Source organism: Pseudophryne corroboree, chromosome 2 (assembly GCF_028390025.1).
Source record: "Pseudophryne corroboree isolate aPseCor3 chromosome 2, aPseCor3.hap2, whole genome shotgun sequence".
Taxonomy (NCBI): Eukaryota; Metazoa; Chordata; class Amphibia; order Anura; family Myobatrachidae; genus Pseudophryne; species Pseudophryne corroboree.
Genome location: NC_086445.1, coordinates 637,080,014 through 637,368,371, shown reverse-complemented (window position 1 = coordinate 637,368,371; position 288,358 = coordinate 637,080,014). Strand labels below are relative to the sequence as shown.

Here is a 288,358-nt window from a genome sequence, read left to right as displayed (position 1 = left end):
TTCTAGGACAGCGACATGTTGAAAGTCAATGAGCTCTTCAATACAACCCATTTTGACTGTAGATTGTTTGGATGAATGCTTGATTGCATGCACATATTAGCAATAACACTATTTAGAGTGAATTATACACTTACCAGATACAGAGGTGTCCCAATACATCTTGCCTCAATACACCATGCAGCAGTAAATGCCTGGTGTGAGTGAGCTGATAGGTCCCGTACAACTCAGTTAGCATCGGGCGTCTTTTTTTTTTTAACCGAAAATGTGTCTTATTCGCATTGCTATGCGAATAGGACGCACAAGCAGCGTATGCTGATTAAAATGATATGCGGCATGCCAGCATCCAGAGCGGCATGATGCCAGCTGCATCCTCTGGATAGCACAAGTCAAGTTCAGAAACCCTCCCCCAACAGATCTCACAAGATGTCTGCAAGGACACAGATTCCTGCCCATGCCCGAGGAAGAAGGTCCCAAACTGGTCTCTGTTCCCCCATTGGAGGAAAATGGACTCAAACTGCCCCAATGCAACATTCCTGTCCACTCTCCCTGCTGAATTGATCTACTGGTGCTAGAAGGTAGTAAAAAATTGTAAATATCACTGCTGCACTGCAGTGTACTGGGGCACATCATTGTGGCTTCAGACAGGGACGTAGCCAGAACTTTGTGGGCCACATAGCAAATATTTTAAGGGGCCTCTGTCCCAATGCTTCTAGAGAGACCCCTCTACGCAGTAGTTAATTTTATGCCCCATAATAGTGTCCTAGTTTATTTTCTGAACCACAGTAGTGCCCTAGTTCATGTTATGTTACAATGTAGGGCTGCCAGTACACATTATGCAACACAGTATCCCAATTCCCATTATTACATACAGTGCTCCCTAGTTCATATTATGCCACACTATAGTGCCTCCACTTCATATGGTGCCACAGAACAGTTTCTAAGTCAGTGATCTCTAACCCGTAGCTCGCAAGCTACCAGTAGCTCGCCATAGTATTTTCTCTTACGTCCTAGAGGATGCTGGGGACTCCGTAAGGACCATGGGGATAGACGGGCTCCACAGGAGACATGGGCACTTTAAGAAAGACTTTAGGATTTGGGTGTGCACTGGCTCCTCCCTCTATGCCCCTCCTCCAGACCTCAGTTGATTACTGTGCCCAGAGGAGACTGGGTGCTTTTCAGAGGCTCTCCTGAGTTTCTGACAGATATTTTGTTAAGTTTTTTATTTTCAAGGAGCCTGCTGGCAACAGACTCCCTGCATCGTGGGACTGAGGGGAGAGAAGCAGACCTACTTCTGTGAGTTGAAAGGCTCTGCTTCTTAGGCTACTGGACACCATTAGCTCCAGAGGGATCGGTACGCAGGTCTCATCCTCGCCATCCGTCCCGGAGCCGTGCCGCCGTCCTCCTCACAGAGCCTGAAGGTAGAAGCCACGTGAGTATGAGAAGTTAGAAGACATCAGAGGCGGCAGAAGACTTCACTGAGGTAACGCACAGCACTGCAGCTGTGCGCCATTGCTCCCATTCACCTCACATACTGTGTCACTGTAAGGGTGCAGGGCGCAAATAAACCTCTCCTGGCAAAAGATGGGTATATAGAGCCGGCCAATGTATATACCTACGAGCCCCCGCCAAAGTTTTGTATTTTAGAGCAGGACAGAAGCCCGAGCACTAATGAGAGGAAACTCCCCGGACTCTCCCCTGCTTAGATCACGGTGACAAGAGGGTTTTAAAGTAGAGGGGGGGCACATAATTGGCGAATTGAGTATAAAAGCGCTATCTGGGTAAACATAAATATTGTGTTTTTGTCCTGGGTTATTATAGCGCTGGGTGTGTGCTGGCATACTCTCTCTCTGTCTCTCATAAGGGCCTTGTGGGGGAACTGTCCTCAGATAAGAGGGTTCCCTGAGTGTGTGGTGTGTCGGTACGTGTGTGTCGACATGTCTGAGGTAGAAGGCTTTTCGAGGGAGGAGGAGGAGGAGGAGCAAATGAATGTGGTGTCGCCATTGACGGCGCCGACACCTGACTGGATGGATATGTGGAATGTTTTAAGTGCCAATGTAAATTTATTGCACAAAAGATTGGATAAAGCTGAAGCTAGGGAACAGTCAGGGAGTCAACCCATGCCTGTACCTATGTCGCAGGGACCTTCGGGGTCCCAAAAGCGCCCACTATCCCAAATAGTTGACACGGATACCGACACGGATTCTGACTCCAGTGTCGAATATGATGATGCAAAATTACAGCAAAAGGTGGCTAAATGTATTCGATATATGATTATTGCAATCAAAGATGTTTTGCATATCACAGAGGAACCCCCTGTCCCTGACACGTGGGTACACATGTATAAGGGAAAGAAAACTGAGATACATTTTCCCCCCTCATATGAGCTGAACGAGTTATGTGAAAAAGCTTGGGAATCTCCAGACAAGAAACTGCAGATTCCCAAAAGGATTCTTATGGCGTATCCTTTCCCACCAACGGACAGGATACAGTGGGAATCATCCCCTAGGGTGGACAAAGCTTTGACACGCTTATCCAAAAAGGTAGTGCTGCCTTCCCAATATACAGCTACCCTCAGGGATCCTGCTGATCGCAAGCAGGAGGTTACCCTGAAGTCCATTTATACACATTCAGGTACCTTACTCAGACCGGCTATTGCGTCGGCATGGGTGTGTAGTGCTGTAGCAGCATGGACAGATACCTTATCAGCGGAAATTGATACCCTGGATAAGGATCCCATCCTATTGACCCTAGGACATATAAAAGATGCTGTCTTATATATGAGAGATGCACAAAGAGACATTGGTCTATTGGGTTCGAGAATCAACGCTATGTCGATCTCGGCTAGAAGAGTCCTTTGGACCCGACAATGGACAGGTGATGCCGACTCAAAAAGGCATATGGAGGTTTTACCTTACAAGGGTGAGGAATTGTTTGGGGAAGGTCTCTCGGACCTGGTCTCCACTGCTACGGCAGGCAAATCTAATTTTTTACCTTATATTCCCTCACAACCTAAAAATGCACTGCATTATCAAATGCAGTCCTTTCGATCAAATAGAAACAAGAAAGGCCGTGGATCGTCCTTTCTTGCCAGAGGTAAGGGCAGAGGGAAAAAGCTGCACAACACAGCTAGTTCCCAGGAACAGAAGTCCTCCCCGGCCTCTGCAAAATCCACCGCATGACGCTGGGGCTCCACTAAGGGAGTCCACCCCAGTGGGGGCACATCTTCGAATTTTCAGCCACATATGGGCCCACTCACAGGTGGATACCTGGGCAATAGAAATTGTTTCCCTAGGTTACAAACTGGAATTTGAAGAGGTGCCTCCTCGCCGGTTTTTCAAATCTGCTCTGCCAACGTCTCATCAAGAACGGGAGATAGTGTTAAATGCAATCGACAAATTGTATCTTCAACAGGTGGTGGTCAAGGTTCCCCCGCTTCAACAGGGCAGGGGATATTACTCAACCCTGTTTGTGGTCCCGAAACCGGACGGTTCGGTCAGACCCATTTTAAATTTAATATCCCTGAACCTATACTTGAAAAGGTTTAAATTCAAGATGGAATCGCTCAGGGCAGTCATCGCCAGCCTGGAAGGGGGAGATTTTATGGTATCTCTGGACATAAAGGATGCATACCTTCATGTTCCCATATATCCACCTCATCAGGCGTACCTGAGATTTGCGGTACAGGATTGTCATTACCAATTTCAGACGTTGCCGTTTGGGCTTTCCACGGCCCCGAGAATTTTCACCAAGGTGATGGCGGAAATGATGGTGCTCCTGCGCAAGCAAGGTGTCACAATTATCCCGTACTTGGACGATCTCCTCATAAAAGCGAGATCAAGAGAATAATTACTGAACAGCGTGTCACTTTCACTGAAGGTGTTACAGCAACACGTCTGGATTCTCAATATCCCGAAGTCGCAGCTGGTTCCTACGACTCGTCTACCCTTCTTGGGCATGATTCTGGATACGGACCAGAAAAGGGTGTATCTGCCGATAGAAAAGGCTCAAGAACCTATTGAAACCAAAACAGGTGTCAGTGCATCACTGCACGCGAGTCCTGCGAAAGATGGTGGCATCTTACGAGGCCATTCCATTCGGCAGGTTCCATGCACGGACCTTCCAATGGGACCTACTATACAAATGGTCCGGGTCGCATCTACAAATGCATCAGTTGATCATCTCTCCTGTGGTGGCTGCAGAGTGCTCACCTTCAAGAAGGCTGCAGATTCGGCATTCAGGATTGGGTCCTGGTGACCACGGACGCGAGCCTCCGAGGTTGAGGTGCAGTCACACAAGGAAGGAACTTCCAGGGTCTTTGGTCAAGTCAGGAGACTTGTCTTCACATCAACGTCCTGGAGCTAAGAGCCATATTCAACGCCCTTCGTCAAGCGGAGACTTTGCTTCGCGACTTACCAGTTCTGATCCAGTCAGACAACATCACCGCAGTAGCTCATGTAAACCGCCAGGGCGGCACAAAGAGCAGAGTGGCAATGGCGGAAGCCACAAAGATTCTACGCTGGGCGGAAAACCATGTAAGCGCCCTATCAGCAGTGTTCATTCCGGGAGTGGACAACTGGGAAGCAGACTTCCTCAGCAGGCACAACCTGCATCCGGGAGAGTGGGGACTTCATCAGGAAGTCTTCACACAGATTGCAAGCCAGTGGGGCTTGCCCCAGATAGACATGATGGCATCCCGCCTAAACAAAAAACTGCAAAGGTATTGCGCCAGGTCAAGAGACCCTCAGGCGGTAGCGGTGGACGCACTAGTGACACCGTGGGTGTTCCACTCAGTACATGTTTTTCCTCCTCTTCCTCTCATCCCAAAGGTGTTGAGAAGAAAAGGAGGAGTTCGGACAATTCTCATTGTTCCAGATTGGCTACGAAGGGCCTGGTACCCGGAATTGCAGGAGATGCTCACAGAAGATCCGTGGCCTTTTCCTCTAAGACAGGACCTGTTGCAACAGGGGCCCTGTCTGTTCCAAGACTTACCGCGGCTGCGTTTGATGGCATGGCGGTTAAACGCCGGATCCTAGCGGAAAAGGGCATTCCGGATGAGGTCATTCCTACTCTGATAAAGGCTAGGAAGGATGTGACAGCTAAACATTATCACTGTATATGGCGTAAATATGTTGCTTGGTGTGAGGCCAGGAATGCTCCTACGGAAGAATTCTATCTGGGCCGTTTCCTTCACTTTCTACAAACTGGAGTGAATTTGGGCCTAAAATTAGGCTCCATTAAGGTTCAGATTTCGGCATTATCCATTTTCTTTCAAAAAGAATTGGCTTCACTTCCAGAAATACAAACTTTTGTAAAGGGAGTGCTTCATATTCTGCCTCCTTTTGTACCTCCGGTGGCGCCTTGGGACCTTAACGTGGTTTTGAGTTTCCTTAAGTCGCACTGTTTTGAACCACTTCAGACAGTAGAGTTAAAATATCTCACTTGGAAGGTGGTCATGTTGTTGGCCTTAGCTTCGGCTAGGCGAGTGTCAGAATTGGCGGCTTTGTCTCACAAAAGCCCCTATCTATTTTTCCGTATGGATAGGGCGGAATTTTGGACCCGTCCTCAATTCTTGCCTAAGGTGGTGTCATCCTTTCATATGAACCAACCTATTGTGGTGCCGGTGGCTACACGAGACTTGGAGGATTCCGAGTATCTGGATGTAGTCAGGGCTTTGAAAATTTACATGGCCAGGACGGCCAAAGTCAGAAAAACTGAAGCGCTGTTTATCCTGTATGCAGCCAACAAGGTTGGCGCTCCTGCTTCAAAGCAGACTATTGCTCGCTGGATCTGTACCACGATTCAGCAGGCGCATATGACGGCTAGATTGCCGTTACCTAAATCAGTCAAGGCCCATTCCACTAGGAAAGTGGGCTCTTCTTGGACGGCTGCCCGAGGGGTCTCGGCACTACAGCTACTTGGTCAGGGGCAAACACGTTTGCGAAATTCTACAAATTTGATACCCTGGCTGAGGAGGACCTCCTGTTTGCTCAATCGGTGCTGCAAAGTCATCCGCACTCTCCCGCCCGTTTGGGAGCTTTGGTATAATCACCATGGTCCTTACGGAGTCCCCAGCATCCTCTAGTACGTAAGAGAAAATAAGATTTTAAACCTACCGGTAAATCTTTTTCTTGTAGTCCGTAAAGGATGCTGGGCGCTCGTCCCAAGTGCGGACTACTTCTGCAAGACTTGTATATAGTTTTGCTTACATAAGGGTTATGTTATGGTTGCTTTCAGTTTCCGACTGAAGCTATGTTGAATTTCATACTGTTAACTGGTTAGTTTATCACAAGTTATACGGTGTGATTGGTGTGGGCTGGTATGAATCTTGCCCTTGGTTTAACAAAAATCCTTTCCTTGTACTGTCCGTCTCCTCTGGGCACAGTTTCTCTGAGGTCTGGAGGAGGGGCATAGAGGGAGGAGCCAGTGCACACCCAAATCCTAAAGTCTTTCTTAAAGTGCCCATGTCTCCTGCGGAGCCCGTCTATCCCCATGGTCCTTACGGAGTCCCCAGCATCCTCTACGGACTACGAGAAAAAGATTTACCAGTAGGTTTAAAAATAAGATTTTACTTACCGGTAAATCTATTTCTCGTAGTCCGTAGTGGATGCTGGGGACTCCGCAAGGACCATGGGGAATAGACGGGCTCTGCAGGAGACAGGGCACTCTAAGAAAGAATTTGGATACTGGTGTGCTCTGGCTCCTCCCTCTATGTCCCTCCTCCAGACCTCAGTTAGAGAAACTGTGCCCGGAAGAGCTGACAGTACAAGGAAAGGATTTTGGAATCCAGGGCAAGACTCATACCAGTCACACCAATCACACCGTATAACTTGTGATAAACTTACCCAGTTAACAGTATGAACAACAACGGAGCATCAGATCAACCCTGATGCAACCATAACATAACCCTTATTTTAAGCAATAACTATATACAAGTATTGCAGAAGAAGTCCGCACTTGGGACGGGCGCCCAGCATCCACTACGGACTACGAGAAATAGATTTACCGGTAAGTAAAATCTTATTTTCTCTAACGTCCTAGTGGAATGCTGGGGACTCCGCAAGGACCATGGGGATTATACCAAAGCTCCCAAACGGACGGGAGAGTGCGGATGACTCTGCAGCACCGAATGAGCAAACGCAAGGTCCTCCTCAGCCAGGGTATCAAACTTGTAAAACTTTGCAAAAGTGTTTGAACCTGACCAAGTAGCTGCTCGGCAAAGCTGTAATGCCGAGACCCCTCGGGCAGCCGCCCAAGAAGAACCCACCTTCCTTGTGGAGTGGGCTTTTGCTGATTTTGGCAGCGGCAAACCAGCCGCAGAATGAGCCTGCTGAATCATGTTACAGATCCAGCGAGCAATAGTTTGCTTTGAAGCAGGAGCACCCAGCTTGTTGGATGCATACAGGATAAACAGCGACTCAGTTTTCCTGACCCTAGCCGTTCTGGCTACATAAACCTTCAAAGCCCTGACCACATCTAGTCACTCGGAATCCTCCAAGTCACGAGTAGCCACAGGCACCACAATAGGTTGGTTCATATGAGAAGATGACACCACCTTTGGCAGAAATTGTGGACGGGTCCGCAATTCCGCCCTGTCCATATGGAAAACCAGATAGGGGCTTTTATGTGACAAAGCCGCCAATTCTGACACATGCCTAGCTGAAGCCAAGGCTAATAGCATGACCACCTTCCACGTGAGAAATTTTAACTCCACGGTTTTGAGTGGCTCAAACCAGTGTGACTTCAGGAAACTCAACACCACGTTAAGATCCCAAGGTGCCACTGGAGGCACAAAAGGGGGCTGAATGTGCAGCACTCCCTTTACAAACGTCTGAACTTCAGGAAGAGAAGCCAGTTCCTTTTGAAAGAAAATGGATAGGGACGAAATCTGGACCTTAATGGAACCCAATTTCAGACCCAAAGTCACTCCCGACTGTAGGAAGTGAAGGAAACGGCCCAGCTGGAATTCCTCCGTAGGGGCATTCCTGGCCTCACACCAAGCAACATATTTTCGCCATATACGGTGATAATGTTTAGCCGTCACGTCCTTCCTAGCCTTTATCAGCGTAGAAATAACCTCATCCGGAATGCCTTTTTCTGCTAGGATCCGGCGTTCAACCGCCATGCCGTCAAACGCAGCCACGGTAAGTCTTGGAACAGACAGGGCCCCTGCTGCAACAGGTCCTGTCTTAGAGGCAGAGGCCATGGGTCCTCTGTGAGCATTTCTTGCAGATCTGGATACCAAGTCCTTCTTGGCCAATCCGGAACAATGAGTATTGTTCTCACTCCTCTTTTTCTTATGATTCTCAGCACCTTTGGTATGAGAGGAAGAGGAGGAAATACATAAACCGACTGGAACACCCACGGTGTCACTAGTGCGTCTACAGCTATCGCCTGAGGGTCTCTTGACCTAGCACAATACCTCTGTAGCTTTTTGTTGAGGCGGGATGCCATCATGTACACCTGTGGCAGTTCCCACTGCCTTGCAATCTGCGTGAAGACTTCTTGATGAAGTCCCCACTCTCCCGAGTGGAGGTCGTGCCTGCTGAGGAAGTCTGCTTCCCAGTTGTCCACTCACGGAATGAACACTGCTGACAGTGCTCTTACGTGATTCTCCGCCCAGCGAAGAATTCTGGTGGCTTCCTCCATCGCCACCCTGCTCCTTGTGCCGCCTTGGCGGTTTACATGAGCCACTGCGGTGATGTTGTCTGACTGAATCAGCACCGATTGGTCGCGAAGCAGGTTCTCCTACAGTTGGATACCAAACACTACCTTATAACCTAATGCTGTCCCCTCATATCCTGTAAAGGTGAATCCCTTTGTTGTTGTACCTTTTAAACAAGTATAACTTGCTGGTGTGGTGCGTGTGGGCTATGTGTACATTGTGCACTATGTGGATTAAATATGAGATATGTCTTTGTGGCTTTTCCATGCGAGTACCAATGCTACCGTAATCACTCATACCACGCGCTAATACGCAGGACCGCGTGAGCGGTCATATGCAACTTGCGAATAGCCTAGTGGGATAGTAAAAGCATGTATGTATGAATCAATGTCTGAGGGGCGTGTATCATCGTCCTGTATATGTTCTAAGTAAGCTTCAAGGTATTGCGAAGTATACATTAAATCCTACTCATCCCGTATTAAGGGTCTGTAAATGGGCAAACAAACACTACCGAGCTCTTTTCGGCTTCTTGTTCCAACAAATGGGGAGCACATTTAGTTGATGATACATGGAGGGGGCACATATGTGAATGCTACTATATGTGTATAACACCTGTCGACTATGTGTGCCATTAACTGAGGGTTGCAGAGATGAAGATAAGACACATATATATATATATAAAAATAAATTTACATAAACATTGGGTAGGGTTGACGTCTTTTCCGTTTGGATGTTTTCTGGGTAAAGGGGGAGACAGAGAAAAATGGTGAAAGAAACAGGCCATGAAATTAATTTGCAATCCTTATCATAACACTGTTTCTATCGATGCGTCATAAACCAAATCTGCTGCTGTGACAACACCCTCGCTCCTTAGACTCATCAAATTTGTGCCGTGCTTGCGCCACGTTAGAATTCGAACACACCTGAATATCAGACCAATAATTATGATGACTCCCAGGATACAAAGGAGAAACTTCCCCACACTCATAATAACATTCTGTTCCCACTCTCCTAACCCTGAGAACCATTTGCGTGGATTCAACCATGAGACCCAGCCAGTCAGTTTATTACCCACAGCCGTCAAGGTAAGATTGTGCTTCCTCCTGAACTCCCACTTCAACTGTAAGATCTCATCCATCTTTTGATCGATGATCTCCGTGGGGTTCTCAGTGCTATTCGTGATATACGTACAATACTTCACGCCATATTGAGTTGCCAGGGTAACACAGTACCCACCCGTCACAGCTGTAACGTAATTAAGGACCATTCTGTGCTGGATCAGCTCTTTCTTGTGAGCTTGTAACTCCCTTCCTGTATACCTGAAGGTGTCATCATACATCTCAGTGATATTATCTATCAAGTTCGCTAGCGCATGGATGTACCTATAATTTATAGTTCCTCTGGCACTACGGGTGATATCTAATGCGAGAAGGAACTGAATCCCGGTGGATTCATGGATCAAGTCAGAGGCTTCGTGCTCTGCCCTATCTATGAGGTGTCTCTTGATGATGTGTTCATAGTGGGTATGAGTATAAGGAGTCTGAGCGCTGCGGTGAACGTCTTTCATTTTATCATGGGTTATGGCCATGACCTCTGGTAGTACTTTCCCAATATAACACAATCCCTCAGAGCTCGGAGTAAGCCACTTGTACGCTTTCCTCCCACATATGAAATAGGCATCATCTGGGAGAACATAGGGGACAAAATGTAACATCACCATATTGCAAATCTTCCAGGTAAAGAAACCAATCCCTAGTTCTCTCATTTGCTCAGTACAAGTATCGGGCTGGATGATATGGGCACAATACCCCTGCGATACCTTTCCAACCCACATGGTTTTGCTTCCATGTGTATACCGGTACCGAAAATACTTCTCACTGTTGGTTATCTTGCGTACAAGTTCAGAGTCGATAGGAATCCTATCAGCTCTGTGTGAAAAGGTCATTGGTTATTCCAAGTCACTTCCCAATTTCATGGTTTTCGGAAATTGGAAATATTAAAACACAACAGGGACCTATCTATGTTGTACTGGTGGAGATTCAAGCTAGGGAGCCTAGATATATTGAATTTCTTGTCCACCGGTCTCCCACCCCATAATTCGAGTACCTCATCTATTGCTAAAGGGTACGGCACTAATCCTGACTTACTCTGTCCTTGAGGTACTTGTGAGCACACCCAACATTCTGTCTGGTTTAAGACATTACCCACTGAGTGGTAATCACTCAACGGATGTCGGTCTATGTCGATATTAATGTTGGAATGACATCTCTGGATGCACCCATCTTCGACTATGTTCTCACAATTCCTACAAATACAGTATTCATCGGACAATAACCCCTCACATTGCCTCCGAGCTCCATGACTACCAGGGCGCTTACTGATACCAGCCTTTACTCGAGTGATGTGCTGCTCCTGAGATCCTCCACATCCGTACTTGCCATCAGATCCTTGCTCGACTTCTCTGGGATCCTCACCAAAACAAATTGTCCTGAGCAAAAACAAAATTACTAGCAGAACCCGAAATGCAGTCTCTTGGAGTAGATCCATTTCGTTAAGGGAAGAAGGGAGATAAGAAGGGGGAGAAAGAGAAAAAGGGCAGTGGGAGGTGAAAAAAAAAGAAACTGGTATGACAACCGCCTTTGATCTTGTTGCTCTCCATGCTCAGGTGCCATTTCAACAGTCCTGCCTCTCAGCTTTCCCGGAACAAACACTCTAGTGATACAAGGTTCTCTTCGTCTTGCTCTTTGTCACGAGTTTTCTCCGGGTCAGCGACCTTCTTGCAGTGGGACGAGTGGACCCAAGTCTCTCTTTCGACGACTTTTAGTGCTGTTGTGCTGGTTAACAAGACTTGGTACGGTCCTTCCCACCTGTCAATGAGGCAGCCTGAGCGTAGAAAATTTTGTATCATCACATAATCCCCAGGCTCAATGTCATGACAATTACTGTTCGGTAGGTCAGGAATCACCAGCTTTAGATTTCTTTGTTGATTTCTCAGCTGCTGGCTCATCATAACCAAATATTTCACAGATATTTCGTTATTGCATTTCAAATCATCCTGGGGATCTATCATTACATAAGGTTGTCGACCAAAAAGAATTTCAAAGGGTGATAAGTTAAGCGGTGACCTGGGAGTGGTTCTGATGCTGTACAACACTAGTGGCAAAGCTTCTGGCCACAACAATCCAGGTTCAGCCATCACTTTGCTCAGCTTATTCTTAATAGTGCTGTTCATTCTCTCCACCTTCGCACTCGCCTGTGGTCGGTATGGAGTGTGCAGCTTGCTATTAATTCCCATCAGTTTGCACATGACCTGAAAGACTTCACCTGTAAAGTGGGTACCCCTATCACTTTCAATCATTCTAGGGATACCATATCTGCACACAAATTCCTGCACGATTTTCTTTGCAGTGAACACAGCAGTATTTGTGGCAGTGGGGAATGCTTCTACCCAGTTGGAAAACACATCAGTACATACTAACACATATTTCAAATTCCTACAGGGTGGTAACTGTATGAAGTCGATTTGTATTACATGAAAATGTCCGTCTGTAGGAGGGATATGGGATGGCTCTGTTCGTATTGCCTTACCAATATTCTTCCTCAAGCAAGTAAGACATGTCATTGCTTTCTTACCTGCATGAGAAGAGAATCCTGATGCACTCCAGTAGGTTCTTACCAGCTTGCACATACCCTCCTTGCCCAGATGAATCAGACCATGTGCAGCCTCAGCTAGACTTGGGAGATATGTTCTGGGGGCCACTGGCTTACCGTGTCCATCTGTCCAAAGTCCTGAGGACTCCTTACCATATCCCTTTGCCTTCCAGACTGCCTTTTCATGTAGGGAACACAAATTTTGCATTTCAATTAACTGTTGCATGTTAACTGTTTCAAATGTCATTAGTGATGTGATGTTCGTTTGTATGGTTGTGCTTGCTGCTGATTTAGCAGCTTCATCTGCCCTGCTGTTACCAAGTGAGACTGGGTCTTGGTTGTAAGTGTGTGCTTTACACTTGATAACAGCCACTCTATCTGGTTCCTGTATTGCTGTCAGGAGCCTTTTGATGTGAGATGCATGTGCTACAGGTGTGCCAGCTGCCGTCATGAAATTTCTGAGGCACCACAGGGCCCAAAATCATGCACCACTCCAAAGGCGTACCTAGAGTCCGTGTATATATTAGCTGACTTACCTTTGGCCAACTCGCATGCTCTGGTCAGAGCGACCAGCTCAGCAACTTGTGCTGAGTGTGGTGGGCCAAGGGGTTCAGTTTCTATGAAATCTTCGTCATCTACAACTGCATATCCGGTGCACAAGTCTCCCGATTCCGTCTGTCTGTGGCAACTACCGTCAGTGTAGAAGGTAAAGTCTACTCCTTCCAGTGGGTTGTCACTGATATCAGGTCTCACTGTAAAAGTTTGGTTCAGGTATTCCATACAATCATGCATATCAGTATCTGCACTAAATCCTCCTTCACCATCATTCTCATCCTCCATCCTTTGTGCCTGTCCAGGCACACTTGGCAAGTAAGTTGCAGGATTTAGTGCGCTGCATCTCCTAATGTTGATGTTTAAAGGGGCCATCAGTGATAATTTCCACTTTGTAAACCGAGCAGATGAGACATGTCTGGTTTGGGCGGAGTTCAGCAAGGCTGACACTGCATGAGGTGTATGGATGGTCAAGTCGTGTCCTAACACTATGTCCTCACTTTTACTTACCAGCAAAGCTATCGCTGCAACACTTCACAAGCAAGTGGGGAGAGACCGCGCTACAGTGTCCAACTGTGCACTGTAGTAAGCTACTGGTCTGCTGGCTTCACCATGTCTCTGTGTTAAGACTCCTGCCGCGCACCCAGCACTTTCAATACCGTACAATTCAAAGGGCTTTTCATAATCTGGCATACCCAATGCAGGTGCTTGTGATAAACACTGTTTTAGTCTCTCAAACGCCAGTTCGGACTCATCTGTGTGTGAGACCTGTTCTGGTTTGTTCGAAGAGACCATCTCCTGTAAGAGTAGTGCTAGTATGGAAAACCCTGGAATCCAGTTCCGACAGTACCCACACATTCCGAAGAGAGCGCAAACCTGTTGCTGAGTTTGCGGCAAGGTCATGTCGCGAATCGCCTGTATCCTATCAGCGGTCAGGTGCCTAAGTCCTTGTGTCAAGCAGTGTCCCAAGTATTTGACCCTGGTCTGACACACTGCAACTTATCCTTTGAAACCTTGTGTCCTGTCTTGGAAAGATGAAACAGAAGCTGTTTAGTATCTTTCAAGGACGACTCGAGTGAGTCAGAACACAACAACAAGCCATCAACATACTGTATTAGCACTGATCCACTCTCAGGTTGAAAGGATTGTAAACAGTCATGCAAGGCCTGGGAGAAAATACTCGGGCTGTCAATGAAACCTTGGGGAATACAAGTCCAGGTGTACTGTACTCCCCTGTACGTAAAGGCAAAGAGGAATTGGCTGTCAGAGTGAAGAGGGTCAGAAAAGAAAGCAGAACAGAGGTCAATGACAGTGAAGAATTTTGCGGTAGAGGGAATCTGCATGAGGATGACAGCTGGATTGGGCACTACGGGGAATTGGCTCTCAACAATTTTGTTTATCCTGCATTAGCCTGTAACCCCTCCCCCCACTCTTTTTCACAGGGAAGATGGGACTATTGGCTGTGCTGGATGTCCTGACTAGGATGCCCTGCTGTAGCAGCCGCTCTATGACAGGGTACACTCCTAACTCTACCTCTGGCTTCAGAGGATATTGAGGGATTTTTGGAGCTATCCTGCCATCTTTTACTTGTACTGTTACTGGAGCTACAATCGCCATCAATCCAGTGTCCTGTCCATCTTTGGTCCAAAGGGAACCAGGTATTTGCGAGATAATTTCCTCTACCTTTGATGGACACGTGTCTATAACAGTAGATTGCGACATGAGGGGTGTCTAGTATATCTTGCACTTCTTGTGCGTGGTTCTCAGGTATAGCCAAGAAAACACCCTCAGGAGTACAATATATGACACACCTCATTTTACACAATAAATCTCTGCTGAGTAGATTAGTCGGAGCCGATGCAGCCAGCAGGAAGGAATGTTTTGTTTGCAAGGGCCCTATCGTAATCTCTGCAGGTCTACTCAAAGGGTATTGTTGCACCATTCCTATTACTCCCATTGCCAAAATCGTTTTACCCGTGGTTTTTACACCTGATGTGTAATTCAACACTGACCTGGCCGCCCCTGTATCTACAAGAAAAGGTAATGGTACACCAGCTACATCAACCATGACCTCAGGTTTACTACCAATGCTAGCATTCAACTTCACTGGCTGCAGACTACAGGTGTGGCCCAACCCCTATTGTGCAGTGGGACCCTCCTGCATCGCGTTGGCAGCTACAATATGTGAGGGGGTTAGCCATGAGTTTTCAGAGGCCTGCCAGTCTCTCCTGGGTGGGTACCTCCTTGTTTCCCCTCTATGTGGCTCGTAATCCCTTCTATATGGTCCCTGATCCCAATTATGTGAATTGTAGTGTGGTTCATATTCAGGTCTAGGGGGTCGTATACGTTGTGTGTCCCTTTACTCCTACAATCCCTTGCAAAATGTCCTTCCTTCTTACAATTGAAACATACTATTGACCGTGACTTACCATCAGGGGTCTGGGGTCTTAGCTGATGTGGTTTTGCTGTAAGAGCCTGTATACTTACCGTCATCAGCCTATCCCCTTGCGACTCCCTGTGTTTACTGATGTTCCGATCGTGCTCGATAGCGGACTCTCTCAATGCAGCCACCGAGATACCTCTCCAGTTAGGTAGAGAGGTTTGCACCCTTGTCCTAAGTGATTCCTTTAAAACGTCCATCAACACAGAAACAGCTACCTCCCTGTGGTGTGCATTATCCTTAATATCCTCGATCCCAGTGTATCTAGCTATTTCCTGCAGTGCTCGATGGAAATATTCAGATGCCATTTCACCTTCCTTTTGTCTTATGGAGAAGATTTTATTCCATTTAACAACAGTAGGAAAATATACTCCTAATTGCAGATTGATTTGCTTTACGTTCTCCTGATTGTACTCATCAGTGAGAGGTACCTCTGCATCTAACTTACAATCCGTTATGAATTTCGTGATGTCAAAATTTGAGGGTAAACACACCCGTAGCACTGTTCGCCAATCTTTATTTGTGGGTTCATGGGCGTTACCTAACTCTTTAATGAATTTCTAGCATCTGACTAGATTTTTTCTGGGATCGGGGAATTCTGACATAATTGACCTTAACTCTGCTCGGGACCAAGGACAATGCATGGCAATGTTCCTGATGGGAGTTAGTCCCTGACTATCAGTTCTCCCATTGGGAACTGCAATCACTCTGACAGGATTTAGTTCAACTATATCATATTTGTTTGATTCTATAATGCGGGGAGCTATCGTCTCTGCATAGTGTATAGTACCGTACTTACTAGTGGACACAACCTCACTCACCCCTCCCCTGGGGGGTATCGCTACTACTCTTGGTGGTTGGGCCGTGCCCACCTGGGTGTCGCTTATGGTGGCTGCTAGAGAGAGTGCAGATATCGTGCTGGGCTCATCTTCTTGTTCACAATCCTGGGGAAAATTTAAGATGGGATACAACTGGCATGGGTTAGGGTTAACACATTGATCAATCACTTTCCTATCCTTTGTAAAGAAAAAAATTACCAAGTTAATAGGCCCGGCGCTGTTTCCTATCCTTTACCAATGTACCATTGCTTGTAGCCAATTTCTCCCCATCAACATATGGTGGTGGTGGTGCACTCGCAATCGCTTTCCCGCTAGGTTTGGAACCTGCTGTGCGAGCTAGTTCTTTCTGCACCTCCCGCTCTTGCTGCCATAGGTTTAAACAATCGGTATGTCTGACCCTTTATTTTCTAGATTTAATCAGACATATTTTAATCCTTATGTTCTGCAGTACCTCTGATTCAAAGCTACCCACCCAGGGAATGATGCCCTATCTTTAGCAGTCATACGTACCCATTCATTGCAAAAAGCCTCCGTGTGTGAACCATATTTCTCACACATAATAAACCTTGCTGACCCCCTGGAACGCAATTCTCCAGCCTGAACCCTAGCTACCAAACGTCCACTGCTTGTGCAATTGGATCCCATCGCAGACTTTTTGCCTGTAAACGCAATCCCCAAATGCACAACACAATAGACGGTGAAAGACACCTAACGCTTTCACTCGCTTCTTCTCCGCTAATGTACCACAACTCACTCCAATAGTGACCACCGCGTACCCAGTGAGGCCCTAACTGGCTTCTATTCACTGGAAGTTTTAGGAGTAACTTACCTTTTCCAGTGAATATCTACCATTGAAGATTTTCCTGAGAGAGACCAGCGAAAACTTCCCTTTTGACGTACACAAATCACGCTTGCGTGTGCTCTACACAGCGCTAATGATACCGTGATTTTATGCAAAGCTCGTAAAGGGGTATCAAGTTGCGCTACGTATCGCACCCACAAACATGCGGTCCAATCACACAGCGTATATGTACTTGTTACCTATCCGCCCTACGATCACTGGAGTCGAATATACAAGCTGCGCTCCTCAGCCGGAGCGTAATACAAAACCTTTAAACTTCAATTCACAATTTCTAAACTTCACAATGCACAATTCTATATCACGCTCCTCTGCAAATCTCCTCACGATTTGCGTATTATCTCTATCTGTATTAACGTAAGTCAGCCGCCTCACGCCACCAAGCCTCCTTATTTGGTGTACCACGGGACCCGAATTTCCGGGGATCAACTCCACTCACTCCGCTTTCACTTACTCAAATACACCTTGTTTTTCTTTTCTGTACAGAAAATTTCCACTCCCTTAGGTTGGTTACTTTACCCCAGAGGCACTTACAGTTTTAAACTAATTTTTTTTAAGATAAACTGTTTTTGAAATCGGATAGTTATGTGCTATTGTATTAAATGTATACTATCCCGCCTTTTAATTGAACAAACTATCGTGTGATTTGTACTTAGCGTCCGTACTCCTACGCAACCTTGCGTACACACGCTACCGTGAGTGCCTTTTATGCCGCGTGTGCGACCCTGTACTTTGTCCGGACCACGTATACAAACGTACATCCGCAATAAAACAAACCACACAATCTCTATAAATGTGAGCAATACAAACTATAATCGCTCACAAACACAACCCACACTTTGTCACGATCCGGGTATCTGGACGCCATTTCTTACCCATCAGATGCCTCCTAAGGCTGGCTCAGCGCTCCAGGACCGGATCCCATCTGTTATCCTGATGTTTACATTCCTGTATCCTCTCCTGTCACTCTGAGACGCTGTCACAGTAAACGCCATATTACACCTGGCATGGCGTCTCCCGCGGCCTCCGCCGCCGTCCCTGAGCTTCTGCATGCAGAGTGTCTGAGTGGCGATTACGTCAGCCGCGGCCTCCGCTGTGTCCGCGTGGTTGGATGTGCACCTGTCAGCTTGGCGCCTCCTGTCTCCGGTGGCCGGCGCCGCCATTACTGTTTTCATTACCACATGGATTACAAACCAAACTTCCCTCCAAGTGTCTGCATGGGCGCAGCCATCTTGGATTCTGTCAGCTGATCATTTCCACCAATCTGTTCTCAGTATTGATAATCTGCATAATTGCCTAGCCAATCCCTTCCTTGCTGCAGGTATAAATACACTGTGCCTGAGCAAGGAAGGCGTCAGTGCTTTGGTTGTCAAACCTAGTTCCTGTTTGTCTCTCTCCTGTGATTGTCTTCCAGGTTCCAGCTCCTGTCTCAAGACTTCCACCATAGAGACCCGCACCAGCATTCCACCTGCGGTGTAGCCTGACTCTCCGATCCATTGTGGATTCATCTGTTTCCAGCTACAACATTACCTGCTTCCAGCCCAGCTTCCAGCAGAGTACAGCTTCTCTTAAAGGGCCGGTGTCCTTTCTACAGTTTACCACTCTCCACCGGTATTATTATTTCTCCGCTCTCAAACTCTACATTTCATTCATATTGCATCGCTCTCAAGCTTCATTTATTATTTAACTGGTTCCAGCCAGTATCCACTCCGTGCCAACATCTGTCTGGTTCCAACCAGAACCCACAGCAGCTATTTTATTTACAGCAGTCCAGCTTTCCCTGGAACACCAGCTGGTACGATCCTGGGCTTTCTTCATTGCTACAGTCAGGCCTGGTAAGGACTTTCCAACTCGCAGATAATAAGAACTGTCTCATACTACCAGAGCTCTGTGGCCCCTGCCACCCTGTAGTACCCAGGAACTGTATTATTTCTCTGCTGATTTTATGTTTCTTTTACTGCTACTGTGATGCATGGAGTTTGTCATAAATAAACATCATTGACTTTTATTCAAGTTGTCGTGGTCACGCCTTCGGGCGGTTCTTCTTCATGTTACTTACATGTCCAGGGGTCTGATACAACCTCCCAGGTTCCAGTACATCTCAGCCCCTACAACTGAGGCTGCCTCCCGTCAGCTCAGGCCCTCAGTTGTGACACACTTGTTCTGTGTAAACCTATACAACCAGGCCAGAACTGCGTTTTGTGTCTTTATAATTACTCCCTTAATACACTTATTTCAAATTTATCTATATAGCAAACAAATGTATCCGATTTCACACAGGTCTAAAATGACTAATAACCTATTGCAACACTATGTTGGAGAGTATGCAAAATATCGGTACGCTTTGTATATGCTTTTGGTGCCAACAAAAAAATTACAGATTTTTAAATAGCTTTTTTCCTGGTTACCTCCAGGTTCTATAAGCACCTCTGCAGACCAGACAGAGCAGATGCAATCTAACAGCACAAAATAGAGTTTTAAAACATCCAAGCAACCAGAAAAAGGTTTAACTTAAAGATGTATTTCCACCCTTTGCTGATAGATTAAAGTCTGCTATGAACTACTAGCCTTTGAGCGTGTGAAAAACCGGATCAAGCCCCCAGTTGTAAATGCTGATTTACTTACAGGACTAAAAGCAATACTTTAATACACTCAATACACTTTAAAATCGAGCCGCTGCGGCCGCTGTATTCAATCCTTACCCTATATACTTTTTACTCAGTTAGCGTACAAAGCCCCGTACCGTGTACGCACTTTGCGTACACACGCCGCGACGGACGTACAAAGTACACGAGGTGCATACACACACACCGACACACCGTGAGCACTATGCAGCTACACGTGTGCCTGAAATACACTTATATCTTTAGCAGGGAAAGAGACACGACACCAATTGTATTTAAGCTATTGGGATCCGTCCCGCCAACATATAATTGATAAAAGGGGGTTACAACAAATATACAATTACAATAATAGAAAAGAGGCTACAATACAATGGTACATACGTTTGGTTTCGCCAGCGCCACACGGTCCGGTGCTCAGATCAATCAGGCAAGATGACCTTCAGAGAGAGAGAGTGACCGGCTAGGCAGCTTTGGCTTTTATACAGTAGGTAAAAACACAATACAATGGAAACTGTAACCTCTTCATCCATAGGTCAAAGGGCTTGTCATTTGCAGTAAAGGAGAGGTCATAGGTTGGTTTGAATAGGTGGGCGATGTCTGTTCCAGGTGTGCTTGCAGTTGGTCTCCACTGGGTTCCCGCCGAATATCAGAGTACAGTAAACACAGTATAATATTAATATCCTTTTCCTATGTATAACTATGCGCTGGAGCGTACTATCTTCTGCAAACTGCTACCGGAATGTTGCTCTTAAAATACCCTACAGTTGGATACCAAACACCACCTTATAACCTAATGCTGTCCCCTCATATCCTGTAAAGGTGAATCCCTTTGTTGTTGTACCTTTTAAACAAGTATAACTTGCTGGTGTGGTGCGTGTGAGCTATGTGTACATTGTGCACTGTGTGGATTAAATATGAGATATGTCTTTGTGGCTTTTCCATGCGAGTACCAATGCTACCGTAATTACTCATACCACGCGCTAATATGCAGGACTTGCGAATATGCGCACGCACAGCAGAACAAGTACGCGCACGGAGGCAATCTGTGTGGAGTTTGTCCGTGATGTGTGTACTGTAATATTTACCGACTTCGACAAGTTAGATTCAGGGAGTGCACACAGCGAGAAGGAACCAGAAGATACTTCAAAACACTAACTTTTACACAACTGGCAGGAGAACTTTCTCTTAAGCATTTCTCTCAGTTAATCACAGCTAGATCCCTTGTTACATGTTGCTTAAAGCAACAGTAACCATTATTCGTTATATCACTTAAGATCGTTTCCAGCTATTTTGTTACCTACTGCAGATATTTGTAACAGTATTGCTAATATAGCTCAAAACTGCTAGCAGACACAGAAAGACTGATCTGTATCATTCTGGCCTCAAGGGTGTCAGTAATATAAACTATATGTCCCGAGTAGCAGCTGTCACAATCAAGGGGAACAGAGAAAATATCAGGTAGCTAGATTAGACATAAAGGTACTAGTAATAATAAAGAGTAAAATGATGGAGACAGAAAAAATAGCAGAACGAACAGAGGAATTTGTCAATGACTACCAAATCGTGTATTGATAATTCTGCAGTACAGTGATAGGAATTTTCTTCATATTTTTCTCTCTACCCCTATATTCTCATATAGGAGTACTAGAAGCAGGGGGAGAGTAACTGTCCAATTATTTAACCCTACCACGCTTATCTCTGTCTGATGAATGGGGTGATCTCATATGTTTCATTTAACCACTTAGGAATCAGAGTGTCTAGAGACAGGATCCGGAAAGTTTCTCGTCTTAGCAATTGTTCCTCCCTGTTTCCTCCGTCCTTATTTTGAGCAACATGTTCAATCCCCATAAACTTCAATGAACTAGGGTCAGCATTGTGGCATTCTGTAAAGTGTCGGGGGACACTATGATTTAGAACCCTGTTTTTTATGTTCCGGGTATGCTCTAAAATTCTAATCTTCAAAACTGTTTTGGTTTTTCCCACGTATCTTAGTCCACATGGGCAACTCAATACATATATGCAAAAAGGTGTATTGCAGTTAATAAAAGACCTGACGTTATTGGGAGAACTCTGCTTATTATTTCCAGAAAACGTCTTTTTTCCATTTTCTGCATAATAACATACCTTACATTTCCCACAACTAAAGAAGCCTTTTGGACCATCCAGGAATTTTTTTTCCGTATTTCCATGAGCCTTTTTAAGTTTGCTCTTAGATATCATGGATTTGATGGTTTTAGCCTTTTTTGTAAATGATCTCTGGTTTACTGGTAAGTTCAGGTCCCAGGACTGGGTCTAGCTGGAGGATATGCCAATTTTTTGGGACTATCTTTTCCAGCTCTCGAATCCTGCACTGAATTGTGTGACTAGGGGGCAAAATAATTTCTTTTGATTCTCCCTTTTCTTATACTGAAGTAGGCCAGTTCTTTCTTTTAGCCTAGCTTTTTCTCTAGCTGTTGACACAAGTTTTTCTGGGTAGCCCCTTTCAGTAAATCTATCAGTATACACCTGAGCTTGTTCTTCAAACTTTGATACATGGGTGCAGTTCCTACGATGTCTAGTGTATTAGGACAGGGGAATGTTTTCCTTCCATTGCGGAAGGTGACAGCTAGTGTATTCTAAGTAGCTGTTACTGTCTACCTCTTTGAAATGTGTGGAGGTTTCAATAACCCCAGAGCTTTGAAAATTTTCTGTTGATAATACCAGGTCAAGGAACTGAAGACGATTTCTACTAACAGTACCTGTCAATTTTAAAATTTATGAATTAATATTAATCTCTTTTAGAAAATCATTCCACTCTGGCTCAGTACCCTTCCAGACTATTAGTACATCATCTATGTACCTTTTGTACATGATGATATTTTCCTTAAGCCTCCCCTGGATTATTTCCTGTTCCCATTCAGCCATAAATAATTTGGCTAGGCTTGGAGCACAAATACTGCCCATTGCTGAGCCACAGACTTGTTTATACCAGTCATCTTGAAATGTAAAGTAATTATATCCAAGTACAAAATATAAACATTTAGAAATAAATTCAAGCTTCACATCATTGATTTCAGGTTCTTGCCTAAGTTTGTTCTCAACTGCATGTACACCTTTGTCGTGAGGAATAGAGGTGTACAGGGACTGCACATCCACAGAACACCATTTATATGTATCTTGCCACTTAAGATCGCTTATCAGTTGTAGCACATATGTGGAGTCTTGAATATATGACTCAAGAAGGGGAACAGACTTCTTTATATAGCTATCAACATATTCAGATATACTCGGTCAGGGAACCAATTCCACTAATAATTAGTGATGAGCGGGTTCGGTTCCTCAGAAACCGAACCCCCCCGAACTTCACCCATTTTACACGGGTCCGAGGCATACTTGGATTCTCCCGTATGGCTCGGTTAACCCGAGCGCGCCTGAACGTCATCATCCCGCTGTCGGATTCTCACGAGATTCGGATTCTATATAAGCAGCCGCGCGTCGCCGCCATTTTCACTTGTGCATTGGAAATGTTAGGGAGAGGACGTGGCTGGTGTCCTCTCCGTTTATTGTTGATTGTGCTTATTGTTTTGTGGGGACTGGGGAGCTGCTGTATAATATAGGAGGAGTACAGTGCAGAGTTTTGCTGATCAGTGACCACCAGTTTTATCCGTTCTCTGCCTGAAAAACGCTCCTTATCTGTGCTCAGTGTGCTGCATATATCTGTGCTCACACTGCTTAATTGTGGGGACTGGGGAGCAGCTGTATTATACAGGAGGAGTACAGTGCAGAGTTTTGCTGACAGTGACCACCAGTATACGTTGTCTGCCTGAAAAACACTCCATATCTGTGCTCAGTGTGCTGCATATATCTGTGCTCACACTGCTTTATTGTGGGGACTGGGGACCACCAGTATATTATATAGGAGGAGTACAGTGCAGAGTTTTGCTGACCAGTGACCACCAGTATACGTTGTCTGCCTGAAAAACACTCCATATCTGTGCTGCATTATAGTATATAGTAGGAGTACAGTGCATAATTTTGCTGACTACCAGTATATAATATATAGCATTACGGTACAGTAGGCCACTGCTGTACCTACCTCTGTGTCGTCATGTATACTATCCATCCATACCTGTGGTGCATTTCAGTTTTGCACAGTTTGCTGACCACCAGTATATAATATATAGTATTACGGTACAGTAGGCCACTGCTGTACCTACCTCTGTGTCGTCAAGTATACTATCCATCCATACCTGTGGTGCATTTCAGTTTTGCACAGTTTGCTGACCACCAGTATATAATATATAGCATTACGGTACAGTAGGCCACTGCTGTACCTACCTCTGTGTCGTCAAGTATACTATCCATCCATACCTGTGGTGCATTTCAGTTTTGCACAGTTTGCTGACCACCAGTATATAATATATAGCATTACGGTACAGTAGGCCACTGCTGTACCTACCTCTGTGTCGTCAAGTATACTATCCATCCATACCTGTGGTGCATTTCAGTTTTGCACAGTTTGCTGACCACCAGTATATAATATATAGCATTACGGTACAGTAGGCCACTGCTGTACCTACCTCTGTGTCATCAAGTATACTATCCATCCATACCTGTGGTGCATTTCAGTTTTGCACAGTTTGCTGACCACCAGTATATAATATATAGCAGTACGGTACAGTATGCCACTGCTCTACCTACCTCTGTGTCGTCAAGTATACTATCCATCCATACCTGTGGTGCATTTCAGTTGTGCGCAGTATATATAGTAGTAGGCCATTGCTATTGATATATTACTGGCATATAATTCCACACATTAAAAAATGGAGAACAAAAATGTGGAGGGTAAAATAGGGAAAGATCAAGATCCACTTCCACCTCGTGCTGAAGCTGCCAAGGCCGATGCCCAATGTCATAGTAGAGAGCATGTAAAATCCCAAAAAATAAAGCTCAGTAAAATGACCCAAAAATCTACATCAAAATCGTCTGAGGAGAAGCGTAAACTTGCCAATGTGCCATTTACGACACGGAGTGGCAAGGAACGGCTGAGGCCCTGGCCTATGTTCAAGGCTAGTGATTCAGCTTCACCTGAGGATGGAAGCACTCATCCTCCTGCTAGAAAACTTAAAAGAGTTAAGATGCCAAAAGCACAACAAAGAACTGTGCCACTCCTAGATGGGCCAGGTGTTTGTGTCGGCCACTTGTGTCGCTTAGCTTAGTCACACAGCGACCTTGGTGCGCCTCTTTTTTTCTTTGCATCATGTGCTGTTTGGGGACAATTTTTTTAAGTGTCATCCTAGCTGACACTGCAGTGCCACTCCTAGATGGGCCAGGTGTTTGTGTCGGCCACTTGTTTCGCTTAGCTTAGTCACACAGCGACCTTGGTGCGCCTCTTTTTTTCTTTGCATCATGTACTGTTTGGGGACAATTTTTTTAATCTGCCATCCTGTCTGACACTGCAGTGCCACTCCTAGATGGGCCAGGTGTTTGTGTCGGCTACTTGTGTCGCTTAGCTTAGTCACACAGCGACCTTGGTGCGCCTCTTTATTTCTTTGCATCATGTGCTGTTTGGGGACAATTTTTTTAATCTGCCATCCTGTCTGACACTGCAGTGCCACTCCTAGATGGGCCCGGTGTTTGTGTCGGCCACTTGGGTCGCTTAGCTTAGTCACACAGCTACCTCATTGCGCCTCTTTTTTTCTTTGCATCATGTGCTGTTTGGGGACATTTTTTTTAATCTGCCATCCTGTCTGACACTGCAGTGCCACTCCTAGATGGGCCAGGTGTTTGTGTCGGCCACTTGTGTCGCTTAGCTTAGTCACACAGCGACCTTGGTGCGCCTCTTTTTTTCTTTGCATCATGTGCTGTTTGGGGACAATTTTTTTGAAGTGCCATCCTGCCTGACACTGCACTGCCACTCCTAGATGGGCCAGGTGTTTGTGTCGGCCACTTGTGTCGCTTAGCTTAGCTATCCGGCGACCTCGGTGCAAATTTTAGGACTAAAAATAATATTGTGAGGTGTGAGGTGTTCAGAATAGACTGGAAATGAGTGGAAATTATGGTTATTGAGGTTAATAATACTATGGGATCAAAATGACCCCCAAATTCTATGATTTAAGCTGTTTTTTAGGGTTTTTTGAAAAAAACACCCGAATCCAAAACACACCCGAATCCGACAAAAAAATTTCGGTGAGGTTTTGCCAAAACGCGTCCGAATCCAAAACACGGCCGCGGAACCGAATCCAAAACCAAAACCCGAAAAATTTCCGGTGCACATCACTACTAATAATGGGTCTTCCAGGGGGGTGAGACAGACTCTTATGGATTTTTGGGATATGATAAAATGTAGCAATTCGAGGATGCCTATTGAGGAGATAGTTCTCATTTAGTGAAATAGATTTAGAAGAAAGACCATCTTTTAGGATGATCTCTAGATCTTGCAAGAAATTCTTGGTGGGATCTTCTTTTAATTTTACATATGAATTCGTGTCCCCCAATAATCTATATGCCTCCTCCACATAATATTCCCTATCCATAAGAACTATCCCAGCCCCCTTGTCAGCATTCTTAATCACAACTTCAGAATTTTCAGATAATTTTTTCAGTGCCTCTCGTTCTGCTCTTGTTAGATTGCCCCACTTGTGGTTATTCTTCACTGATACATCAAGTTTCTCAATATCGTTTTTCATCATTTGACTAAACATCTGAATGTATGAGCCTTTTGATTCTAGAGGGTAGAAAGTTGATTTTAATTTTAGACCTGTTTTCTCACTATTGGAATCCCAGTTCCTTATTGGGGCATCACTTTTTCTGAGAAAATGCCTTTTTAATGTTAAGTTCCTTACATAGAGATTGAGGTCAATATAGGTGTTTACTTTATTTAAAGCACACGTGGGAGCATAAGACATCCCCTTTTTCAATACTTTTTCCTCAATGGGGCTAAGTTGTATCTTGGATATATTAAAAATACCCCTATCAGAATCCTTCAATCTAGGTTCCTCAGCTTTGCTTCCCTTCTTGGAAGCTCGCTTGCCTCTTTTTCCCCTAGTCTTCTTTTGGTACCTGACGGGGTTACTTGTGGATCGGGTCTCTGTCTCGGGGTCTCGATCTGCCAGGTTGCGTCGCCACCTGGGCTCTAAAAAATGGTGGTCTCTTTCATGAGTGTACCTTAAACTTTCATATTTGTTCGGTTGTGCAAATCTTTTATAATCCCCTGTGTTAGAGGACTGTTTTCTGAATCTTGCAGTCCGCTTGGGGGTCACCCAGTTGGAGTGCTGTGTACTCGGCCTAGTCACTGGAGATCGTCTCTCCTGGAACTGTTCTTTTATGGGCCTATTCTGTGTGTAGTGGTTTCTTCTAACTGGCGTGTATATATTCCTTTCTTTTCTATTGGTGGACCTTTCCACATTCCAAGTTCGTACCTGATTATTTAGATAGTCATTTCTATCTCTTCGATATTTCTTAGATTTAGTGTCCTTCACTTTCTGTTCTAGAGTGGATACTTTGATTTGATGGAATTTATCACTGTCCTTTATGGACTCAAATTCCTTATTCAAAACCTATAATTCACTTTCCACCTCTTTTAAACACTTTTTCTTTTCCTCTACCAGTAGTCTCATTAGTGCCAGGGAAAACTCATCCTGGATTCTGAACCATTCTTTCAAGAATTCTTCATTATCTGCATTTATGATGGAATGTTTATTGAATCTTAGGCCCCTAGGGACCCGTCCACATTTTATATAGTTCTCTAGGCTCATAATGTCCCACCATGTCTTTGTTTACTTGATGTGTCTGCTAGCAGTTTTGAGCAATATTAGCAATACTGTTACAAATATGTGCAGTAGGTAACAAAATAGCTTGAAACGATCTTAAGTGATATAACTAATAATGGTTACTGTTGCTTTAACCACTTAACTGACGATTTATTCAGCAAAAAACGCTCCGAAATTGTCGGGTTTTTTTTTATGAGTGAATTAGGTGAAGAACATGAATTTAACCCTATCCCAAATGATTTTAGTAAAAAAAAAAAAGGAAAAAAGAAAAATGTAAAAAATATTTTCCCCAAACATCGAAACATCGATCGGGAACATAACGACCATCGGAACATCGGGAACATCGCGACCATCACGGCTTTCATTTTGAAAGCCGAGACAGCCTTGAGGTATGCAGGGGGGGCTGGGGGCAGCTAGGGAGGGTTTATTTACACTCCCCAGCGGCTGCCATTGTCTGCAGCCGCTGGAGGGGACAGATCCTGCCGTGCTGACTGATCAGCAGTGATCGGCAGCACGGCAGACACGGGGAGAGTGCAGGGAGGCAGAGGGACCTTCCGGTCCCTCTGACAGCAGCAGCGGAGGGAAGTTTCTCTTCCCTGCCGCTGCTAACACTATCTGACTGGTCGCATCCCGTGCGACCAGGTCAGATAGAGCACTTGCAGGCATGGTGGCATCTGATGTTAAGGTTAAGCAACATGTAACAAGGGATCTAGCTGTGATTAACTGAGAGAAATGCTTAAGAGAAAGTTCTCCTGCCAGTTGTGTAGAAGTTAGTGTTTTGAAGTATCTTCTGGTTCCTTCTCGCTGTGTGCACTCCCTGAATCTAACTACTGTGATCTCACTCCTATAAGTAAAGAGTTTTTAATAGATATACTTTATATTGCATTATATGTATGTGTTTTGTGTACATGTCATGAAATGGTAATTAGTATTTGCTATTCATTGCTTGTGATCTATGTATGGTCTTTTAAGCTAAAAGTTGCTGCTATTAGGCTAAAAAGTGGTAAAAATGTTCTATTGTTATGTTTTTAGAAAAAAAGTGCTTTACTGGCATGTCTTAAACACTTTTACCTGAAGCCATAATAGTGCTCAGCTGTGCTTGCCACTAATTGAGCAGTGTGGGCTGATGCGCACACACAGCCCAGGGACATAAAACATGAGCTCAGCGTCAGACAGGCCAGCCTCCTGACGAAGTGTGGTACGAAATGCGTTGGGTCATGGCCTGTCTGACACGCTGTGTCCACCTGTGCAGCTGCTCCCACTGTCTGATCCAGAGAGGTTTCCTGACGAGTCAAGGCTATATCATAGCCGGCGGCGCGGTGTGTGGTCCCAGGCGGCGGCCACCGGGTATACAGTTTGTGCCAGTGGATTTTTTTTGAACCGTGTGGCAACCAGCCCACAGCGTGTGCTATATGATACGAGTCCAATACAATTTGTCCGTGGACCTGTTACTGATTTTAAATTTAATAAACAGTCTGCACTATGAGCGCCTTTTCCATTATGTTTTATTCTCTCTCTCTCTCTCTCTCTCTCTCTCTCTCTATATATATATATATATATAACAGTACTGTAGTCCCCTGGGTGCAGCTATACAAACTCCTCCACCCTCCAGGGACCAGGCGGCACTCCACGGATTTTTTGAGCAAAGCAGCTTTTATAAAGATTTAAAAGTTCAATACATAGGCGTTGAAACGTCGGTTTGTTTTTGCACTAACAGGCGTTTTTATCAAGGTGCACAGTGCTGAAAAAATAAAGTAACACAAAACAAAGAACAGAAACCACAAGTCTACTTACCTAAATAGACACCTCGTGTAAGGTCTCACCTCCTCCCGCTTCCGGACGCCAGTGGCGAGCCGCATGCGCGCTCCGGGGCTGTGTCAGCGGCGCCCACTAGTGACGTCATACCGTTTCCAAGCAACCAGACGCGGTGTACACTCTAGCCGTGGCTCCAGGAAGCTAAACGGAGAAGAGGGACAATTAAATGTACAGTATATAGAAAGTGCATAAGTGCTTCAGAGAGGTGTAGAATACCAAAGATTAAAAACAAGAGACACAGGAGAACGTGTCAATAAAAAAATGCAGCAATAGGACAGACATCAAGTAAGTAATCAAATGAATGCAGTGAACGTCCATAAAGAGATTAGTTATCCTCATCACCACTATAAATATTAATAAAGAAGAAGGAACGGTCACTATCACCCCTGTACATAGGCACAAGCAACAGAGATAGAATATTCACAATGCATAGTAAAAATTTAAAGTCACACCAAAAATTAAATATGGCTAAGTACAAGACTACTGGACAAGATATAAACATAATTGGGATTTATAGAAAAACATTCCAGGGCATCTGTTCATTCAAGCCATTTGGAGTAAGTGAATTCAAAGTAAAGATCCATCTGGCTTCCTTTTGTGCCAGCGCTTTTGCTCTATCACCCCCTCGTGTAAATACCGGTACATGGTCCAGAATTTCATATTTCAAATCAGATAACTTATGATTCGCCATTTTAAAATGGCGAGCGACAGGTTGGTCACTTTTCTTTCCATCAATGGCCCCCCTGATCACGGAGCGATCTAGTGCCATACGTTCCCTAAATGTCCTTATAGTCTGGCCTACATAGACAAGTCTACAAGGACAGAAGATGGCGTAAATTACAAACTGGGTCGTGCATGTCACATAATGTTGGATCCGATGAGATCTCCGGGTGATTGGATGTATAAATGTGGGCCCCGTTTCCATATAGCAGCATGTCTCACAAGATAGACACTTAAAGCATCCTTTGGTATTGATGATCATTCGTTTAGGGGTCACGTCAGTTTTTACCAATAAATCACAAAGATTTTTTCCCCTTTTATAACTTGGCATGATGGTCTTATGCTTAAAGCAAGGTAAGTCCCTGTCAGAGGTGACAATGAGCCATAGGGCCTTAGTTGCCCTGGGGAGGACCCCGCTCGCGGTAGAATACTCAGTGACAAATGGATGCTTGTTGGTCATTTGTTTTGTACATGGTTTCAAAAGTTGATCCCTGGGGATTCCCATCACCTCATGTTTGAGCCTTATAAGGTTCTTTCTGTCATACCCTCGTGCCAGGAATCTCTGCACCACCTCATCCAAGGCCGATTCCAATTTAGATCTGTCATTAGTAATACGTGCCGCCCTTATCAGCTGTGATTTTGGAAGGCCTCTTTTTAAAGAGGGTGGGTGGAAACTATTGTGTATTAACAGAGTATTTCGATCTGTTGGTTTATAGAACACTCCCGTAGTGATGCCATTATGTTCAATACCAATCACCACGTCCAAATAGTTAATACTACTGGAGCTGAAACAGACCGTTAATTTGGCCGTTAAAATTGTGGACCATGGCCCTCATTCCGAGTTGTTCGCTCGGTATTTTTCATCGCATCGCAATGAAAATCCGCTTAGTACGCATGCGCAATGTTCGCACTGCGACTGCGCCAAGTAACTTTGCTATGTAGAAAGTAATTTTACTCACGGCTTTTTCATCGCTCCGGCGATCGTAATGTGATTGACAGGAAATGGGTGTTACTGGGCGGAAACACGGCGTTTCAGGGGCGTGTGGCTGAAAACGCTACCGTTTCCGGAAAAAACGCAGGAGTGGCCGGAGAAACGGTGGGAGTGCCTGGGCGAACGCTGGGTGTGTTTGTGACGTCAACCAGGAACGACAAGCACTGAACTGATCGCACAGGCAGAGTAAGTCTGAAGCTACTCCAAAACTGCTACGAGGTTTGTGATCGCAATATTGCGATTACTTCGGTCGCACTTTTAAGAAGCTAAGATACACTCCCAGTAGGCGGCGGCTTAGCGTGTGTAACTCTGCTACATTCGCATTGCGACCGATCAACTCGGAATGAGGGCCCATGTACCGGTATTTACACGAGGGGGTGATAGAGCAAAAGCGCTGGCACAGAAGGAAGCCAGATGGATCTTTACTTTGAATTCACTTACTCCAAATGGCTTGAATGAACAGATGCCCTGGAATGTTTTTCTATAAATCCCAATTATGTTTATATCTTGTCCAGTAGTCTTGTACTTAGCCATATTTAATTTTTGGTGTGACTTTAAATTTTTACTATGCATTGTGAATATTCTATCTCTGTTGCTTGTGCCTATGTACAGGGGTGATAGTGACCGTTCCTTCTTCTTTATTAATATTTATAGTGGTGATGAGGATAACTAATCTCTTTATGGACGTTCACTGCATTCATTTGATTACTTACTTGATGTCTGTCCTATTGCTGCATTTTTTTTATTGATACGTTCTCCCGTGTCTCTTGTTTTTAATCTTTGGTATTCTACACCTCTCTGAAGCACTTATGCACTTTCTATATACTGTAAATTTAATTGTCCCTCTTCTCCGTTTAGCTTCCTGGAGCCGCGGCTAGAGTCTACACTGTGTCTGGTTGCTTGGCAGTGGTATGACGTCACTAGCGGGTGCCGCTGACACAGCCCCGGAGCGCGCGTGCGGCTCGCCACTGGCGTCCGGAAGCGGGAGGAGGTGAGACCTTACACGAGGTGTCTATTTAGGTAAGTAGACTTGTGGTTTCTGTTCTTTGTTTTGTGTTACTTTATTTTTTCAGCACTGTGCACCTTGATAAAAACGCCTGTTAGGCGTTGAAACGTCGGTTTGTTTTTGCACATGTATTGAACTTTTAAATCTTTATAAAAGCTGCTTTGCTCAAAAAATCCGTGGAGTGCCGCCTGGTCCCTGGAGGGTGGAGGAGTTTGTATAGCTGCACCCAGGGGACTACAGTACTGTTATTCCTTGATAGGAAGGCACCCCGGTGGCTGATTATACTGCGAGTGCCTGCTACCTTGCTTCTTGTTATGTATCGGACTTTTATGCATTGGAGTCCATAGAAGTGTGGCACCTTATTCATTGATTGACTGTTTTGATTATTCAGTATCTACTTCAGCATTTACAAAACAAATATTTAACCACGTGGAGAATGTCGACCACCAATTCTGGGGCGATTCCCAAATACGCTATGACTTTGGCAGTGCCAGATTAAGGTCTACATTGGCCTGGAGCTGAAATTTATGAAGGGCCTGTTGTTGACATGCAGTGGTTGTGATTACCGCCACAGAGAATTGTTCCCTGTGTGGGCAGGAGGTGTTGTGGCATACATCACTGAACTTCCTCACCTACACTACATCACTACTACACTACGGAGGTCATTCCGAGTTATTCGCTAGCTGCATTCGTTCGCTGTGCAGCGATTAGGGGAAAAAATGGCACTTCTGCGCATGCGGCGCAATGCACGCGCGCAACATACTATTACAACGGCCGATGTGGTTTCACACAGGGTCTAGCGAAGCTTTTCAGTCGCACTGCTGGCCGCAGGGTGATTGACATGAAGTGGGCATTTCTGGGTGTCAACTGATCGTTTTCAGGGAGTGTTCGGAAAAACGCAGGCGTGGCAGAAAAAATGCAGGCGTGGCTGGGCGAACGCAGGGCGTGTTTGTGACATCAAAACAGGAACTGAACAGTCTGAAGTGATCGCAAGTGCTGAGTAGGTTTTGAGCTACTCAGAAACTGCACAAAAAAACTTTGTAGCCGCTCTGCGATCCTTTCGTTCGCACTTCTGCTAAGCTAAAATACACTCCCAGTGGGAGGCGGCATAGCGTTTGCACGTCTGCTAAAAACTGCTAGTGAGCGAACAACTCGGAATGACCACCTACATCTCCACACTATGGGGCATATTTATCACAATCTGCATCCAAGGATGTATCAATTATTACATACAGAGACAGCTTCCGAGAAATCTCTGTCCCTGCAAATCCAAATTTTACAAAAAATTTTTGTGAAAAATACCCTGAGATTGTACAGTGCATGCACTGCCACCGACAATAAAGACTCTATGTGGACAAAACACGTGTCAGTATAAATGTGAATGAAAAATGTATAAATATGAATATTACAGTATTTATTAAACAAAGCTAGAGCGCATGCCTCTCAGCAAACACAGCCAGCTGCAAAAGTGCAGGAACACAGATACATGCTCATATCTCCTTCAGGTACAAGTGAGACCACACGCCGCTTCCAGTATAGTGTCCACTTTCCCTACCTCTCCGTGCTGACAATTCTGCACAGTCACTCCAGTAGCATAATACAGTGGGAATACTTCCTTCACTGAAGCCGGAGATCTCCTTAAGCTGATAATTGATGCTCCATATAGCACTGCGTCACTCGGTATTGGTGGATGGTTGTGCAGCTTTTCTGCTGACACAGCTGCACACTCCCTCCTGCATCTTGAGATGGGAGCACTTCTTTCATTTTAGCCGGCAATCTCCTTCAGCCGCTACTTCATTTTCTGGATGCTCCGTATAGCGCTGTCAGTCTTTGTGGGTGGGCAGGTATGCCTCATGTGCCTAGTGGGAAATCCGCCACTGGGTGGGCAGAGACACAGGTGGAAAGGCTGGCAGAATCACACATGGTGAAGGGGGCAGAGCTACAGGTGGGGAGGGGGCAGAGCTACAGGTAGGGAGGGGGCAGATACACAGATAGGAGGGGGCATAGATACAGCTGGAAAGGCTGGCAGAAACACACATGGTGAAGGGGATAGAGATACAGGTGGGGAGGGGGCAGAGATACAGGTGGGGAGGGAGCATAGATACAGGTGGGAAGGGTGCAGAGAGACAAGTGGACAGGGGGCAGAGATACAGGTGGAAAGGCTGGCAGTAGCCAACGTGGTGAAGGGGGCAGAGCTACAAGTGGGGAGGGGGCAGAGACACAGGTGAGGACGGTGCAGAGACATGGGTGAGGAGGGGGCAGAGATACAGATGGGAGGGGGCAGAGATACACGTGGAAAGGCTGGCAGTAACCAAAGTGGTGAAGGGGGCAGAGATACAGGTGGGGAGGGGGCAGAGAAACAGGTGAGGAGGGTGCAGAGACACGGGTGAGTAGGGTGCAGAGATACCAGTGAGGAGGGGGCACAGATATGGGTGGGAAGGGGGCAGAGATAAAGGTGGGGAGGGGGCTCAGATACGGATGGGGCAGATATATGGCTGGGGAGGGCAGAGATACGGGTGGGGAGGGGGCAGAGACATGGGTGGGGAGGGGGAACAGATACAGGTGGGGAGGGGCACAGATACGGAGGGGGCAGAGATATGGGTGGGGAGGGGGCAGAGATACAGGTGGGGAGGGGGCACAGACACGGGTGGGGAGGGGGCAGAGGCACAAGTGAGGAGGGAGGTGGAGGCACCAATGGTAAAAGAAGCAGTGGCACAGGTGTGAAGGGGCAGAAACACAGGTTGGGTGGGGTGAAAGACACAGGTAATAAAAAGGTAGCAGTGGGACAGATTCTAAGGAGCAGTAGCATGAATGATGCAGTCTGACAGAGGCAGCTGCAGCCATATCTAATGTCCCTGGCCATTTAGGGGAATTGGGGAACCTTAACTTGATACTACATAATCCTCACCACCTGGTCCAGTCACAGTGCTTCTGTGATTGGCACCGAGGTAGGGAGCATCGGGCAGGAAGAAGAGCAGCAGAGGATAAGGGAGGACCATAAATGGGGACAGGTGGTGCACGGCTAAAGCCCCCCCACGGCGTCCACACTGGTTACCAGATCTTAAGCCCCTGCTGCCGATTCAGCTGCTAAGAGAGAAGAAGCAGTGAATGCACTGCAAAAGTACTAGCAGCATGTGGGCTGGGCTTCGGTTGGGAGGCGGGGCTTCAGACAGGTCTCGGAGGCGGAGATGCTGATGGGTCCGGGAGCCGGAGCTTCAGTCGGGAGGCGGTGCTTCGGACAAGTTAGCGATCAGGAGATTTGGACGGGTCCTGAAGGCGGAGCTTCTGACATCACGGGGATGGAGCATCTGACAGGTCAGGACAAGGGATCGTGCTTCTGGCATAGGAGGGGCTTCTGTGGTCCGGCTGGGTTCAATGGTGACGTTTTTCAGGTGGTCGAGAGGTGAGTGAGCTGCGCTGGTGGTGACAGGAATTTTCTTTTCCTGCCAACACTGGCTGCATTGCAGGAGAGCCTGTGGGCCTATTTTCAATGGGGGGCCTGGAGCTGCAGCTCCATCCGCCCCATTGTTAATCCGGCCCTGGACTTTGGATGTAACAGCAGCATTGGAGGACACTTTTTGTTATACAGAGGCACAAGCAGCAGAGATTTTATTCAATGAGGATCTACTTAGTGGACAGGCTAGTGCTACTACGGATGAAATATACCATAATTTGTTAAGATTAAAGAAGAAAGAAATTGATTACTTGTTATTACATGGAACATCGTTATCAGACTACTATAGAGCGAAAAAGATACCGAGGGGGTTCCGGATCAGGAATACCCCGACCATCGGATGGAATAATCCGGAATTTTGCTACCGATGGATCTCTATTTTAAACAAATGTAGTATGGACTTGATCTTACTCGTTACTGAAGAAGCTGGAAAAGAGTTAAAGAAATTTTGCACGAAAATTGCGTCCTTTACTTTGGAACATAAAGAGATGTTGGATGACTCCAAATTTTTGCCAACCTGGGAGAAACTGGAAGCTCAAGTAAACAAATACAAACAGGAACTCATTAACTTTAAGAAGGCCAAACTCCATACAGTTAATATGGACTATGAAGACCATAGAGTCTACCGGTGGCTCCAAGGTATGGAAGCGGACCCCTCACGCTATATGAGGAAACGACCATCCTGGAGGGACAGACAGGGTAGATTTCAAAAAAATCCTAATTCTTCCAATAGTGACAGTGATTTCTGTGTGAATGACTCTGATGAGCCTGAACCCCTGGTTCAGCCCCTTTAGGGGTTACGACACGGGCCCGTTTGGACAACCCAGGATCTAACAAACAAGACGCAGGGGGCAAAACCAAAGGCTCTGTTAGGCCTCCAACAAATCAAAAGGAAAAGAAAAAGAACTAATCTTTAATCTGTCTGATCGGATATTGTCTGAGACTGAGATACAAGTTTTAAATAAGGGTCTTTCTTTTATCCCCACCAATAAACATGACCAGTTCAAGTGGAAGGTGGAGGAATATCGATTTGCCAGGAATCTTCGATTAAAATAATTTTTTTTAACATAAACCTGATATACCTATAACTGGACCAGGCCCAGTCAAGAAAAAATCTAAATTTGATCCCGTCTCCACTAATCCGGCATTAAAAACCTTTTAAAGACTACTTGACGAGTCTGTGACGAAATGTTCTGCAGCACAACCAAAAATCTTCAAAAATATTACTGAGCAGGAAATTCAAGCCATTAAAGATCTACAATCCTATTCCGATATTATCATCCGCCCGGCGGTCAAGGGCGGGCAAATTGTGGTCCAGAACAAGGCTGAGTATATTGATGAAATTGATAAACAACTATCAGATGTGGCGACATATAAAAAGTTACATAACAACCCCACGGACCTAAACAACTGGATACCATCTTGGAGACAGCGGAAAGGAATGGTCTTATTGACAAACATTTGAGAACATCATTGACACAGGTGATGCCGGTCACCCGTTTTATATATGTTGCCGAAAGTGCACAAAGATCCTATATCTCCCCCAGGTAGACCGATCATATCGGCCAGAGGATCATTGACGCAACCAGTCTCACAAAATCTTGATAGGTTACTACAACCTTTAGTTATGTCACAGGGTACTTTTTTGAAGGACACCACACATTTACTTAATTTGTTGGATGAGATAACATACTGTACTTACCGCCAGACACTATTATGTGCACTATGGACGTAAAAAGTCTATACACTATTATCCCACACGAAGCAGTTGAGGAATTCCTTTACACGAATCACTTTGAACAAATGGATATCCCCTTGTTTATACAACTTTTGGAATTTATTTTGACTCCCAATTATTTTATTCATAACGGTGATTATTATTTACAGCTCAATGGGTGTGCTATGGGGTCACCGGTAGCCCCCATGTATGCCAATGTTTATATGTTTTCACGAGAACAAGCTTTCTTTTTTTCATCTCCTGTGATAACGTCTAAGATCATTTTGTATCGACGCTACATCGATGATTTTATTCTATTTTGGGGGGGAACACAGGTTGCATTAGAGACTTTAATTGAATCAATTAACAACAGTGATACACCTGTCAAATTAACGGTCTGTTTCAGCTCCAGTAGTATTAACTATTTGGACGTGGTGATTGGTATTGAACATAATGGCATCACTACGGGAGTGTTCTATAAACCAACAGATAGAAATACTCTGTTAATACACAATAGTTTCCACCCACCCTCTTTAAAAAGAGGCCTTTCAAAATCACAGCTGATAAGGGCGGCACGTATTACTAATGACAGATCTAAATTGGAATCGGCCTTGGATGAGGTGGTGCAGAGATTCCTGGCACGAGGGTATGACAGAAAGAACCTTGGCCCTCATTCCGAGTTGATCGGTCGCAAGGCGAATTTAGCAGAGTTACACACGCTAAGCCGCCGCCTACTGGGAGTGAATCTTAGCTTCTTAAAATTGCGACCGATGTATTCGCAATATTGCGATTACTAACTACTTAGCAGTTTCAGAGTAGCTCCAGACTTACTCTGCCTGTGCGATCAGTTCAGTGCTTGTCGTTCCTGGTTGACGTCACAAACACACCCAGCGTTCGCCCAGGCACTCCCACCGTTTCTCCGGCCACTCCTGCGTTTTTTCCGGAAACGGTAGCGTTTTCAGCCACACGCCCCTGAAACGCCGTGTTTCCGCCCAGTAACACCCATTTCCTGTCAATCACATTACGATCGCCGGAGCGATGAAAAAGCCGTGAGTAAAATTACTTTCTACATAGCAAAGTTACTTGGCGCAGTCGCAGTGCGAACATTGCGCATGCGTACTAAGCGGATTTTCATTGCGATGCGATGAAAAATACCGAGCGAACAACTCGGAATGAGGGCCCTTGTAAGGCTCAAACATGAGGTGATGGGAATCCCCAGGGATCAACTTTTGAAACCATGTACGAAACAAATGACCAACAAGCATCCATTTGTCACTGAGTATTCTACCGCGAGCGGGGTCCTCCCCAGGGCAACTAAGGCCCTATGGCTCATTGTCACCTCTGACAGGGACTTACCTTGCTTTAAGCATAAGACCATCATGCCAAGTTATAAAAGGGAAAAAATCTTCGTGATTTATTGGTAAAAACTGACGTGACCCCTAAACGAATAATCATCAATACCAAAGGATGCTTTAAGTGTCTATCTTGTGAGACATGCTGCTATATGGAAACGGGGCCCACATTTATACATCCAATCACCCGGAGATCTCATTGGATCCAACATTATGTGACATGCACGACCCAGTTTGTAATTTACGCCATCTTCTGTCCTTGTGGACTTGTCTATGTAGGCCAGACTATAAGGACATTTAGGGAACGTATGGCACTACATCGCTCCGCGATCAGGGGGGCCATTGATGGAAAAAAAAGTGACCAACCTGTATGTACAGGGGTGATAGTGACCATTCCTTCTCCTTTATTAATATTTAAAGTGGTGATGAGGATAACTAATCACTTTATGGACGTTCACTGCATTCATTTGATTACTTACTTGATGTCTGTCCTATTGCTGCATTTTTTTATTGATACGTTCTCCTGTGTCTCTTGTTTTTAATCTTTGGTATTCTACACCTCTCTGAAGCACTTATGCACTTTCTATATACTGTAAATTTAATTGTCCCTCTTCTCCGTTTAGCTTCCTGGAGCAGCGGCTAGAGTGTACACTGCGTCTGGTTGCTTGGCAACGGTATAACGTCACTAGCGGGCGCCGCTGACACAGCCCCAGAGTGCGAGTGCGGCTCGCCACTGGCGTCCGGAAGCGGGAGGAGGTGAGACCTTACACAAGGTGTCTATTTAGGTAAGTAAACTTGTGGTTTCTGTTCTTTGTTTTGTGTTACTTTATTTTTTCAGCACTGTGCACCTTGATAAAAATGCCTGTTAGGCGTTGAAACGTCGGTTTGTTTTTGCACATGTATTGAACTTTTAAATCTTTATAAAAGCTGCTTTGCTCAAAAATCCGTGGAGTGCCGCCTGGTCCTTGGAGGGTGGAGGAGTTTGTATAGCTGCACCCAGGGGACTACAGTACTGTTATTCCTTGATAGGAAGGCACCCCGGTGGCTGATTATACTTGCTTCTTGTTTATATATATATATATATATATATATGCACATCAAAATGACGGCCCCCAGGGCCAGATTATAGGGGGGAAGGTCGCTACTCAGACAGAAGCTGCCAGGTTTCTGGAAGGCCTGCTGCTGTCATGCTCTTTGATGCTGAGGGTATAGCGTCAGCCTTTTATAAATATAGATGCTGTATATCTTTAATGGGCAGGCTGTAATGATGTTGCACTGTATACACCAGTACTGGCACGTGTAAGCTCACCAGTCCCCGCACAGCTCTTACCCAGTCTGGGGGGGAGAGGACACAAGTAGCCACCAGCAGCTGGCCGGAGGGATCTGGGCATGGGCTGTGCAGGGTGTGAGAGGGGCAAGCACAGGACTCCGCCTCTGTGCAGTATATATAAGGCAGTTGAGCCGATTATCTACTTCCTCACCCGCATCATCTGCAGCCCCAGCACTGACCCCTCCTCTGGTCACCACACTGCTCACCCCAGAGGGTCTCACCTCTTCCTGGCTGACCGATACACCTTCTCCCCTGCCGGTAAGTGGCCACACAAGTTCCCGATGCCTTCACTCTGAGTGTTGCGGAACACATCCATTTCCTGGTTACTGCTACTTGTTGCCGAGTCCAGGGATGGCAAGTAACCTGGGGTTGCAGCATAGTATATGGAGGAGGGGGTGCAGAGTATGCGGTATATGGCAGGAGCAGTATATGGAGGAGGGAGGCACCCTGTACCTCCCAACATGACCCTCTCCAGGAGGGACAGAATGCTCTGCTCCTGGTCTTCCCTCTTAATTTATGATTGCCATCACCTGTGGTGAATCACCTCTTTCTCCATTAACCTGTTCAAAACAAGTGTTCAAAACAAGTGCTGGCAATCATAAATTAAGAGGAAAGTCCAGGAGCACATTCTATCCCTCCTGGAGAGGGTCATGTTGGGAGGTATGATATAGGGGCACTACATGGAGGGGTATGAAAGTGCAGAGAATATATAGGGGCAGTATATGGTGGTGGGTGCAGGGTACATAGGGTGTGTGTCCTTGCCCCCCAGTGGCTGCCAGCGTCACCACAGAGGTGAGGAGCAGCGTTAGATTAATGTAACCATAAGTGGAAATCAAACAAAAGGATAGAAATTCCAGCCAACTTTGAATATGAAAGGTTGTTATGAATGGCAACTGCCACACCAAAAACTACCCCTACCCCCACTCTCTCCCCACCCCCAGCACCCTCTCTCCATTTTCAGCAAATGTGAAACAGATCAGTGTTTTTACGTAATTATCAGCAGGCGGTAATATCTCCCTGCATGATCACTTTCATTTTCATTTGGTCTGTGTGGCAGGCCTCTAGTGGCTACTGGCGTGTCACAACTGAGGAGGCCTCGGTTGTAGGGGCTAAGGTGTACTTGAACCTGGGAGGCCGTATAGGATTCTTGGACATGCAGGGAACCTTTAGCACTGATGCCCGAAGGTGTGACCAAGACAACTATGTAAAAAGTTAAGTTGTTTATTAAACACAGTTCAACTTATACATCGACAGTTCAGGAGAATCAGTAGTACTCAGCAATATGAAATTGTAGCATAGAAGTAGTAACACAGTTCCTTAGACACAGCAGTAGTTAGGATGCTGTTGGGAGTGGTGTAAACACAATACAGTCTTGGAAGAACCGGAGGTGGTAACACCTGAGAGCTAACAGCTATCCGCTGTATCGATGGTGTGAGTAGGAACTGGCCAGCAGATGACACACTGGGAGCAGGAGATGCTGGTACAATGCTGAATAGGGTGAGCACTCGTGAACTTCCGGGGATGCCGGGTGGAACCGGCCCAGGTGGTGAGGGTGCTGCTGAACTCACTGATGAGAGTTCGCTGGAAGGAGCACCAATGGAGAACTGTGGAATGATGTTTAAAACGCCAGTGTAACAGGAGATCAAATGAAGAAACACTAGTGAAGCTGGGGATCGATGAAGGAACACCGATGGTGATTGGAGATCGATGATGGAACACCGATGGTGACTGGAGATCGATGATGGAACACCGATGGTGACTGGAGATCGATTATGGAACACCGATGATGACTGGAGATCGATGATGGAACACCGATGATGACTGGATATCGATGATGGAACACCAATGATGACTGGCAGGGCTGAGCACCGCTGGAAGCTGGAAGCCGATATTGAACCACTGGCAATTGCAGAATGCAATGCTGGAACACCGCAGAGTCAGGCTGCACCGCCAGATGGTAGGTGGTGCAGGTCTCTAGTGGAGCTGGACACAGGAGCTGGAATACCTGGAACAATAGCAGAATAACCACAGGCAGGAGAGACTTGTATCACTGGGTTTGACAACCAAAGCACTGACATCTTTCCAGCCCAGGAACAGGATATTTATACCTGCTGGGAAGCAGGCATTGGCTGGTTGATTAAGCAGAGTCCAGAGTGCAGCGGATAGGTTGAAACAATGACGTGACTGGAAAAACATGGCTGCGCCCATGTTAGCATTTGGAGGGAAAGTCTGTAATTCCATGTGGGAAACAGCAGCAATGGCGGCGGAGGCTGCGGAGGACAGGAGACGCCAGTCTTGAATATTTCATATTGGAAACAGTAGTAATGGCGGCGGAGGCCGCGGAGGGCAGGAGACGCCATTCTTGGAACTAATAAACTAAACTTGTGAGGCTGCCGTGACAGCGCTGCGGGATCACAGGGAGGAGATGTGAAATGAAGACATCAGCGTACTACATGCTGACAACGCAGATGGGATCCCGCCCTGGAACGCTGGGCCAGTCTCAGGAGACACTTGAAAGGTAAATAATGATGTCCAGTTACCCGGATCGTGACAGCACCCCCCCCCCCTTCCTTTAGGAGTGGCCCCAGGACACTTCTTAGGCTTAAGAGGAAATCTGGTGTGGAAATCCCGGACCAATTTAGGAGCATGGACATCCAGTGCATTAGTCTAGGAGCATTCCTCAGGGTCATAGCCCTTCCAATCAATCAGGTACTGGAGATGACCGTACCGGAGGCGTGAATCCAGAATCTTGGCGACCTCATACTCAACACCATGTTGAGTCTGAACTTTAGGTGCGGTGGGGAGCGCAGAATGAAAACGATTCAGGATAACTGGCTTAAGGAGAAAAATATGAAATGTCCTGGGAATCTTCAGGAATGGAGGTAACTTGAGCTTATAAGCAATTGGATTGACGACTTGCTCAATCTGGGAAGGACCGATATAGCGTGGAGCAAACTTCATACTTGGGACTTTCAGTCTTAGATTTCTGGTGGACAGCCAGACATGATCACCAGGCTTAAGAGCAGAAATTGCCCTATGCTTTTTATCCGCAAACTTCTTGTACCTTGAGGATGCTTTTAGGAGAGCTGCCCGAACATTCTTCCAGTTTTTGGAAAACTGATGAAGGGTGATATCAGCTGCAGGCACAGATGTTGCAGAAAGCGGTTGAAATTCTGGAACCTTTGGATGGAACCCGAAGTTGGTGAAGAATGGCGTAGAAGAAGATGAAGAATGGTACTGATTGTTGTGACAAAATTCGGCCCATGGAAGAAGATGAACCCAGTCGTCTTGAGAAGAGGATACATAAATCCGGAGGAAGGCCTCCGTCCTGATTCACCCTCTTGGTTTGCCCATTGGTTTGGGGGTAATAAGCAGTAGAGAATTTTAACTTGACTTGGAGTGCCAAACATAGACTTCGCCAGAATTTGGCTATAAATTGGACACCTCGGTCGGAAATTATCTCTTCAGGGAGACCATGTAGTCTGAAGATCTCCTGGATGAAGACTTGAGCCAACTTGGAAGCTGATGGAAGACCGGTGAGAGTAATAAAGTGAGCCATCTTGGTTAACCGGTCAACTACCACCCAGATGGTATTCTACTTGTTACATTCAGGAAGATCTGTAATAAAGTCCATTGATAAATGGGTCCAAGGATGGTGAGGGACAGACAGAGGAACCAGTTGCCCAGCGGGCGACTGGCGAGGTACCTTGTGCTGGGCACACTTAGGGCAGGATGCAATAAATTCTGTAATGTCCTTTTTTAGGGTCGGCCACCAGTATGATCTAGAAATGAATTCTAAGGTCTTCTGAATACTCTCATGTCCAGCAAAGCGAGAGGAATGTGCCCATTGCAAGAGCTTCCTTCTGAGAGCCAGTTTTACGAGGCTTTTTCCTGGCGGGGGCATAGAGTCCATCACTGTGAAGAATGCCACTGGGTCAATAATGAGATGCTTGTCAGTAGATTCAGACTCATTTTCTTGCTCCCAGGAGCGGGAAAGAGCATCAGCCTTATGATTCTGTGACCCTGGACAAAACTGAAGTTTAAAGTCAAACCTGGAAAAGAAGAGTGTCCACCTGGCTTGACGAGGATTGAGGCATTGGGCGCCTTTCAAATACAGGAGGTTCTTGTGATCCGTCAGAATAGTGATAGTATGAGAAGCTCCTTCCAGCAAATATCTCCACTCTTCTAGAGCGGGTTTGATAGCCAAAAGTTCTTGATCGCCAATGGCGTAATTGCGCTCAGCAGGAGAGAACTTTCGTGAGAAGAAGCTCCAAGGATGTAAGTGGCCATCATTGGCTCTTTGAGACAGGACTGCGCCCACTCCAACGAAGAGGCATCCACCTCCAGGGTGAAGGTCGAGCTGGTATCTGGCTGTTTCAGAACTGGAGCAGAGACAAACTTATGTTTCAGTAGATAGAAAGCTTGAGTAGCTTCTTCCAACCACTTGGAAGGATTGGCACCCTTTTTGGTAAGGGCAGTGACAGATGCCACAATAGTAGAAAAGTCCCGAATAAATTTCCTGTAGTAATTGGCGAACCCTAGGAATCTCTGAACACCCTTGAGTGTTGTGGGTATTAGCCAATCACGGATAGCTTGGAGTTTCTCAGGATCCATCTCTAGTCCGATACCGGGCCCAATGTAACCTAGAACCGGAATGAATTTGACCTCAAAGACACATTTCTCCAACTTACAATAAAGATGGTTGGCACGGAGACAAGACAGGACTTCCTTGACCCAGAAGCGATGTTCCTCTAGATCATTAGCGAAGATGAGAATATCATCGAGGTAGACCACAACATGTCGGTAGAGGATATCTCGGAAGATCTCATTCACGAAGTGTTAAAATACAGCTGGAGCATTACTGAGTCCGAAAGGCATGACGAGGTACTCGTAATGTCCGTCACGGGTGTTAAATGCGGTCTTCCACTCGTCACCCTTCCGGATCCAGATGAGGTTGTATGCACCCCTCAGATCTAGCTTAGAAAACATAGTGGCTCCACTGACACGGTCAAACAACTCGGTGATAAGAGGCAGAGGGTACCGGTTTTTCACAGTGATGACGTTCAACCCACGTTAGTCAATACAGGGTCGCAGGCCACCATATTTCTTCTTTACGAAGAAGAAGCCTGCGCCAGCTGGAGAGGAGGAAGGCCGGATAAACCCTTTAGCAAGATTCTCTTTGATGTATTCCTCCATTGAGTGGGTTTCAGGTAGAGACAACGGATACATGCGTCCCCGAGGTGGTGTCTTCCCTGGAATGAGATCAATAGGACAATCCCACTCCCTATGAAGGGGAAGAATATCTGCGGACGACTTACTAAAAACGTCTGTGAAATCTCGGTATGGAGGAGGCGGAACATCAGAGGACTTAGAAGAAGATGTACACACTGGAAGTACTTTTTGAAGACAAATCTCGGAGCAGGAAGGACTCCATGCCAGGATATGCGTAGTTCTCCAATCAATTTGAGGATTATGGAGATGAAGCCATGGAAGGCCTAGAACCACAGGATGTGTGGCTTTTGGAATCACCAGGAAAGAAATCAGTTCGGAGAGAAGAGCTCCTACCTCCAGACGGATAGGCAGGGTCTTGGAGACAATGACTGCATCGGAAATCCTGCTGCCATCCACGGCAGTCAAGGATATGGAAGATGAAAGTCTCTTGGTGGGTAGGGACCACCGCTTAACGTATTCCTTAGTCATGAAGTTCCCAGCTGCTCCAGAGTCTAACAGAGCAATGAGATTCCTGAAGCGCTGAGCAACTTGAAGCGAAACTAGAAGATTACAATCATATGAAGATCGAGAGGAGTTCATTACTCCTAGCCGGCCCTTTCCTTGACGGGCTAGGACTTAGAGTTTCCCGGACGCTTTGGGCAAGCGTTGATGACATGAGAAGGAGCAGCACAGTACAGACATAAATGTTCTGATAGACGTCTTCTACACTCTGCAAGCGACAGACGAGCGTGATTAACCTGCATGGGCTCATCTTTAGGTGGAGATGACTGACGAGGAGGAGGAGCAGTAGAATTCTAAGGAAATGAGGACCTTCCTCACTCAATTGCCCTTTCACAGAACCGAAGATCAACTTTGGTGCAGAGAGATATGAGCTCGTTTAATTTTGGAGGTAAGTCTCTAGTAGTGAGCTCATCCTTGATTCGTTCGGATAACCCATGCCAGAAGGCTGCATAAAGAGCGTCATCATTCCAGGAAAGTTCAGACGCTAGGATATGGAACTGTACCAGATACTGACCGGCTGTTCGTGTCCCCTGACGTAGGCGGAGGATAACAGAAGAGGCTGATGTCACACGTCCTGGTTCGTCAAAGATGCGCCTAAAGGTTGCCACGAAATCCGCATATGAAGAGAGCAGGGCATCAGACTTCTCCCATAGAGGTGATGCCCAATCTAGGGTGGAGCCACTGAGGAGGGAGATGATGTAGGCAACCTTGGTGCGGTCAGTTGGGAAATTGCCAGGCTGTAACTCGAAATGTATCTCACACTGATTTAGGAAACCCCGACAGGCTTTTGGGGAACCATCGGCATTGGCAGGTGTCGGCAAATGGAGACGAGGAGCAGAAATGGGAATGGTGGATGGGGTTACCACTAAAGGTACTGCAGTCGGCACACTGGACGCCCCTGAACCACGAAGGGTTGTTTGTATCCCATCCAGTCGAGAGGAGAGGTCCTCGAGACAGCGAATCACATGGCCCTGTGCAGCCTCCTGATGTTCAAGGCGGGCTGCAAGTTCTTTCATCGGCCTGGTCGCTTGGACCTGATCTCCAGCTGGATCCATTAAGTCAGTGCTTACTGTCACAACTGAGGGCTGGTGCTGACCGGAGGAGGCCTCCGTTTTGGGGCTAAGGTGTACTTGAACCTGGGAGGCCGTATAGGATTCTTGGACATGCAGGGAACCTTAGCACTGATGCCCGAAGGCGTGACCAAGACAACTATGTAAAAAGTCAAGTTGTTTATTAAACACAGTTCAACTTATACATCGACAGTTCAGGAGAATCAGTAGTACGCAGCAATATGAAATTGTAGCATAGAAGTAGTAATACAGTTCCTTAGACACAGCAGTAGTTAGGATGCTGTTGGGAGTAGTGTAAACACAATACAGTCTTGGAAGACTCGGAGATGGTAACTCCTGAGAGCTAACAGCTATCTGCTGTATTGATGGTGTGAGTAGGAACTGGCCAGCAGATGGCACACTGGGAGCAGGAGATGCTGGTGCAATGCTGAATAGGGTGAGCACTCGTGAACCTCTCGGGATGCCAGGTGGAACCGGCCCAGGTGGTGAGGGTGCTGCTGAACTCACTGATGAGAGTTTGCTGGAAGGAGCACCAATGGAGAACTAAGGAATGATGTTTAAAACGCCAGTGTAACAGGAGATCACATGAAGAAACACTGGTGAAGCTGGGGATCGATGAAGGAACACCGATGGTGATTGGAGATCGATGATGGAACACCGATGGTGACTGGAGATCGATGATGGAACACCGATGATGACTGGAGATCGATAACAGACCCTCCAACATGACCCGCCCCACTAGGTACAAAATGCTCTGTTTCTGGACTTCCCTCTTAATTTATGATTTCCATCACCTGTGTTGAACTAGTTAAATGGTAAGAAAGCTGTTTCTTCACAGGTGATGGCAATCATAAATCAAGAGGGAAGTCCAGAAACAGAGCATTTTGTACCTAGTGGGGCGGGTCATGTTGGAGGGTATGCGATGATGGAACACCGATGATGACTGGAGATCGATGATGGAACACCGATGATGACTGGCAGGGCTGAGCACCGCTGGAAGCCGATATTGAACCACTGGCAATTGCAGAATGCAATGCTGGAACACCGCAGAGTCAGGGTGCACCGCCAAATGGTAGCTGGTGCGGGTCTCTAGTGGAGCTGGACACAGGAGCTGGAATAGCTGGAACAATAGCAGAATAACCACAGACAGGAGAGACTTGTATCACTGGGTTTGACAACCAAAGCACTGACATCTTTCCAGCCCAGGAACAGGATATTTATACCTGCTGGGAAGCAGGCATTGGCTGGCTGATTAAGCAGAGTCCAGAGTGCAGGGGATAAGTTGAAGCAATGACATGTGACTGGAAAAACATGGCTGCGCCCATGTTAGCATTTGGAGGGAAAGTCTGTTTGTTATTCTATGTGGGAAACAGCAGCAATGGTGGCAGAGGCCGCGGAGGGCAGGAGACGCCAGTCTTGAATATTTCACATAGGAAACAGCAGTAATGACGGCGGAGGCCGTGGATGTTATGATTCCAGCACTCTGGTCTGAGGAGATCTTTTTGCGAGGACCGGAGCACTGGAACGAAATGCTGGGGAAGGGAGCGGGAATGGAAAATAGCCCCTGGCACCCTAACTCCGTTGTCTCACCCGTGCTGTCGGAAATTCCCTGCGAGACTATGGTTGCTTGAGCCCATGGCAGCCGCGTTTGAAGGGCGGATTATGTCTGCCCAACTCCGATGCCCCCCCAGGTCTTAATGAGAGACAAAGGGAAATCCGAGACAGGGTGATAACAAGGGGCCCTCTGACTAAACAACCAGACCAGGGGCTACAAGCTAACTTAAAACTAGAATATGTGCGGAAACACCGCCAGGGAAAAGGACAACCAAAATATCCACTTGTCCACTTCTCCTACTCTGCACCGCCGAGTTCCAGAGAGGACTTGTGGGAGCGGAACCCTCCGCAAATGCTCCAAAAACAGAATATATAAAGATAAAGCGGCTGAGCCGCAACACACGGCAGAGCCGCAACTAGTAGAAGTAGTGCCTATATTCAAAAAGGGAAGTAAAGCTGAACCAGGTAATTATAGACCAGTTAGTCTTACATTTATAGTGGGGAAAGTATTGGAAGGTATTCTAAGAGATAGTATTCAGAAGTTCCTTGAAACCAATAAGGTCATTAAAAGGAATCAACATGGGTTTATGAAGGACAGATCCTGTCAAACCAACTTACTTGGCTTTTATGAAACAGTAAGCGCAAACCTAGATCAGGGTAAAGACGTGGATGTAATCTTTTTAGACTTTGCCAAAGCGTTCGATACTGTACCACACATGAGACTTATATACAAGCTACAAGAATCAGGGCTAGGAAGCACAATATGCACTTGGGTCAAAAACTGGTTAGATAATAGGAAGCAGCGCGTTGTGGTTAATGGATCTTTTTCAACTTGGACTGAAGTGCTAAGTGGTGTGCCGCAAGGCTCAGTATTAGGACCGCTATTGTTCAATATTTTCATTAACGACCTAACAGAAGGTCTAGAGAGCATGGTGTCAATTTTTGCAGATGATACCAAATTGTGTAAGGCTATAAATACAGAGGAGGATGCTGAGTCTCTTCAGAACGACTTAGTTAAATTAGAAGCATGGGCAGCCAAATGGAGAATGCGCTTCAACACAGACAAGTGTAAGGTAATGCACTGTGGTAACAAGAACAAAAATTACACCTACCTACTAAATGGGGTAAAATTAGGGGATTCTGTACTGGAAAAGGACTTAGGTGTCCTCATAGATAGCAAGCTAAGAAGTAGTATCCAAAGTAGGACTGCAGCAAAGAAGGCTAATAAGATATTAGCATGCATAAAACGGGGTATTGATGCTAGGGACGAGAGTATTATACTCCCGTTATATAAATCACTAGTGAGGCCACACCTTGAATACTGTGTACAGTTCTGGGCACCGTACTACAAAAAAGATATCCTGGAGCTTGAAAAGGTACAGAGGAGGGCGACCAAACTAATTAAGGGCATGGAGACGATGGAATACAAGGAAAGGCTTGAAAGACTAGGCATGTTTACATTGGAAAAGCGGAGACTAAGAGGGGATATGATCAACATCTACAAATATATAAGGGGACAATACACAGAGCTTGCGCGAGACCTGTTTTTGGTTAGATCAACACAGAGGACTCGTGGACACTCGCTCAGGTTAGAGGAGAGGAGATTCCGCACAATACGGCGTAAAGGCTTTTTCACGGTAAGGACAATACGCGTTTGGAATTCCCTGCCCGAGGGAGTTGTAATGGCGGAATCTGTCAACACCTTTAAGAATGGGTTAGATAAATTCCTATTGGAAAAGGATATCCAGGGGTATGGTGCATAGTCATGCATTATAGTTACTATAAATAGGGATTAAATGCAATGGCTGACAGCAGCATCAGTCAGAAATTTTAGTCAAGTCATCATGCATAGGACACCACAAATAGGTTGAACTCGATGGACAATTGTCTTTTTTCAACCTCAGATACTATGTTACTATGTTACTATGTAACTCATGGAACACCACTCGATATACAAAGGTGATCAGTCAGGACAACTGGGGACCAAACGACTTCCTGGGATGAGATGACAACTCCCGAATACAGGACTTCTGAGGACAGGAATGACCGGATACAGCAGGACTGGAACAGACTCTCAGCAAACCAAGGCAGCATGCAGGAAGCTATTACCGGCGTCTGTGAGAAGTACTGGGAAGGTATTTAACAGGGAGTCCTCCAATCAGCTGCTTAGAGCCTGATTGGGAATAAATGCCGTGCAGCTGCCTTGCTGCACGGCCAGAGAACAAGTGTGTGTTTGTTAATTAGGCCCTGCAACGGGGAACGCGGTCCGCCCGTGGCGTCCCCGTTGCTAGGGTCCGTGCGGCTCAGCGCGCCCGGCGTCTAGCGTTGCTAGGGAGCCGGTGGCTGAACGCGCACGGCGTCCCTAGTTGCTAGGCGCCGGGCCGCGCGGACATGCACCTAACAGTACCCCCCCCCCTTGAGGAGGGGTCAAGGAACCCCTAAAGCCAGGCTTCTGAGGAAATTCCCGAAAAAATGCCCTCTTGAGCCTAGGGGCATGAAGATCCTTATCTAGGACCCAAGACCTTTCCTCCGGACCATAGCCTTTCCAGTGAACTAAAAAATAAAGCCGACCCCGGGACAATTTGGAATCAAGAACTTTCTCTACCAAGAACTCCTGTTGTCCCTGTACATCCACTGGAGATCTACCCTGAGAGATCCTCCGAGGAAATCTACTGGAAGAAACGTATTGTTTCAACAGGGAACAATGAAACGTATTTCCAATCTTGAGAGATCTTGGTAAACGTAGCCGAAAGGCAACTGGGTTGACTCTTTTAATAATAAGAAATGGTCCAATAAATTTGGGTCCCAGTCTAGCCGAGGATTGTCGAAGCCTGATGTTGCGAGTTGACAACCACACCTTGTCTCCCACCTTAAAAGTGCAAGGACATCAGAAAATTTATTTTCTCGAAAGGCCGCTTTTCTGAGAGCAAGGTGCACTTTTTTCCAAATTGCTCTGAGATGGGAGGTCAATGCCAGCGAGGAGACTGGAGAATGATAAAAAAAAAGAATTAGCTCTGGGGTGAAAACCAAAAACTGAAAAGAATGGAGACTCTTTAGTGGAGGAATGACAGGAATTATTGTAAGCAAATTCAGCCAAAGGAAGAAACTCGGACCAATCATTCTGGAGTTTGGCTGAATACAAGCGCAGATATTGTTTTAATGACTGGTTAACTCGTTCGGTTTGCCCGTTGGATTGTGGATGATAACCGGATGTTAATGACAGTTTCATTTTTAATGAAGCACAAAAACATCTCCAGAATTGTGCGATGAATTGTGGACCCCGATCAGAAACAATATCAGTGGGTAACCCATGAAGCCTAAACACATGGCGGAGGAACAAAACTGCCAACCCTTGAGCAGAAGGCAATTGGGGAAGAGCAATAAAATGAGCCATTTTACTAAAACGGTCCACTACCACCCATATGACTCGGAATCCGGCTGAAAGGGGAAGGTCAACCACAAAATCCATGGAAATATGAGACCATGGCCTGAGAGGGACACTTAAGGGCATAAGTTGCCCGATAGGCAAGGAACGGGGAACCTTATGCTGTGCACAAACCTGACATGAAAAAACAAATTCCCTAATGTCTTTAGACATACTAGGCCACCATACTGAGCGATAGACTAACTCCAATGTCTTAGTGATTCCCGGATGCCCTGAAACCTTGTTGTCATGGAATTCAGTTAAAACAGTAGCTCTCAAAAATTCAGGAACGTAAAGACGACCAGCAGGAGTAAATCTAGGAGCTTGGTGTTGAAGCTGGTTTAACTGGGTAAATAAATCCTGTGTGAGGCCTGCCCGGATGACCGAAGATGGAAGTATTGGGGTAACAACAGGATTGTTATTGTGAACCGGAAGAAAACTACGTGACAGGGCATCAGCTTTAGTATTCTTGGAACCAGGCCTGAAAGTGATTATGAATTTGAAACGAGTAAAAAATAATGCCCAACGTGCCTGCCGGGCATTAAGCCGTTTAGCTGATTCAATGTATTGCAGGTTCTTATGGTCAGTCAATATCGAAATAGTATGCTTTGCTCCTTCCAGCCAATGCCTCCACTCCTCAAAAGCCCACTTTACCGCCAGTAACTCCCGATTACCAACGTCATAATTGGATTCAGCGGAGGAGAACTTCCTGGACATAAAGGCACAAGGATGTAAGTCCAAAGACACTGGATCCTTTTGAGAAAGGACAGCCCCCACTCCAACCTCCGAGGCATCAACCTCCACAACAAAGGACAATTCCGGATTAGGATATCTGAGGACTGGAGCTGAGACAAAGGCTTGTTTCAGGGCCCGGAAGGACAACTCAGCTTCATGCGACCAGTTGGTAGGATCCGCTCCTTTCTTTGTCAGAGCCACAATGGGAGCAACCAGGTCAGAAAAAGAATGAATGAACCTCCTATAATAATTCGCAAACCCTAAAAAGCGCTGAATTGCTTTTAAATTGGTGGGTTGCGCCCAATTAAGGATGGCCTGAAGCTTCTTAGGTTCCATGGAAAATCCCTGAGGGGAAATTATGTACCCTAAAAAAGATACTTTCGTGACGTGAAATTCACACTTCTCCAGTTTGGCATATAAATGATTCTCACGTAACTTTTGAAGAACCAGACGCACCTGGGTGATATGTTGCTCCATCGATTCAGAAAAAATCAAGATGTCGTCTAAATAAACGACCACGAATTTCCCTAGGAAGTCACGGAGCACATCGTTAATGAGGTCTTGAAAAACTGCTGGAGCATTAGACAGGCCGAATGGCATCACCAGGTATTCGTAGTGACCCGACTGAGTACTGAAAGCCATCTTCCACTCATCTCCAGATTTAATTCGGATGAGGTTGTAAACTCCTCTCAGGTCAATTTTAGAAAAAATCACAGCAGAACGTAACTGATCAAAGAGTACAGAAATCAACGGCAAAGGATAGGTGTTTTTGACTGAGATTTTATTCAAGGCTCTAAAATCTATGCATGGTCTAAGCGAGCCATCCTTTTTCTCCACAAAGAAAAAACCAGCACTTAAAGGGGATTTTGATGGTCTAATAAAACCTTTCTGTAAGCTCTCCTGAACATAGTCATTCATAGCCGAAGTTTCTAGCCCGGACAATGCATATAATCTCCCCTTTGGCAATGCGGCACCAGGGATTAGCTCAATAGCACAATCATTAGGCCGATGGGGAGGCAGAATGTCCGCATTGCCTTTGTGTCACGATCCGGGTATCTGGACGCCATTTCTTACCCATCAGATGCCTCCTAAGGCTGGCTCAGCGCTCCAGGACCGGATCCCATCTGTTATCCTAATGTTCACATTCCTGCATCCTCTCCTGTCTCTCTGAGACGCTGTCACAGTAACGCCTTAATACATCTGGCATGGCGTCTCCCGCGGCCTCCGCCGCCGTCCCTGAGCTTCTGCATGCAGAGTGTCAGAGTGGCGATTACGTCAGCCGTGGCCTCCGCTGTGTTCGCGTGGTTGGATGTGCAGTTGTCAGCCTGGCGTCTCCTGTCTCCAGTGGCCGGCGCCGCCATTACTGTTTTCATTACCACATGGATTACAAACCAAACTTCCCTCCAAGTGTCTGCATGGGCGCAGCCATCTTGGATTCTGTCAGCTGATCATTTCCTCCAATCTGTTGTCAGTATTGTTAATCTGCATAATTGCCTAGCCAATCCCTTCCTTGCTGCAGGTATAAATACACTGTGCCTGAGCAAGGAAGGCGTCAGTGCTTTGGTTGTCAAACCTAGTTCCTGTTTGTCTCTCTCCTGTGATTGTCTTCCAGGTTCCAGCTCCTGTCTCAAGACTTCCACCATAGAGACCCGCACCAGCATTCCACCTGCGGTGTAGCCTGACTCTCCAATCCATTGTGGATTCATCTGTTTCCAGCTACAACATTACCTGCTTCCAGCTCAGCTTCCAGCAGAGTACAGCTTCCCTTAAAGGGCCGGTGTCCTTTCTACACTTTACCACTCTCCACCGGTATTATTATTTCTCCGCTCTCAAGTTCTACATTTCAGTTCATATTTCATCGCTCCCAAGTTCATTTATTATTTAACTGGTTCCAGCCAGTATCCACTCCGTGCTAACAACAGTCTGGTTCCAGCCAGTATCCACAGCAGCTGTTTTATCTTCAGCAACCCAGCTTTTCCTGGAACACCAGCTGGCACAATCCTGGGTTATCTCCATTGCTACAGTCGGGCCTGGTAAGGACTTTCCATCTAGAAGATCATAAGAACTATCTCACACTACCAGTGCCCTGTGGCTCCTGCCATCCTGTAGTACCCAGGAACTGTATTTATTCTTTGCTGACTTTTACGTTTTCTTTTACTGCTGCTGTGTTGCGGAGTTGTCATAATAAACATCATTGACTTTTATCCAAGTTGTCGTGGTCACGCCTTCGGGCAGTTATTATTCATGTTACTTACATGTCCAGGGGTCTGATACAACCTCCCAGGTTCCGGTACATCTCAGCCCCTACAACTGAGGCTGCCTCCCGTCAGCTCAGGCCCTCAGTTGTGACACTTTGGAGAATACATCGGCAAACTCCTGGTATTCCACAGGAATGAGTTCTGGAATGATAGCTGCCACTCTAGCTGGAAACGAAATACATTCCTTAGCACAAAAAGTACCCCATTGTGAAATCTCCCCGGACCGCCAATCAATGGTGGGATTATGAAAGGCCAGCCAAGGGTGACCCAGAACAACTGGAACTGCTGGGCAATGTGTTAGATAGAACTCGATCTTTTCGGAATGTAAAGCTCCTACTGTAAGTACTACGGGAGGTGTACGGTGAGTAATAACCCCGTTGGAAAGCGGACTCCCATCTAAGCCATGCATGGTGACACACCTACCCAATGGTAACTGAGGAATGCCTAAGGCCTTAGCCCAAGTTAAATCCATAAAGTTTCCTGCAGCTCCACTGTCAACAAAAGCCGACACCAAAGAACTGAGGCTGCCAAAGGAAACCTTAACTGGGACTAAAAGAGAGTTATTCGAGGAGATAAGCTGCAGACCTAGGTGAACCCCCTCACAATTCACCTGGTCAAAGCGTTTCCCGACTTGTTCGGACAGTTACGAGCAAAATGTCCCTTACCACCACAGTACAAACAAAGACCGGAATTTTGCCTTCTGGCCCTTTCCTCAGGAGACAGCCGGGAGAGACCCATCTGCATGGGCTCCTCTACGTCTTCTTGAATGGAATAAACACAAGGACTTGACCTTACAGGTGTTCCTCTTTCAGCCCTCCGCTCTCTGAGACGACGATCAATCTTAATAGAAAGCTCCATGAGTTTATCGAGAGTCTCAGGAGCGGGGTACTGGAGGAGACTGTCTTTAATAGACTCTGATAAGCCGAGGCGAAACTGACTGCGCAGGGCTGGGTCATTCCAGCCACAGTCGTTCGACCAACGGCGAAACTCAGTACAATAAACCTCTGCAGGATTTCTTCCTTGTTTGAGAGCGCGCAGCTGGCTTTCAGCGGACGCCTCTCTATCTGGGTCATCATACAAAAGCCCTAAAGACTTAAAGAAAGCGTCTACTGACAACAACGCAGGATCCTCTGCCCTTAAACCGAACGCCCAGGTCTGAGGATCCCCCTGGAGTAAAGAAATAATAATCCCAACCCGCTGAGATTCAGAACCAGAGGAAGTAGGTCTTAAACGGAAATAAAGTTTACAGGATTCTTTAAAACTAAAAAAATATTTTCTATCGCCAGAAAAACGGTCAGGCAAATGCATCTTTGGTTCAGGGACTACCTTTGGGGAGGCTCGCAAAAGATCTTCCTGCGACCTCACCCGAAGGGAAAGATCCTGAACCATCTGAGTAAGTTCTTGAATCTGATTGACTAAGAGCTGGCCAGGGTTTGGCCCTAAACCTGTCGGATTCATGAGGCCAAAAATTTTTAACAAAAACTGAATGAGAGGAAAAAATTAAAGCCCTGTTTAATTTTAATTTTTTGGTATGGCCGGTAATAATGTTATGATTCCAGCACTCTGGTCTGAGGAGATCTTTTTGCGAGGACCGGAGCACTGGAACGAAATGCTGGGGAAGGGAGCGAGAATGGAAAATAGCCCCTGGCACCCTAACTCCGTTGTCTCACCCGTGCTGTCGGAAATCCCCTGCGAGACTATGGTTGCTTGAGCCCATGGCAGCCGCGTTTGAAGGGCGGATTATGTCTGCCCAACTCCGATGCCCCCCCAGGTCTTAATGAGAGACAAAGGGAAATCCGAGACAGGGTGATAACAAGGGGCCCTCTGACTAAACAACCAGGCCAGGGGCTACAAGCTTAAAACTAGAATATGTGCGGAAACACCGCCAGGGAAAAGGACAACCAAAATATCCACTTGTCCACTTCTCCTACCCGGCACCGCCGAGTTCCAGAGAGGACTTGTGGGAGCGGAACCCTCCGCAAATGCTCCAAAAACAGAATATATAAAGATAAAGCGGCTGAGCCACAACACACGGCAGAGCCGCAACTCACGGAACACCACTCGATATACAAAGGTGATCAGTCAGGACAACTGGGGACCAAACGACTTCCTGGGATGAGATGACAACTCCCGAATACAGGACTTCTGAGGACAGGAATGACCGGATACAGCAGGACTGGAACAGACTCTCAGCTAACCAAGGCAGCATGCAGGAAGCTATTACCGGCGTCTGTGAGAAGTACTGGGAAGGTATTTAACAGGGAGTCCTCCAATCAGCTGCTTAGAGCCTGATTGGGAATAAATGCCGTGCAGCTGCCTTACTGCACGGCCAGAGAACAAGTGTGTGTGTTTGTTAATTAGGCCCTGCAACGGGGAACGCGGTCCGCCCGTGGCGTCCCCATTGCTAGGGTCCGTGCGGCTCAGCGCGCCCGGCGTCTAGCGTTGCTAGGGAGCCGGCGGCTGAACGCGCACGGCATCCCTAGTTGCTAGGCGCCGGGCCGCGCGGACATGCGGACCCCGGCGCCTAACAGCGGAGGGCAGTAGACGCCATTCTTGGAACTAATAAACTAAACTTGTGACTGTGAGGCTGCTGTGACAGTGCTGCGGGATCACAGGGAGGAGATGTAAAATGAAGACATCAGCGTACTACATGCTGACAACGCAGATGGGATACTATCCTGGAATGCTGGGCCAGTCTCAGGAGTCACTTGAAAGGTAAATAATGATGTCCAGTTACCCGGATCGTGACATGGCGCACATAACAGAAGGTGAGGAGCAGTTAGCCATTTATTATATAAGATATATGTCCCAAAGGGTGGCACTCCAAATAAAGAAGACAATGGAGACAAGAAATCCTGCAATGTTGACTTGTATTCGTTTTCTTTTTATTTGGAGTGCCGCCTTTGGGACATGGGGCCTAATTCAGACCTGATCGTAGATGTGCTAAATTTAGCACATCCACGATCAGCTTCCCTGACATGCGAGAGGACGCTCAGCACAGGGCAAGTCCGCCCCGCATGTCAGGCCCTACTCCGCCACACAATTACAAAAGCATTGCATGGCGGCAATGCTTTTGTAGTTGAAGAGTAGCTCCCAGCCAGCGCAGCTCCTGCACGCTGGCAGGGAGCTACTCATCGCTGTGAGGGTCGCAGCGGATGCGTGTGATGTTACACAGCCACCGCGGCCTGCACCCCATGCCCCTAAAACGGCGACCAAATGCCGCCAGCCCGCCCCCTCCCGCCCAGCGGCGTCAATCAGGCAGAGGCGATCGCAGGGCTGAGACGGTCGTCGGCTGTCTGGCATGCGCCGGCGCACTGCGGTGCCAGCGCATGCGCAGTTCCGACCTGATTAGCTGCTGTGCGAAAACGCACAGCAGCGATCAGTTCTGAATTAGGCCCATAATGCTAAGGCACTCTGGAAAAACACAACATAAAACAAGCCTGGTAGTGTCACCAACGTTTCAATGCCAGAATAATTTTCGTCAGGTCAGTAACGATGTGTCCACTTACTGTACAGCTTTGCTATTTTGCTCAATTTGGCACAACATGCAAAACACGGCTAAGCTGTTTTTCACGAGTAGCGAGTGGATGGATTTTAATTTTTTTGTTTGCAATAATAGAATATGTATAAAGTAACATATTAAAGAAGCAAATTAAAAAAAAATCATAAGGCATGGCTAAATCTCTGAGTACGTCATGCAAAATCGTGCCATACATGGCGGGATATAGCAATGATGTATTTGGACACATCTGTATATATAAAATATATTGTATGTGAAATAAGGTGGTGTACTCACCAGGAACTTCTCATCTTCAAGTGCAAAGCAATGTTTATTACTCACAAGTCACCACATAGACGTTTCAGTCATCAAACGTGACCTTCTTCAAGACATATCCACAAACAGAAACAGACATGTTTATTTCTTCATGATAACAGGGTATTGACCTTGAAACGTTAAAGGAATAAATTACTTTTATTGCAATGCAGTGCCATGCTGTTTGAGGCTGCATCCACATGGCTCATACCCCGCATGTACAGTATACTTAATATAGCAAGTGTACGCTGCCAGCTGTTCACCTACAGGGAGTATACTGTATATAAATGAGAACATCTTGTTGTCTGATTGCGATAAACTCCGAAACCACTTAACCAATTGCATTTTTCAACATTGTGTAGCTAGTTTTAGGCTAAGTATTATCGTGATTGTCAGTGGGCTGTAGGCAGTGCTCCGCGTAGAGGAACAGAGCTGGCCCTAACCAATATAATACCCTAGGCAAAATTTGGGCTTGTGCCCCCTAGCACCGCCGGTAGTTCTGCCTCTGACCCTGCACCCCTTTCCCTGCACCATCACCCCTTAGCCATTGCAGTCCACATTCGGCGCACAGACCAAAAAGAGGCATGTTCTTGCTGGGAAGGGGCATTGCCACACAATAGTACCCCCAATTCAAATTACGCCACATAGTTGTGCAACTTTATTCACATTTTATCATACGATAGTGTCCCTAATTCATGTTACATCACACAGTAGTACCACTTTACCATATATATTTTACTCCTCATAGTAGTGCCCTTATTCACATTACAGCACACTGAATTGCTCCTTTTTCACATTACACCACACCATAGTTCTCTTTATTCACATCAGACCACACAGTAGTGCCCTTTCTTTACATTATGCCACACAGAAGAGCACCTTATACACATAATGCCACACATTAGTAATGCATTTATATACATAATACCACACAGTAATGCCCCTTAAACATTTGACACACATTATAAATGTCCTTATAAACATAATGTACCTTACACATTATGCTAAACTTTATTAATGCACTTATACACATAATGCCCCTTACATATATGCCACACATTATTAATACCCTTATACACATAATGACACACATAATGTCTTACACAAACGCTTCACATTATTAATGCCATTATACACATAATGTCCCTTACACATATGCCTCACCTTATCAATGCATTTATACACATGACAAACATAATGCCCCTTACACATATGCCGAACACTATTGCACAGCCAACCCACCTGTACACAGCACTCACACAGCTGCTAACACCGTGACCTCTGCCTCTGCTTGGATACAGATGTGTCCTCATACATCTTGCCTCAATACGCCGTGCAGCAGGAGATGCCTGGCATGAGTCAGCTGGCAGCTCTGCTAACGTTGTGCACCTTTTTTTTTTTTTTACAGAAAATGCATCTTATTTGCATTGCTACAGTATGTGACTAGGATACACAAGCAGCTTCTGATGATTAAAATGATGTGCAATGCCTATGTTCTGTGTGCGACTGTGGCTGTATCTGCATACGAAATGCTTTGTTACAGTGATTTCTAGGAATACACTCTAACTTAGCATTTCATATACAGATACAGCCACAGTCACACACATAATATAGGCATGCCGCATATCATTTTAATCAGCAGAAGCTGCTTGTGCTCCATGGCATTACAAATAGTAGTTTGCCTATACCTAGGGCCGGCTCTGGAGAGGAGTCCCCTGCACTGTTCTCGGCAAGTTGATAACCACCGATCAGAACATTGCGGCACATATGTAGGGCTGGATTGTAGACGGGATGGTGGCCCAAGGACCCCTACATATTGGGGCCCCCACACTGCAGTAAACATTGCCCCGGCCCACTGTGCCCCTACTTGGCCGGCTCCCAACAGCAGTGCAGTGCCATGACTTGTGGGTGTATGGGGAAGAGGGTAGGGTCTAACGTCATAAAGTGCCTGCCCCATCAGATACCTGGGCTGTAGCCTTTGACAGGTAGTGTTTTCCGCTCACTCTCCCTCTCTCCCTTTCTCTCCCTGACAGGCAATCTCCCTTTCTCTTTTGCTCAACCCTTTCTCTTCCTCCCTGACACCATCTCTACTGCTTGCTCCACATCCCTCTCTATCCTTTCTTGCCCTGACACCCTCCATCTTGCTTCTCCCTGACACCCTTTCTCTTGCTCCCTTCTCGCTCTCTCTCCTTCCATCCCTGACACCCTCTCTCTTTCCGCTGACTCGCCCTCCCTCTCTCTCTTGCTCCCCCTCTTTCCTTTATACCCTCTTTCTCTCCCTTTTGCTCCCCTACCTTCTCCCTGACATCCTGTCTCTCTTGCCTCTTGCTCCCCTCTTTCTGTCTTGCTCAATGTCCTCGACACCCTCTCTTGCTCTCTCCCTGGCACCCTATCTCTCTCCACTCTCATCCCTCTGTCTTTCTGCCTGACACACTCTCTTTCTTGCTCCTCTCTCTACCTCTCCCTGACAATACATTTTTATTTAACTGGTTCATTTACATCCTAGGTAGATGACTATAGTTATCACCCATCTCCACTCGAGATACATATATATATATATATATATATATACAAACACAAACTGGACCCCGGCACTCCGGGCTAACGTGGTTACTGCTCAGGTGCCTTCCCTTCAGGGTTTACCACCACTGCTAGCATACACTTCCTTGGAGAGGGCGGCACTCAGAGACTTGGCAAACGCTTGTAAGTAAGCAAACCCCGCAGGGCAACCTTTTATTGTGACGTTTCGGGGATTCTCCCCTTCCTCAGACAACTCGTGCTAACAAACAACAGTGCTTAAATAGACCACATAATAAGACATCTTACCCTCCTCTCCAGTGTGTTCCCAGGCGTGCACGGCCGCGGTCCCGCAGCGGCACTTCCGGCCACGGAGCTCCCGTCGCGCCGGAAGTGACATCACCCGTCCGGCCCGGTCGCCATAGAAACACACTGAAAAGTAAACAGAGCAACATGAACAGTGTGCACACTTTCAAAACATCATAAACCTGTGTCAGACCTGTAACATTTCATAACAGTGCAATATGCAAATACAATACAATCAATAGTGCATAAAATTATTCTTTACTAAAAAGTGCTACCTTCATGTGCCTTGTACAATTGTGCCTAGCTCTCCATTGACCCTTTTAAATACGTCTCCTCATTATAGGGACTACGGTGTAAAGTGCATGTGCTAACATCCTTTTTTAGCATATAAAACTCATTTGTCTTAATTTAATTTGATTTCACTGCGCAGGTAAGTGGACAATCTCCTAGCTACTGTTGCCCCCTTGTGGTGAAAAATGAAAATTACACCAAGGAATGCTCAAAATATGCCTTTTGCATAAACGTAAGGAGACAATGGTTACAACCAATTTACAGGAAATGTGAAAGGCCCAAAGTTTCATTGAGCCCTTTTGGAGATAAACAATCCAGTCTGAAGATCCAGCGGGATTCCAGTTGTCGGAGTTTTCTCCCTCGATCCCCCCCACAACGTGATGGGGGTATGTGGTCGACAGCTTTGTACCTCAGACTTGCCAAATTGTGTTTAGACTGGGCAAAATGTCGGGCTACCGGTTGTTCGCTTGACCCCGACATTAATGCATTTCTAATGGCCGACCGGTGCTGGGTCAGCCTCACTTTTAACTGACACTCAGTCTTCCCCACATAGTAAAGGCCGCATGGGCACACTAGCACATAGATCACAAATCGACTGGTGCACGTTAGTGGCCAATTAATTTTAAATCGCTTCCCTGTATGGGGATGGGGTATGGTATCACCTGTGAGTAGAAAAGAGCATGTAGTACACCCCAGACATTTATAACAGCCGTTTTTGCGGCTAAGAAAGTTTTGGGGTGTAGGGGATGTTAAGAAACCAGTCACATCGGTTTTGAAGGTACAGGCTGATTATGCACAGCATCGAGTGTATAATTGGCTACACCAGACTCCTAATATCTTCCGGGGACGCCAGCATCCTCGGTGAGTGAATCCGAAGAGGTTAATCCAAGCTCCGCCGCAACCAATGCCAGCATGACCCCTTTAGGGGTGCGCACCCGGGCGGACGCGGGCGCCCGGGGAAGAAGCCAATGAGGCGGGGGGGACAGTCGCAAAGACAAACAAAAGGGAAGACAACGCAAGCACAAGTAGAGACTATTTTCAATTTGTCCAACCACGTGCTCACGGAATCTGAGAAAAGTCTCCTGAATAAAGGGTTAACCTTTATTCCAACAAACAGAGTGGACAAGTTTAGATGGAAACTGGAAGCCTTTAAATTTAAAAGGATTTTGAAACTGAAGGAGTACTACACTAAACAGCCAGTCAAGAACAGTTCTGTTGCTTTACCGGCGCGTATACGGAGATTGGGTCCACGCTCACATTTTGACCCACAATCTTCAAATCCAACTCTGAAAACCTTTCATCGGCTCTTGGAGGAGAGCTTGGAGACACCAGAAAGCCCAATCAGACACAATTTATCCCGGGATGAGAGGAAAGCACTAAAAGGTCTATAAATACGGACGGACATCATAATACGGGCAGCTGACAAGGGGGGCTCCATTGTCGTCCAAGAGACAGCAGCTTACATACAGGAGTGTGAACGTTTACTAAGTGATACCTCGACTTACACAAAATTGGATCACGACCCCACCATGTAGTTCAAGCGAGAACTGGACGTTATTTTGAAACAGGCGATGGAACAGGGACTGTTATCTCAGGTAATGGTGGATAAATTGTCCAGTCCGTTTCCTGTTACACCTATATTTTACACATTGCCAAAGATCCACAAGGACGCACAGAGGCCACCGGGCAGACCCATCATCTCAGCCCGTGGCTCTCTGTGCGAACCAGTGGCAATCTTTTTAGACTCGTACCTACAACCCTGTATTCAAAATACCTTTACACACCTGAAAGACTCCAGCACTTTATGAAAAATTTTTGCACAGATACAGGTGGTTCCCGAAGAGGATATGCTGGTGACACTTGATGTCACCAGCTTATATACCTGCATCCCGCACAGAGTAGGAGTGGAGGCTGTTCGTAAGATTATTTATGGTAACACATTGTATAATGTTCCCGATGTTGACTTGTTTTTAACACTATTGCTTTTTACCCTAGAACACAACTAATTAATTTTTAATGGGGAGTTTTATAAACAGGTCACGGGCTGTGCAATGGGGTCCTCGGTGGCTCCGTCCTTTGCAAATTGTTTTATGTGGGAGACGGAAAAAGGTATCTTTTTTGAAAATCAAGGTATTGCTGATGCACTTTTTATGTACCATCGCTATATAGATGGTTTATTGATTTTTTGGCAGGCTGACCTTTCAATTTTAACCTCCATCATAGAGAAACAGAATGCATCCAGTAGTCCAATTAAGTTTACTATGACGAGCAATGCCAGTACAATCTGTTTTTTGGACATATGTATACAGATTAGGGACCAACAAATCCATACCTCGCTATATGCAAAGCCCACTGACCGCAATACCATTCAACACGCTGACAGTTTCCACCCCAAACCCACAATCCGAGGGCTCCCATACTCGCAATTTCTGCGCATATGCAGAACCAACAGCGATCGGAATCAGGCCACGAGCCAACTGGACGCTATGGTAAAAAAATTCAGCGATAGGGGATATTGTGTCAAGGAATTGCGAAAAGCTAGAGATAGGGCCATCCAGGTGTCACAACAACCATCAAAAAAAAACCTGGAAAGTAGAATCAATAATAAGAAAAAACTGGAGGTGGTAAATGAATTCAACACGCAAAGCCCAAGAACCACACAACAGGCTAAGAAATTATGGCAAATGGTCAGCACAGACCCAGATCTCAAGTGCTTCCAGAAAACCAGGTTAAGACCCAGCTACTCACGGGGCAGGAACCTGAAAGATTTGTTAGTCAAAACCGATGTGACTGGTTTCTTAACATCCCCTACACCCCAAAACTTTCTTAGCCGCAAAAACGGCTGTTATAAATGTCTGGGGTGTACTACATGCTCTTTTCTACTCACAGGTGATACCATACCCCATCCCCATACAGGGAAGCGATTTAAAATTAATTGGCCACTAACGTGCACCAGTCGATTTGTGATCTATGTGCTAGTGTGCCCATGCGGCCTTTACTATGTGGGGAAGACTGAGTGTCAGTTAAAAGCAGGGACGTGCAGTCAGGGGAGGCAGTGCCTCCCCTGTCATAATCATTAAAATAATATAAAAGAAATACTTATGACACAGATTCTGTGTCATAAGTATATGCATTAGGCTTTATATTATTTTAATGATCTTGGGGTCTACATATTCTTTATAAATGAGTTTAGGAGGCACCGCTGTCGGTGCCTCCCGCTGTCAGTGTAAAGGGAAGGAAGCGGAGAGGCGGGACCAAGAATTGGGCAGTAAAAGCCCATTAGAAAATGCAGCTGAAGCGGCACTTAGTGGAAGTGCCGCTTCGACAGGGGAGTGACAGGGGCGTGCTTTCAACCCATAGCACGCCCCTGTAAGAGTGACCAGCAGCGGCAGCGGTGGAGCAAGAAGCTGCTGGCTGCCCGTCAGCCCGGAATCAGCAGAGCGGGAGGGGAGCTGTCCCGGAGCGCAAGTCTCTGTCCTGGCACTGCAAGGGGTGTGAGCGAGGCGCGCCTTCTCCTTGTCCCGCCGCCGCCGTCCCTTCTCAGCCCCAGAGAGCAGCTTCCTGCTGCCGCCGGCTATCTTCTGCTCTAAGGGGCTCCGAAGCGTCGCCGCAGCTGTCCTGTGGATGGTGGTCCCCCCCAAGGTGAGTAACACACTCTCACTCTCACTCACTCACTCACTCTCACACACTCACTCTCTCACTGTATTGTGTAGGAAAAATAAAAAAAGGGGACTTCTGCCGTAATGTGTAAAAAACAGGGACACTGTCTGCCGTAATGTGTAAAAAACGGGGACGCTGTCTGCCGTAATGTGTAAAAAACAAGGCTGCTGTCTGCCGTAATGTGCAAAAAATGGGGACACTGGGGTATATTTACTAAGGTCCCGATTTTGACCGAGATGACGTTTTTTCATCAAAGTGTCATCTCGGTAATTTACTAAACTCAAATCACGGCAGTGATGAGGGCATTTGTATTTTTTGGGTAGTCCATGTAAATAATTACGAATGAATACACCATCGGTCAAAACGCGGCTGTTTAAGTATGAATCTCGGTCATTTACTAAGAAGTGCAAAGCAAAGAAAAATAAAACACTGCCGTGAAAAATTACAACTCGTAAAAAAGTGCTAAAAAAAACCAGACCTGCTTTTTTAATCCGTGATTGTATAGGCATGCAGGGATCCATGAGATCCGTGCATGTATATCAGTGGGAAGGTGTGGGAAAGTGTTTTTTTTCTTTAAAAAAATTGCGTGGGGTCCCCCCTCCTAAGCATAACCAGCCTCGGGCTCTTTGAGTCGATCCTGGTTGCAGAAATATGGGGAAAAAATTGACAGGGGTTCCCCCATATTTAAGCAACCAGCATCGGGCTCTGCGCCTGGTCCTGGTTCCAAAAATACGGGGGACAAAAAGAGTAGGGGTCCCCCGTATTTTTAAAACCAGCACCGGGCTCCACTAGCTGGACAGATAATGCCACAGCCGGGGGTCACTTTTATATAGTGCCCTGCGGCCGTGGCATCAAATATCCAACTAGTCACCCCTGGCCGGGGTACCCTGGGGGAGTGGGGACCCCTTCAATCAAGGGGTCCCCCCATCCCAGCCACCCAAGGGCCAGGGGTGAAGCCCGAGGCTGTCCCCCCCATCCAATTGGCTGCGGATGGGGGGCTGATAGCCTTTTGTGAAAATGAAAAGATATTGTTTTTAGTAGCAGTACTACAAGGCCCAGCAAGCCTCCCCTGCATGCTGGTACTTGGAGAACCACAAGTACCAGCATGCGGCGGAAAAACGGGCCCGCTGGTACCTGTAGTACTACTACTAAAAAAATACCCAAAAAAAGACAAGACACACACACCTTGAAAGTAAAGATTTATTACATACATCCACACAAACATATACACATACTTACCTTATGTTCACACACGCAGGTCGATCCTCTTGTCCAGTAGAATCCATGGGGTACCTGTTGAAAAAAATTATACTCACAAAATCCAGTGTAGATCGGTCCTCTTCAAATCCATTTGTAATCCACGTACTTGAGAAAATAACAAAACGGAGTCCCGACCACGAACTGAAAGGGGCCCCATGTTTTCACATGGGACCCCTTTCCCCGAATGCCAGAAACCCACTCTGACTTCTGTCTAAGTGGGTTTCTTCAGCCAATCAGGGAGCGCCACGTTGTAGCACCCTCCTGATCGGCTGTGTGCTCCTGTACTGACTGACAGGCGGCACACGGCAGTGTTACAATGTAGCGCCTATGCGCTCCATTGTAACCAATGGTGGGAACTTTCTGCTCAGCGGTGAGGTCACTTTCGGTCAACCGCAGGTACCCCATGGATTCTACTGGACAAGAGGACCGACCTGCGTGTGAACATAAGGTAAGTATGTGCAGTGGCGTAACTAGAAATTTTTCTCCCCCAAGCCAAAAAATTCTTCGGCGCCCCCCCCCCCCCCCCCTTCATGCTCCATAATTGGGAGCAAGAAAGGGATAAATGTGCGCGCGCCAAAAGCGCGCGCGCCAAAAAAGGGGCGTGGTTTTGTTGGAGTGGGCGTGGTTTCGCATAAAGGGGCGTGGCATTGCAGGAAAAGACTACCTTATACCCCAGTTTCGCAACCTGCACGCCCAGACGTTAGCCACCACTGGAAATAAAAATAATCCTGATTCATGCCCCTTACATTATTTGTCATTTTTCCTCCTTATAGTAATGCCCAGTATACATTATGCCACATACTGCAATGGCCCTTAGACATTATGCTGCACACAATAATGCACGACACAATATGCACACACTGTAATGCCCCCGACACATTATGCCACACACCGTAATGTCTGTGACACATTATGCCACACACCGTAATGCCTGTGACACATTATGACAGGAATCGCAATGCCCGTTATACATTATGCTACACACTGCAATGCCCCTGATACATTATAGCACATACAATGTCTGTGACACATTATGACACACACCGCAATGTCCGTGATACATTATGCCACACACTGCAATGCCCGATACATTATAGCACATACAATGCCTGTGACACATTATGCCACACACTGCAATGACCTTGAGACATTATACCACAATGCCCGTGATATAGTATACCATACACCGTAATGCCTGTGACACATACCGCAATGCCCTGCCCGTTATACCCTATGCCACACATCGCAATGCCCGTTATGTATTATGCCACACTGCAATGACCCTGAGACATTATACCACATACCACAATGCCCGTGATATAGTATACCACACACCGTAATGCCTGACACATTATGACACACACCGCAATGTCCGTGATACATTATGCCACACACTGCAATGACCCTGAGACATTATACCACATATCACAATGCCCGCGATATAGTATACCATACACCGTAATGCCTGTGACACATTATGACACACACCGCAATGTCCGTGATACATTATGCCACACACCGTAATGCCCATTACACATTAAGTCCTACAGTAAGGCTTCTAATTACTTTTCAATTACCTGCTCGTTGTCAGGGGTTTCATGCACTGGGTGTCATGCTCGTTGCCAGGGGTTTCATGCTCTTGGTTCCATGCACGGTGCCAGGGGTTTTCATGCTCAGGGTGTCATGCTCGTTGCCAGGGGTTTCATGCACTGGGTGTCATGCTCGTTGCCAGGTGTTTCATGCACTGGGTGTCATGCTCGTTGCCAGGTGTTTCATGCACTGGGTGTCATGCTCGTTGCTAGGAGGTAGTCCTTGTTGCTAGGGCTGTGCTCCCAGTGCCACATATGTCCCCAGTGCCAGATATTCCCCCACGGTGCCAGGTACTTACATGCCCCAGTGCCAAATATAGTCGTCCCCCCCCATGTGCCAGGTACACATATACCCCCCCAGTGCCACATATGCCCCCAGTGCCACATATGCCCCCAGTGCCAGATATGCCCCCAGTGCCATATATTCCCCCCCAGTGCCAAATATGCCCCCAGTGCCAGATATTCCCCCCCAGTGCCAGATATTCCCCCGTGCCATATATGCCCCCAGTGCCAGATATTCCCCCCCAGTGCCAGATATTCCCCCCGTGCCATATATGCCCCCAGTGCCAGATATTCCCCCCCCAGTGCCATATATGCCCCCAGTGCCAGATATTCCCCCCCAGTGCCATATATGCCCCAATGCCAGATATCCCCCCCCCCAGTGCCAGATATTCCCCCCCAGTGCCATATATGCCCCCAGTGCCAGATATTCCCCCCCAGTGCCATATATGCCCCAGTGCCAGATATTCCCCCCAGTGCCAGATATTCCCCCCAGTGCCATATATGCCCCAGTGCCAGATATCCCCCCCCAGTGCCAGATATTCCCCCCAGTGCCATATATGCCCCAGTGCCAGATATCCCCCCCCAGTGCCATATATGCCCCCAGTGCCAGATATCCCCCCCCCAGTGCCATATATGCCCCCAGTGCCAGATATTCCCCCCAGTGCCATATATGCCCCCCGTGCCATATATGCCCCCCGTGCCATATATCCCCCCCCCAGTGCCATATATGCCCCCAGTGCCAGATATTACCCCCCAGTGCCATATATGCCCCAGTGCCAGATATCCCCCCCCCAGTGCAAGATATGCCCCCAGTGCCAGATATTCCCCCCAGTGCCAGAAATGCCCCAGTGCCAGATATTCCTCCCTCCCCCCCCGTGCCATATATGCCCCCCAGTGCCAGATATTTACCCCCCCCCCTCCCCCCCGCCGTCGCTTTTTGGAGGGACACGGAGGGCACAGCTCGTCTCTCCTGTGTCCCTCCTGCTGCATCATCTCCGGCGGCCGCGGGTCTAATAGGGGGAAGTGCCGGTTCGCGAGCCAATTAGAGCTCACGGACGGCACTTCCCCCTATTAGACCCGCGGCCGCCGGAGATGATGCAGCAGGAGGGACACAGGGAGGCGCGCTGTGTGCCCTCCGTGTCCCTCCAAAAAGCGGCGGAGGGAAGGAGACTGCAGACTGACATGCGGACGCTCGTCCGCATGTCAGTCTGCTGTAAATCAGTGGCGCCCCCGCAGCCCCTCGCCCCCAAGCCACCGCGAGGACTGCGGGGGCAGTAGTTACGCCACTGAGTATGTGTATATGTTTGTGTGGATGTATGTAATAAATCTTTACTTTCAAGGTGTGTGTGTCTTGTCTTTTTTTGGGTATTTTTTTAGTAGTAGTACTACTACAGGTACCAGCGGGCCCGTTTTTCCGCCGCATGCTGGTACTTGTGGTTCTCCAAGTACCAGCATGCGGGGGAGGCTTGCTGGGCCTTGTAGTACTGCTACTAAAAACAATATCTTTTCATTTTCACAAAAGGCTATCAGCCCCCCATCCGCAGCCAATTGGATGGGGGGGACAGCCTCGGGCTTCACCCCTGGCCCTTGGGTGGCTGGGGGGATGGGACCCCTTGATTGAAGGGGTCCCCACTCCCCCAGGGTACCCCGGCCAGGGGTGACTAGTTGGATATTTGATGCCACGGCCGCAGGGCACTATATAAAAGTGACCCCCGGCTGTGGCATTATCTGTCCAGCTAGTGGAGCCCGGTGCTGGTTTTAAAAATACGGGGGACCCCTACTCTTTTTGTCCCCCGTATTTTTGGAACCAGGACCAGGCGCAGAGCCCGATGCTGGTTGCTTAAATATGGGGGAACCCCTGTCAATTTTTTCCCCATATTTCTGCAACCAGGATCGGCTCAAAGAGCCCGAGGCTGGTTATGCTTAGGAGGGGGGACCCCACGCAATTTTTTTTAAAGTTTTACAGTGTTTATTTAAAAAAAAAAAAAAAAAATGAACCCCAGCACGGATCACACAGATCCGGCCGAGATTCATTTTGAAAAAGTCGGCAGTGTTTTGCTAATCACTGCCGTAAAAAACAGAAAAAAAAAACGAATGACATCGACATCGGAAAACCCGAAAAGGCAAAATACGGCAGCTTAGTAAATTAGTCGTAATAAATTCAAAAAGTTGCAATTTTACACTGTCGATGTCATACGTGATTGAACTTTGACCTTTTTCCGAAAATTACGAATGTTAGTAAATATACCCCACTGTCTGCCGTAATGTGTAAAAAACGGGGACGCTGTCGGCCGTAATGTGTAAAAAACGGGGACGCTGTCTGCCGTAATGTGTAAAAACTAGAGATGAGCGCCTGAAATTTTTCGGGTTTTGTGTTTTGGTTTTGGGTTCGGTTCCGCGGCCGTGTTTTGGGTTCGACCGCGTTTTGGCAAAACCTCACCGAATTTTTTTTGTCGGATTCGGGTGTGTTTTGGATTCGGGTGTTTTTTTCAAAAAACCCTAAAAAACAGCTTAAATCATAGAATTTGGGGGTCATTGTGATCCCATATTATTATTAACCTCAAAAACCATAATTTCCACTCATTTTCAGTCTATTCTGAATACCTCACACCTCACAATATTATTTTTAGTCCTAAAATTTGCACCGAGGTCGCTGGATGACTAAGCTAAGCGACCCTAGTGGCCGACACAAACACCTGGCCCATCTAGGAGTGGCACTGCAGTGTCACGCAGGATGTCCCTTCCAAAAAACCCTCCCCAAACAGCACATGACGCAAAGAAAAAAAGAGGCGCAATGAGGTAGCTGACTGTGTGAGTAAGATAAGCGACCCTAGTGGCCGACACAAACACCGGGCCCATCTAGGAGTGGCACTGCAGTGTCACGCAGGATGTCCCTTCCAAAAAACCCTCCCCAAACAGCACATGACGCAAAGAAAATAAGAGGCGCAATGAGGTAGCTGTGTGAGTAAGATTAGCGACCCTAGTGGCCGACACAAACACCGGGCCCATCTAGGAGTGGCACTGCAGTGTCACGCAGGATGTCCCTTCCAAAAAACCCTCCCCAAACAGCACATGACGCAAAGAAAAAAAGAGGCGCAATGAGGTAGCTGTGTGAGTAAGATTAGCGACCCTAGTGGCCGACACAAACACCGGGCCCATTTAGGAGTGTCACTGCAGTGTCACGCAGGATGTCCCTTCCAAAAAACCCTCCCCAAACAGCACATGACGCAAAGAAAATAAGAGGCGCAATGAGGTAGCTGTGTGAGTAAGATTAGCGACCCTAGTGGCCAACACAAACACCGGGCCCATCTAGGAGTGGCACTGCAGTGTCACGCAGGATGGCCCTTCCAAAAAACACTCCCCAAACAGCACATGACGCAAAGAAAAAAAGAGGCGCAATGAGGTAGCTGTGTGAGTAAGATTAGCGACCCTAGTGGCCGACACAAACACCGGGCCCATCTAGGAGTGGCACTGCAGTGTCACGCAGGATGGCCCTTCCAAAAAACACTCCCCAAACAGCACATGACGCAAAGAAAAAAAGAGGCGCAATGAGGTAGCTGACTGTGTGAGTAAGATAAGCGACCCTAGTGGCCGACACAAACACCGGGCCCATCTAGGAGTGGCACTGCAGTGTCACGCAGGATGGCCCTTCCAAAAAACACTCCCCAAACAGCACATGACGCAAAGAAAAAAAGAGGCGCAATGAGGTAGCTGACTGTGTGAGTAAGATAAGCGACCCTAGTGGCCGACACAAACACCGGGCCCATCTAGGAGTGGCACTGCAGTGTCACGCAGGATGGCCCTTCCAAAAAACCCTCCCCAAACAGCACATGACGCAAAGAAAAATAAAAGAAAAAAGAGGTGCAAGATGGAATTGTCCTTGGGCCCTCCCACCCACCCTTATGTTGTATAAACAAAACAGGACATGCACACTTTAACCAACCCATCATTTCAGTGACAGGGTCTGCCACACGACTGTGACTGATATGACGGGTTGGTTTGGACCCCCCCCAAAAAATAAGCAATTAATCTCTCCTTGCACAAACTGGCTCTACAGAGGCAAGATGTCCACCTCATCATCATCCTCCGATATATCACCGTGTACATCCCCCTCCTCACAGATTATCAATTCGTCCCCACTGGAATCCACCATCTCAGCTCCCTGTGTACTTTGTGGAGGCAATTGCTGCTGGTCAATGTCTCCGCGGAGGAATTGATTATAATTCATTTTAATGAACATCATCTTCTCCACATTTTCTGGATGTAACCTCGTACGCCGATTGCTGACAAGGTGAGCGGCGGCACTAAACACTCTTTCGGAGTACACACTTGTGGGAGGGCAACTTAGGTAGAATAAAGCCAGTTTGTGCAATGGCCTCCAAATTGCCTCTTTTTCCTGCCAGTATAAGTATGGACTGTGTGACGTGCCTACTTGGATGCGGTCACTCATATAATCCTCCACCATTCTTTCAATGGTGAGAGAATCATATGCAGTGACAGTAGACGACATGTCCGTAATCGTTGTCAGGTCCTTCAGTCCGGACCAGATGTCAGCATCAGCAGTCGCTCCAGACTGCCCTGCATCACCGCCAGCGGGTGGGCTCGGAATTCTGAGCCTTTTCCTCGCACCCCCAGTTGCGGGAGAATGTGAAGGAGGAGATGTTGACAGGTCGCGTTCCGCTTGACTTGACAATTTTCTCACCAGCAGGTCTTTCAACCCCAGCAGACTTGTGTCTGCCGGAAAGAGAGATCCAAGGTAGGCTTTAAATCTAGGATCGAGCACGGTGGCCAAAATGTAGTGCTCTGATTTCAACAGATTGACCACCCGTGAATCCTTGTTAAGCGAATTAAGGGCTCCATCCACAAGTCCCACATGCCTAGCGGAATCGCTCTGTGTTAGCTCCTCCTTCAATGTCTCCAGCTTCTTCTGCAAAAGCCTGATGAGGGGAATGACCTGACTCAGGCTGGCAGTGTCTGAACTGACTTCACGTGTGGCAAGTTCAAAGGGCAGCAGAACCTTGCACAACGTTGAAATCATTCTCCACTGCGCTTGAGACAGGTGCATTCCACCTCCTATATCGTGCTCAATTGTATAGGCTTGAATGGCCTTTTGCTGCTCCTCCAACCTCTGAAGCATATAGAGGGTTGAATTCCACCTCGTTACCACTTCTTGCTTCAGATGATGGCAGGGCAGGTTCAGTAGTTTTTGGTGGTGCTCCAGTCTTCTGTACGTGGTGCCTGTACGCCGAAAGTGTCCCGCAATTCTTCTGGCCACCGACAGCATCTCTTGCACGCCCCTGTCGTTTTTTAAATAATTCTGCACCACCAAATTCAAGGTATGTGCAAAACATGGGACGTGCTGGAATTTGCCCATATTTAATGCACACACAATATTGCTGGCGTTGTCCGATGCCACAAATCCACAGGAGAGTCCAATTGGGGTAAGCCATTCCGCGATTATCTTCCTCAGTTGCCGTAAGAGGTTTTCAGCTGTGTGCGTATTCTGGAAACCGGTGATACAAAGCGTAGCCTGCCTAGGAAAGAGTTGGCGTTTGCGAGATGCTGCTACTGGTGCCGCCGCTGCTGTTCTTGCGGCGGGAGTCCATACATCTACCCAGTGGGCTGTCACAGTCATATAGTCCTGACCCTGCCCTGCTCCACTTGTCCACATGTCCGTGGTTAAGTGGACATTGGGTACAGCTGCATTTTTTAGGACACTGGTGACTCTTTTTCTGAGGTCTGTGTAAATTTTCGGTATCGCCTGCCTAGAGAAATGGAACCTAGATGGTATTTGGTACCGGGGACACAGTACCTCCAACAAGTCTCTAGTTGGCTCTGCAGTAATGATGGATACCGGAACCACGGTTCTCACTACCCAGGATGCCAAGGCCTCAGTTATCCGCTTTGCAGTAGGATGACTGCTGTGATATTTCATCTTCCTCGCAAAGGACTGTTGGACAGTCAATTGCTTGGTGGAAGTAGTAAAAGTGGTCTTACGACTTCCCCTCTGGGATGACCATCGACTCCCAGCAGCAACAACAGCAGCGCCAGCAGCAGTAGGCGTTACACGCAAGGATGCATCGGAGGAATCCCAGGCAGGAGAGGAATCGTCAGAATTGCCAGTGACATGGCCTGCAGGACTATTGGCATTCCTGGGGAAGGAGGAAATTGACACTGAGGGAGTTGGTGGGGTGGTTTGCGTGAGCTTGGTTACAAGAGGAAGGGATTTACTGGTCAGTGGACTGCTTCCGCTGTCACCCAAAGTTTTTGAACTTGTCACTGACTTATTATGAATGCGCTGCAGGTGACGTATAAGGGAGGATGTTCCGAGGTGGTTAACGTCCTTACCCCTACTTATTACAGCTTGACAATGGGAACACACGGCTTGACACCTGTTGTCCGCATTTCTGTTGAAATACCTCCACACCGAAGAGCTGATTTTTTTGGTATTTTCACCAGGCATGTCAACGGCCATATTCCTCCCACGGACAACAGGTGTCTCCCCGGGTGCCCGACTTAAACAAACCACCTCACCATCAGAATCCTCCTGGTCAATTTCCTCCCCAGCACCAGCAACACCCATATCCTCCTCATCCTGGTGTACTTCAACACTGACATCTTCAATCTGACTATCAGGAACTGGACTGCGGGTGCTCCTTCCAGCACTTGCAGGGGGCGTGCAAATGGTGGAAGGCGCATGCTCTTCACGTCCAGTGTTGGGAAGGTCAGGCATCGCAACCGACACAATTGGACTCTCCTTGTGGATTTGGGATTTCGAAGAACGCACAGTTCTTTGCGGTGCTACTGCTTTTGCCAGCTTGAGTCTTTTCATTTTTCTAGCGAGAGGCTGAGTGCCTCCATCCTCATGTGAAGCTGAACCACCAGCCATGAACATAGGCCAGGGCCTCAGCCGTTCCTTGCCACTCCGTGTGGTAAATGGCATATTGGCAAGTTTACGCTTCTCCACCGACAATTTTATTTTAGGTTTTGGAGTCCTTTTTTTACTGATATTTGGTGTTTTGGATTTGACATGCTCTGTACTATGACATTGGGCATCGGCCTTGGCAGACGACGTTGCTGGCATTTCATCGTCTCGGCCATGACTAGTGGCAGCAGCTTCAGCACGAGGTGGAAGTGGATCTTGATCTTTCCCTAATTTTGGAACCTCAACATTTTTGTTCTCCATATTTTAATAGGCACAACTAAAAGGCACCTCACGTAAACAATGGAGATGGATGGATACTAGTATACAATTATGGACGGACTGCCGAGTGCCGACACAGAGGTAGCTACAGCCGTGAACTACCGTACTGTACTGTGTCTGCTGCTAATATAGACTGGTTGATAAAGAGATGTAGTAGTATGTATGTATAAAGAAGAAAGAAAAAAAAACCACGGGTAGGTGGTATACAATTATGGACGGACTGCCGAGTGCCGACACAGAGGTAGCTACAGCCGTGAACTACCGTACTGTACTGTGTCTGCTGCTAATATAGACTGGTTGATAAAGAGATGTAGTAGTATGTATGTATAAAGAAGAAAGAAAAAAAAACCACGGGTAGGTGGTATACAATTATGGACGGACTGCCGAGTGCCGACACAGAGGTAGCTACAGCCGTGAACTACCGTACTGTGTCTGCTGCTAATATAGACTGGTTGATAAAGAGATGTAGTAGTATGTATGTATAAAGAAGAAAGAAAAAAAAAACCACGGGTAGGTGGTATACAATTATGGACGGACTGCCGAGTGCCGACACAGAGGTAGCTACAGCCGTGAACTACCGTACTGTACTGTGTCTGCTGCTAATATAGACTGGTTGATAAAGAGATGTAGTAGTATGTATGTATAAAGAAGAAAGAAAAAAAAACCACGGGTAGGTGGTATACAATTATGGACGGACTGCCGAGTGCCGACACAGAGGTAGCTACAGCCATGAACTACCGTACTGTACTGTGTCTGCTGCTAATATAGACTGGTTGATAAAGAGATGTAGTAGTATGTATGTATAAAGAAGAAAGAAAAAAAAACCACGGGTAGGTGGTATACAATTATGGACGGACTGCCGAGTGCCGACTCAGAGGTAGCTACAGCCGTGAACTACCGTACTGTGTCTGCTGCTAATATAGACTGGTTGATAAAGAGATGTAGTAGTATGTATGTATAAAGAAGAAAGAAAAAAAAACCACGGGTAGGTGGTATACAATTATGGACGGACTGCCGAGTGCCGACACAGAGGTAGCTACAGCCGTGAACTACCGTACTGTACTGTGTCTGCTGCTAATATAGACTGGTTGATAAAGAGATGTAGTAGTATGTATGTATAAAGAAGAAAGAAAAAAAAACCACGGGTAGGTGGTATACAATTATGGACGGACTGCCGAGTGCCGACACAGAGGTAGCTACAGCCGTGAACTACCGTACTGTGTCTGCTGCTAATATAGACTGGTTGATAAAGAGATGTAGTAGTATGTATGTATAAAGAAGAAAGAAAAAAAAACCTCGGGTAGGTGGTATACAATTATGGACGGACTGCCGAGTGCCGACACAGAGGTAGCTACAGCCGTGAACTACCGTACTGTGTCTGCTGCGACTGGATGATAAATAATGATATAAAAAATATATATATATCACTACTGCAGCCGGACAGGTATATATTATATAATGACGGACCTGCTGGACACTGTCTGTCAGCAGAATGAGTTTTTTATAGAATAAAAAAAAAAACACCACACAAGTGAAGTCACACGACGAGTGTTTAACTTTTTCAGGCAATCACACAATATAGTATACTACTAACTATACTGGTGGTCAGTGTGGTCAGGTCACTGGTCAGTCACACTGGCAGTGGCACTCCTGCAGCAAAAGTGTGCACTGTTTAATTTTAATATAATATGTACTCCTGGCTCCTGCTATAACCTATAACTATTAACTGGCACTGCAGTGCTCCCCAGTCTCCCCCACAATTATAAGCTGTGTGAGCTGAGCACAGTCAGATATATATACATAGATGATGCAGCACACTGGGCTGAGCAGTGCACACAGATATGGTATGTGACTGAGTCACTGTGTGTATCGTTTTTTTCAGGCAGAGAACGGATATATTAAATAAAACTGCACTGTCTGGTGGTCACTGTGGTCAGTCACTAGTAAACTCTGCACTCTCTACACTTCTACAGTACTCCTAAGCTCCAGTAAATCAGGTCAATCACTCTCTCTCTCTCTCTCTCTTCTAATCTAAATGGAGAGGACGCCAGCCACGTCCTCTCCCTATCAATCTCAATGCACGTGTGAAAATGGCGGCGACGCGCGGCTCCTTATATAGAATCCGAGTCTCGCGAGAATCCGACAGCGTCATGATGACGTTCGGGCGCGCTCGGGTTAACCGAGCAAGGCGGGAAGATCCGAGTCGCTCGGACCCGTGAAAAAAAACATGAAGTTCGTGCGGGTTCGGATTCAGAGAAACCGAACCCGCTCATCTCTAGTAAAAACGGGACGTTGTCTGCCGTAATGTGTAAAAACGGGACGATGTCTGCCGTAATGTGTAAAAACGGGACGATGTCTGCCGTAATGTGTAAAAACGGGACTTTGTCTGCCGTAATGTGTAAAAAAACGGGGACGCTGTCTGCCGTAATGTGTAAAAAACGGGGACGCTGTCTGCCGTAATGTGTAAAAAACGGGGACGCTGTCTGCCGTAATGTGTAAAAACGGGACGTTGTCTGCCGTAATGTGTAAAAACGGAACGTTGTCTGCCGTAATGTGTAAAAAATGGGGACACTGTCTGCCGTAATGTGTAAAAAACGGGGACGCTGTCTGCCGTAAGGTGTAAAAATGGGACGTTGTCTGCCGTAATGTGTAAAAAAAGGGGACGTTGTCTGCCGTAATGTGTAAAAAGGGGACGTTGTCTGCCGTAATGTGTAAAAAGGGGACGCTGTCTGCCGTAATGTGTAAAAAAGGGGGACTGTCTCCTGTAATGTGTAAAAACGGGACGTTGTCTGCCGTAATGTGTAAAAACGGGACGTTGTCTGCCGTAATGTGTAAAAAACGGGGACACTGTCTGCCGTAATGTGTAAAAAACGGGGACGCTGTCTACCGTAAGGTGTAAAAACGGGACGTTGTCTGCCGTAATGTGTAAAAAACGGTGACGCTGTCTGCCGTAAGGTGTAAAAACGGGACGTGTAAATTGGGGTACTGTCTCCTGTAAGGTATAAAAAGAGGTACCTAACTCTGATCCCAAATCTTCCAACTATTTCAACTCAAGGGCTACCTAAAACACATATTTGTAAAAAATAAATATATGTTTAAATAAAAAAATAGAAGTAGGCAGGCACTGTCAGCCTACTTCCATGACATCACAAGTGGCGGTAAGGTTCATCGCCGGACTTTGCGGATCATTATGGCTGCAGTGCCTCACCAGCCAATGACCTCACCGCACGCCACTGGTTAAAAGTGAGGCTGACCCAGCACCGGTCGGCCATTAGAAATGCATTAATGTCGGGGTCAAGCGAACAACTGGTAGCCCGACATTTTGCCCAGTCTAAACACAATTTGGCAAGTCTGAGGTACAAAGCTGTCGACCACATACCCCCATCACGTCGTGGGGGGGATCGAGGGAGAAAACTCCGACTACTGGAATCCCGCTGGATCTTCAGACTGGATTGTTTATCTCCAAAAAGGCTCAATGAAACTTTGGGCCTTTCACATTTCCTGTAAATTGGTTGTAACCATTGTCTCCTTACATTTATGCAAAAGGCATATTTTGAGCATTCCTTGGTGTAATTTTAATTTTTCACCACAAGGGGGCAACAGTAGCTAGGAGATTGTCCACTTACCTGCGCAGTGAAGTCAAATTAAATTAAGACAAATGAGTTTTATATGCTAAAAAAGGATGTTAGCACATGCACTTTACACCGTAGTCCCTATAATGAGGAGACGTATTTAAAAGGGTCAATGGAGAGCTAGGCACAATTGTACAAGGCACATGAAGGTAGCACTTTTTAGTAAAGAATAATTTTATGCACTATTGATTGTATTGTATTTGCATATTGCACTGTTATGAAATGTTACAGGTCTGACACAGGTTTATGATGTTTTGAAAGTGTGCACACTGTTCATGTTGCTCTGTTTACTTTTCAGTGTGTTTCTATGGCGACCGGGCCGGACGGGTGATGTCACTTCCGGCGCGACGGGAGCTCCGTGGCCGGAAGTGCCGCTGCGGGACCGGGGCCGTGCACGCCTGGGAACACACTGGAGAGGAGGGTAAGATGTCTTATTATGTGGTCTATTTAAGCACTGTTGTTTGTTAGCACGAGTTGTCTGAGGAAGGGGAGATTCCCCGAAACGTCACAATAAAAGGTTGCCCTGCGGGGTTTGCTTACTTACAAGCGTTTGCCAAGTCTCTGAGTGCCGCCCTCTCCAAGGAAGTATATATATATATATATATATATATATATGTGTGTAGATATATACACACAGTGATCAAAGTGGGATTTAAACAAGAAAACAAAATAAATAGAATAAGTCAAAATGTAGGAATAGTGACAATTGCAAAAACAGAAGTTATAGGTTGCGGGGCTGTGGTCCAGGAGACAGCAGAGAGACATGCAAAATTATTCCACAAAACAGTTGCATAAGAAAAAATGAAGAAGGAGGAGGAAGGGGAAGGAATAAGTAAAGAGAAAGGATAGGTGTGTGGTGAGGATAACAGACAATTACATAGAGAGTGCAGGGGGAAGTAAACAGAACTTCGCAAGGGAGACCATATTTTTTCAAATTTAGAACTGGCATTAGTGCGCACATATACATAGCATTCTTTAGAAACAGTATCATTGCCTAGAGCTGTGAAGGATGAGAATGTAGGACTGTTACGATCCATTCACAGTCTAGCAATACATACTTTGACCACAGCACAAATATTATGGACTTATAGCTTCTCCTATCTGGATAGAGAGTCATTACCCTCCATTCCTAAAGCACATAACCGTGGTGAGAGCACACCCGGAGGGGAGGCATTTGATATGCCAGCTCTCAGGGTCCCGGCGCTCACCATACCAACACTGGAATCCCCACAGCCAGCATACCAACAACTATTCTCCCTCTTATGGTGTCCACGACACCCCTAGAGGGAGAATAAATAGTGTGGTGCGCATAGCGCGCCACCGTGCCCGCAGCGTGGCGAGCATAGCAAGCCCGCAAGCAGAGCCGGCCATAGGCAAACTAGGCAATTGCCTAGGGCATTTGATATGCCTAGGGGCATCAGCAGCTTCTGCTGATTAAAATGATATGCGGCATGCCTATATTCTGTGTGTAGCATTTCATATGCAGATACAGCCACAGTCTCACATAGTATATAGGCATGCCGCATATCATTTTAATCAGCAGAAGCTGCTTGTGCATCCTAGCCACATAGCAATGCAAATAATTTTCATTAAAAAAAAGGTGTGCCCGACGTTAGCATTGAGGCAAGATTTATGAGGACACATCTGTATCCAAGCAGAGGCAGAGGTCAGTGTTAGCGGCAGTGTGAGTGCTGTGTGCATGTGAGTGGGTTGGTTGTGCAGTAGTGTTCGGCATATGTGTAAGGGGCATTATGTGTGTCATGTAAAAATGCATTAATAATGTGCAACATATGTGTAAGTGGCACTATGTGTGTCATTATGTGTATAAGGGCACCAATAATGTGCGGCATATGTGTAACAGGGTACTACTGTATGTGTGTCATTATGTGTATAGGGGCACTAATAATGTGCAGCAAATGTGTAGGGGGCACTGTGTGTGTCATTATGTGTATAAGAGCATTAATAATGTGCGGCATATGTGTAAGGGACATTATGTGCAAAAGGGCATTAATAAAGGTTGTCATAATGTGTAAGGCGCATTATATTTATAAGGACATTAATAAGGTGTCTCATATGTGTAAGGAGCATTACTGTGTGGAATGTGTATAAATGCATTACTAATGTGTGGCATTATGTGTATAAGGTGCTCTACTATGTGGCGTTGCGTATAGAAAGGGCACTACTGTGTCATCTAATGTGAATAAAGAGCAATAGGGTGTGGTGTAATGTGAATAAAGAGCAATTCAGTGTGATGTAATGTGAATAAGGGGCTCTACTGTGAGGAGTAACATTTATAAGGTAAAGTGATACTACTGTGGGATGTAATATGAATTATGGACACTATCACATGATCAAATGTGAATAAAGTTGCAGTACTGTGTGGCATAATTGGAATTGGGGTTACTATTGTGTGGCCATGCCCATTGCCAGCAAAAACACAGCCATTTTTGGGCTGTGCGCCAAATGTGAGAGATGTTCCTAATTAAAATATAGGGGGCGCAAACACCAAAATAAGGACTACTACCGGTGAGGGGTGATAGTGCTGGGAAAGAGTTGCAAGGTCAGAGGCGGAACCAGCGGTGGTGCTAGGGGGCACCAGCCAAAATCTTGCCTAGGGCATCATATTGGTTAGGGCCGGCTCTGCCCGCAAGGGTCTCTTTTGCGCTCACCCCGCTGCCTGCATGCCGTCGATCGGGATCCCAAGTGCCGGCATAACATTCTACACCCCATCCAGAGGTATCCCTATGTTTTCCAGAATCGACCTGACCCAGGACCAAAAGCTTGTACGCTGGGACACTCACATAAAAGATGCCAGAAAGTGCCTTGGGCAATGGTACATTTAGGGCAGGCATCAGAGTGCCAGCTCCAAAACTTTACCAGCCTGGCCGGAGTCATATAGGCCCTGTGAAAAATAATGTAAAAATAAGGAATATTACTGCGCTGTTAATGAATTATCAAATAGCAGCTCCTATTTAGTAGATGATATGAATAAATAAATATTTGTAGCGAGCGCTTAAATAACTAAATGAGATGTACTAAGTGTAATATTTATAATAATATGTTTACTATGCAATACCTGTAAAGGTAAAAAGGTTAATTTAACTTTTAAATGTTTAAGCTCCATTTGGAGTGCTTTGTGATAGATAGCAGTCCATGCGGGTGAGACAGCGGCGGGTCCCGTTAATTGCCGGCGGCTGGAGCTGCAAAGGTAATTACTTTGAACAGCGTTCTCTATCTGTTCCTAGCTAACCGACCTTTGGCAGATGGTCTTCTCCTTGCTGGCCGGCTGGTTCCCTTGATGGTTATCCTCGGGCAGTGCTTCACCGCTCGCTCCTTCAGAGCTGCGGAGCTGGTCTTTGAAGTCACTTCCCTCTCTGTCTCCACAACGGATACAGCTTTCTGAGTGAAAAATAAAAAACTGAATCTGCTGATATTTAATGGATTTAGTGACAGTGCATGGATATTCTATAACAAGTTCCCATTCCTCCTCATCAATTGGGCCCAAGTCGTTCTCCCACTTTTCATGAAGACAAGAAAGTGGGTCGTTGTGAAATATAGAAAGAAGATATAAGTAGGCAAGGGAGATTGTCTTATCGCGACCTAAATTATTAATAAAAGTCTTAATAGAGAATGGAAGGAAGACAGGCGGTGACTCCCTAAACTGTGCCTGCAGTGCATGTCTGAGGGGCCCTATACACTAGCCGATCCGCCGCCGAGCTGCCCGACGGCGGATACGGCCGACGAGCGACCCGGCGGCAGGGGGGCAGTGACGGGGGGAGTGAAGTATTCTTCACTCCCCCCGTCACGCGGCTGCATTGAAGTGCAGGCAAATATGGACGAGATCGTCCATATTGGCCTGCATGCACAGCCGACGGGAGACCAGCGATGAACGAGCGCGGGGCCGCGCATCGTTCATCGCTGGAGTCTCCACACTGAAAGATATGAACGAGTTCTCATTCATTTATGAACGAGATCGTTCATATCTTTCAGAAAATCGGCCAGTGTGTAGGGCCTATAAGTTGGAGAAAACGATAAAAGTATGAGTTAGGCAGATTGAACTTATCTTTCAATTGCTGGAAAGATTTCAATGTACCACCACAGTATAAGTGGGACAGAGACACAACAGACCTGGGAGTCCACACTTCACGTCCAGCAAGAGACCTCAGTTCAGGAAGCAAACAAGAGTACCAGAGGGGAGTGTCCGGGTCCAGACCATCAAATTTCGTCAAAACCCATAGTGCTTGCCAGATTTAACAGCTTGAAAAATAATGGGGGAGAAAACCTTGAGCTGTTGCTACTTAGAAAAACCTGCAGAGGCGTAAAGCCAGGGAAATAACATCTAAAAAATACATGTCATAGAGACCCTTCATCAGTATTCTGGAGCCATGTCCTGATGTGCGTCATTTGAGCAGCGTAATAGTACAGTTGGAAATTAGGGAGCACCAGTCCACCATTAGTTCTTAGGGAGTCATTCCGAGTTGTTCGCTCGCTAGCTGCTTTTAGCAGCATTGCACACGCTAGGCCGCCGCCCTCTGGGAGTGTATCTTAGCTTAGCAGAATTGTGAACGAAAGAGTAGCAGAATTGCTACTAAATATTTTCTTGCAGTTTCTGAGTTGCTCCAGACCTACTCCTAGATTGCGATCAGCTCAGTCCGTTTAGTTCCTGGTTTGACGTCACAAACACGCCCTGCGTTCGGTCAGCCACTCCCCCGTTTCTCCAGACATTCCTGCGTTTTTCCCTGACACGCCTGCATTTTTTAGCACACTCCCAGAAAATGCTCAGTTACCACCCAGAAACGCCCCTTTCCTGACAATCCTTCACCGATCAGCAGTGCGACTGAAAAGCGTCGCTCGAACAGCAGCAAATCTACTAAGTTTTGTGTTAAATAACTTAGCGCATGCGCTCTGCGTACCATGCGCATGCGCAGTTAGCAATAAATCGCAGCATAGCGAAAATCGGCAACGAGCGAACAACTCGGAATGACCCCCTTAGTCTGGTAAGAATATTTAACTGAAGCCTAGGACGCCCAGCAGCCCAGATTAAAGAGGATAAAATACTATTTAACTTCCTGAAGAATGAGGGAAATATATAAACTGGAGACTGAAAAAGGATATATAAAATTTTAGGCAATAATAGCATTTTAATAAGATTGACCCTGCCAGACACCGTCAGTGGAAGTTTACACCATGATTTAGATTTACGTATAATATGTTGCATCAATGGTTCCATATATAAGGGAATAAAATCTGATGGATCATTTGTAATTTGAACCCCTAAGTACTTAAATTGGTTGGTCCAGCACAAAGGCAGGGAAATTTTAAGGGTAGTAGGAGGAGGGCTGATCACTGGCATTATAAAGGACTTGGTCCAATTTATGCGAAGGCCAAATAATCTGCCAAACTCATCAATCACTTGTAAAAGCAAAGGCATAGACATAGACATAACATAGTCTGGTAAAAACAATAATAAATGATCCGCATAAAGAGCAACCTTATCAGACCTAGAGCCTTTGCCTATACCAATTATGCCTCGGTGCGACCTAATAATGCATGCCAGAGGCTCAATGGCAATAGCAAATAGTGTATGGGAGAGAGGGCACACCTGCCTGGTACCACGGGATAAAGAAAAGTAAGAGGAAATGTACCCATTTACTGAGATCCTGGCACTTGGTTGTTGATAAAGCAGTTTGGTCCACTGTATATAATTAGGACCAAAGCCCATAAGGGTCATAACCTCCCAAAGGTAAAGCCATTCCACACTATCAAAAGCTTTGGCTGTGTCTAAAGAGACTACGACCGAGTCGGACAGGAATTCACGCGGGGCTTGAAGGAGAATACAGTCAACGTTAGTTAATGGAGGTGGACATGCCAGGCTGGAGGTGGACTGGTCCGAGTGAATTATAGTTGTAATAACAGTATTGAGCCTCATGGCCAATATTTTTGCCAGGATCTTGGCATCAGTGGGAATGAGAGATATTGGCCTATATGAATCTGGAAACCTGGGGTCCTTACTAGGTTTCGGTAGCACGATAATAATGGCCTCGGACATAGAGGGGGGAAGTTTATTCGCTGCAAATATATCTAAATATAAGGTATGCAACATGGGAGCAAAAGTGTTAATATGCTGTTTATAGAGTTCAATAGGGAGCCCATCACTTCCAGGGTCTTTTCCACCCGGAAAGGAGCCGATTGCTGCGGTTACCTCATCTACAGTCAGGGGCTCCTCCAAAAAAGTACAGGACTCAGAGGAAAGTTAAGGAAGATCAATAAGTGATAAATATTGGCATATGTCCTCACCCGAGCAGGTTAAGTGGGATGTATAGAGTTCACTATAAAATTACAGGAATGTCTGCGCAATTTCTAGTGTTGTATTAACGGTAGAACCAGCAAAGTCAATCATTTGCGTGACAGCTGTCCCAGGGTGATCATATTGTACAAAATGGGCTAAAAGACTACCAGGTCTATCTGATTGCACATAGATATTATTATCCTGAAACATAAGAGATGGGAAGTTTTTATCCGATAAGTGAGCTAACCAGGCCAACGGGCTTTAGTAGTGAGTAGTGGACACACCATCTCTTAAATATTCAGATTCCAGTGCACTCTCATTCGTATCCGTTTAATAAGCGTGCCGTGCATATAGGGCTTAAATAATTCCTACTCTACAGTAACATGTGTAGACCCAGTGTTAATGTCAAAGTATCCATCCCATTGTTTTTCCAAATCAGGGCCAGCATCTAGTTGGGTCAACCAGGACGGGTGTAATTTCCAGTAGGACTGTCCCCTCTGACACTCCACAGTAAGCGACAACATCAGGGGTGAATGATCGGAAATCCTTCTTGACTCATAATGGACATCTGTTAATTTAGATAGGAGAGAAGGGGAAACTAAGGCCAAGTCGATTCTGGAAAAGGAACCATATGTAGTAGAGAAACATGAAAACTGTTGCAATATAGGGTGACTGTGTCTCCAAGCATCCACCCACCCCAAATTACCAATAAAATCAGAAAATTTCGAAGGACCATCGCTAGTCATGGGAGTGGAGGGCACTCTCCATTTGTCCAGGGAAGAGTCCAAAAGATTATTAAAGTCCCCTAAGCAAATGACAGGGGTATGGGGAGAGGAGACTATAAAGGTAGCAGCTTTTTGTAAGACGTCATAGGAAAAAGGAAGGGGAATGTAGACTACTAATATGAAAAAGGGCTGAGAACACAATTTACAGTTAATAAAAACAAAACGGCCATGTGGGTCAGTGTTAACTGAGAGTAATTCAAATTGTTCAGTCTTTTTTATCAGGACCGATACCCCTCTAGAGAAAGAGAAGTGAGAGGAATGATAAGCCCACCCAATCCATAGTCTACAGAGCAGGGACGTGCGGTGAGCTAAATGGCTCAGGAGGCACTGGCTAACCCCAGAGCCAGATTTACATGCAATATATGAGCCAAAGGGTACATCTGGGCATTATACACAGGTGCAGCAGTATAAACTCCTGGAAATCTGGTGAGTTTTGATTAGAGATGTGTGGAAAGGATACACAGGTGAGGCACTGCCTCACCTGCCATAGACTTTTTACTTCAGAGTTAGGGCTATAAAAATTAGAATAATGTAAAGGAGATATTTCAAACAAATTACCAGTATTTTTCATATATTTTATTCAGTCAAAACTCTGGTTTCAATGTAAGTATGACAGGAAAGGCTCTGCCTCACCTGCCTCACCCCACCGCACGTCACTGCTACAGAGTGACAATAACCTATTACCCTCCAAATGGGTCTCACTGAGACAAACAATGTGTGGTCCATGTTTCTGAATCATTTTTATTTTGTCGTTAAGGCCACGGGCATTCCAGGCCAAAAGTTTTGAATCAGGCATAGGCCGTGCAGATCAATATAAGGCCGGATAATAATAACAATACAGTTCCCCCTGAAAAAATTATTGGCTGCAGTCACCATATAATCATAAAAAGAGTAGGAAAGAAGAATACGAGCAACTATACTATTCAACATGGTACCCCAACATAGCAGTGTAGACAGGTAGGGTGGCAAGGGGCGTTGTGCAATATCACTAACAATATAAACCCTCCCCTTCACAGATTCCAAAAATACAATAAAACAAACTATGAATAGCATAAAACACAGTAAGCAATACATCAGGTAGTATTAGGGAGCAGCGAGCAGCAGCCCCACCAAAACAGTTACAACAGTGCCAACCTTCTCCATGTACCATCTGCGCAAAACATATACCACAATATGCAATCAATGTACAAGTAGCATCACATAAATATAAAAAACAAAAAATTAAAAAGGAAGGAAAACAGGAACAAGAAAATTCCCAACTTCCCCCCGCCCAGTATACCTCCCCACCCCTAACTAAACCCTACAATAGAGTAAACCTAACTGATATCTACGGGTGAGGCGATAAGTCTAAACCAGAACCACCAGAACATGGTGGCTCCCAGCAGTGGCGGAACTAGCGAGCGGTGGGCCCAGGTGCGACAAAATGCTTTGCCCCCCCCCCCCCCCCCCCATCCCATCCAAGTCCTCTCCCTCACCCCTGGAGAGGATCTGGTGAGGGGGACCTGCTCAGGGCCAGAGAAATGGATACCTAGCAACAGTGCTGTAACTAGACATTTTAGCACTGTGTGCAAGAAACGGCATCGGAGCCCCACCCCTGCATGCAATACAGGGGCAGTACGCGTCGTAGGCGCGCGCAAAAATACATAGGGGCGTGGCTTCGTGGGGAAGGGGTGTGGCCACAAAATAATACCAATTCATAAAACGGTGCACAGTAGTCTCCATTATTCAAATTACGCCGCACAGTAGCACCACTACACCAGGTAGAGACCCTTTTACACCTTACGGCGGACAGATTCCCCTTTTTACACATTACGGCAGACAGCGTGCCCTTTTTACACATTACGGCAGACAGCGTCCCCCTTTTTACACATTACGCCAGGCAGATTCCCCCTTTTTATACATTGCGGCAGACAGCGTCCCCTTTTACACATCACGGCAGGCAGATTCCCCCCTTTTACACATTACGGCAGACAGTCCCCCTTTTTGCACATGAAGAAAGAAAGAAAGAGAAAGAAAGAAAGAATTATACTTACCCTCTCCGCTGGCTCAGGCTCCTTGGTGCAGCTTCTGGCAGAGATCCTGGGCAGGAGAAAAGGAGGAGGAGGGAGGTGGAGGAGTGAGCCGAAGCAGCGCTGTTTCATTGGCTGAGGCGCTGCTGCTGCTGTCCCTCTGCTTCACTATAGGCTGTTCTCCGCTGCTGTGAATGCTGGGATGCGCTTCACAGCAGCGGAAGACAGCCTATAGTGAAGCAGAGGGACAGCAGCAGCAGCGCCTCAACCAATGAAACAGCGCTGCTGCGGCTCCCTCCTCCTCCTTCCCCCTGTACCGCTGCGCTCCTCTCCTCTCTCTCCGGGCGGCTGTGTGCTACGGGCAGCGGTTGCCCGCAGCACACAGCGGCATGTAATGAGTCAGTTTGACTTATTACATGCTTTGGGCCCCTGGACAGAGGCGGGCCCCAGTGCAACGCACTGGTTGCACCGACAGTAGTTCCGCCTCTGGCTCCCAGGGAAAATGCTTGCATGTCCAGGACACAGTAAAAAGGAGATAATAATGCAGGTTGTTAATCCGAGGCCAGCTGTCGGTCACCCGGTGTATAGTGGTCCAACCAGGCAGCTGCCTCACGAGGTGAGCCAAAAAACTTACATTCCCCCCTCCACCACGCGGAGTTTAGAAGGGAACATCATGGAATAGGAGAGGTTGAGATATCGGAGGCGACGTTTGATGGCCATAAATTGAGCTCCATATTTCTGAGCGTCCGCGGCAAAATCTGGGAATGCAGAAACTCTTACTCCATTTCTGGTGAGAGGGCCCTTAGTGCGCTCCAAATGAAGGACAGAGTCATGATCCTTGTAGTGAAGGAACTTAGCGATAAATGTGCGTGGAGGGGCACCAGGAAACAGAGGCCTGGAGGGTATCCTATGGGCACTCTCCACCGCAAAGTGAGGGGTAAAGGAGGCAGCACCAAATAACTCTTTGGGGTAAATTTACTAAGATTCGTATTTTCCCGTTTCAGGTCAAAGTTCAATCACGAATGACATCGAAAGTGTAAAACTGCAACTTTTTGAATTTATTACGACTAATTTGCTAAGCTGTCGTATTCGGATTTTTCTTTTGTTCCGATGTCGATGTCATTCGTGTTTTATTTTTTATTTTTACGGCAGTGATTAGCAAAACACTGCCGACTTTTTAAAAATGAATCTCGGCCGGATCTGTGTGATCCGTGCTCGGGTTCATTTTTTATTTTTTATTTTTAAATTAAACCCTGTAAAATCACAAAAAAAAAATGCGTGGGGTCCCCCCTCCTAAGCATAACCAGCCTCGGGCTCTTTGAGCCGATCCTGGTTGCAAAAATATGGGGGAAAAAATGACAGGGGTTCCCCCATATTTAAGCAACCAGCATCGGGCTCTGCGCCTGGTCCTGGTTCCAAAAATACGGGGGACAAAAAGAGTAGGGGTCCCCCGTATTTTTAAAACCAGCACCGGGCTCCACTAGCTGGACAGATAATGCCACAGCCGGGGGTCACTTTTATATAGTGCCCTGCGGCCGTGGCATCAAAAATCCAACTAGTCACCCCTGGCCGGGGTACCCTGGGGGAGTGGGGACCCCTTCAATCAAGGGGTCCCCCCCCCCAGCCACCCAAGGGCCAGGGGTGAAGCCCGAGGCTGTCCCCCCCATCCAATTGGCTGCGGATGGGGGGCTGATAGCCTTTTGTCAAAATGAAAAGATATTGTTTTTAGTAGCAGTACTACAAGTCCCAGCAAGCCTCCCCGCATGCTGGTACTTGGAGAACCACAAGTACCAGCATGCGGCGGAAAAAACGGGCCCGCTGGTACCTGTAGTACTACTACTAAAAAAATACCCAAATAAACACAAGACACACACACCTTGAAAGTAAAGATTTATTACATACATCCACACAAACATATACACATACTTACCTTATGTTCACACGCAGGTCGGTCCTCTTCTCCAGTAGAATCCAAGGGGTACCTGTTGAAAAAATTCTACTCACCAGCTCCAGGGTCCCAGGCTCCTCGTAGCATCCTTTTGTAATCCACGTACTTGAATAAAATAACAAAACGGAGACCCGAGCCACGAACTGAAAGGGGCCCCATGTTTTCACATGGGACTCCTTTCCCCGAATGCCAGAAACCCACTCTGACTTCTGTCTAAGTGGGTTTCTTCAGCCAATCAGGGAGCGCCACGTTGTAGCACTCTCCTGATCGGCTGTGTGCTCCTGTACTGAGTGACAGGCGGCACACGGCAGTGTTACAATGTAGCGCCTATGCGCTCCATTGTAACCAATGGTGGGAACTTTCTGCTCAGCGGTGACGTCACTTTAGGTCAACCGCAGGGCAGAAAGTTCCCACCATTGGTTACAATGGAGCGCATAGGCGCTACATTGTAACACTGCCGTGTGCCGCCTGTCACTCAGTACAGGAGCACACAGCCGATCAGGAGAGTGCTACAACGTGGCGCTCCCTGATTGGCTGAAGAAACCCACTTAGACAGAAGTCAGAGTGGGTTTCTGGCATTCGGGGAAAGGAGTCCCATGTGAAAACATGGGGCCCCTTTCAGTTCGTGGCTCGGGTCTCCGTTTTGTTATTTTATTCAAGTACGTGGATTACAAAAGGATGCTACGAGGAGCCTGGGACCCTGGATCTGGTGAGTAGAATTTTTTCAACAGGTACCCCTTGGATTCTACTGGAGAAGAGGACCGACCTGCGTGTGAACATAAGGTAAGTATGTGTATATGTTTGTGTGGATGTATGTAATAAATCTTTACTTTCAAGGTGTGTGTGTCTTGTGTTTTTTTGGGTATTTTTTTAGTAATAGTACTACAGGTACCAGCGGGCCCATTTTTCCGCCGCATGCTGGTACTTGTGGCTCTCCAAGTACCAGCATGCGGGGGAGGCTTGCTGGGACTTGTAGTACTGCTACTAAAAACAATATCTTTTCATTTTAAACAAAGGCTATCAGCCCCCCATCCGCAGCCCATTGGATGGGGGGGACAGCCTCGGGCTTCACCCCTGGCCCTTGGGTGGCTGGGGGGGGGGGACCCCTTGATTGAAGGGGTCCCCACTCCCCCAGGGTACCCCGGCCAGGGGTGACTAGTTGGATTTTTGATGCCACGGCCGCAGGGCACTATATAAAAGTGACCCCTGGCTGTGGCATTATCTGTCCAGCTAGTGGAGCCCGGTGCTGGTTTTAAAAATACGGGGGACCCCTACTCTTTTTGTCCCCCGTATTTTTGGAACCAGGACCAGGTGCAGAGCCCGATGCTGGTTGCTTAAATATGGGGGAACCCCTGTCAATTTTTTCCCCATATTTCTGCAACCAGGATCGGCTCAAAGAGCCCGAGGCTGGTTATGCTTAGGAGGGGGGACCCCACGCAATTTTTTTTTTAAAAATAACCACTTTCCCACCCCTTCCCACTGATATACATGCACGGATCTCATGGATCCCTGCATGCCTATCCAATCACGGATATAAAAAGCAGGTCTGTTTTTTTTTTGCACTTTTTTACGAGTTGTAATTTTTCACGGCAGTGTTTTTTTTTTTTTTGCTTTGCACTTCTTAGTAAATGACCGAGATTCATACTTAAACAGCCGCGTTTTGACCGATGGTGTATTCATTCGTATTTTTTTGGATGACCTTCCAAAAAAATACGAATGCCCTCATCACTGCCGTGATTTAAGTTTAGTAAATGACCGAGATGACACTTTGAAGAAAAAACGGCATCTCGGTCAAAATCGGGACCTTAGTAAATTTACCCCTTTGAGCTAAGTTTCAAAAAATTCCTCCGGATGCGAACTCTCTTCTTTCTACGGCAGGCCAACAAACCTGACATTATTCCGGTGCAGGCGTCCCTTCATCTCAAAGGAGCTTGGTTTGGATCGAGGAGACTTGTTGGGGCAGAGTAGAAACATTTTGTTTTAAGGGGCCACTTAAATCCTCCAGGGTAGAGACACGAGTCTCAACCTCACCAACACGATCACAGATTTGTTGCACATCTTGCCGTCGCAGTGAGAGATCACATTGCACTTTGTCAGTTTTGTCAGACAGGCGTTTTTCACTGCCCGCAATAGCTTTCAGCACCTGTTGAATAGATGGGGTCGGGGTGGGTGTGGAAGCACTAGAATCAGCCCCAGAAGGGGGGTCAGGTTGGACAGTCTGGTGAGACTAAGGAGGAGAATTAGAGACTTGGTTGGCAGGTTGTCTGGCAAACTTTTCCAGCTTGGCAGCAGCTTCACCATTATGATTAGAATTAGACAGCCAGGCCTATGCAGTGTTGTCATGCAATAGCACAGAGGGTAGGTGCAAGCACTCCAAATTATAAACGTAGCAGCTGGTGCACCACAATAATAAAACAGTTCAGGAGACCCACTGAATCCGGGGTATAATGTATAATATAAAAAGGACAGGATAAACAGTCAAATAGGGTGCACTCACTGTATATGTCCAGGCAGTGCCGTAACTAGGCATTTTAGCGCTGTGTGCAATAAACGGCATTGGCGCCCCCCCTATGCAAAATAGGGGCAGCAGCGTAGGCGTGCGAAAAATATATAGGAGCGTGGCTTCATGGGGAAGGGGCGTGACCACAAAATAATACCAATTCATACTACGGTGCACAGAGGTCTCCATTATTCAAATTACGCTGCACAGTGGCACCACTACACCAGGTAGAGCCCCTTTTACACATTACGGCAGACAGAATCCCCTTTTTACACATTACGGCAGACAGAATCCCACGTTTTACACATTACAGCAGACAGTCCCCCTTTTTACACATTACGGCAGACAGCGTCCCCTTTTTACACATTACAGCAGACAGAATCCCCTTTTTACACATTACGGCAGACAGCATCCCCCGTTTTACACATTACAGCAGCCAGTCCCCCTTTTTACACATTACGGCAGACAGAATCCCCTTTTTACACAATACGGCAGACAGCGTCCCCCTTTTTACACATTACGGCAGACAGCATCCCCCTTTTTACACATTATGGCAGCCAGTCCCCCTTTTTACACATTACGGCAGACAGCGTCCCCTTTTTACACATTACGGCAGACAGCGTCCCCCTTTTTACACATTACGGCAGACAGCGTCCCCTTTTTACACATTACGACAGACAGCATCCCCCTTTTTACACATTACGACAGCCAGTCCCCCTTTTTACACATTGCGGCAGACAGCGGCCCCCTTTTTACACAATACAGCAGACAGCGTCTCCCTTTTTTTTTTTTTTTTTTTAATTCAACATTTTTTATTGAAGTTTTTCAATTTTGCTTTAACACTTCACACAAACAACACACATAAACTGTCCACACACAACATGTGCAGGAGCAAGGGTACATGTATATAGTATATAATATAACCGGTAGTAATTCTTTCACATAGAACATATAACCACAGGGCATCGGTGTCCTAGTTCGACACATCCTTAACATAGCACGTCCATAGTACTCATAATCATAGCATAAATGGCATAATATGTTACCTATAACATAGCAAAGCAAGGCCAGCCGCGGGGGTGCATACTCCCTAGAAAATCCCATATTGATATCCGGGGAGGGATACAAATCTATTTATTCCCTATCTTTGTAATATTTAGAGTCTATCCATCTACCCCATATTGTGGACCATTTCCTCTCCGCCTTCCTAGCCAGAAATACAAATTTTTCGTGTGCAATTGTTTCGTTAACCAGGGATATCCATGCCCTAGGCGTCGGGGCCTCACCAGCCAGCCATAGCCGGGCAATACAAACCCTAGCTAGTGCGCATAAATTAAGAACATATCGCCTACCAGGCGGATCTAAGGCTTCCTCGTCTATAACCAGCAGTGCACTGAGTGCAGGAGTACAGACGAAGGATGGAATACCTGTATCACACATAATACGCAAAACAGCCGTCCAAAACAAAGACACGCCAGGACATAGCCACAGTAGGTGCCAAAAATCTGCATCCGTGGCTCCACACCTAGGGCATTGCGAGCTGTGGGAACCCCCAATGTGTGCTAACCTCACCGGGGTCATATACACTCTATGGAGGATATATAGTTGTATTTGCTGGTATCTAACAGAGGACGTTGAGATCCGATGGGCTCCCATAGCATTGTTCCATGCCTCGTCCGATAGCATACCCACATCTGTCTCCCATCTGCCCCTAAGAACTGTATGAGGGTCGCTGTGGTGCAGTTGCAGGATACGACCGTATATCCTTGAGACTAAATGCCCCGAATCTAGCGTCTACAACATTGATTTAACCGGGGAGTCAGCCAGGACTGGAGGGCCATTTGGGAACTGGGCTGCCAGCGCGTGTCTCAGCTGTAAGAAGTGAAAGAAGAACCTTGAGGGTATGTCGTGCGCATGCTGAAGTTGTTGGAATGAGTTAAGGATCCCATCACTATATAAGTGGCCTAAGGATGATACTCCCCATTTCCCCCAAACTTCTCGGACCTGAAGATGGCACAGTTCCGACAGCCCATATATGTTATCCAGTGGGGTATCAGGATCAACACCATGGCCCCGCATCACAGAGTGCACCATTTTCCATATAAGTATGGATTGCTTAATAATTGGTAATGTGGACATTTTGACGCTACCGCAAAGAAGTAGTTGCAGTGGGGAGCCCCCCGGGTAGTCATGGTGCAGCATCTGTGAGTGCAGAGCCAGAGCATCGAGGTCATTGACCCATTCCCAGATGTGCATCAGTTGTGCCGCGTAATAGTAGAAACGGAAGTTGGGGAGGGCCAGACCCCCCATTTCTCGTGATCTGGTCATGGTATCTAGTCTTAAACGTGCTCGTTTACTGGCCCATACCAGGGAGGAAAGCAACCCATCTATTTGTTTAAAAACCTTCTGTGGAATATAAACAGGAGATTGCTGCAATATATAGAGAAGTTTGGGCTGGAAGACCATTTTAACCATATTGACCCTTCCCGTGACCGTTAAAGGCAGCTTACCCCACGTTCGCACTCGGCCGCGGAGATACATTATTTGAGTGGTTATATTAAGAGAAGAAAATTTTTGAGGGTCATTAGAGACCCATATACCCAAATATTTAAAGGATTCCACCCACCTTAATGGGAGAGCCACCAACGGGGAGGCAGGGACTTCACCTCTAAGTGGGATAATAAAGGATTTCTCCCAGTTAATCAGGAGACCAGAATATCGCCCGAACCCAACAATAATTTCCAAGATTCTAGGCATAGACTCAGCATAACGATCCACAAACATCAGAACGTCATCAGCATATAGGGCCACCCTGTCCTCCCGGACGCCCACCTTAAGTCCATATATCCCCGCATCTGCCCTCAGAAGGCACGCAAGAGGCTCGATGGCCATAGCAAACAGGGTAGGGGACAAGGGACACCCCTGTCGCGTGCCTCTAGATAAGGGAAAGGAGTGAGATACGAAACCATTAACCGCCACCCTTGCCGAGGGAGAGGAATACATCAGTCGAACATACTTAATAAAGTTCGGGCCAATGCCAAATCTACGCATGACTTCCCATAAATATTCCCATTCCACAGAGTTGAAAGCCTTTGCGGCATCCAACGAAACGACTATGGAGGAGGAAGGCTCCGCACGGGGTATTTGTATGTGGGTAAACAGACGTCTGAGGTTTATGGAGGTCGATTTATTGGGCATAAATCCCGTCTGATCCGGGTGTATAATGTGAGAAATAACTGTATTTAGTCTGCCAGCCAACACCTTAGCCAAAATTTTAATGTCAGTGGGTAGGAGAGATATAGGGCGGTAGGACTCCACTCTCCTAAGATCCTTGTCAGGCTTAGGGAGAACCACAATCACTGCCTCCGCCATAGAAGGGGGGAGAGACTCCTGTGTAAATATCTGGCCGTATAACTCAAGTAGACGCGGGACAAAAAAGTCCAAATTATGGTTATAGACCTCGGAGGGTATTCCATCCAAGCCCGGGGCCTTGCCGCTAGGGGAGGCCTCAATCGCTGCCCTAACTTCATCGGAGGAAATAGGTGCCTCCAGAAGGTCGCGAGCCTCACTAGATAAGGTGGGGAAGCAGACCCCGTCTAAATAATCGTTCAATTGCGATGAGGTGCAGTCCATTTTAGATTCGTACAAGTGGCTGTAGAAGGATACGAATTCAGCCGTCATTTGTGGAGTCTGGGTTAGGGAAACGCCCTCAGCGCTCACAATCTCTACCACTACACTAGTAGGTCTGTCACCCCGAGCCAGAGAGGCCAGGTATGTCCCCAGCCTGTCCCCAGTAGCGTAAAAGGTGTGAGATGAAAAGAGGAGTCTATGCTGAGTCTTTTCCATTAGGTACTCTCTCCATTCCCTTTGAGCTGACAGCCAGGCCACCCTGGAACTGTCCAAAGAATCTTGCAAGTATTGCAACTCTGCTGCGACACTATGAACCTCTAACTCAGCCTCCCTTCGCTTATAGAAGGATTTCAAAGCAGACACCCGTTTAATCAAGCTCCCCCTTAAAAAGGCCTTAAATGTGTCCCATAAATTAGAGATAGCTTGGCTGGCACTATTCAGCTCAAAAAATTCCCGCCATGCAGCCACCAGGTCAGAGCCGTCCCCCATGTGAACCAGCCAAAATGGATTAAACTTCCACACAGCCTGGCCCCTGTCGCAATTAAAGTCTAAATTAAAGGTTAAAGGGGAATGATCTGATATACCCCTAGTCTCATATCTAATATTACAGACGCGGGGGACCATGTCGCTCGAGAGGAGGGCCAGGTCAATCCTAGAGAACGAGGAATGAGAGTGTGAGAAACACGAGTATTGTTTAAGAGAAGGGTGTCTCAGTCTCCACGGGTCGACCAGGCCCAGCCCCGAGACCACATTTGCAAAACCGTATCTCCCAGGACATGCAGCAGACGGGGACATAGAGAGCCTATCTTTTGCCACATCTAGCACATTATTGAAGTCCCCGAGACAGATGACAGACACCCCAGGGGATGAGGCCATGAACCCAGCAACCTTCTTAAGAACATCGGGAGAGTATGGAGGGGGCACATAAACAGCTAGTAGGAGGACAGGGACATAAAATAATCTACATTTCAAAAACACATATCTCCCCCAGGGGTCCGTCTGTATGGATTCCATTACAAAGGGGACGGTCCGCCTAATAAGGACCGAAACCCCCCTTGAGGCAGACGTGTGCATAGAGTGGTATGCCCATCCCACCCAGGGTCTCTTCAGTGAGAGAATCTTACCCCCCACCAAGTGTGTTTCCATAAGGCAGACAATATCAGCGGCATATTGTTTGATCTGTCGGAGTACAAGAGACCTCTTAATTTTATCATTGAGCCCTCTCACATTCCACGATAACACCTTAAGCCCCGCCATAATACAGCAAGAGTATAGTAGGTGCATCACCCCGCGGCCAGCCAATCCCACCACGCACAGATTTAGTAACCAGACACCGCTGCTTATACTGCACAGAAACATACCAGACACATTCATAACATACATTTCCCTTCAAAAACCAAATATAGCCTAACAACCTCCCCCACCCCCCTCCCCGTATACCACCCCCAACATGTAGCATACTTGGATCCCAGAACTGAGTGTACATACCTAAAAAAATAAGTAAACTAAACTTTGTCGCACCATCGAACTGTGCAACCACTCCTTGATAGGGGCCAAGAATATAATGACTCTTGGAAATGGAGAATAACTAGAGAAAAGAAAAAAAAAGAAAAATTAGGAGGCAGCTCCCAGCCACCAACTATTCCCCCTCGAAAACAAAAACAAGTGAGGGGAAATCATAAAGGCCCATCCTCTAGGTCCGTCTATTACCCAGATACGCCATACTCGGGTATCGTGAACCACCCACATTGGGCCAATTAAATAATAAACCTCCCCCCCGCCTCCCACACATAGGAAGAAAGGAGAGCAAAAACCCCCAAGGTATAATCATCAACAAAAGCATACCAAGTATATCATGACTGACTTACAGACTATACATATATCCTGTCTGAACTGCATGAACATTGTAGCGGGGGCTAAAGGAAGCATTGACAACACTCAAACAGGCCCGCATCCTATCGCCTCGCAATATCTAGCACATGTATCTTAAAACCGACAAAATAAGTAGCCATAAAAGAAGAACAGGAGAAAGTCAGCTTCCAGGGTCCGCCGGATATTCACTAATCCGCAAGAGCACGTCTCGCCGGGAATCGTCTGTCCAGCCACACCATGGCCTCACGAGGAGTCGTGAAAAACTTTGTTTCCCCATCCGCCACTACTCGCAGTCTGGATGGGAATAGCATGGCATACGGCAGGTCAAGTTCACGGAGTCTCCTCTTGACAGGTATAAACTGAGCCCTATCTTTTTGTACATCCACCGCAAAGTCCGGAAATACCGATATTGGCGATCCGTTCCATTTCAGAGGGCCCTTAGTACGAGCCAGCCTCAGAATTGTATCCCGATCACGGTAATGAAGGAACTTAGCAATAAAGGTACGGGGTGGAGCCCCCGGCGGCAGCGAGCGCATCGGAACTCTATGGGCCCGTTCAACAGTGAAATAAGGTGAGAATTCCTCAGATCCGAAAGAATCACGGAGCCATTTTACGAGAAACTCTTCTGGAGCGGAGCCTTCTTCTTTCTCAGGCAGGCCGATGAAGCGGACGTTATTGCGCCGCAGACGCCCCTCTACGTCCGTGAGCTTTTTGCGCACATCATTCATCTGAGACTCCAAAGCATCAGTGCGACGACCCAACGGGCCAACGGAGTCTTCAATATTGGAAATTCGGGTCTCCGCTTCTACCACTCTCTCTCTCACCCGCTGGAGGTCCTGATGAATAATGGAGAGGTCGGATTGCACCTGCCCAATTTTATCAGCCAGGCGCACTTCGCTGGCAGTTACCGCGTCCAGTACTCTCTGCAGTGCAGCATCTGGAGGGTCAGAGGAGACGGAACTATAAGCAGGAGATGGGGGCGATGCCTCGGATCTTGTAGTCTCCCCTCTCCGCTGTTGGGGGCCCTGTTCACGAACAAACTTATCCATCGCTCCTGCCGCCGCACCGGTCTGGCGACCCTTCACCATTTTGGACAGCACGGTGTTGGTTCTCCCGGTCCGCAGGACGTATCAAAGCAAATACAGGCAGAGAAAAAAAAAAAAAAAGGCCGGCAAACGGGCGTCAGGTAAACTATAGATATGTATAAATAGCCAGCAGGGCCACAACCTCTGGATGTAGTGCACCGTGACCAACCACTTCAGCAGGGGTGTAGGGATTATCACTCCCAACCAGAGCTGCAGGGCATATATTACTGGTTCCCGGCCCTTCCCTGTCAGCAAGCTTGAAAGTTATAGTAGAAGGAGGGAGAGGGTCATATGCCTCCCAGTGTCCAGCAACTTCCCCAGCGCCTTAGTCCCAGTATAATAGAGGGAATCCAGAAAATGGCCGCCAAGGTATTTTCCCCATAGAATACAGGGTACCCCACACTTCCTCCAGGCTTCCCCCACAGGAGTAAGGGTGCCTCACTTATATTTACTGGCCCCTCAAGTGTGTCCCGACAGGCTGGTGCAGGCTGCGGCGGACAGCGGAGCCGCACTTCCGGATTCGCGGGCAGCGCGTCCCCGCAGCAGAAGAGGCAGCGACAGAGAGGTTCACCCGCGGCTCCCCCTGGACCTCGCAGAGGATCAGCAGGGCTTCAGCTAAGAGCAGGCGCTCTCGATTCCCCGGAGCTCCGGCCGGCCGCAGCGAGCGGCAAGTGAAAGGACGCAAAGCCGAACTTCCGGTCCCCACACGAGGCAGCGGCTCCCGGCACGGATCAGGGCCCGCCGGCGTCCAGAGCTCCCAAAACTCCGGAGACAGCGGCAGCAGGTATAAAGTCACTCCAAGGGGAGGCAGGAAGCACTCATGTAACGGTGGCTGCAAAGTTGGACCCAGAGGGGGATACAGGATTTATTAGCAGGATAAAGTGGCTGGAGAGCTGCACACTATGAGTGTTACTCCATGCCCGTCCTGGCCACGCCCCCCCAGGTTCTCCCTTTTTACACATTACGGCAGCCAGTCCACCAGTTTTTACACATTACGGCAGACAGCAGCCCACTTTTTACACATTGCGGCAGACAGAATAGATAGAGAGATAGATAGAGAGAGAGATAGATACCATCTCTCCCCACTGGCAGACGGGCTCCTCGGTGCTGGCAGATCCCGGGCAGGGGAGAAGGAGGGAGGGGGACTGGAGCCGCAGCCGCGCACTGTAATTGGTGGTGGTGGCGCCGCTGCAGCAGTCTCTGTTTCCGCATTGGCTGCCCGTCGCCACAGTGAATGCTGGGATGGTCAAAGTGCATCCAGCATTCACAGCAGCGCCGGCCTGCCCATGCAGAAGAAGAGGGACTGCTGCAGCGGCGCCACTACCAATTACACATCGCTGCTGCGGCTCCAGTCCCCCTCCCTCCTCCTCCTCCCCTGCCTCCGGCGCTGCTGCTCTCCTCTCCTGCTTCCGGCTTCTCCACCGCGACGCAACCAGCACAGCGGAGGCGGCTTGTAATGAGTCAATTTGACTCATTACTGTGCTGTGTGCCAGGCACACCTGGCACACACATAGTTACGGCGCTGTGTCCAGGAGAAGTCACCAGTAGTCTCCGATGTCACAGCACCCCAGCAGCAAACGGAGCTGAAAAATGTGTTGCTCGTGGTGTAACCTTTCAAAATGGTCGCCGGTCATTCAGTAGTCACCATCCACCCCTCTGCAAACAGCACACAGGCTGGAGAGGTAAGCTGTTCAGGGCCACGTGGCAGCAGAAGTCCTGGATCTCAGTCCCAGCACTGAGGAAAGCCGGACACAGCCGCAGGTAGAGAGAGCAGGCTGCCGGGGGGGGGCACGACTGGAAACCCGACCGCGCCCCAGGGATCAGCAGGGCACACAGGCTGCAGGACAGAAAAGGCAGCCGCTGCGCACTGATAGGAAGTATCGCGGGTCCGGGAGTCACCAGCGGCCGCTCCACAGTATGTGTGTGCTGTGTGGCCGAGAATGTGGCAATGGAAATGGGTCAGGATGGGTAAAACGGATAGTAGGACTCCAGGAAACTGCGACCCACTCCCTTGCTGTTGTAGCCACGCCCCCAAAAAGAAACTATATTTAATATGATTTAAAGGTATCCAGCCTGTGTTCCCTACCTAGCCAGTGTCCATCCACCTCTTCCACATATCTTTTATTTCTACTTTCCTTAATGTCTCACATGTCACCCCTGCTCATTTTACTTTCTCCTTCCCTTACTTTCCCCCTGTACCTCCCTTTATCACCATGCATTTTTCACTCTCTCCTTTCATTTCCCTCATGCCTGCACCTCTCACTCCCTCCTGAAAACCACTCTCCAAGTCAACCATAAAGAGAAGACTTTGCAAAAGCAAATTCAGAAGGTTCATTACAAAATGTACTGAAAACCCATCAAAAGCCTCAAAAATAGAAAGGCCAGGAAAGACTTAGCAAAAAAAAAAAAAACTCTAAAAAAAGTCAACCCAGTTCTGGATCTTCATTCTTTGGACACACGAAACTGTACCAGAATGATATGAAGAAAAAAGTATGGAGAGGGCTTGGAATGATCATGATCCAAAGCATAAAAAAATATCCCTGCTGTTAGGCGCAGCGGTCCGTAGCCGGCCGCTGCACCTTCTCCTCTTTCTGCACGGCGCCTGGCAACGCTAGGGATGCCGTGCGCGCTGAGCCGCCGGGTCCCTAGCAATGCTAGGACGCCGTGCGCGCTGAGCCGCCAGGTCCCTAGCAATGCCAGGACGCGTGCGTGCAGAGCCGCCGGATTCCATAGCTACGGGGACGCCAGGGGCGGACCGCGTTCCCCGTTGCTGGTGTTTAATTAGTATGCTCTCACACATGTTCTCTGGTCGTGCAGCAAGGCAGCTGCACGACATTTTGGGTAATTAGGCTCTGGACTCTGATTGGAGGGTTCCCTGTTTTAAGCCTCCTCAGTGCCTCACACAGACGCCGGTGATAGCTTCCTGCATGCTGCTCATGTTTGGTGAACGTCTGTTCCTGGTCTGCTGTGCCCGGTCTTTCCAGTTCTCTGAGTTCCTGAGTCTTGGAGTAGCCATCTTATCCTAAGGAGTTCTTCTGGTCCTCGTTTACCTGTGGCAGTCGATAGAGGATCTTGCTTGGTTTCGTGAGTGGCGGCTCCGCCGCGAGTTGCGGCCTAAACCGCTTTATATTGTTTTCTGTTATTGGAGCATTTGCGGAGGTATCCGCTTCCACAGTCCTCTCCGGTACTCGGCGGTGCCGTGTAGGAGAGTGGACAAGTGGAGTATTTTGTTGTTCTTTTCCCTGGCGGAAATCCGCGCATACTTTAGTTTCAGCTTTGTTAGTAGCCCCTGGCTTTGTTGTTCAGTTAGAGGGCCCCTTGTTATCACCCTGTCTCGGTTCACTCTTTGTCTCTCATTAAGACCTGAGGGGGCATCGGAGTTGGGCAGACGTAATCCGCCCTTCAAACGCGGCTGCCATGGGCCCAAGCAACCATAGTCTCGCAATAGTGTACTGACAGCACGGGCGAGACAACGGAGATAGGGTGCCAGGGGCTATTCTCTTTCCATTCCCCTTTCCCAGCATTACGTTTTGGTATTCAGGTCCTACCGTATAAGATCACCCCTGACCTGAGTATCAGAATCATAACACCTGCATGGCTTCCAGTGGTACAGGGTTACCACTTACCAGTGTTTAATAATGATGGGACAGAAGACAGAAGCAGCCAGATGAATTCTGAGATGTATAGAGATACAGTATACTGCCTTCTTAGGTTCAGACAAAGTTAGCAAAGTTGATTGGACGCCGCTTCACAGATTGACAATGTCAAAAAAAGTACTGCGAAAGCAAACCAGAAGTTTTTTAATACAAAGAAGTGGAATAGTCTTAACCCGATCGACACTTGTTTCACCTGTTGAAGATAAAATTAATGGTAGGAAGACCCACAAACAAACAAGTGAAAACAGCTGCAGTAAAGGCCTGGCAAAGCATAACAGAAAAACCCAGCATTTGGTGATGTCAAGTGGACTGCAGCTTACATCACATTGAGCAGGGGAGAGCGGGTTAGCAGGGATGTTTGTAACATATAGGCTGGCTGCAGGTCTCCGGGGATCGCAAGTGCTGCGTGTCTTGCAGCCGCCACTGAACTGGAATGCTGAATTCGGCTCCACTCTCCTTCAAAGCCCGCCACCTGACTAGGAAATGGGAGTTTAGGGCGGGCTTACCAGGAGAGTGGATGACTTATGCTGAATGCTAAGTCCCGGATTCAGTGGCAGCAGTAAGACGACACGCAGTGATGCCTATCCCCGTAGACTTGCATGTAGGTTCATATGTGCTAACCCGCTCCCCGATGTGATGTGAGCTGCAGCCGCCACTGGTGATGTCCGTGGGTTCCAGCCTTCAGGCAGTCATTGCCTGCAAAGGATTCTAAACAAAGTATTAAAAATTAACATTTTATTTATGATTATGTTAAATTGTACAATTGCATTGTAGCGCCTGAAAATAGGGTATTATGTATAAAAATGGTTGCAATTCCTAAACGTTTCATAAAATATTTTTGTTCAGTCTGTTGAATTAATGCTGATAGTCTGCACTTCAACTGAATCTCCATTGTTTAATCTCAAATCAGTTTTAAGGTTTTACAGAGACAAATTAGGAAAATTGTGTCAGTGTCCAAATATTTATGGACCTAACTGGTTGGTTGGTATTATGAGGTCTGTTTACAAAGCCTTGGATGGAGATAAAGTCCCAGCCAATCAGCTCCTACCATGTCACAGGCTGGGTTTGAAAAAATTACAGGAGCTGATTTGCCGGTACTTTATCTCCGTCCACTTTGCCTCCATCCAAGGCTTAGTTAATAGCCCCTTTATCTCCATCCACTGTATCTCTCAACAAGGATTAGTGCATAGACCCCAAAGTCTTGTACAGATTGAGTATCCCATATCCAAAATGCTTGGGACCAGAGGTATTTTGGATATGGGATTTTTCCGTATTTTGGAATAATTGCTACCATACTGAGATATCATGGTGATGGGACCCAAGTCTAAGCACAGAATGCATTTATGTTACATATACACCTTATACACACAGCCTGAAGGTCACTGTAGCCAATATTTTTAATAACTTTGTGCAGTAAACAAAGTTTGTGTACATACACACAATTAATTTATGTTTCATATACACCTTATTGTTAGGTTCCTGGTGCTCAGAACAGGGGAGATGTTGCGTAGTGAGTCCTGAGCACCAGAACGTGACGCTGAAACGAGGTGTGGTGTGGAAATAGCCCCTAGCACCCTACCTCCATTGTTTCACCCGTGTGGTCCGTTCACGCCTGAGTGACTATGGTTTCTTGGGCCCACGGCAGCCGCGTTTGAAGGGCGGATTAGGTCTGCCCAACTCCGATGCCCCCAGGTCTTAGATTGAGACAAGGCGTGAACCGAGACAGGATAATAACAAGGGGACCTCTAGCTAAAACAAACAGAAGGCTAGGGGCTACTAACAACCCTAAACCTAAATATATGTGCGGCACGCCGCCAAAGGAAAAGAACAACAAAGGAAATGCTGTCCACCCGCCGACACAATACCGTTGTGTACCGGCGGTGACAGCACAAGCAGAACCCTCTGCAAAACACCAGAAACAAATTATAACCAAAGAATACTGCGGTCTGAGCCGACGGACGCGGCAAAGCCGCTACTCACGGAACTGGTACAAATACTGGCAAACGGACAGGAACCCCCAATGTAGCCGACACAGACTCTCAGAACTGGAGGACAGGCAGAATCCCAAACGACAGACCCGTGGACACCAAGAAGCCAGTTATTCGACCAGGCACAGACAAAGCCACAGGACTCCTGGACAGGAACGCTTCACGGCAGGACACAGGATCAGACACTGGAATCGACACAGGAACCGACACTCAAAGCAGCTAGACAGACACTGCTAGACAGGAGCTCAGGAACTGGCAGGGACTAGCTCAGAACTCAAGAACTCTGGAACCCAGGAAACCTGGAAATCTGGAAATATCACCAGCGTCTGTGAATTGCACTGAGCCAGCATATAACAGAGAATCTTAATTAATTATGTCGTGCAGCTGCCCTGCTGCACAACTGAGAGGTGCAATCAACAGACAGGTGAGGCTGAACACATGGGAACAAGCTGCAATCACAGACTCACCACTGGCAGCAAACAAGAATCTTCTTAAACCAGAGCAACGGGAAATCCTGGCCTGCAAGACTATTTATAAACATAAAATAGGAATGAACCACTACCTGTGGTTCATAACAGTACCCTCTCTTTAAGGGTGGGCTCCGAACACCCCATGACACCCACGGGGAACAGAAACAGAAGTATAACATAAAATACATAACCAAAAATGCAAAACAGGAATGAGCCACAGCCGTGGCTCATAACATTACCCCCCCCCCCCCTCCTTGAGGAGGGGTCAAAGGACCCCAAAATTCAGACTTTCCAAAACAAGGGATACAAAAACACTGGTCTAACAGAAACAAGCTGTGACAACAGCTTGTAATGGTGCCCCCCCCCCCCTTGACGGTGGCCACTGGACACAAGACAAGGAAAGAAAAAAAAAACTTCTTTTTTTTTTTAACAAGGCAAGAGTCAATAATCATTTCTTTTTCTTCTTCTTATTTTTACAAAGTTCTTGAGGTCTGACCAAGGTAATTCCCCAAACATTGTCTGAGCTGATGGTACCTCCCAGCAAGGCTGGGTTCAAATCAGAGATTGGTTTCTTAACCTTGGGAGCTGAACTTTCATGCAAAGTACTACTATTAGAAGAAGAGAGAAAAGCACATCCTGCAGTCAAAACAACGGGCTGAGACTCTTGTGCCGAATTTACAGAATACGGTGAACTCTCAGCAGATAAGATGGGTGACCTAGAGGAACCTGAACCAATTTCTTTGGAACCATATCTCTTAATAACTGCATCACTGAATGCCGGGGGATCCTGAAGAATGGGATCTTCAGCTTTCATTAGGCTGGTTGCCCACTCAAAAGGCTCTCCTCTAAAGGAATATATCAGATAGAGCACAAGGGGGGTGATGTATGAAAAAACGTCCTGATGGACGTTATGTGTCCAGGGGCGTATCACCACATTATCGTGGTGATACGCCCGCAGCTGCCGCCACAATGTATGATTAAGGCCCCCGCCGATGTGGGAGTGCGTTATCCTACCTTTCCCGCGGTAGCGCACCTTCCACATCGGCATGCACCCTTCTTCCTGTGTGCACCGCCAGAGGCCCCCGGCGCATGCGCAGTAGAGCTGTGTGGACCAGCAGAAGAATGTCCACGTTAAATAAAGTTTATTCAAAAAAAATAAAAAAAATAAGCCACTGCACATTTTGAACACATCGCCTGCCCGGGGGAGGCGTTCCGGACCGGCGGCTTCAGGAGACGAAAAGGAACAGCAGAGGCAATCATACATTGCCTCTGCTCTTCGTCTCCCATTCAGTACTGCGGGGAAGTGGTAAGTGGCGGGGGCGCGCGGCGGCCAGTGCATACGGCGTTAACACGCCGTTCATACATATGGGTGCAGCGCAAAATGCTGCCTTAAGGTGCGCTGTGGTCAGCGGGAACCACAGCACACTTTCATACATCTGGCCCCTTGTTCTCTGAAGTGATGCCCAGAAATGGTCTAAACAACAAAATGGTGTAATAGTGTTTGTAAAGCGCCAGAAATTGGACGAAGTCCCCATCAAAGATTATAGATGTTGAGATATCAACAGAGTCAGGATCTGCTTCCTTCCCATCTGACTGACTAGAGTGCTTTGCTAGGACCTGGTCACTATTGACCTTACTCGAGGCTAAGACTTTCTGAACCCCACCTGGGGCAGAGACCCTCGGAACCCCACCTGGGGCAGTGGCCCTCGGAACCCCACCTGGGGCAGTGGCCCTCGGAACCCCACCTGGGGCAGTGGCCCTCGGAACCCCACCCGGGGCAGTGGCCCTCGGAACCCCACCCGGGGCAGTGACTTTCTGAACCCCACCCGGGGCAGTGACTTTCTGAACCCCACCCGGGGCAGTGACTTTCTGAACCCCACCCGGGGCAGTGGCCTCCGGGAACCTCGCTGGGGCAGTGGCCTCCGGGAACCCCGCTGGGGCAGTGGCCTCCGGGAACCCCGCTGGGGCAGTGGCCTCCAGGGAACCCCGCTGGGGCAGTGGCCTCCAGGGAACCCCGCTGGGGCAGTGGCCTCCAGGGAACCCCGCTGGGGCCAGCACCTCGGATTCTTTTACTGGGACCGGGCCGTCGGCCTCCCTCACTGGGACCGGGCCGTCGGCCTCCCTCACTGGGACCGAGCCGACGGCCTCCATCACTGGGACCGAACCGTCGGCCTCCCTCACTGGGACCGAGCCGTCGGCCTCCCTCACTGGGACCGAGCCGTCGGCCTCCCTCACTGGGACCGAGCCGTCGGCCTCCCTCTCTGGGACCGAGCCGTCGGCCCCCCTCTCTGGGACCGAGCCGTCGGCCTCCCTCACTGGGACCGAGCCGTCGGCCTCCCTCTCTGGGACCGAGCCGTCGGCCTCCCTCTCTGGGTCCGAGCCGTCGGCCTCACTCTCTGGGACCGAGCCGTCGGCCTCCCTCTCTGAGTCGATAATTATCGAAACTTCTCCCGGGACTAAGACTTCCGGGACCTTTGCTGAAGCTATAACCTTCAGAACCTTTACTAACGCTATGCCTCTTGAGTCCTTTCCTGGGGAAGCGACCTCTAGACCCTTCTTTGGGGCTGCGTCTCTCGAGACCCCACTTGGGGATATTACTTCAAAGATTCCTTCTGGGGTTTTGCTTCTCGAGTTCCCTTCTAGAACTATGGTTTTAGACACCTTCTCTGGAGTTGCGCTTTTCAAGTCTCTACCTGGGGTAACAGCTTCTGAGACCCCTTCTGGTATTGACACCTGAGCAATAATATTCGATGTCCCTCTATAACCTAGAGCATCGGGTACCACTCCAGGACTCTGGGCATCGGGTACCGCTCCAGGACTCTGGGCATCGGGCACCACTCCAGGACCCTGGGCATCGGGCACCACTCCAGGACCCTGGGCATCGGGCACCACTCCAGGACCCTGGGCATCGGGCACCACTCCAGGACCCTGGGCATCGGGCACCACTCCAGGGGTTTGCAACTCTGCTTCCACAGGAAAATCAAGAGAGGAGAGAAACATTCTCCTTTGGTTCCTGAATCTATAATGGGGCTCCCTAGCCCAAGGACCCCAATTATAGGACAGAGTGCTTTTTAGTGTGGGTTGTGTGACAAGTACCTCTGCCACAGTAGAGACAGGAGTAGGTCTTGTATCCTGACTCAACTTGGCCAGAGGGCAGGACTTGTCGCCACACTTTGGCTTGCGCAACTCACAGGTCTGCAGATAGTGGCCTAAACCCCCACAATATAGGCATAAATCTAAGTTTCTGCGACACAGACGCTCCTCTTCTGAGAGCCTGGGCCGCAGAAAACTTTCAAACTTTTTCTCTCTAATTAAACCTGAGGATTCACTTGTCACCATACTGTGAACAAGAGTCTCTTTAGAGAATGAACTCTCAAGAACTTCTGGCAAAATAAGCAAAATTTTGGTCAGAAGGTTTTGCAGTTGCTTTAAGGATTGCTGCAAAACTTCCACCCGCTCAGGTTTCAAAGCACTGAAAGCAGAGTTCAGGGCTGAGAGAGACGCCTGCAGGGCTTGCATAGTTGGCATAGGAGGATTTTAAACTAGACTAGACTAGACTAGACAAGACAAGACTGGACTGGATTTTTAAACTAGACAAGACAAGACTGGATTTTTAAACACCGGACTGGATTCTGCACACTGAATTCTAGACAGGACTGGATTCTAAACACCGGACTGGATTCTGCACACTGAGTTTTAGACAGGACTGGATTCTAGACAAGACACTGCACTGGGCCAAAAAATAAAAAGTTTTATTTCTTTTTTGTTGTATGGCTGGTGATAATGTTAGGTTCCTGGTGCTCAGAACAGGGGAGATGTTGCGTAGTGAGTCCTGAGCACCAGAACGTGACGCTGAAACAAGGTGTGGTGTGGAAATAGCCCCTAGCACCCTACCTCCGTTGTTTCACCCGTGTGGTCCGTTCCCGCCTGAGTGACTATGGTTTCTTGGGCCCACGGCAGCCGCGTATGAAGGGCGGATTAGGTCTGCCCAACTCCGATGCCCCCAGGTCTTAGATTGAGACAAGGCGTGAACCGAGACAGGATAATAACAAGGGGACCTCTAGCTAAAACAAACAGAAGGCTAGGGGCTACTAACAACTCTAAACCTAAATATATGTGCGGCACGCCGCCAAAGGAAAGGAATGACAAAGGAAATGCTGTCCACTCGCCGACACAATACCGTTGTGTACCGGCGGTGACAGCACAAGCAGAACCCTCTGCAAAAGACCAGAAACAAATTATAACCAAAGAATACTGCGGCCTGAGCTGACGGACGCGGCAAAGCCGCTACTCACGGAACCGGTACAAATACTGGCAGACGGACAGGAACCTCCAATGTAGCCGACACAGACTCTCAGAACTGGAGGACAGGCAGAATCCCAAACGACAGACCGGTGGACACCAAGAAGCCAGTTATTCGACCAGGCACAGACAAAGCCACAGGACTCCTGGACAGGAACGCTTCACGGCAGGACACAGGATCAGACACTGGAATCGACACAGGAACCGACACTCAAAGCAGCTAGACAGACACTGCTAGACAGGAGCTCAGGAACTGGCAGGGACTAGCTCAGAACTCAAGAACTCTGGAACCCAGGAAACCTGGAAATCTGGAAATATCACCAGCGTCTGTGAATTGCACTGAGCCAGCATATAACAGAGAATCTTAATTAATTATGTCGTGCAGCTGCCCTGCTGCACAACTGAGAGGTGCAATCAACAGACAGGTGAGGCTGAACACATGGGAACAAGCTGCAATCACAGACTCACCACTGGCAGCAAACAAGAATCTTCTTAAACCAGAGCAACGGGAAATCCTGGCCTGCAAGACTATTTATAAACATAAAATAGGAATGAACCACTACCTGTGGTTCATAACACTTATACACACAGCCTGAATGAAGGTCATTTAATACTATATTTTTAATAACTTTGTGTATTAAACAAAGTTTGTGTACATTGAGCCATCAGAAAACAAAGGTTTCACCATCTCACTCTCACTCAAAAATTCCGTATTTCGGAATATTTGGATATGGGATACTGTATTATTTTCTTTACATTTTGCTCACATTGCATTTCATAAAGGTATTTGTAAATATATCTAATAAATATTGAAAATATACTCTATATAATATAATCGTGTATTCTTCATTAATTTATATCTGTATTTATCATTATCCTTCAAGGTACCATGGGAAAAGGGATACTACTTTACAGTGTTCAGCTGAATGTCCTTTGTGATGGAAATTCTTCAATTGTCCCCCCCCCTCCCCCCCCCAAATAAAATAAATAAATAAAATAAAATAATTAAATCTCTAGCTACGCTACACACACTTGGCCAAATGTAATAGCCAGATGTGTTTTTATAGATTGAACCTTTAATACTCACTGCTAATTAGCAGAACCATCTGCACTTTACGTGCCGGAGGTTATTACATTTGGACCTTGGGGGTCATTCCGAGTTGATCGCTCGTTATTTTTTTCTCGCAACGGAGCGATTAGTCGCTAATGCGCATGCGCAATGTCCGCAGTGCGACTGCGCCAAGTAAATTTGCTATGCAGTTAGGTATTTTACTCACGGCATTATGAGGTTTTTTCTTCGTTCTGGTGATCGTAATGTGATTGACAGGAAGTGGGTGTTTCTGGGCGGAAACAGGACGTTTTATGGGTGTGTGCGAAAAAACGCTACCGTTTCTGGGAAAAACGCGGGAGTGGCTGGAGAAACGGAGGAGTGTCTGGGCGAACGCTGGGTGTGTTTGTGACGTCAAACCAGGAACGACAAGCACTGAACTGATCGCAGATGCCGAGTAAGTCTGGAGCTACTCAGAAACTGCTAAGAAGTGTCTATTCGCAATTCTGCTAATCTTTCGTTCGCAATTTTGCTAAGCTAAGATTCACTCCCAGTAGGCGGCGGCTTAGCGTGTGCAAATCTGCTAAAAGCAGCTTGCGAGCGAACAACTCGGAATGACCCCCCTTATCTTGATTCTCAGTGCTGTAAAGTTGATTGGTGTGCAGACTGTCAGATTCACTGTTATCTGTGTTTCAAGACAGACTAGAGATGGCATCGATGGTAAGTGTTTTTGCCATTGATGGTTCGGCACTGATGCTGCACCATCTATGGCAGCACCCAATGTAGAGAAAAACATTGGCAGCCACTTTCTGGCCACGGTCTGTGCGTGTGCATCACTCAACCATGGGTGGCTTAAATCATCTATGAGTTTCTACCTATGGCCATCACTAAAGGGACATACACACGTTGAGATTTGTGCTAGCGATTTGTTCTAATCCATTTAGGGTAGGCGATTTCCCTTGAACTTCCAGGTGTCTAGATCACCCATACATACGGTTATTTTGAGTGGTTCTATACACACGGAGTGATTTGAACTCACTTGCTAAGTGATCTAACTAGATTTTTTACTGCATGTACACAAGATCTGAGCCGGCGATAGCGACGCGCGGGACCGCGCATCGCCATCGCTATGGGGTGTACACAGAGTGATTTGTGCTTAATTTCTAAGCAATCTAGACAAAGCTTAGAAAAGAGGAAAAAATCGCCTTGTGTGTATGCCCCATTAGGGTGGGTACACACTAAAGCAAAATCAGCATGATTTGCCATTTCGCCTAGTGCATATGCAGGATTGCTGAAGTGGCGATATCGTACATGGCACTGTGCAGTATAATGAAGGACGGAACGCAATCTGGCATGGTGCAGGGCGAAAAGAAGTCTCCCCGACCATTGGGGGGTCATTCCGAGTTGATCGCATGCAGCAACTTTTTGCTGCCCGTGCGATCAACTAGACGCTGCATATGGGGGAGTGTATTTCTGCAAAGCAGGGCTGCGATCGCTTGTGCAGCCCTGCTATGCAAAAAAAGTTTTGTGTAAAAGAAGACCAGGGTCAGACTTACCCTGTGCGATCGATCCAGCGTTGCAGGTCCCGGAATTGACGTTAGACATCCGCCCTCCAAACGCCTGGACACGCCTGCGTTGGACTCACCACTCCCTGAAAACGGTGAGTTGCCGCCCGGTTCCCCCTTCCTTCTGTTAATCTTGCGGTCGCCGCTGCGACCGCTTTTTTCGTATGCAGCGTCGCTGCCGCTGGGCAACAATGCGCCTGCGCAATGCGGCCGCTGCGCATGCGCAGTTCCGACCCAATCGCACGGCTGCGACGAAGTGCAGCGTGCGATCGGCTCGGAATGACCCCCATTGGCCCATATTCCTGTTGTTCTGGTGTGTACCTACCCTCGGTCAGATTTAGATACTGAAGCAAAGTGCACCAAAATTTCCCAGCATAGTAGCAGGTATTGGGCCTAATTCAGATCTGTTCGCTCGCTAGAGTTTTTCACTGCGCAGCGATCAGGTAACTACTGCGCATGTGTATGCACCGCAATGCGCAGGTGCGCCGTACAGTTACAAAGCGGATCGTTGTTGTTGTGCACTGTTTCTAGCGAAGAAACCATTTGCACAGCCGTTCGCAAGGAGATTGACAGGAAGAGGGCGTTTGTGGGTGGCAACTGACCGTTATCTGGGAGCTGTTGGAAAAACACAGGCATGTCAAAGCGTTTGCAGGGCGGGTGTCTGATGTCAATTCCGGGCTCGAATAGGCTGAAGTGATCGCAGCGGCTGAGTAAGGTCAGAGCTACTCAGAAACTGCACAAGCTGTTTTTGTACAGGGCGGCTGCACACACGTTCGCACACTTGCAAAGCTAAAATACACTCCCCTATAGGTGGCATCTATCTGTTCGCAGCGCTGCAAAAAATAGCTAGCGAGCAAACAGATCTGAATTAGGCCCATTGAGGGGGACATGTACTAAGCAGTGATAAAAGTGGAGAAGGGAGCCAGTAGAGAAGTTGCCCATGGCAACCAATCAGCTGCTCTGTATACTTTTAAAGTATGCAAATTAGAAATGTAACATCAATGCTGATTGGTTGCCTTGGACAACGTCTCCACTGGCTCACTTCTCCACTTTTATCACTGCTTAGTACATGTCCCCCAAAGTCTCATCTGCATTGTTACCTCCCCCACACTTTATTGTCACATGTCCTGGCAACGCTCATCAACAGAGTGCAGGAAAGAAGTTATATGGGAGCATTAGGACCCAGGAGGATGCGGACTGACTGCTGAAAGGAGGAAGTAATATTTGCAGTTTACTAGTACTCCGACAAAATGAGCAAGGGAAGGTTGGTAGAAGATGCGGCTACGGCCTCCAGTTACCGAGACTTCCACCTGGATCACTTCCACCTGGAGCTGCAGGCGGACACGCAGGCGAGGAAGCTGCGCGGCTCGGAGCGGCTAGAGCTGCGGCTGCTGAGAGAGACCGGGGTATTGAGACTGGACTCTTACCCGAGCCTGCACGTTCTCCGGATCTCGTCAGATCTCTTCAGCGGGGAGCAGAAGGAGCTGCACTGGGAGGATAAACCTTTCACCAGCTATGGCAGCATCCTTGAAATCACACTGCCCGAAGCGCTCACACCCGAGACCAAGATGCGGGTCACTATAGAGTACGAGGTTGGGGACAGCCCAGGGGTGAGACACTGTAGTATATTGGATGTACTGTACTTCTTATCGCCTGTGTCCAGCAGCTGTCTATTACCTGTCTCTAGTCTTAACTGATCGAGTTACAGGTTTTAATCGATGTTTGCTAGCTATACACGTGAGCAATGTGTGAGTGTATTGTGTTATATCTGCTGTGAGATTCTGTATAGGTGATTCATTAATGCCATCTTGTAACTGTAAACCCCACAGATAAATGGTCCCGTATGAGCGCTGCTATTTTTCTTGTGTGTGCACTTTGTCTCCCTTATCTACACTCTTTTGCTGATTTGGTTGTTTCATTTCCCTATTTAGCTTCTTTAAGGTTAATGTTCTATCTCATACTTGTTTGTCTCAAAAGCTATTTTGCACACGGAGGATTACTGATATGTACAGGTCCCAAACAATATTTCTCTAACGTCCTTGAGGATGCTGGGACTCCGTAAGGACCATGGGGAATAGACGGGCTCCGCAGGAGATAGGGCACTTTAAGAAAGCTTTGAACTCTGGGTGTGCACTGGCTCCTCCCTCTATGCCCCTCCTCCAGACCTCAGTTTTACACTGTGCCCAGAGCAAGATGGGTGCACTGCAGAGCGCTCTCCTGAGTTCTCTGCCTAGAAAGCATTTTTGTTTGGATTTTTTTTCTACTTTTTTACAGGGAGCACTGCTGGCAACAGGCTCCCTGCATCGAGGGACTGAGGAGAGAGGAGCAGACCTTCTTGTCTAAGATAGGCTCTGCTTCCTCGGCTACTGGACACCATTAGCTCCAGAGGGGGTGAACACAGGTTCTTACTGGGCGGCCACCCCCAGAGCCGCGCCGCCGTTCTCCTCACAGAGCCAGAAGAACCGAAGTCAGAAGACGTCAGGCGGCAGAAGCCTTCAGCTTCACTGAGGTAATGCACAGCACTGCAGCTGTGCGTCATTGTTCCCATACACCTCACATACTCCGGTCACTGTAAGGGTGCAGGGCGCAGGGGGGGGGGCGCCCTAGGCAGCAATATAACACCTCTATTATGGCAAAAGACAATATACATGTACAGGTGGGCACTGTACATGTATATAAAAGAGCCCCCGCCATATTTTAGTAAGTTTGAGCGGGACAGAAGCCCGCCGCCGAGGGGGCGGGGCTTCTCCCTCAGCACTCACCAGCGCCACTTTCTCTCCACAGCACCGCTGGGAGGAAGCTCCCCGGACTCTCCCCTGCTTACACACGGTGAATGGGGTGTTTAAAAGAGAGGGGGGCACATAATTGGCGGATAACATATTATACAGCGCGGCTGGGGGAAAAACAGTTTGTGTTGGTCTCCAGGGTCATTGCGCTGGGGTGTGTGCTGGCATACTCTCTCTCTGTCTCTCCAAAGGGCCTTGAAGGGGATACTGTCTTCAGAAAAGAGGTTCCCTGTGTGTGTGTGAAATGTCGGTACGCGTGTGTCGACATGTTTGACGAGGAAGGCTCGCTTAATGTGGAGGGGGAGTGCTTGAATGTCATGTCGCCGTCGGCAGCACCGACACCGGAATGGGTGGATATGCTGAATGTCTTGAATGCAAATGTCAATCTATTGCATAAAAGGTTAGACAAGGCTGAAGCTAGGGATCAGTCAGGTAGCCAGTCCATGCCTGTCCCTGTGGCGCCAGGCCCTTCAGGGTCTCAGAAGCGCACCATATCCCAGATCGATGACACAGATACCGACACGGATACTGACTCTAGTGTCGACTATGAAGATGCAAAATTACAGCCGAGGGTGGTAAAAGGTATTCGATACATGATTATTGCCATTAAAGAGGTTTTGCATATTACTGAGGAACCCCCTGTCCCTGACACGAGGGTACACATGTATAAAGGGAAATAGCCTGAAGTCACCTTTCCGTCCTCATTTGAACTGAGTGAATTGTGCGAAAAGGCTTGGGAATCTCCGGATAGGAGACCACAAGTTCCCAAAAGGATTCTTATGGCGTATCCTTTTCCACAAACGGATAGGATACGATGGGAATCTTTGCCTAAAGTAGACAAGGCGCTGACACGCTTGTCCAAAAAGGTGGCACTGCCTTCTCAGGATACGGCTTCCCTCAAGGATCCTGCTGATCGCAGGCAGGAAATTACCATGAAGCACAACACTCATTCAGGTACTATTGTTAGACCGGCTATGGCGTCGGCCTGGGTTTGTAGTGCGGTTGTGGCATGGGCAGATTCCTTATCTACGGAGACTGACACCTTAGATAGGGATGCCATTCAAATGACCATAGAGCATATCAGAGATGCTGCCTTGTATATGAGAGATGCTCAGAGAGACATTTGTTTATTAAGCTCCAGAATAAATGCTATGTCTATTTCTGCTAGGCGGCTCTTGTGGACCCGACCGTGGACGTGAGACGCCGATTCAAAGCGGCATATGGAGTCCTTGCCTTACAAAGGGGAGGAGTTGTTTGGAGACGGCCTCTCGGACCTTGTCTCTACTGCTACGGCTGGTAAGTCGAATTTCTTACCTTATGTCCCCCCGCAGCATACAAAAAAGGCACCTCATTATCAAACGCAGTCCTTTCGTTCCAATAAAAACAAAAAGGTACGGGGATCGTCCTTTGTTGCCAGAGGGAAAGGCAGGGGAAAGAAGCTGCACACAGCTAGTTCCCATGAGCAGAAGTCCTCCCCTGCGTCTGCAAAGTCCACCGCATGACGCTGGGGCTTCCCGGGGGGAAAGGCAGATCTAGTGGGGGCTCGTCTTCGGTTTTTCAGCCACGTCTGGGTTCACTCGCAGGTGGATCCCTGGGCATTAGAGATTGTTTCTCAAGGATACAGGCTGGAATTCGAAGACTTGCCTCCTCGCTGGTTTTTCAAATCGGCTCTGCCGGCTTCCCCGTCAGAGAGGGAGCTAGTGTTGGCAGCAATCCAAAAATTGTATATTCAACAGGTGATTGTCACTGTTCCTCATCTCCAGCAAGGAGAGGGATATTACTCAACCCTGTTTGTGGTCCCGAAACCGGACGGTTCGGTCAGACCCATTTTAAACCTAAAATCCCTGAACCTGTACTTGAAGAGGTTCAAGTTCAAAATGGAATCACTCAGGGCGGTCATCGCCAGCCTGGAGGGGGGGGATTGGATGGTGTCCCTGGACATAAAGGATGCTTACCTTCATGTTCCGGTATTCCCCCCTCATCAGGCGTTCCTGAGATTTGCAGTGCAGGACTGTCACTACCAATTTCAGACGTTGCCGTTTGGGCTGTCCACGGCCCCGAGAATTTTCACCAAGGTAATGGCGGAAATGACGGTGCTCCTGCGCAGGCAGGGGGTCACAATTATCCCATACTTGGACGATCTCCTCATAAAGGCGAGATCTCGGGAGAAGTTGCTGGACAGCGTGTCTCTGTCCATAAAGACGTTGCAGTTACACGGCTGGATTCTCAATATACCGAAGTCCCAGCTAGTCCCTACAACGCGTCTTAACTTTTTTGGGCCTGATTCTAGACACAGACCAGAAAAAGTTTTTTCTTCCGGTCGAAAAGGTTCAGGAGCTCATAGCGCTGGTCAGGAACCTATTAAAACCAAAACAGGTTTCAGTGCATCATTGCACGCGGGTCCTGGGGAAGATGGTGGCTTCATACGAGGCCATCCCTTTCGGCAGGTTCCATGCGAGGACTTTTCAATGGGACCTCTTGGACAAGTGGTCCGGGTCCCATTTACAAATGCATCGAAGGATCACCCTGTCTCCCAGGACCAGGGTATCTCTCCTGTGGTGGCTGCACAGTGCTCACCTACTAGAGGGTCGCAGGTTCGGCATTCAGGACTGGGTCCTGGTGACCACGGACGCAAGCCTCCGAGGCTGGGGAGCAGTCACACTGGGAAGAAATTTCCAAGGTCTCTGGTCAAATCTAGAGACTTGTCTCCACATCAACGTCCTGGAGTTGAGAGCCATATACAGCGCCCTGCGTCAAGCGGAGGAATTGCTTCGGAAAAAAAACGGTTCTGATTCAGTCAGACAATGTCACGGCAGTGGCTCATATAAACCGCCAAGGCGGAACGAGGAGCAGAGTGGCCATGGCAGAAGCGACCAGGATTCTACGCTGGGCGGAAGGCCATGTAAGCGCGCTATCAGCAGTGTTCATCCCGGGGGTGGACAACTGGGAGGCGGACTTCCTCAGCAGGCACGACCTGCATCCGGGAGAGTGGGGACTTCATCAAGAAGTCTTCGCACAGATCACGGGTCGGTGGGGACTGCCTCAAATAGACATGATGGCATCCCGTCTCAACAAAAAGCTAAAGCGGTATTGCGCCAGGTCAAGGGACCCTCAGGCGGTAGCAGTAGACGCTCTGGTGACATCTTGGGTGTTCAGATCGGTCTATGTGTTTCCTCCTCTTCCTCTCATACCCAAAGTGTTGAGAATAATAAGAATAAGCAGGGTCAGAACCTTCCTCATTGTTCCAGATTGGCCACTGAGGACTTGGTATCCGGAGCTGCAAGAGTTGCTCACAGAAGATCCGTGGCCTCTTCCTCTAAGGCAGGACCTGCTGCGGCAGGGGCCCTGTCTGTTCCAAGACTTACCGCGGCTGCGTTTGACGGCATGGCGGTTGAACGCCGGATCCTAGCGGAAAAAGGGATTCCGGAGGTGGTCATTCCTACCCTGATCAAGGCTAGGAAAGACGTGACGTTAAAACATTATCACCGTATATGGCGAAAATATGTTTCTTGGTGTGAGGCCAGAGCTGCTCCTACGGAGGAGTTCCATTTGGGCCGTCTACTTCACTTCCTTCAAACAGGAGTGACTTTGGGCCTAAAATTAGGGTCCATAAAGGTCCAAATTTCGGCCTTATCCATTTTCTTTCAAAGAGAATTAGCCTCTCTTCCTGAAGTACAGACTTTTGTGAAGGGTGTGCTGCATATTCAGCCTCCCTTTGTGCCTCCGGTGGCGCCTTGGGATCTTAACGTGGTGTTACGTTTCCTCAAGTCACCTTGGTTTGAACCACTCAAAACTGTGGAGTTGAAATACCTCACGTGGAAAGTAGTCATGTTGTTGGCATTGGCTTCGGCAAGACGTGTTTCAGAATTGGCGGCTTTATCACATAAAAGCCCATACTTGGTTTTTCACGTGGATAGGGCAGAGTTGAGGACTCGTCCTCACTTTCTGCCAAAAGTGGTCTCATCTTTTCATGTGAACCAACCTATTGTCGTGCCTGTGGCTACACGGGACTTGGAGGATTCCGAGTCCCTGGATGTGGTCAGGGCTTTGAAGATTTATGTGACCAGAACGGCTAGAATCAGGAAGACTGAAGCTCTGTTTGTTCTGTATGCGGCCAACAAGGTTGGCGCTCCTGCTTCAAAGCAGACTATTGCTCGCTGGATCTGTAATACGATTCAGCAGGCGCATTCTACGGCAGGTTTGTCATTGCCTAAATCGGTTAAGGCCCATTCCACTAGGAAAGTGGGCTCTTCTTGGGCAGCTGCCCGAGGGGTCTCGGCATTGCAATTGTGCCGAGCTGCTACTTGGTCGGGTTCAAACACCTTTGCAAAGTTCTACAAGTTTGATACCCTGGCTGAGGAGGACCTCATGTTTGCTCAATCGGTGCTGCAGAGTCATCCGCACTCTCCCGCCCGTTTGGGAGCTTTGGTATAATCCCCATGGTCCTTACGGAGTCCCAGCATCCTCAAGGACGTTAGAGAAAATAAGATTTTACTTACCGGTTAATCTATTTCTCATAGTCCGTAGAGGATGCTGGGCGCCCGTCCCAAGTGCGGACTTCTTCTGCAAGACTTGTATATAGTTGTTGCTTACATAAGGGTTATGTTATAGTTTATCGGTTTAACCGAGGCTATGTAGTTGTTCATACTGTTGACTGGGTAGTGTATCACAAGTTATACGGTGTGGCTGGTATGGATCTCGCCCTTAGATTTACAAAAATCCTTCCTCGTACTGTCCATCTCCTCTGGGCACAGTTTCCCTAACTGAGGTCTGGAGGAGGGGCATAGAGGGAGGAGCCAGTGCACACCCAGAGTCCAAAGCTTTCTTAAAGTGCCCTATCTCCTGCGGAGCCCATCTATTCCCCATGGTCCTTACGGAGTCCCAGCATCCTCTACGTACAGACTACGAGAAATAGATTTACCGGTAAGTAAAATCTTATTTTCACACTGTAGTTTGTAATTAGAAAAAGTGACCAGTCTGGATTTAGAGGTCTATAGCATCTTGCAGATACAAGTAGTGAGCACAAAAATAATACCATATTAGTCACGTAATAGAGCTTTGGTCCCTGCTTTGTTCTGGAATATTTCTTTTGTATTGACTTTCCTTATTACTATTTGTGGTGTTGAGATGTTTTTAATTGGTGAATTCTGCAAGCTTTTTTAACATACTGTATCTGAAAAGGGCTATGCTTGTTAGAGGTCTCCCAGAGGCAGGTGTAGTATAATATTTTTTCAACATTCATCATGTCTACATGAGATTTTCAACAGGCAGCATGTCGACACTGATGAAATGTCGACAAAACATTGCTGGTGGTCTTGTGGTGACTTTCTTGGTTCAGGGGGTACAGCTGCTCCAGCAGTGTCTTTTGGGATGAGGTACTGATGACTTCCGGTGCATTGTGTGGCGTTGCCATAGGTGAGTATATCTTTAACCTTAACCCCAACCTTTCCCAAGTAATGGTGGGCAACAAGCGGCCCTCTAGCTGTTGTGGAACTACACATCCCAGCATGCCATGCAAGTTTTTTACCATGGCCAAATAGTAAAACTATGGCAGGGCATGCTGGGATGTGTAGTTCTTCAACAGCTGGAGGGCAGCTTGTTGCCCACCCCTCTCACCTTCTGCTGCCTCACCTTCCCATCCTGCAATTTAATGCTCCAGTATCTGCAGAGTGTCAGCGTTGTGAACATGTCCGCATTTAGCAGATGACGACGTGTTCAATGCTTCTTGGTGCTGATGAGTTGGAGAACTCATTTTACCCCTATCCCCTCATAAAAAAATAAAAAATTCTATGTAACAAAAAACTGAAGTGGAGGGACCAGGTTTTTTTTTTTTTTTTAAATAGTCCAGCGTAGGACACCTAGTAGCCAGCTGCACTCCAAGGGATTGAGGAGGCTTTATAATCGCTCTATTACGCAGGCAGACAATCCAGCATTGAATAGCTATCTAAGCTTACTTCCGCAGACACCACTCCATAGAGTGAACCTTGATGCTTTGTTGACCTGCCAGTAGTTCGCGGATATTGTTCTTGGTTCTTGTCTTGCTGGCATGTGGAGTGATTGGTGGTTCAGTGACCGGCACATCGCTCCAGAAAAACTATATTGTCCCTTTATGACAGGGCTATATAATAGATTTTCTGGGGGAGATTCAAATGTTTGAAAAGTCGGTTGGGTGTCTGTTTGTTCCTGTCCATTAGATAGGAAAAAACAGACTCCCAACTGATTTTTCAAACATTTGAATCTCCCCCATTGTGTGCTAAACAGACTATCCATTTCTTTTTCATCCACTAGGGGTCACTGGAGTACTCTTGGGATATGGACGGCTTCCGTAGGAACAGCACTGAATATTTAAATTTAGAACACTCCACCCCTCCATATCCCCGAGTACCTCAGTGTTTTTTCTGTGCTCGATAGCAACAGTTCGATTGTGGCTGGGTCCACAATTACTTTCATTTTTATTCTTATTTTTATATTTTTCTATTTTATACACATCCCTTTCCCCCTTCCAAAAGGCAGGGTCAGGGATAGTGCAAGCTGCTGATAGCAGCAGTGGCGTGTCGGTCCTCTCTAAAAGAGCTCCCTCACAGCCACACAGAGATCCTCCTGCTCAGGCTGGCCGGCGCTTGTACAGAAGCCCCGTCGGAGCCTCCTCACAAGCTGCAGGAGTGAAGGTATGTGAACGGGGGCGGTCAGCTCCCGCTGCCATCCCGAGGTGTGGGGACATTGTTACTGTGCCGGGGACTCTGCAGACTGCCTCCGGCCGCCGCCGCTACTCGCCCCACTCATACGGCTCCGGCCGCCGCTGCTCTGCCCGCTCACTGCGCCGGCCGCCGCTGCTGCTCTGGCCGCTGCTGCTCCGGCCCCCACCGCTGTATTTCCGCTGCTCACCCGGCTCCCGCGGCTCACAGCACAGCACGATCCGCTCTCTGTCTTTGCGCCCGATAACCCGCTGGCGGCCCCACACGCTGCGCTGCCCGCTGCTCTGCATCTGAAAGAGCATGCAGGCATTACCTCACGGAGGGGGGCAATAAACGGAGAAAGAAGGGGCAATACAGCGGCATAAGAAACTGCAGCAACAGCAGATGCTAGGCTGCAGGGGTATTTACACAGGATTTCATACAGGGTTATAATCAGTCAAAAGCTTGTAACCAGCACTGTGATTATAAGTTAAGCATGGCAGCCATTTTTAACCATGCTTCCTGTGTCTTCCTCTGTGATTCCAGAACGTCCCAGTACTACATCTCTACTCCACCGGAGGCGCAGGGGTGTTAGTGGGAATTTGGGATCACATTTCATAGTACTAGCCACGTGTACTGCACTTGGCCAGATATATATATATATATATATATATATATATATATATATATATATATATATATATATACACCTTACTACTATTTTACTGAGTCGTGCAAGTGTCTGGTTTTTGTGTATTGTATTGTCTGTCGCCATAATGAGTTAGGCACCAGCAAAAACTAAAAAGCATAATTGCAAAGTCTGTAGCAGTGTGTTACCTGATGGATCCACCACATGTACAGTATGTTTTGTGGATTCGGTTCAGAATACAATTTCTGCTCCAGTTTTACAGCCAATTTCCTCACCGAACCCTCCTTGGGAAATGTTAGTAAATGTACTGGATAGGTTACAATCAGAATTGACCGCCGCTCGACAGGAGCGGGAAACGGCAAGATCTGAGTCTAGGGTGAGACCGCCAGAACTATCGGAGGCGTCTCAGCCTTGCGTAAGGTCCAAATCCATTTTGGGTAAACGGGATAAATTTCATATGTCTTATGATTTTCCAGTTTCTGCTATGTTGCATTCTGACGATTCCATGCCAGATCTCACGGAACAAGATGAGGGTGAGGAGGGCGAAGTGGAGTCAGATGGTGAGGATTTTAACAGTTCCGGCATTGATGATCTCATCAGAGCGGTACGTCAGTCTCTGAAGTTTACTGAAACTGAGGAGCCTCTCACAAATGATCAGGTCGTATTTACTAAACGACAAAAAACTCCAATAAGTTTTCCTGTCTCGGAATCTCTTAATCAGATGTTAGTAGAAACACGACAGAATCCAGATAAACGGTTTTCTATACCTCGCAGATTTAAGTCTAGTTACCCGTTTCCAGACTCGGTAACATGTACATGGGAGAATCCACCAATAGTTGATTCGTCAGTGTCGAAGCTTACCAAGAAATTAACCATACCAGTGCCAGCAGCTACTACGCTTAAAGACCCTTCAGATCGCAAGATAGAAACTATGCTAAAGTCCATGTATGTAGCAGCAGGTGTGATGCTGAGACCTGGATTGGTTGGCATCTGGGTCACTAAGGCGCTCATAATATGGATTACAGAACTCAAATCTGCTTTACATGACGAAAACCTGATACTTCTTGCAAATCAAATGAGTGAGGCTGTAGAGTATCTCTGTACAGCGTCTACTGACGTCTGTCAACTCACTTCTCGTATTTCATCGTCGCTAGTTACGGCACGAAGAGCACTCTGGCTGCGTGCTTATCATGCGGAGGCAGAGGTCAAACGAGGTATAGAGGCGTTGCCTTACGATGGCAAGAAGTTGTTTGGTCCTGAATTGGACGCATGGATTGCTGAGGCTACGGGAGGTAAGTCTGTTTTCTTACCATTGCCTCCACCGGTATCAAGAAGGAGGTACGCTGGACCTTCGTTCAAATCCTTTAGACCTCAGTCCTTTCGAGGACGTGGCAGAGGAACAGCCACGCCTGCTAGACGTGGACGTGGTTTCCAACAAACCAACAAAAGTCGCCAGGACGCTAAGGTTACCAACAAACCAGTGGCATGACGGGCTACCAGCCCATCTCGGTTCTCCGATTGTGGGAGCACGCCTTCAGACGTTCCATTTGGCGTGGTTCCACACATCCGCGGATGGGTGGATCCGCAATTTAGTGTTAAAAGGTTACAAAATAGAGTTCGACTGTCTTCCGCCTCTGCGGTTTTTCAAGACAGGATTGCCTCTGTCGGACGACAAGAGGGCGGTTATGCAAATTGCCATTCAGTCCCTACTGGATTCAGCAGTTTTGATTCCGGTCCCTGTACATCAGCAGGGTCAGGGTTATTATTCCAGTCTGTTTGTGGTACCGAAGCCGGATGGCTCAGTCAGACCAATATTGAACTTAAAGGGTCTCAATCAGTACGTAACTTACTACAGATTCAAGATGGAGTCTCTGCGTTCGGTGATTGCGGGTTTAGAGCCAAAGGAATTTATGATTGCGCTAGATCTCAAGGATGCGTACTTACACATTCCAATTTGGCAGCCTCATCAGAAATTCTTACGGTTTGCAATACGCCAGAACCATTACCAGTTTCAGGCTCTACCGTTTGGCCTGTCGTCAGCGCCTCGGGTATTCACCAAAGTGATGTCTGTGATGATAGCTCATCTCAGATCCCTGGGAGTGACAATAGTTCCGTATTTAGACGATCTGCTCATCAAAGCTCCGTCTCAACAGATGCTTCTCCAACATGCGCTGCTAACGTACGATGTACTGGTTCACCACGGTTGGATTGTCAATTTCAAGAAATCACATCTAATTCCGTCTCAACGCCTTCAATTCCTAGGTATGATTCTCGATACGGTCAATCAAAGAATTTACCTACCACAACAGAAAGTACAAGTTCTACGCCATCTAGTACAGTTAGTGCTCAAGCCACGCACAGTGTCTGTACACTTGTGCATTCGCCTCTTAGGCACAATGGTGGCAGCTTTCGAAGCGCTTCAGTTCGGAAGATTTCACTCGCGTCCATTTCAACTGAATGTGCTCGCCCAGTGGTCGGGCTCGCATCTGCAGATTCACCACAGGGTGAGGTTGTCGCCAAGGGCAAGAGTGTCTCTGCTCTGGTGGCTCAAGGAACACAATTTAACCGCAGGAAGACGGTTCGGAGGCTGGAATTGGATAATTCTAACTACGGACGCCAGTCTCAGAGGTTGGGGAGCGGTAATTCAAAATTGTCAGCTCCAGGGTCTCTGGGCGGATCACGAAAGATTGCTGTCTATAAATGTCCTGGAACTCCGCGCAGTTTACAATGCGCTACGACAAGCGGTGCACTTGCTTCGCTCTCAGCCTGTCCAAGTGCAGTCAGACAATGCGACGGCGGTCGCATACATCAACAAACAAGGAGGAACGAGAAGCCGCATGGCAATGCGGGAAGTAGCTCGAATCCTCAATTGGGCGGAATACCACCAGGTGATATTGTCGGCCGTGTTCATTCCGGGAGTGGACAACTGGGAAGCGGATTATCTCAGTCGTCGGGATTTTCATCAAGGCGAATGGGCATTAAATCCAGAAGTGTTTCACATGTTGGTTCAGCGATGGGGTTATCCTCAGGTGGACCTGATGGCGTCTCGACACAATCACCAAACGTTCCAGTATGTGTCCAGAACAAGAGATCCAAAGGCAGTGGCGGTGGATGCTCTCACTGTCGCGTGGCCGTACAGTCTTGTGTATCTGTTTCCACCGTTTCCGTTGCTCCCTCTGGTGCTAAAACGGATCAAAAGAGAGTCTGTCACAGTCATACTAGTGGCGCCTCATTGGCCTCGGAGAGCTTGGTTCTCGGATCTCCAAGGACTACTCGCAGACGATCCTTGGCCGCTCCCACTACGTCCAGACCTGTTACAACAGGGTCCGTTCCTTTACCCCGATTTAGCGTGGCTGCGTTTGACGGGGTGGCTGTTGAGACCGCCCTCTTAAGAAGAGAGGGCATTCCAGAATCGGTTATACCAACCATGTTACGAGCTAGGAAGCCGGTTACGGCAGCTCATTATTACAGAATATGGCGTGCCTATATAGGTTGGTGTGAAGCTCTGAAGTTTCCGACATCATCTTTCAAGTTAACCCGCCTTTTGTTGTTTCTACAAACAGGGTTGGATGGAGGACTGCGTTTATCTACACTAAAGGTGCAGGTATCTGCTTTGTCAATTTACTTTCAAAGACGATTGGCTCTATTGCCGTCTATACGCACTTTTCTCCAAGGTGTCCTCAGAGTACAGCCTCCATTCATTCCGCCTACAGCGCCATGGGACTTGAATCTGGTTTTAGATTTCTTACAGTCTTCATATTTTGAACCCTTACAGCAAGTGGATATAAAGTTTCTCACTTGGAAAACAATTTTTTTCTTCTAGCCTTAGCTTCGGCAAGGCGTGTTTCGGATTTGGGTGCCTTGTCTTGCAAGTCACCGTATTTGGTGTTTCATGATGACAGAGCGGAACTTCGGACGAATCCCGCTTTCTTACCAAAGGTAGTGTCCTCTTTTCACATCAATCAACCAATAGTAGTTCCTGTGTTGACAGCACATTCTGGAACTCTGGATATGGTACGCGCATTACGCGTTTATGTATCCCGAACGTCTTCAGTTCGTAAGACGGATACGTTGTTTGTTCTCTATGATGCTGCCAAGATGGGTTGGCCAGTGTCTAAACAAACCTTATCCAGATGGATAAAACTGACCGACCATACGTCAGGCTTACCTTCATGCTAGGTTACAGCCGCCTACATCAGTAACCGCTCATTCCACACGTTCTGTGGGAACTTCATGGGCAGCTGGTCGGGGAGCTTCTACGACGCAGCTTTGCCGTGCGGCTACATGGTCTTCAGTGCACACGTTTGTGCGCTTTTACAAGTTTGATACGTTTGCGGCATCAGCATCTAGCTTTGGCCGCCTAGTGTTACAGGTGCCAAACAGCTCTCCCGCCCACGGGGGAAGCTTTGGTACGTCCCAAGAGTACTCCAGTGACCCCTAGTGGATGAAAAAGAAAATAGGATTTTGGTACTTACCAGGTAAATCCTTTTCTTTGAATCCATAGGGGGCACTGGACGCCCACCCAGAGCAGTTTTACCTAGTTGTGGTGAGTTCTGAGGATCTTATGGTAACACACTCTCACCGACTGGTTCAAATTATCAAGTGCTGGTTAGGGTGTCAACTGTTTAGTTGTCAGTAACGTTATTTGTCAACTTCGTTATTGTCCGTTATGTTATATGTAATACTCCATTGTCAACCTCTCTATAGTTCCTGTTCGGCTCAGTAAAAAACACTGAGGTACTCGGGGATATGGAGGGGTGGAGTGTTCTAAATTTAAATATTCAGTGCTGTTCCTACGGAAGCCGTCCATATCCCAAGAGTACTCCAGTGCCCCCTATGGATTCAAAGAAAAGGATTTACCTGGTGAGTACCAAAATCCTATTTTTTCATAAAAAGTAAATCTTTCCAGTTATCTCTTGCTAACTGACTCGCGTAGTTACTTGATAGTCTCCGCTAGCACGTAACATTGCTGCAGGAAGACCAGCTAGGCTGAATGGCTAAAAGAGCTAAACATTAATCCAGAAGTTCTGAAACGTGGTTCTCAAGGCACCCCAACAGTCCAGGTTTTAAGTTTTATCCATGCTTGACCACAGGTGACTTCATTAGCACCTAATTTAACCATCTGCGCTGAGCCATGGATATACCTAAAACCTGAACCATTGGAGTGCCTTGAGGACCATGTTTGAGAACCTCTACATTAACCCGATATACCAACATTTAGTGGTATCACTAGTCTGTGACAACTCACCAGGAGGAGTTGCAGGGGACTGTATACAAGATGCAGTCTACAGCCATGCAGCACAAGTTATTCTCAGTAACCAGTCACCTGTGATTATGCTAACTTAATTTTAATATCAAATTTATTCTGTATCTAAATTGTAACACAAGACCTAATTTTTTTTTTTTTCTTGTCCATAAATTGAGTGGTGATGGTTGTTGATGTGTTTACGTTTCTACCCAGGTTTGTTGGTTAGAACCAGAACAGACGGCGGGAAAGAAGAAACCGTACATGTATACGCAAGGCCAAGCTGTTCTAAACCGCTGTTTCTTCCCTTGTTTTGATACACCTGCTGTTAAAAGCACCTATTCAGCCAGTATCCAGGTAGGTTAATATCAGTAGGTCTTTTTGTATATTTGGGAAAATAACCCTGATTGAATAACGAAATCCTTATCTTTTGTCTGTGGAATAATGGGTTTCTCTCGGTTTTATTTTTTAGAACCGTTTGAGTTTTAAGAAAATACCAGTACTTTCTTAATCATACTGACACCCTGAAAGTATATATATCTATCTATCTATCTATCTATCTATCTATCTATCTATCTATCTATCTATCTATCTATCTATCTATCTATCTATCTATCTATATCGTGGCTACATCTTGCTGGTACACGCACTCCCGAGCTGCGTCTTTTGCCGGCCCATTCACTTTCAATGGGGCGCATGTGTAATAGCAGTCAACATTTTGGGGTAACGCACTCCTTTTTCAGGACACAGCACTCAAGTGACTACATACAATAACACTTAACCCCAAGCTATCCCCCATGCACCTCCGGGGCCCACCTCTGGCGGAAGTAGCATCATGCGGTCCACCCGTGTAGCCATGGCAACGCTGCAAAACAATAACATACATATACAGCATAAAGTGACAGTTCTTGCACAATGAATTATGTACAGAACCACGCATATACGTTTGGCTAAAAACAACCAAAATGAAACAGTGGACATGTTATTACAATTTAAAAAGAAAAACAACTGCACCAGTCCGCCCAGGATACGCAGCACAGGCTTCATGGTGTAAAATACCTACACAATGCAAATGTGTAAAACCATATGATGAATTGTTATGTAACTAAACAATACATAACAAACTAATAATTTCAAGCTGTCTTTCTCTACATACACCCTTTGCCATAAAATTGGTATGTGGACCATACATTGGTGCAGTGCGATATTAGTGCCTTCCAAACAAAGGTAATCGTGCTGGTGACTTTTACATTATGGGGGTGATTCCGAGTTGTTAGCTCGCAAGCTGCTTTTAGCAGCATTGCACACGCTAAGCCGCCGCCTACTGGGAGTGAATCTTAGCTTATCAAAATTGCGAACGAAAGATTCGCAATATTGCGAAAAGACTTCTCTGTGCAGTTTCTGAGTAGCTCGAGACTTACTCTTCCAGTGCGATCAGTTCAGTGCTTGTCGTTCCTGGTTTGACATCACAAACACACCCAGCGTTCGCCCAGACACTCCTCCGTTTCTCCAGCCACTCCCGCGTTTTTCCCAGAAACGATAGCGTTTTTTCACACACTCCCATAAAACGGCCAGTTTCCGCCCAGAAACACCCACTTCCTGTCAATCACACTCCGATCTCCAGAACGAAGAAAAAACCTCGTAATGCCGTGAGTAAAATACCAATCTTCATAGCAAATTTACTTGTCGCAGTGCGAACATTGCGCATGCGCAATAAGTGGAAAATCGCTGCGATGCGAAGAAAATTACCGAGCGAACAACTCTGAATGACCACCTATGTGTCAGAGCTAGATCATACGTAAAAACTTTTCTCATACGTCCTAGAGGATGCTGGGGTCATTTCAAGAACCATGGGGTATAGACGGGATCCACAGGAGACATGGGCACTTTAATACTTTCAAAGGGGTGTGAACTGGCTCCTCCCTCTATGCCCCTCCTCCAGACTCCAGTTTAGAATCTGTGCCCAGGCAGACTGGATACACACTGAGGAGCTCTACTGAGTTTCTCTGAAAAGACTTTATGTTAGGTTTTTTATGTTCAGGGAGAACTGCTGGCAACAGACTCCCTGCTTCGTGGAGAAGTCAGACCTACTTCTGAGAGTTTAAAGGCTCTGCTTCTTTGGCTACAGGACACCATTAGCTCCTGAGGGTCTGATCACTGGGTACGCCTAGATGCTCGTTCCCAGAGCCCGCCGTCACCCCCCTTGCCGAGCCAGAAGTCAGAAGACTTCAGTGACAGCTTTGAAGTACCGCACAGCGGCCGCGCTGGGCGCTATGCTCCCACACTCAGTGGCACTACAGGGTGCAGGACGTGGGGGGGGCGCCCTGGGCAGCATTTTACCTCAAATAACTACCTGGCAAGAGCGGACTAAGTGCCAGGGCACTGTCCGGACCCCCGCCAGTATAACAAACTTAAAAAAAAAAAGAGCGGGTCTGAAGCGCGCCATTACGGGGGCCATTTTCTCTACACAAGGCTGCAGAGATGCTGGTCCTTCCTCACACTGCTGTACAAGTAACAGGGTGCAAAACGGGGGGGGCACTGATTTTGGTGCATTATGTGTGTAATTTATAAAAGCGCTGCAGGTCTGGGACATCGTCTGTAGTGTTTTCAGACCGGGTTTAGGCGCTGGGGTGTAAGCTGGCATTTTCTCCCTCTGTCTCTCTCTGACAGGCTTTACTGTGGGTCTGTCCCCTATAGGCCCAGTGTATCTGCGTGTGTTGGGTGCACGTGTGTCGGCGTGTCTGAGGCGGAGTGCTCTTCTCGGGAGGAGACTATGTTAGGGACACAAACGGCTGTGGGAGTGGCCCTGTCGGCACTGCCGACGCCTGATTGGGTGAATGTTTTGAGTGCTTTGAATGCAAATGTGGCTCTGATAAATAAAAGATTGGATAAATCTGAGTCTCAGAACCAGACTTGGAAGAAATCCGTAGAGGATGTGTTGTTTCAAGTCCAGACCCCCTCGGGGTCACAAAAACGTTCATTTGCCCAGCTGGCAGACACGGATACCGACACGGACACTGACTCAAGTGTTGACTATAGTGATGCCAGATTAGATCCAAAACTGGCAAAGAACATTCAGTACATGATTATGGCTATAAAAGATGTATTACATATCACTGAGGACCCTACTGTTTCCTCCCTCTCATGAACTGAACGCGCTTTGTGAAAAGGTTTGGGAAAGTCCTGACAAAAAGTTTCAGATTCCCAAAAGGATTGTAGTGGCGTATCCGTTTCCCTCTGGGGATAGGGAAAAATGGGAGTCACCCCCCATTGTGGACAAAGCTCTGTCACGGCTGTCCAAAAAGGTGGCTCTCCCGTCCCCTGACACGGCAGCCCTTAAGGATCCTGCGGATCGTAGACCGGAAAATACACTGCTCAAAAAAATAAAGGGAACACCTAAACAACACAATGTAACTCCAAGTCAATCACACTTCTGTGAAATCAAACTGTCCACTTAGGAAGCAACACTGATTGACAATCAATTTCACATGCTGTTGTGCAAATGGAATAGACAACAGGTGGAAATTATGGGCAATTAGTAAGACACCCCCAATAAAGGAGTTGTTATGCAGGTGGTGACCACAGACCACTTCTCAGCTCCTATACTTTCTGGCTGATGTTTTGGTCACTTTTGAAAGCTGGCGGTGCTTTCACTCTAGTGGTAGCATGAGACGGAGTCTACAACCCACACAAGTGGCTCAGGTAGTGCAGCTCATCCAGGATGGCACATCAATGCGAGCTGTGACAAGGTTTGCTGTGTCTGTCAGCGTAGTGTCCAGAGCATGGAGGCGCTACCAGGAGACAGGCCAGTACATCAGGAGACGTTGAGGAGGCCGTAGGAGGGCAACAACCCAGCAGCAGGACCGCTACCTCCGCCTTTGTGCAAGGAGGAACAGAAGGAGCACTGCCAGAGCCCTGCAAAATGACCTCCAGCAAGCCACAAATGTGCATGTGTCTACTCAAACGATCAGAAACAGACTCCATGAGGGTGGTATGAGGGCCGATGTCCACAGGTGGGGGTTGTGCTTACAGCCCAACACCGTGCAGGACGTTTGGCATTTGCCAGAGAACACCAAGATTGGCAAATTCGCCACTGGCGCCCTGTGCTCTTCACAGATGAAAGCAGGTTCTCACTGAGCACAAGTGACAGACGTGACAGAGTCTGGAGACGCCAAGGAGAACGTTCTGCTGCCTGCAACATCCTCCAGCATGACCGGTTTGGCAGTGGGTCAGTAATGGTGTGGGGTGGCATTTCTTTGGGGGGCCGCACAGCCCTCCATGTGCTCGCCAGAGGTAGCCTGACTGCCATTAGGTACCGAGATGAGATCCTCAGACCCCTTGTGAGACCATATGCTGGTGCGGTTGGCCCTGGGTTCCTCCTAATGCAAGACAATGCTAGACCTCATGTGGCTGGAGTGTGTCAGCAGTTCCTGCAAGACGAAGGCATTGATGCTATGGACTGGCCCGCCTGTTCCCCAGACCTGAATCCAATTGAGCACATCTGGGACATCATGTCTCGCTCCATCCATCAACGCCACGTTACACCACAGACTGTCCAGGAGTTGGCGGATGCTTTAGTCCAGGTCTGGGAGGAGATCCCTCAGGAGCATGCCCAGGCGTTGTAGCGAGGTCATACAGGCACATGGAGGCCACACACACACTACTGAGCCTCATTTTGACTTGATTTAAGGACATTACATCAAAGTTGGATCAGCCTGTAGTGTGTTTTTCCACTTTAATTTTGCGTGTGACTCCAAATCCAGACCTCCATGGGTTAATAAATTTGATTTCCATTGATAATTTCTCTGACGTCCTAGTGGATGCTGGGAACTCTGTAAGGACCATGGGGAATAGCGGGCTCCGAAGGAGGCTGGGCACTCTAGAAAGATTTATGACTACCTGGTGTGCACTGGCTCCTCCCACTATGACCCTCCTCCAAGCCTCGGTTAGATTTCGTGCCCGGCCGAGGTTGGATGCACACTAGGGGCTCTCCTGAGCCCTTAGAAAGAAAGTATAATTTTAGGTTTTTTATTTTCAGTGAGACCTGCTGGCAACAGGCTCACTGCAGCGAGGGACTAAGGGGAGAAGAAGCGAACTCGCCTGCTTGCAGCCGGATTGGGCTTCTTAGGCTACTGGACACCATTAGCTCCAGAGGGATCGACCGCAGGCCCAGTCCTTGGTGTTCGGTCCCGGAGCCGCGCCGCCGTCCCCCTTACAGAGCCAGAAGCAAGAAGAGGTCCGGAAAATCGGCGGCAGAAGACATCCGTCTTCACCAAGGTAGCGCACAGCACTGCAGCTGTGCGCCATTGCTCCTCATGCACACTTCACACTCCGGTCACTGAGGGTGCAGGGCGCTTGGGGGGGGGGGGGCGCCCTGAGCTGCAATAAAAACACCTTGGCTGGCAAAAATACCACAATATATAGCCCTAGAGGCTATATATGTGGTAAATTCCACTGCCAGAATCCAGAAAAAAGCGGGAGAATAGGCCGCGGAAAAGGGGCAGAGCTATCTCCCTCAGACACACTGGCGCCATTTCTCCTTCACAGATCCGCTGGAAGGAAGCTCCCTGGCTCTCCCCTGCAGTCTACACTTCAGAACAGGGTAAAAACAGAGAGGGGGGGCACTAAATTTGGGCGCAATACATATATAATATAAAAAGCAGCTATAGGGGACATAACTTAGTTAGTCCCTGCATTATATAGCGCTCTGGTGTGTGCTGGCATACTCTCACTCTGTCCCCCCAAAGGGCTTTTGTGGGTCCTGTCCTCATTCGGAGCATTCCTTGTGTGTGTGAGGTGTGTCGGTACGGCTGTGTCGACATGTTTGATGAGGATAATGATGTGGAGGCGGAGCAGATGCCCTTAGAAGGGATGTCACCCCCTGCGGGGCAGACACCTGAGTGGATGGGCTTATGGAAAGTAATGAGTGCACGTATAGACTCCTTATATAAGAAAATCGACGACATGCCAAATGTGGGACAGCCGACTTCTCAGCTCGTGCCTGCCCAGGCGTCGCATGGGTCGTCAGGGGCTCTAAAACGCCCGCTACCTCAAGCAGACCCATATGTCGACACGGATACTGACACCAGTGTCGACGACGATGAGTCAAACCTGATGCCCACTAAGGCCATTCACTGTATGATTGAGGCAATGAAAGAGGTGTTAAACATTTCTGATATAACTACTGGTACCACTAAAAAGGGTATTATGTTTGGAGAGAAAAAACTACCCGTAGTTTTTCCCCCATCAGATGAATTAAATGAAGTGTGTGAAGAAGCGTGGGCTTTCCCTGATAAAAAATTGGTAATTCCTAAGAAGGTACTAATGGCGTTCCCTTTCCCGCCAGAGGATAGGTCACTTTGGGAAACACCCCCTAGAGTGGATAAAGCGCTCACACGTTTGTCTAAAAAGGTGGCACTACCGTCTCCGGATACGGCCGCCCTCAAGGAACCTGCTGATAGAAAGCATGAGGCGATCCTGAAGTCTGTATATACACACACAGGCATTATACTTAGGCCAGCTATTGCGTCAGCTTGGATGTGCAGTGCTGCCGCTGCGTGGTCAGATAAACTGTCAGAAAATATTGACACATTAGACAGAGACACGATCCTGTTAACCATAGACCATATAAAAGACTCAGTCTTATATATGAGAGATGCACAAAGGGAAATCTGCCGATTGGCATCTAAAGTAAGTGCATTGTCCATTTCTGCTAGGAGAGGCTTATGGACTCGCCAGTGGACAGGAGATGCAGATTCAAAAAAGCACATGGAAGTGTTACCATATAAGGGTGAGGAATTATTTGGGGATGGTCTCTCGGACCTAGTTTCCACAGCAACGTCTGGGAAGTCAGCATTTTTACCCCATGTCCCCTCACAGCCTAAGAAGGCGCCGTTTTATCAGGTTCAGTCCTTTCGGACCCAGAAAAACAGGCGTGGAAAAGGCGGGTCTTTTTCTGTCCAGAGGCAGAGGTAGGGGAAAAAGACTGCAACAAACAGCAGGTTCCCAGGAGCAAAAGTCCTCCCCCGCTTCTTCTTCCAAGTCCGCCGCATGACGGTGGGGCTCCACAGGCGGAGCCAGGTACGGTGGGGGGCCGCCTCAAGAATTTCAGCGATCAGTGGGCTCGCTCACAGGTGGATCCCTGGATCCTTCAAATAGTATCTCAGGGGTACAAACTGGAATTCGAAGCGTCTCCACCCCACCGGTTCCTAAAATCTGCCTTGCCGATTGCTCCCTCAGACAGGGAGGCGGTGCTAGCGGCAATTCACAAGCTGTATTCCCAGCAGGTGATAATCAAGGTACCCCTACTTCAACAAGGCCGGGGTTACTATTCCACACTATTTGTGGTACCGAAACCGGACGGTTCGGTGAGACCCATTTTAAATTTGAAATTCTTGAACACATACATAAAAAAATTCAAGTTCAAGATGGAATCGCTCAGGGCGGTTATTGCGAGCCTGGACGAGGGGGATTACATGGTATCCCTGGACATCAAGGATGCTTACTTGCATGTCCCCATTTACCATCCTCACCAGGAGTACCTCAGATTTGTGGTACAGGATTGCCATTACCAATTCCAGACGCTGCCGTTTGGACTGTCCACGGCACCGAGGGTATTTACCAAGGTGATGGCGGAAATGATGATACTCCTTCGAAAAAAGGGAGTTTTAATTATCCCGTACTTGAACGATCTCCTAATAAAAGCGAGGTCCAAGGAACAGTTGTTGGTGGGAGTAGCACTATCTCAGGAGGTGCTGCACCAGCACGGCTGGATTCTGAATATCCCAAAGTCACAGCTGGTTCCGACGACACGACTACTGTTCCTGGGTATGATTCTGGATACAGTCCAGAAAAAAGTGTTTCTCCCGGAGGAGAAAGCCAGGGAGTTGTCATCTCTAGTCAGAGACCTCCTGAAACCAAAACAGGTATCAGTGCATCGCTGCACGCGGGTCCTGGGAAAGATGGTGGCTTCTTACGAAGCAATTCCCTTCGGCAGGTTCCATGCCAGAATCTTTCAGTGGGACCTGTTGGACCAGTGGTCCGGATCGCATCTTCAGATGCATCGCTTGATAACCCTGTCTCCAAGAACCAGGGTGTCGCTACTGTGGTGGCTGCAGAGTGCCCATCTTCTAGAGGGCCGCAGGTTCGGCATACAGGACTGGGTCCTGGTGACCACGGATGCCAGCCTTCGAGGCTGGGGGGCAGTCACACAGGGAAGAAACTTCCAAGGACTATGGTCGAGTCAGGAGACTTCCCTTCACATAAATATTCTGGAACTAAGGGCCATCTACAATGCCCTAAGTCAAGCAAAATCCCTGCTCCTACACCAGCCGGTGCTGATCCAGTCAGACAACATCACGGCAGTCACCCATGTAAATCGACAGGGCGGCACAAGAAGCAGGATGGCGATGGCGGAAGCCACAAGAATTCTCCGATGGGCGGAGAATCATGTACTAGCACTGTCAGCAGTGTTCATTCCGGGAGTGGACAACTGGGAAGCAGACTTCCTCAGCAGACACGACCTCCACCCGGGAGAGTGGGGACTTCATCCAGAAGTCTTCCAGATGCTGGTAAACCGTTGGGAAAAACCACAGGTGGACATGATGGCGTCCCGCCTCAACAAAAAGTTAAAAAGATATTGCGCCAGGTCAAGGGACCCTCAGGCGATAGCTGTGGACGCTCTAGTGACACCGTGGGTGTACCAGTCAGTTTGTGTTCCCTCCTCTGCCTCTCATACCAAAGGTATTGAGAATAATAAGAAAGCGAGGAGTAAACACCATTCTCGTGGTTCCGGATTGGCCAAGACGAGCGTGGTACCCGGAACTTCAAGAGATGCTCTCAGAGGACCCGTGGCCTCTACCGCTCAGACAGGACCTGCTACAACAGGGGCCCTGTCTGTTCCAAGACTTACCGCGGCTGCGTTTGACGGCATGGCGGTTGAACACCGGATCCTAAAGGAAAAGGGTATTCCGGAAGAAGTCATTCCTACGCTTATTAAGGCCAGGAAAGATGTTACGGCAAAGCATTATCACCGCATATGGCGGAAATATGTTGCATGGTGCGAGGCCAAAAAGGCCCCAACAGAGGAATTTCAACTAGGTCGATTTCTGCATTTCCTGCAAGCAGGAGTGAATATGGCTCCATTAAAGTACAGATCTCGGCTCTGTCGATTTTCTTTCAAAAAGAACTAGCTTCAGTACCTGAAGTTCAGACATTTGTGAAAGGAGTGTTGCATATTCAGCCCCCATTTGTGCCTCCTGTGGCACCTTGGGATCTCAACGTGATGTTGAGTTTCTTAAAATCACATTGGTTTGAGCCACTAAAAACCGTGGATCTGAAATATCTCACGTGGAAAGTGGTCATGTTATTGGCCTTGGCTTCAGCCAGGCGAGTGTCAGAATTGGCGGCTTTATCATGTAAAAGCCCTTATCTGATTTTCCATATGGATAGAGCAGAATTGAAGACTCGTCCCCAATTTCTCCCTAAGGTGGTGTCAGCGTTTCACCTGAACCAGCCTATTGTGGTGCCTGCGGCTACTAAGGATTTGGAGGACTCCCAAGTTGCTAGACGTTGTCAGGGCCCTGAAAATATATGTTTCCAGGACGGCTGGAGTCAGAAAATCTGACTCGCTGTTTATCCTGTATGCACCCAACAAGCTGGGTGCTCCTGCTTCTAAGCAGTCTATTGCTCGCTGGATTTGTAGTACAATTCAGCTTGCACATTCTGTGGCAGGCCTGCCACAGCCAAAATCTGTGAATGCCCATTCCACAAGGAAGGTGGGCTCATCTTGGGCGGCTGCCCGAGGGGTCTCGGCTTTACAACTTTGCCGAGCAGCTACTTGGTCAGGGGCAAACACGTTTGCAAAATTCTACAAATTTGATACCCTGGCTGAGGAGGACCTTGAGTTCTCTCATTCGGTGCTGCAGAGTCATCCGCACTCTCCCGCCCGTTTGGGAGCTTTGGTATAATCCCCATGGTCCTTACGGAGTTCCCAGCATCCACTAGGACGTCAGAGAAAATAAGAATTTACTCACCGGTAATTCTATTTCTCGTAGTCTGTAGTGGATGCTGGGCGGCCATCCCAAGTGCGGATTGTCTGCAATACTTGTAAATAGTTATTGTTAACTAAAGGGTTATTGTTGAGCCATCTGTTGAGAGGCTCAGTTGTTTTCATACTGTAAAACTGGATATAGTATCACGAGTTGTACGGTGTGATTGGTGTGGCTGGTATGAGTCTTACCCGGGATTCTAAATCCTTCCTTATTATGTCAGCTCGTCCGGGCACAGTGTCCTAACTGAGGCTTGGAGGAGGGTCATAGTGGGAGGAGCCAGTGCACACCAGGTAGTCATAAATCTTTCTAGAGTGCCCAGCCTCCTTCGGAGCCCGCTATTCCCCATGGTCCTTACAGAGTTCCCAGCATCCACTACGGACTACGAGAAATAGAATTACCGGTGAGTAAATTCTTATTTTTTGTGTGATTTTGTTGTCAGCACATTCAACTATGTAAAGAACAAAGTATTTAATAATATTTCATTCATTCAGATCTAGGATGTGTTATTTTAGTGTTCCCTTTATTTTTTTGAGCAGTGTACATTGAAATCCATTTATGTCACCACAGGTACGCTACTCAGACCAGCCATTGCATCTGCATGGGTGAGTAGTGCTATCGAAAAATGGGCAGATAAATTGTCATCTGAAATGGATACCCTGGATAGGGATAGCATCCTTTTGACACTAGGTCATATCAGGGACGCTGCAGTCTACCTAAAGGAAGCTGCGAGAGATATTGGCCTCTTGGGATCACGGGCCAATGCCATGGCAGTCTCGGCTAGGAGAGCATTGTGGATTCATCAATGGAATGCTGATGCTGACTCTAAGAAATATATGGAGTCTCTACCGTATAAAGGTGGTGTGTTGTTTGGTGACGGCCTCGCTGATTTGGTATCTACGGCTACCGCGGGTAAGTCATAATTTTTACCTTATGTGCCTGCACCACAAAAGAAAGCACACCACTATCAGATGCAGTCCTTTCGGCCCAATAAATACGGAAAGGACCAAGGGTCTTCCTTCCTTGCTACTAGGGTAAAGGGAAAAGGTAAACTATCACCGGCCGTGGCCGGTTCCCAGGAGCAGAAGTCCTCCCCGGCTTCTGCTAAGTCCACCGCGTGACGCTGGAGCTCCTCTGCGGGAGTCCGCACCGGTGGGGGCACGTCTCAGGCTCTTCAGTCAGTTCTGGGCTCGTTCGGCACTGGACCCATGGGTTTTAGAAATAGTGTCCCAAGGGTACAAACTGGAGTTTCAAGACGTCCCCCTCAACGATTTTTCAAATCAGCCTTACCAGCTTCTCTTCCAGACAGCAATACAAAAATTGTGTCACAATCAAGTCATTGTCAGGGTTCCCCCGTTGCAACAGGGAGAAGACTTTTATCCGAGCCTGTTCGTGGTCCCGAAGCCAGACGGCTCAGTCAGACCAATCCTGAACCTCAAATCCCTCAATTTCTACCTGAGAAAATTCAAGATGGAATCTCTCCAGGCAGTGATCTCCAGTCTGGAGGAGGGAGATTTTATGGTGTCGATAGACATAAAGGATGCCTACTTACATGTTCCCATTTATCCTCCACATCAGGCTTACCTGAGGTTCGCAGTTCAGGATTGTCATTACCAATTTCAGACGTTGCCGATTGGTCTGTCCACGGTTCCGAGGGTTTTCACCAAAGTAATGGCCGAAATGATGGTTCTCCTGCGCAAACAAGGAGTCACAATTATCCCGTACTTGGACGATCTCCTGATAAAGGCGAGATCCAGGGACCAATTACTGCAGAACATTACACTCTCCCTGACAATTCTGCAGCAACATGGTTGGCTCCTAAACGTGCCGAAATCACAGTTGGTTCCGACGAGACGGCTGTCGTTTTTGGTAATGATTCTGGACACAGAATTACAGAGAGGTTTTTCTTCCAGTGGAAAAGGCTCTGGAAATTTAGAACCTGGACAAACAAATTCTGAAACCAGCAAGAGTATCGATCCATCAATGCACTCGGTTGCTGGGGAAGATGGTGGCGGCCTACGAGGCCATTCAGTTTGGCAGATTCCATGCCAGAGTGTTTCAGTTGGACCTGTTGGACAAGTGGTCCGGGTCCCATCGGCACATGCACCGAAGGATAACCCTGTCGTCCAAGACCAGAATCTCACTCCTGTGGTGGCTGCACAGCTCTCACTTCCTAGAGGGACGCAGGTTCGGGATCCAGGACTGGATCTTAGTGACCACGGATGCGAGTCTCCGAGGCTGGGGAGCAGTCACGCAGGAAGAAAGCTTCCAGGGAAGAGGGTCAAGCCAGGAAATGTCTACACATAAACGTTTTGGAGTTAAGGGCCATTCACAACGGCCTTCTGCAAGCGGAACATCTTCTTCGCTATCGGCCCGTCTTGATTCAGTCGGACAACATAACAGCGGTAGCGTACATAAACCGCCAGGGCGGAACAAAGAGCAGAGCGGCAATGGCAGAGGCCACAAAGGTGCTCCGTTGGGCGGAAAGGCATACAAGCGCTCTGTCATCAATCTTCATTCTATGAGTGGACAACTGGGAAGCAGACTTCCTCAGCAGACACTATCTCCATCCAGGAGAGTGGGATCTACATCAAGAGGTTTTTGCAGAAGTGACAAGTCTTTGGGGAATTCCTCAAATAGACATGATGGCGTCTCGCCTCAACAAGAAACTTCAAAGATATTGTTCCAGGTCGAGAGACCCTCAAGCAATAGCAGTGGATGCCCTAGTGACACCGTGGGTGTTTCAGTCGGTGTACGTGTTTCCTCCGCTTCCACTCATTCCAAAAGTGATAAAGATCATAAGAAGAACAAAGGTTCAAGCGATCCTCATTGTTCCAGACTGGCCAAGGAGAACTTGGTATCCAAATCTTCAGGAATTACTCATAGGAGATCCCTGGCCTCTTCCTCTGAGGGAGGATCTGTTACAGCAGGGGCCGTGCGTGTTCCAAGACTTACCGCGACTTCGTTTGACGGCATGAAGGTTGAACGCCGAATCCTAGCCCGAAAGGGTATTCCCATGGAAGTCATCCCCACTCCTATTCAGGCCAGGAAAGGAGTAACGTCTAAACATTACCACCGTATTTGGAGAAAATACGTGTCTTGGTGTGAATCCAAGAAAGCTCCTACGGAAGAATTTCAGTTAGGACGTTTTCTCCATTTTCTACAAGCCGGTGTGGATGCGGGCCTAAACTTGGGCTCAATTAAAGTTCAAATTTCAGCTTTATCGGTTTTCTTCCAAAAACAATTGGCCTCCCTTCCAGAAGTTCAGACCTTCGTGAAAGGTGTATTGCACATCCAACCTCCCTTTGTGGCACCATGGGATCTTAATGTGGTGTTGCAATTCATTCAGTCTCATTGGTTTGAACCTTTACAGAAGGTTGAGTTGAAATTCCTTACTTGGAAAGTGGTCATGCTGTTGGCCTTGGCATCCGCAAGGCAGGTGTCTGAATTGGAGGCCTTGTCTCACAAGAACCCTTATTTGATCTTCCATGAAGCTAGACCAGAGTTGTGGACTCGTCCAGCAGTTTCTGCTGAAAGTGGTTTCATCGTTCCACTTGAACCAACCTATTGTGGTACCAGTGGCTACTGACTCCTTGCTGGAATCAAAGTTTCTCGATGTAGTCAGAGTTTTGAAAATTTATGTCGCCAGAACGGCTCAGTTCAGGAAAACAGAGGCTCTGTTTGTCCTGTATGCTCACAATAAAATTGGGGCTCCTGCTTCCAAGCAGACTATTGCGCGCTGGATCTGTCATACGATTCAGCAGGCTCATTCTATGGCTGGATTGGCGTTACCGAAATCGGTGAAGGTCCATTCTACCAGAAAGGTGGGCTCGTCCTGGGCGGCTGCCCAGGGGGTCTCTGCATTACAACTTTGCCGAGCAGCTACTTGGTCGGGTTCAAACACCTTTGCGAAGTTCTACAAGTTTGATACTCTGGCTGATGAGGACCTCATGTTTGGTCAATCGGTGCTGCAGAGTCATCCGCACTCTCCCGCCCGTTCTAGAGCTTTGGTATAAACACCAAACGTCCTCAAGGACGTATGAGAAAATAGGATTTTAATACCTACCGGTAAATCCTTTTCTCTTAGTCCGTAGAGGATGCTGGGCGCCCGTCCCAGTGCGTACTGTATCTGCAGTTATTGGTTATGGTTACACACATGTTGTGTTACATTTATAGTCAGCCTGTTGCTGATGTTGTTCATGCCGTTGACTTGCGTTGTGTTGAATGCCATGTTGTACGGCGTGCTTGAGGTGTGAGCTGGTATGTATCTCACCTTAGTTTAACAATAAATCCTTTTCCTCGAAATGTCCGTCTCCCTGGGCACAGTTCCTATAACTGGAGTCTGGAGGAGGTGCATAGAGGGAGGAGCCAGTTCACACCCCTTTGAATGTCTTAAAGTGCCCATGTCTCCTGTGGATCCCATCTATACCCCATGGGTCTTGAAGTGACCCCAGCATCCTCTACGGACTAAAAGAAAAGTATTTACCGGTAGGTATTAAAATCCTATTATAATATCCTTAAAGAACACCATATAGGGGTATATTCAATTGAAGTCTATTCCATTCCGACATGCATTTGTTGGAATGGATCAGACCTGGGCTTTTCAATGCATTCTCAATTCGACTTTAAAAAAAGTCGAATTGAGATGCGGGAGCTTAGACGGGGGAGAGCCGTGGACAGACGCTGCTGTAGCGCTGCTCTCCTCCCCCGCCTGCCCGCGGCTCTCCCCTCAACTTCCCCCACCCCCCCATTTCTGCCTCTCCCCGTCCCCGCATCACAGCTGCCGCTCACTGCTCACTTGCTGGAGCCGGGTGGACGCTGCTGTGAGCGGCGGCTGTGATACATCCTCCAGCGCTGCTCTCCCCCCGTCTGCCCGTGGCTCTCCCCGTCTCTGCTCCTGCATCTCACTTCGACTTTTTCTAAAGTTGAAATAGCACGCGGATCGGCAGCTATTCGCCGATCCACGTGCTTTTCGTCAAGTCAAATTCCTTGACTTGTCGAATAATTTTGGGTTAGATTGAATAGGTCGGAACCCCTTCTGACCTAAAAAAAAAGTCGAAAACTAACGTCTTTTCGACAGACGGCAGCTTTCGACTTCAATTGAATATACCCAATAATATTGCTTTAAAACTGTGTGTATTCCTTTTGCACTGTGATTTGTATACGGCAAAACCATTACTAATACTATTATACTAATATTTGATTGTGAATTCCATCCTCCTAGTATTGGTTTTCCCGTATAGAAGTCACAGTGCATAAGTGTATGTATGTGTATATATATATATATATATATATATATATATAAACTATGATATTACACACACTGAAACGGAATAGTCAAGACACTAGTTAAGTTGTTCTGGTAATTAATTGATGTCAAAAGAGAAACAGCAGCACTTGGAGTCCAGTAAAGAAAAAAAAAAAAAAGACATATAAAGGTATTTTTACCCAAGGTTGCCAGGAAGTGCAATGCACTAAAACAAAAATCATGAAATCTAGCTAATTACATTACAAAAACAATCCACCAGTCTGATAAACTATGGGTACGGATTGTGTAGTACAACATGGGTATCATAGGGATACCATATAGCTAAAGTATAATGTAAAAGAGCATATTATTATACACATTGGCGTAACATAATATAATATAATATAATATACAGGTAGAGTATCCCATATCTGGAATGCTTGGGACCAGGAGCATTCCACATATCCGGAAAAATCCCATAACAGAATACCTCTTATCCGGACGGGTCCCAGGGGTCGGGCATGTTGGTTGCTGGAGCCAGTGGCAGGTACTGGGAGTCAGCGGCGGTGAAGGAATGGCTGTAAAGCCAATCCCCAACCTGTCTGTGATAGGCCGCGGACTCCAGTGACATCATGACGTCACTACAGCGCCAAAATATTCCAGTTTTCGGAATATTTCAGTTAACGGGTATCCGGATAACTGGTACCTGACCTGTATATAGAATATATTTGTGTCCTAGAGTAAGTCACAAACAAAACAAACACTTAGGGAGGAACTCAATTAGCCGCCGCAATTTACAGCTGGCTAATTGACTCCCAAGGGCTATCTAATTAGCCCTGAAGCTTAGCATTTATCAGGGACTTTTCTCATACGTCGTAGAGGATGCTGGGGACGACATCAAGACCATGGGGTATATACGGGATCCGCAGGAGACATGGGCACTCAAAAGACTTTTCATTGGGTGTGAACTGGTTCCTCCCTCTATGCCCCTCCTCCAGACCTCAGTTTTAGAAATGTGCCCAGGTCGACTGGATGCTCTCTCAGGAGCTCTACTGAGTTTCTCTGAAAAGACTTATGTTAGGTTTTTTATTTTCAGGGAGATCTGCTGGCATCAGACTCCCTGCTTTGTGGGACTGAGGGGGCAGAAGCAGAACCAACTTCCTCAGTTTCATGGCTCTGCTTCTGGTTGACAGGACACCATTAGCTCCTGAAGGAAACTGAACGCTAGCCGTGTCTAGATGCTCACTCCCACAGCACGCCGTCACCCCCCTTGCAGAGCCAGAAGTCAGAAGACAGGTGAGTATGAGAAGAATGATCTTCTATCAAGTAAGTGACGGCTGAGGCGCGGCTGGCGGGAGCGCAGCGCACCATTGCTGCCCACACACAGGCACTACAGGGTGCATGGCGCGGGGGGGGGGGAGCTGCGCTGGGCAGCAAGAAAAATACCTCAAACTGGCTAAAAGGGGGCATAAGATGCAGCTGGCACAGCCCTACCCCCGCCAGTATAAATATTACAATGATTTTGAGTGTAAGGACGCGCCATTGCGGGGGCGGAGCTTCTTCCTCAGCGCCATTTTCTCTCTCTCCTCAGGCTGCAGAGACCACGCTGGTCTTCTCCTCCACTTCTGACAAGTACAGGGTGCTATTAAGGGGTGGCACAAAGTGATTGTGGTGCATTCGATAGTGTATATTACTATTTAAAAAGCGCTGTTAGGCTGTGGACATACTGTGTTCACAGGAAATACTGGCGCTGGGATTGTGAACTGGCTGCTCCTATCCTGTGTCCCTCTGACAGATATTTTACTGTGGGTCTGTCCCCAAAATAAGTCCCAGTGTGTCTGTTGGTGTGCGGTACACGTGTGAGGCATGTCTGAGGCAGGGAGTTCCTCCCCGGAGGAAGCCATTTTAGGCACACCAAGAGCCTGCATGGGTGAAAGAGATACGTGACAGTATGCATCTGATTAACCGTAGATTAGATAAGTCTGAATCTAAGGCTGTATGCTGGAGAAAATCTGTAGAAGATGTGATTTTTCAGGATGCTGTTATTCCTTATGCGGGCGGCCCCTCTGGGTCACATAAGAGACCATTTGCAAATGTTGTAAACACTGATACCGACACGGATTCTGACTCTTGTGTCGACGATAGTGAATCCAGGGAGATAGATCATAAATTGGCAAAAAATATACAATATATGATTGTGGCTATAAGGGACGTGTTGGAGGTTACAGAAACCACTCCTGTACCTCAGGAGAAGGTGTATTTATGTAAGGAAAAGAAGTCCAAATTCACGTTTCCCCCCCTTCACACGAACTAAATGCTCTGTTTGAAGGGATGTGGGTGAATCCTGATAAAAGATTTCATATTCCCAAAAGGATTCACATAGCTTACCCTTTCCTGGCTGAGGACAGGAAAAAGTGGGAGTCACCCCCTGTGTTAGACAGTGCACTTTCCGGGTTGACAAAGAAGGTAATTCTCCCTGCTCCTGGCACGGCTTCTCTTAAAGAGCCGACAGACCGCAAAATGGAAACGACATTGAAATCCATTTATGTTACCAATGGTACACTGATTAGGCCCACTATTGCCTGGGCATGGGTGAGTCGCACTATTGAAAAATGGTCAGAAAGCGTGTCATCAGAAATTGACACAATTGATAAAGATGAGATACTCCTTAAGTTAGGGAATATCAAGGACGCTGCCGCCTACATGCTGGAAGCATTGAAGGATATTGGACTCTTGAGTTAACAGGCCGCTACCATGGCAGTATCGGCTAGGCGGGCGTTGTGGATTGGCCAGTGGAACGCGGTTACAGATTCCAAAGGAAACATGGAGGCTCTCCCATATAAAGGTGAGGCCTTATTTGGCGATGGCCTGGATGCGTTAGTCTCGGCGGCTACCGCAGGTAAGTCGACATTTTTGCCCTCTGCGCCTGCATCGGCAAAAAAGACCTATCACCCGCAAATGCAGTCCTTTCGGCCCAATAAATACAAAAAGACGAGAGGTTCCCCCTTCTTTGCAGGTAGGGGAAGGGGAAAGAAGCCCACAGCGGCTCCAGGTTCCCAAGAGCAGAAGTCTACCCCTACTTCTGCCAAATCCCCAGCATGACGCTGTAGCTCCCTTGCGGGAGGCCGCTCGGGTGGGGGCACGTCTCACTCTTCAGCCAGGATTGGATTCTGTCTGGCATGGATCCCTGGGTGTTGCAAATAGTATCCCAGGGGTACAAGCTGGAGTTTCAAGACGTTCCCCCATGCCGATTTTTCAAATCGACCTTGCCAGTTTCTCCGTCAGAAAGAGAAGCAGTAACAGCGGCAATCAAAAAAATTATGTGAAGACCAGGTTATAGTCCTGGTACTGTTGTCACAACAAGGGAGGGGTTTTTATTCAGTCCTCTTTGTGGTTCCGAAGCCGGACGGCTCGGTCAGACCGATCCTAAATCTAAAGGATCTGAATGGTTACCTAAAAAGGTTCAAGTTCAAGATGGAATCACTTCGGGCAGTGATTGCCAGTCTGGAGTAGGGGGACTACTTGGTGTCTGTAGACATAAAGGATGCTTACCTGCATGTTCCCATTTATCCTCCTCACTAGGCTTATCTGAGATTCGCGGTTCAGGATTGCCATTACCAGTTCCAGACGTTACCTTTCGGTTTCTCCACGGCGCCGAGGGTATTCACCAAGTTGATGGTGGAGATGATGGTTCTACTTCGTCAGAAAGGAGTCAATATAATTCCTTATCAGGACGACCTCCTGATAAAGGTGAGATCCAGGGAGCAGTTGTTACAAAACATATCACTCTCTCTGTCAATACTCCAACAACACGGGTGGATCATAAATTACCCAAAGTCACAGTTGGAACCGACGACAAGGTTGCCTTTCCTCGGGATGATTCTGGACACAGAAGTTCAGAGAGTATTTCTTCCGCTGGAAAAGGCTCTGGAAATCCAGAAAATGGTAAAACAGATATTGAAACCATCAAGTGTGTTGATCCATCAGTGGATTAGGTTGTTGGGGAAGATGGTGGCGGCCTACAAGGCCATACAGTTTGGCAGGTTCCATGCCAGAGTATTCCAGTGGGACCTGTTGGACAAGTGTTCGGGGTCACACCTACACATGCACAGAAAGATAATCCTGTCGTCAAAAACCAGGATTTCGCTCCTGTGGTGGTTACACAGCTCTCACCTACTAGAGGGACGCAGGTTCGAGATTCAGGACTGGGTCCTGGTAACCACGGATGCAAGTCTCCGAGGCTGGGGAGCAGTCTCTCAGGGAGAAAACTTCCAGGGACGTTGGTCACAACAGGAAGCCTGCCTTCACATAAACGTTCTGGAGCTAAGAGCCATTTACAACGGCCTTCAACAAGCGGTACATCTTCTTCAAGACCGTCCCGTGCAAATCCAGGCGGACAATGTAACAGCAGTCGCATACATAAACAGGCAGGGCGGAACGAAAAGCAGAGCGGCAATGGCGGAGGGACCGTGTGTGTACCAAGACTTACCGCGCCTACGTTTGACGGCATGGCTGTTGAGCGCCGTATCCTAGCCAGGAAGGGTATTCCCGAGGAGGTCATCCCCACCCTTATTCAGGCCAGAAAGGGAGTAACGTCGAAACATTACCACCGTATTTGGAGAAAATATGTATCTTGGTGTGAATCCAAGGAAGCTCCTATGGAAGAGTTTCATTTAGGACGTTTTCTCCATTTTTTTTGCAGGATGGTGTGTAGGCGGGCCTCCGATTGGCATCAATGAAGGTCCAGATTTCGGCCTTGTCAGTGTTCTTCCAGAAACAATTGGCCTCTCTTCCAGAGATTCAGACCTTTGTGAAAGGGGTTCTGCACATCCAGCCTCCATTCGTGCCTCCAGTGACACCATGGGACCTTAACGTGGTATTGCAGTTCCTTCAATCGGATTGGTTTGAGCCTCTACAAAAGATAGAGTTGAAATTTCTCACTTGGAAAGTGGTGATGCTTTTGGCTTTGGCATCCGCAAGGCGGGTGTCTGAATTGGGGGCCTTGTCTCACAAGAGCCCTTACCTGATCTTCCATGAAGATAGGGCAGAGTTGAGGACTTGTCAACATTTTCTTCCGAAGGTGGTTTCATCTTTCCACATAAACCAACCTATTGTTGTGCCAGTAATTACTGACACATTCACTGAGTCAAAATCTCTAGATGTGGTTAGAGCTTTGAAAATCTATGTTGCTAGAACGGCTCGTATATGGAAAACAGAGACTCTATTTGTCCTGTGTGATCACAACTAGATTGGCTGTCCTGCTTCCAAGCAGACTATTGCATGTTGGATTAGAAATACGATTCAGCAAGCTCATACTACGGCTGGATTGTCGTTACCGACGTCAGTAAAGGCCCACTCCACTAGGAAGGTGGACTCATTCTGGGCAGCTGCCCGGGGGGTCTCGGCATTACAACTTTGCCGAGCAGCTACTTGGTCAGGGTCAAACACATTTGCTAAGTTCTACAAGTTTGACACCTTGGCCGATGAGGACCTCAAGTTTGGTCAATCTGTGCTGCAGGGTCATCCGCACTCTCCCGCCCGTACTGGAGCTTTGGTATACACCCCATGGTCTTAATGTCGTCCCCAGCATCCTCTAGGACGTATGATAAAATAGGATTTTGATAACCTACCGGAAAATCCTTTTCTCCTAGTCCGTTGAGGATGCTGGGTGCCCGTCCCAGTGCGTACTTTACCTGCAGTTTAGTTATCAGAGTTACACAAGTTGTATTATCTTGGTTTCAGCATGTTGCTGCAATTGGTTCATGCCTGTTGGCGTGTGTTATGTTGAATGCCATGTGTGCGGCATGGTTGAGGGTATGAGTTGGTAGATATCTCACCACTAGTTAAGTAATTCCTTTCCTCAAAATGTCAGTCTCCCTGGGCACAGTTCCTACAACTGAGGTCTGGAGGAGGTGCATAGAGGGGGAGCTAGTTCACACCCAATGAAAAGTCTTTAGAGTGCCCATGTCTCCTGCGTATCCCTTCTATACCCCATGGTCTTGATGTCGTCCCCAGCATCCTCTACGGACTAGGAGAAAAGGATTTACCGGTAGGTTATCAAAATCCTATTTTTTCAGGCCCTCAGCAGGCTCTGAAAGAAAAATTCCTGATAATATGCCTGTTTTCACGACATCGGTCAGTGAAAACACATAGGACCGTGAACTTATCACAGATTTAACGGGTGCCAAAAAACAGACTCTTAACTGAATATCCCATTTAACTGGTTATTAAATACACCTTTTGTCTAGATTGTACTTAACAAACTTGTTACGTTTAATACTATTTCTAATAAAAATCAAATATTACATAAATCCATTGCTAATATGTCTCTTCCTCCTAATCATTTATAACATTCCCACACTGTGATGGAATACTATAATTGCGTTCCACTAATGATGTTATTTCTGATGGTTGCATTAGAGACAACACTACTACTCTTGCTTTGGATCTGATGTTGTCAGTATGCTAATAAAATCAGACTGTTCTTTTACTTACTCATTTACATTACCCACATTACATGGGAAGATTTGGATTGTTATAACTTTTGCTATGGCCTGTTGCTAATTTTAAACTTTTTATTTGTGACGTTATAATTACCTCTTAATATTGTGATAAAGCAGTTGAATCCATTCACATCATACTATTTTACTATATTGAAACTGTATAACCAATGTTTTAAGTGTCTCAAACGTTAATGCTTCAAAGAACATTCTGCTGTACAGTTTATAGTATCCTTTTGGATAAACTCTTGATACATTAATAACACGTTAATATCTACTTATTGGCAGTTGCCAAAAAAAAAAGAAAGATTACTTTTTTGGAGCACTCTTATATTTTGTATATTTGATGATTAAATTGTTAATTTTAAAACGTAACTTTTAATATTCTAACTTAAGATAATAGGGGTAAGTAATAGTGATTTGTGTGACTTTGTAAATAATTATATGTATGTCACCCCCTCCTTATTCTAAATATATATTAAAGGACAATATCTGTCTCCGTTTGTGGTGCATTTTATTATACTTTAAGCAGCGCTGGTCACATATATCCCTTGACGGGATATATGGGCGCTGGGGTGTGAGCTGGCATACTCCCTCTGTGTATCTCTATCTGGGCTTCATTGTGGGCCTGTCCCCTAGCTGAGACATTCTGTGTGTGTGTCCGTGTGTCGATAATACATGTCGGCATGTCTGAGGCTGAATGTTATTCACTGGAGGAGGTTATTGGGGGAGCAGATGCGGGTCTAGATTTGGCCCTGTCGGCGCAGCCGACACCTGATTTACTCACATTGCTAAGTACAATTAATACGAATGTAGCTTCTTTGTCAAAGAGGTTGGATAAATCCGAGTCACAGACACAGGTGTGGAAAAAGTCCATGGAGGAGGCTGTCTCAGGTGCAGACCCCATCGGGGTCGCAAAAGCGGGGCATTTACTCCAGTGGTAGATACTGATACAGACACGGACTCTGATTCCGAGGTCGATTTCACTGAGGCTGCTTTACATCCACGGTTAGTTAAAAGTATTCAGTACATGATTGTGGCTATAAAAGATGTTTTGCGCATTTCTGATGAACCTGCGGTACAGGAAACAAGGATTTGCTTGTTCAAGGGAAAAAAACCTGAGGAAGTTTCCCCCCTCTCATGAAATGAATACTCTTTGTGAAAAGGCTTGGGAGTTGCCGGACAAGAGGTGGCAGATTCCCAAGAGGATTTACATGGCGTATCCTTTCCCCTCTGATGACAGGGAAAAATGGGAGTCGTCTCCAAATGTTGACAAAGCTCTATCTCGTTTGTCTAAGAAAGTGGCGCTTCCGTCTCCTGACACGGCAGCTCTCAAGGATCCGGCGGATCGCAAGCTGGAGACGTCTCTGAAGTCCATTTTCGCTAATTCGGGTGCATTGCTCAGACCTGCTGTGGCGTCGGTATGGGTGAGTAGTGCTATTGCTAAATGGGCTGAGAATTTAGCTAATGATATGGATACCCTTGATAAAGATAATGTTCTTTTGACTCTTGGTTATATCAAGGACGCTTCAGATTACCTGCAGGATGCGGCGAGGGATGTTTGTCTCTTGGGATCAAGAGCCAATGCCATGTCGATATCGGCCAGGAGGGCGTTGTGGATCCATCAATGGAATGCTGATGCCAACTCCAAGAGAGCTATGGAAGCTTTACCCTTCAAAGATAATGTCTTGTTTAGGGACGGCTTGACTGACCTGGTCTCTACCGCGACTATGGGCAAGTCCTCTTTTCTTCCCTATGTTCCCACACTGAAAAAGAATTGAAGGTGATTATAGAGTGCGCAATGAGACCCAGAGGTCAGCCCAGTGACAATATAAATGAAGTTTCACCTACTTCACAAAATTTTCACAATGTTATATAGATAATATATTCCACTTAGGCGCTCCCTGGATTTAACATGAGGATGGATCACACCTATATAATGTATGTCCTTACTGGCAACTGCCGTTCAGGTACATAACAAGGAGAAACAAAAAATAAAAGACACAATAGTAGTGGCATCATTTATGTTGGAAAGACTACTAGGATGCTAAAAACAAGACTCTGTGAACACATTTATAACATTAGAAAGGGATTAGAAACACATACCCTTTCTATGCATTTTAAACAACAACATGATTCAAAAGAGTGTGCAATAAGAAATTTTTGGGGAATAGAACTAGTTAAGGGAACATGGAAAAATAAAAATATTGAAACTAGGCTAGCAAAAACCAAAATGAAATGGATTTTTAATTTGAAAACATTAGTTCCACAGGGCCTTAATGGGGAATTTGAATTGAAGTGGTTTTTAAATTGATATATGTATTTTTTATTACTCCATTGAATATTTTAATGAAGATTTTATATGAATATAGAATTAATATCTGTTATGTTAATTTTGATTATATTTTTTTACTTATGCACTTTTATGATGTTCTACTACTACTACTACTGCAAACTACGTCTATGATGACTTCCGGGACGTATGTGACCCGCAAATAAACTTTATCATGCTTCAAGAAATTTGTCTTCCAACAAAGATTATATATCCGGAAACGTTTCAAGTATTGGAATACATTTTGAAATGCAGGGAAGTAAATTTACACCGGACCGTATGACCGGAAATGACGTTCAAAGCGCTGGGACGCACTTTGAAACGCAAGAAAATCCACAACGGCCGGGCGGAAGTACATAAAAGACTTCATGTCACGAGACCGGAAGTGACGACCGCGGGAGCGCGGCGTCTTTGAATCACGCAATTCATATTGTCACACCTGAAACTTGTTCTTTAGGATCATAGGGGTATATATAGGGGAGAGATTTAGTAATGCACAATCCGCTTTTGAGAAAGGTTACAACCGAAACGCGTTAAGCGGAATTGTGCTGTGTGTCCTGACGATTCCCTCTACATCCCTCATCTACCTTCTGGAAGGAAAGCCGTGAGTTACCGGGACTCTGACTATACCTGCTGCAAATACCATCTCAGCAATCCAGTGGGGTGTCATTTGGGAAGGAGGATATCGATTTGAGATATGCCTGTTTTATTTATCTAACATGTGAGTGCATCAGTGTAAAAATAAATATCCGTTTGTCCAAGAGTGTATTGCACTATTTTTTCTTCCTCTTCTTGTTATATGTACATTGGAAGAGGCTGTTTATTGAACTGTTGGAATTCTGTGGAGCTGGATATTTCTAAAGGTACCAAGATGTGCCTTAAACCATTTGGAGTCTTGTGAGTGAGATGTATTGAAAATAGAACTCAGTGCCATCTGACAAAAGCATTCTACACTATTGTGTCTTTTATTTTTTGTTTCTCCTTGTTATGTACCTGAACGGCAGTTGCCAGTAAGGACATACATTATATAGGTGTGATCCATCCTCATGTTAAATCCAGGGAGCGCCTAAGTGGAATATATTATCTATATAACACTATGTTCCCACACAACAGAAAAAGGCACCACATCAGAAGTTGCAGTCCTTTCGTCCAAATAAATACAGGCGTGGAAAAGGTGCGTCCTTCCTCGCTTCAAAGGGTAGAGGAAGGGGAAGGAAGTCGCCTTCCGTGTCAGGCACCCAGGACCAAAAGTACTCCCCTGCCTCTACCAAGTCCACCGCATGAAGCTGGGGCTTCCTTGTGGGAGTCCGGACCGGTGGGGGGCCGTCTGCGGATCTTCAGTCAGGTCTGGATTCAATCAGACTTGGGTCCTAGAGATTGTGTCTCAGGGAATACAAGCTGGAGTTTCGGGAGGTGCCTCCTCACCGGTTTTTCATTTCGGCCTTACCAGTGTCTCTTCCGGACAGGGAGGTGGTGCTGGCAGCGATACAAAAATTGTGTCAACAGAGGGTCATTGTTCCCGTTCCCCCGTCCCAACGGGGGGAGGGGTTCTACTCGAGCTTCTTTGTTGTGCCGAAGCCAGACTGTTCGGTCAGACCGATTCTGAATCTAAAATCCCTCAATCCATACTTGAAAGTTTTCAAGTTCAAGATGGAATCTCTTCGAGCTGTGATTTCCAGCCTAGAAGGGGGGATTTTAGGGCGTCAGTCGATATAAAGGATGCCTACTTACACGTCCCAATATATCCTTTGCATCAGGCCTTCGTCAGGTTTGCGATACTGGATTCTCATTACCAATTTCAGATGTTGCCGTTTGGGCTTTCCACGGTCCCGAGGATTTTCACCAAGGTCATGGCAGAAATGATGGTTTTCCTTCGCAAGCAAGGGGTTACAATTATCCCGTACTTGGACGATCTCCTGATAAAGGCGAGGTCCAAGGAACGGTTGCTGAGAAGTGTAAATTTGTCGCTGTCTGTTCTGCGACAGCATGGTTGGGTGCTCAATTTGCCAAAATCTCAGTTGATTCCGACCACTCGGCTGCCTTTTCTGGGCGTGATTCTGGACACGGAGTTACGGAGAGTATTTCTTCCAGAAGAAAAAGCTCTGGAACTGCAGACGATGGTCAGGGAACTTCTGAGGCCGACAAGTGTGTCAATCCATCACTGTACTCTGGTTCTGGGGAAAATGGTTGCGGCGTACGAAGCCATTCCGTTTGGCAGGTTTCATGCCCGGGTGTTTCAGTGGGACTTGCTGAGCAAATTGTCCGGGTCTCACCTGCACATGCACCGGAAGATAAGTCTATCTCCCAGAGCCAGAATTTCTCTCCTGTGGTAGCTACAAAGTTCTCACCTCCTAGGAGGACGCCGGTTCGGTGTTCAGGACTGGGTACTTCTGACAACAGATGTAAGTCTCCGGGGCTGGTGCGCAGTCACCCAAGGAAGAAACTTCCAGTGGAAATGGTCGCTCCAGGAAGCTTATCTCCACATAAATGTTCTCGAGTTAAGAGCCATTTACAACGGCCTGCTACAAGCAAGAAGCCTTCTTCAGGGTCGACCTGTCCTGGTACAGTCGGACAACATCACAGCGGTGGCACATATAAACCGTCAAGGCGGAACAAGGAGCAAAGCGGCAATGGCGGAGGCCACAAGAATCCTTCGCTGGGCGGAACACGTGAGCACCCTGTCAGCAGTCTTCCTTCCGGGAGTGGACAACTGGGAAGCAGATTTCCTCAGCAGACACGATCTCCATCCGGGAGAGTGGGCTCTTCACCAAGAGGTATTTGCAGAGGTGACAAAGCGTTGGGGAATTCCGCTGATCGACATGATGGCGTCTCGTCTCAAAAAGAAGCTCCCGAGGTATTGTTCCAGGTCAAGGGACCCCCAAGCCAGTGCAGTGGATGCCCTGGTGTCTCCGTGGGTGTTCCAGTCGGTGTATGTGTTCCCTCCACTTCCTCTCATTCCAAAGGTACTGGGGATCATTCGACGAGCGAGGGTTCAGGCGATTCTCGTCGTTCCAGATTGGCCAAGAAGGGCCTGGTATCCGGATCTTCAGGAATTACTAGTGGAAGATCCTTGACCACTTCCTCTAAGAGAGGACCTGTTGTTGCAGGGTCCATGCGTGTTTCCAGACTTACAGCGGCTGCGTTTGACGGCATGGAAGTTGAGCGCCAGATCTTAGCTCGTAAGGGTATTCCCGGGGAGGTCATTCCCATTCTCATTAAGGCTAGGAAGGAGGTTACGGCGAGACATTATCACCGTATTTGGAGAAAGTATGTTTCTTGGTGTGAGACTAAAATGGCTCCTGCGGAAGAATTTCACTTGGGTCGATTTCTCCACTTTTTGCAGGCAGGTGTAGATGCAGGCCTGAAATTAGGCTCCATCAAAGTGCAGATTTCGGCTTTGTCTTTTTTCTTTCAAAAGGAATTAGCTGTCCTCCCAGAGGTTCAGACTTTTGTGAAAGGAGTGATGCATATCAATCCTCCGTTTGTGCCTCCTGTGGCACCATGGGATCTTGAGGTGGTATTGCAGTTTCTCATGTCTTCCTGGTTTGAACCTTTTCGTAAGGTTGAGTTGAAGTTTCTCACTTGGAAGGTAGTCATGCTGTTGGCGCTGGCGTCTGCCAGGCGAGTGTCAGAGTTGGCGGCCTTATCTCATAAGAGCCCGTACTTGATTTTTCATGCGGATAGGGCGGAATTGAGGACTCGTCAACAATTTCTGCTGAAGGTGGTTTCTTCGTTTCACATTAACCAACCTATTGTGGTGCCGGTGGCTACGGATGCTGTGGCAGTTCCAAAGTCTCTTGATGTTGTGAGAGCTTTGAAAATCTACGTCGGCAGAACGGCTGTTGCCAGGAAAACTGAGGCGCTGTTTATCCTGTATGCTTCCAACAAGATTGGTCATCCTGCTTCGAAACAGACTATTGCACGCTGGATTTGTAGTACGATTCAGCAAGCTCATTCTTCGGCTGGGCTACCAGTGCCGAAGTCAATAAAAGCCCATTCTACCAGAAAAGTGGGCTCATCTTGGGCGGCTGCCCGAGGCGTCTTGGCTTTACAGCTTTGCCGAGCTGCTACCTGGTCGGGTTCAAACACTTTTGCTAAGTTCTATAAGTTTGATACCCTGGCTGATGAGAACCTTGCGTTTGTTTAGTCGGTGCGGCAGAGTCGTCTGCACTCTCCCGCCCGGTCTGGAGCTTTGGTATAAACCCCATGGTCCTTTTGGAGTCCCCAGCATCCTCTAGGATGTAAGAGAAAATAGGATTTTAGTACCTACCGGTAAATCCTTTTCTCCTAGTCCGTAGAGGATGCTGGGCGCCCATCCCAGTGCGGACTGTTGCTTGCAGTATATTCTTGCGGGTTAAGTTAGTTTATACACGGGTTGTGTATTTATGGTTTTCAGCTTGTTGTTGTTTCATACTGTTATCTGGTTTACTGTTACTCCAGTTGTACGGTATGTGGTGTGGAGATAATAAATATATATATATATATGTGATTCATTGTGCCCTACGGGCGCTCTTCGCACCGTTGTTAGGGGCTACGCCCTGTTTACCCCTGCACACCTTTGGACATACGCAGGCCGGTAGATAACAGAATCAGAAACACAGGGCAGTATAGAGGGCATACAGAAATGGTGTCCGGTTGAGAAAAGAGAGAGAGGCGTAGGGGGGGAGAAAGGGAATGTACAGAAACGCTGTGCGATCGGTAAAGGATAGGGAGAGGCATGGTGGTAGGGAGAGGATAAAGAGAGGCAAGGTGTTAGACAGAAAATACCATTGCAAGATTCTATGACCCGTTAACCTCTGCACGGGCTTCAGCTGTGCTATAATTGTTATTATATGTAGTAATACCTGCAAAAAAGTTTATGCTATTGGGTGAATATTGCAAGGGTGTGCGATTGTCAAGGGGGCGTAGCCCTTTGTGAGGGCGTAAAGAGTGGCCGCAGGGCACAATGAATAACGTAGTGTAGTATATACTGCCAGTGTATGCAGCGCAGCTTATACACACAGTGGCCACAGGTATCAGAGCCGCGTATACACACAATGGACACAGGTAGCTGAGCTGCTTATACACACACTGGACACAGGTAACGGAGCCACGTATCCACACAGTGGCCAGATGTAGCAGGGCACCTTATACACACAATACCCACAGGTAGCAGAGCCGCTTATACACACAATACCCACAGGTAGCAAAGCCGCTTATACACACAATACCCACAGGTAGCAGAGCCGCTTATACACACAGGTAGCACAGCCGCTTATACACACAGTGCTCACAGGTACCAGCGCAGCTTATACACACAGTGGCCACAGGTATCAGAGCCACGTATCCACACAGTGGCCAGAGGTAGCAGGGCAGCTTATACACACACAATAATCACAGATAGCAGAGCCGCTTATACACACAGCGGCCACAGGTAGCAGAGCCGCTTATACACACAGCGGCCACAGGTAGCAGAGCCGCTTATACACACAGCGGCCACAGGTAGCAGAGCCGCTTATACACACAGCGGCCACAGGTAGCAGAGCCGTTGATGCACACAGTGCCCACAGGTAGCAGAGACGTTGATGCACACAGTGCCCACAGGTAGCAGAGGCGTTGATGCACACAGTGCCCACAGGTGGCAGAGACGTTGATGCACACAGTGCCCACAGGTGGCAGAGACGTTGATGCACACAGTGCCCACAGGTGGCAGAGACGTTGATGCACAACGTGCCCACAGGTGGCAGAGGCGTTGATGCACAACGTGCCCACAGGTGGCAGAGGCGTTGATGCACAACGTGCCCACAGGTGGCAGAGACGTTGATGCACAACGTGCCCACAGGTGGCAGAGACGTTGATGCACAACGTGCCCACAGGTGGCAGAGACGTTGATGCACAACGTGCCCACAGGTGGCAGAGACGTTGATGCACAATGTGCCCACAGGTGCCAGAGACGTTGATGCACAACGTGCCCACAGGTGCCAGAGACGTTGATGCACAACGTGCCCACAGGTGCCAGAGACGTTGATGCACAACGTGCCCACAGGTGCCAGAGACGTTGATGCACAACGTGCCCACAGGTGCCAGAGACGTTGATGCACAACTTGCCCACAGGTGCCAGAGACGTTGATGCACAACTTGCCCACAGGTGCCAGAGACGTTGATGCACAACGTGCCCACAGGTGCCAGAGACGTTGATACACAACGTGCCCACAGGTGGCAGAGACGTTGGGGTGCTGCGGGTGTGGGTGCTACGGGTGGGGGAGGAAGCGGGAGTGCCGTGGGTGGGAGGGGAATGTGGTGGATGCTGTGGGTGTGAGGGGGGGCATGTGCAGTGGTTGGGGGGCAGATGTGGTAGATGCTGTTGGTGCGGCGGGTGGAGTGGAGGATGCGGGGGTGTAGCGGGGGGAGAGGTGGGTATGGGGGTGCCGCGGGTGGTGGAGCTACGGGTGGGGGCGGATGTGGTGGATGCTGTATGTGCTGTGGGTGGGGTGGAGGGTGCAGGGGGGTGGGAGAGGTGGGTTGGGGGAGGGGAGGGTGCGGGGGTGTAGCGGAGGGATAGGTGGGGGAGGTGCGGGGGTACTGCGGGTGGGGGAGGGGCAAGGGGGTTGCCGGTGATACGGGTGGGGGAGGGGCGTGTGCGGGGGGCGGATGTGGTGGGTGCCATGGGTGGAGGAGGGGTGGGGGGTGCTGCGGGTGGGGGCAGGAGTGCCTAGGTATGTGGGAGGGGTGGGGGGTGCTACGGGTGGGGTAGGGGGTGCGAGGCGGATGTGGTGGATGCCGCGGGTGGGGAGCGGATGTGGTGGATACTGTGGGTGGGGGAGGGGCGGGTTTTATGTTGCGGGGGGTATGGGGGTGGGAGGGGCAGGGGGTGCCGGGGATTGTGGGTGCTACGGGTGGGGGAGGGGCGTGTGCTGTGGGTGGGGGATGGATGTGGTAGGTGCCGCGGGTGGGGTGGAGAGTGCGGGGGAGGAGCTTGTGCCGTAGGTGGGGGGCGGATGTGGTGGGTGCTGCGGGTGGGGGAGGTGCGGGTGGGGTGGAGGGAGAGGCGGGTATGGGGGTGGGAGAGGTGCGGCTGCGGGGGTGTGGTGGGGTCTGGATGCGCTGCGGGCAGGGGAGGGGGTGCTGCGGGTGTGGGTGCTATGGGTGGGGAGGGGGCGGGAGTACAGAGGGTGGGGGGCGAATGTGGTGGGTGCCACGGGTGGGGGAGGGGCGGAGGGAGCGGTGGTGTAGGGGGGAGAGGTGGGTATGGGGGTGGGGAGGGGTGGTGGGTGCTATGGGTGGGGGGGGATGTGGTGGATGCCGCTGGTGGGGGAGGGGCAGGTGGGGTGGTGGGGGTGTAGCGTGGGGGAGGTGCGGGGGTGCTGTGGGTGGGGAGGGGGTGTTAAGGGTGGGGGAGGAAGTGCAGCGGGCGGGGGGTGTTAAGGGTGGGGGAGGAAGTGCAGCGGGCGGGGGGTGTGCTGCGGGTGGGGGGCAGATGTGGTGGATGCCACGGGTGGGGAAGGTGCGGGGGGGTGAGAGGTGCGTGTGGGGTGGGGGTGTAGGGGGGAGGGAGCTGGGTAAGGGGGTGGGGGATGGGCGGGGCTACCACGGGTGGGAGAGAAGGGGGGCGGCGCGGTTTGTGGGTGCTACGGGTGGGAGTGGTGTGGGTGGGGGAGGGGCATGTACCGTGGGTGGGGGACAGATGTGGGAGCCGCGGGTGGGGGAGGGGCGGGGGTGCTGCGGATGGGGGAGGGTGCTGCAGGTGTGGGTGCTACGGATGGGGCGGGAGTGCCGCGGGTGTGGGAGGGGTGGTGGGTGCTGCAGTTGTGGGTGCTATGGGTGGGAGTGCCTCGGGTGGGGGAGGGGCGGGAGTGCCGTGGGTGGGGGAGGGGTGGGGGTGCTGCAGATGTGGGTGCTATGGGTGGGAGGAGGGGGCATGAGTGCTGCGGGTGGGGGAGGGGCGGGGGTTGCTGGAGATGTGGGGGAGGGGATTGGGGAGGGGCGGGGGGTGCTGCAGATGTGCCTGCTATGGGTGGGGGAGGGGCGGGGGGTGCTGCAGATGTGGCTGCTATGGGTGGGGGAGGTGCGGGAGTGCCGCTGGTGGGTGAGGGGTGCTACAGATGTGGCTGCTATGGGTGGGGGAGGGGCGGGGGGTGCTGCAGATGTGGGTGCTATGGGTGGGGGAGGGGCGGGAGTGCCGCGGGTGGGGGTTGCTGCAGATGTGGCTGCTATGGGTGGGGGAGGGGCGGGAGTGCCGCGGGTGGTGGAAGAGCGGGGGGTACTGCAGATGTGGGTGCCATGGGTGGGGGAGTGAGTGCCGCAGGTGGGGGGTGCTGCCGGTGTGGGTGCCGCGGGTGGGAGTGTCTGTGGATGTTGTGGAGGCTGTGGGTGCCGCAGTCAGAGTTCGTCCACGGCATTCTCCTCCGGACTGTGCGGCAGCTGAGCAGTCACCGGCTGCAGTGTCACCAGGGTGCAGGGAGTGTACAGGGAGGGGGGAGAGAGGGGAGTGGGCGGAGATGGGGAGGGGACTGGGCGGACCGAGGGAGGGGACTGTTCCTGGCCTGCATCTAGCCACCCAGATCTGTGCCTGTGACTCCGCCCAGCGTTAGAAATGCAGGCACAGAGTCACAGGGCTAATATATAGGATATATATATATAGGATATATATATATATATATATATATATATATAGTGAACATGGAGACTGCGGCACTCGGTTTTCAAAAGTAGAAAAGTTTTTACTGAAGCATGTTTAAGAAGTTACAAGATGCCTTAACAAGGCCGACGTTTCGGTGCTACAAGCACCGTCTTCAAGGCAGGCATGAACATTATATATATATATAATGTGTGTGTGTATTGCCCCTCCTACCAGACTCAGTCTAGGAAACTGTGCCCGAGGAGATGGACATACTTTGAGAGAAGGATAGAGCCCGGAGGAGCCAGTCACGTCTATCAGGCAGGACTGGATGGCACCAGCCTACCTGGGACTTTGGGGGGTGACGGCGGGGGTTGTGACGGCTGGGGGGGGGGGGGGCCTTATATCCCAGGGCTACAGACTGGAATTCTAGGAGCTCCCACCTCAGATTCTTCAAATCGGGCTTACCAGTTTCACGAGAAGCAAGTATAACTTTACAGGACGCCATTCAAAAACTGGTACAGACCCAGGTCATTGTTCCAGTTCCACCTCACCTACTAAACAAGGGTTACTATTCCAGCTTGTTTGTAGTTCCGAAACTGGACGGTTCGGTAAGACCGATTTTGAACCTCAAGTCGTTAAACCCATACTTACAAGTGTTCAAATTCAAGATGGAGTCTCTGAGAGCGGTGATTTCAGGTATGGAGGAGGGGGAATTCCTAGTGCGCTTGGATATCAAGGATGCGTACCTTCACATCCCGATCTGGCCGCCTCATCAGGCTTATCTACGGTTTGCTCTGCAGGACTGTCCCTACCAGTTCCAGGCCATGCCATTTGGTCTCTCCACGGTACCGAGGGTGTTCACCAAAGTGATGGCAGAGATGATGTTCCTTCTCCGCAAACGAAAAGCAGAGCCGCAATGTCAGAGGTGTCAAGAATTCTCCTCTGGGCGGAAAAACACTCTGTAGCGTTGTCGGCAGTCTTCATTCCGGGAGTGGACAACTGGGAAGCAGACTTCCTTAGCAGACAAGACCTGCATCCATGGGAATGGGGCCTCCACCCGGAGATGTTCCAGTGGCTGACGCATCGGTGGGGTTACCCACAGATTGACATGATGGCCTCTCGACTCAACAAGAAGCTTAAGCGGTATTGTTCCAGGTTGAGAGACCCTCAGGCAGTGGCGGTGGACGCCGTGACAACTCCGTGGGTGTTCCAGCTGCTGTATGTGTTTCCTCCACTTCCTCTGATCTCAAGAATTCTAAAAAAATAAAAAGGGAAAAGGTTCAAGCAATCCTCATTGCTCCGGACTGGCCACAAAGGGCCTGGTATGCGGATCTTCTGGAAATACTGATCGAAGATCCGTGGCCTCTGCCTCTTCGAGAGGAGCTTCTGCAACAGGGCCCGTTCGTCTATCAAGACTTACCGCAGCTACGTTTAACGGCATGGAAGTTGAATGATTGATCCTAGCCAAAAGAGGGATTCCTGACAAGGTCATGTCAAATATGATCCAAGCCAGAAAGGGGGTAACGTCTAAACATTACCATTGTATCTGGAAGATATATGTCTCTTGGTGTGAAAGCAGACAATTTTCTGCGGTGGAATTTCATCTGGGACGTTTCCTGCTTTTTCTGCAGTCGGGAGCGGATGTGGGCCCACGCCTAGGCTCCATAAAAGTCCAGATTTCGGCCATGTCTATTTTCTTTCAGAAACAATTGGCTTCTCTCCCTGAGGTCCAGACGTTCTTGAAAGGTGTTCTGCACATCCAACCTCCTTTTGTGCCCCCCACGGCAACTTGAGATCTCAATTTGCTGCTGCAGTTCCTCCATTCGGACTGGTTTGAACCGATACAGGAGGTAGACGGAAAGTATCTTACGTGGAAGATCGTCACACTGTTGGCCTTTGCTTCAGCAAGGCGTGTGTCAGACCTGGGGGCGTTGTCTCACAAGAGCCCCTACCTGATTTTCCATGAGGACAGAGCTGAACTCTGTACTCGTCAGCAATTTCTTCCTAAGGTGGTGTCTGCGTTTCACATCAACCAACCTATAGTGGTTCCGGTTGTTACGGACACCTCTGCTACGTTCAAGTCTTTGGATGTTGTAAGGGCTTTGAAGGTATATGTGAAGCAGACTACTCGTCTCAGGAAAACTGACTCGTTGTTCGTTCTTTATGATCCCAATAAGATTGGGTGTCCTGCTTCAAAACAGTCCATTGCACGCTGGATCAGGCTCACTATCCAGCATGCTTATTCCACGGCAGGTTTGCCGATTCCAAAATCTGTACAGGCCCACTCTACTAGGTCTACTTGGGCAGCTGCCCGGGGTGTCTCTGCTTTACAGCTCTGCCGAGCAGCTACTTGGTCTGGTTCGAACATGTTTGCTAAGTTTTACAAGTTCGATACTTTGGCCTCTGAGGACCTTCATTTTGGTCAGTCAGTTCTGCAGGAACCTCAGCACTCTCCCACCCGGTTTGGGAGCTTTGGTACATCCCTGTGGTAAGAGAAAATAGGATTTTAATTACCTACTGGTAAATCCTTTTCTTGTAGTCCATAGGGGATACTGGGCGCCCGCCTGGTTGGTTCAGCTGTTGCTGTTTCTGTTTCAGATTTGGTTAGCATGGCTTTCCCCTTGTTATGTGTGTGCTGGTTCGTAATCTCACCACTTTCCTTATCTATCCTTCTTTCGAAGTATGTCAGTCTCCTCGGGCACTGTTTCCTAGCCTGATTCTGGTAGGAGGGGCATAGAGGGAGGAGCCAGCGCACACTATCAATTTCTTAAAGTGCCCATGGCTTCTAGTGGACCAGTCTATACCCCATGTTACTAAATGGATTCCCAGTATCTCCTACGAACTACGAGAAAAGGATTTACCGGTAGGTAATTAAAATCCTATTTTTTCTTCTATTCTTCACCTTGAATTAAATGCAAACACTGTGCAGAAATAATGTAGCTCAACAAGGAACACAATAAAAAAAAATATAAAAAATGTAATGTATTAATTGAGAGTTGCCTGTTTTTGTTTTTAATGCTTCTTGCAGTTGAGGGTGTTATGTTCAGGTTATCAGCATAGAACACCTACTAAGGGGCCACATGTTTTGGGTGAGGGAACTCCCCTCTTACAAATGTGTGCCCCTGAGTTTATTGAACCCAGAATGATGGGGGTCCCCCATCTGTGGACTTCTTAAATGTTTCTGCGGTGTAACAGATTATTGGTCAGTGTTGTCACCTGACTGTAACTGCTTAGGGGGTACATAGTTTTACAGTGAGTATTTCCCCCTTGGGTCCCCCTATATATATCTGTAGGTTCCAGGATACAGAGACTTAGGCCCAGATTTATCAAGCCTTGGGGAATGATAAATTGCATGGTGATAAAGAGCCAACTAATCCGCTCCTAACTGACATTTTTCAAACACAGCTTGTAACATGAGTTAGGAGCTGATTGGTTGGTAATTTATCACTGTGCAATCACTCCCCAAGGCTTGACAAATCTGGACCTTAGCCCACCCCAATTTCTTGCACTTTAGTGGATTATTCAGACCTGATCGAAGCAGCAAATTTGTTCTCTAATGGTCAAAACCATGTGCGGGAGGGGGTGCAGATATAATCTGTGCAGAGAGAGTTAAGATTTGTGTGGGGTGTGTTCAAACTGAAATCCTAAATTGCACTGTAAAAAAAAAACAGGCAGTATTTACCCTGCACAGAAACATCAACCCATCCAAATCTAACTCTCTCTGCACATGCTTTATCTGCCCCCCCTCCCCTGCAGTGCACATGGTTTTGCCCATTAGAGAATAAATTTGCTGATGCAATCAGGTCTGAATTAAGCCCTCTGTATGGTAAATGCAACATTTTTAGTGCTTAGGACTAGTCCTACTGTTCTCTGTTGCTGAAATGGTTAAAAGACAATTCATTCATCACTAATATACAACAACCAAATAAATATAAAAATGCATGGTGGTGTTGCTGAAGGTTTTCACATCATAGCTTTTCACTAAAGCAATGTGCTTCTCATGGTAATGATCATAAAAATGGTCTACTAAGTTTTCAAGTTAATAATAAAATGTTTATAGCCATATAACGATTAGCAGGAATGAAGCTGATTAGCAAAGTTTCTGTCTGGCTGAGCCGTATTTTAATGCGGTAAATGTCAAATGATTGAAATATGTAGCATGACCATTATATTCTAATTATTCAATACATTTTTACTACATATATTAAATTCATGGTCTTTTCTTAGCACTGTACATAAGTGTGTTTCTTTTGGGTTCTGGTATACCTTACACAGCAGCTGTGACTTACACCTCTAGCGTTATACAACTTTCCAGCACCAGCTTTTCATTTTCCTTGTGTTTTTTTTTTTTTTTTTTTTGACCTCATATTTTTTTTCTTTCTTTTTTGTGTGTGTGTTTCGTACAGGTTCCAGAGGGTTTCACGGCACTAATGAGTGCAGATAAATGGGATCGTCAAGGTGGTACATTCATCTTCAACATGACACAACCCATTTGTTCTTATCTTGTGGCTTTAGTAATTGGGGATATTGTGTCTGCAGAGGTAGGACCAAGGTAAGGAAATGGAAGGGAAGTTATATCCTCTAACTGGATATGATTGCTTGTGTACTTACTGTTTCTGTGAAAATGTGTATTTGCAGAAGCAGGGTTTGGGCAGAACCGTGTTTGATTGAAGCTGCAAAAAAGGAATATGATGGCGTAATAGAAGAGTTCTTGAGTGTAGGGGAGAGACTATTTGGACCATATGTTTGGGGAAGGTGAGTTTCTGATCTTTTAATCTTCATCATCATTGTATTTATTTCAGTCCTATATATTTGTATCTCAGACTTTTCCAAAACATTACCTCACATGTCACGTTTGTGCACTTTGTTTCTCCCTTAAGGATGCTTTTGTTATGTTAAGTAATGAGCAAATTATATGGACAACTTTTTTTTTTCATAGTATGTGTCTGATAAAACTTCAAAAGAAAATTTTGCTAGCATCAAATGCATAACATATTAGCCTGATTTGCACGGCCGGATTAAGGTTTGTGGTGGGCCCCAGGCAACAGTAAAACATACAAAAAAACCCTCCTCCCATGCCACACCACTATGCTACCATTAAAATGGAGACCACAAGCGCCGCAACACTATGCTAAGTTATGTAAAAATAATTAATTATATGAAGAGGGAACAATTTCAGAAAGAGTTAATCTGCACAGTGTATTAATGGATTCGGTTTAAGAGAACACTACCCCGATAGATATGGTTGATGTAATTCTACATTAGCGGTGGGTGCTACCTATGACAACCAATAATAGAGTCAAAGTACATAAAAGAAAATGGGGTTGTACGTACAACACCATTTTCTCTTTTGTGTACTATGAAGAAGGAACAACTAAGGGCCTTAAGTACACCCATGAGGAACTCCCAATAGCTTGAATGGAGTAGATCTGTACGTAGTACGAACGCATTTCCAAAAAATAATTGAACTGACAGAGAACAGTGCTATGATGTCTTAAGGAGGGTACACACGGAGAGATCAGTGTTTAAAATCTAAGCAATCTGACTATGTTGCTTAGATTTTAAGCACGGATCTGCCGTGTGTATGCCCCCCAGCGATAGCCGTACATCGCTATTGCCGGTGCTAGATTGAGCCTGCATGCAGGCTCAATCTAGTGCGTCCCCCCCTCGCTCAGCACATCGCGCTGTGCTGAGCGGGGGAGAGATGTGTGCTGAGTGGTCTGTGTTAAGATCGCTCAGCACACATCTCTCCCGTCGTTAACCCTCCCTTCACTGCGTTAAGGGGGGTATCTGTATTGAGAGCCACAGCGAATTCAATGAAAAAGTAAACCATCAGGAGGACTGCTCCTTATTTTGAATCTGGTCTATTACTCGTGGGGATAGGGTTTAGCTTTGATACAGATTACCCGCTGAATTGGGTGCTTGAGTAATGACTGTAGCTTGGTTATTCCACACCAAATCAACACTGGTTTCAGACTGACCATTTCAGATTGTAATAAAATTTGGTATAATAAATGCTGCCATGGGGGTAAAGGAAGCCCCCCCCCAAAAAAAAAAAAAAAAAAAAATCTTAGGCTGCTAAGTACACTGTTATTGAAGCTATATGCCTTTTTAAAGCTGCAATTTTATATGAAAAATGATCGGGTGTGAGCGGTCAGAGATTGTTGTCTCTGTGATCAGCGGGCGAGGGGGGGGGGGTGGGGTGGGTGTAAGAGTATGGTTGGGGGATGCCCGCTGCTGTGATCTGGAGATGCAGAAGAGAATGCTTTTGCCACCGTGATCGGGTGGGGTGGGAGGGTGGTACAAAGAGGCTGTCCTGAGCAAAGTTTTCTATGTGTGGGATGCTGTTGCTGTGTGTGTGGTGATGACCGCGAGATGCTGTCTGACGGCAGCTGAAGCAGGAGTGGGGCTTCATGTAAAGTAAGTGCAATATTGTGTCTATGTGGCATTAAGTGTAAGGGGCACTACTACTGTGGGTACTACGTGTGGCACTAATCCTTTGGGCGTTATGGGTAAGGGGCACTACTACAGTGCGCATTATGTGGAAAGGGCACTACTACTGTGGGCATTGTGTGTCACTAATACTGTGGGCGTTATGGGTAAGAGGTACTACTACTGTGGGCATTACATGCGACACTACTACTGTGGGCGTTATGTGGAAGGGGCACTATTACTGTGGGAATTGTGTAGAAGGGGCACTAGTACTGTGTAGTATTCCATGTATAATGGGTACTACTGTGTAGCATAACATGACTAAGGGCCACGACTGTGTGAAATAATGGGACACTACTGTGTGGTCCAAGGAAATGTAAAAGGTGGGCCTATTCAACACAATTGAAGTGTCTTTCCACATGGAGTATTTTTCCACTTTTGTGCGCCTGTGCATATTAACAATAGTATGAACAAAAAAATGGCTTTTTGAGTCTTGTTTTTTTTTTTTTTTTTCATTTCTATGGAAACATACAGCTGTGTTATATCATATGAAAGCCCATAAAAGAGGTTTAAAATGAGACTTGCCCAACTCTTTAGCTCAATTAAGCGAGCTGCAAATGCAATTTTAAGAAAAAATGGTATAGCAAATTTTTCATGAAACAATTGCAGGTTTAAAGGCATTTAACTTCAAATCCAGTGTGCATATAAGCCTGTGATTTGGGTGTTTTCTTTACAACCATACTTAAAACAAATAAAGATTACTCTGCGCTATGAAACACTCTGTAAATAAACTGTGTGTGGTCTGTCATGGAGAATAATTGACTCAGACTCAATGTAAATAAAATTAATTATTTTATCCAAAATGTTTATAAAACACAAACAACATATGACACAAACTGACAATTAATGTCAGATGAAGGACTTCTTATACAAGAAATAACAAATTTATAATGAACAGACAGAATTAATCTTATTCATATATGGTGAAAGCTGTTCAATTTACTTATGAATAAGAAGGGTATATAAAATATACAGAATATACACTAAAATCAGATTGAAAAGGTGCTCTCTCAGATGTTATAAAGATTTCTACACTGGCGTCTCAGTGTGTTATAGAATGCTTGTCGCGCAAACAATTCACGGTAATGGTTATGGAATGATTTACCGTGTGCTCAAAGAATAATTACCCATGTGTTGGTTCCTGATTCCTAACAGGGTCCCGTTGGCAGTAGTACACGTGGTGTAAGTTGCAGTAAGTCACTGTATAGTGGCACTTGGAGTGACAGCCCCGCAATAGGACCTTGTGCGTCCCTGCTCTGAATCGAGCGCTTCCTGATTGGGTGAAGAGACCTATCTGTGCCAGGAGTCACGGGGGGGTCTCTGCATTCGGGGAAAGGGGTCCCATGTGTAAACATGGGACCCCTTTCAGTCCGTTTGGTCCGGGTGTCCGTTTTGTTTTTTTGCCAAGTACGTGGATTATAATCTGGACACTGGCCGTTTTTTTTCTGATTTTTACCATTCCATTTAAAAAATAATAATAATATATATATATTTTTAAAAATATATAAATAATACTTGTGCCTCCAAAATAGACAAACCAAGTACCTAATCCCTTCTAATATAAATAGATATGCTATTACCAATAAAAAAAACACCAAAAAAAACATGTTTTTAAATTTTTTTATTAGATTCCGCCACCAAAGTGTGGCGGATTGAAAATGACGAATTTACTGTCTAAAAGCACTGTTGTCGAATTTCCAAACTTCAATTGAATATACTTTTGGCGAATTGCCGCATTTGTACCATTGCAGAAATGTCGAATTTGACAAATGTCGAATTTCAAAAAGTCGAATTTGGAAAGTCCGTTTTTTTGACGGAAAGTACTGAATTGCATTGTCGATTTTTTTTTTTTTTTTTTATGGCGAAAAAGTCCCGTTTTTCGACAATTTCGGGAATTCGACCGCAATTGCATATACCCCTTAGTCTCTCACTGTTTGCCTTTTTTTATTCTTTACACCCATGCCAACATTTATTATACCAAATTTTATTACAATCTGAAACGGTCAGTCTGAAACCAGTGTTGAATGGATGTGGAATAACCCAGCTACGGAGTGGTGTCCTCAAGTTGTGGTCTTACAGCAGGCACTATTCAGGTTTGCCTCATTGGTGCCTACCTCACCTTGGGTACAGAAAAAAGGACAACAATGTGTTTAGCCGTAAACACTTAAACACATATATCACATCACAAAATCAACCTATGAGTATCTTCTTGGGAATTGATGAAGCTGCCTAGCACAATATGTCTGCTAGAGAAGCAATATGTTTGCTTGTCACTTCTTTAGCTAGTGGCTGGCACAACTGTTCCTGGTACCTCCAGCATATATTATATATATATTATATATATATATATATATATATATATTTATTTCTCTGATGTCCTAAGTGGATGCTGGGACTCCGTAAGGACCATGGGGAATAGCGGCTCTGCAGGAGACTCGGCACAACTAAAAGAAAGCTTTAGACTACTGGTGTGCACTGGCTCCTCCCACTATGACCCTCCTCCAGACTTCAGTTAGAATCTTGTGCCCGGCTGAGCTGGATGCACACTAGGGGCTCTCCTGAGCTCCTAGAAAGAAAGTATATTTTAGGTTTTTTATTTTACAGTGAGATCTGCTGGCAACAGACTCACTGCAGCGAGGGACTAAGGGGAGAAGAAGCGAACCTACCTAACTGGTGGTAGCTTGGGCTTCTTAGGCTACTGGACACCATTAGCTCCAGAGGGATCGAACACAGGACCCGACCTCGATCGTTCGGTCCCGGAGCCGCGCCGCCGGCCCCCTTACAGAGCCAGAAGCAAGAAGTGTTCCGGAAAATCGGCGGCAGAAGACTTCTGTCTTCAACAAGGTAGCGCACAGCACTGCAGCTGTGCGCCATTGCTCCTCATGCACACCTCACACTCCGGTCACTGATGGGTGCAGGGCGCTGGGGGGGGCGCCCTGAGGGCAATATAATACACCTAGGCTGGCAAATCTACACCATATATAGTCAGGAAGGCTATATAGGTGTAAAAATACCCCTGCCGCAAAAGGGGCGGGGCCATCTCCCTCAGCACACTGGCGCCATTTTTCCCTCACAGCTCCGCTGGAAGGACGCTCCCTGGCTCTCCCCTGCAGTGTCAAGCTACATAAGGGTAAAAAAGAGAGGGGGGGCACTAAATTTAGGCGCAGTATGTATGTATGTATGTATATATATATATATATATATATATATATATATATATATATATATATATATATATATATATATATATATAATAAGCAGCTATAAGGGAAAAAAACACTCATTTATAGTGGGATCCCTCTGTTATATAGCGCTCTGGTGTGTGCTGGCATACTCTCTCTCTGTCTCCCCAAAGGGCTTTGTGGGGTCCTGTCCTCTGTCAGAGCATTCCCTGTGTGTATGCGGTGTGTCGGTACGGCTGTGTCAACATGTTTGATGAGGAGGCTTATGTGGAGGCGGAGCAGGTGCCGATAAATGTGATGTCACCCCCTGCGGGGTCGACACCTGAGTGGATGGTTCTGTGGAAGGAAATACGCGACAGCGTCGACTCCTTGCATAAAAGGTTTGACGACATACCAAATATGGGACAGCCGGCTTCTCAGCCTGTGCCTGCCCAGGCGTCTCAAAAGCCATCAGGGGCTCTAAAACGCCCGCTACCTCAGATGGCAGACACAGATGTCGACACGGATACTGAATCCAGTGTCGACGACGATGAGACTAATGTATCTTCCAATAGGGCCACACGTTATATGATTGAGGCAATGAAAAATGTGTTGCATATTTCTGATGTTACCCCGGGTACCACAAAAAAGGGTATTATGTTTGGAGAGAAAAAACTACTAGTGGTTTTTCCTCCATCTGAGGAATTAAATGAAGTGTGTGAAGAAGCGTGGGCTTCCCCCGATAAGAAACTGGTAATTTCTAAGAGGTTACTAATGGCGTACCCTTTCCCGCCAGAGGATAGGTCACGTTGGGAAACATCCCCTAGGGTGGATAAAGCCCTCACACGCTTGTCAAAGAAGGTGGCACTACCGTCTCCGGATACGGCCGCCCTGAAGGAATCTGCTGATAGAAAGCAGGAGGCTATCCTGAAGTCTATATATACACACACAGGTGTTATACTGAGACCAGCTATTGCTTCAGCATGGATGTGCAGTGCTGCAGCTGCGTGGTCAGATTCCCTGTCGGAAAATATTGATACCCTAGACAGGGACACTATATTGCTAACCGTAGAGCATATTAAAGACGCACTCTTATACATGAGGGATGCACAGAGGGATATTTGCCGGCTGGCATCTAAAATAACTGCAATGTCCATTTCTGTCAGGAGAGGGTTATGGACTCGGCAGTGGAAAGGAGATGCAGATTCTAAAAGGCACATGGAAGTTTTGCCTTATAAGGGTGAGGAGTTGTTCGGGGATGGTCTCTCGGACCTCGTTTCCACAGCAACAGCTGGGAAGTCTACATTTTTACCCCATGTTCCCTCACAGACAAAGAAAGCACCGTATTATCAGGTACAGTCCTTTCGGCCCAATAAGGGCAAGCGGGTTAAAGGCGTGTCCTTTCTGCCCAGAGGCAGAGGTAGAGGGAAAAAGCTGCAGCATACAGCCAGTTCCCAGGAGCAAAAGTCCTCCCCCGCTTCCTCTAAGTCCACAGCATGACGCTGGGGCTCCACAGGCGGAGCCAGGTACGGTGGAGGCCCGTCTCAAAAATTTCAGCGATCAGTGGGCTCGCTCACGGGTGGATCCCTGGATCTATCAAGTAGTATCTCAGGGGTACAAGCTGGAATTCGAGACGTCTCCCCCCCGCCGTTTCCTCAAATCTGCCTTGCCAACAACTCCCTCAGGCAGGGAGGCAGTGTTAGAGGCAATTCACAAGCTGTATTCCTAGCAGGTGATAGTAAAGGTGCCCCTACTTCAACAAGGACGGGGTTACTATTCCACAATGTTTGTGGTACCGAAACCGGACGGTTCGGTGAGACCCATTTTAAATTTGAAATCCTTGAACACGTATATAAAAAAATTCAAGTTCAAGATGGAATCGCTCAGGGCGGTTATTGCAAGCCTGGACGAGGGGGATTACATGGTATCACTGGACATCAAGGATGCTTACCTGCATGTCCCCATTTACCATCCTCACCAGGAGTACCTCAGATTTGTGGTACAGGATTGTCATTACCAATTCCAGACGTTACCGTTCGGTCTATCCACGGCTCCGAGGGTCTTTACCAAGGTAATGGCCGAAATGATGATACTCCTTCGAAAGAAGGGAGTTTTAATTATCCCGTACTTGGACGATCTCCTGATAAAGGCGAGGTCCAGGGAGCAGTTGTTGGTCGGGGTAGCACTATCTCGGGAGGTGCTACAACAGCACGGCTGGATTCTAAATATTCCAAAGTCACAGCTGGTCCCTACGACACGTCTACTGTTCCTGGGGATGGTTCTGGACACAGAACAGAAAAAAGTGTTTCTCCCGGAGGAGAAGGCCAAGGAGCTGTCATCTCTAGTCAGAGGCCTCCTAAAACCAAAACAGGTGTCGGTGCATCACTGCACGCGGATCCTGGGAAAGATGGTAGCTTCCTATGAAGCAATTCCATTCGGCAGGTTCCATGCAAGAACCTTTCAGTGGGACCTGTTGCACAAGTGGTCCGGATCGCATCTTCAGATGCATCGGCTGATAACCCTGTCTTCAAGGACCAGGGTGTCTCTGCTGTGGTGGCTGCAGAGTGCTCATCTTCGAGAGGGCCGCAGATTCGGCATACAGGACTGGGTCCTGGTGACCACGGATGCCAGCCTTCGAGGCTGGGGGGCAGTCACACAGGGAAGAAACTTCCAAGGACTATGGTCAAGTCAGGAGATTTCCCTGCACATAAATATTCTGGAGCTGAGGGCCATTTACAATGCCCTAAGTCAGGCAAAACCCCTGCTTCAAAACCAGCCGGTACTGATCCAGTCAGACAACATCACGGCGGTCGCCCATATAAACCGACAGGGCGGCACGAGAAGCAGGACGGCGATGGCAGAAGCCACAAGGATTCTCCGATGGGCGGAAAATCACGTGTTAGCACTGTCAGCAGTGTTCATTCCGGGAGTGGACAACTGGGAAGCAGACTTCCTCAGCAGGCACGACCTCCACCCGGGAGAGTGGGGACTTCATCCAGAAGTCTTCCAACTGATTGTAAACCGTTGGGAAAGGCCACAGGTGGACATGATGGCGTCCCGCCTAAACAAAAAGCTAAAAAGATATTGCGCCAGGTCAAGAGACCCGCAGGCGATAGCTGTGGACGCTCTAGTGACACCGTGGGTGTACCGGTCGGTTTATGTGTTCCCTCCTCTTCCTCTCATACCAAAGGTACTGAGGATAATAAGGAGAAGAGGAGTAAGAACTATACTCATTGTTCCGGATTGGCCAAGAAGAGCTTGGTACCCGGAACTTCAAGAAATGATCTCAGAGGACCCATGGCCTCTGCCGCTCAGACAGGACCTGCTGCAGCAGGGGCCCTGTCTGTTCCAAGACTTACCGCGGCTGCGTTTGACGGCATGACGGATGAACACCGGATCCTGAAGGAAAAGGGCATTCCGGAGGAAGTCATTCCTACGCTGATTAAAGCTAGGAAAGAAGTAACCGCAAACCATTATCACCGCATATGGCGAAAATATGTTGCGTGGTGTGAGGCCAGGAAGGCCCCAACGGAAGAATTTCAGCTGGGCCGTTTCCTGCACTTCCTACAGTCAGGGGTGACTATGGGCCTAAAATTGGGTTCCATTAAGGTCCAGATTTCGGCTCTATCGATTTTTTTCCAGAGAGAACTGGCTTCACTACCTGAAGTTCAAACTTTTGTTAAGGGAGTGCTACATATTCAGCCCCCTTTTGTGCCTCCAGTGGCACCTTGGGATCTCAACGTGGTGTTGGATTTCCTAAAGTCACATTGGTTTGAGCCACTTAAAACGGTGGAATTGAAGTATCTCACGTGGAAAGTGGTCATGTTGTTGGCCTTGGCTTCGGCCAGGCGTGTATCAGAATTGGCGGCTTTGTCATGTAAAAGCCCTTATCTGATTTTCCATATGGATAGGGCAGAATTGAGGACTCGTCCCCAATTTCTCCCTAAGGTGGTATCAGCCTTTCATCTGAACCAACCTATCGTGGTGCCTGCGGCTACTAAAGACTTGGAGGCTTCTAAGTTGTTGGACGTAGTCAGGGCCCTGAAAATTTATGTTTCCAGGACAGCTGGAGTCAGAAAGACTGACTCCCTATTTATCCTGTATGCGGCCAACAAGTTGGGTGCACCTGCTTCAAAGCAGACTATTGCTCGCTGGATCTGTAGTACGATTCAGCTTGCACATTCTGCGGCTGGACTGCCGCATCCTAAATCAGTGAAAGCCCATTCCACGAGGAAGGTGGGCTCTTCTTGGGCGGCTGCCCGAGGGGTCTCGGCTCTACAACTTTGCCGAGCAGCTACTTGGTCGGGGTCAAACACATTTGCTAAATTCTACAAGTTTGACACCCTGGCTGAGGAGGACCTAGAGTTTGCCCATTCGGTGCTGCAGAGTCATCCGCACTCTCCCGCCCGTTTGGGAGCTTTGGTATAATCCCCATGGTCCTTACGGAGTCCCAGCATCCACTTAGGACGTCAGAGAAAATAAGAATTTACTCACCGGTAATTCTATTTCTCGTAGTCCGTAGTGGATGCTGGGCGCCCATCCCAAGTGCGGATTGTCTGCAATACTTGTATATAGTTATTGTTTAACTAAAGGGTTATTGTTGAGCCATCTGTTGAGAGGCTCCGTTGTTATCATACTGTTAACTGGGTATTGTATCACGAGTTATACGGTGTGATTGGTGTGGCTGGTATGAGTCTTACCCGGGATTCAAAATCCTTCCTTATTGTGTCAGCTCTTCCGGGCACAGTATCCTAACTGAAGTCTGGAGGAGGGTCATAGTGGGAGGAGCCAGTGCACACCAGTAGTCTAAAGCTTTCTTTTAGTTGTGCCCAGTTTCCTGCGGAGCCGCTATTCCCCATGGTCCTTACGGAGTCCCAGCATCCACTACGGACTACGAGAAATAGAATTACCGGTGAGTAAATTCTTATTTATTTTTTTAGGCGCCAATACGTGCACAGTACACCTGGTGACATACAAGTTTAAATTCGACACATGAAATACATCGGACTACTCAGAGTACACAGTTACTGGTGTGAGGCTATGCCAGACAGGCTTATGCTTCATTTTCAGTATGTCTGGGACCCTGATCTCACTACAAGAGTCATTGTCTGTCATTATGGAAAATATACTTGTGCCGTAGGTAGAGTCGTTTTATGATATGTATGAAGGTGTGTTGGTTGAGGGTGAGTAAATTGAACTGGATTTTGGAAGTGGTAGACCAGTGAGGGAATAATATTAGTCTTGCTCTGACATTTTAAATAGATAAAAGTGGGGATAGACAGTCGAGGGATTAGCAGATAGCAGGAGATTTCAGTAGTCAAAGCATGAGATGACGAGCGTTTTTGTACCATCTTTCATAAGACAAAGGCACATTATAGTAATATTACTAAGATGGAGTTGACGGGACTAGGAGAAAATGGAGGTGAGGTCTAAGGCAGAGGTCTGTCGCCAGGCTGAGGAAATTGTGGTGTATGACAGTGAGGGAGATTTGAGGGGAGGAGGTAGGAAGATTGGAAGTTCTGTTTTGGGCATATTAAGCTTTAGATAGCACCGAGTCATCAATGTGGAGATACCAGAGACACAGTTGATTACCCAAGAGCAGGGGTGGGGAACCTCCGAAGCCGTTTGGTCTGGCCCACCAGCTTGTGTCAGTGAGACACGCTGCCGCTCAGTCCGGCGGCAGTGTGTCTCAGCTGTCAGAACAGGGAGGAGGGCACGGCTGTCGGGTGGGAGCGGCGGTGTGTATGACTTGAAACTAGCCGCCGGTTCGTGAGCCAATCAGAAGCCGCGGCTGCCGGTCCGCGAGCTCTGATTGGCTCTCGAACCGGCGGCTGGTTTCAAGTCCTACATGCCGCCGCCGCCCAACATAGCCGCGCTCTCCTCCGTGTCCCGCCGACAGCAGCACGGTAAGCAGCACGGGGGGGGGGGGGGGGCAGGGCAGGGCATCTGTATACCTGGCACTGTGGGTGGCATCTGTATACCTGGCATTGTGAGGGGCATTTGTATACCTGGCACTGTGGGGACATCTGTATACCTGGCACTGTGGGGACATCTGTATACCTGGCACTGTGAGGGGCATTTGTATACCTGGCACTGTGGGGGCATCTGTATACCTGGCAGTGTGGGGGCAATTGTGGATCTGGCACCGCACTATTGGGGGCATATGTGTATCACGTCCCATTTTAACTGGCCATACCCATTTTTTGGCGCGCACACACAGTACCTCTAAGGGGCAGACCTACTGGGGGGCAGGGTCATTTTTTAAGTTGAGAATTTTTGTATGGCCCCCGAAGGATTTTATAAATATCCAAATGGCCCTCGGTAGAAAAAAGGTTCCCCACCCCTGCCCAAGAGTGTACAGAAGGGGAGAGGTAAATTTGGATGTAGAGGTAGTGCTGGAGACTGAATAAGTGAATTGGATTCCGAGGAGATGAGATGTACAGAACGCAAAGCAGAGTGCAGAGAATAGAGCTTTGTGTAAACCCAGCGGATAGTAGGAATGGAAGTGAGGAAGTGCCCAATGTAATAACACCAAAGTAGTAATTGGACATGTAAGAAGTAAGCCAGGAAATAACGGTTGTAAAAAGTACTGAGGTACAGAAACTTATTGCTCAGACAATGATGAATATGTAGCCTCTAAGAGGCTCATTGGCATCATGGGATTGTGCCTAACCCACACAGACACACTTGTGATAAAGTGCAACCTATTGAAGGCTTATCTGTGTGAAAGGTGAATGGGAGGTTGTATTATTGGTGCGTTCATAGACAAGTGGCAACAGGGATCCGGTCTGAAGATCGACAGTGTCTAGGTCGACAATGTTTAGGTCGACATGGATGGAAGGTCGGCAGGGTTTCTAGGTCGACATGTGCTAGGTCGACAGGTCTAAAGGTCGACATGAGTTTTTCACTTTTTTTTTTGGATTTTTTACATACTTAACGATCCACGTGGACTACGATTGCAACGGTAAAGTGTGCCGAGCGAATCGGTAGCGGAGCGAAGGCACCATGCCCGAAGCATGGTGAGCGAAACGAGCCATGCGAGGGGACGCGGTGCACTAATTTGGGATCCCGGTCACTCTACGAAGAAAACCACACACACACAAAAAAAAATTCCTCATGTCGACCTTTAGACCTGTCGACCTAGCACATGTCGACCTAGAAACCCTGTCGACCTTCCATCCATGTCGACCTAGTGACTGTCGACCTATAGTGGTCGACCTAAACATTGTCGACCTAGATACTGTCGATAAAACGAACCACACCCGTGGCAACATTAGTCAGTCGTGCTTTAGCGAATCCACTGAAAGGCTGTTTTTTGTTTAAATTAGGTATGTGTATAGGTAGGCAGACTGTTTATTGATCCACTATGTAGAATGTCAAAATTGGCTAATGGATTGCTGGTTTTAATTTGTGTTAAAGCAGGCACACACAATTGGTATGGGATGAAGATTATAACATTTGTCCCATCCAAATGTGAAATATTCTAGGACCCATTCTACTGCATATACCCTTCCATTTGAGCTTTCTACTGTACAACTCATTCAAGGCCAGCAATTAGGACACACCACATATGCTGCTTAAGGGACACTATGTATTTCCTCACTTGGAAACTATAACACTTCTGACTGTCTAAACAGCAGTGACATGCGGTGAGGTGAGGCAGGGCCTTTCCGGTCATACTAACGTTTAAGCAAGAAAAAGCATTTTGGGGGTAATTCCAAGTTGATCGCAGCAGGAATTTTTTTTAGCAGTTGGGCAAAACCATGTGCACTGCAGGGGGGGCAGATATAACATTTGCAGAGAGAGTTAGATTTGGGTTGGTTATATTGTTTCTGTGCAGGATAAATACTGGCTGCTTTATTTTTACACTGCAATTTAGATTGCAGATTGAACACACCACACCCAAATCTAACTCTCTCTGCCCATGTTATATCTGCCTCCCCTGCAGTGCACATGGGGGTCATTCCGAGTTGTTCGCTCGCAAGTGAATTTTAGCAGATTTGCTCATGCTAAGCCGCCGCCTACTGGGAGTGAATCTTAGCATCTTAAAATTGCGAACGATGTATTCGCAATATTGCGATTACACACCTCGTAGCAGTTTCTGAGTAGCTTCAGACTTACTCGGCATCTGCGATCATTTCACTGCTTGTCGTTCCTGGTTTGACGTCACAAACACACCCAGCGTTCGCCCAGACACTCCCCCGTTTCTCCAGCCACTCCTGCGTTTTTTCCGGAAACGGTAGCGTTTTTTCCCACACGCCCATAAAACGGCCTGTTTCCGCCCAGTAACACCCATTTCCTGTCAATCACATTACGATCGCCAGAACGATGAAAATGCCGTGAGTAAAATTCCTAAGTGCATAGCAAATTTACTTGTCGCAGTGCGGACATTGCGCATGCGGAAAATCGCTGCGATGCGAAGATTTTTACCGAGCGAACAACTCGGAATGACCCCCATGGTTTTGCCCAACTGCTAACAAAAATCCTGCTGCGATCAACTCAGAACTACCCCCTTTGTTTCCCCCAGCATCCTGAATGATAACTGTAACCAGATTTAAATCCCACACAACATTGGAATTCAGAGATCTCAGTTACATATATTTGCGCAAATGTATGAATAAGCCCCAAAGCCGCGTCAAGGCCTCTCTGTATATTTGGGGTCCCTAGCGCTATATCTAGGTGCAGGGTGTGGCACCCCGAAAAATCGGCATAAGCCAGAAATCCCAGTGCAGCATACCAGTGAAAAAACTGTTAATAAATTAGTGTTAGGAAGCCGAAGCTATAAAGGAAGTGATACAAAAATGAGATGTAATTAAAATGGAGAAAGAGTTTTCAAGAAATTAGTAAGTGATAAGTGTTAATAGAATGGAAAGGTATGCCATACTAAAGCCTTCCAGCTCAGCCAGTCCAGAGGCACCACACCCCACACCTCCATTACCCCAATCTGGGTCTATGATTAACCAGCAAGGAGCCACATGATAATGGCTCTTTACTTAAATATATCTAAGCTAAGAGCTACCTACCTTGGAGCAGCCCCATAATGTTCCATATGACATTTCATGGCCTGCACCTCCTCCTAATGCAGGAACCTCTCTGCCTCTCACAACAGACATATATAGTGGCAGATGCGCAATTAGCTTAGTGATATCATTCAGGTGCTTGAAAGGGAGGGGTATTTCTAAGCAAGGAAAAAATGCATTTTGTTCCCCCCAGCACCCTGAATGATAACGGTAACCAGATTTAAATCCCACACAATATTGGAATTCAGAGATCTCAGTTACATATATTTGCGCAAATGTATGAATAAGCCCCAAAGCCGCATCAAGGCCTCTCTGTATATTTGGGGTCCCTAGTGCTATATCTAGGTGCAGGGTGGGGCACCCCAAAAATCAGCATAAGCCAGAAAGCCCAGTGCAGCATACTAGTGAAAAAAACTATGTTAATAAATTAGTGTTAGGAAGCCGAAGCTATAAAGGAAGTGATACAAAATGAGATGTAATTAAAATGGATAAATAGTGCTTAACGTATAAGCCACAGTTTTGACTATAAAATGTATATGAAAAATACAAAGAATACAGTATATTACAAATATCTTCCTTTTAGAATTTTTATAGTCAAAACTATGGACTAAAAAGTCTGACAGGTGGGGCAGTGCCTCCCCTGCCTATCTTTTCTGCATATCTCTGATCAAAACTCACCTCATTTCCAGAAGTATATCATGCTGCACCTGTGTATAATGCACACATGAACCCTTGGGTTCGTATATTATGTAAATCTGGCTCTGGTACTAGCCAATGCCTCCTCAGCCATTTACCTCACTGCACGTCACTGCTAAACTGAGTAGGGATAAACTATGGGCAATGCTATATCTACCTTGCAAAATATGAATAATAGCGATTAGAGACTTGAGGCAATTCCTACTTTACACAAAAAACGAAACTTGCCATTTATATTCACAATATTTTTCTCTGACGTCCTAGTGGATGCTGGGAACTCAGTAAGGACCATGGGTAATAGCAGCTCCGCAGGAGACTGGCACAACTAAGAAAGCTTTAGACTACTGGTGTGCACTGGCTCCTCCCTCTATGCCCCTCCTCCAGACCTCAGTTAAAATTTTGTGCCCTGCCGAGCTGGTTGCACACTAGGGGCTCTCCTGAGCTCTTAGAAAGAAAGTATATTTAGGTTTTTTATTTTCAGTGAGATCTGCTGGCAACAGACTCACTGCTTCGAGGGACTGAGGGGAGAAGAAGCGAACATACCTGCTTGCAGCTAGCTTGGGCTTCTTAGGCTACTGGACACCATTAGCTCCAGAGGGATCGAACACAGGCCCAGCCTCGGTCGTCCGGTCCCGGAGCCGCGCCGCCGTCCCCCTTGCAGAGCTAGAAGCAAGAAGAACGTCCAGAAAATCGGCGGCTGAAGACTCCGGTCTTCATTAAGGTAGTGCACAGCACTGCAGCTGTGCGCCATTGCTCCCCATGCACACCTCACACTCCGGTCACTGATGGGTGCAGGGCGCTGGGGGGGGGGGGGGGGGCGCCCTGGGCTGCAATATAAATACCTTAACTTGGCAAAAAAACACATAATATAGTCAGGAAGACTATATATGTGTAAAATCCCCTGTTAAATATATCCTGAAAAAAGTGGGAGAAGTCCGCCGTGAAGGGGGCGGGGCTATCTCCCTCAGCACACTGGCGCCATTTCCTCTCACAGCTCCGCTGGAAGGACGCTCCCCAGGCTCTCCCCTGCAGTTTCCAGGCTCAATAGGGTAAAAAAGAGAGGGGGGGCACTAAATTTAGGCGCAAATTGTGTATTATAGCAGCTATAGGGGAAAGATCACTGTGTGTAGTGGGTATCCCTGTATTATATAGCGCTCTGGTGTGTGCTGGCATACTCTCTCTCTGTCTCCCCAAAGGACTTTGTGGGGTCCTGTCCTCAGTCAGAGCATTCCCTGTGTGTGTGCGGTGTGTCGGTACGGCTGTGTCGACATGTATGATGAGGAGGCTTATGTGGAGGCGGAGCAGGTGCCGATAAATGTGATGTCACCCCTTGCGGGGTAGACACCTGAATGGATGGACATGTGGAAGGAATTACGCGACAGTGTCAACTCCTTACATAAAAGGTTTGACGACATAGCAGATGTGGGACAGCCGGCTTCTCAGCCCGTGCCTGCCCAGGCGTCTCAAAAGCCATCAGGGGCTCTAAAACGCCCACTACCTCAGATGGCAGAAACAGATGTCGACACGGATACTGACTCCAGTGTCGACGACGATGAGACTAGTGTACATTCCAATAGAGCCATTCGTTATATGATTACGGCAATGAAAAATGTGTTGCACATTTCTGATATTACCCCAGGTACCACAAAAAAGGGTATTATGTTTGGGGAGAAAAAGCTTCCAGTGGTGTTTATCCCATCTGATGAATTAAATGAAGTGTGTGAAGAAGCGTGGGCTTCCCCCGATAAGAAACTGGTAATTTCAAAAAAGTTGGCGTACCCTTTCCCGCCAGAGGACAGGTCACGTTGGGAGACATCCCCTAGGGTGGATAAAGCGCTCACACGTCTGTCTAAAAAGGTGGCACTACCGTCTCCAGACACGGCCGCCCTAAAGGAACCTGCGGATAGAAAGCAGGAGGCTATCCTGAAGTCTGTATATACACACTCAGGAATTATACTGAGACCGGCTATTGCTTCAGCATGGATGTGCAGTGCTGCAGCTGCGTGGTCAGATTCCCTGTCGGAAAACATTGATACCCTAGATAGGGACACTATATTGCTAACCGTAGAGCATATTAAAGACGCTGTCTTATACATGAGAGATGCACAGAGGGATATTTGCCGGCTGGCATCTAAAATAAACGCAATGTCCATTTCTGCCAGGAGAGGATTGTGGACTCGGCAGTGGACAGGAGATGCAGATTCTAAAAGGCACATGGAAGTTTTGCCTTACAAGGGTGAGGAGTTGTTTGGGGATGGTCTCTCGGACCTCGTTTCCACAGCGACAGCTGGGAAGTCAGCATTTTTACCCCATGTTCCCTCACAGCCAAAGAAAGCACCGTATTATCAGGTACAGTCCTTTCGGCCCCAGAAAGGCAAGCGGGTTAGAGGCGCGTCCTTTCTGCCCAGAGGCAGAGGTAGAGGGAAAAAGTTGCAACATACAGCCAGTTCCCAGGAACAAAAGTCCTCCCCCGCTTCCTCTAAGTCCACCGCATGACGCTGGGGCTCCACAGGCGGAGCCAGGTACGGTGGGGGCCCGTCTCAAGAACTTCAGCGACCAGTGGGCTCGCTCACGGGTGGATCCCTGGATTCTACAAGTAGTATCTCAGGGGTACAAGCTGGAATTCGAGACGTCTCCCCCTCGCCGTTTCCTCAAATCTGCCTTGCCGACAGCTCCCCCGGACAGGGAAGCATTGCTGGAGGCGATTCACAAGCTGTATTCTCAGCAGGTGATAATCAAGGTACCCCTCCTTCAACAAGGACGGGGTTACTATTCCACAATGTTTGTGGTACCGAAACCGGACGGTTCGGTGAGACCCATTTTAAATTTAAAATCCTTGAACACTTATATAAGAAGGTTCAAGTTCAAGATGGAATCACTCAGGGCGGTGATTGCAAGCCTGGATGCTTACCTGCATGTCCCCATTTACCCTCCTCACCAGGAGTACCTCAGATTTGTGGTACAGGACTGTCATTACCAATTTCAGACGTTGCCGTTTGGTCTGTCCACGGCACCGAGGGTATTTACCAAGGTAATGGCCGAAATGATGATACTCCTTCGAAAAAAGGGAGTTTTAATTATCCCGTACTTGGACGATCTCCTTATAAAGGCGAGGTCCAGGGAACAGTTGTTGTTCGGAGTAGCACTTGCTCGGGAAGTGCTACAACAGCACGGCTGGATCCTGAATTTTCCAAAGTCGCAGCTGGTTCCTACAACGCGTCTACTGTTCCTGGGGATGGTTCTGGACACTGAACAGAAAAAAGTGTTTCTCCCGGAGGAGAAGGCCAAGGAGTTGTCATCTCTAGTCAGAGACCTCCTAAAACCAAAACAGGTGTCGGTGCACCATTGCACGCGAGTCCTGGGAAAGATGGTGGCTTCTTACGAAGCAATTCCTTTCGGAAGGTTCCATGCAAGGATCTTTCAGTGGGATCTGTTGGACAAGTGGTCCTGATCGCATCTTCTGATGCATCGGCTGATAACCCTGTCTCCAAGGACCAGGGTGTCGCTGTTGTGGTGGCTGCAGAGTGCTCATCTTCTAGAGGGCCGCAGATTCGGCATACAGGACTGGGTCCTGGTGACCACGGATGCCAGCCTTCGAGGTTGGGGGGCAGTCACACAGGGATGAAACTTCCAAGGACTATGGACAAGTCAGGAGACTTCCCTACACATAAATATTCTGGAACTAAGGGCCATTTACAATGCCCTAAGTCAGGCAAGACCCCTGCTTCAACACCAGCCGGTGCTGATCCAGTCAGACAACACCACGGCGGTCGCTCATGTAAACCGACAGGGCGGCACAAGAAGCAGGATGGCGATGGCAGAAGCCACAAGGATTCTCCGATGGGCGGAAAATCACGTGATAGCACTGTTAGCAGTGTTCATTCCGGGAGTGGACAACTGGGAAGCAGACTTCCTCAGCAGGCACGACCTCCACCCGGGAGAGTGGGGACTTCATCCAGAAGTCTTCCAACTGATTGTAAACCGTTGGGAAAGGCCACAGGTGGACATGATGGCGTCCCGCCTAAACAAAAAGCTAAAAAGATATTGCGCCTGGTCAAGGGACCCTCAGGCGATAGCTGTGGACGCTCTAGTGACACCGTGGGTGTACCGGTCGGTTTATGTGTTCCCTCCTCTTCCTCTCATACCAAAGGTGCTGGGGATAATAAGAAAGAGAGGAGTAAGCACTATACTCATCGTTCCGGATTGGCCAAGAAGGACTTGGTACCCGGAACTACAAGAAATGACCTCAGAGGACCCTTGGCCTCTGCCTCTCAGACTGGACCTGCTACAGCAGGGGCCCTGTCTGTTCCAAGACTTACCGCGGCTGCGTTTGATGGCATGGCGGTTGAACGCCGGATCCTGATGGAAAAGGGCATTCCGGTTGAAGTCATTCCTACGCTGATAAAAGCTAGGAAAGATGTGACAGCAAAGCATTATCACTGCATATGGCGAAAATATGTTGCTTGGTATGAGGCTATGAAGGCCCCCACAGAAGAATTTCAGCTGGGTCGATTTCTGCACTTCCTACAGTCAGGGGTGACTATGGGCCTATAATTGGGATCCATTAAAGTCCAGATTTCAGCCCTGTCTATTTTCTTTCAAAAAGAACTGGCTTCATTGCCTGAAGTTCAGACGTTTGTTAAGGGAGTGCTGCATATTCAGGCCCATTTTGTGCCCCCAGTGGCACCTTGGGATCTCAACGTTGTGTTGGATTTCCTAAAATCACATTGGTTTGAGCCACTTCAGACCGTGGAATTAAAATATCTCACGTGGAAAGTGGTCATGCTTTTGGCCTTGGCTTCGGCTAGGCGGGTGTCAGAATTGGCGGCTTTGTCCTGTAAAAGCCCCTATCTGATCTTCCATATGGACAGAGCAGAATTGAGGATGTGTCCCCAATTCCTCCCTAAGGTGGTATCAGCGTTTCATTTGAACCAACCTATTGAGGTTTCTGCGGCTACTTGGGACTTGGAGGCTTCCAAGTTGCTGGACGTAGTCCGGGCCCTGAAAATCTATGTTTCCAGGACGGCTAGAGTCAGAAAGACTGACTCGCTGTTTATCCTGCATGCACCCAACAAGTTGGGTGCTCCTGCTTCTAAGCGGACTATTGCTCGCTGGATCTGCTCCACGATTCAACTTGCACATTCTGCGGCTGGACTGCCGCATCCTAAATCAGTCAAAGCCCATTCCACGAGGAAGGTGGGCTCTTCTTGGGCGGCTGCCCGAGGGGTCTCGGCTTTACAACTTTGCCGAGCTGCTACCTGGTCGGGATCAAACACGTTTGCAAAATTCTACAAGTTTGATACCCTGGCTGAGGAGGACCTTGAGTTTGCTCATTCGGTGCTGCAGAGTCATCCGCACTCTCCCGCCCGTTTGGGAGCTTTGGTATAATCCCCATGGTCCTTACGGAGTTCCCAGCATCCACTAGGACGTCAGAGAAAATAAGAATTTACTGTTGTTATTCATACTGGTAACTGGGTATAGTATCACGAGTTGTACGGTGTGATTGGTGTGGCTGGTATGAGTTTTACCCGGGATTCCAAATCCTTTCCTTATTGTGTCAGCTCTTCCGGGCACAGTTTCCCTAACTGAGGTCTGGAGGAGGGGCATAGAGGGAGGAGCCAGTGCACACCAGTAGTCCTAATTCTTTCTTAGAGTGCCCAGTCTCCTGCGGAGCCCGTCTATTCCCCATGGTCCTTTACGGAGTTCCCAGCATCCACTACGGACTACGAGAAATAGAATTACCGGTGAGTAAATTCTTATTTTATCCTCTTAGAGGATGTTTATTAAAATTCGAATTACTTAGTTTTCATAGTTCCTACCTGCAGAATACCTATGTTAAATTTCATCTTCCTAACATATTGGGAAGTAAGAGAATTAGGGGGACATTTACTAAGCAGTGATAAGAGCGGAGAAGTGAGCCAGTGGAGAAGTTGCCCATGGCAAACAATCAGCACTGAAGTAACATCTATAATTTGCATACTATAAAATGATACAGAGCTGCTGATTGGTTGATGGGGCCACTTCTCCACTGGCTCACGTCTCTGCTCTTATCACTGCTTAGTAAATGCCCCCCTTAGTGATGAGTCAGTCAGTCAGTGAGTGAGTGAGGGCTTTTGCGTTTTTGTAGTTTATTAAATTCTACATACTGGAGGTGCAATCCATATTTTGATCCGATTGTCCGTTTGGAAGTTTTTGTTCACGCAACACAAACCACGTATCGGTAATGACGTCATTATGTCAACCCCCTTGCCATCCCCTTAGGGGAGGGTTATTCAAATTCTAATTACGTCATTTTCCTATTTCCCACCTGAAGAATACCTATGTTAAATTTCAGCTTCTTAACATATCGGGAAGTCAGAGAATTAGTGATGAGTCAGTGAGTGAGTGATATAATATAATATTAGCTTAATAGTAAAATCTTGCATCTGCAATCTTTGATATTTTTTTTTATATTTTTTTTTCCATAAGCAGGTATCTAGTAAACATTTAAATTATTCTCTGACATCACCTTAAGATTTCATGTCTTATTTCTCTGTATATTTTATTCTTCTAATTTTTATTTTCTCCATTCTGTTAATTGTCAAGATTTATAATACCTCTAACACTATATTTGATCATTATAAAGTAAGACTTTTATATTTTACATCTTTTATATTTTAGATATGATGTCTTGTTCATGCCCCCATCATTTCCATTTGGTGGTATGGAGAACCCCTGCATCACATTTGTCACCCCCTGTCTGCTGGCTGGTGACCGTTCTCTGGCTGATGTTATTATTCATGAAATATCCCATAGCTGGTTTGGAAACCTGGTGACCAATGCTAATTGGGGTGAATTCTGGCTGAACGAGGGTTTTACTATGTATGCCCAGCGGAGGATCTCAAGTGAGATATTTGGTAAACATCAGTGTTTTTGTTTTGTTTTCCTTCTCTGTTTTTTTTATTTTCTTGTCTTTTTCTTGTAATGTGTCTTGTAGACCATGGTGATGTCTTTGCCACTATCTATTAGATGATTTGTTAAAATGGGGTCTTCTTAAACCACTGTACAATACTGTTATATATATATATATATATATATATATATATATGTATATAATATGTATGTGTGTGTGTATATATAAAGAGAGAGAGATATACCATTGGTCGATGGCTGGCACTCCCAATTAAATTTTAAAACAGGCATGGGTGCCCCCAGTATTGTCTAAATAGAAGTAGAGAGGGTGCAGCACTATATATATATATATATATATATATATATATATATATATATATATATATATATATATATATATATATAATATACTATGCACTATGTATTATAATGTATACATACATTGTATTATTATTATTACTACTACAATTTATTTATAAGGTGCCACAATTGTTTCGCAGTGCCGTCCATAAACACACATTAGAACAATACAGGGTATACAGAACTTAACATCACAGAAAACTGAAAACAGAGCACGGGTAACAATTAGCCTCATAGTTCTCAGTACACAATACAGCTGAGATGTCGGGAAGCAAAGAAGTAATCGGCCTACTACTGGGGGTGGGCAGCCGTTGGAAGAGATGAACAGTCACGAGCAAGAGGAGATGCAGGTATAGACAGTCACTGAGTAGGAGAGAGCTGTAACTGAAGTGCAAGAGAAGAGGGCTGTGAGAACAGGAGGGAAGAGGGCCCTGCTCCAAGAAGCTTACAATCCAGGGGGAGAGGGAGACAGACAGGTGACCTGAGGTACAAGTAAGCAGAAGGTGGCCTGGTGTCAGGAAGTAAGCGAGGCAGAGATGTCCAAGGCGTAAAGATGGGAGAGCAGCTTCAAGACAAGGTTATGCGGAAGGGTGCACTTTGATGAACAGGTGAGTTTTCAGTGCCTGTTTGAATCTTTGCAAGGTTGGGGAGAGTCTAATAGAGCAAGGGAACTTGTCCCAGTGAGAGGGGCAGCTTGGGCAAATTCTTGGATTCACTTATGGGATTTAGTGACCAAGGTAGACGAGAGGCGAAGGTCACTGGCCGACCGGAGTGGGCAGGCGGGAGTATGTAGGGAGATGAGGTTGGAGATGTATGGTGCAGTGGAATCCGATAGGGCCTTGTATGTGAGCAGTTTGAAGAGGATTCTGTGGGCGAATACGAGCCAGTGTAGGTTTTGTCGAAGGACAGATGTTTTTTCGAAGTGGCAGATGTGGAGCTGTGGGAGTGAAAGATAAGTCTAGCTGCGGAGTTGAGAACAGATCGGAGTGGAGCAAGATGGGAGAGTGGGAGGCCAGTGAGGAAAATGTTGCAATAGTCAAGCTGTGAGATGACTTAGTGAGTGGATAATAAGTTTAGTCGCACTCTGGGAGAGGAATGGCCTGATGCGAAAGATGTTATGTAGCTGGAATCGATAGGATTGAGCCAGGGATTGGATGTGGTGGGTGAAGGAGAGAGAGGAGTCAAGAGTGACGCCCAGGCAGCGGAGTTGGGAAACGGGGAGGATGATAGTGTTGTCAACAGTGATAGAAATATTGGGGGGGGGGGGGGGGGGAGACTCTGGGTGGGGGAAAGATTATGAGTTTAGTTTTGTCCAAGTTGATCTTCAGGGAGTGCTCAGACATCCAGGAGGAGATGGCAGAGAGGCAGATAGTTTCTCTAGAGAGTACAGAGGGAGAGAGAACGGGAGAGGAGAGGTATAGTTGCATATCACCCGCATAGAGGTGGTATTGGAGGCCGAAGGAGCTTACGACTGCACCCAGGGAAGAGGTGTACAGTATATGGAAAAGAGAAGGGGGCCAAGGACAGAACCCTGGGGGACACCAACGGGGAGGGTGGAAGGGGGTGAGGTGGAGCTAGGTGTAATAGCTAACTCATGAATGTTCATGAATGCAATGGCTTGGGGGGGTTTTCTTTTTTTTTTGGGTGGGGGGGGGGGGGGTGTCGTTGCTGAAGCTGGTACAGAGTTAAGTGTTTAATTCTCTCTGCAGGCTCTGCGTATACTTGTCTAGAAGCAGCCACTGGAAGAGCCCTACTTCGACAGCATATGAACGTCTCGGGAGAGACTCATCCTTTAAACAAACTGCGAGTCAATATTGAACCTGGTGTGTAGAACATTTTATTCAGCTTCTGCCAAAATCTTTTTTTGCATATTACAGCTCAGTTTAGTACAGATACAAATTGTGTACAGTTTAGTGCATGTGAAAAGAAAATGTATATTATCTCTGTTTTTTATATTTATCTTGCGTCCTAGAGGATGCTGGGATCCACATTAGTACGATGGGGTATAGACAGGTCCACTAGGAGCCATTGGCACTTTAAAAGTTTGAGAGTGTGGGCTGGCTCCTCCCTCTATGCCCCTCCTACCAGACTCAGTTAAGAAAATGTGCCCGGAGGAGCCGGTCACAGCTAGGGGAGCTCTCCAGAGTTTCCCTAGTAAAGTTTATTTTTAGAGTTTATTATATTACAGGGAGGCTGCTGGCAACAGCCTCCCTGCTTCGTGGGACTAAGGAGGGGAGTAGTGTCCGACCTGCGGGGTCTGAGCCACTATCTCCACTGACAGGACACTAAGCTCCTGAGGGTGATGATCGTTAGCCGCCCTAGGTGACTGCTCAGTCTCGCAGCATGCCGCCACCCCCTTACAGAGCCAGAAGATCAGACGAAGGCGAATTATGGCGGCACGAGGGTAGAAGCGCAGCTCTGAACAGCTGCGCTCCGGGAAGGCTCAGCGGCACACAGTGTTGGTGCTTTGAGGGGCGTCCTGAGCCAGTGTCTAAATACCCTACACTGGTCACAGACGCTAACCGGAGACTGAATCCCCAGGCTAGCGTCAGAATCCTCTGTACACAGACGCTCGCAGGGGACGGAATTCCCCGCCTAGCGACGGAATCCTCAGGCCAGTATAAAGATTTTTGGGGGGAAGACGCGCCATCTTCAAGGGGCGGAGCTTCTCCTCAGAGCGGACCCAGCAGCCTTCAGCGCCATTTTCCTGCCTGCAGTTCCTGTACACAGACGCTGACAGAGCTGTCCCTCCGAGCAACTCCAGCTATACTGTGCGGTACCAGGGGGTTGGAGTAGGGAGGGAGGAGGCGGTGAATTAGTCTGTGTACCCTATTACAGTACACAGTGGGCGTTGATAAGGGGTGTCCTTTATCTTACAAGCGCTGTGTGTGGGTTGGCTCCAATCCCTGTGTCTCTCTTGCCATCCTTGGGGGTGAAACTCTGTCTGATCTCCCCTGTGTGTGTGTGGAGTCTCAAAATTTAGCTATGTCTAGGGACTCTGTGTCATATGCTGCAGAGGATTTGTCCTCTCAGGATGATCTCATTCCAGGATCTCAGGATTGCACTGTTTTAGCACAGATACCAGCAAGGGATTCTGAATGGTTTTCCTCTTTCAAATCTATGATGGCTGAGATTTCTACTAGGGTTGCACATAATGAATCTGCAACTCAGGTTTTACATAACTCTATGGCAGTTTGGTCCGGTTCTGTTACCTCAGGGCCCCCCTCTGTAGGTTCCCATAAATGTGCTCTTGCCCAGATTATGCAAGATGACACGGATACCGATTCTGTTACGGCAGACAGTGATGGGTATGTGCTCAGGGGGACCGCATCGCTTGCTAAAGGGGTGCAGTTGATGATAGAGGCTATAAGGGATGTGTTGAATATTACTGATATAACACCTGAGCAGGTTGAGGAGGCTTACTTCTCTGACAGTAAGAAAGCCTCGCTAACCTTCCCTGCGTCCAAAGAATTGAATGCTATCTTTGAAAAAGCGTGGGAAAACCCGGAGAAAAGATTCCAGATCCCTAAAAGGGTTGTGGTTGCTTTCCCCTTTCCGGAGGAGGATAGAAAAAAATGGGAAAACCCACCCATAGTGGACGCGTCTGTATACATACTCTCAAAAAAAGTTGTTTTGCCGGTTCCAGGATCTACCGCCTTAAAGGAGCTGGCTGATCTCAAAGTTGATGCTATGCTCATATCAATATACATGGCTTCAGGGGAGATACTACGTCCTACTATTGCCTGTGCATGGATTTCCAAAGCTATAGCAAAGTGGTCAGGCACTTTACTTGAGGATTTGAATACAATGGATAAAAGTGAAGTTGATTTGTTTTTACGTAACATTCAGGATTCTGCAGGATTTATGGTGGAATCCATGAAGGACATGGGTTCAATGGCTGCAGGAATTCCTTCCATGTCTGTCTCGGCTCGCAGAGGACTGTGGCTGCGCCAGTGGTCTGCCGACAGAGAATCCAGAAAAGGTGTGGAGGCCCTACCCTACACAGGTCAGGCTCTCTTATGGGAAGCGTTGGATGCCTGGATATCCACGGCTATAGCGGGTAAGTCACCTTTTCTCCCCTCAGCTGCACCTGCTACGAAGAGACCTTTTTCTTCAGCTGCTTCACAGTCCTTTCGGGTTACTAAAGCAAGAAAGGCCAAACCGTCCAACACCTTCTTTAGAGGAGGTCGACCAAAATCCAAGAAACCTGCTGCTGCAGGTTCCCAGGAACAGAAACCTGATTCAGGTACGCCAAAGTCCTCTGCATGACGGTGGACCGCACGGCCTGGAGGTAGGGCTAGTGGGGGTGAGACTCAGACATTTCAGTCACGTTTGGGTGTCGTCCGGCCTGGATCCCTGGGTACAACATATTGTGTCCCAGGGATACCAACTGGAATTTCAAGATCTCCCTCCTCACTGGTTCTTCAAATCAGGCTTGCTAGCTTTGCTGGCAGACAGGGTTATCCTACAGGGTGCCATTCAGAAGTTGGTGGAGGCGCAGGTTATTGTACCAGTTCCTCCACAGATGCAAAACAAGGGTTACTATTTGAACCTTTTCGTAGTACCGAAACTGGATGGTTCGGTCAGGCCCATTCTGAACTTAAAATCACTAAACCCCTTTCTGAGGGAGTTCAAGTTCAAAATTGAATCTCTGAGGGCGGTGATATCAAGTCTGGAGGAGGGGGAAATCCTGGTATCCCTGGATATCAAGGATGCGTACCTCCACATTCCGATTTGGCTGCCGCATCAAGCTTATCTCCGGTTCGCACTGTTGGACTGTCACTCGGTTCCAGGCCCTGCCATTCGGCCTCTCCACAGCACCGAGGGTATTCACCAAGGTGATGGCGGAAATTATGGTTCTCCTCTACAGACACGGGGTGAACATTATTCCATATCTGGACGATCTGCTGATAAAGCATCGACCAGGGAGAAGCTGTTGCAGTCCATTCTTCTCACGACCCACCTGCTCAGGGAACACTGTTGGATCCTGAATCTTCCAAAATCACATTTGGAACCAACCAGGAGGTTGTCCTTTCTGGGAATGATCCTCAACACGGAAGTGCAGTGGGTGTTTCTTCCAGAGGAAAAAGTGTTGGTGATACAAACAATGGTCCGGGATGTCCTGAAGCCAGCCCGGGTGTCGGTTCATCAGTGCATTCGCCTTCTGGGGTAGATGGTGGCCTCTTACAAGGCTCTGCAGTACGGGAGGTTTCATGCTCGGTCCTTCCAACTGGATCTCCTGGACAAGTGGTCGGGATCCCATCTACATATGCACCAGAGAATACTTCTGACGCCAAAGGCCAGGATTTCACTCCTCTGGTGGTTGCATCTGCCTCACCTTCTGGAGGGCCGCAGGTTCGGGATTCAGGACTGGATCCTTCTAACCACGGATGCAAGTCTCCGGGGCTGAGGCGCAGTAACTCAGGAGGAGACCTTCCAAGGAGGATGGTCAAGTCTGGAAGCCGGACTACCAATAAACATTCTGGAACCAGAGCCGTCTACAACGGTCTTCTCCAAGTGGCCATCTTCTGCGAGATCGGGCCATTCAAGTGCAGTCGGACAATGAAACGACAGTAGCTTACATAAACCGACAGGGCGGAACGAAGAGCAGAGCTGCAATGTCAGAGGTAAAAAGAATCATCCTCTGGCCAGAAAAACACGTGTTGGTGCTGTCTGCAATCTTCATTCCGGGAGTAGACAACTGGGAAGCGGACTTCCTCAGCAGACACGATCTCCATCCAGGAGAGTGGGGTCTCCATCCGGAGGTGTTCACGGAGGTAACAGATCTTTGGGATGTACCTCAAATAGACATGATGGCCTCTCGTCTCAACAAGAAGCTTCGGCAGTATTGTTCCAGGTCGAGGGACTCGCAAGCCGTGGCGGTGGACGTCCTAGTGACTCCGTGGGTGTTCCAGTCTGTGTACGTGTTTCCTCCACTTTCACTCATTCCAAGAGTTCTAAAATTCATAAGGAAAACAAGAGTTCTGGCAATCCTCATTGCTCCGGACTGGCCAAGACGGGCTTGGTACGTGGATCTTCTGGATCTACTGCTAGAAGATCCGAGGCCTCTTCCTCTTCGGGAGGACCTGCTAGAGCAGGGGACGCTCGCCTATCAAGACTTACCGTGGCTACGTTTGACGGCATGGAGGTTGAACGCCAGATATTAGCTCGGAAGGGCATTCCGAACAAGGTTATTCCTACCCTGATGCAGGCTAAGAAAGGAGTAACGTCTAAACATTACCATCGTATTTGGAAAAAATATGTATCTTGGTGTGAGTCCAAGAAGTTTCCTATGGTGGAGTTTCAACTAGGACGGTTTCTCCTCTTCCTGCAAGCAGGTGTGGATATGGGCCTGAGGTTGGGATCTGTAAAGGTCCAGATTTCGGCCCTATCCATTTTCTTCCAGAAACAGTTGGCCTCCCTTCCTGAGGTTCAGACTTTTCTGAAAGGGGTTCTGCATATCCAGCCTTCCTTTGTACCGCCTACGGCGCCCTGGGATCTTAACATGGTGTTGCAGTTTCTCCAATTGGATTGGTTTGAACCTCTGCCGGAGGTTGAGGTCAAGTATCTCGCGTGGAAGGCTGTCACTTTGTTGGCCTTAGCTTCTGCTAGACCTGTTTCGGAGTTGGGGGCTTTATCTTGTAAGAGCCCCTACTTGATCTTCCATGAAGATAGACCTGAGCTCCGGACACGTCAGCAGTTTCTTCCAAAGGTTGTCGGCTTTTCATATCAACCAACCTATTGTGGTGCCAGTGGCTACTGACTCCTCAATCTCATCAAAGTCCTTGGATGTTGTAAGGGCTCTGAAAATCTATGTGAAGAGGACTGCTCGTCACAGAAAATCGGACACTTGGGTGTCCTGCTTCTAAGCAGACAATATCTCGCTGGATCAGGTTCACTATCCAGCACGCGTGTCCTATGTCTGTTAAGGCCCACTCTACTCGTAAAGTGGGTTCTTCCTGGGCGGCTGCCAGGGGGGTCTCGGCTTTACAGCTTTGCTGAGCAGCTACTTGGTTGGGGTCAAACACGTTTGCTAAGTTCTACAAGTTTGATACTTTGGCTTCTGATGACCTAAAGTTTGGTCAATCAGTTCTGCAGGAGCCTCCGCGCTCTCCCTCCCATAGTGGGAGCTTTCTTACATTCCCATGGTACTAATGTGGAACCCAGCACCCTCTAGGACGTAAGAGAAAAGAGGATTTTAATTATCTACCTGTAAATCCTTTTCTCTAACGTCCTAGAGGATGCTGGGGACTCCGTAAGGACCATGGGGAAGAGACGGGCTCCGCAGGAGACATGGACACTTTAAGAAAGAATTTAGTTCCTGGTGTGCACTGGCTCCTCCCTCTCTGCCCCTCCTCCAGACCTCCGTTTGATTCTGTGCCCAGAGGAGCTGGGTGCTTTTCAGTGAGCTCTCCTGAGTTTGCTGATAGAAAGTTTTTTGTTAGGTTTTTTATTTTCAGGGAGCTCTGCTGGCAACAGACTCCCTGCATCGTGGGACTGAGGGGAGAGAAGCAGCCCTACTCTCTGAAGCTAGGTCCTGCTTCTTAGGCTACTGGACACCATTAGCTCCAGAGGGATCGGTACGCAGGATCTCACCCTCACTGTCCGTCCCAGAGCCGCGCCGCCGTCCCCCTCGCAGAGCCGGAAGACTGAAGCCGGGTGAGTATGAGAAGCAAGAAGATTTCACAGGCGGCAGAAGACTTTGTGATCTTCACTGCAGGTAACGCACAGCACTGCAGCTGTGCGCCATTGCTGCACACACCTACACATACTCCGGTCACTGTTAGGGTGCAGGGCGCAGGGGGGGGGCGCCCTGGGCAGCATTTGGGACCTCATTCTGGCAAATGAACACATATATACAGCTGGGTACTGTATATATGTAGGAGCCCCCGCCAAAGAAATAAAATTTAAGCGGGACAGAAGCCCACCGCCGAGGGGGCGGGGCTTCTCCCTCAGCACTCACCAGCGCCATTTTTTCTCCACAGCACGCTGAGAGGAAGCTCCCCAGGCTCTCCCCTGCTGATACACGGTAGAAGAGGGTTGAAAAGAGGGGGGGGGGCACATTATTAGGCGCAAAAAAGTATAGAAACAGCAGCTACTGGGTTAACATTAAGTTACTGTGTTATTCCTGGGTTATATAGCGCTGGGGTGTGTGCTGGCATACTCTCTCTCTCTCCAAAGGGCCTCGTGGGGGAACTGTCTTCAGATAGGACATTCCCTGTGTGTGTGGTGTGTCGGTACGCTTGTGTCGACATGTCTGATGTGGAAGGCTATGTGGGAGAGGAGCGGGAGCAAATGAATGTGGTGTCTCCGCCGACGGCGCCGACACCTGATTGGATGGATATGTGGAAGATTTTAAATGATAATGTAAATTGTTTGCATAAAAGATTAGACAAGACTGATGCATTGGGACAGGCCGGGTCTCAACCCGTGCCTGATCCTATGTCGCAGGGACCGTCGGGGTCTCATAAGCGCCCACTATCCCAAATTGTTGACACAGATACCGACATGGATTCTGACTCCAGTGTCGATTACGATGATGCAAAGTTACAGCCAAAGTTGGCTAAATCACTCCGATATATGATTATAGCAATTAAGGAGGTTTTGCACATCACAGAGGAAACCCCTGTCCCTGACACAAGGGTTTATATGTATATGGGAAAGAAACCTGAGGTAACTTTTCCCCCCTCACACGAACTGAATGAGTTATGTGAAAAGGCTTGGGAATCTCCAGATAAAAAACTGCAGATTTCCAAACGGATTCTTATGGCGTATCCTTTCCCGCCAACGGACAGGTTACGATGGGAATCCTCCCCTAGGGTAGACAAAGCTTTAACACGCTTATCCAAAAAGGTAGCCCTGCCGTCCCAGGATATGGCTACCCTCAAGGATGCTGCTGATCGCAAACAGGAGGGTACCCTGAAGTCCATTTATACACATTCAGGTACCTTGCTCAGACCGGCAATCGCGTTGGCCTGGGTCTGTAGTGCTGTAGCGGCATGGACTGATACCTTATCAGAGGAGTTTGATACCCTAGATAGGGATACTGTTTTATTGACCCTGGGGCATATTAAAGACGCTGTCCTTTATATGAGAGATGCTCAAAGAGACATTAGTCTGCTGGGTTCTAGAATAAACGCTATGTCGATTTCTGCCAGAAGGGTCCTGTGGACTCAGCAATGTACAGGTGATGCTGACTCAAAACGACATATGGAGGTTTTACCTTACAGGGGTGAGGAATTGTTCGGTGAAGGTCTCTCGGACCTGGTCTCCACAGCTACGGCTGGAAAGTAAAATTTTTTGCCTTATGTTCCCTCACAGCCTAAGAGAGCACCGCATTATCAAATGCAGTCCTTTTCGTTCACAAAGAAACAAGAAAGTCCGAGGTGCGTCCTTTCTTGCCAGAGGGAGGGGCAGAGGAAAGAAGCTGCACAATACAGCTAGTTCCCAGGAACAGAAGTCCTCCCCGGCCTCTGCAAAATCCACTGCATGACGCTGGGGCTCCACTGGCGGAGTCGGGGCCAGTGGGGGCGCGTCTTCGGAATTTCAGCCACATGTGGGTTCACTCCCAGGTGGATCCCTGGGCAATAGAAATTGTGTCTCAGGGTTACAAGCTGGAATTCGAAGAGGTGCCTCCTGCCGGTTTTTCAAATCGGCCCTACCGTCTTCCCCCCTAGAGAGGGAGATAGTGTTAAATGCAATACAAAAATTGTATCTTCAGCAGGTGGTGGTCGAGGTTCCCTCAACAGGGAAGGGGTTATTATTCGACCATGTTTGTGGTTCCGAAACCGGACGGTTCGGTCAGACCCATATTGAATTTAAAATCTCTGAACCTATACTTGAAGAGGTTCAAGTTCAATATGGAATCGCTAAGAGCGGTCATCGCCAGCCTGGAAGGGGGGGATTTTATGGTGTCACTGGACATAAAGGATGCGTACCTTCATGTCCCCATTTATCCACCTCATCAGGCGTACCTAAGATTTGCGGTACAGGACTGTCATTACCAATTTCAGACGTTGCCGATTGGTCTCTCAACGGCTCCGAGGATTTTCACCAAGGTAATGGCGGAAATAATGGTGCTCCTGCGCAAGCAGGGTGCCACAATTATCCCGTACTTGGACGATCTCCTCATAAAAGCGAGATCAAGAGAGCAGTTGCTGAACAGCGTATCTCTTTCACTGAAAGTGTTACAACAACACGGCTGGATTCTCAATATCCCAAAGTCGCAGTTGGTTCCTACGACTCGTCTGCCTTTCTTGGGCATGATTCTGGACACGACCCAGAAAAGGGTTTATCTTCCGATAGAAAAAGCCCAGGAACTTATGACTCTGGTCAGGAACCTTTTGAAATCAAGACAGGTGTCTGTGCATCATTGCACTCGAGTCCTGGGAAAGATGGTGGCCTCATACGAGGCCATTCCCTTTGGCAGGTTCCATGCGAGGACTTTCCAACGGGATCTGTTGGACAAGTGGTCCGGATCACATCTACAGATGCATCGGTTGATCACCCTGTCCCCCAGGGCCAGGGTGTCGCTCCTGTGGTGGCTGCAGAGTGCTCACCTTCTCGAGGGCCGCAGATTCGGCATTCAGGATTGGATCCTGGTGACCACGGACGCAAGCCTCCGAGGTTGGGGAGCAGTCACACAGGGAAGAAATTTCCAGGGTCTTTGGTCAAGTCAAGAGACTTGTCTGCACATCAGCGTCCTGGAACTAAGGGCCATATACAACGCCCTACGTCAAGCGGAGGCCTTACTTCGCGACCAACCAGTTCTGATCCAGTCAGACAACATCACCGCAGTGGCTCATGTAAACCGCCAAGGCGGCACAAGGAGCAGAGCGGCAATGGCGGAAGCTACCAGGATTCTTCACTGGGCGGAGAATCATGTAAGCGCACTGTCAGCAGTGTTCATTCCGGGAGTGGACAACTGGGAAGCAGACTTCCTCAGCAGACACGACCTACACCCGGGAGAGTGGGGACTTCATCCAGAAGTCTTCGCACAGATTGTGAGTCGGTGGGAACTGCCACAGATAGACATGATGGCGTCCCGCCTCAACAAAAAGCTACAGAGGTATTGCGCCAGGTCCAGAGACCCTCAGGCAGTAGCAGTAGACGCCCTCATGACACCGTGGGTGTTCCGGTCCGTCTATGTATTTCCTCCTCTTCCTCTCATACCCAAGGTGTTGAGAATAGTAAGAAGAAAAGGAGTGAGAGGGGGCGTGGCCTGGCTTTCAGAGTGAGAGGAAGCAACTCTGTGCTGCTCCAGAGGGCACTTTATAATATAACTCCCTACGGATTCCTGTCCCCTTCCTGAGAGCCCAGGAGAGCCTCTGACACCCTCTTATACCCTATTGCAGCCACTGAGGGGGACCTGCGGAATCGGGGAGCGCTTCTTAGCCCTCCTGCGGGTTGCGGCCTTCCCCTTGGTGTGGAGCCGGGACCTAGATTTTGAGCCGTGGCCGGACAGGACATCCAGAGCCATACATCCGACTTCACGAGGCCTCCTTGGACCCCTGGAAGGCACCGGACGACCAACCTGACTGCTCCCATAGCCCCTCACCTGCCGTACCAGGTCCCCGAGTCGCGGGATACGGAGCGGGAGACGCGACCCGCCGGGACGGGAGCGGGGCGGCGGCCATCTTGCCTCCGGCCGCGGAGCTCGGGAAGAGACGGAACTCTCGCGGGGTAAGCTGCTTCCCCCCTCCCCTCGTCCGCTGCTCCTCCTACCGCTGTGAGGACCGGGTCCCGCCGCTGCTGGGCGCATCATCGCCGCTGATCTCCGATCACGGCGCCAGCCGCCAACTACCTCCCGCCTCCGGCCTTGCGATAATCGAGGAAGCTCCTTGAACAAGGACCCCACTGCGGCCCTCACTGCCCACTGCTGGGCAACACAGGTGGCCACAACTGTCTGAGCTACGGAGCTCACTTCAGCCACACAGAACAGCGACTCAGCGCCCCATCCCCCCATCCCCCCCCCCCCCTCCCCCCCAGGGCCCAGACGACTAGAACAGAGCTTCAATATACTATACAAATAAACAGTTAAACCGCACATCTTTGTATCCAGCCCTACTACACTGCGGCCGATCACTGGCTGGTCCGTGGCTGTGCTAACGTGCTTCCCCCCTTCCCCATTGCCTAGCTGCCGTGATAGACACAGGTGGGGGCTACCTAACTACCTATCTTACTATATAACGCAGGTTTTGTCTCACACCTCATTGCTACTTATCCTGCCAACTACGTTGTGAGGATCATGTGATGCCTGTCTTATGCTAAATCATTCTGCGACCAGGTTGCGATAAGGGGCCCACTATCAATAGTACTTATAAAGCCGCTGGGAACCGGCATCAATCCATCTCGCAACTGTGACATCAGCTTTGCTGAACCGATAATATCAATAGATACCCGTTTACTTTCTCACTCCACTATGTCACAGAGAAACCGTAAAACCCCTGCTCAAGCTAAACCTAGTATTCTCCGAGCATGGGAAAAAGCAGGCGCTATACCGCGCGGCTCCCCCACCGTAGATCCTATGTCTGATGTCGACGATGCTCCTTCTCCGACGACAGGTCTCACGACTCAAGACGTGGTTGCAATCGTCACTAAGACCATTCAAACGGAAATGAGATCAGTCTTAGCTGAATTCAGAACTGAACTCGCTGACCTTGGCACCCGCACAGATTCCCTGGAACGAAAAGTAGACGAGGTCTGTCAATACCAGGCAGTGGTCGAACAGGAATTATCGGAGATTCGCGCGAATATGGCCCAACAGGAGGACCACTTGGAGGATATGGACAACCGGAATCGACGGAATAATGTCCGGATTCGCAATATCCCGGAGGGCGTTTCTATGGAGGGCCTCCCAGCCTTTTACTGGAGGGCCTGCTACAGTCCATGATTCCTGAGGTCTCTAAAGATTTCCTCCTTCTCGACAGAGCACATCGAGCCCTGCGCCCACGTCCACCACCCACTCAACCCCCAAGAGATGTCATCATACGGTTCCACTATTATAAAACAAAAGAGAAATTCATGATGGCGGCCAGAGAACACCAAACTGTCCTCTACTCCGGGACCCAGCTACAGATTTTCCAGGATCTGGCCCCGTCCACACTCCGAAAACGCAAAGACCTTACCGTTATCACCAAAGTCCTTCGAGATAACTCTATCAAGTATAAGTGGGGCTTCCCGTTCCAATTACATGTCACAAAGGATGGCTCTCATCACTCGATAAAAACGCCCACCCAGGGCTACGACCTCCTCAGGTCCCTGGGTATATCAGAGTCTCTTCCGGATGAAATTCGGAATCAGCCTCTTATCACCTCCCCTAAAAGGCCAGGGGCTCCTACCCCCGAATGGTCTACTAAATGAGCGAATGGAACTACCCCTTCGGATCAGTAGATATAATGGACATTGCATATTGGTCCCTCCTCATTTTACCAGCATAGCGGCTTTGTGATATATTGTTTTGCATGTTTTATCTTTCAGGTTTTGCGAATTTAGCAAATTAGGATATTTTAGCCTGATTCCTACATGTCGTTACATGAAGACCCCATCTTAATGATAGCTGCCTGTTCTGGAATGGAACGGCTGTTTTGCCGCCCCGCGTTGGAGGGTGATACAGCCTTCTACAACCAGCTTAACCACTTCAGATTCTAGATTCTTAACATATTGCCACTGGTTTCTTTAGATTTCAATGTATATCCACCCACCTTGACCCTCACTATAGAGGAGATGACCATTGCATATCTAAATGTTCTCTTAATATTTACACTATGTTATGCTAGTTTCTCTTTTCCTCATTTATATTGTTTACCACATAGAGGTATGGTGGCTGGATGGATTGTACGCGATCAGCGCTCCCGGCGTGTCGGTTCTGGGTGGTCCCTCTTTCCTGATTTGATCTTGTGCCTTGAATTGGTAAGGCTAAACTACCCCTTGATCATGAGGGGCCGCTCGGGTGCCGGCTCTGGGTGTGACGATTGTGACTATTTTTGCTGATGTCTACCGCCATTGATTCATCAGAGCAATGTTGCAAGTTATATTTATGTTATATTTAAGATGTCTTGTTTGAACTACATATAAAGCTACTGCTACTATTACCATAACTACTGATAGCAATGTCTTCCCCTTTCTTCTTACTACTTCTTACTCCCTGATCTGATTTTCCCACTCCCCTTAACCTGGCTCGCAGAATGTACCTCTCCTTTTTTCCTTTACTCTCCTGTATGCTCCTCACTCTCATTGTGATGTGCCACTATTGGCGCGACCCCACACCCCGAAGGGGCGGCCCGCTTGGTGCCCGCCCCTTCATATCTAGACCCAACCCGTTTTTAGGAAAGGGTCTACCCCTTAAGTTCGTATTCACGATCTTCCCTACCTGTTTCTACTATTTCTTCTGTCCTTTCTTAATGCCCCATGGTCGGTCAAGTCTGAGGCCATTTTCCCTATTGAGCCGTGCTATCTTTCAACCCCCATGACTTTAAAAGTCTTATCCATTAATGTCAATGGCCTTAATTCCCCGACCAAGCGCTCCATGGCATTTCAGTTTTTTGCCAGACAAAAAGCGGATATCATATTTTTACAGGAGACCCATTTTAGGGCCCCTCACTCTTCGTTAAGCTCCAAACGCTACCCTCATGCCTTTTATTCCACAATGTCAGCCAAACGCAGAGGCACAGCCATCCTAATCCATCGTGACCTACCCCTGGCTGTCCAGGACACAGTTCTCGATGACCATGGCAGATTTGTAATCCTCTCCGGCTCCATTAATCAAACTCCCATTACTCTGGCGTCGGTTTACGCTCCAAACATGCAGCAGGGTTCCTTTTTTAAGACATTCTCCGACCACCTTTCTAAATTTTCAAATTCCTGGGTTATTGTGGCCGGTGATTGTAATGCTACAATGGATCCCCATGTTGACAGATCCCGCCCAGGCGGAGGACCCTCTCCCCACGTGAAACTGTCTAGACTCCTCCAGTCCTGCGTCACTGCACACAATTTATATGATGCTTGTAAAACGCTTTACCCGTCCGCTAAGGGCTATACGCACTATTCCCCACAACACGACATATACACTCGTATCGACTACGTTTTTGTAGATAGGGACACCACCCAAACCCTTCTGGGCGCACAGGTGGTTCCAATCACCTGGTCTGACCACTATGCGATATCACTTGATTTTACCTGCTCTCATAAACCTTCGACTCCCCGCAAATTGCGCCTTAATGAGTCCCTACTCCTTAAAACTGCCAATGTGTCCCAAGTAGAGGCTGCAATTCACCACTTCTTAGCTGACAACGTCTCCCCCGACATATCGTCAGCAATACTATGGGAGGCACATAAGGTTACACTGCGGGGTCTCCTCATAAGCCTCTCGTCTACCCAGAGGAAAATTGAGTCTAAACGGATCGCAGACTTAGAGACTGAATTAGCCTCTTTGACTCTTCGCCATCAGCGGTTCCCCAAACGCAAACTATATCTAAAGATACTAGCCCTGAAAGGGCAATTGTCCCAAATTCTCACAAAGAAAACAATCCAGTCACTCTTGTGGATCCGCCAAAAGTTCTACGAAAAGTCGAATAAGGCAGATACTTTATTAGCCCGTCGACTGCGCGAGAAACGCACATTCAATCGAATACTGGCTCTGAGATGCCCTGACGGATCCACAACATGCGACCCTAAGGTGATGGCTTCTCTCTTCCAGGATTATTATGCTTCCCTCTATAACCTTCCCACCGAGGCCACTGCCGATCCACACCACATATCAACTATTCAACAATATCTCTCCTCTTGTCACTTACCAAAATTATCCACAGCGGACCTGAAGACCCTTAACGATCCCATTACTCACGAGGAAATTCTTATCACAATTGGCCAGCTTCGCCGTTCTTCCGCACCAGGTCCGGATGGATATACTGCCATATATTACAAAAAAATTTCCCATGCCCTTCTTCCTATGCTACATTCATTATTCAATTCACTGATGGAAGGGAGTTCTCTAAATGCAGCTACCACCAGAGCTAATATTATAGTTATTGCCAAGCCTGATCGGGATCCCCTGGAAATGAAAAATTATAGGCCCATCTCATTATTAAACACAGATCTAAAACTATTCGCTAAAATCCTGGCAAATCGACTCGCCCCTTACCTCCCCATATTAATCCACCCAGACCAAGTGGGCTTTATTCCCAATCGGCAAGCTGCCGATAATACTCGGCGCCTTATAGATCTTATTCACCTCTCCCATCGGGACTCCACCCCAACTCTGGTGGTGGCTCTAGATGCGGAGAAGGCTTTTGATAAGGTAGCCTGGCCTTTCATGCAGCAAGCACTACAGGCTGTGGGAATTCAAGGCCCATTTTATAATGCCATCACCTCGCTTTATTCTAACCCATCAGCGTCTATCCTAGTTAATGGCCTCTCCTCCCCGCCACTATCTATTAGAAATGGCACCCGTCAGGGATGTCCACTCTCCCCCCTACTTTTTGCCCTAGTAATGGAACTGCTGGCGGCGAAAATCCGGCTGAACCCCAATATCTCAGGTATTTCAGTGGACAACCATGAATACAAAATTGCATTATATGCAGACGATGTCATCCTGACCCTGACCGACCCATACACTTCCCTACAACACCTTTTTGAGGAGATCCACACCTACAGCTCCATCTCAAACTATAAACTAAATTCTGACAAAACAGAGGTTTTAGATCTACATATCACTCCACGGGAGCTCAGTCTTTTACGCACCTTATATCCTTTCAAATGGCAAAACTCTAAACTCAAATATTTAGGCATTTATCTGACCAAATCCTATTCATCGTTATATGCTGCTAACTTCCCACGGTTGATATCCTCACTCAAAGCCGATCTCACTGCCTGGAACAAATTATTTATCTCCTGGTTTGGCCGCATCGCAGCAGTCAAAATGAACTTACTGCCACGAATATTGTACCTATGGCAAACCCTACCTATTCACATCCCAGTTAAAATATTGAAGAATCTCCGAGATATATCTAGCTTCATCTGGGCTGGGAAAAAACCCAGAGTTAAGATTCGACTGCTCCAACAACACCGCTCGGAGGGCGGTCTTGGAGTACCACATCTCATCCGATACTACCGAGCCACACATCTGGCCTCTTGTGTTCTCTGGCACTCACCTCCAGCGCAGAGAACGTGGACCTCACTCGAGGCGCATTCTCTCTATATGTTCTCACCCTCAACTCTCCTATGGAGCCCACCCCGCTCCCGCCCCACCTCTAATCTCTTCCTACCGACAATGCGCTTTTCCTTGTCAATATGGGATTTTTGTACTCGCTTCTATCAACTCCGTTCCCACAACCCCTACCTAACTCCCCTATGGAACAATACGCAATTCCCGCCAGGCAATAACCACCTTGCATTTCACCATTGGACCGCGCATAATATTCTTTTCCTACAGGACGTTGCTCCTCTTTCCTCATTCCCATCTTTTGCAAATTTACAATCCCGCTTCTCGTTTCCCCACTCGGTATTTTATCAGTTTCTACAAATCAGACACTTCTACGGAACAATCCCTAAACCCACCCATCCTGTCATAGCCACCCCGTTGGAAATATGCTGTCGCGGTTCACACTCAACGAAAGGACTCCTTTCGCGCATTTACCGAGTGTTACTGACACACAATGTCCCACCCAAGGAGAGTCACGAACTGGCCTGGGAAAGAGAGGTGGGAGAGACCTTAACCGTGGAGGAATGGGAGGAGATTAGACAGGAAATCACCAAAAGCTCCATCTCAGTCCGTATAGCTGAAAACTCATATAAATTATATTACCGCTGGTATCTGGTCCCTACTAGACTACATTCTATTTATCCCACGTGCTCGGATGAGTGCTGGAGATTATGTGGGTGCCGGGGGACCCTGCTGCATGTTTGGTGGTCTTGTCCGTTGATCCGCCAATATTGGAGACAGGTCCACAGATTGATTTTGGAGGTTACGCACTTAACCGTCCCTGACTCGCCCCTTTACTCACTGCTTTCCCGCCCCATTCCTAACACCCCACGCTGCCAACGAGCCCTAACTAAACATATACTGAACACGGCTAAGTGCCAAATAGCCTCTAATTGGAAATCCGCGACCCCTCCTACTCTGACCGCTACTATTAACGCAATTTGGTACACGTATAAGCTAGAGCGAATTACTGCTTCCCTCCGAGACTCCTCAGTAACCTTTACAGAGACATGGACACCTTGGACTTTACACTTTAATGCTGAACCGCCATTGACAACCATTTAATATTTATTGTTTAATGTCTAGTATTTAACGTTTGATACTGAATATCTATCATTCAATCTAGATTTTACTTACACCACAAATTTACTTTATATATGGCTCAGACTAGCCGACCTCCCCCTCTTTCTCCCCCTTCTCCCCGTAACCTACAACCCCCTCCTCCCGCTGTTTTCTCTTCTCTACGTTGTAATCTTTTCTACACGCACCCTGCTTCCCTTTCTCCCCCCTTTCATTTATTCTCTTACTCTAATGGATAGTTGTAACAATTTAGGTAACTTGTCTATACGGAGGCATATGTGATAACTACTGACTGAAATGTCTTTTGATCGCCTCCCTTGTCTGATTATAAGGCCCTATTGTTATCTGACTTGCCTTCTATTTGTTACAACGATGTACTTGTCTATATTTATGCTTACAAAATCAATAAAACGTTATTTCAAAAAAAAAAAGAAAAGGAGTGAGAACAATCCTCGTTGTTCCAGATTGGCCACGACGGACCTGGTATCCAGATCTGCAGGAAATGCTCACAGAAGATCCGTGGCCTCTTCCTCTAAGGCAGGACCTGTTGCAACAGGGACCCTGTCTGTTCCAAGACTTACCGTGGCTGCGTTTGACGGCATGGCGGTTGAACGCCGGATCCTAGCGGAAAAAGGTATTCCGGTTGAGGTATCCCTACGCTGATAAAGGCTAGGAAGGAAGTAACAGCAAAACATTATCACCGTATATGGCGAAGATAAGTTTCTTGGTGTGAGGCCAGGAATGCTCCTACGGAAGAATTCCATCTGGCCCGTTTCCTTCACTTCCTACAAACTGGAGTGGATTTGGGCCTTAAATTAGGCTCCATTAAGGTCCAGATTTCGGCCCTATCCATTTTCTTTCAAAAAGAATTGGCTTCTCTCCCAGAAGTTCAGACTTTTGTTAAGGGAGTACTGCATATTCAGCCTCCGTTTGTGCCTCCGGTGGCGCCTTGGGACCTTAATGTGGTCTTGGACTTCCTAAAGTCACACTGGTTTGAACCACTGAAAACGGTGGAGTTGAAATATCTCACTTGGAAGGTGGTCATGTTATTATCCCTGGCTTCGGCTAGGCGAGTGTCGGAATTAGCGGCTTTATCACATAAAAGCCCCTATCTGGTTTTCCATATGGATAGAGCGGAATTGCGGACACGTCCTCAGTTCCTGCCAAAAGTGGTTTCATCCTTTCATATGAACCAACCTATTGTGGTGCCTGTGGCTACACGGGACTTAGAGGATTCCGAGTCCCTTGATGTGGTCAGGGCTTTGAATATTTATGTAGCCAGGACGGCTAGAGTCCGAAAAACAGAAGCACTGTTTGTTCTGTATGCAGCCAACAAGCTTGGCGGCCCTGCTTTAAAGCAGACTCTTGCTCGCTGGATCTGTATCACGATTCAGCAGGCGCATTCTACGTCAGGATTGCCGTTACCTAAATCGATCAAGGCCCATTCCACTAGGAAAGTGGGCTCTTCTTGGGCGGCTGCCCGAGGGGTCTCGGCACTACAGCTGTGTCGAGCTGCTACTTGGTCGGGTACAAACACCTTTGCAAAATTCTATAAGTTTGATACCCTGGCTGAGGAGGACCTCATGTTTGCTCAATCGGTGCTGCAGAGTCATCCGCACTCTCCCGCCCGTTTGGGAGCTTTGGTATAATCCCCATGGTCCTTACGGAGTCCCCAGCATCCTCTAGGATGTTAGAGAAAATACGATTTTACTTACCGGTAAATCAATTTCTCGTAGTCCGTAGAGGATGCTGGGCGCCCGTCTCAAGTGCGGACTTCTTCTGCAATACTTGTATATAGTTATTGCTTCAATAAGGGTTACGTTATTGTTGCATCGGGCGTGAACTGATGCTATGTTATTGTCATACTGTTTACTGGATTGTTATCACAAGTTATACGGTGTGATTGGTGTGGCTGGTATGAATCTTGCCCTTGGATTAACAAAAATCCTTTCCTCATACTGTCCATCTCCTCTGGGCACAGTTCTCTAACTGAGGTCTGGAGGAGGGGCAGAGAGGGAGGAGCCAGTGCACACCAGGAACTAAATTCTTTCTTAAAGTGCCCATGTCTCCTGCGGAGCCCGTCTCTTCCCCATGGTCCTTACGTAGTCCCCAGCATCCTCTACGGACTACGAGAAATAGATTTACCGGTAAGTAAAATCTTATTTTCTTGTAGTCCGTAGATGATGCTGGGCGCCCGCCCAGCGCTTCGTTATCCTGCAGTGGTTACCTAGTTCAGTACTGCTTAGTTCTTAGTTACTTACTGTTTTGTTACTTGGTAAGTAATCTTGTACAGCCGTTGCTGATGTTTCAAGCTAGTTAGCTTGGTTTGCCTTGTGTGTAAGCTGGTGTGAATCTCGCCACTATCTGTGTAAAATCCTTCTCTCGAAGTTGTCCGTCTCCTCGGGCACAGTTTCTAGACTGAGTCTGGTAGGAGGGGCATAGAGGCAGGAGCCAGCCCACACTCTCAAACTCTTAAAGTGCCAATGGCTCCTAGTGGACCCGTCTATACCCTATGGTACTAATGTGGACCCCAGCATCCTCTACGGACTACGAGAAAAGGATTTACCGGTAGGTAATTCAAATCCTATTATTTGTTTAACTCCCTTCATTTCCTTGCTTGTTTTATGACCTTTCTAAGCTAGTCACATTCCAACATCAAATTACAAAACTCACAATGGGATCTATTTATTAAACAATGCTAACTCTCTTGCTCTTCTCTGGAAAAAGGGTTACCACTGCTTCATCCAACTGAGTTAACACAGTGATATCTTTTCAGTTTAGTAAATTGCAGTAATCTCAGGCTGGCGTTATGCTTATGTAGCAGCCAGAGGAGAATGTTTTATATGTCTTGAATAGTGCTGTCTACTTTCATGTTTATTTATTTTTTCAGGCAATCACTGAAGTTAATATACACAAGGTCAGTGGCTAGGGAGGCAATGGCTAGTATAAGAGTCGGCTCTTTATACACACACACACACACACACACACACACACACACACACACAAACATAGAATTTGACGGCAGATAAGAAGCACTTGGCCCATCTTTTTTTTTTTTTAACCATATTTCTGTTACGTCCTAGAGGATGCTGGGGACTCCGTAAGGACCATGGGGTATAGACGGGCTCTGCAGGAGAGATGGGCACTATAAATAACTTTTAGTAAGGGAGTGCACTGGCTCCTCCCTCTATGCCCCTCCTCCAGACCTCAGTTAGATTTTGTGCCCAGAGGAGATAGGGTGCATTACAGGGGAGCTCTCCTGAGTTTCTCTGAAAAAGAATTTTGTTAGGTTTTTATTTTCAGGGAGCAGAGAAGCAGACCTACTTAAGTGATAGGCTCTGCTTCTTAGGCTACTGGACACCATTAGCTCCAGAGGGAGTCGGAACGCAGGTCTCACCCCGCCGTTCGTCCCAGAGCCGCGCCGCCGTCCTCCTCGCAGAGCCGGAAGGTAGAAGCCGGGTGAGTATTAGAAGAAAAGAAGACTTCAAGGCGGCAGAAGACTTCAGATCTTTGCGCCATTGCTCCCACACACTACACACACGGAACAGGCACTGATGGGTGCAGGGCGCAGGGGGGGCACCCTGGGCAGCAATAAACCTCTGGACTGGCAATAAGGGTACATTAGGCTGTGGAGGCAGTAAATGCAGAGATCCCCCGCCATTTTTTGTATATTGAAGCGGGACCAAAGCCCGCTGCTGGAGGGGGCGGAGCTTGATCCCTCAGCACTAACAGCGCCATTTTCTCCACTGAACGCTGCAGAGAAGCTGGCTCGCCGGACTCTCCCCTGCTGAACTCGGTGACAGAGGGCTGAAAAGAGGAGGGGGGGGGGGGGGGGGGCATTTTTAAGGCGCAGTGAGTGTATACACATTGATTATATATAAAAAGCGCTATCTGGGTTTTTATTCCAGTGTCAGTTGGTGCTAGCTGTGTGCTGGCATACTCTCTCTCTGTCTCTCCAAAGGGCCTTGTTGGGGAATTGTCCCCTTATAGATATATCCCTGTGTGTGTGGGGGTGTCGGTACGTGCGTGTCGGCATGTCTGAGGCGGAAGGCTCGTCCAAGGAGGAGGTGGAGCAGATGAGTGGTGTGTCTCCGTCGGCAACGCCGACTCATGATTGGATGGACATGTGGCATATGTTAAATGCAAGTGTGGCCTCATTACATAAGAGACTGGACAAAGCAGAGTCCAGGGAGAAAGCAGGGAGTCAATCCACGGACTGGACTGGGTCACAGGGCCCCTCTGGGTCTCAAAAACGTCCCCTATCCCAAATAGTAGACACTGGTACCGACACGGATTCTGACTCCAGTGTCGACTACGATGATGCATATTACACCCAAGGGTGGCAAAAAGTATTCAGTGTATGATTATTGCAATAAAAGATATTTTGCATATCACTGATGACCCCTCTGTCCCTGACATGAAAGTGCGCATGTATAAGGAAAAGAAACCTGAGGTAACCTTTCCTCCATCTCATGAGCTTAACGAGTTATTTGAAAAAGCTTGGGAAACTCCAGATAAAAAACTGCAGATACCCAAAAGGGTTCTTATGGCGTATCCTTTCCCTGCACAGGACAGGGTACGTTGGGAATCCTCTCCCAGGGTGGACAAGGCTTTAACACACCTGTCCAAGAAGGTGGCGCTACCGTCTCCGGACATGGCAGCCCTCAAGGATCCTGCTGATCGCAGACAGGAGACTACTTTAAAGTCTATTTATGCGCATACAGGTGCTTTGCTCAGACCGGCAATAGCATCGGCATGGGTATGTAGCGCAGTTGCGGCATGGACAGATACCTTGTCAGCTGACCTTGATACCCTAGACAGGGATACCATTTTATTAACCTTAGCCCACATTAAAGACGCAGTCTTATATATGAGGGACGCTCAAAGAGACGTTGGGCTGCTGGGATCCAGAGCCAATGCCATGGCTATTTCTGCGAGACGAGCTCTATGGACCCACCAATGGACGGGTGATGCAGACTCAAAAAAGCATATGGAGGTTTTACCTTACAAGGATGAAGTGTTGTTTGGGGAGGGGCTCGCGGACCTGGTTTCCACAGCTACTGCGGGTATATCTACCTTTTTTACCTTTTGTTCCCCAACAGCAAAAGAAAACTCCACAGTATCAGATGCAGTCCTTTCGGTCGCATAAGTCCAGAAGAGGTCGGGGCTCCTCCTTCCTTGCCAGAGGTAAGGGTAGAGGAAAGAGAACACCTGCTTCGGCTAGTTCCCAGGAGCAGAAGTTCTCCCCGGCTTCTACAAAATCCACCGCATGATGCTGGGGCTCCCCTAAGAGAGTCCGCACCAGTGGGGGCACGCCTTTGACTTTTCAGCCAGATCTGGGTTCTTTCAGACGTGGATCCTTGGGCGATGGAAATTGTTTCCCAAGGCTACAAGCTGGAATTCGAAGAGGTGCCCCCTCACTGATTTTTCAAGTCGGCCTTGCCAGCTTCACCCCCGGAGAGGGAAGTAGTGTTAGCTGCAATTCAAAAGCTGTGTCAACAGCAAGTGGTTGTCAAGGTTCCCCTGGTCCAACAGGGAAAAGGGTATTATTCAACCCTGTTTGTGGTCCCGAAGCCGGATGGTTCGGTCAGACCCATTTTAAATCTAAACCTGTACTTGAAAAAGTTCAAATTCAAGATGGAATCGCTCCGAGCTGTAATATCCAGCCTGGAAGGGAGGGATTTTATGGTGTCAGTAGACGTAAAGGATGCATACCTTCATGTCCCCATATATCCCCCTCATCAGGAGTACCTGAGATTCGCTGTACAGGACTGTCATTACCAGTTTCAGACGTTGCCGTTTGGGCTTTCCACGGCCCCGAGGATTTTCACCAAGGTAATGGCGGAGATGAAGGTGCTCCTGCGCAGGCAGGGAGTCACAATTATCCCATACTTGGACGATCTCCTGATAAAGGCGAGATCGAGAGATCAATTGCTGAAGAGCGTGTCGCTCTCCCTGAGAGTGCTGCAACAGCACGGTTGGATTCTCAATCTGCCAAAGTCACAATTGGTTCCAACGACTCGGCTATCATTCCTAGGCATGGTTCTGGACACGGAACAAAAGAGGGTTTTTCTCCCATTGGAAAAAGCCCAGGATCTCCAGGACATGGTCAGAGACCTGCTAAAACCAAAAAGAGTGTCTGTTCATCAATGCACTCGAGTTCTGGGAAAAATGGTGGCAGCCTACGAGGCCATCTCCTTCGGCAGGTTTCATGCGAGGACTTTTCAGTGGGACCTTCTGGACAAGTGGTCCGGGTCCCATCTACAAATACATCAGAAAATAACCCTGTCCCCCAGGGCCAGGGTGTCTCTCCTGTGGTGGCTGCAGAGTGCTCACCTTCTAGAGGGTCGCAGGTTCGGCATTCAAGACTGGGTTCTGGTGACCACGGACGCGAGCCTCCGAGGATGGGGAGCAGTCACTCAAGGAAGAAATTTTCAGGGACTATGGTCAAGCCAGGAGGCTTGTCTACACATCAACATACTGGAATTGAGGGCCATATACAACGGCCTACGACAAGCGGAGAATCTTCTTCGCGACCTACCGGTTCTGATTCAATCCGACAACGTCACAGCCGTGGCTCATGTAAACCGCCAAGGCGGGACAAGAAGCAGAGTGGCGATGGCGGAAGCCACCAGGATTTTTCGCTGGGCGGAAAATCACGTAAGCGCTCTGTCAGCTGTCTTCATTCCGGGAGTGGACAACTGGGAAGCAGACTTCCTCAGCAGACACGATCTCCATCCAGGAGAGTGGGGACTTCATCAAGAAGTTTTTGCAGAGATAACAAGTCTTTGGGGAATTCCTCAAATAGACATAATGGCGTCACGCCTCAACAAGAAGCTTCGGAGGTATTGTGCCAGGTCACGGGACCCTCAGGCAGTAGCAGTAGACGCCCTGGTGACACCATGGGTGTTTCAGTCGGTCTATGTGTTTCCTCCTCTTCCTCTCATCTCAAAAATATTGAGAATCATAAGACAAAAAAGAATGCAGACAATACTTATTGTTCCAGATTGGCCTCGAAGGGCCTGGTACTCAGATCTTCAGGAAATGCTCACAGAAGATCCGTGGCCTCTTCCTCTCAGGGAGGACCTGTTAAGCAGGGGCCCTGCGTGTTCCAAGACTTACCGCGGTTACGTTTGACGGCATGGCGGTTGAACACCAAATCCTAGCTGGGAAGGGTATTCCGGAGGAAGTCATCCCTACTCTGATAAAGGCTAGGAAGGAGGTGACGGCAAAGAATCATCACCGTATCTGGAGGAAGTATGTATCTTGGTGTGAAGCCAAGAATGCTCCTACGGAAGATTTCCATCTGGGCCAGTTTCTCCACTTTCTACAGACAGGAGTGGATATGGGCCTGAAGTTAGGCTCCATTAAGGTACAGATTTCGGCCTTATCTATATTCTTTCAGAAGGAATTGGCTTCTCTCCCAGAAGTTCAGACGTTTGTGAAGGGAGTGCTGCACATCCAGCCCCCCTTTGTGCCCCCAGTGGTACCGTGGGACCTTAACGTGGTGTTGAGTTTCCTGAAATCTCACTGGTTTGAGCCTCTTCAAACGGTTGAATTAAAATTTCTCACATGGAAGGTGGTCATGTTATTGGCCTTGGCATCTGCAAGGCGGGTGTCCGAATTGGCGGCCTTGTCCCACAAGAGCCCCTATTTGATTTTTCATGTGGATAGAGCGGAGTTGAGGACTCGTCCTCGATTTTTGCCTAAGGTGGTTTCTTAATTTCATATGAACCAACCTATTGTGGTGCCTGGGCTACGGGGGACTGGGAGGACTCCAAGTCCCTGGATGTAGTCAGGGCTTTAAAGATTTATGTAGCCAGGACGGCTAGGGTTAGGAAAACAGAGGCTCTGTTTGTCCTGTATGCAGCCAACAAGGTTGGCGCTCCTGCTTCTAAGCAGACTATTGCTTGCTGGATCTGTAACACGATTCAGCAGGCTCATTCTACGGCTGGATTGCCGTTACCAAATTCAGTAAAGGCCCATTCCACTAGGAAGGTGGGCTCTTCTTGGGCGGCTGCCCGAGGCGTCTCGGCATTACAGCTTTGCCGACAGCTACTTGGTCAGGTTCAAACACTTTTGCAAAATTCTACAAGTTTGATACCCTGGCTGATGAGGACCTTGCGTTTGCTCTGTCGGTGCTGCAGAGTCATCCGCACTCTCCCGCCCGGTTGGGAGCTTTGGTATAAACCCCATGGTCCTTACGGAGTCCCCAAAATCCTCTAGGACGTAAGAGAAAATAAGATTTTAAACCTACCGGTAAATCTTTTTCTCCTAGTCCGTAGAGGATGCTGGGCGCCCGTCCCAGTGCGGACTACATCTGCAAGATTTGTATATAGCTGTTGCTTTCATAAGGGTTATGTTACAGTTAGAATCGGTCTTGGATACTGTTTTTTTTGTTCATACTGTTAACTGCGTATATTCCAGGTTATATGGTATGATTGGTGTGGGCTGGTATGAATCTTGCCCTTAGATTAACAAAATCTTTTCCTCATATTGTCCATCTCCTCTGGGCACAGTTCTCTAACTGAGGTCTGGAGGAGGGGCATAGAGGGAGGAGCCAGTGCACTCCCATACTAAAAGTTCTTTATAGTGCCCATGTCTCCTGCGGAGCCCGTCTATACCCCATGGTCCTTACGACGTCCCCAGCATCCTCTACGGACTAGGAGAAAAAGATTTACTGGTAGGTTTAAAATCTTATTTTTTAGCTCAATCCTTATTTGAGCCTTATTTCTTTGTAAGGATATCCTTATGTCTATCCCATGCATGTTTAAATTGCTCTACTGTCTTAGCCTCTACCACCTCTGATGGGAGGCTATTCCACGTGTCCACTACCCTTTCTGTGAAGTAATTTTTCCGTAAATTTCCCCTGAACCTACCTCCCTCCAGTCTCCGTGCATGTCCTCGTGTTCTATTGCTTCTCTTCATCTGGAGAATGTTTCCCTTCTGGACTTTGTTAAAACCCTTGATATATTTAAAAGTTTCTATCATGTCCCCCCTTTTCCTTCCCTGCTCCAAACTATACATATTGAGATTTTTTTGTCTTTCTGGGTATGTATTGTGATGTAGGCCATGCACCATTTTAGTTGCCCTTCTTTGCACAGTCTCTAATGTAATAATATCCTTTTGAAGATATGGCCTCCAGAATTGAACACAGTGTTCTAGATTAGGCCGTACCAATGACCTATACAGTGGCATTATTACTACTTTCTTTCTGCTGCTGATTCCTCTCTATGCAGCCAAGCATCTGACTAGCCTTCCTCATTGCTTTGTTACATTGCTTACCTGCCTTTAAGTCACCTGAAATAGTGACTCCTAGATCCCTTTCCTACTCAGTAGTTCCCAGTATAGTGCCATCAATACTATATTTAGTGTGTATATGTATGTGTATATGTATGTATGTATGTATGTATGTATGTATGTATGTATGTATATGTTATATATATATATATATATATATATATATATATATATATATATATATATATATATATATATATATATAATTTTATTATTTGATATAGTTTGGTGGCGAGTTGAATATAAAAATTAGAATAATGCAAATATTATGAATAATACAAAGATGATATTTAGAAGTTATAAATATATTCTTTGTATTATTCTAATCCTATTTATAGTCAAAGCTCTGGAGTATACTGGAGAATGACGGGTGAAGCTCTGCCTACCCTGACCACGTCACTGCATCATGTAGACCTACGTGGTGTTGCTGTATTTACCCCTTCCAGAGAGAGCTTCCAGGATAGAAGGCCGTACAATTCCAACTCCAAGATTCTTTCTGCTACTGCAGAGACAACATAAACAAGACTGCAGTCGGGATCCCGGCAGTCAGAATACAGACGCCGGAATACCGACCCTATTCTGAATGCTAGCAACGGCATACAGAATGGGTATAACATCCCAGGCTGGAATACTGACAGCCGGAATACAGAACGAGGAGAAACTGCGTCGGAAAGCAGGTAAGCAGTGGGGAGGGGGGGGGGGGTTAGGTTTAGGCTGTGGGTGGGGGGGGGGGGGAGGAGAGTTAGGGTTAGGCTGCGTCCTGGGGGATAAGGGTTAGGCTGCAGGGAGTGACAGTTCGGGTTAGGCACTGGGGGATTAGGGTTAGAGTGCGGGGGGGGGAGGTTAGGTTTAGGCTGTGGGGGGGTGGCGGGGGTGGGGGGGCGGGAGGAGAGTTAGGGTTAGGCTGCGTCCTGGGGGATTAGGGTTAGGCTGCAGGGAGTGACAGTTCGGGTTAGGCACTGGGGGATTAGGGTTAGAGTGCGGGGGGGAGGTTAGGTTTAGGCAGAGTGTTGGGGAGAGAGGAGAACACCCCTTACTCACCCATGTCCGCTTCGTACACTGCGGGATCATGGCATTGGTATCTCGAGCAGCGGGATCCCATGTGCCGGTAAATCTACTGCTCCCCTGCAGACAGCAAATTAAATATTTTTCAATAGCTTGCTATAGTGTATTGGTCCCATTCTAAGCACAGCTTATTGAAGGTGCTTGTATCATAGGAATGACACATTGTAGCATAACAATATGAACAGATGTTGCTGGTTAGAAAAAGTTATGTCTGTAGAGCCATACAAACCTCCATTCCTGTTTTGTTACCAAAGTAGATTCTGTATGTATAGATCTCTGTGCTGCTTATTATCTCGCATGCATCATCACCTACCTGTGTATGCACACTTGCACAGTATGGGAAAATGACTGAATGTTTGAATTAATTCAGATTTTAACACAGTTGGCGAAGGTAAGACTTTGCAAAAGATATCATATTTTGCTCTTTATCGTAGAGGGGTTCTCATGATAAATAACTGTGATAACACATTCTGTATGGCTGCGGAGAGTGGTGATACATAATGTTTCATTTCACTGAAAAAAATTAACTAAATGTTAAATAAACCCTAATATCTGGTATGAAGCACCTTTGTTTGAAGAGGTTGCTCTTGGTTTCACCCTGGTGCTTGGTGTGAGTCGGATGCATCAATCTGCAGGACACTGCATTAGCCATTGCATCCGGGTTTGAGTATGGCTCATGTACTTTGGTACTAAAACTAAACTTCTCTCCCCTCTAAACCCTTCCAATCCAGCAGATCCTCTGTCTTGTTTATAGTGTCTTAAGATGGGTACACACCTGGCCAGCCTAACTAACGATTGGTGAGTGCGTACACACTTGCACATTGTCTGCCCGATGTGTCGTGTCTGAAGCCACAACTGGTCTGACATTTATATGTGCCCGCCCAGTTGAGATGTCAGTCGATGGTAATCCCTGTAGCCAGTGTGCAGAGCGCCCGTACACACAGCCAAATGCGCTGATATATATGTCCGGATCTGTCGGCTTTTGTCTTGTGGATGCAGGTACTGGTACCGTTAGACAGTAGAGAAAACTGAAGTGATGATAGCTAGAAGCACTAAAGAGGCTGATTGCAAAAGTAGACTGTGGTATTGGCTCAGTGAGGATGGCACTTGGGACCGGGCTGGAACTGACTATGTCTTTGAACCGTACTGGCACCGCTGCAGTCTGTGAACCGGACTGGAACCGACATTGTGTTTGAACTGGCTAAGACTCGGCTAAAGAGGAATGGGTAACTGGAGTCACTTGGCACATGACTATTAGCTAGCTGAGGCCTGTAGTTCGACGGATAGGACTGAATGAGTAGCAGGAACCGCAATATAGTGCTGGCAGTTGGATGGAAACTGTAGCTCTCCAGGAATGTAGAATTGGAACCAAGAAACACAAAATACTGCTGGCTTTGAAGGTTCATTGGGAGCTTGCGGACATCTGTAGTTCTCAGGATATAGCTGAGCTAGGAAAGCAATCTCTGGACACTGGGGGGTAGAGCCTGAGCTACAGGGTGCTGGTGATGTGGCATGGAGCTTGGAAATGCATACACAAAAACATACTTTCAGGTGATATAAGGGTTAATAGCACACCAGGATTCTGACTCTGATGAGGAGTGCACTGAAGCAGCAACTAGTTAACAGGTCTGTGACTATGACAGTGCAGCTTGGACAACAACAGACTGGAGGCTCAGGTGAAACTCTGAGATAGCTGATTTAGCTTAGGAAGAATCACAGCAAGCTAGGAAACAGGCTCTTGCACAAAGCTAAAGATACTGCAGACTGAAAGCTCATATACAATTTGAGAGTTCCAAAATCGGTGAGCTCTAGCAGAGATCTCTGTACAAGTTGTGACACTGGAAACAGGTATGCTGTAACTTGGAAACTGAAGAAAGCTGAATGAACTGTGGGAGGAAGGTTTCAGAGCAGGGAACCCAGCAATGCAGGAACTGTGGCCAACTAAGAACTAGAGTCTATAATACTCTTAATCCAGGATAAGCAGTGAGACTTTCTGCACACACTAGCCTTGGAGTCAGAATGTGACTAATTGCTCTGGCCCTGAACTACTGGCCAGAGGATACTTACTAAGGATTTGCAGGTTTCTGATTGGTTACCATTGTCAGCTGCGACGAGGCATACTCTGACTGGAGGAAGACAATCAGCTGACATGCTACCAACATAGATGTCCGTGCATCTGTTCACTAAAAAAACCAAGCAGGAAACCTGACCTGCTGGACAGGTTGCAAGGTAGGTGCTGAAATACTTAGTGCTTGAAATGAGTATTGCAGGTCAGATTCCTGACAATCTGTAGATATATTGGGCATATCTGGGATACATATTCACAACGGGCTTGCAATATATCGGCCATTCGCTTGAATGGCCAATATAGCTGCCAGTGTGTAACCAGCTTTAGGAGTAAGGCACACTTTCTTCACTAGATTTTAGTTGGGTTTTATTTATATTAATTTCTGTTTATCTCTGTTCACAGATGACTTTGTGCACACACAGAGTGGGAGCAGCATAGTTTAGTAATGCTAGTGTGAGCTCTTGACCTGCTCTGCAACCCAGTCTCTGAAGGGTCGCCAAACCAGAAGCTGCTTACTGGGGCTCTACCATCACCAGACCGCGCTCTGTGGATGCTCTGGGTCAGGTAGAACAGCCACAGGCTACCCTGGTAGCGCTGAGCTGCTACCTTTTTACTGCTGGGTGTGAGTCCGATGCTGTGTTTCCTCTGGCATCCATCTGGGGGACACTGTGTTAGTCATTACATCTGGGTTAGAGTATGACTTATGGAGTTTGGTACTAAAAGAGTTACAACTAAACTCCTCTCCCTTTTCTGCCCCCGCAGAAGGTTCAAGACCTTCAATCCAGATTCTGCGCTATTGGTCAAAAAGGTTGGTGTCTTGACAGACAGATGTTCCGACTGTCGGTCCCTACTGTGGTGGTTACATGGATGAAAATCTGACCAAGGTATCCCCTTTTCAATTTGTAATTGGCTGCTTGTTACCACGTATGCCAGCCTGAGAGGTTGCGGCGCAGTCATTCAGGACAGGCATTTTCATCATTTTTTCTCTGCCACGGAGTCTACTCTCACCGTCTACATCCAAGAGTTAAGGGTGATCCAAAATGCCATGATACAGGTTCACCAGTCTCTACAAAGCCGTCCTGTTCGCATCCAGTTGGACAATACCATAGCTTTGGCCTACATCACCAAACGGTGGCACTCTGAGCTGGCAGGCCATGGGGTAGGTGTCCACATTCTTCCTTTGGCTGAACTTTGTATTCATAGCATATCAGGCATTTACATTCCGGGAGTGGACAACTAGGAGACGGCTTTCCTCAGCCACTACACAGTTCATCCAAGAGAATGAGTACTTAACTAGGAAGTGTTTCTGGAGCTCATGGCCATGTGGAGAAGGCATGAGCTAGATCTCATGGCCTCCCACTTGAACAGCAACCTTCCTCTGAACGGCTCTCAATCAAGAGACCCTCAAGCAGTCTTTGTGGATGCCATAGCAGCTCCATGGTGCTTTATCCTGGAGTATCTGTTTCCACTTCTGTCAATGCTACCCAGTCCTTCAGAGGATTCGACGAGAGGTTCTTTCAGTCATTCTGATTACATCTAGCCTCACCAACAGTGGTATTCTTTACTTCAAGACATGTTGGTAGAGTTTCCATACCATCTACCTCTTGACCTCCTTCGTCAAGGGCTGTCTCTTTGCCAAGATTAGCCTCAACTGGCATTGATGATCTTGAAGGTGTCATTGTTCTCCTGGCCAGTGGTTTAGACCATGCTTCAAGCTTGCAAACCGGTGACTTCCAAAATATATCATTGAGTCTGGAAGTTATACTTCTCCGATGTGTACTTAGCCTGACATCACCACCGACGGAACCCTCATGCTGCAAGTGCATACACACTTGACAATGCCAGGTCAGACTGAGGGGAGCCACTTAACATGCTGCATTCTGCAGCATATAATCATTAGCGACATCCCCTGTAGGCCCTACCGATTCCCCTATTTTTTTGGCTAACTCTGTTCCTCTAGATGGATGCTAGGCGAAATTGGATTTTTGTACTCGCCGTAATTCCTTTCTCATACGTCCTAGAGGATGCTGGGGTCACCATTAGAACCATGGGGTATAGACAGGATCAGCAGGAGACATGGGCACTTTAAGACTTTCAAAGGGTGTGAACTGGCTCCTCCCTCTGTGCCCCTCCTCCAGACTCCAGTTTTAGAATTGTGCCCAGTGAGACTGGACGCACTACAGGGGAGCTCTACTGAGTTTCTCTGAAAAAAGACTTATGTTAGGTTTTTTATTTTCAGGGAGGCTGCTGGCAACAGTCTCCCTGCTTCGTGGGACTTAGGGGAGAGAAGTATGACCAACTTCTAGTGAGTTCAATGGCTCTGCTTCTGGCTGATAGGACACCATTAGCTCCTGAGGGTGCTGATCGCTGGGTACGCCTAGATGCTCACTCCCACAGCTTGCCGTCACCCCCTTTCAGAGCCAGAAGTCAGAAGACAGGTGAGTAGCAGAAGAAAAGAAGACTTATTCTTCAGTGACGGCATTCTGAGGTACCGCGCAGCGAACGGAACGCTGCGCGACATGCTTCCACACACAGAGCACTGCAGGGCGCGGGTGGGCGCCCTGGGCAGCAAAAACCTCAATTTCCACTGGCAAGAGGGGACATTAGTGCCAAGGCACTGTCCTAACCCCCGCCAGTATAATTATTTATTAAAATAAGCGGGACAGAAGCGCGCCATTAAGGAGGCGGAGCTTCTTCCTCACAGCTCACTCTCAGCTTGGAGCCATTTCCTCTCCACAGGGCTGCAGAGACGCTGGTCCTTCCTCACACTGCTGACAAGTATCGGTGCAAAAAGGTGGGGGGGGGGGGCACAGTATAATTTGGTGCAATATATTTCATATTTAAAGCGCTACAGGTCTGGGGCACTTTTTAGTGTTTTCAGACCCGTTAATTTGGCGCTGGGTTGTGAGCTGGCAAATCCCCTCTGTGTCTCTCTGACAGACTTTACTGTGGGTCTGTCCCCTATATGCCCGGTGTGTCTGTGGGTGTTTGGTACACGTGTGTCGACATGTCTGAGGCTGAGTGCTCTTCCCAGGAGGAGGCTGTATTAGAGACCCAAACGGCTGTGGGGGTGACCCTGTCGGCACCGCCGACTCCTGATTGGGTAAATGTTTTGAATGCTTTGAATTCTTATGTGGCTCTTTTTAGTAAGAGATTAGATAAGTCTGAGTCTCAGACCCAGGCATGGAAGAAATCTGTGGAGGATGTGTTATTACAAGTCCAGGACCCCTCGGGGTCACAAAAACATACTTTTGCCCAGTTGGCAGACACTGGTACCGACACGGACACTGATTCCAGTGTCGACTATAGTGATTCCAGATTAGATCCAAAATTGGCAAAGAGCATTCAGTACATGATTGTGGCGGTTAAAGATGTGTTACATATTACTGAGGACCCTGCTGTTCCTGATAAAAGGGTCTGTATGTATAAGGAAAAGAAACCTGAGATAACGTTTCCTCCCTCTCATGAACTGAACACTCTATTTGAAAAAGTCTGGGAAAGCCCTGACAGAAAGTTTCAGATTCCCAAAAGGATTCCGGTGGCTTATCCGTTTTCCTCTGAGGATAGGGAAAAGTGGGAGTCACCCCCCATTGTGGACAAGGCCCTATCACGTCTGTCTAAAAAGGTGGCTCTCCCGTCACCTGGCATGGCAGCCCTTAAGGACCCTGCGGATCGTAAGCAAGAAACTACGTTAAAATACATTTATGCGACCACAGGTACGCTACTCATTGCATCTGCGTGGGTGAGTAGTGCTATCGAAAAGTGGGCAGATAACTTGTCATCTGATAGAGATACCCTAGATAGGGATAGCATCCTCTTGACGCTGGGTTATATCAAGGACGCTGCAGCGTACCTAATGAAACTGCGAGAGATATTGGCCTTTTGGCAGTCTCAGCTAGGCGAGCATTGTGGATTCACCAATGGAATGCTGATGCTGACTCCAAGAAAAATATGGAATCTCTACCATACAAAGGTGGTGCCTTGTTTGGTGACGACCTCGCTGATTTGTTATTTACGGCTACCGCGGGTAAGTCATCCTTTTTGCCTTATGTTCCTCCACAACAAAAGAAAACACACTACTATCAAATGCAGTCCTTTCGGCCCAATAAATACAGAAAAGGGCGAGGTTCTTCCTTCCTTGATACTAGAGGAAGGGAAAGAGGTAAAAGATCACCAGCCTTGTCGGGTTCCCAGGAGCAGAAGTCCTCCCCGGCTTCTGCCAAATCCACCGCATGACGCTGGAGCTCCTCTGCGGGAGTCCGCACCGGTGGGGGCACGTCTCAAACTCTTCAGTCAGTTCTGGTTTCGTTCGGACCTGGACCCATGGGTTTTACAAATAGTATCCCAAGGGTACAAACTGGAGTTTCAAGACGTTCCCCCTCGCCGATTTTTCAAATCGGCCTTACCAGCTTCTCTTCCGGAAAGGGAGGTAGTATGCGACGCAATACAGAAGTTGTGTCAAAATCAGGTCATTGTCATGGTTCCCCCGTCACAACAGGGAGAAGGCTTTTATTCAAGCCTGTTCGTGGTCCCGAAGCTGGACGGCTCGGTCAGACCAATCCTAAACCTGAAATCCCTCAATTTCTACCTAAAAAAATTCAAATTCAAGATGGAGTCTCTCCGACCAGTGATCTCCAGTCTGGAGGAAGGGGATTTTATGGTGTCGGTGGACATAAAGGATGCCTACTTACATGTTCCAATTTCTTCTCCGCATCAGGCTTACCTGAGGTTTGCAATGCAGGATTGTCATTACTAATTTCAGACGTTGCCGTTTGGTCTGTCCACGGCTCCGAGGATTTTCACCAAAGTGATGGCGGAAATGATGGTTCTCCTTCGCAGGCAAGGAGTCACGATTATCCTGTACTTGGACAATCTCCTGATAAAGGCGAGATCCAGGGACCAGTTGGTGCAAAACATTGCACTCTCCCTGACAATTCTTCAACAACATGGTTGGCTCCTAAACTTGGCAAAATCACAGTTGATTCCGACGACGTGGTTGTCATTTTTACAAATGATACTGGACACAGAAGTACAGAGTTTTCTTCCAGTGGAAAAGGCTCTGGAACTTCAGAGTCTGGTCAAACAAATTCTGAAACCAGCAAGAGTGTCAATCCATCAATGCACTCGGTTGCTGGGGAAGATGGTTGCGGCCTACGAGGCCATTCAGTTTGGCAGATTCCATGCCAGAGTGTTTCAGTGGGACCTGTTGGACAAGTGGTCCGGATCCCACCTGCACATGCACCGAAGGATAATCCTGTCTTCCAAGGCCAGAATCTCACTCCTGTGGTGGCTGCACAGCTCTCACCTCCTAGAGGGGCGCAGGTTCGGGATCCAGGACTGGATCCTAGTAACCACGGATGCAAGTCTCCGAGGCTGGGGAGCAGTCACACAGGGGGAAAACTTCCAAGGAAGATGGTCAAGACAGGAAACTTGTCTCCACATAAACGTTCTGGAATTAAGGGCCATTTACAACGGCCTTCTACAAGCGGAACATCTTCGCAATCTGCCCGTACTGATCCAGTCGGACAATGTAACAGCAGTAGCGTACATAAACCGCCAGGGCGGAACAATTTTCAGAGCGGCAATTGCAGAAGCCACAAAGGTTCTCCGCTGGGCGGAAAAGCATACAAGCGCTCTGTCAGCGATCTTCATTCCAGGAGTGGACAACTGGGAAGCAGACTTCCTCAGCAAACACGATCTCCATCCAGGAGAGTGGGGCCTCCATCAAGAGGTCTTCACAGAAGTGACAAGTCATTGGGGAATTCCTCAAATAGACATGATGGCATCTCGTCTCAACAAGAAGCTTCAGAGATATTGTTCCAGGTCGAGGGACCCTCAAGCAATAGCAGTGGATGCACTGCTGACACCATGGGTGTTTCAGTTGGTGTATGTATTCCCTCCACTTCCTCTCATTCCAAAAGTTCTAAAGATCATAAGAAGAACAAAGATTAATGTGATCCTCATTGTCCCAGACTGGCCAAGGAGGGCTTGGTATCCAGATCTTCAGGAATTACTCATAGGAGATCCCTGGCCTCTTCCTCTACGCGAGGACCTGTTACAGCAGGGGCCGTGCGTGTATCAAGACTTAACGCGGCTACGTTTGACGGCATGGCGGTTGAACGCCAAATCCTAGACCGAAAGGGTATTCCCAGTGAAGTCATTCACACACTTAATAAGGCCAGGAAAGGAGTAACATCTAAACATTACCATCGTATTTGGAGAAAATATGTTTCTTGGTGTGAATCCAAGAAGGCTCCTACGGAAGAATTTCAGCTAGGACGTTTTCTCCATTTTCTACAAGCAGGTGTGGATGCGGGCCTAAAGTTGGGCTCAATTAAGGTATAGATTTCAGCCTTATCGGTTTTCTTTCAAAAACAATTGGCCTCCCTTCCAGAAGTTCAGACTTTCGTGAAAGGTGTGTTGCACTTCCAACCTCCATTTGTGCCCCCAGTGGCACCATGAGATCTTAACGTGGTGTTGCAGTTCCTTCAATCACATTGGTTTGAACCTTTACAGAAGGTGGGGTTGAAATTCCTCACTTGGAAAGTGGTCATTCTGTTGGCCTTGGCATCAGCAAGGCGGGTGTCTTGAGTTAGCGGCCTTGTCTCACAAGAGCCCTTATTTGATCTTCCGTGAAGATAGAGCAGAGTTGAGGACTCGTCAGCAATTTCTGCCGAAGGTGGTTTCATTTTTCCACATGAACCAACCTATTGTGGTGCCAGTGGCTACTGACGCCTTAATTGAGTCAACGTCTCTGGATGTGGTCAGAGCTTTGAAAATTTATGTCGGCAGAACGGCTCAGGTTAGAAAAACGGAGGCTATGTTTGTCCTGTATGCTCCCAACAAGATTGGGTGTCCTGCTTCCAAGCAGACCATTGCACGCTCGATCTGTAATACGATTCAGCATGCTCATTGCACGGCTGGATTGCTGTTACCGAAATCAGTGAAGGCCCATTGTACTAGAAAGGTGGGCTCGTCCTGGGCGGCTGCCCAGGGGGTCTCGGCATTGCAACTTTGCCGAGCAGCTACTTGGTCGGGTTCAAACACTTTTGCAAAGTTTTACAAGTGTGATACCCTGGCCCATGATGACCTCAAGTTTGGTCAATCGGTGCTGCAGAGTCATCCGCACTCTCCCGCCTGTTCTAGAGCTTTGGTATAACCCCATGGTTCTAATGGTGACCCCAGCATCCTCTAGGACGTATGAGAAAATAGGATTTTAATACCTACCGGTAAATCCTTTTCTCTTAGTCCGTAGAGGATGCTGGGCACCCGTCCCAGTGCGTACTGTATCTGCAGTTATTAGTTGTGGTTACACACATGTTGTGTTACGTTTTTAGTCAGCCTGTTGCTGAAATTGTTCATGCCGTTGGCTTGTGTACTGTTGAATGCCACGTTGTGCTTGAGGTGTGAGCTGGTATGTATCTCACCTTCATTTAACAATAAATCCTTTCCTCGCAATGTCCGTCTCCCTGGGCACAGTTCCTATAACTGGAGTCTGGAGGAGGGGCATAGAGGGAGGAGCCAGTTCACACCCTTTGAAAGTCTTAAAGTGCCCATGTCTCCTGCGGATCCTGTCTATATACACCATGGTTCTAATGGTGACCCCAGCATCCTCTACGGACTAAGAGAAAAGGATTTACCTGTAGGTATTAAAATCCTATTTTCTTGAAGTCCATCTGTGAAACACTGTAATCCTTCCCTGCGTGGTGGTGGTTGTTGTTGTTGTTCTACTTTTTGCCATGTAGTGTTGTTTAGTTATTTATAGGTCTATAGATCCTTGTTCTATTCTTCCCTCATGTGGCTTTGCTAAACGTAGACAGAAGCTCATGCAACAGAGACTGCTAATTAAGTATATGCCACAGATTCTCTTGAAAAGCCCACTGGGCCAAAAGTGTCTGTTTCTTTTCAGATTGATAGTTTTATCCTAGTAGCCAGTTAGTCTGTCCAGGGCATTTGTATATTTTCAGAGTGAAACTGGACACCGCCACTTTTGCTATGTTCCCCCAATTACAGCCGGGTGAGGAGAGCCGCATTACAGCGGTAAGCAGGAGAGATCCTATCAGGATTCACACCCAGCGGCCATTGCTGTATCAATCTCACAGTCTAGCGAGAAGAGCCGCATCATAGTGTAAGGATTTACCCAGAGGACGGGTCCTGGGCATATGCTTACTTAGTAGCTGCTGTTGCATGAGCTCCACAATACATTGAGGGGAGGCGCTGCTTAAGCAGCATTGTAAGAAGACATTGGGCTTAAAACTGTGCCCCCTGCTGGATCAAATTGAGTTGCTAGTAACCGGAAATTCTGGTAACAACACTAACTGCTTTCTCATACACTCTGTACAACACAGATATATCCTGGGACTTGTAGTTCTGCAGAGCATCAGTCATATATTCTAATATGGTCACAGACTTTAATCACTATTACGAACTGGCATACCAGGATTAATTACTATTCAATATTTTAAAACAGGGCTTTAATATACTAGCATTTCTTAATCACAGTTGTTTATTACATATGACTTACGTATATATGTGTATGTGTTTATTAACCATACATGTGTCTTGACTAATAGGATATATCTGGTCTATAGTTTTATGTATTTATTTTGTTTATATATTCATATGATTACATATTAAATAGCGCTGTTCCACCTGCTACATATTGAATAGTTTTCTTTGAGTGAACATGGTCACTAGTTCATTGAATTAGGAACTTGTGCTTTTTTTTTTTTTAAATATGTATTTATATATTTATGTATCTTTTTTTTGAATACTTTGAGTATCAGTTTATATAAGCTATATGTTTATTAGTTCCAGGGAATACATATTTTTTTAATTTCTCTCTTATGAACAGGAGTGAATCCTGATGATACTTACAATGAGACACCGTATGAGAAAGGATTCTGCTTTGTTTCTTATCTTGCCCACCTTGTTGGGGATCAGACTACATTTGATGCATTTTTAAAGGTAAGATTCCTTCACTTTACAACACGGGTCTTCAACCTGTGGCCCTCCAGCTGCGGTGGAACTACACATCCCAGCATGCCCTGCCACAGTATTGATATTAAGGCATGCTAAAACTGAGGGAGGGCATGCTGGGATGTGTAGTTCCACTGCAGCTTGAGGGCCACAGGTTGAAGACACGTATTACAACGGTGATGGGGAACCTTTAGCACGCCAGCTGTTGAACTACACATCCCAACATTCCCTGCTACAGTTTTGCTATTTGGCCATGCTAAAACGGGATCCGGTCTGGAGATAGACACTGTCTAGGTTGACAATGTTTAGGTTGACCACTATAGGTCGACAGGGTTGTAAGGTCGACAGGGTTTCTAGAGCGACATGTGCTAGGTCGACAGGTCAAAAGGTCGACGTTAGTTTTTAAAAAAAATTTTTTCCTTTTTTTGAACTTTTTCATACTTAACGATCCACATGGACTACGATTGGAATGGTAATCTTGCCCGAAGCATGGTGAGCCATGCGAGGGGACACGGTGCACTAATTCGGGTTCCCGGTCACTGTATGCAGAAAACGACACCAAACCCCCCAAAAAAACTCATGTCGACCTTTTGACATGTCGACCTAGAAACCCTGTCGACCTTCCAACCCTGTCGACCTAGTGACTGTCGACCTAAACATTGTCGACCTAGACACTATCGATTTGATTATCCCCACCCGCTAAAACTATAGCAGGGCATGCTGTGGGATGTGTAGTTCAACAACAGCTGTAGTGCCAAAGGTTCCCCATCACTGCTTTACAACATAACAGAACCAAGACCATCATACCGTTTTAATTGGTTTGACCAAAGTCTTTTCTTAGGGTATCTTTGTTTATATTGAACATTTATATTTTCTTTTTCAGCAACGCTAGTAGGCCACTGGATCGCAGGTTGGGCTGGAGTTTGGCACTTAAGCTACTGTAACTTTAATTCTAATCTCCTCCCCTCTGCAACTACATCAAGCCAGCGTTATTTAGGTGCCTCAAGGAGTAAGGCGCGTTTTGGGAGGCTGCTATTTATCCTTTCTTATAGATTGATAGTTTGTTTTATTGTAACTTGTTTTTTTACTTTATAGTTAGGTACTGTGTGCTTGTAGCATCATACAGCTGGAGTGCAGAGGCTGCAGGGAGTTGTTCTCAGCTTGCCGAACGTCAGCCGCGGTTGGGGCGCCCTGCTAACGGGGACCTCCCAGAGCGCTCCTGTCTCTGTGCAGATCACCTGGACCCGGGGACAGTGCGCACCCTCACCCTTTTAGAAGGTGATGGGCGGCAGTGCTGTTGGCCCTACCATCTTGCTGTTTTTTTTCCCTGGGCGGCTCGCTAATCGGAGTGTGCCACAGACGGGCAGCCCGGGTATTGGGGCAATCTAAGTGATTTGCCCTCACAAGGCAGTAGTACTTCCACACAGTGCAGCAACGGAGTGGGGATGTGGAGCCTACAGCTGCTGGTCTCCCCTGCTCTTTATACTAGAGTGGTACAATCATTTTTGTTGTGCAGCACTTAGAAGGAGAAAGTGAAACAAACTCTTTTGGACTTTGCAGATCAAGGCTGATACAAATCTCTCAGCAGCTGTATTTGTATTTTTTTAATCTATTACCTCTGCTGTTAAAGAATGTATCCAGTTGCTCAGTGACCTATAGCATTAATTGTTGTGTCTAGAGGTTTGTCTGCCTTGTGTCCGCTATACATAGTGTTGCTGTGCAGACATTATGACAAAGTCAAACCTGGTAAACCTAAAAGCGCTATTATGGCTTTTTATTTCATTTGAACCTAGTGTAATCTTAACTTGCCGCATGGACTGGGATGTTGTGAACAGACTGCCTTGTAAGGTCTCGTGTCGCACAGGTATCCAAGGCTTCTGCGTTTGCCCTTGCGGAACCCTTGGGCACAGGCTCATGACTTGGTGAAGCTTGTAATGCTGCTTCAGTGGGAGGGTCAGGCTCAGGCAGTTGCTGCACCTGTTCCTCTATGCATGGTTCCAAGTAACCTGCTCCTGATGGGGCGACTGCTCAATCGGTGAAAAAGTTTCCACTTATATGAAAAGCTTTTTCTCTTACGTCCTAGAGGATGCTGGCATCCATATTAGTACCATGGGGTATAGATGGGTCCACCAGGAGCCATTAGCACTTTAAGAGTTTAACAGTGTGGGCTGGCTCCTCCCTCTATGCCCTCCTACCAGACTCAGTTTAGAAAATGTGCTCGGAGGAGCTGGTCACAGCTGGGGGAGCTCTCCAGAGCTTCTTTAGTAAAAGTTTTTTTTAGAGTTTTTTGTTTTACAGGGAGGCTGCTGGCAACAGCCTCCCTGCATCGAGGGACTGAGGTGGGGGAGCAGTGTCCGCCCTGCGGGGTCTGAGCCACTGTCTCTGCTGACTGGACATTGAGCTCCAGAGGGCATAGATCTCTCCTCGCCGCAGGGGAACGCTCACCCCGGCAGCATGCCGCCACCCACTTGCAGAGCTGAAGTGTGGCAAGTGAGTCATCTTCTCCCTGGCAATCGGGGAGCCGATGTGAAGATGGCGGCTACAGGGTAGGGAGTGCAGTACTGACTGCGCTGCGGGGGCTCAGCGGTACATGGTGCAGCGCTGTGAGGCATCCTGAGCAGGCGCCTTAACCCTACACTGACCGAAAAGCCTGTCTGAGTCCTCGGATCTCAGCCAGCAGAAAATCCTCAGGCCAGTATAATCTTGGAAGAGCGGGAAGACAGCGCCATTAAGGGGGCGGAGCTACTCCTCAGAGCGGACCCAGCAGCGTTCAGTGCCATTTTCCTGCCTACAGACACGCTGCCAGTGGAAGAGCAGTCACTCCAGAGCAACTCCAGCTATCTGTACAGTACCAGGGGGTTGTAGAAGGGAGGGGAGGCTGTGTATAGACTGTGTCACCTATTAAGGGACACAATCGGCGCTGGTTAAGGGTCTCCCTATACCTGTATAGCGCTGTGTGTGGGTTGGCTCCAATCTCTGTGTCTCTCTGCCATTCTTGGGGGGAAACTCTGTCTGCCCTGTGTGTGTGGGGTGTTTGTTGGTACCACACTGGACTGAAATAATTTGACAAGAAGTGACTTTATTTCTCTAATGTCCTAGTGGATGCTGGGGACTACGTAAGGACCATGGGGATAGACGGGCTCCGCAGGAGACATGGGCACTTTAAGAAAGAATTTAGATTCTGGTGTGCTCTGGCTCCTCCCTCTATGTCCCTCCTCCAGACCTCAGTTTGAATCTGTGCCCGGACGAGCTGGGTGCTGTTCAGTGAGCTCTCCTGAGCTTGCTATAAGAAAGTATTTTGTTAGGTTTTTTATTTTCAGGGAGCTCTGCTGGCAACAGACTCCCTGCATCGTGGGACAGAGGGGAGAGAAGCAGCCCTACTCACTGAAGATAGGTCCTGCTTCTTAGGCTACTGGACACCATTAGCTCCAGAGGGATCGTACACAGGATCTCACCCTCGTCGTCCGATCCCAGAGCCGCGCCGCCGTCTCCTCGCAGAGCCGGAAGACAGAAGCCGGGTGAGCATGAGAAGCAAGAAGACTTTGAAATCGGCGGCAGAAGACTCCGGTCCTCACTGAGGTAGCGCACAGCACTGCAGCTGTGCGCCATTGCTCCCACACACGCCTCACATACTCCGGTCACTGTAAGGGTGCAGGGCGCAGGGGGGGGGGGCGCCCTGGGCAGCAATTGGGACCTCTTTGGCAAAAGTTTAGCATATATACAGTTGGGCACTGTATATATGTATGAGCCCCCGCCAAAAATTGTACATTGAAGTGGGACAAAAGCCAGCTGCTGAGGGGGCGGGGCTTCTTCCTCAGCACTCACCAGCGCCATTTTTTCTCCACAGCTCCGCTGAGAGGAAGCTCCCCAGGCTCTCCCCTGCAGATACACGGTAGAAGAGGGTAAAAAGAGAGGGGGGGCACATAATTAGGCGCAAAAATCAATATAAACAGCGGCTACTGGGTTAACATTAAGTTACTGTGTTATTCCTGGGTTATATAGCGCTGGGGTGTGTGCTGGCATACTCTCTCTCTGTCTCTCCAAAGGGCCTTGTGGGGGAACTGTCTTCAAAAAGGGAATTCCCGGTGTGTGTGTGGTGTGTCGGTACGCTTGTGTCGACATGTTTGACGAGGAAGGCTATGTGGAAACAGAGCGGGAGCAAATGAATGTGGTGTCTCCGCCGACGGCGCCGACACCTGATTGGATGGATATGTGGAAGGTTTTAAATGATAATGTTAATTCCTTGCATAAAAGGTTGGAAAAAACTGAAGCCTTAGGACAGTCAGGGTCTCAGCCCGTGCCTGATCCTATGTCTCGGTAGCGCCCACTATCCAAAATTGTTGACACAGATACCGACATGGATTCTGATTCCAGTGTCGATTACGATGATGCAAAGTTACAGCCAAAATTGGCTAAATCCATCCGTTATATGATTATAGCAATTAAGGATGTGTTGCACATCACAGAGGAAACCCCAGTCCCTGACAAGAGGGTTCATATGTATGGGGAAAAGAGGCAGGAGGTGACCTTTTCCCCTTCACACGAGCTAAATGAGTTATGTGAAAAGGCTTGGGAATCTCCAGATAAAAAACTGCAGATTTCCAAACGGATTCTTATGGCATATCCTTTCCCGCCAACGGACAGGTTACGCTGGGAATCCTCCCCTAGGGTGGACAAAGCTTTAACACGCTTATCCAAGAGGGTAGCCCTCCCGTCACAGGATACGGCTACCCTCAAAGATGCTGCGGATAGAAAGCAAGAGGGTACCCTGAAGTCCATTTATACACATTCAGGTACCTTACTGAGGCCAGCGATCGCGTCGGCCTGGGTGTGTAGTGCTGTAGCAGCATGGACGGACGCCCTGTCTGAGGAACTTGATACCTTAGACAAGGATACTATATTGATGACCCTGGGGCATATAAAAGACGCTGTCCTATATATGAGAGATGCTCAAAGAGACATTAGTCTACTAGGTTCTAGAATAAATGCTATGTCGATTTCTGCCAGAAGAGTCCTGTGGACTCGGCAATGGACAGGTGATGCCAACTCAAAAAGGCACATGGAGGTTTTACCTTACAAGGGTGAGGAATTGTTTGGGGAGGGTCTCTCGGACCTGGTCTCCACAGCTACTGCTGGAAAGTCAAATTTTTTGCCATATGTTTCCTCACAACCTAAGAAAGCACCGTATTACCAAATGCAGTCCTTTCGATCACAGAAAAGCAAGAAAGTCCGAGGTGCGTCCTTTCTTGCCAGGGGCAGGGGCAGAGGAAAGAAGCTGCACAACACAGCTAGTTCCCAGGAACAGAAGTCCTCCCCGGCTTCCACAAAATCCACCGCATGACGCTGGGGCTCCACAGGCGGAGCTAGGCCCGGTGGGGGCGCGTCTCTGAAATTTCAGCCAACTCCCAGTTGGATCCCTGGGCAATAGATATTGTGTCTCAGGGATACAAGCTGGAATTCGAAGAGATGCCCCCTCACCGATACCTCAAATCGGCCCTGCCAGCTTCCCCCCTCGAGAGGGAAATCGTGTTAACTGCAATTCACAAATTGTATCTTCAACAGGTGGTGGTCAAGGTTCCCCTCCTTCAACAAGGAAGGGGTTATTATTCGACCATGTTTGTAGTACCGAAACCGGAGGGTTCGGTCAGACCCATATTGAATTTAAAATCCCTGAACATATACCTGAAAAGGTTCAAGTTCAATATGGAATCGCTCAGAGCAGTCATCGCAAGCCTGGAAGGGGGAGATTTTATGGTGTCTCTGGACATAAAGGATGCATACCTTCATGTCCCCATTTATCCACCTCATCAGGCGTACCTCAGATTTGTGGTATAGGATTGTCATTACCAATTTCAGACGTTGCCGTTTGGCCTCTCCACGGCACCGAGAATATTTACCAAGGTAATGGCGGAAATGATGGTACTCCTGCGGAAGCAATGGGTCACAATTATCCCATACTTGGACGATCTCCTCATAAAAGCGAGGTCAAGAGAGCAGTTGCTGATCAGCGTAGCACGTTCTCTGGAAGTGTTACGGCAACACGGCTGGATTCTAAATATTCCAAAGTCGCAGTTGATTCCTACGACTCATCTGCCTTTCCTGCGCATGATTCTGGACACAGACCAGAAAAGGGTTTATCTCCCGATAGAGAAAGCTCAGGAACTCATGACACGGGTCAGAAACCTATTAAAACCAAAACAGGTGTCCTGGGAAAGATGGTGGCATCATACGAGGCCATTCCCTTCGGCAGGTTCCATGCGAGGACCTTTCAATGGGACTTACCGGACAAATGGTCCGGATCACATCTTCAGATGCATCGGTTAATCACCCTATCCCCCAGGGCCAGGGTGTCTCTCCTGTGGTGGCTGCAGAGTGCTCACCTTCTCGAGGGCCGCAGATTCGGCATTCAGGATTGGGTCCTGGTGACCACGGATGCAAGCCTCCGAGGGTGGGGGGCAGTCACACAGGGAAGAAATTTCCAAGGTCTGTGGTCAAGTCAGGAGACTTGCCTTCACATCAACATCCTGGACCTAAGGGCCATATACAACACCCTACGTCAAGCGGAGACCCTGATTCGCGACCAACCGGTTCTGATTCAGTCAGACAACATCACCGCTGTGGCTCATGTAAGCCGACAAGGCGGCACAAGGAGCAGGGTGGCGATGGTGGAAGCCACCAGAATACTTCGCTGAGCGGAGAATCACGTAAGCGCACTGTCAGCAGTGTTCATCCCGGGAGTGGACAACTGGGAAGCAGACTTCCTCAGCAGGCACGACCTCCACCCGGGAGAGTGGGGACTTCATCAAAAAGTCTTCACGCAGATTGCAAGTCGGTGGGAACTGCCACAGGTGGACATGATGGCATCCCGCCTCAACAGAAAGCTACAGAGGTATTGCGCCAGGTCAAGAGACCCTCAGGCGATAGCTGTGGACGCACTAGTGACACCGTGGGTGTTCCAGTCGGTCTATGTATTTCCTCCTCTTCCTCTCATACCCAAGGTGCTGAGAATCATAAGAAACAGAGGAGTGAGAACAATACTCATTGTTCCGGATTGGCCAAGAAGGACTTGGTATCCAGATCTGCAAGAAATGCTCACAGAGGACCCGTGGCCTCTGCCTCTAAGACAGGACTTGTTGCAACAGGGGCCCTGTCTGTTCCAAGACTTACCGCCGCTGCGTTTGACGGCATGGCGGTTGAACGCCGGATCCTAGCAGAAAAAGGCATTCCGGATGAGGTCATTCCTACGCTGATAAAGGCTAGGAAGGACGTGACGGCTCAACATTATCACCGTATATGGCGAAAATATGTTGCTTGATGTGAGGCCAAGAATGCCCCTACGGAGGAATTCCAGCTGGGCCGTTTCCTTCACTTCCTACAGTCGGGAGTGACTTTGGGCCTAAAATTGGGTTCCATTAAGGTCCGGATTTCGGCCCTATCCATTTTCTTTCTAAAAGAACTGGCTTCTCTACCTGAAGTTCAGACGTTTGTAAAGGGAGTGCTGCATATTCAGCCCCCTTTTGTGCCTCCAGTGGCACCTTGGGATCTTAACGTGGTGTTGAGTTTCCTGAAATCACACTGGTTTGAACCACTCAAAACGGTGGAATTGAAATATCTCACGTGGAAGGTGGTCATGCTACTAGTCTTGGCTTCGGCTAGGCGTGTGTCAGAATTGGCGGCTTTGTCACATAAAAGCCCCTATCTGGTTTTCCATGCGGATAGAGCAGAATTGCGGACCCGCCCACAATTTCTGCCGAAAGTGGTTTCATCTTTTCATATAAACCAACCTATTGTGGTGCCTGTGAGGATACGGATTCTCTGATCACTCAGGTAAACAGTTTAGTAAAGTGGCAAATGCCCTTTATTGTAAATATACACACACAGTACACTAAACAGTAACTATTACATGCCAGGATGGTATCTTACTTACTAAGTCCCCACAGTAGTTTAGAATTACAGTCTCCTGATGTCACATGCCAGTAGTAGTTCTGAGTCCCCTGGTCTGGGATACCAGCTCACACAGTGCTCTTTGCCACTGACGGCACCGCAATGCCTAGTCAGTGTCTCCACTACAGAGGTACATCCACTCTCTCTGTCCTTCTGTGTAGATCTCACCCTCAGTGCACGTCCAGTAGCCTCTTGAAACCAGCAGATCCCAATGATGCTTCTAGGCCTCAGCACACTGGCCGTACTATCTTCCCAGTAGCTTTCAGAAGCCAAACACATCACTCCTCTCAGGCCAGGAACTTCCGTGCACTCTCTGTTTCAATAGCCTCTGTTATCCTCAAACCTTTCTATGTCTTACCATAAGGCGACACCTTCTGGCTCTGTATTGGGTGGGTTACATTAAAGTGGCTGACTACAGAACACTTTCAGATAGACCTACTTTAACATGTCCAGGCATGTCCTCTAGCACACAATAGATGTTAATTAAATGAACCTTAATTAATCTGATTGTGTGGCCTGGAATCCATTGTCTGGGGAAGAATGAGGGGGGTGTATGGACTGACATCTGAGACTGGCTGTATCTCCAACAGCAAACAAACAGGTTATCAAAGCAGTCACATGGGGGGGGGGGGGGACGACGACATTATTTTACAAACTATAATACAATAACCAGTACATTCATATATATACATCTTCATATGCATTCTGTACAAAATATCAGGCTAGACATATTATTCCCTGATAAGCACAAACACATATAACAGAGGGATGTTTCCCAATAATATGTGATGTCCAGTTCTATTGGGAATCCAGGCAGCATGCTGTATAGGTGATAACCAAGTTCTGTCCTGTCTCTTTACACTAACGCACTGAATCCAGAAACAGGCTGGCAAAAAGTACTCCTCATGAGCCAGCTGCGGCTGCGTACGTTACAGTGCCTGTGGCTACTACTGACTTGGAGGATTCCGAGTTACTTGATGTGGTCAGGGCTTTGAAGGTTTATGTAGCCAGAACGGCTAGGGTCAGGAAAACAGAATCTTTATTTATCCTGTATGCTTCCAACAAGCTTGGGGCGCCTGCTTCAAAGCAAACTATTGCTCACTGGATCTGTAACACGATTCAGCAGGCTCATTCTGCGGCTGGATTGCCGCTGCCAAAATCAGTTAAGGCCAATTCCACTAGGAAGGTGGGCTCTTCTTGGGCGGCTGCCCGAGGGGTCTCGGCATTACAGCTGTGCCGAGCGGGTACTTGGTCAGGTTCAAACACTTTAGCAAAGTTCTATAAGTTTGATACCCTGGCTGAGGAGGACCTTGTGTTGCTCAATCGGTGCTGCAGAGTCATCCGCACTCTCCCGCCCGTTTGGGAGCTTTGGCATAATCCCCATGGTCCTTACGGAGTCCCCAGCATCCACTAGGACGTTAGAGAAAATAAGATTTTACTTACCGGTAAATCTATTTCTCGTAGTCCGTAGTGGATGCTGGGCGCTCGTCCCAAGTGCGGACTTCTTCTGCAATGCTTGTATATAGTTATTGCTGCAATAAGGGTTATGTTATAGTTGCATCAGGGTTGTACTGATGCTCTGTTGTTGTTCATACTGTTGACTGGGTAAGTTTATCACAAGTTATACGGTGTGATTGGTGTGGCTGGTATGTATCTTGCCCTGGATTACCAAAATCCTTTCCTTGTACTGTCAGCTCTTCCGGGCACAGTTTCTCTAACTGAGGTCTGGAGGAGGGACATAGAGGGAGGAGCCAGAGCACACCAGAATCTAAATTCTTTCTTAAAGTGCCCATGTCTCCTGCGGAGCCCGTCTATCCCCATGGTCCTTACTGAGTCCCCAGCATCCACTACGGACTACGAGAAATAGATTTACCGGTAAGTAAAATCTTATTTTTATATTGCCCTTGAAATACCAACAATATATGAGTATATAATAGATTCCTAAACCGGGTATCTAGAGAAAATGGTACTTTGTGTTGATGGTGCTCCCAGAGTCCGTTATATATCTGTACAGGAGAAAAAGAAAGACTCTGTGTTGGGGCACGCTTTAAATTGTAAATATAGTTTAAAATGTAACTTTTAGTCATGAAAATATAAATTTTGATACACATAGATATTAAAATATCACCTCCACAAATAAAGTTGTAAATAATTATAAATAATTATATTTGCAAACCGAATTAATCAAAATAGATTCATTGGGATGCATCCGTGGTGAAAATATTAGAACCTAAAATTAATCCGTGGATATCCAGGGAAACAGATGCACTGATAAATTGATAAAGACTGTATCAAGTCCAATTTAATGCTGATAAAGACCGTAATTAGTCCAGTTTAGTGCTATCCGTTATTGAAGTCTCCTGGTAAAAGGGATTGGTGTGTTTAGATCTATTAGCCAAAAGAAATGGGGTGCTTAATGACCTTTTAGAGATAATATTGCTTTGAGATCATAAGAATGGTAGTGTCAAAGGTTGCTCCAACACTTCTGCTTTTTGTTCAGGACAAGGGATTCATTTATACTGTACCTGATATTCCCTAGTGGTCTCCCATCTAGGTACTGACCAGGCTTCTCACTGCTTAGTTTCCAAGATCAGACCAGATCGGGCGTGTCCCGTGGAATGTGGCAGTAGATACCCAAATGGGACAAATGAGAGAGTGTGGTTAATGACAAAAACCAGAGATAGGAGTACTTCTGCTGTCCAATAATTTTGCACAGGTACTCCGTTACCGTAGCATTGCAGAGAATGGTTAACTGGCAATTGGATGACAGCGTACCGAAATGAAAGGAGTGCGTTAAGGACAAGTTCAGGGCCCCACCTTCTCCTGTCCAGTGTCACATGATGGATTTATAGCGGACAGTGGATGAGAGAGGTGGGCTGACTCAATTTATCGAAATATGAGATTAACAAAAGCTGAGATTAAAGATCATAACGGAGTAACACTTAAGAAGATAGCGATAAATTTGTGTGGTAGTGGTATAACAAAAAATGTCTTAATAAGTCAATCACTGCAAGGAAAAGCATGTGTGGACAGACATCATTGTGCATATACTAATATAGATACCCCACACTTGTATTCACTTTTCTGAGTTGAGTTGCAAAGGTAAATCAAAGCAGTAACATTATGAGGGAAACCATATATTCTAAACATCCAGATATTATAGGAAACTGCACAGATTGTTTGGTAAAATATGTACGTCAACAATGAAGTAATCTCTGTTTCTGTATAAGTTTCACTTATATGGTCCAAGTTGCAAAGAATTTGTCCAATAGTTAAGAGCTCAGAAGGACCTATTATCTCAAAAGGCAAAAAAACTAAAATGAGGTGCATATATTTATGCAAACTAGGTGCTTCATCCATCTCTTCACACCGTCGTAAGGGGCTACGGGGCGTTAAGGGGGCCTTAACCCCTGCGTCGGATGGAGAAGGGGGCGTAGCCCCTTGTGACGGTGTGAACAGCGCCTGCAGGGCACACTGTACAGAATGCAGTGGGTGTGGGGGGACCGTGGATGGGGGAGGGTATCGGGAGGGGCAGGTACGGGGATCTGGCGGATGGGGGGTGCAGTGGGGCCGCGGGTGGGGTAGGGGGTCAGGAGATCCTGCTGGTGGGGAATGTGCGAGTGCGCTTTGGGTGGGGTAGGGGGTCCGGAAGCGGCACGCGTGGGGCAGGTGCGGTGGTGTGGCAGATGGGGGAGGGGGTCCGGAGGCGGTGCGGCTGGTTGAGGGGCGGATGCAGTGCGGCCGCGGGTGGGGTAGGGGGTCAGGAGGTGCTGTGGGTAGGGGAAGGGCGGTTGCGGGGGACGACTGCGTATGGGGTAGGGTGTCTGTAGATGCTGTGGGTGGAGGTGGGTGGTCTGCGGTTGGGAGGTTCTGTGGATGAAGGAGGGGCAGGGGAGTGGGGGCCGTGGATGGGGGAGGGGTGGCCGAGTGGCGTGTGGTGGAGAGGCAGGTGCGGGGGTTGCGTGATCTGCTCTGCCTGACATCCCACCCCCCAGCAGGCAGCCAGGGAGCCCAGCAGTGTGCGGTGTCCGTGCTCCTGCATGAGCTGCTCTGCCTGACATCTCCCCCCCCCCCCCCCTGCAGGCAGCCGGGGAGGCCAGCAGTGTGCGGTGTCCATACTCCTGCATGAGCCGCTCTGCCTGACATCCCCCCCCAGCAGGCAGCCGGGAAGGCCAGCAGTGTGCGGTGTCTGTGCTCCTGCGGGAGCCGCCCTGCGTGACATCCCCCCCCCCCAGGGTCCGGGGAGCCCGGCAGTGTGCAGTGTCCGTGCTCCTGCGTAAGCCGCTCTGCGTGACATCTCCTCTCCTCTTCCCCCCCCCCCCCCCCCACCTTCCCCACAGTAGGCAGCCGGGGAGCCCAGCAGTGTGCGGTGGCCGCTCTGCCTGACATCTCTCCTCCTCTTCCCTCCCCCGGCAGGCAGCCAGGGTGCCGCGGCGTGCTCCTGCGTGAGCTGCTCTGCCTGATATCTCCCCCCCCCCGCCAGCCGCCCCACATGCAGCGGGCCGCACTGGCCACATCAGGCAGCCATCATGTCCGCAGCGGGGACCCACTCTACCGGGAGCACCGGACGGAGAGCGTTGTGGCGGCAATAGGAGCGCGGTGCATGGTAGCCTCTCTCCTCGCTGGGGCAGGCTGTTATTTAGGCTACTGTGACAGGCAGCAGGGGAGAGGCGCCGGGGGAGTGAGAGCCACTCGGCATCAGACAGTCGCCTCCCGGCATCACATCACCGCCGGGGGTACGATGGATGCCTCTAGACCGGACCTTGGTCAGAAGACTCGGGACATGTGAGAAGGCGCGTGGTGTGTGGCAGAGCTTCTCCTCATTGGCAGCCGTCACTGATCTGCATAGATTAGCCCACATCTGTGACTCCACCCAGCGTTAGAGGGCCAGGCACAGAGTCACAGGGCTAATATATAGGAGATGCTGGTTTGTCTATCCCACATCAATATAACCTCTATATCTACAAAGTGAATGCAGAAATCAATCTATGTTACAGTATTATAGACAAGAGCATTTAATTTACACCGCAAAAGAATGCAAAATTAATGAAATAAAATTTCCATCAGGGCAGTGAAATGATAATCTCTTATTTAGATACAGAATTGGCTCATATAATCCAAACGCCAGAATATCCAATAATTGGAAATCCCCAATGGGCATATACGAGGAGATGGTAGTGTGTGTGCGGAACTGTGCACAGTTCAGCCCCACATGTTCACATGTTCACAAACGGCCGTTTCACCAAAGGGATGGCTTGTTCACTGTGTCTAAGCACTTGAACAGCCGCCATATTTATAGTTGGATCAAGCAGGAAGTATGTGGGCATAATTACCTGCCACAGGTGTGCCAGGTTCAGAATTTCCGACTACCCGGAAATCGCGTCAAAAGACGTCACTTCCGGTTCCGGGTAGGGGTCAAATGACGCGGAAATCTTTTTAGTATACATTGGTTGCCAAGCAGCAAAATTCACACTGTGAGTCAGTGTGAGTTGAGGCAAAATATATGTAAAATGTACTGAAGAGGAGGACCCTAAAGCATTGATTCTAAATCCACATCTCTGTGTTGCATTCTTGTTGCTTAGCAACTAAATCACAGGCTGGAATAAATAGTGTCTGTCCTCTGTGCTGTTAGCCACCAGATCCAATATCTAAGATGTAGTAATTGCTAGGCAGCCAAAACGGGCAGTGTTTGGGCATAATTACCTGCCACAGGTGTGCTGAGTTAGAGGATTCCCTCTCCCCTGAATTCGTGTCAAAAGATGTTACTTCCTGTGCCGGGTAGAGGTCAAATGACGCAAAGGTCTCTTTAGTGTACAGTCGTTGCTAAGCAACAGTGTGGGTTGAAACGTAGTATATGTAAATCATGCTGAATAGTAAAGCCCTGGAGCGTCGATTCTAGATCAGCGTCTCAGTGTAATATTCTTATTGCCTAGCAGCCACATCAAGGGCTGAGATAAAGAGCATATTTTACTCTATACTGTTAGCCACCATATCAAATAGCTGGGATGTACTGGTTGCTAAGCAACTCGTCCAGGCTATCCTTAATGATATAGTCCTAAAGGATGTGTATACCATTGTGGCACATTACTGTAATTCAAAGGTATAAATACTTGTAGAATAGTGACAGGAGGGTTGAAAGGACAATGTGAAGTTTATAATAGGCTAAGTTTAATGGCCATGCAAGGTGTGTTAACCGATTCAAATATAGTCTAATTGGGGCTGTAAAATGTATATAATTTATATGACATTATAGCAGAGAAATCCTGTCAGGAGTGATCCAAGGCCACATATTTATAATGAGGTTAGTTTAGAGAGCATAAATGCGCCCTGTATATTAGTATATTTATTGGATGAACCAATAAAATCAGTAATTTTTGAATAATATATCCAAGGGGATAAGTGTATACTGAAGATACATATACTTTTACCATAGGTAAAAAATAAGCGATCCTAGTTGGATGATTAACAACGTCTTTATAAAGTATAAATTAATTTAAGGTGATCATAATAAGAACCCTGTTAGTATAACGGTCAACAAAGGTTACATGGGTCTTTGTCCAGATGAGAATTATCTAATTTTGGTTCCTGACAAGGTGAGATGAACCTTGAGGAAATAGGTGTGATAAAGGGCAATATGGTGAAATTGGTGTAATAGCAGAGGATCCTAGTGTAGTGAGATAGTTTAGGAAAGAGAATAATGTTGTCATCAAGTTATAAAAGAAATCATATCTAAGTATGGTGATGGTCGTGATAGGATCATTATATGGAAATAAGTTACCTTGGTGGGTCAGAATGTGTCGCATATAAAGTGTGAACCTATTAGATTGAACTAGTTGAAGTATACAATATTAGTATAGTAATGAAGAGGATAAAAGATAGGTGTTCAAGAGTATGAGTTAAGAAAGTGAGAGGTGTGTCAGGAATTTGAATTTTATCGTAAAGCAAGCAAAAGTGATAGATCACTGTTCAGAAGATAATGTGTGTAATGTATCAATATTCGAGTATTGGAGTCAATTATTTGAGCAGGGCGTTCAGACTTAGAGAATAAGAATGTCAAATAAATACCCCATAATTTATATACCCGTTCATGCCTTTAGGTGCAAGGCAATCCAACTTTAAAAGTCCATTCAGACTCATGCTTGAGTAGTTCCTGCATGAGCTCTCCTCCACGTATCCCTAGGTTGATTTTTTCCAGACCAAAGGCTTTCAGTTCGTTCGAATTGCTTTGATGGTGGTGGTAGAAATGACGTGCTACAGACGTTAACTTTTTCATTTTGGAGATATCTGCTGGGGCATTACATACAGAGCCAATATGCTCCAAAATGCGTTAGTGCTCTGGTAGTGATCCCCACATATTTCATGTCACAACTGCAGGTAATGCAGTAGACAACTCCAACTGCGTTGCAATTTATGAAATGCTCAATTGTTATCCGATCTCCATATCGATCAGATAGGGCTGATGTTTTTACCATGTGTGGGCATGCTTTGCAAGTTCCGCAGGGAAAGGAACCTTTTATGGTTGACTTCTTTTTGGAATTTTAACAAAATTGCTGCTTGTGAGTTTGTCTTTCAGATTTCTCGATCTTCTCCAACTCATGGATACCCTCTGTCCTATATTCTTGTCCAGATAGTTATCCAACAGTAAAATTGGCCAGTGTTTTTCAATAGCTTCCTTTATCTCCCTCCATTCTCTGCAGAAGGTACCTACAAACCTAAGAGCGTTTTCTTGGTCTGATGTTCTTTGCTTTTTAGATGTAGTCTTGGTTTTGGGAAAGATTAGCATTTCTATGGATGTTTGGCTAGTGTGCCATTTTTCTTTTTTTTTGATGGAACGATGGCTGTAGCCACGTTCACGCAGTCTAGTGGTTAGTTTGATATTTTTCTGCTTGAAGGTTGTAGGATCTGAACAACTCCTCTTTAGGCGCAAGAATTCCCCTTTGGGGATGTTTTCACCTGTAGGTGGAAAGTGCACACTAGTTTGGTGGAGGAGACTGTTGGTAGCGGTTTCCTTTCAATATAATTCAGTCTGTATCTGGCTGTCAGGGGCTTTATGTATAATGAGGTCCAATAAGGATACAGAGTCGGTGCTGATATGATGTGTGAGTTTGAGATTGATATCATTTCTATTTAATTCCTCAATGAAAGACAGTAGTAGTTCCTTATCTCCCAAATCATAATGATATCATCGATGTAGCGGCACCAGGCAACTACATGCTGAGTATATTTCTCATTGTTAGGGTGCATCACGATTTCTCTCTCCCACCAACCTAAGTATAGGTTGGCATACGTTGGTGCGCATGCCGCCCTCATCGCTGTGCCATGGGTCTGGTAAAAACGATCATTAAAGGTGAAATAATTACAGGTTAATACAAATTCTAGAAGTTCAATTAACAGATTGTGAAACTCATTATTGTCAACCATATCTGGAAAGTATCTCACTGCTTCTATGCCCGTCTGGTGATTAATGCTGGTATACAATGATTCCACATCTAATTTCACCAATAGCTGCCCTTCATCCAGTCTGACGTCATGTCATTTTTGTAGTATGTCGGTTGTATCCCGTAAATAAGAGGGAAGATTCAAAACATGTTGTCGTAGATGTAAATCTAAAAAGGTGCTTGGTCTTTCCAGAAGGCCACCTTGCCCTGATACGGTGGGGCGTCCTGGTGGAAGAGTGATGTTTTTATGGACCTTGGGTAGCAAATATAGAGTAGGAATCTTTGGTTTTACGGTGGTTAGATAGTCCAGCTCTTCCTTGGTTATAGTACCCATAGAGTAGGCTCGTCCAGGACTCTATTTAAAGCAATAAGATTATCTGTGGGATCAAAAAGTATGCGCTTGTATCATTGAGCATCCCTAGTTGTAGCATTGTCTCCATAACGTACATGGTATTTGGCCATAGGACAATGTTGCCCCCTTTATCGGAGGGCTTAATCACTATGTCCGACCAGGACTGGATTTCTTGTAAGGTTCTTCTCTCTTGTTTGTTAATGTTGCCATTTTGAATTGGTTTCTTTTTGGACTTGATGTATAATTTGTCCAGATCTCTCGCGACCAATTCTTGGAATACCCTGACTTCAGCCGAGATGTGTTTGGTTGATTTTTTTTCTTGCATCTGGGTCTGGTTTGGGTGTCATGAGTCACCAGATTGGTTGATTGTAAGTCTTCCAGTGCTTCAATTGCTTCCAGCTCATCTTCCGAAGCCGAGTCATCGGGGGGAGAAGATTTCTCCGACTCTGGTAACATGGAAGGAGACCCACATAACATTGGTACCAGTAGAGGGGAAATTGTGGTCGCACCTGAATAACCTCCTGAGTCAGTAGATTGGGTAAAGTGGTGAAGTTTATGATCGCTGTGAAACGTGTTTGATATCGTGGCAATAATGATTTGTGAATCGTCTCTTTCCCAGGCTTACGTTGACAGATTCAAGTTTCAGAGTATCACTGCTGATGAAGCCTTAGCATTTTATTTGAATCATTTTCCAAATCTTAAGGCCCAAGGTGTTGATAAAATAAAGGGTAAGTTTAAAACAATCTTTCATGTCTGCACATTTGTATTCTAAACCAAGAATGTCCAACTCTGAGGCAAAACTGGAGTTTTACTTTTGTACTTGAGTAAAAACATATGACCTATACTTTATTATAACATCAATAATGCAGTTTTCATAAAACACAAGTTATTTGTCAAGTTGGTCAGCCAAGTTATTAATACAGTAGAAAAGCTTTGAATAATAATTAAATAAATAATACAAGTTTTTTTTTTCCTTTCAAATTGCGTTTTATTTATAGCTTTTAACCGTTACACCAAAAAAGACAGTATATAGAAGGGGTATAAGGTCAGCATGCATAAATACACTGAATGCACAAAACAAAACCAATATCACAAAATAATCTGGCACATTAATAGACAGGAGCACAGAACATAGCATTAAAATCAAGTAAAACAAAAGGATAACACCACATAATATACAGAGTGAGATGGGACCCAAAGGCACCATTCAGGCCCCTGCAGAAGTGTTACAAATAGAGACTCCATTCTATAATAAAGGCTTGCCAAGATGAAACCATGTCCAAGAATCTGAAGTAAAGCCTAAACAGTTTGATACCATCAGGAGCAATTGAAAGCAAATGTGTGTCAACCCAACACCCCCAAAGTATGGACTAGATAAACAACCACCCCCCATATCCCCCCACCCCGTAGAACCAAACCCCCAACTTAAGGTCTACCTGGATCCCCCAATTCCCCTCCCAACTACACTACTAAAACTTTGGGGCAACTTACCTAGTGAACAGGGTGTGTACAGCCCAGGATCAAAAAGGACAACCAGCAAATTCCCAAAATACAAAGTATATGATTACAGCATAGGGTTAGTCAGGACATATGGACAGAAGAGCAATACATGACGTAATGTAAGGAGGGTCATCCCAACCAAAGGCCCATGAAACAACCAAATTAAACATATTTCCCCCAGTCCTTGGAATGCAGACGGCGGCAAAAATTTTAAAATTGTAAAACTGTGCAACAGTGGAGAACACAGAAACTTGCAGCTTTATTGGTCACTGGCAGGTTGAAAATGTAGTGAGCAGTAACCAAAACATCTGCAAAGGATAGCAATATTATCCGGAGAGGTCATCCAACCGAACTCAAAGGGAAGCAGCCAGTCCATAACAGGATCCCTACAGTCCACAAGGATGGTAGAAAGGATATATGGTGTACTTGTACCAGCAAACATGCAGTAACGACAAATGGGAGAGAATGTGCCATTTTCTGAGGCTTGAAGCCGTTTAATTGTCTTGCATCAGAGGCATCACATCTTTTCAAATTCGGTTCAGGAGGAGTGAGCTTGTGGTAATTGCAGATTACAACAGCAGAAAAGCAGTTCGGCATGTAAACTCACCAGCTGATCAACAAGCCTCTCTTTGGAGACCACAATAGCTTGCAGTATCTGGTCCATAATGTCAAAAGATGTTAATGCTAGTAGGAGTTGTAAATCCAAGCTTGAAATCAGGATAATGCGAAATGTCCCAGATGACAGACACCGGACACTATGCAGAGAGGCACTGCAGGACCGCAGAAGGAGGTCACCAGCTCCCCGCATCAGGCTCAACCACAGAGCAGGCAGCAGGAACTTCTCTCACACCGGAAACCTCCCATGCACAGAACTGCAGACCAAAGATGACGGCCAGACTGGACGTCCACGGATAGCCTGCAACCCAGGAAGCCCACTGGAGCTAGCAGCAGAGAGCCCAACTCCTTCACCAGGGGAGAACAGCCACAAGGGACACTGAAAGGCAACCGCTGGAGTCAGGACATATCGCAGCTGAAATCCAAGATGGTGCCTGGCACCCGGAGACACTGCACAGGAGAACAAACAGACTTCCACAATTCAGCCACTGACAATCTCACGCAGATCAAGGGGCTCCCGGAGTGTGGAGAGGGAAGTAGGCAGACAGTAGTTTCAGTCAGAACCCGTGCTAAAGGTACAGGATATATAAAAATGGATGGATGAGCCGGAGAGTTAAGGAGTCCGGCTCCTACACCATGGGGGTCATTCCGAGTTGTTCGCTTGTTGCCGATTTTCGCTATGCTGCGATTTGTTGCAAACTGCGCATGCGCAAGGCACGCAGGGCGCATGCGCTTAGTTATTTAACTAAAAGCTTAGCAGATTTGCTGTGGATTCTGCGGCGCTTTTCAGTCGCACTGCTGTTCGGTAAATGATTGACAGGATAGGGGCGTTTCTGGGTGGCAACTCAGCGTTTTCCCGGCGTTTGCAAAAAAACGCAGACGTGTCGGAAAAACGCGGGAGTGGCTGGGGAAACGGGGGAGTGGCTGGCCGAACGCAGGGCGTGTTTGTGACGTCAAACCAGGAACTAAACGGACTGAGCTGATCACAATCTGTGAGTAGGTCCGGAGCTACTCAGAAACTGCTAAGGATTATTTAGTAGCAGTTTTGCTAATTTTTCGTTCGCTATTCTGCTATGCTAAAATACACTCCCAGAGGGCGGCGGCCTAGCGTGTGCAATGCTGATAAAAGCAGCTAGCGAGCGAACAACTCGGAATGAGGGCCCATGCCTGTCCAGGCCACGCCCCCATAAATAATAAAAGTTTAATAAAAACTTAATAATTTGCCTAGTTTGTGGAGCGGTGATAAAATCTCATTTCAGTTGTGAGATTGTAGAAATTGGATAAAGGGATGGCATTTTGGGTGGCTTTTTGCTTTGCATGAGGGCACACAGCCAAAACCCCATAAAACCTTGAATTGTGAACCAAGAGATCCGATCTTGCCTGACTACTGGTTTGTTTTTAATACAGCTTGCACTTACCTTTTTTACTTTAGCGTTGAAGACCTGTTATAAGCGGCTGGTCTTCAGGTTGCCAGCGGCCGGGCTCCCGGCGACCACCATATCGGCACCGGAATCCCGACTGCCGGCATACCGACATCTTTTCTCCCTCTTGGGAGTCCACGACCCCCCTGGAGGGAGAATAGATTGCGCCACCGTGCCTGCAACGTGGTGAGCGCAACGAGCCCGCAAGGGGCTCATTTGCACTCGCCCAGCTGTCGGTATGCCGGCGGTCGTGATTCCGGCGCTGGTATGCTGGTCGCCGGGACCCCGACCACCGGCAAACCATACTACACCCGTTATAGGCATACGTCACTGCATTTTTTTTTATATCTATGCAAAGTAAATTGTTTTTACCAGTAATCTCGAAGACCAAACTGAAAGCAGAAGCATACAAAACAAAACAAAACAAATCATACAGAAAAAACTTAAAATTGTTCTAAGTCCACTTTTTTGCAAGTGATATTGAGACTGAAGGGTCTATTTATTAACTCATGCTGAAATGATAGTAGCATAGTATAAGTATTAGGACACTTAAGAAGAGCGATATCCCAGATAACCTTTGCGTTAAGCAGTTACCAATAGCTATTATTCTCAAAGTGGACTGTGGCTTGGCCCAATTTAACAAGCTGAGTGGAGCGTAGCTGTTTGGCATTTGACCAATTGCTCTAAACCTGTGGGGAGAGTATCACTGAAAGGGATAATCTTATCCCACCACTGCAGGCCTAATGTTAGTACCGTCCTCCGTCCGAGGACGCACAGCGACAGAGCAGACAGTGAAGAGATGCCTGTCACTTGCTGCTAACCTCTTCGCTGGACAGACTCCTGGCTTGGGCTCTTTGTTAAATGCCTCTGTAAAATCATTCCTTACTGCCATAATATGCTGTTGCTTATAATCCAATATACCCCTTAATTTCATGCATAATATGAATACATTTATGTTTAAAGTACAATACATTATATTGCAATCCCATAGGTCTGTTCAGTATGGTTGATCAGCAGACGGGATGCCAGCGGTCACAAGACAGACGCCGGCATCCCCGTCTTTAAAATACTGACAGGGCAGAGATAAGTATGCCCCCCAACCCTCCCTTACTGCAGCCTAACCGGAAAAACCTCCTCCCCCCCCCCCCCCGGTGGAGCCCAAACCTATCACCCCCCATACCCTGCCCTAACTCTGACAGTCCCTCCTGCTATACTTATGGTCGGGATACCGGCGTGTGTCCCCTGACTGTTGGGATATCGGTGTCAGGATTTCTGTTTCAGCATCTTATCCGGGTCACCATGTAACGTTCTAGTAGCAGAAGGTGAAGGAAATCCATATTGTATCATGTTAAAAAGTACATTTTGCAGCAAATAAGAGCAGAATCTTAAGGAACACAGACATAAGTATAGTAAGATATGTTACAGCTTTAGATCAAAATTATTATTATTTGTCAGAAAATGTATTCTAAATCTTACAATACTGTTTGTGAAATACCATACTGTATCTTGCCGGATATTCCCACATACAGAATATTCACAGACCAATCCACCATGAGAAAAACTTAATTTTTCAGTTATAAAATTGTTTTTCTGTCCCCTCCAAGCCCATAAAGTTCCTGTATCTAAACTCTTGAAAACCAAAGCTAATGTACTTTGATGAATCTGTCAAACATGGAATGTCTTGCCAGAAATCCTATGTAAAGATGAACACCATTTTTGCCATGTTAACGTCTGTTTATCTTAACTATCATTTGTGCATGGTGATGTTACATAAACCGTAAATGGCAGAGAAAGTCACTTGCAATAAAAATACATTGGTTGCTTGGGGCAGGTGGTGATGGCACAAATAACAAATACAGGTTGAGTATCCCTTATCCAAAATGCCTGGGACCAGAAGTATTTTGGATATCTGATTTTTCCGTATTTTGGAATAATCGCATACCATAATGAGATATCATGGTGATGGGATCTAAGTCTAAGCACAGAATGCATTTATGTTTCATATACCCCTTTTCTCTTACGTCCTAGAGGATGCTGGGGTCCATATTAGTACAGATGGGTCCACCAGGAGCCATTCGCACTTTAAGAGTTTAATAGTGTGGGCTGGCTCCTCCCTCTATGCCCCTCCTACCAGAATCAGTTTAGAAGATGTGCCCGGAAGAGCCGATCACAGCTAGGGGAGCTCTACAGAGCTTCTCTAGTAAAAGCTTTTTAGAGTTTGTTATTTTACATGGAGGCTGCTGGCAACAGCCTCCCTGCATCGAGGGACTGAGGGGGGGAGCAGTGTCCGCCCTGCGGGGTCTTGAGACACTGCCTCCGCTGACTGGACGTTGAGCTCCAGAGGCGACAGATCACACCCCGCCACAGGGGAACGCTCACCCCGGCAGCCAGCCGCCACCCCCTCACAGAGCTAGTGTGGCGAGTTAGTTACTGTCCCCCCTTACAAGCGGGGGGTCAGTGTGAAGAGGGCGGCTTAAGGGTGGGAGTGCGGTATTAACAGCGCTCCCTGACGACTCAGCGGTACTGCGGTGCGGTGCTGTGAGGGGCGCCCTGAGCCAGCAAGGTACCCTACACTGACCATTTCCAGCCTGTCGGGGTCCGCGGATCTCAGCCAGCACAAATTTCCTCAGGCTAGTATAATCTTCAAGAGCGGGAAGACGGCGCCATTGAAGGGGCGGAGCTTCTCCTCAGAGCGGACCCAGCAGTGTTCATCGCCTTTTTTACTGCCTGCCTGCTTCACTACTAGTGGATGTCCAGGTCCCTCCAGAGCAACTCCAGCTATCTGTACGATACCAGGGGTGTGTAGGGGGGGGGGGGGGTAGGGGGGAGGCTGTATAATAGGCTGTTTCACCTATTAAGGGACACAGTCAGCACTTGTTAGGGTCTCCCTATACCTCTAATAGCGCGGTATGTGGGTTGGCTACAATCTCTGTGTCTCTGCCATTCTTGGGGGGAAACTCTGTCTAGGGAATACCCTGTGTGTTTGTGGGGTGTTTGGTGTGTGTGACATGTCTAGGGACACTGTTTCATATGCTGCAGAGGATTTGTCTTCCCAGGAGGACTCCATACCATGTAATCAGGATTGCACTGTTGTAGCGCAGATCCCAGCTAGAGAGCCACAATGGTTAGTCTCTCTGAGGAGGACTATTTCTCAGATTTCTGACAGGGTTGCTAGGACTGAACATGCTCCTACAATCCTCTATGGTTGTATGGTCTGATACTGCTTCCTCGGGGTCCCCTGCGGTACATTCTTAAAAATGTGCGCTTGCAATGCTTATGCAGGATGACACGGGCACCGACTCTGACACTGCAGACGGTGACGGGGATGTGTCGAGGGGGACAGCATCACTTGCTAGGGGGGTGGAGTTGATGATTGAAGCTGTGAGGGATGTTTTACATATTTCTGACACAGCTCCTGAGCAGGTGGAGGAGGCCTTTTTTACAGATAATAAGAAGCCCCCCTCACCTTCCCGGCATCCAAAGAATTAAACGTTATCTTTGAAAGCCTGGGAAACTCCGGAAAATAAATTTCAGATCCCTAAGAGGGTCCTAGTTGCTTTTCTCTTCCCAGAGAAAGATAGAAAGAAATGGGAGTCCCTGCCAATAGTCGACGCCTCTGTCTCCAGGCTGTCCAAACAGGTGGTGTTGCCAGTCCCGGGATCTACCGCGTTTAAGGACCCGGCAGATCGCAAGGTGGATGCTACACTAAAATCCATTTACACGGCTTCCGTGGCTATATTATGGCCTACTATAGCCTGTGCTTGGATTGCAAAAGCTATTGCCAGGTGGTCAATCACTCTGCAGGAGGAGTCGACTTCGCTGGATAAAGGTGACGTTGATGTATTTTTACGCCATATTCAGGATTCTGCAGGGTTCCTGGTGGATTCCATGAAGGACCTGGGTTTCATGGCTGCGAGGATCACCTCCATGTCCGTCTCGGCTCGCAGGGGTCTCTGGCTGCGCCAGTGGTCTGCGTACGTGGAATCCAGGAAGAGCGTGGAGGGCCTACCCTATACAGGTCAGGCTCTTTTTGGGGAGGCGCTGGATGCGGAGATTGCCACGGCTACCGCGGGTAAGTCTCCTTTTCTCCCCTCAGCTGCACCGGCTACGAAGAAGCCTTTTACACCAGCCACGTCACAGTCCTTTCGGCCCGCGAGGCCTAGGAAGAAAAAGCCTTCGAACACCTTCTTCAGAGGTGGTCGTGCCAAAGGAAAGAAACCTGCTCCCGCAGGTTCCCAAACCCAGAAGCCTGCTCTTGATACCCCGAAGTCCTCCGCATGAAGGTGGACAGCTAGGCCTGGAGGAGGGTCAGGTGGGGGCAAGACTCCGGCAGTTCAGCCACGTCTGGGTGTCATCTAGCCTGGACCCATGGGTACTGGATATAGTGCCGAGGGGGTACAGACTGGAGTTTCAAGTTGCCCCACCTCACCGTTTCTTCAAGTCAGGCTTGCTGGTAGACTGAACAATTCTTCTGGAGGCCATCAGAAAATTGGTGGTGTCAGAGGTCATTGTTCCAGTTCCACCTCCGCAGTGGAACAAGGGTTATTTGTCAAACCTTTTTGTGGTACCAAAACCGGATGGTTCGGTACGGCCGATTCTAAGCTTAAAGTCTTTGAACCCTTATCTCAGGGAGTTCAAATTCAAGATGGAATGTCTGAGAGCTGTCATCTCAGGACTGACGGAGGAGGGGGGGTTTCCTGGTGTCTCCTGACATCAAGGATGCTTACCTCCACATTCCCATTTGGCCGCCGCATCAGGCGTATCTCAGGTTTGCACTATTTGACGATCACTATCAATTCCCGGTGCTGCCGTTTGGCCTCTCCACAGCACCAAGGATCTTCACCAAGGTGATGGCGGAGATGATGGTTCTCCTCCGCAAACAGGGGGTGAACATAATTCCATATCTGGACGATCTCCTGATCAAGGCGTCGTCCAGGGAGTGGTTGTTGCGATCCATCGCGCTCACGACACAGCTGCTCAGGAAGCACGGCTGGATCCTGAACCTTCCGAAGTCTCATCTGGTGCCGACAAGGAGGCTGTCTTTCCTGGGAATGATCCTCGACACGGAAGTGCAGAGGGTATTTCTCCCGGTGGAGAAAGCATTGGTGATTCAAACAATGGTCCGGGATGTCTTAAAGCCTACCCGGGTATCGGTTCATCAATGCATACGCCTTCTGGGGAAGATGGTTGCCGCCTATGAGGCTCTACAGTACGGCAGGTTTCATGCTCGACCTTTTCAGCTGGACTTCTTGGACCAGTGGTCGGGCTCTCACCTACACATGCACAAGAGGATACGCCTGTCTCCGAAAGCCAGGATTTCACTCCTCTGGTGGCTACAACTTCCGCACCTTCTGGAAGGCCGAAGGTTTGGAATTCAGGACTGGATTCTTTTAACCACAGATGCAAGTCTAAGAGGTTGGGGAGCAGTCGCTCTGGGGGAAACCTTTCAGGGAAGGTGGTCGAATCAAGAATCCCTTCTCCCAATAAACATCCTGCAGCTAAGGGCCCTGTACAACGCCCTTCTGCAAGCAGCACACCTTCTACAGGATCGGGCTGTTCAGGTGCAGTCGGACAATGTGATCAGAGTGGCCTACATAAACCGACAAGGTGGAACAAAGATCAGGGCTGCCATGTCAGAAGTGTAAAAAATCCTCCTCTGGGCAGAAAGGCACGTGGTGGCGATGTCGGCAATCTTCATTCTGGGTGTAGACAACTGGGAAGCAGACTTCCTCAGCAGACACTGTCTCCATCCAGGAGAGTGTGGCCTCCAGCCGGAGGTGTTCGAGGAGCTAACTGGTTGGTGGGGGGTTCCTCACGTAGACATGATGGCCTCCCGCCTCAACAAGAAGCTGTGGAGGTACTGTTCCAGGTCGAGAGACCCACAGGCAGTGGCGGTGGACGCACTGGTAACACCATTGGTGTTCCCGTCAGTGTATGTGTTCCCTCCACTTCCTCTGATACCAAAGGTTCTTCAACTAGTAAGAAGAACACAGGTTCTGGCAATCCTCATTTTCCGTTGGAAAAGGCATTAGTTATCCAATCGATGGTTCAGGATGTCCTGAAGCCAACCTGGATATCGGTGCATCTATGCATTTGCCTTCTGGGGAAAATGGTGGCTTCTTACGAGGCGCTTCAATACGGAAGGTTTCACACAAGACCCTTCCAGCTCGATCTGTTGGACAAATGGTCTGGGTCGCATCTTTACATGCACCAGAAGATCCGTCTGTCGCCAAAAGCCAGGATCTCCCTTCTGTGGTGGCTACAGATTTCTCACCTCGTCGAGGGTTGGAGGTTCAGAATTCAGGACTGAATCCTGTTAACAACGGACGCAAGCCTCAGAGGTTGGGGAGCAGTCACTTAGGGAGTGCAGTTTCAAGGAAGATGGTTAAGTCAGGACTTCATCCTTCCAATCAACATTCTGGAACTTAGGGCCCTATACAACGCCCTTCTGCAGGCCTCTTATCTTCTTCACGATCGGGCCATTCAGGTCCAGTCGGACAATGTGACAGCAGTGACGTACATAAATCGACAAGGTGGATCGAATAGCAGAGCAGCAATGTCAGAGGTGTCAAGAATTCTCCTCTGGGCAGAAAAAAATGCTGTGGCGTTGTCAACGGCCTTCATTTCCGGGAGTAGACATCTTGGAAGAAGACTTCCTCTGCAGACACGACCTGCACCCTGGGGAGTTGGGCCTTCACCCGGAAGTGTTCAGGTGCTTGACACGTTGGTGGAGATATCCACAAATCGACATGATGGACTCTCGTCTCAACAAGAAGCTCAAGCGGTATTGTTCCAGTTCGAGAGACCCACAGGCAGTGGCGGTAGACGCTCTGACGACTCCATGGGTCAGATGGTGTATGTGTTTCCTCTTCCTCTGATCCCAAGAATTCTAAAAAGAATAAAAAGGGAAAAGGTTCAAGCACTTCTCATTGCTCCGGACTGGCCAAGAAGGGACTGGTAGGCGGACCTTCTGGAGATGCTCCTCGAAGATCCGTGGCCTCTACCTCTTCGTGAGGATCTTTTGCAGCAGGGCCTGTTCATCTATCAGGACTTACCACGGCTACGTTTGACATCATGGAAGTTGAACGGCTGATTCTAGCCGGAAGAGGGATCCTGACTAGGATCCAAGCTAGGCAGGAAGTAACGTCTAAACATTACCACCATATTTGGAAGAAATACGTCTCTTGGTGTGAGAGCAGAACTTATTCTGTGGCTGAATTTCACCTGGGATGTTTCCTGCTTTTTCTGCAGGCAGGTGTGTACGTGGGCCTACGTCTGGGCTCCATAAAAGTCCAGATTTCGGCCTTGTCCATTTTCTTTAAAAAACAATTGGCTTCTCTTCCTGAGGTCCAGACATTTTTGAAAGGTGTTCTGCACATCCAACCTCCCTTTGTGCCTCCCACGGCACCTTGGGATCTCAATTTGGTGCTGCAGTTCCTCCAATCAGACTGATTTAAACCATTACAGGAGGTGGTCGTAAAATATCTTACGTGGAAGACTGTCACACTGTTGGCCTTGGCTTCAGCAAGATGTGTGTCGGAGCTGGGGGCTTTGTCTAACAAAAGCCCCTATTTGATTTTCCATAAGGCCAGAGCTGTACTCAGAACTCATCAGCAATTTCTTCCGAAAGTAGTGTCGGCGTTTCACATCACCCAACCTATTGTGGTTCCGGTTATCACCGACACTTCATCTACTTCAGTCTTTGGATGTTGTGAGGGCTTAGAAGGTATACGTAAAGAGGACAGCTCGTCACAGAAAATCTGACTCGCTGTTCGTTCTCTATGATCCCAATAAAATTGAGTGTCCTGCTTCAAAGCAGACAATTGCACGCTGGATCAGGCTCACTATCCAGCATGCTTATTCCATGGCTGGTTTGCTGGTTCCAAAATCTGTACAGGCCCACTATACTAGGTCAGGGGGTTCTTCCAGGGCGGCTGTCCGGGGTGTCTCGGTTTTACAGCTCTGCTGAGCGGCTACTTGGTCTGGTCCGAACACGTTTGCGAAGTTCCACAAGTTCAATACTTTGGCCTCTGAGGACCTTCAGTTTGGTCAATCAGTTCTGCAGGAATCTCAGCACACTCTCACCCGGTTTGGGAGCTTTGGTACATCCCCATTGTACTAAATGGAACCCCAGTATCCTCTAGGACGTAAGTGAAAATAGGATTTTAATTACCTACCGGTAAATCCTTTTCTTGTAGTCCGTAGAGGATACTGGGCGCCAGCCTGGTGCTTCGTTCTTTCTGCTACTATTACTTAGTTAAGTATTGTTGGTTCAGCTGTTGCTGTTCCTGTTTAAAGTTAGGTTAGCGCAGCTTTCCTCTGTGTGTGCTGGTTCGGCATCTCACCCCTATCTTTATCGATCCTTCTCTCAAAGTATGTCCATCTCCTCGGGCACAGTTTCCTAGACTGAGTCTGGTAGGTGAGGCATAGTGGGAGGAGCCAGCCCACACTATCAAATTCTTAAAGTGCCCATGGCTCCTAGTGGACCGTCTATACCCAAGGTACTAAATGGAACCCCAGTATCCTCTACGGACTACGAGAAAAGTATTTACCGGTAGGTAATTAAAATCCTATTTTTTTTGTACTTACCAGAAAAATCCCTTTCTCCGAATTCCTACTCGCACTGTTTTTTTTCAGACTTCTTGTTTGTGTTATGTTTGATCTTGATTCAGTTTTCTTTTTCATTGTGAGCTGTTGCCCTCTTGTTTTTTGTTTTACTCCTCCTCTTTGTCTCTATTTGGGCTTGGTTAGAAATAACTGTGGGTCAGGTGGGGTATAGAGGGGGAGGAGCCAATCTTAAATCATGAAGATTTAAAGTGGCAAGCTCCCAACAACATCACTATACACCATTGTAAATACAGTATCCACGATGGAATTCGGAGAAAGGAATTTTACCGGTAATTACAAAAATCCTGTGTGTGGTTTATTTTATTAGTGCTTACAACCCCCTGTACCACCATCATCCCCACCCCTCCGAAGATGTTTCTCCTTTTAGTATCCCAAATGGAATGTTTTTAATAGTCTCAGTACATTTCCAACAAGTGCTTAGTTTTTTCCCTCTTGTGTCCTTTGGCCCATTTGAGTATCAAAGATTATGAAACTCCAAAACATTTTTGTGTATTGCAAAACCACTGAAGTGGTGTCAAAAGGAGATTACAAAGTTAGCAGCTTCAGAGGCTACTCTTCTCCAGCTGCCCAGTCCACTTAAAAATGCCCCTTCTGAATAAGATGAGAGAGCGCCTCAGTAGGATGAGGATGATGAGTAGAAAACGACTTAAAGGGATATTCCAATTTCCAGCAGGTAATAAAGATCTACTGAAAGCAATCCATCAACTATGATGATTGAAGAACCTACAAAAAATAGTTGTTTTAAGAGGAAGGTGTAGGTTTACGAAAGCTTCTAAAAAGGACAAGTAGAGGTGTTAACAATAGCATTCTAGCATTCATTTTTTTAAATTTATTACATAAATGAGAGTTAGTCTGATTGATACAGGTCACACCTCTACTGTTCCTTTTTAGAAACTTTACTAAATCTACCCCTAAAAGGTCACAGGCCTTGAAGAAAATGTCTCTGGTCTATCCGAATGTTAACATCTTCAAGAGAACATAATTAAAGAAAATATAGTATGGGATTTGCCTGAACGGGTGGTCTTCAGGTTGCCGAATGTCGGGATCTTGGCGCACAGTATACCGGCGCCGGAATCCCGACACCCGGCATACCGACACATATTCTCCCTCCTGGGGTCCACGACCCCCCTGGAGGGAGAATAAATAGCGTAGCGCGCCACTGTGCCCGCAGCGTGGCGAGCGCAGCAAGTCCGTAAGGGGCTCATTTGCGCTCGCCATGCTGTCGGTATGCTGGCGGTCGGGCTCCCGGCGCCGGTATGCCATACTACACCCGGCCTGAACAGGTGGGTGTTCTTATATCTCCGGAATTTTCTTTCTCTTTTTCTTTCTCTTTTTCTTTTTCTTTCTTTCTTTTTCTTTTTCTTTCTTTCTTTTTCTTTCTCTTCCTCTTTCTTTCTTTTTCTTTCTTTTTCTTTTTCTTTTTCTCTTTCTCTTTTTTCTTTCTTTTTCTTTTTCTTTCTCTTTCTTTTTTTCTTTCTTTTTCTTTCTTTTTCTCTCTTTCTCTTTTTCTTTTTTTTCTTTCTTTTTCTTTTTTTTCTTTCTTTTTCTCTTTTTTCTTTTTCTTTCTCTTTTTCTTTTTCTTTCTTTTTTTCTTTTTCTTTCTTTTTTTCTTTTTTTCTTTTTCTCTCTTTTTTCTTTTTCTTTTTTTCTTTTTTCTTTTCTTTTTTTCTTTTTCTCTTTTTTCTTTTTCTCTTTCTTTCTCTTTTTTCTTTTTCTTTCTTTTTTCTTTCTTTTTTCTTTCTCTTTTTTCTTTTTCTTTCTTTTTCTTTCTTTCTTTTTTTCTCTTTTTCTTTTTCTCTTTCTTTTTCTTTTTCTTTCTTTCAAATCAGCGCTGATGTGAACAGCAGCTTCTGTTTACCTACAAAAGTCCTACGAGTGCCACCTATCTCCTGATTGTATATGTGTGTATGTATATTGTGTGTGTGTATACATACTTACATACATACATTATAATAATAATTTTTATATATATATATATATAATTATTTTTTATTTTTTTCTTCAAGGCTTGGAATTTGACCATTGGTTGGACACCCCTGGCTGGCCATCATTCTTGCCCGACTTATCCGCTGGTGATACTCTCATGAAGCCAGCTGAAGCTTTGGCAGAACTCTGGGCCTCTACACCACTTGACATGGAGGCTATTGCTAAAGTAGACACCGTACAATGGAAGACATATCAGCTAGTCTATTTCTTGGATCGCGTACTTGAGAGGTCACCTCTACCCTCTGGTAAGACCGAAATAAGTGCTATTTGGCGGAATATGTAGTCGCAATTATAGATGTGTTCAGCATGAGTACATTTCAGAAATCATGCATAGAGGGAGATGTACTATGATTTGGAGAGTGATTAAGTGGAAAGAGATAAAGTACCAGCCAATCAGCTCCTAACTGCCATGTTGCAATCTATTTGAAAAATAACAGGAGCTGATTGGTATCTCTCTCCACTTTACCACTCACAAAGGCTTAGTACATCTGCCCCATAGTGTGAAGTAATTACGTAATGTCAACAAACATACTGTATGCTCATACTGAGAGGCATATTTTGCTAAATATTTTGCTAGCAATATATATGCAAGTTGCGGCTGGCTTGGCAAGAGCAGCTTATACACCACCTTTTGCTCATGATGAGAACAGAAACCTATGCACCATAAGATATAACTTCACTGTGGTAGTAGTAAGTGCTATAAGATAGTACATAATTAATATACAATATAGCACAGAGGTTCCAAAACTTGATCCCCAATTCACATAACAAATATAATAGGATTAACTCTGTGTTTAAAAGTTGCCAGTCATGAACACCACTGCTAAAACAAAGTGTGACACCCCACACTATACCCTGGAAAAATAATTGTAGTTATTACCATTAAGTCCTCAGGCACTAAATAGTGTAATACTGCAACTGCCAAAAAAAATGTATGTGTATCCTCTTGTTAAAATACAATTGTACCAGAGTGGTCTACCCCAATAAGTAGAGGGGAGGGGAGGGGGAGGAGTTCCCTCCAAAACGTACTTCAAGGATGCTGCTAAAAAACCAAGACTGCTATTTCTAGCAGACTGCTTTAACGCTCATAGCCCTGCAGCCCGGCCCGTGACAACCCCTTTATTGCCGTAGTGGGAGACTGTTTTCCCAGTCCTGCCCAGTGTGCGGCACTTATCCCCAAAATGCTGGGATATCGGGAGCTAGGCTCTTGATTCCAGTGGTCCGCATACAACCCTGCAGCCCATGGGACTTTGGGGGTGATTCAGACCTGATCGAAAGCTAGCTTTTTTCGCTGCTCTGCGATCAGGTCACAACTGCTCATGCATATGCACCGCAATGCTCAGCGCGTTGCTAGGGTACAAAGCGGATCGTTGCTCTGTGATGGGTTTTACGAAAAATCCATTCGCACAGCTGATCGCAAGGAGATTGACAGGAAGAAGGCGTTTTTGGGTGGCAACTGACCGTTTTCTGGAAGTTGTTGGAAAAACGCAGGCGTGTCCAAGCGTTTGCAGGACGGGTGTCTGACATCAATTCCGGTCCCGGACAGGCTGAAGTGATCGCAGCGGCTGAGTAAGTCCTGGGCTACTCAGGAACTGCAAAAGATCTTTTTGTATCGCTCGGCTGCACATGCGTTTGCACACTTGCACAGCTAAAATACAGTCCCCTGTAGGCGGCGACTATCTGATCACAGCGCTGCAAAAAACTGCTAGCGAGCGATCAGGTCTGAATTAGGCCCTATGTTCTGACTGCAGTGGCATTTACTAAGCCTTAGATGCATAGAAAGTGGATGGACATAAAGTACCAGCCAATTGGCTCTTAACTGCCATGTCTAAGGCTGTGTTTGAAAAATGGCAGTTAGTAGCTGATTAGCTGGTACTTTATCTCTGTGCACTTTATCTCTGTCCAATGCTTAGTAAATAGACTCCACAGTTGTTAACATTCCGTGTCACTGTGTTCGCCGGTGCTCCAGGGCTGCGGTACACGCATAAAATGATAAATACACATTTTATTTAAACACCCGATGCCAGGTAAAACGTTTGAAAGTGGTGCCTAGCACTGATATGTCCATTCAAAATCGGCACCTAGTGCCAGTGGGGTCTTTTATAGATGGATGGTGTGCCGTGGCAGCAATTTTCCCCACGTAAGACTGGTATCTGCCCCCGGGTTCCATTAGTAGAATTTAAAATAGAAGTATTTTAACATATTTTTTACACACTTTCACAACGTTTCACACACTCGATCAGTGTGACACAATAGTTGAGTGTTGCTTACATTAATATTTTTGAACTCTGCTAGGTTAATCACACTCGAGGCCGATTTTCATACCACCTGTTCTACCTGGGGCGTGAGCTTATGACCGTGTGCAATCAGTGATGGACCATACAACACTTTAACCCTACGCATTTCGGGGCTAATTCAGCGTGTAATGGATCTGCGTACACAGATGCGACAGCATCCCCCATATGCAAACGCCTCCGCCCTGGCATGCACGGCGAACTTGCCCTGTGCTGGGCATTCCCCCCCCCCCCGCATGACACGTAAAGGTTTCTTTTCCCCTCTATCTCTGATCTCCACGGCCGCGTATGAACGGTAAGCAAAAGTGGGATAATTAAAATCAAAAATGTCATAACTAAAAGCAAGGGGTAGTACAGCCACAGTGACAGAAAAAATGCATATGGGCAATAAGTATATATGACATATACAGCATGACAGGGGATGATGGAATCCCGGGACTTACTCCTGTATGTTGCACCAGCTGCTGATATTCAGATCTGTCACTGTCTGGTCAACTCGTATCCTAGGAAAAGAAACCTTTACGTGTCTGCATAACACATGTTTACATGTAAGCAAAAGTAAGCATTTATTGCCTTTGTGGATATCACAGGGTGTGATCGCTCCTACTATTAGGGGCACACTACTATCAAGATTTCGGGTGGAGGAGAAATCACCATATTCCCCCTTATATATCACGGAGGAGATCTATCTTGATTAAGAAAAACAAATAGAGATGGTTTTACATATGTTTTTTTTCTGTTTTATTCATGTATACATGTTGGAGTCCAAATGTGAACAAGGACTAAAAATACTGGAGATTCTGTGTTCAGTATATGTGGGACATTGGCTTAGCGCCGTTATTGTCATATTTTTCCGTGCTTCTAAAGGTGCGTACACACTGGTCGTTTTTGCCCAGCATGTATGCACAGTGATGATCGTGAACATCGCTGGCAGAAAAATAACTTGGTGCATACACACTGAGCTATTTTCCCTGTGCCCAGCGATGTTCACGGGGGTGAAGCACTTTCCACAGTAGGAGATTGTGAAAAGTGCTTAACTCGGCTGTTCAAACAGCCCGACGGATGGCGGCGGCCGGTGATGATGTGGGAGCGCGCATCAGTGCTCATCGGTAGCCTATACACACAGGACAAGTTTGAGCTCAAAGTAGCTCAAAATGCCAAGTGAGCTACTTTGAGGTCAAAATCGCTCAGTGTGTATGGGCCTTTAGCATGATTTGTTAGGCAGGGCTGCACATGGGGCGCAGCAGAACAGTTGGGATAAGGGAGGAACTATTTAGCAGAATGATGGTTTCAAAATGTTGCAGGAATCATTTTTGTTATTAATGCACTTGTGCCTGCTTTACATAGGCAATGTGGAAGAGCTTGGGAAATATTACACAAAGATTTCTGAAGCCACAAATGCTGAACTCCGACTTCGCTGGGCTCAAATTGTTTTGAAGAATGATTATCAGAACCACTTTCAGAAAGTCAGCGATTTTCTCCACAGCCAAGTACGTAGTAAGAATGTGAGAATTTGTTTTAAAAGTAAAATGTAAGAATGCTTGTGGCAAACATTAGATTAGAATAATTGTTTTGGGAAGAAATAAGTATAATCTGGAAGGCCTCTAATTCATTATGTTAAAAATACACAAGGTCCTTCTTCTTTTTACTTTCTTTTTACATATCAGAACTTTTTATTCATTTTTTTTTTTTTTGGACTGTGCTTCTAGGGAAAACAGAAGTATACATTGCCACTGTACCGTGCCATGCAAGCTGGGTCTGAGACTGCTCGTGCTTTAGCCAGAGAGACCTTCAACCGTACTTCGCCACAACTTCATTTCAATGTGCGTAATTATGTGAAAAAGATCCTGGAAGTGTAAAGAACATCACAGGCGATAAGGAGTGAATTGCACCATATTTAATTTCAGATATCCTCATATCAAGTAACTACTATCCTACCAAGATTGCTGAAATCGAAACTTGTGCTACTTAGTTATCACTTGTTTCTGTTATAAAGTATCCTGCTGTAAATCATGATTACTGTTAACTGCCAAAATAAAATAATTTGCACATGTCAGCAACTTCATAGCATTTTGCTAATTAGTACAGTAATTACTATAGGTAAGAGTTGCTAGAATAGCAAGATTATTATTGCACCTAATTTACCGGCAAAGTACTGAAAGTGTTAATGGACTACACTGTTTTACTTTTATTTAACCATGCACTGACTTCTTAGTGGATGCAGTTACCTAAACCATGCCAAATAAATACAAATCACAGTGGAAAACAAGCACTGCTTGTTGGACAGCTGAGTTTTCTTTACATTTGTCATTCATCCAATCCAGAGGACACTGCTCACCATGGGTTGTTGGAAGGGACTGAAAGGACCTGAAACTTCATAAAAACTATCACTTGTCAGAACTGTCCATCTGTGGCTGCTGGACCATAATCTTCTTTCAGGTGCCATACTTAAAGTGCCTGCTGAGCCTTGTTAACCTACAGCTCCTCCTCCAGCATCCAACTTCTCTTCCAGGACGTTGCTGTAGGAAGAGATTCTCTTCCTCCAGCTCAAATACCAATTCATCCACAGATCCCTGCAGTATCATTGATCGCGATCCAGACAGGATTGGCTACTCAAGGTTGTAGCATGATGATAATCTGCCTATAGTCTCGGTTTACTGCAGCCATGCCACCCTCCAGTTTCTCCCTGTTCCCAAGCTATGAAGTTCTGTGTAAAGTGTAACCAGGAAGAGTTTGTATACGTACGTACGAGCGTGTGTATATATATATATATATATATATATATATATGTGTGTGTGTGTGTGTGTATATGTATATATATATATATATATATAATATGTATGTGTGTGTGTGTGTATATATATATATATATATATATATATATATATATATATATATATATATATATATATATTCTCCAAATAATAGTCACTCCTGGACTACCAACTCGGTGAAAAATCAAGGTGCTTTAATCTTCAACGTTTCGGTGTACTGCCCCCCGTCATCAGGGGACACAACACTCAGTGCAAAACAAACTGTGCTTAAATATATAAACTTACAGGTCCCCAGGTCACGTTTACCGCCTCTCATCGTGTGTCTCGGCGTTTGTCGTCCCACTTCCGGTCCCGACTGTGACGTCACGCCGGAAGTGACGTTCGCCGGCCCACATCGACGGAGCTGTATAGGTTTCCATAGCGATGCGGCTGCAAGCGTCACATCGCTATGTAACCTGAGAAATATATAGACATGATTACTTTCCAAACAAACATAAAAATACATATACATTTTGTAAACGCAAACATTAAAATAATAACATATGCAGTGATGTTGAATAATACAGGGCGCTTTATCGCCATCTAGTGACTAAAAACAATATAACAAGATGGACAATCACACTTATCCAAGCAGGTGCACTGGGTTCAATGTATAAAGTGCAATGTGCTCAATTAGGAATCCCTAATGTGAAATATTTATTGTGCTAATCTATTAAAAAATTAAAAACAAACAGACTAATATGGACTATCAATATCTCTCTCTAGCTGGCATATGTAAATTGATCCCTCTTGGGTAGTGACAGATTCCACGGTGTGACAGGCTATATCTTTGTAAACTTTATTATAAACCTGTCCTCATTCTATACCTGTGATAATTCTGATTTGAACTATAAGAAATAGCTAAAGTTTATTGACTCATTCAGGCCATTTGGATTGACAGTGTTTAAGCGATGTATCCATTTGCATTCTAACTGTAATAGTTGTAACATAGAGGGGCGATCTCCCAGCGCTGCTTTACACAATTTTGATCCGTACACTTTCTTGTTCCTCAAAGAGAAGACATATTGCATTACATATCCATTAGTAAATTCTCTTGTTTCCAATCGATCTTTAGAGTCCCTGCTGTTGGAGACTGACCTTTATAATGGGCCCTATGTGCGTTGAAAGGTATCTTTGGGTCCTTGCTTCTATTTTGGACCTCCCACTCAAATTGATTATTCCACAATGCTTGATATATTGATAACTTCTTAACACACCTTGTCACATCAACTTTATAATAGGTCACCCATCTGCACCAGGCTTACCTTTATATCAAGCCCTATATGCGCTGAAAGGTATCTTTTTGGTCCTGACTTCTGTCCTCGACCTCAGGTACCCCCACACCAATGGCTCCAGGGCAATCAATAAAATGGCAAATCCCGCCAGAAAAATAATGATTTTTTATTGCTTAAAATTTTTTTTTTATCAATTTAAAATTAATAAAAGATAGAATGCATCCACAAAACAAAAAATAACCAAAAAAAAAACACAAACACAGGAGGTTCCCTATATGAGAAAAGGTGAGGCCACTTCCACTGGTACCCTTCGAATGGAATAGGGAAAAATTATTTTGCATCCAGCCAATATAGGTTGGAATAATCCCTGCCCAAAAATAGTTGTACCAACATACGTGGTGTGGTTCAGCCTAGGGTCCTCCTGTGTAAGTCCACCAACGCGTTTCGGATAAAAAATCCTTCCTCAGGGTGTGTAGTGGAAATGACCCCCCTGGTCTCTTTATACCCCTCTGGCTGTGTTCCATGTCCTCCTCCGCCAATCAGGTTCCACCATCAGAAATAATTCATATATCATACAAATACGGACTAAAAACCTATAATCACATGTAGTACAAATATACATCTTTCAAATAAGCTGCCCATAAGCTGTGTACATTAAAACACATCGATAAAAATACGTATTATAACATAATTGGTTGCATCCAAAAATAGTACTGGATCCATAAGGTGACCATTATAAATAAGGTGTGCGGTCCCATCCTGGATATTAACGTCCATGATTTATACTTGATCCAACTGCTGTGTAGTCACATGTTCTACTGATCTCAGCTGACGTTCTTCCTGTTTACATTAGTTGTCGTGGAGCCCTCACGTCCCCGATCTCCACCGCCAGCGAGTCTTTCAAAGGCGGAAGTTCCCGTCATGTGATGCGGCCGACTTCCGGTTGTTGGAACGCAACCCAGGAAGTTCATTTCGTTTACTGTGTACCGCATCATCGTATCGTCCCCATCCATACCCAGATACATGTGAAAAGATATGGACAAGCATCAATACATTAATAGTTAACATTCAGCCTATCCATTTATAATAATGGTTCTATTAACCTACTTCACACTTTACCTCAATATATAAATCTATTTATTGCGATGTGATATTATTCAATCAAACAACAAAGCCTCCATATAATGAGTACAAATATAAGAGTCCCAATATTTAACATATTACGTATTGGTTTATAGAAACCACTTAGTTTCAAAATCCATATTGTGGCCATTGGGATATAGAGTCCTCAATTCATCGATCTTCCTCATTTCTGCCTTAGCCAATCTTATGTCATCATCATTTTTGCGCCAATTAGGTTGAATACCCATGATTGCGCAAAAATTTACCAAATGATTAATACTGCAATTATGTACATTCTTAAAGTGTAATGAGACACTGTGCGTGTCTAATCCTTTTTCTCTAACGTCCTAAGTGGATGCTGGGGACTCCGTAAGGACCATGGGGAATAGCGGCTCCGCAGGAGACTGGGCACATCTAAAGAAAGCTTTAGGACTATCTGGTGTGCACTGGCTCCTCCCCCTATGACCCTCCTCCAAGCCTCAGTTAGATCTCTGTGCCCGAACGAGAAGGGTGCACACTAGGGGCTCTCCTGAGCTTCTTAGTGAAAGTTTTAGTTTAGGTTTTTTATTTTCAGTGAGACCTGCTGGCAACAGGCTCACTGCATCGAGGGACTAAGGGGAGAAGAAGCGAACTCACCTGCGTGCAGAGTGGATTGGGCTTCTTAGGCTACTGGACATTAGCTCCAGAGGGACGATCACAGGCCCAGCTTGGATGGGTCCCAGAGCCGCGCCGCCGGCCCCCTTACAGAGCTAGAAGGCAGAAGAGGTCCGGAATATCAGCGGCAGAAGACGTCCTGTCTTCAACAAGGTAGCGCACAGCACTGCAGCTGTGCGCCATTGCTCTCAGCACACTTCACACTTCGGTCACTGAGGGTGCAGGGCGCTGGGGGGGGGCGCCCTGAGACGCAATAAAAACACCTTGGATGGCAAAAAATGCATCACATATAGCTCCTGGGCTATATGGATGCATTTAACCCCTGCCAGAATACATAGAAAAACGGGTGATAGGCTCCGCCCCCTTATCGGCGGCCTTATCTCCTCAGCACACTGGCGCCATTTTCCCTCACAGCTCCGTTGGAGGGAAGCTCCCTGGCTCTCCCCTGCAGTCACTACACTGCAGAAAGGGTTAAAAAAGAGAGGGGGGCACTAATTAGGCGCAGTATTAACTATACAGCAGCTATAAGGGGAAAAACACTTATATAAGGTTATCCCTGTATATATATAGCGCTCTGGTGTGTGCTGGCAAACTCTCCCTCTGTCTCCCCAAAGGACTAGTGGGGTCCTGTCCTCTATCAGAGCATTCCCTGTGTGTGTGCTGTATGTCGGTACTTTTGTGTCGACATGTATGAGGAGAAAAATGATGTGGAGACGGAGCAGATTGCCTGTAATAGTGATGTCACCCCCTAGGGGGTCGACACCTGAGTGGATGAACTGTTGGAAGGAATTACGTGACAGTGTCAGCTCTGTATAAAAGACAGTGGTTGACATGAGACAGCCGGCTACTCAGCTTGTGCCTGTCCAGACGTCTCATAGGCCGTCAGGGGCTCTAAAGCGCCCGTTACCTCAGATGGCAGATATAGATGCCGACACGGATACTGACTCCAGTGTCGACGGTGAAGAGACGAATGTGACTTCCAGTAGGGCCACACGTTACATGATTGAGGCAATGAAAAATGTTTTACACATTTCTGATAATACGAGTACCACCAAAAAAGGGGTATTATGTTCGGTGAGGAAAAACTACCTGTAGTTTTCCTGAATCTGAGAAATTAAATGAGGTGTGTGATGATGCGTGGGTTTCCCCCGATAACAACTGATATTGGCATTATATCCTTTCCCGCCAGAGGTTAGGGTGCGTTGGGAAACATCCCCTAGGGTGGATAAAGCGCTCACACGCTTGTAAGGGCTCTACCTTCGCCTGAGATGGCCGCCCTTAAGGATCCTGCTGATAGAAAGCAGGAGGGTATCCTAAAAGGTATTTACACACATACTGGTGTTATACTGCGACCAGCAATCGCCTCAGCCTGGATGTGCAGTGCTGGGTTGGCGTGGTCGGATTCCCTGACTGAAAATATTGATACCCTAGATAGGGACAGTATATTTTTGCCTATAGAGCATTTAAAAGATGCATTTCTATATATGCGTGATGCACAGCGGAATATTTGCCGACTGGCATCAAGCCTAAGCGCGTTGTCCATTTCTACCAGTAGAGGGTTATGGACACGTCAGTGGTCAGGTGATGCGTATTCCAAACGGCATTTGGAAGTATTGCTTTATTAAGGGGAGGAGTTATTTGGGGTCGGTCTTTCAGACCTGGTGGCCACGGCAACAGCTGGGAATTCCACGTTTGTACCCCAGGTCGCCTCTCAACATGAGAAGACGCCGTATTATCAGGCGCAGTCTTTTCGTGGACAAGCGGGCAAAAGGTTCCTCATTTCTGCCCCGTGACAGAGGGAGAGGAAAAAGGCTGCAGAAATCAGCCAGTTCCCAGGAACAGAAACCCTCTCCCGCCTCTGCCAAGCCCTCAGTATACGCTGGGGCTTTACAAGCAGAATCAGGCACGGTGGGGGGCCCGTCTCAATGAATTTCAGCGCGCAGTGGGCTCACTCGCAAGTAGACCCCTGGATCCTTCAGGTGATATCTCAGGGGTACAAATTAGAATTCGAGACTTCTCCCCCTCGCCGTTTCCTAAAGTCGGCTTTACCGATGTCTCCTTCTGACAGGGAGACAAGTTTGGAAGCCATTCACAAGCTGTATTCCCAGCAGGTGATAATCAAGATACCCCTCCTGCAACAGGGAACGGGGTATTATTCCACACTGTTGTGGTACCGAAGCCGGACGGCTCGGTGAGACCGATTCTAAATCTAAAATCTTTGAACACTTACATACAGAGGTTCAAATTCAAGATTGAGTCACTCAGAGCAGTGATTGCGAACCTGGAAGAAGGGGACTACATGATGTCTCGGGACATCAAGGATGCTTACCTTCATCTCAAAATTTACCCTTCTCACCAAGGGTACCTCAGGTTTATGGTACAGAACTGTCACTATCAGTTCAGACGCTGCCGTATGGATGGTCCACGGCACCCCGGGTCTTTACCAAGGTAATGGCCGAAATGATGATATTCCTTCGAAGGAAGTGAATTTTAGTTATCCCTTACCTGGACAATTCCCTGATAAGGGTAAGATCCAGGGAACAGTTGGAGGTCGGTGTAGCACTATCTCAGGTAGTGTTGCGGCAGCACGATTGGATTCTCAATATTCCAAAATCGCACCTGGTTCCGACGACGTGTCTTCTGTTCCTAGGGATGATCCTGGACACAGTCCAGAAAAAGGTGTTTCTCCCGGAGGAGAAAGCCAGGGAGTTATCCGAGCTAGTCAGGAACCTCCTAAAACCGAGCCAAGTCTCAGTGCATCAATGCACAAGGGTTCTGGGTAAAATGGTGGCTTCCTACGAAGCAATCCCATTCGACAGATTCCACGCAAGAACTTTCCAGTGGGACCTGCTGGACAAATGGTCCGGGTCGCATCTTCAGATGCATCAGCGGATAACCCTGTCACCAAGGACAAGGGTGTCCCTCCTGTGGTGGTTGCAGAGTGCTCATCTTCTAGAGGGCCGCAGATTAGGCATTCAGGACTGGGTCCTGGTGACCACGGATGCCAGCCTGCGAGGCTGGGGAGCAGTCACACAGGGAAGGAATATCCAGGGCTTATGGTCAGGCCTGGAGACATCACTTCACATAAATATCCTGAAGCTAAGGGACATTTACAATGCTCTAAGCTTAGCAAGACCTCTGCTTCAAGGTCAGCCGGTGTTGATCCAGTCGGACAACATCACGGCAGTCACCCACGTAAACAGACAGGGTGGCACAAGAAGCAGGAGGGCAATGGCAGAAGCTGCAAGGATTCTTCGCTGGGCGGAAAATCATGTGATAGCACTGTCAGCAGTATTCATTCCGGGAGTGGACAACTGGGAAGCAGACTTCCTCAGCACGACCTCCACCCGGGAGAGTGGGGACTTCACCCAGAAGTCTTCCACATGACTAAAAACTCGACAGGTATTGCGCCAGGTCCAGGGACCCTCAGGCAATAAGCTGTAGACGCTCTGGTAACACCGTGGGTGTACCAGTCAGGGTATGTGTTCCCTCCTCTGCCTCTCATACCCAAGGTACTGAGATTGATAAGATGGAGAGGAGTAAGCTCTATATTCGTGGTTCCGGATTGGCCAAGAAGGACTTGGTAACCGGAACTTCAAGAGATGCTCACGGAGGATCCGTGGCCTCTACCTCTAAGAAGGGACCTGCTCCAGCAAGGACCCTGTCTGTTCCAAGACTTACCGCGGCTGCGTTTGACGGCATGGCGGTTGAACGCCGGATCCTGAAGGGAAAAAAGGCATTCCGGATGAAGTCATCCCTATCCTGATCAAAGCCAGGAAGGATGTAACCGCAAAAACATTATCACCGCAATTGGCGAAAATATGTTGCGTGGTGCGAGGCCAGTAAGGCCCGACGGAGGAAATTCAACTGGGTCGATTCCTACATTTCCTGCAAACAGGAGTGTCTATGGGCCTGAAATTGGGGTCCATTAAGGTTCAAATTTCGGCCCTGTCAATTTTCTTCCAAAAAGAACTAGCTTCAGTCCCTGAAGTTCAGACGTTTGTAAAAGGGGTACTGCATATACAGCCTCCTTTTGTGCCTCCAGTGGCACTTTGGGATCTCAATGTAGTTTTGGGTTCCAAAAGTCACATTGGTTTGAACCACTTAAATCTGTGGAGTTAAAATATCTCACATGAAAAGTGGTCATGCTGTTGGCCCTGGCCTGGGCCAGGCGCGTGTCAGAATTGGCGGCTTTATCCTGAAAAAGCCCTTATCTGATTTTCCATTCGGACAGGGCGGAATTGAGGACTCGTCCTCAGTTTCTCCCCTATGGTGGTTTCAGCGTTTCACCTGAACCAACCTATTGGTGGTGCCTGCGGCTACTAGGGACTTGGAGGCCTCCAAGTTGCTAGACGTTGTCAGTGCCCTGAAAATATATGTTTCCAGGACGGCTGGAGTCAGGAAATCTGACTCGCTGTTTATCCTGTATGCACCCAACAAGCCGGGTGCTCCTGCTTCTAAGCAGACTATTGCTCGTTGGATTTGTAGTACAATTCAGCTTGCACATTCTGTGGCAGGCCTGCCACAGCCAAAAATCTGTAAATGCCCACTCCACAAGGAAGGTGGGCTCATCTTGGGCGGCTGCCCGAGGGGTCTCGGCTTTACAACTTTGCCGAGCAGCTACTTGGTCAGGAGCAAATACGTTTGTAAAATTCTACAAAATTGATATCCTGGCTGAGGAGGACCTGGAGTTCTCTCATTTGGTGCTGCAGAGTCATCCGCACTCTCCCGCCCGTTTGGGAGCTTTGGTATAATCCCCATGGTCCTTACGGAGTCCCCAGCATCCACTTAGGACGTTAGAGAAAATAAGAATTTACTTACCGATAATTCTATTTCTCATAGTCCGTAGTGGATGCTGGGCGCCCATCCCAAGTGCGGATTGTCTGCAATACTTGTACATAGTTATTGTTACAAAAATCGGGTTATTATTGTTGTGAGCCATCTTTCAGAGGCTCCTCTGTTATCATGCTGTTAACTGGGTTCAGATCACAGGTTGTACGGTGTGATTGGTGTGGCTGGTATGAGTCTTACCCGGGATTCAAAATCCTTCCTTATTGTGTACGCTCGTCCGGGCACAGTATCCTAACTGAGGCTTGGAGGAGGGTCATAGGGGGAGGAGCCAGTGCACACCAGATAGTCCTAAAGCTTTCTTTAGATGTGCCCAGTCTCCTGCGGAGCCGCTATTCCCCATGGTCCTTACGGAGTCCCCAGCATCCACTACGGACTATGAGAAATAGAATTATCGGTAAGTAAATTCTTATTTTTAATATTGCGGACATGTTCCGCCATGCGTACCTTGAGTGCTCTCGTGGTGCGTCCCACATATTGTGAGCCACAAGAACACTCCAATAAATATACACAATTTTTTGTAGAACCAGTCAAAAATTCCCTAATGGGATACACCAAATTTGTTTGCGTTGATCTATATTCTGTTATCTTGTTTCCTTTTCCCTTACAGTTGCGGCACATTATGCACATGCCGCATCTGAAAAAACCTTTAGATTTAACCCTGGTTTTCATTCTTGGTGCCACTAATACACTACTCACAATATTTTCTTTTAAATTTCTTGCCTTCCTATACGTAAAACTTGGTCGATCTGATATATGATCTTTTAACATAGGATCTCTAGTTAAAATATCCCAATGTTGTTTGAGGATTTTTTCAACTTGTTTATATTGACTATTGAAGTCCGTGATAAATGTTATTCCTCTATTCCTAGGATTTGCTCTCCGTTTATCATTGCTCTTACCATTCAAACATACCTCTCTATTTAGGCTCGCACCTGCATCTCTTGCTTTTTTTATTGTTTCTAAATCATAACCCTTTTCTTGGAACTGTTCCTGTAAAATGTTCGCATACTGTTCATATTCCTTTATGTCTGTACAATTCCGTCGAATACGATGGAATTGACTGACGGGAATACTCCGCAGCCAATTATGATGATGATTACTGGTATAATCTATGAAAGAGTTACTCTTCATGTAATTGCTGGTTTTAATGATACCGTCCTCAACATATATCCTCAAATCCAGAAAATTTACCTCAACTTCACTTATTTCAAACGTGAATTTTATGTTGAACTGATTGTCATTAAGATGTGTGCAGAAGGTGTCTAGAGAACTCCGACCACCACCCCACACAAATATGACATCATCAATATACCGATGCCAGGACACCAGACCGGCACCCAGCTGATGGCCCCCCCATACAGCTTGTTCTTCCCAATGGGCCATAAAAAGATTGGCATAGCTGGGTGCCAGCCTGGTGCCCATAGCTGTTCCTGTAAGCTGTAGATAAAAAGCATCATGAAACAAAAAAAAAATATTTTTCAAAATAACTGTAATAGTTGCCTGTCCCTGTCTCCCCCTCTTAGATCTGGGGGGACTTGATCTATTATTTTATACCTCAACGTGGCCATTGATTTTTGCCCAGATAATGAAGGGGGGCACGGATACCGACTCTGACATGGGAGACGGTGATGGAGATATACTGAGGTGGGAGGCATCCCTTGCAAAGGGGGTGCAGCTCATGATTGAGGCCATTCGGGATGTTTTACACATTACTGAGAAAGTACCTGAGCAGGAAGAGGAGGCTTATTTTACTGACAATAAGAAAGTCTCGCTTACCTTCCCTGCGTCTAAGGAATTAAACGCATTATTTGAGAAATCCTGGGAAAACCCGGAGAAAAATTCCAGATCCCAAAGAAGGTTCTTGTTGCCTTTCCTTTCCTTGAAGAGTATAGGAAAAAGTGGGAAAAAAACCTTATAGTAGATGCTTCTGTATTTAGATTGTCTAAAAAGGTGGTTTTACCTGTCCCCGAGTCTACCGCTTTGAAAGAGCTGGCAGACCGCAAGATTGAGACTATGCTGAAATCCATATACACTGCGTTAGGAGTGGCACTAAGGCCCACTATCGCTCGTGCATGGATTTCTTAAGCCATAGTAAAGTGGTCAGGCAAGTTACTAGAGGATTTAGATACTATGGACAAAAGTGACATTGAGATGTTTTTACGTCACATACAGGATTCTATAGGTTTCATGGTGGAGGAAATTGGTGCTGGGGATGCGCTACACCACTAACAAATAGTTGATAAAAAATGAAAATGTACATGTAATTCTATATATTACTGTGTATAAAAAGAGTTCAATACTCATTAGACCGTTTTATGAACAAAAAATTATAATTTATTTTTATAGAATTTAATATATAAACAGCTTTAAAAAATTAATTAATATAAAGCCTGTATTTCCTACACGGCTCTTAAACTTGAAAAGGCATATTTAAAGCTAAAACTTAAAAAAAATATATATATAGATAGGCTGTATAGCTGATAAACCTTTCGAACAGTCCTAGGATTTAAAACAATGTTTTTCTATATGTAGAGTTTTATTATTTTTACTCAATGGATCCGATACACTGTTACAGTCTTTGCTACAAAATGTTCTTTTTTAGAAAGAGTTCACTGAGTCCCTGCTGTGCACAGCTTTTGATGTTAATTAAATGCATGCTGTCACAACTGAGGGCCTGAGCTGACGGGAGGAAGCCTCAGTTGTAGGGGCTGAGATGAAACTAAACTTGGGAGGTTTAATCAGACCCCTAGACATGTAAGTACGGTGTAGGAAGATTGCCCGAAGGCGTGACCATGACAACCAGGATTTAAAAGTCAATAAAAGTTTATTAACAGAACTCCATGTATTCACAGCAGTGGTAAATAATAATAATAATAATAATTTTATTTATATAGCGCTCTTTCTCCAACAGGACTCAAGGCGCTTTGCAGACATCAAAAACAATGCACATGATACAGAGGATTTGAGTAATACAACAATAGACAAGCAACACAGACATAAAAGAAAAACCTTAAGCCCACAGAAAGCATAACGCAGGATTGGTGCAGGCATTTTGGGTAATAACTTCCAAGGGTTGTGTATTCCACCCTCATAGGTACCAAGTGCAGCAGCCATCTTGTGCACTCAGCGTAGGTTTACCCAGGGTGGAATAGTCTACCCCTAGAAGAGATGACCCAAAATGGGGGTGATTTCAGAGTCCTACAGTTTAGAGTAGGGTTCCATCAAAACCATCAGGCCTATGTTTTTTTCATCCCATCCACAAGTGTACCATATGGGGCAGCCATGTTGGGCGCACTTTGAAGGTTACACTGTGGGAGGTGAGCCATACAAGGGCCAAGTTCATATATGGGAAAACTGATGCTTATGTAGTAGTATGATGTACCCTGCATGTAGGGCACAATGGAAAGGTGTGCAATCAGTGGAGGTAAACATTACAGGAAAAACACATGGTGGGTTGGAAGCGAGCAATGAAGAGAGATAACAAAAAAAACACAATAGCAGGTAACTAGTGGCAGAAGTATGAGTGGGATAACATTTTGATCAGATCTTAGTACGGGTTGGTAGGAGAATGTGGGGGGCATACTCAGACGCAATGGGGATGTCCCTGCTGATCCTGGTCCTGGTGCTCTTCCCCCACAGTTCCCTGTTCATCTTGATGGTTAGGCCCAGGGGCAGACTTGATGTTCTCAGCCAGAGAGGTGGTAAGCCTGGTCTTGGTGTTCTCATGTTTGAGGCAAGGAGAGGCCACATAAAGTTCCAGAGTTTTTAGGTTGTAATGCAGTCCATTTGTTATCTTATTAGTTTGTTTACCTTCTGTTTTCCTTCGGTTTAACACAGGTATAACACTGCTATTGATATTAGCTGCCACTTAATAACTAGCCACTGCAGCGTCCTAATAGGCCTGGCGTCCTATACTATACTAAATGAATAAAGATATGCAGTAGTTAAAATGAAACAGTTCCTGGATCACTATAAGCTTGGCAAGAGCCACAAGCTACTGGTAGGATAAGGTACAGTTCTTAATGTCCCAGAGATGGAATGTCCTTACCAGACCCGACTGTAGTAGTGAGAGTAGCCAAGGAACACACCAGCAGATGTATCACTGGAAGCTGGTAACACTGTAGTTGAGGTGACTGCTGTGGATGCTGGATGGAACCAGCCAGGTGTTGAAAACATGGAGTGGATGCTGGATGGAACCAGCCAGGTAGTAGAATGAAGCTAGGGAGCGAAGATATGGGAAATTATGATATACGGGTACCGATGGTTTGCGGGTACCGATGATATGTAGGTATCCACTGGAGAAGCACCGGTACTTTAAGGTAGTTGATCACTGCTGGAAGCTGACCGCTGGAAGCAGATGGATCTGTAGCTGGAAGCTGGAGTAGTCATAGAAAACTGCAGAGTCAGGCTGCACCGCAAGGTGGTAAGCTGGTGCGGGTCTCTTAGTGGTAACTGGAGACAGGAGCTGGAAACCTGGAACAAAACAACCACAGGAGATAGAGACTGGAAACAGGGTTTGACAACCAAAGCACTGACGATTTCCTAGTGCAGGCTCAGTCCCTTTATACCCTTAGGTATACCGGGATTGGATGACCAATTAGGCAGACTCCAGCGGAGCTATGGATTGGAGGTCAGGATCATGTGACTGAAACTAAGATGGCTGCGCCCATACCGGCCAGTGGAGGGAAACCCTGTTTGTAACACCACATGGAGATTCCTCTGTAATGGCGGCGGTGAACACAGAGAACGCTGACTTGCGTCTCAAACCTTCAGCTCAGACGGCCGCGGCCGCAGTAGGTGAGGAGTGCCACATACCTTGTAATGCGTTGAGAATATGGAGATAATGCCCAAAGCCCCGCTGGCAGATGACGCTACGCCAGCCGCCCTGGCATTAGAAAGGCAATATCCACGGATCAGCAGAGATGAGACATGACATATGGATGCTAGCCACATAGCAGGGAACCGGGCCTAGGACGCTGGGACGACCTTAGGAGACACCTGAAAGGTAAATAATGGCGTCCAGATACCCGGATCGTGACAGCACCCCCCCCTTTAGGAGTGGCCCCAGGACACTTCTTAGGCTTCTGAGGAAATCTGGAGTGGAAATTCCGGACCAAAGTAGGAGCATGGACATCTGAAGCATTGGTCCAAGAGCGTTCCTCAGGACCATAGCCCTTCCAATCATTAAGATACTGTAGCTGACCATAGCGGAAACGTGAATCCAGAATCTTGGCAACTTCATACTCGACTCCCCGTTGAGTCTGGACTTTAGGAGCCGAAGGTAGTGCAGAATGGAATCGATTCAGAATCAGCGGTTTCAGAAGGGAAACATGGAATGTCCTAGGAATTTTCAAGAATGGGGGTAACTGGAGTTTGTAAGCAACAGGATTGATAACTTGTTCAATATGAAAAGGGCCAATGTAACGAGGTGCAAACTTCATGCTTGGAACTCTTAATCTCAAATTCTTCGTAGACAACCACACACGATCACCCACCTTGAGAGCAGGAACTGCCCTACGCTTCTTATCTGCAAACTTCTTGTATCTGAATGATGCTTTGAGCAGAGCCGCTCGGACATTTTTCCAGTTATTTGAAAACTGGCGCAAGGTGATATCAACTGCTGGTACAGAAGTCGCTGGAAGCGGCTGGAATTCTGGAACTTTAGGGTGGAATCCATAGTTGATGAAGAATGGTGTTGAATGCTGAACTCGTCCCAGGGAAGGAGTTGAACCCAGTCATCTTGAGAGGAAGACACATAGATGCGGAGGAAGGCCTCCAAGTCCTGATTCACCCTCTCAGTTTGACCATTGGTCTGAGGATGGTAAGCTGTAGAGAACTTTAGTTTGACTTGGAGGGCTTGACACAAACTTCGCCAAAATTTGGCTACAAATTGTACTCCTCTATCAGAGATGATTTCCTTGGGAAGACCGTGTAATCGGAAGATCTCTTGAATGAATACTTGAGCCAACTTGGAAGCTGACGGAAGACCGGTGAGAGGAATGAAATGTGCCATCTTGGTAAACCGGTCAACCACTACCCAGATGGTATGAAAAATGTGTTGCACATAGGCAGGTCTGTAACAAAGTCCATCGACAAATGGGTCCATGGTCTACGGGGAACAGATAATGGAACCAGTTGCCCCGCAGGCGACTGGCGGGAGACTTTGTGTTGGGCACACTTTGGGCAAGAAGCAATAAACTCCATGATGTCCTTCTTCAGAGTTGGCCACTAATAAGACATAGAGATAAACTCAAGGGTTTTCTGAATGCCTGTATGTCCGGCAAAACGGGAAGCATGTGCCCAATGCATGAGCTTCTTCCTTAACACCGGCTTCACAAAACTTTTCCCTGGTGGGGGCGTAGAGTCCATCCTTACCGTGGAGAATGCCAACGGATTAATAATAGGATGCTTGTCAGAAGACTCCGATTAATTTTCTTGCTCCCAAGAGCGGGAAAAGGCATCGGCCTTGCGATTCTGAGAGCCCGGACAGAACTGGAGTTTAAAGGCGAACCTGGAAAAGAAAAGTGCCCATCTGGCCTGGCGAGGATTAAGACATTGTGCGCCTTTCAAGTACAAAAGATTCTTGTGATCGGTAAGTATAGTGATCGAATGAGAAGCTCCCTCCAGCAGGTATCTCCACTCTTCCAGAGCGAGTTTGATTGCCAGCAACTCCTGATCGCCAATAGCATAGTTGCGCTCAGCTGGAGAAAACTTCCGGGAGAAGAAGCTGCAAGGATGTAGATGACCATCTTTAGCTCTCTGGGAAAGTACCGCCCCTACTCCAACGGAAGAGGCATCCACCTCCAGGATGAAAGGAGAGTTAATGTCGGGCTGTTTCAAAACCGGAGCAGAGATGAATCGTTGCTTTAACAGATGAAAGGCTTGCATAGCTTCTTCAGACCACTTGGACGGATTAGCACCCTTCTTGGTTAACGCAGTGATAGGCGCCACAATGGTGGAAAAGTCTCGTATAAACTTTCTGTAATAATTGGCGAATCCTAAAAACCTCTGGACCCCTTTGAGGGTTAAAGGTATCGGCCAATTCTGGATTGCTTGTAATTTCTCAGGATCCATTTCTAGTCCGGAACCGGACACAATGTAGCCTAGAAATGGAATGGATTTGACACACTTCTCCAATTTGCAATAGAGATGATTGACACGGAGATGGGACAGAACTTCCTTTACCCAGAAACGATGTTCCTCCAGATTATTGGCAAAGATAAGTATATCGTTTAGATAAACCACGACATGACGATATAAGATGTCTCTGAAGATCTCCTTCACGAAATGCTGGAAGACAGCTGGAGCGTTACTTAATCCGAAAGGCATGACGAGGTACTCATAATGTCCATCACGGGTGTTAAAGGCGGTCTTCCACTCGTCACCCTCTCGGATCCGGATGAGGTTGTAGGCACCCCTCAAATCTAATTTCGTGAAGATGGTTGCTCCGCTGACTCTATCGAAGAGTTCTGTAATCAAGGGTAAAGGATATCGGTTCTTGACGGTGATGTCGTTCAAGCCTCTGTAGTCGATGCATGGCCGCAGGCCACCGTCTTTCTTCTTAACGAAGAAGAAACCTGCGCCAGCTGGGGAGGAAGAAGGTCGAATAAAACCCTTCGCCAGATTCTCCTTAATATATTCTTCCATAGAATGCGTTTCTGGTAAAGACAACGGATAGGTTCGGTCTCGAGGTGGAACCTTCCCTGGGATGAGATCGATTGGACAGTCCCATTCCCTATGAGGAGGAAAGATATCAGCAGAAGCTTTACTGAACACGTCCGTGTAATCTTGATACGGAGGAGGTGGAACATCCAACGACTTGGAGGAGGAAGAACAAACAGGAAGCACTTTGGACAAACAGGTCTCAGTACAGGAAGGACCCCATGCCAGGATTTCAGTAGTCGTCCAGTCAATCGATGGGTTATGGAGACGAAGCCATGGAAGGCCCAAAACCACTGGATGTGTGGCTCTTGGAATCACTAGGAAAGAAATAAATTCTGAATGGAGAAGTCCAACTCTCAGATGGACTGGTAGAGTTCTTAAAGAAATAACTGCATCAAAAATCTTACTGCCATCCACGGCAGTCAAAGAAATGGACGAGGAAAGTCTCTCAGTGGGTAGGGACCACCGTTTAACATATGCTTCAGTTATGAAATTCCCAGCTGCTCCGGAATCTAGGAGGGCAATGACGTTCCTTTAACGTTGAGCAATTTGAAGCGAGACTGGGAGATTACAAACATAAGGAGATGGAGAGGAGAGCATTACGCCTAGCCGGCCCTCTCCTTGGCGGGCTAGGACTTGAAGTTTCCCGGACGTTTGGGACAGGCATTGATTGCATGAGACGGAGCTGCACAATAAAGACATAGGGACTCAGCAAGACGTCTTCGGCGCTCAGCTGGAGATAGACGGGAACGACCAATTTGCATGGGCACATCTTTGGATGGAGACGGTTGACGAGGAGGAGGAGCAGAAGGTTTTGGGATAGATAACCTTCCCCGCTCAGTGGCTCTTTCTCTGAACCGTAGATCAACTTTTGTACAAAGAGATATTAGCTCATCCAACTTAGAGGGCAAGTCTCTGGTAGCTAATTCGTCCTTGATGCGTTCATATAAACCATGCCAGAATGCAGCATACAGGGCTTCGTCGTTCCATGCCAGTTCGGATGCCAGGATCTTGAACTGTATTAGGTTCTGTCCCACAGTACGTGTTCCCTGGCGTAAACGGAGAATCTCAGAAGAAGCTGAAGTTACACGGCCTGGCTCGTCAAAGATGCGATGTCGTTACAAAGTCAGTATATGAGGACAACAGGGTATCGGATTTCTCCCATAAAGTTGATGCCCAATCAAGGGCTGAGCCACTAAGGAGGGAAATAATATAAGCAATTTTAGTGCGATCACTAGGGAAACTGCCAGGTTGTAGCTCGAAATGAATTTCACATTGATTGAGAAATCCCCTGCAAGATCTTGGAGATCCATCAAATTTAGCTGGCGTTGGAAGATGAAGACGTGGAGCAGAAATGGGTAAGGTGGGTGGGGTCACAACTGGTGTTACTGTGGTGGACGCACCGGATGCCCTTGATCCACGAAGAGTCGTTTGGATCCCATCCAGCCGAGTAGAGAGATCCTGGAGACAGCGGATAATGTGGCCTTATGCAGCCTCCTGATGTTCGAGTCTGGCTGCCAGTTCTTGCATCGGCCTGGCCGCTTGATCCTGGTCTCCGGCTGGATTCATATGGTCAGTGCTTACTGTCACAACTGAGGGCCTGAGCTGACGGGAGGAAGCCTCAGTTGTAGGGGCTGAGATGAAACTAAACTTGGGAGGTTTAATCAGACCCCTAGACATGCAAGTACGGTGTAGGAAGATTGCCCGAAGGCGTGACCATGACAACCAGGATTTAAAAGTCAATAAAAGTTTATTAACAGAACTACATGTATTCACAGCAGTGGTAAATGAATAAAGATATGCAGTAGTTAAAATGAAACCGTTCCTGGATCACTATAAGCTTGGCAAGAGCCACAGGGTACTGGTAGGATAAGGTACAGTTCTTAATGTCCCAGAGATGGAATGTCCTTACCAGACCCGACCGTAGTAGTGAGAGTAGCCAAGGAACACACCAGCAGATGTATCACTGGAAGCTGGTAACACTGTAGTTGAGGTGACTGCTGTGGATGCTGAATGGAACCAGCCAGGTGTTGAAAACATGGAGTGGATGCTGGATGGAACCAGCCAGGTAGTAGAATGAAGCTAGGGAGCGAAGATATGGGAAATGATGATATACGGGTACCGATGGTTTGCGGGTACCGATGATATGTAGGTATCCGCTGGAGAAGCACCGGCACTTTAAGGTAGTTGATCACTGCTGGAAGCTGACCGCTGAAAGCAGATGGATCTGTAGCTGGAAGCTGGAGTAGTCATAGAAGACTGCAGAGTCAGGCTGCACCGCAAGGTGGTAAGCTGGTGCGGGTCTCTCAGTGGTAACTGGAGACAGGAGCTGGAAACCTGGAACAAAACAACCACAGGAGATAGAGACTGGAAACAGGGTTTGACAACCAAAGCACTGACGATTTCCTAGTGCAGGCTCAGTCCCTTTATACCCTTAGGTATACCGGGATTTGGATGACCAATTAGGCAGACTCCAGCAGAGCTATGGATTGGAGGTCAGGATCATGTGACTGAAACTAAGATGGCTGCGCCCATACCGGCCAGTGGAGGGAAACCTTGTTTGTAACACCACATGGAGATTCCTCTGTAATGGCGGCGGTGAACACAGAGAACGCCGACTTGCGTCTCAAACCTTCAGCTCGGACGGCCGCAGCCGCAGTAGGTGAGGAGTGCCACATACCTTGTAATGCGTTGAGAATATGGAGATGATGCCCGAGGCCCCGCTGGCAGATGACGCTACGCCAGTCGCCCGGGCATTAGAAAGGCAATATCCACGGATCAGCAGAGATGAGACATGACGTATGGATGCTAGCCACATAGCAGGGAACCGGGCCTAGGACGCTGGGACAACCTTAGGAGACACCTGAAAGGTAAATAATGGCGTCCAGATACCCGGATCGTGACACATGCATTTTGGATTATTAAAACACTTGACTTATATCCACATTGTTTCCCCTGGTTCCAAATCTTACAGCTCAATTGATTTAACAAGAAACCGAAGGGATCAAGCTGTAAGATTTGGAACCAGGGGAAACAATGTGGATATAAGTCGTGTTTTAATAATCCAAAATGCATGCATTTAATTAACATCAAAAGCTGTGCACAGCAGGGACTCAGTGAACTCTTTCTAAAAAAGAACATTTTGTAGCAAAGACTGTAACAGTGTATCGGATCCATTGAGTAAAAATAATAGGACTCTATATATAGAAAAACATTGTTTTAAATCCTAGGACTGTTCGAAAGGTTTATCAGCTATACAGCCTATCTATATATTTTTTTTTTTTTTAAGTTTTAGCTTTAAATATGCCTTTTCAAGTTTAAGAACCGTGTAGGAAATACAGGCTTTATATTAATTAATTTTTTAAAGTTGTCTATATATTAAATTCTATAAAAAGAAATTATAATTTTTTGTTCATAAAACGGTCTAATGAGTATTGAACCCTTTTTATACACAGTAATATATAGAATTACATGTACATTTTCATTTTTTATCAACTATTTGTTAGTGGTGTAGCGCATCCCCAGCACCAATTTTCTCTATAGTATATTTCTTTGAGGTTGGCAATTACCTCATTAGTGGGAAGCAGCAGCATACACTGACAAATTGATAAATAATTAATTAACCTGAACTCCACCCAGGTCAGCGCACTTGTTTGTTTGTGTTTGGTATATTCATGGTGGGAGGGCATGAAGGACCTTGGTAATCTGAATACATGGACATCTTCCATGGCTGTCTCGGCACACAGGGGACTCTGGCTGCACCAATGGTCTGCGGATGCGGAATCCAAGAAAATTGTGGAGAACCTACCCTTCACAGGTCAGGCTCTATTTGGGGAGGCTTTGGATGCGTGGATCTCCACGCCAACTGCGGGTAAGTTAACCTTCCTTCCCTCAGCCACTCCGAAAGAAGTCCTTTTCTACGTCTATGATGCAGTCCTTTCGGGCCGCAAAGGTTAAGTCCAAAGCCTCTTCCACCTTCTTCAGAAGTGGTTGGGGAAAATCCAGAAAACCTGCACCGACAGGTTCCCAGGAACAGAAGCCGGCTTCTGTTTCCTAAAAATCCTCAGCATGACGGTGGACCTCCCAGCCTGGAGATCGGACAGGTGGGAGGTCATCTGCGAAATTTCAGTCAGGTCTGGGTGTCCTCAGACCTGGACCCCTGGGTTCAAGATATTGTATCCCAGGGGTACAGACTGGAGTTTCAAGAACTCCCACCTCACAGATTCTTCAAATCAGGCTTACCAACTTTGCTGACAGAAAGGGCTATCCTGCAGGAAGTCATTCAAAAATTGGAAAAGGCAATTGTCATTATTGCAGTTCCACCTCATCTGGTAAACAAGGGTTTTTACTCCATCCTATTTGTGGTACCGAAACCGGACGGTTCGGTCAGACCAATATTGAACCTCAAATCGTTAAATCCTTATTTGAGGGAATTCAAGTTCAAGATGAAATCTCTGAGGGCGGTGATCTCCGGTCTGGAGGAGGGGTAATTCCTGGCATCACTGGATATCAAGGATGCGTACCTTCACATTCCAATTTGGTCGCTACACCAGGCGTATCTCAGATTTGCTCTGTTGGACTGTCACTATCGGTTCCAGGCGCTGCACTGAGGGTGTTCACCAAGGTAATGGCAGAGATGATGCTACTCCTCCGCAAGCAGGGAGTGAACATAATTCCATATCTGGACGATCTGATAAAAGCATCGCCCAGGGAGAAATTGTTCTCACAACTCGACTACTCAGGGATCATGGGTGGATCCTGAATCTTTCAAAGTCACATTTGGAGCCAACAAGGAGATTGTCTTTCCTAGGGATGATCCTCGACACGGAAGTGCAGAGGGTATTTCTACCGGTGGAGAAAGCGTTGGTGATGCAGAAAATGGTCTGGGAGGTCTTGAAGCCTGCCCTGGTATTGGTTCATCAGTGCATTCGCCTTCTGGGGAAGATGGTGGCCTCATACGAGGCTCTACAGTACGGAAGATTTCATGCATGGTCCTTCCAACTGGATCTCCTGGACAAGTGGTCGGGATCCCACCTACACATGCATCAGAGAATTCGTCTGTCGCCAAAAGCCAGGATTTCACTCCTCTGGTGGCTGCATATGCCTCACCTTCTCAAGGGCCGCAGGTTCGGGATTCAGAGCTGGATCCTTCTAACCACGGATGCAAGTCTCAGAGGCTGGGGCGCGGTCACCCAAGGATAAAACTTCCACGGAAGGCGGTCAAGTTTGGAATCCAAACATTCTAGATCTAAGGGCCGTGTACAATGGCCTTCTACAAGTGGCACATCTTCTGCAAGATCAGGCCATTCAGGTGCAGTCGGACAATGTAACGACTGTGGCCTACATAAACAGACAGGCGGAACGAAGAGCAGAGCTGCAATGGCAGAGGTATCAAAGATCCTCCTCTGGGCAGAAAAGCACGCAATGGCGCTGTCAGCAATTTTCATTCCGGGAGTGGACAACTGGGAAGCGGACTTCCTGAGCTGACACGATCTCCATCCAGGAGCGTGGGGACTACACCCCGAGGTGTTTGCAGAGGTGACAATTCTTTGGGGGCATCCCTCAAAATAGACATGATGGCCTCCCGCCTCAACAAGAGACCCACAGGCAGTGGCGGTGGACGCACTGGTAACTCCGTTGATTTTCAAGTCGGTGTATGTGTTTCCTCCACTTCCACTCATCCCAAAGATTCTAAAACTTATAAAAAGAACAAGAGTTCAGGCGATTCTCATTGCTTCAGTCTGGCCGAGATGAGCTTGGTACGTGGATCTTCTGGAGTTACTCCTGGAAGATCCGAGGCCTCTTCCTCTTCGAGAGGACCTTCTGCAACAGGGGCCGTTCGCTTATCAAGACTTACCGTGGCTACGTTTGACTGCATGGAGGTTGAACACCTGATCTTCGCTCAGAAAGGCATTCCGAACAAGGTTATTCCTACCCTGATCCAGGCTAGGAAAGGAGTAACGTCTAAACATTACCATCGCATTTGGAAAAAGTATGTGTCTTGGTGTGAATCCAAGAAGTTTCCTAAGGTGGAGTTTCAACTTGGGCGGTTTCTTCCCGCAAGCAGGTGTAGATGTGGGCCTGCGTTTGGGCTCCATAAAGGTCCAGATTTCGGTCTTGTCCATTTTCTTCCAGAAACAATTGGCTTCCCTAGCTGAGGTTCAGACTTTCTTGAAAGCGGTCCTGCACATCCAGCCTCCCTTTGTGCCTCCTACGGCACCTTGGGATCATAACGTGGTGTTGCAGTTCCTGCAATTGGATTGGTTCGAGCCTCTACAAGAGGTTGAGGTCAAGTTTATCACTTGGAAGGTGGTCACACTGTTGGCATTGGCATCTGCTAGGCGTGTGTCTGAATTGGGGCTTTGTCTTACAAGAGCCCATACTTAATTTTCCATGAAGATAGAGCTGAGCTCCGGACGCGTCATCAGTTTCTTCCTAAGGTTGTGTCGGCTTTTCATATCAACCAACCTATTGTGGTGCCAGTGGTTACTGACTCCTCAATTACCTCAAAGTCCTTGGATGTTGTGAGGGCTTTGAAGATTTATGTGAAGACAACTTTTCGGTACAGAAAATCGGACTCTGTTTGTCCTATATGCTCCCAATAAGATTGGGTTTCCTGCTTCTAAGCAGACGATTTCTCGCTGGATCAGGTTCACTATCCAACATGCTTATTCTACGGCAGGATTGCCGTTTCCTAAATCTGTTAAGTCCCCCTCTACTCGTTAGGGGGGTTCTTCCTGGGTGTTTCGGCTTTACAGCTTTGCAGAGCGGCTACTTAGTCAGGGTCGAACATGTTTGCTAAGTACCACAAGTTCGATACTTTGGCCTCTGAGGACCTACAGTTTGGTCATTCAGTTTTGCAGGAGCCGGGATCCGGTCTGAAGATCGACAGTGTCTAGGTCGACAATGTTTAGGTCAAACACTATAGGTCGACAGGGTCAGAAGGTCGACATGTTCTAGGTTGACAGGTCAAAAGGTCGACATGATTTTTTCAAATTTTTATTTATTTATTTTTACGTTTTCATACTTATTGATCCACGTGGACTACGATTGGAAAGGTAATCTGTGCTGAGCGAGGCGAGGCACCTTACCCAAAGCATGGTGAGCGTACACCGTGCACTAATTGGGGTTCCCGGTCACTCTACGAAGAAAACAACACCAAAAAAACATTAAAAACTCATGTCGACCCTCTGACCCTGTCGACCTATAGTGGTCGACCTAAACATTGTCGACCTAGACACTGTCAATCTAATGATCCACACCCCTTTGGTACATCCCCGTGGTACTAATGTGGACCCCAGCATCCTCTAGGACGCAAGATAAAATAGGATTTTAATTACCTACTGGTAAATCCTTTTCTCGTAGTCCGTAGAGCAGGCATTCCCAACCGCGGTCCTCAAGGCACACCAACAGTGCAGGTTTTAGTGATATCCAGGCTTCAGCACAGGTGGTTAAATCAAAATAACTGAGGTACTAATTAAGTCACCTGTGTTCAAGCCTGGATATCACTAAAACCAGGACTGTTAGTGTGCCTTGAGGACCGCGGTTGGGAAACACTGCCGTAGAGGATGCTGGGCGCCCGCCCAGCGCTTTGTTCTTTTGCTATAAGTTACTTAAGTTCAGTACGACCTTGTTACTTGGTTAAGTGCTGCATTTTTACTTAAGTACTGTTGTTCAGCTGTCGCTGACTTGTTCAAGCTGGTTTGCTTGGTTTGCCTTGTTATGTGTGAGCTGGTGTGAATTTCACCACTATCTGTGTATTTCCTTCTCTCGAAGTATGTCTGTCTCTTCGGGCACAGTTTCTAGACTGAGTCTGGTTGGAGGGGCATAGAGGGAGGAGCCAGCCCATATTGTTAAACTCTTAAAGTGCCCATGGCTCCTGGTGGATCCATCTATACCCCATGGTACTAATATGGACCCCAGCATTCTCTACGGACTGCGAGAAAAGGATTTACAGGTAGGTAATTAAAATCCTATTTTTTTTTCTTTTAACACATCAATAAAATATAAAAAATAAGTTAAATGAAAAAAAAAAAAAAATCCCCCCCAAGATTGAAGGTATAGAACTTGCTGTAGCCCTTGCATGGGCAAGCATATTACTGTTCTTTCAGCCTGTACAGTGTCATGTCATCCAATGCGTTTCATCAATAGTGACTTCTTCAGGGGTGTTCTGCATATCCATATCCGATTCAACAAAGAAGGATCCTTTTTTTGGGGGGGTCAGCAAGAAGTAGAAAATCCAAAGGCAAACAGGGAAACTCGCATCCATAATAAAAATCAAGGCAAGTCTGACAATAAGCTTGCTGGTACTGCCATAATTGAGAACCGAATATGAGAATGAAAGAACAGTAGCAGTAAATATGTGGGAGCAAATCTTTGCGGAAAGTGTGGAAGTACAGAGTAGAGACCCACTGAGCACCTGCGCTATGAAGTCAGATTCAATAAGTAATTACAGTGATATTACAGATATGATAATATCCACATATATACATAGAAAAAAAAATACAAAGTAAGAGAATTATATAAGAGGGTAAGGTACACACAAAAGCAGAAAAAGGAGAGACATAGGGCAACCAGACTATAATACACCATTACATTGTGGGAGGAGATTGTCAAGATGGAATGGACACTAGCCAAAATATCAAGCAAAAGAGGGTATTGAAAGTATAGGTTGAACTCCAGTAGTCAGTACCCAGTATGCCATTCATCAGGGTAGGATTATTACATTTGTCTTGGGAGGAACCAGCTGGTAAAATTTAAATTTTTTAAGATCTGATTTTGAATATGAGGATTTAGATATTCAATATACAGACCCCATTTTTTATAGAACTGCACCATTCCCTTCTCCACATCTGAGAATGAAGCCCGCCTATCAAAATATAATTTTTAGGAGTTGTTGTACTGTGGAGAGAAAGGGTGGACTTTCAGCAGTCTGTTGAAGTAAAATGGACTTCCTATCTGCTGATGTTATTGATATTATTGTAAGCAGAGGTATAATGGACTTACTTCATGGGCCCAAGTCCCAGTTAACAAAGTATAAACAGAGTAAGGCTAGAGGGTCAGGTCATAAGCACTACCACCTTCTTCCAAAACCATTGAATGTTGCAGCACTCCCAGAAATCATGGTAAAAAGAAGCAATAAAAGAGCAAAACTTAGGGCATCGACAACCATCTGACTTCTCTGATGTTGTGATATATATATACGTCCTGGTATCTTACCGTTGATAATGGTATTTCTCCTATGTCCACAGGTTCCACAGGATAACAGTGGGATATGATGGAGCGACAGCGGATTGGCACCAAACGATCACAAGCTTTCAGTCCTCCCAGGATGCAACGGGCTTGTCCATATATCCCTGCCCACTGGCTCAGGCAAATCAGTTGTATTCCAAAGCATTTAGGCAGGAGCATCATGTAGAACCCTATTCAGGAGAGAAGAACACACATGCACACACTTCCGTACAAGAAGGAAGAGGTTTAGTGAGTAGATAGATCCTCAAATCAGGTGCGTCAGGGTGGGATCCCTGTGGAACCTGTGGACATAGGAGAAATACCGTTATCAACGGTAAGTTCTTACCATAACGTATATTTCTCTGGCTGGGTCCACAGGTTATCCACAGGATTACAATGGGATTTCCCAAAGCAATTTAGTGGTGGGGACGCTCCTGATTGGACAGGAGAACCTTACGCCCGAATTCAGCGTCATGAGAGGCAAAAGTATCCAAGGCATAATGTCTAATAAAAGTGTTAATGGAAGACTATGTGGCTGCCTTACATATCTGTTCTGCTGAAGCACCATGTTGTGCTGCCCATGAAGGACCTACCTTACGAGTAGAGTGAGTAGAGGAACATGGAGATCAGCTTGAGAATATGCTTCTGAAATCGTCTTTCAAAGCCATCCTCTTTTGTGAAATCCATAGAAAATTAAGAGAGAATCTGTCTTTCTGATGGCACTGGTACGATCCACGTAGATCATTAATGCCCGGACTACGTCCAGCGACGATTCTCCTGCAGACAGTCCCGATACCTGAAAAGCCGGGACTACAATTTCTTCGTTCAGGTGAAATTTAGATACCACCTTTATCTGGATAAAAAATTAGAAAAGGAGATTTACATGACAGCGCTCCTAAATCTGACACTCTTCTAGCTGATGCCATAGTCAGTAGAAAGAACTTTAGCTGTCAACCATTTCAGATCCACTTTATTAAGT

The 288,358-nt window shown here is 47.2% G+C and overlaps 1 protein-coding gene across 1 annotated transcript; it reads left to right on the top strand.

Moving 5' to 3' along the window:
• Positions 1-113,321: 113,321 nt before the first annotated feature.
• On the top strand, positions 113,322-261,867 carry RNPEP (arginyl aminopeptidase). Its single transcript, XM_063954935.1, has 11 exons — positions 113,322-113,849; positions 127,810-127,950; positions 164,728-164,873; positions 164,960-165,076; positions 186,351-186,586; positions 188,651-188,764; positions 226,509-226,621; positions 243,987-244,095; positions 257,538-257,762; positions 261,159-261,301; positions 261,521-261,867. Exons 1-11 carry the CDS (start codon positions 113,490-113,492, stop codon positions 261,668-261,670), a joined length of 1,854 nt encoding a protein of 617 aa, XP_063811005.1. The 5' UTR covers positions 113,322-113,489; the 3' UTR covers positions 261,671-261,867.
• The last annotated feature ends 26,491 nt before the right edge of the window (positions 261,868-288,358 follow it).

What these genes read in the sequence shown, in the direction of transcription:
- RNPEP (XM_063954935.1), top strand. Translation starts at nt 113,490, where the DNA reads ATGAGCAAGGGAAGGTTGGTAGAAGATGCGGCTACGGCCTCCAGTTAC. An exon ending in GGACCATATGTTTGGGGAAG is followed by an intron (nt 165,077 to 186,350) that starts GTGAGTTTCTGA and finishes TTTATATTTTAG; the next exon opens with ATATGATGTCTTGTTCATGC. An exon ending in CATTTGATGCATTTTTAAAG is followed by an intron (nt 226,622 to 243,986) that starts GTAAGATTCCTT and finishes TCTCTTTCCCAG; the next exon opens with GCTTACGTTGACAGATTCAA.